Here is a 288358-nt window from a genome sequence, read left to right as displayed (position 1 = left end):
GCAAAGACGGAGGAGGCTCCTGGGACTTAGTTAGAGGGGGGCTGAAAGGCTCAGGCTTGATCTGCAGGGGGGTGAGGTGGGGGAGGAGATGGTGGTGGAGGAAGGGGGAGGGGCTGTTGTAGGAGAGGAGGGGGAAGGGAGTGGGTGGGAGGCTTCTGCAGGGGAGACGGCTTGCAGGCTAGGAGAACTTGGGGGGAGGGGGGGAGGAGGCGGTGGTGGTGAGGGGGGCGGGAGGAGGAGGCGAAAAGCCTCAATATAGGGAATCTCCTTCCATTTTCTCAGGCGCTGGAAGTAGTTAAAGAGATCACGAATGATGTTAGGATCAAGAGCTCCCCCTGCGGGCCATTGGTTGTTATTGTCTGGGGGGTATGTCGGCCAATCTTGGGAGCAGTATTTACGGAGAAGTTTTGGTTTTATATCAGGCGTCAGGGAGAGGGTGGCTAGATGCTTGAGCAGGCATTCAAGAGGTGAGCTTTCAGGGAGGGATGAGGAGGCTCCCATGGCTAAAGGACAGAGAAGGAGACAAACAGGGGAAGACGAAAGGAGATCCTCGGACTGGGAGCAGACGGCAAGGAGACAAAGGGCGTCCCCGATGATCCTTGGGGGTCTGCGGAAACTCGTATGCGAGTCGGTTTCTTAGGAAGTGCGGGTCGTCACCCAGACACTAAGAAGGCAGAGTGCCGGAGTCCGAGGAACCTAGTACTAGGAGTTTTCGGCGGAAGGAACGGAAGGAGTGGGGGGGGGAAGGGAGCGTTCTCATCTGCAAAGGAGTCACCTCGTTTATGGCTGCTGGAGGAGGGGCCTGGGGGTCCGCCGCAGCCGTGAAGGCCTGAGGCGGGGAGAGCTCCCTCCTCATCGGGGAAGAGCGGCCCGCTCCGGGGGAAAACTCACCCAAAGGCCAGAGAGCAGTGGTGAGTGTGAGGAGCCAGCACCGGAAAAAGAGGATGAGGGCAAGCTGCTGCTGGTGTCGGGGGAAGACGGGGCCCAGTTGGGGTGTCCCGTCTCCCGGGTTTCGGCACCAATGAAAGGAAGGAGCGACACACAGCAGCAATTCACTGGAGAATTCCGCTTTATTAGGGAAAGGTGCTGGGTTATATAGGAAGGGGCATGGGGTGATTGTGGTGTCACTTCTACGGGGCTGGTGGCTATTGGCTAGGTGCTGGGATTAGGGGGGGCGAGGGGTGATTGGGCTTCAGGTGGCGCCGGCGGGAACCGAGGACCCGGAAGAGAAGCAGGAGGTTCGCCATCTTATGGGTGGGGGCCCTTCAGTATGTACCCTTAGGTCCATCCTGGTTGCATGATTCAAAAGCTCATTCCCTTTTATTGTAGTATTCATTGCATGGATGTACCAGGTTTGTTCTAGAAACTAGCTCTTTCATGGATGTGGTTTGCTAATATTTTGTCCCAGTCTTTAGCTTATCTTTTTATTCTATAACAGAATCTTTTGCAGTACAAATGTTTTTAATTTTGATGATGTTCAATTTATTAATTTTTCTTTTATGTATTGTGCTTTTGGTGTCAGATCTAAGAATTCTTCACCTGGCCCTAGGCTCTGAAGATTTTATTGTTTTCTTCAAAAAAGGCTTATAGTTTTATGTTTTACATTTAAGTCTATGATCCATTCTGAATTAATTTTTGTATATGGTGTGAGCTTACATTTTGTTCCAACACAGTTTGTTGGAAAAACTATCCAGCCTCCATTGAACTGCTTTTGAACCATGTAAAAAATGAACCAAATCATTATAAATGAAATCAACCAAATTTCTTGGTTCTCTTTTTTGTTCTGTAGATCTATGTGTCTATTAATTCACCAATAGTACACAGCTATTATTAAGCTATGTAATTATTAATGATTAAGATTATTATGGCTATATATTAAGTCAGTATCAAGTACAATAATTTCTCCTATTTTCTTTTTCAAAATTGGGTTAAACATTCTAGTTCCTTTTCTTTCCTATATGTATTTTAGAATTAGTTTATAAATCTTGCTGGGATTTTGACAGAACAATTTAAGGAGAATTGACCTCTTTCCTCAATGAGCCTTCCAATCCATGATTACAATATATCTTTGCATTTATTTAGATCTTCGCTTTCTTTCATCAGTTTTATAAATTTCTGCTGACAGAGACTGTACATGTTTTGTTAGTAACCTAATAATTTTTGCGATGGTTTTTCACGCAAAAATCAATAACAGATATCAAAAGCAGGAAACTGACATAAGCACACTGTGTCCTTGACAAGATCAGGAGGGCCGAACACTGCTCAGCTCTATGGGCTGATACAGTCTACTCTCTGAGTGAGGAGATCACGAGAACAGAAAATTACATGGGGTGTGGTGGCCGAGAGGACGAACAGGTGAGGGCTGCCCCCCTAAAAGCCCAAGCTTAGGACGACTCTCGAGGTTTACACCAGGCTCCTGGGAAAAAGGCAGGTCTCTACTTCTAAGACCAAAATTTGTCTAGAACTTCCAAACTAGAATTTAGATTTGATTGTGTGATAAAATCTGCCTTTAGATTTCTCCTCAAGATGGTAAAATGAGCACATATATAATCTCCTTGGCTCTTAACAGAGCAGAATGATAAAAACTTAGGTTTAAGCAGGCTGAGTCCAAGTGGAGCTGCCGCCAGTCTGACTGTCACTGCACAAGGAACACTTGATTGGGATGCAACTACACTAGTAGGCATGCTAGTGATTAATTGTATTTTTATAATTTTATAAGTATAATTTATACTAGTGATAAATTATGTTTTTCTTTGTCATGTTGATATAGCTGCTCTCTCACCTGTTTTTACCCTGTTTCTCATTTTTTAAAAAAGAGAAGAAAACATGTTTAATTTCTTTAAGGGGAGGTCAGGTAAACACAATCAAACTCAAAAACAAGAGAACAAGATCCACTGGTCAGGAACTGACAGAAACCTATAGTGGGTAACAGAGGCTAAGCGCACTTGGCCTGGAGGAGACAAATACTATCTGCAAACAGTGGAGGCTGAGCTGCAGGGACTATTTGATGAGGAAGGCATTTCTCACCTCACAAAAGGCAAGTCCCTGAGCTCTTCCATATGAAGCTGAGATCAGTCTTTACAGCCTCTGTCAGTCACTGGACGTGAAGAAGTTCCACTAACTACCCAGCACTAGGTCCTGCTTGTCTGTGGTTCTGGGATGGAGAATAGGCATCTGGGCGAGAATGAGAGCCAGGACCCACTGCGACTCACCACAGCCCTCAGTGCTTCAGTGCCAGAGGCGGCTGAGAGTAAGAACTACGTCTTGGCTTGATGATGCGCATTCAAAGTGTCAGGGTGAGGTAACCAACCTTCAACTTGGCAGGGAGAGGGAGTCTACCAGAAAAATGACCTCTCAAGCAAGAAAAGCTTTCAAAAAAAAATTACAAAATATACAAGGAAATTTTCTGTCATGAAGATAGTTAGCAGGCCAAATAATCTATAGAGTCCATACCCAAGGAACTAGAAATAATGGAGCAATATGAAAAACTGTTAAAATAAATACTTTGGAATCATTAAGTAAGTCAAAGAGGAGTGAGAATAAAGGATTATTAAGCAAGCACAATAAGGTATTAAAAGATTCGTCTAGAAATCTTGGAATGGGAAGTCTACTCACTGGAATAAAAATGGTAGCTGACATGGTGAACTGTAGACTAGGTGACTAAGCCAACACTAGGATGAAGGAAGGCACCCAGGGTGCACATTTAAAGAGGTACTCACTGTCCAAGGTGCAGACCTTGCACTTGCACAAGCCAGAGGGTGAGTGCCTCCTTGAACTGTGTGCTCTGGCCACCTGCCTGCCTCGCCCTTAGCCCAGCTCTGGTAGACTTGGCTGAAGAGGAAGTTAACAGTCAAGATAAAAGAAGGAATGACCTAGAAGTCAGACAAAGAGGTTTAAAATATGAAAAGAGAAGTTGAGAGACATGGAGAAGAGCTCCAAAAAATGTTTGGAGAGTTCCAGGAGAGAATAAAAAGAATAGCAAAGGAGAAATATTGCGATAACTGAATATTTTCCAGAATTATAGATATTTATCCTTCAATGAAAATAGGTCTGTCTTTATAAACAAGATTTTAAATCATTTCTTATTCATTGCTGAAAATACAAGGGGCCCCAATTCTTCATTGTTTCCTGCCCAGGCCAGTTTAACTGGGTTGGGAAAATTCAGTTTAATCTCAGGGCATTTGGTGCATTAAAGAGGATTATGGATGGCACACATGGATTATGTCCTCAGTTTTACTTGTCTGAGTGGTAAACATTCCACAGTTTCCAGTATTCAGTTGCTTCAAAGCAACAGTGGCTCAACAGTGACCTGATTGTCTCCTCCCTCACTGGGGGAGGTGAAAGTCTTTTGTTTGCAACTAGCAGTTTGGAGTTAGGCTGGATGCATGTTTGGGAACCTCTCCTTTTACAGGTCTTTCTTGCTACTGCATATGAAGGATTTTCAGTCCCCTGTGCCCTGTTGTCATCGGCCTCCTCTGGCAAGGGAAATGTTTTCCTTTTCAGACTGCAACATTCATAGCACAGATGGCTGGGCAAACCGAATAGTGCTTCAGTCCTTAAAGCTGTATGCTTTTATTTGCACTTTATCACAGCCAAATATGTAACTACAGGCAGGAAGCTCGGCCATTTTGGCCCAGCCAATGCACAATTAAAGAAAGAGATGGGTCATTGCTTATTTGCTTCTCTTTGTGTTTGTTTTAGCTCTCATGCCCATGTAGGACTACTAATGGGTGGTACAAAGTCTACTTCCCCTTTTTAATGGGTTTTCTACCATATGGGCGGTAGATGAACAAAGGCACAAGTCAGTGATGAACTTTGAGGCAGGTGGAAATCCTTAGCATACAGGAAAGGAAGAATTGTGTGTAAACAATTTGAGCTAGACTTGCAAAGCTCTTTGTTTATTTCAAGGTAATTAAAATGTTCTGGCAGTGGAGGAGAAAATAATGCTTTGGGAATTACTCATTTGGTGTTTTTGAATTAGAGGTTTGGCATCTCTTTCCAGGAGTGAGTAATTTCTTTTGTGGTGTCTGTGTACAGATAACACAAAAATTAAAAACAATCCAGAGCCTGCAATTGAAACGTGCCTGGGAAGAACTGAAGAATGTCACACTGTAATTTGGGGCTCAGTAGATGCTAAATCGAGAGGAAAATACGTAATCTAAATTAGGACACCAGGATTGGATCAGTGTGTATGTGTATTTACATCAAAGAAAGATGAAGAGATAGAGGCTAAGAAACAGAGTCAAAGAGTAAGGCGGCCAAAAAACCGAGAGACAGATTGCCCTTGAGAGTACAGTTAAAGATCAGGAAGCTGAACTAGGTAAGAGAAAAACTGCCTGGTCATTGCCACAGCACAAATATAGGAAAAAAGATCATTCACCACATGCCAAATGTAATACAGAATGTAATGTATACAAAGGCAGAGCCCCTTTCTAAGCAGGAGGAATGGGGTATGAAAGAAAATCAGGTTGGTTTTGTAGTTGTGTGGTAGGATAGTACAAGATGAAAGGCAGCACACTGTGGGATCAACAAAGAGCAACTCACTTGTAGTTAGAGCCCAAGATCTTGCTTACGCAGTCTCAGGGCTCATTGTGGGGGCTGGCTTCAGTATCATCTCAATTCAGTGGTGTGGTCTGAGGAGCCTCCAAATAACTAAGAGAATTACATCTACCTAAATGTTCCTAACTCACACCTAACGCAGCTTCCTAACTCATGCCATCTCAAATAGAAAATAGATGGTATGCCAACTAAGTAGTACACTCATTGTGGCCTCAGTTAATGAACTTTTACATTTCACAAGTCACTTTCACTTGTAAAATCTGTTTATATTTTCCAGACAAGTCTGTGTTGGGGAGAAATTATTGTTTCACCTGAAAAAGTGAAGCACAGAAATGCTGAAATACTTTCCCAAGGTTACAGAGCCAGGAAATGGCCAAGCAGGCCTTGAATTCAAGTCAGTATTCTTCCACTGTGCCATGTCTCTAACGGCTTGCCACATGAAATGGTATTTATGATTCCACATTTTGTTCAACTTGCTATTACAACTGTGCTAACAAAAGAATGATACAGTCCAGGTTTATAGAACATTATATCTAAATTCTATGCTGCAAACTGATGGAGGTCCATATTAAATTTTTTTTTTCAGTCACTTTTAACAGAGGGCCAAGAGGTTTGGTGACCTTATGTGTTAAAAATCTTTGCTGCATTGAGTCATCTCAAAATAATAAATTTTAGTAAGGCTTCTCTGAGTTATATTTAAGATAATTTCTTGTTAGTGCTGAGTGAATTGGCTTGACATACTGTCAAACTCCAGCCAACCAGGAGCAGAATGACCAGTTTCTGGGCCAAATGCAGAGCAGGAAGGTTGGGCTTGGCTTGCCTCTGGTTTGTTTCTTTAGTTGGAGGAAAATGCTCAGAACATAATTTGAGAGGAGTACAGCACATGTTTCTACCTCAAGAAGGATAGTTCGGGGATTAGAGCCTCGTTCCATTTGAAACTTTCAGTTCCATAACCTCAAATTTTCCATTTGAGACTCAGAAATAGACTCAGGAACAGAGTGTTTGAGGGTCAGAAGAAATTTAAGAGAGTCACTTTCAACTTGGGGCCTACATTACACTTCTTAAAGATAGAAATAGAGGATAAACGCAAATTAAATTCCCCATATATGTAGCCAGTGGATAGTGGTTTCAGATTGGTGGATATTGATGATAAGTGAGATCAGACAATTGTTTTTCACTTTGATTCAGGTATATATTCTTGGAATAAATGGCTCTCAAAGAAACAATCTAAACTATTTGAATTTCCTATGAATAAAGCTTTGGCAGAACCATCACTAACCTGGCATTCAAGTCTCCTGAAAGTGCTTGCTGCTGGATACTTCTTAGAAGATGAGATTTCAGAAGGTTGGCCAATCTCACATAGCTGAGGAATGTGGAGCCACTTTTTGAGGAGAGCTATATGAATGCTAAGGTGTCTCAGGCCTCTCTTACCAGAAAGGTGAATCCAGAGGAGTAAGTTCATGATTTTCAATTCAATATCAATTGACATTTATTATCTAATAGGTGTTTAGAGTAGTGTTATTGTCTCCAGCACAGAATAGGGACAAGGAGGCTCTGAGAAGTGCCCTTAGTGATGCTTTACAGGTGGCAGAGGCAGGATTCCTTCAGACATGAGACCCTTGCGTTCTCTTTTACCCTCCTGTGGGTGCATGAGCCAGGGCACTCCATGTGGTCTGAGGCCAAATTAGTGTAAGTCCCTAGAGAACCTTTTTTCTAGAAGTCTGGAGAAGAAGTATGCCTAGAACTTGAACATCACAGCTGTGGTTTCCTAAAAAGCAGGCTTCTGATGTAAGTCCTGGGAGAGAGGTTTTACAGATCCTTTCCTTTCCCATCTGCAAAGAATTGAAATCATTACAAAGTATAATCCAAAATGCTCCCCAAGGGATGCTTCCAGAGAAAATGGAATTGGTAGGTTATCTGACTGATTTATCCAAGTGGAAAACTGAATCGAAAGGCATTTTACAGAGCATTTTCCAGGGTGTAGAAGGACTTATTAGCGTGTGATTTAGATAGCCAGTGAAGCAAGAAAAAAGTCAACTCCTGGTGAAAAAATATCCAAGAAACAAAAAGGCAATTATAACATGTTGCTTGGCTCAGCAATGAATTATGTTTACATAATCATAATACGGAAGTCCCCTTTATCCAGTTTTGCTTTCCATGGTCAACTGGAGTTGGAAGCAGATGATTCTCTTCCTGACATACTGTCACAAGGTCAATAGTAGCCTAACACTGTATCACAATGGCTACATCATCCCCCTCACTTCACCTCATCATGTGTTTTATCATCTCAGATCTTCACAAGAAGAAGGGAGAGTACAGTACAATAAGATATTTTGAGAGAGAGTGAGAAACACCACATTCACAGAGCTTCTATTGTAGGAAATTGTTATATTGCTCTATTTTATTATTAGTTATTGTTGTTAATTTCTTCCTGTGTCTAATTATAAATTAAACTTTATCATAGGTATGCAGGTACAGGAGGAGACATAGTATTTACAGGGTTTGGTACTATCCATGGTCTCAGGAGCTCACTGGGGGTCTGGGACTGTCTCCTTGCAGATGCACGACAACTTTAATTGTGATGAAACTAATGGGAAGATGGTGAAAGGAAGATGGGTGCAGAGACGGAGATGAGGGGGCAATGTCTGGGCCTCTGAGATCACTTTCATCCAAAGAGTGAACAGGCCAGTCTCTAGATGGCTCAGGAGAACTATTCTATTTTGTTTTTTAATACTTGAGGCCATTTAATCCACACAATTTTCAGCTTATATTCTGAAACTAGAAAAATGCCTCTAGCATAATAGCTCCACAAAAAACTAACCAAAGAGACTTCACTACAAAGATTTGTTGTTCCTTTATAAAAGAATATTAGATCTTCAATTATTGACATGGATACAAACTCCATTTTTATAAACGTGCTGGTTGAGATGAGTTTTTCTAGATGGGAATTTGAATCATGCAGCAACGGGCCTTGAGTCACAGCATGATCTGCCTCTGTGTAGGCAGGTCACTTCCTCTCTCTGGTTCTCAGTTTCCTCATCTGTGGGATGAAGGAGGTGAACTAAAATTTCTTTACAGTTCCTTCCAGCACCCAATTTATGGTGGCAGAAATGGAGACCCCCTGTGTCTGCAAGCCTGGCCCTCTGACCTTAGGGTGGATGGAGTCTTCCTGCCTCCTGGGAACACCCCCGTAGGTGCGGGGCTGGGCTGTGGTGGGAGTAGGCTCCAGCCCCGGCTGCTCCCGGCCAGATGGGGACAGGGTCACTTTAGCAGCCCTCTGAGGAAGAGGGGGCCCAAACGGTGGGAGCTGGCCTTCTCCCACAGACATGAGTGGTAAGTGAGGGATGCTTGCATCCCAGCAGGCTGGCTTCCAGCAGCATTTTCCAGGGAAACAGCCTGTATTGTTATCAGGAAAAACAGGCTAACAATATCCTTACAGGTTCATGCTTGGCCCTCCATCTAGACAAGCCAGGAATCTGATTTGCAGAGAGTGTGTTTACAGAAAACAGCCAATGAAAAAAGTCTCCTGGAGCCAGAGATAAACACAAAATGGTAAAAGGCTAAGTTTTTCCAAAGCCATCAGCAAGCCAGGAGCCATCTGATGCTGCTGGGAACACTTCCCCTACCAAACTGGGTGCCTGCTGGTTTCCCAGCCAAACTACGTAACTGCCCACATCCCACGCAGGACTTCAAGAAGCAGCGTAGTTGGTGGGCCCTACAGTCTGATCCCAAACCCTTCACTGGAACTCTGTGGCTAATGTGAGTGTTGCTTCCAAACGTGTAACCAGAGTGGAGGGCTACCGCTCGCCCTGTGACCTGAGGTGGAGAGCTCAGTGCCTCTCAGGTGTGGCCTCGCTTTCCCCGGGTGAGGGCTGGTGTTCTGTTTGCAGGGTCAGCCCTCAGTGGTGGGAGAAGACGGGTGGGAGTCTGAGAGACAAAGGGTGTCCTACTCTAAGCCTCTGTAGCAACAGCCGTCCTGGCCAAAGACTTGGAAATGAGGCCTAATTGTATCTTTCAATCTATCCTCATTTCCCCTCCTTATTCTCTCTGTGCTTCATCAAAACAGGACTATTTCCTGTCCCCAAGAGCCTCTGGCACTTTCCTGTGTCTGTGGCTTTGCTTAGGTCGCCTCTGTACCAGGCACTCCTGGGCTTGCTTCCTCAGCGGTCGAAGTCTCTGATTCTCTCCTGATAAGAGCTCTTCAAGGAGATACTACCACCCGTCCTGTCCGGAGTGGGGAGCCGGGCCCCTCCTCTGTAGGCTTCTGTGGAGCCCCTCATTGTAGCGTTTCCGGCAGCCGAAGCTGCGTCGGGCTGCCAGCCTGGTGCCTTGCCTCTCTGTCCTCATTCCTTACACTGCCTTCTGGCAGTCCTTTGAGTGGACGATGTCATTTAGACCTTTCGTGAAAGATCTTTTACTTTACCCATGTGGTTTCTCACCTATAATGTCCTACTCCCTCACTGAGCCATCACACCCCTCCCCTAGGTAAGGGCTAGCATCCTTCAGGTGTCGTCTGCATCACGTGTTTATCAGGGATGCTCTCTTGAACCTCCTGAGTAGCTCATGTCCACCTGTCATGTGCTCTCATAGGATGCTGTGTCTCCCTTCATTGCACTGATCACGGTTTTAATGAATTGCTTAATTCCATGCTGATACTTGGTGACTCTCTCCCAGGCTAGAATAAAGGTTTTATAAGATAGTACCATATCTGTCATGGACTTCTTTGAATTCTTTATTCCCAGTGTGATGTTTAGCATGTTGTAGATGGTCAGTAATATTCACTGAACTAGTGGATGTGTGTATTGTATTTCCTCTACTTGAGTCTGAGTTCCTTCACAACAGGTGATGGACCACTGCTGCTAGGGCTGGGGGCTCTGGTTGGACATAAGATTTTTTTAATTGTGGTAAAATATACATACAATTTACCATGTTGACTACTTTTGGGTGTACAATTCAGTGGCATCAAAGACATTTGCATTGTTGTGTAACCATCACCAGACTTGGGATTTTCTTAGACAGATTTCCATGTGGGAGAAGCTGGAAGCAAAGGGGAATCAGAGAGCAGGGTCAAAAAGAGCTTTGGGAGTTAAGGAAAAAAGGAAAAATGTGAAAGGTCACTTCTTCACGGAAGAGGTGGGTGGTACCTAAGAAGATCTAGATCTCTCTGAAAGGGACTTGAAGTGAGGTCAGAAAGGCCCAGAGGGGAAACGGGGGAGTAGGGAGCCTTCTGTGGACTTGCTGCAGTGCAGTTCATGGGATGCTGAAGGCCGTGGGACACCAGCAACTGTGTCTTACTTGTCCCTCTATATGTAGAATGTCCCAGGGTTTGGCACATGAGAGGGCACATGATGAAAATTTCAAATTACGTTGAACTCGTGGTTGATGGTATGGAACAGATGGTCAGGTCGGGGCTACTGCCTCCTTGGACCGTAGGCAAAGGATGTTTAGAATGATCAGCTGCCTCTGGCCTCTTTGGCTGTATTATCCCTGAAGGGCTCTTTCAGCCTCTTTATTTTCAGGTAGTAACAGTGAAGAGGGAATTGAAAGAATGAGAAGCCAGGTTTGTCAAGTGTCCAGTTTTTACCCAAGGGACAGGAAAGAGGAGGCAGGAATCCAATGGTTGCCTATGTCCTTTTGCTAACCTCTGCCAATCTCAGAGTCTGTGGACCTCCTTGCCTCCTCCTCCACCCAGCCTGCTGAACCCAGGTGTTGCAGGAGCAGTGCTAACCAAAGGACCTCTTCGTAGCCTCTGACACATTTTACTTTCTGCTCTTTGACTCCATTCACACCATGGATGGACTGGGACTCACTTGTCAAAACCTTAGGATGGAAAGAGCACATCCTTTCATTGACACCAGGAGCAAAGCGGGGCCAGGGAAGCTTCTTGGAGGAGGCAGGGAGGGGAATGGCCACTCCCTCTCTCTAAATCGGAAAAGCTGATACACCCAGGTGACGTGTAGGAACCCCTGAATGAGAGGAAAAAGGGGGACACTTCAGGTAAGAGACACTGGAGGTAAGCATGTGAAGATAGGAATCGGTCAAAGATAGGAATCAACATGACTGCTATAGGGCTGTGAGGAAAGGAGCCTGAGGGGTGCAGAAGAAGCAAAACAGTGAGAAATGAGGCTAAATAGATACATTTAGGCCAGACAATGAAGGACTGTGAAAGCTAAGCAGAGATACAGAGTCTTGATGCAACCAGTTACAGGGGGACATTGCCAGTTTTTGGAAATTTGTTAAATACATTTTCTTGGATGCTATTATAATCTAGACACTAATGTAGGCTCTGGGGATATGATGGTAGTTGAACCTACCCTCAAAGAGCATATAGTCTAGAGAGGGAGGCAGTCAAGCACTGGGCAGTTATAATGCAGTGTCTATATGAAAATGATGTGTTAAAGATATAAATGGATTAGGAGTAAAACCAGAATCATGGAGGTCTGACCTGAAGCTTTTGCAATAATTGAATACATAAGTTATGAATATCTTGTGTGCCCTGGTGGCAATAGGAAGGAGTGGATGGAAAGGAAGTGTGTTTGTAGGGGTGAGAGGACCTGCAGTATATTTTGGCACTCGTTTGCATTCAATATAATATTTGAATGAATGAATATAGAACTTCGAGATCCCAGCTTTCTAAGATGGCAGAAAAGATGGCTACATGGTTTTGAACTTGGGTGATAGCAAAAATGCAGATAGCAATCATAGAACAAAGTTGGAGAGAAGGGAAGGAAGGAGGTGACAGGAAAGGAAGAGAAAGGAAGATGTTGCACTTGGTGTAAGATATGGGGAGTTTAAAATGACGGTGGAACATCCCATGGGAAATGTCTAGTTTGTAGTCAGAGAATAAAGCAAGCAAGCAAAGAAACAGACAAGGCTTGGAAAAAAGTACTGGAGAATGCATGTTAGAACGGGCTTGGAGATACTCATTTGGAGTAATTAGTCAAGTAATAATAGTGGAATATGCTAGATTGAGGTCTTTGAGCAAGAAAAATAAAACTATAAAAAGGAGCGGAGAGTTAAGGATTATGACTCAGAAATCACCCACGCTTTTCTCCTAATGATGGAGGTCCGGGCTCAGTCTTGTTGCTTGACTTCTTGATCCCATGGTCTTGGGAAATCTCTTCCCTTGGCTGCTCATCAAATTCAGGCTCTCCCTTGCATCTTCTAAGGTTGCTTCCTCTACATGGAGGCTGCAGCTCTTAACCCAGGTTTACACACAAGTAGCTGAACTTGAGCTAGTGTTTTCTGGCCTTCTCTCCAGTAGCTGGACCCTGCTATAGGTGGGATCCTAATTTAAAGTAGGTTGAAACCCTCTTTCCACAAATGACCTCAGACCATACCTATTCCTGACACCTGTATTTCACCACTGCCAAGAGGTTTCCTGCTGCTCTTTGCAAATCAGAACAGATGGCCTTGGACCCAGGGGCTGGAACCCAGAGATACAATCTGCCTGCCTGAGGGCATGCTGTCCCTCACCTTGTTATGTCAACATCCCCAGCTTTTATCTTCTGTCTCTCTCCTCACAGGCCCCCCAACTAAGATGCTGGTGTACCTCCAATCCTGAGGCAAAGTGAAGATGGTGTGATTCTTGCCATAACCTTCCTCTGATCCTAGAGAGAACTGAGTCATAACCAGGATTACAAGAGTCTGTATGAATTATTTTACCTCGGTTCCTTTTCTGTACTCACCTCAGCAAGTTTTAAAGAAAACTACATTTCTATGGTTTCCCCACCTAGCCTGGAACTAGTGTAATAAGCCTTTGCAAAATTTTATCCATTTCTTTTCAAGTGTTTATTAACATTAGAAAAATGATGAATACCTGTCACAAATGAGGTGACAAACTAATCTGGAAGTTTAACTATTCTAAAGTAATCAGCATTCCAGAATGGATATAAAGAAAATCATCATGGAAACTAAGAACGGTTATGTTTAAGATTTTCTGGTATCATTGAGTTTTTTAATTACCTGTGAAATTTTCCAAATGTTCCAGTCATTAACAGTCAGTAACATAACCTGAAATTTTAATAGGAAGCCTTCTTTGCCAATTTTATTTTTGGAAAATTGTGTTTTGAGTAATAGTTCTGAACCAAGAAGAATACACAGAGAAATGTAACCTCTCACATCTACCCACCCCCCGCCCTGCATTTCCCACACTAGGCCAACCGTCTTATATAGTTATATAATGCTTATGTAATTAGCACTTCTATAACCCTTCCCAGGGTAGCCTATGTGTGTCAGCACACTTGTACACAAGCAGCACCCATTCCCATTCACCTATTTTCTTCCCTCTAGTAGCATATTATGCAACATTCTGTATTGTTTTTCACTTAGTAATATCTTAGAGGCTATGCCCTGAAGTTTACTGGGCTGCATTACTTTTAAAAGCTGCCTTCTATTGTTTGAACATATATAATTTATCTAACCTGTTATTAGTAAACATGTACTCATTAATTTGTTGAAGATCATTTATGTTGTTTCCTATCTTGGCTATTAAAATAATGTTGCAGTTAATATTCTTATACTCAAGATGACAGAGAAGAATGAAAGCAGTGCGCTTAAACAAGTATAACCATAAGATAAATTCCTGGAAGTGTGTGTCTGGGTCCAGGGGTGAGGGCATTTTAAATTATCATGGATCTTTCTAAATTGTTCTGCACTTACACTAAATCACTTGCTCTCCATTTATACCCCATCAGTTTCTACTGATGTCTGTTTCTACTTTGTATTATGGCCAGCTTTATAACACAAAGAGGCTCAACAGCAATGCTTCTGTATAAAATTAACTTAGTATGCATTGATAATATCAAATAAGCTGAGTATTTCCATTTAAAAAAGGTTGGACATTTGACCTAAAGCTAGAATCAGCTTCAGGCATAAATAAACAGAATAAATCACTCTCTAGAGCATGATTTGAAATAGGAAGGCCTACTTTGGTAATTGTTTCATAATATTTACTGTGGACTGAATGTTTATGTCTCCTTCAAATTAATATGTTAAACCCTAATTCCCAGTGAGATGGTATTTAGAAATGAGACTTTGGGGGTAATTTGGTCATAAGGGCAGAGGGCTCACAATGGGACTAGTGCTCTTTTAAGAAGAGGCAGGAGAGACCTTTTTTCTCCTTTCTGCTCTCCACTGTGTGAGGACAAAAAGAGAAGGTGGCTGTCTGCAAACCAGGAAGAGGGCCCTCACCAGGAATCTGACCATGTTGGTTCCCTGATCTCAGACTTGCAGCCTCCAGAACTGTGAGAGCTAAATCTCTGTAGTTTAAGCCACCTAGTCTGCAGTCATTTGTTATAGCAGCCCAAACTGACTGAGACAACATCCCATGGATGTCTGCCAATATTGTGAAATAAAAACATTTATGTTTTTCAATGAATAAAATCTGCTTAACCTGTGTTATCTCATGTTTTCCTCAAGAGAGTCCTCTGAAATAGATATCTTACCAGTGGAAATCACTATTTCCCCAATTCTTGTTGCCTTGAAGAAAAGAATTAAATCAAAAGACAGATCAAGAACAGTTTTAAACAGCAGGAAAGTACATTCTCCAGGAGTTGGGAGAGCAGGCTGTCTGGAAACCAGAAGCAGCCCCACTATTAGGGTTAGGGTTGTTTTTAAAATGGTGAATCAATTTAATTGACATGTTGATTGACAATTTCAGGTTATATAACCTTCTTCTCAGGGTGCAGAGCCCACCCATAAGTACCTAGATAAAACCAATGGTGGGGGGGGGGGAGGGGGGTGTTGGTACCGCAATAGAAACTTATCACAATTAGGGTATAATGAATCCTGAGGTAACTCTGGATCACTTTTTGGGTTTAGTGTGCAGGTGCCAACCCAAGTTGGTGATGGTCTGGAAGCCCTATTGGGTTTACATATCCTTAGGCCCTGAGAAGGCAGGTGACTGAACCATAAACAGGAAGGGTTTGGGGGCGTGTTCTTCCATTTGGTGATAGGGGCAGGTGGGAACGGGGAGGAGCTTGTCTAGGGCATGGTAGGACGCCCTCATGTCTGTGTAGCTACCCGACAGGCAGGGTCTTGTATCTCTGTACAGATCAGTCACCTAATGCTTAAATGGTAACTGATTTATTCAAGATCACTAGGCCTAGGACTCAGAATTCTTTCTTCTCTACCAGACTTGCCTATTGCATGTGGAAGTTAATGCTCTTTCCTAGTTCTTTTCTTCCTCCTTGCTCTGAAATTGTGGGCTCAAAAGTTGTATTTGAAGGCATATTTTCTTAATACACAAAATATCCTTTAAAAAGTATAACAATGAGTACTTAGTGAATAATATTGTCTTACTCCCTGGATTATTTTATGGTCATTTATTCTGTATTTATGTGCCTAATTATTCTTGTGCTCCTGTATATGATTGGCCTTGGGACTATCTTCAGCACTACAAACAATTTATCATTCAATTTCACATGATTAGAGAAACATCATATTGAATGACCAGAAAAAAACTACTACATTTGCCACAACAACAACAAAAAAAGGGGATTCATTAATTGGTAAGTTTTGTTAGCTACCAGAAGACTGAAGGGATATCATTTATGATGCTGTCTTGCCTTCTTTTTTTTTTTTTTTCAGAATAGATTTAGATTTCACCTTTTCTTTTTTAATGACATTTTGATATTCTGTGTGTACCATGTCACGTGGTGAGAATGAAGAGAAACTCCACTTATGTTTAAATAGTAAGTTTTAGGTTCCTGCAAATCACTTTATACTTTAGTGTTATGAAAACTTGGTGACTCTAGAATTCTTAATAACAAGAGTTTCTTTCTTAACTGAGAGGAAGGATAATGGAAATTGGAAACAAATATTCCCAAGGCATTTTATAGTATTAGAATTTTCACTCAGCTGCACATCGAATTGCTGACCAATTTGGCTCCAGAGTCAGGGGTTCTCTGTCTTAAGAAGAAAGAAGTTAGGATGGCTGCATGTGAGAAGCTCTTTCCGTAGTCCAGGTGCCTGCTGACTTGTCACGATCATTTTAGCAATCCACCTTGTCTAAATCACTGTTATTTGAGTTCAGGGAAATCCTATTGAAAAAAGAGGCAATAGAAATCCTGAAACTCAGGAAAAGACTTAACCAAAGCCCCTGAGAAGAAGGGAAATGCTGGACAGCACAAGATGATTCAGAAAAGTGTGTGGCTGTAGACACTTGGCCCTTCACATTATGACCTTTGACAATAGACTCTTCATGCTGCCTTAAGTAAGCTTCAGAGTAATTTTTTTGTCACCAGCATCTTCACCTCTGTACTGTCATTTATTCTTTCAGCAATAAAGTGAAAAAGACTCATTTGCATAGACCTCCCAGGGGTGGGGGGATACATACTGGCTACTCTCTAATTATTTAGTAAATATTGTGTTTTAGATCAGAGACTGATCAGATTTTTCCTATAAAGAACCTGATTGTAAATATTTCAGGTTTGTAGGGGCCATATAGTCTCTGTTACAACTATTCAACTCCAAAAGCAGAAGACATTCAACTCTGAAAAAGTATAAACATAAGTGAATGGGTATGGCGGTGTCCAGTATACATTTCAACAATCAGAGAGTGAGTGTGCATTTGACCCATAGACTGTAGATTGCCATGACTCTTATTTTAGAGTATAAGTAACTTCCCAGTCATTGTTAATTTATTAATTAATTCAATGTGTTTATTGGTCATTTATTCATTGCTGTGAATGACTGTATTCTAAACTTTGCTTAATAGAAGAGAACATGTTTACCAAGAAAATTAACAATGGCAACAATACCCGAAAAAGTAAATTCCAATTAAAAACTGAATATTAGCCTGCATTTTTGCTGAAATGAGTTATTAGACCCTAAGCATAAAGCAATTCTACATATAGTCAGAATACCGTTAATCTATACTGGAGGTCTTTTTGAATATAATAGAGCAATTAAATATTGTGTGTGTATATCATATAACTCAAGCATATGTATACCGGTCAAAGGAGGTTATAAGTTGGTAATGCTATATGAGAATATTTGTAATAAAATCATATTTCAAGTCTGTTCACATACTAATGTTAAGGATAAAGTATATTCACACACAAATAATATGTATGTGGGACTTATAACACAAAGCTGGTACACATATTACTAAGTCAAGTTTTTTGGGTGTTCAGGTCCTTGAAGTTGGTATTATCTCAGCCACCTTACCCTCTTATAGCTCTATATGTTCTCTCTTTAAAGGTAAGGTGTATATGAGAGAAGAAAAGGAGAGGAACATCTATTTCTGGCTAAAATGAAGAGGATTGGATCACAAACTTTCCAGAGTAGAAAAGGAAGAACACTTATCAACCTTTTCTATGAGTCCAGCAAAATGTAGTATCACAACTTGACAAAGAAACTGTAAGAAAAAAATTTACAGGCTAACTTCCCTCATAGTCATGGATATAAAAATGATAAATAGAATATTAATAAAATGAAGCCAGTGGCATATAAAAATGATTTTATGTCATGGCCAAATTGAACTTACTCTAAGAATGCAAGGTTGGCTTAATATTTGAAAACTGATGTAAGTCACCGCATAAGCATCTTAAAGGAGAAAAACCATATGATTATGTCAAAATGAAAATATTTGATAAAATTCAACATGCATTCATGGCTAAACTAAAAAAAGCTCTTAGCATTTAAAAATAGGAGAAATACCATTATTAACTGAGAAATATTAAAAGAAACAATGACATCCATTATCATTGTTTCAATTCAACTTTGTACTAGAAGTCACCAGTGAAAAAGTCAAGAAAAATAAAAGCATATGAATTGGAAAAGAAATAAACCAGTATTATTTGTGTATAGAAAGGATTTAAAGACTATATAGGTAAACTATTAAAATTAATCTTAAAATTCAATGACATAATTAGCAAGGTCACTGAATACAAGGTCAACATACAAAAATTAGTTGCATTTCTATATGTCTGAAACAAAAATCTGGAATTTGAAATATGAGAAAAACAGAAGAGCATCAGAAACATCACTTGGGATGTGGGGAGTTCCCACATGAGGAGAAATTGACCAAACTTCACTCCAAAATACATTATACACTCAGTGACATAGAAAAAAATCACACCTTCCTGCAACATGATAGTTCTGATGAGAATCGAATATGGCCCAGAGCTCCCCTGCCTGACATCAGGGTGGAGCAAGATCAAAATCCAAGAAGCCTTTGAAACCTATCCCCACTTAGTGACTATTCATCTTCCTTTACGTGCAAGTCTCCCTATTGTTTCCTCATCGCGACTCCTTCTGCATCTGCCCAAGACCAACTCTCGGTCATGTACTTTCACTTTTCTTTAAACTTTTATTTTCCAATAAAATTCTTGAAGTTCAACCATTTTTTTGCATGCATTCTTGAATTCTTTCCCACTACAAGACTAAGAACCATCTCCAATAACAGGAGGAAGAAGTAAATATTTTTTTAAAATAGGCTGATGTGAGGAAAGATGTTACATGCTTCTGTACAATTTGAGTATAATATGAGATTTGCAGAGTACTCACTAAGTTTTAGGCACTTGGAGTTTAGAGATGAATAAGATACAGTCTGTATCCTTGAGAACCTCAAGAAGTATATGCATGTGTGTGTGTGTGTGTATATGGGGAGGGCAGCCACTTAATGTAAATTTCGTACTGTAATACAATGGGATTAGTGAAGCCAAGTAGAACGTATACAGTGCTATGGAAACACAGTGAGAACAGTGCATTTTACCAGGCATTGAAGGGGTCCAGGAGAAGATAATAAGACATCTGTTCTGGGCTTTAATAGATGAATCAGAATTTTCCAAGAGGGTAGTATGTGTGCATGTGTTTATATGCACATGTAAACATTTAACAGAAAGAATCCTGGGCAGAGGTATTTGCATGAAAAATAGCATAGAAGAGTGAAAATTTCTAGCTTGTTCAGGGACTGTGTGTTATCAAGACATATAGCAGGAGTATTATAATGGTTTCAGATGAGGTTAGAAAGTTAGGCTAAGGTCCATGTGAAGGGCATACAGCCCTGTTAATCAACTTTTCTATTCATGGGCTACTTTTCAAACTGGAGTGAATTAAAATTACTCTAATGTGGGTTTAATAGGCAGATTCTAAGGCAGTACCTCCAGAAATTCTACTTTAGTACATATGGAGGCTCAAGTTGCCATCAGTGGCTCTTGAACAGCAGTTCGAGAACTACCCTTGCAGACAGGTTTCCAAGCAGATGTTTTACAAATATCTGCAGCACTAGGAGTTATTTGGAGTTATGTGGAGAATGGATTACAAGGGTGAATGTGTGGGGTGGCGTGGAAAGGGCAGCAGGGGGAATTGGAGGCAAGAAGGAAAATAAAATTGTTAAATCTTGAGAGATGACTTTAAAGAATCACTTCTCTGGTAATTTATGTTTGTTTCTGTGGGTCTGGTGGGCCCCTTTGTGGTGAGACCTCTCAGTGTGAGAAGCTAACTCTTTTGGCATTTTGTAGTTTCCAGTGACCCATATGATGCCCTATCATTCCATAGCTGGTGCTTTTGAGTGAAGGAGGGATATGGCCTACCCTCTTCAGTGAAATTTCAGGGGTATATGCCTTTTATTTTCTGGGGTTTTCCAGCTCTTCCACATTTCTCTTTTCCCATCCTGGATTTGGTGATACCACTTTCCAGGTGACAGTGGCCCCAGGTGTCCCTTACCTTTTCTGGGTTTAGTGGGGTCTGGCCTGTCTTGACCTGTTCTGCATTATTGAGGTTGTCTCTGTCTCTTGTTCTTAAAAAGCTTTTCTACAGGTGTTCTTTCTCACTGCAAGTGGTCCACCAGTGAGTGCTTCCAGGGCACTAATACGTCAACTGAGGCTAACATAATATATCCTAATCAACTTCCCACTGTGTAACATGTAAAGATGCAATAATGATGACAGAATAAGTAATTCTGAAGGCTAAAATTCTGGCAACTGCATGTTGACCAATATATTATCAGTGTGTTTGGCTCCATCCTTGGCATATTAGTGTTCAAAGAATAATTGAAGAACTAATGGTTAAATACATGAAAGGGTAAATTAATTTGAGGGCAGGCAAGCCTTGAGCCTGTTGTGTTCTCCCGGGAAACCAGCAGAAAGTCAGCTTTGAAGGCAGTGAAGTGAGAGCATTTGTTTCAGTACTGAGGCTCCCAGCACCCCCTGCCCAGGGGAGCTGACAGCTCCTGCTAGCAAGGGCGATCCACAGCCTGAGCAGAGGGCATTCACTCCAGACTGCTCCCTGGACACACAGACCCTCCCGACATTTGGAAATCTCAACCTATATGTGAGGAGATTTATGTATCTTAAATTATGGAGATTGGCTGAGTTGGACTTGAGATATTTCCTAAGATTTTGGAGTTTTTTGGATTTGAAGGTGAAATAATGAAGATTCAGTCCAGGACAAAGCTTTGCCTCTGGAGAGAATGAATTCATAGGGTCCTTAAGTACGTGCTGTAGACAGCAGAGGTTGGCAGGGCAATTCTTGGCAAAGCTGGCTTGGCCTTGGCACAGAGATGAGCAGCCAGGGACGCCTCTGTAGGGCCTCAGCATCCACAGACCTCAGCTTTCACAGGAACTTTGAACTCTCTGCTGTGCATTCTCTGTGGCAAATTCAGGAAAAGGATTAAGTTAAAATGTCATCCTCTTCTCCCAGCTCCCCAGTTTAGACATTGATATGGTAAAACGATCATTTGAAATGAAAACCCCTTAATGAATATTTAACTTTCTCTGCTTGCCACAAATTATTTTAGCATTCCTTGGATCCTCTACCCCCACTCTTATTTTAAGAACTTTCACATTTTAATGTCAAAACAGCTCCAAGACGCAGGGACAGTTTGCCCGTAGAGCCTGGCTCTGGAAAGCTAACCTGTTTTGCAGTCAGACTCCTGTGGTTGGGTGTTTAGGGTTAGTCTGAACATACTGTGTCTTCCATCAACACAGGGTTGGTCTCAGAACATATCTCCAGTTTCATGTCAATTTAAAGTAGTGATCTTTGGCATGAGTTTTCTCTCCCTTAGCAAGTTATTTTCCTCTCTTGGTTCCTATTTGTGATCCTGGGGTTTTTTCTTGATCAATGTGAGCCTCAATTTCTCCATCTGTAAAGTGTGGACGATACTGGTAGCTTCCTGGTGAATTTGCTTTGAAGATTACATTATATTAATATATTTAAAGCCCTTAGCACAATACCTGGCATGTAGAAGTCACTTCATAAAGTTAGCAGTCAACTACTACCCATGCCTTCTTCATAGGGATGTTGGGCTGAATGTATTGCTAACTATAGAAAACCACTGCTCTTTCATGAAGAAAAATACTATGTCAGGTTTTAATGTGTGCCCTCAAAGACCACGTCACATTGTGTTATACGGAGTTGTGTACATGCATCTGCATGTGTGTGGCCCTCTCCCCTACTAGACTGTATTCCTCCTGGGCAAGACAGCATTTTAGTAAGTACCTAAGGCCTAGCACCCATTAGGGAACCTGCCACATGTTCGCATTTAATAACCATAACTATTATTGGGTTAAAAGCCAAAGGACAGGAGTCAGAAAGGCTTGGGCTATTGATTCCTTGGTAAGTAACTCTCTGAAAAATGTCGATGCCCTTATTTGTAAATTAGATAATTCCCATCTTGCTGAGTCACTCTGAACATTAAGGAGGCAATAGATGGCAATGTTTAGTTAGGTAATTGGCTCTCAGAGTTTGTGCTAAATAAATTACAGTCTATAATAATTAAGGATAAAGTTGAGAGCATGTAATTCTTAACTTTTGTGTGCTTTTTTTTTTTTCACTGTATAAACACTTTATTTCATTGACATGAGACATCTGTCAAACCTTGCCTTATGGGGAGGAGTCCTTTCTTTACAGGATGAGAGACCAGAGCAGTGAGTAACACTGCATATATAGGATCTTAGGGGTTCCCAGACCCAATTCTAATGTGTGTGTGTAGGAGGGGGTTTCCCACGCATGACACCAAACAATTCTCAACACCATTAGGGTGTCTAAGAACTCAATGTAATTCTGACACTATCTGCCTGGAGGAAGCACCAGATTCCCCAGGTTAAGGGCTCCATCCTACAGGACTATCCTCCACCCCCCACTCCAAATGCTGGTCCCAGGCCCCAGGCTGTTTACCTGTGCTTCTGACTTACCGGCTACAGACTGGAGGTTCCCATACCTCCCCCTTAGGTTCAATTAATTTGCTAGAGTGGCTCACAAAACTCAGGAAAACACTTAGTTTACCAATGTAATAAGGGATACTCTAAAGGATACAAGTTAACAGCCAGATGAAGAGATGCGTAGGGCAAGGTCCCAAATAAAGGAGCTTCCATGCTCATAGAGCTTCGAGCCTGGCTCTGTGGCATGTAGAAGTGTTCTGGTTCCCCAGGTGGGCGAGTTCTTTCAGGGAAGCAGTATGTAAAAGAGAACAATGTGCTCTTTTCCTGGGTTTTTAAGAGAGCTTCATTGCATAGCCATAATTGACTAAGTCATTGGCCATTGGCTAATTCATCTTCCAGTCCCTCTACTCTCTCCCCTCCCAGGGGCTGGGGCTGACAGTTCCTGACCTCTAATCACAGCGTTGATCCCCCTGGCAACCAGCCCCCACCCTTCAGTGGGGTCCAAAAAACTCGCCATTAACATAACAAGACTTCCATTTCACTTTGGGCTCTGAATTTCAGGTGCTGTGGATGAAGACCAAACATATCTGAGAAATATATTTTGGTCATCTGAATGACCAAATATATATTTCTTATAACTCATTATATCACAGGGGTTGTTGGTGTCAACCAGTGAAGTGTCTGTCTGCCACCAAGCCTCCTACTCCAGGTGCAGCCATGGCCACAGCAGTCAGCATTTTCTCTCCAAAATGTTAATCTGCTATTGCTACCACACGGCTTTAAATCACTTAATGACATTTCGTTGCCCTCGGACAGACAGAACTTAACGCCCCACATTGGCCCCCAGATATCTTCCTCTTTTCTTTCAGATTTCTCTTCTCCTGTAGCCACATCCGCCTTCTTCCAGCTCTCCCTGCCGCAGGAGGTTTGCACATGTTGTTCTCTCTATTCAGAATGCTCTTTAATCCCCCGATGACTTGTTAACTCCTATTCATTTTTCATATCTTAGTTGAAACCTTACTTCCTCAAGGAAGCCTTCTCTGATCAATCTGAAAGGGTCCGGTTCTAATACTGCATACTCTCCTTGCATTGGTACCTATTGTTGTAATGTTATTTACAGCCACAGTTTTATATTTGGTAATTTTGGCTGGCCTGCCATGGCATTTGGAGATCCTACAGGGTTAAGGATTGCATTAAGGCCCGGACATAGCTGCCCCCAGCTCTCCTGGACTTGCCTACAGACCAGATGAGATCTTATGTTTTTGTATGATTATTTGATTACTGTCTGTCTCCGTTTATTGAGTTACCATAACAAAATACCACAGACTGGGTTGATTATGAACAACAAACATTTATTGCTCATGGTTCTGGAAGCTGGAAGTCCAAGATCAGGGTGCCAGCAAAGTCAGGTTCTAGATAGGACCCTCTGCCTGGTTGAACCCTTCTCTCTGTGTCCTCACATGCTAGAAGGGACTGGTGGGCTCTGTGGGTCTCTTTTATAAAAGCACTGATCCCCTCTAAGAGGGCTCTACTCTCATGATCTAATCATTCTCCCAAAGGCCCTACCTACTACCTAATACACGCTCCCCCCAATGCCAGCACTTTGGGGTGTTAGAATTTCAGCATATACATTTTGGGAGGATGCAAACATTCAGACCACAGCACTGTCTCTCCTGCATTGAACTGTGGGATCTGTGAGCTCAGTTTTGTACATTATTGTATCAAAGACTCAGATTCAGCTGGCTTACCCCTGTATAACCCTACCAGGTATTAAACTGCTGAAACAATTTCATACCAGTAGGCAAATAATGGACCCCTGGAGCCCCCGAGTGCCCCTTCTGCCACTTGAGCTGTTCTGATCACTCCCTGAAAGCCCTGGCCCTCCCCCCATAATCTAACAATAAAAATACTAAGTCCTGGCACAGCAGACTCCTTTAAAACCTGCTCCAGCTCTCTGCCTGATGCTCATACCGTGACTATGTCTTACTCATTCTTGGCTATTTTGAATATCATTTTGTATTGTTCCCAGTAACCACAGAGAAGCTACATGGTAAGTGCTTGATTAACATTTGCTGAATGAAGTGGGTGCTCAGTGAAAGGAGGCATGGACAGAGTTGCAGAGTGGGCTCAGCTTGCCCAGCTGCCGGGCTAGGGCTGCAGCCCTGCTCCCTTATTTCAGTGTTCTGGGAGCTTCCTCAGCAGAGGCATTTCTTCTGACTGAACCCATCATCCCGATAATGACTGGGTTTTGAGGCCTAGGATTCAAACCAGGAAATGCCGCAGCTGGGGAAAAAAGAGAGAGAGATGAGAAAAAAAAATAACCCAAGGAGAAGCTCAGATTCTCTCTTCTTCCAACCCTCCGCATGTTTGCTCTATGATGGAGCGGTCAACAGGAATGAGAAATGCCTCCTCCAGACAGCTCTGCCTTAGGCGGATCCTTTGTATTCCCTTACAGAAAATAATTACATGTGGACACAGTTTTAGCACATTTCTTTGTTTCTTGAGCCAGGAAACAGGGCAAACTCAAAGCCATAGCTGCCAGGGATGTGAAAGATGGGGTGAAATGAGTACAGCATTAGGCCCATGTGGGAAAAGTGTGCTAATTATGAAGGTGAAGACAGAGGGCAGGGAAGGAATGCAGGTCGTGCCTCACAGGAATCTCTCTGCCACAATTCCACGAGGGCAAAGTCCTTCAGCTGAGCCTGGCTGGCCTGCCATGGCATCTGGGATCCCACAGGGTTAAGGATTGCATTAAGGCCTGGGAATGGCTGCCCCCAGCTCTCCTGGCCTTGCCTACAGACCACGAGCATGGGGTGAAGTGGTTGATAGGGATACAGGAAAAACTTTTGGGTATCAAACAACAGCATCCAGGCAAGGAGTATGCCTCAGGTTAAACCTTACTTGAATTTTATTCATTGGTGAGTTAATTAATTAACTAATTGAACTGGGGATAAAAAAGGTGAAGGACATCTAATTCTTGTTCTCATGGACTTTGGCATAAAAGGGAAGATAAAAAGGCACAGAAATTATGATGTCAAGTAGATATTATAATTTTATAACTACAATTCAATAGATATAATTCAAGAGAAAAGTCACATGCGTGAGGAGATTAGAAAACAGATCACTTCCTCTGGAGCAGATGGCGCTCCATGGGGAAGGTACCATGTGGGATGTGAAGGGTGGATAGGACTTGGACACATCGCGATGGAGAAGAGACTGTTGGTGGTGGTGGAATCTGATCGGTGCTGTGATAGTAGGTGCGCTGGATGGGCTCAGGGAGGAGGGTGAGGGGAAACGGGGCGAGGGGAGATGGTTCTAATGGCTGCGGCCACAGTGACTGAGGGCCTGGAAAGGTGGGGGTTGGCTGGAGAATGGCTCATGCACAGGCTTTAGAACATGGTAGGCCTTGGGAGGCAGCCTAAAAAGAGAGGGAGGCATAAAAGGGGGTTCTGAAGTCAATGTGAAAATCCCAAAGCGTAACAGAGCCATTATCATGAGTATGACATGCCAAAGAAAGAAAAAAAGCCGGTCAAGAGGCCGCACTGAGTTTGGTTTAGTTTTTGAGCTTAACAGGGTGGAGGATGAAGACATCAAATGGGCAGTTAAAAAACTGAAGCTGAGGGTGAAGGTCAGGATCGAGCTACAGATTTGGGGTGACATGAATGAAGATGAAAGGCAGCCAGAGACAGTGATGGAATTGCCCAAGGATAGGCTTTAGAGAAAAACTGGCAGTGAGGGGGTACTGACAGCAGCCCCTACACACACACACACACACACACATGATTAGAACCTCTGACGTAAACTTCTGGCATAAATAACTTTTCTTGCTTTCATACTAAAGGATCAAACCTTCTCTGTTGGGACAAATATGTATGAGAAAATTGACCTTGTCCACCGGCTACTAAGCAGCCTGTGTGTGTCTAGAGGATGAGGTTTTACTTAGATGAGGCTGAGTACATTTAACCCCTGTCTTGCCAGTGGGCTTTGCCCAAAACTCAGAGGTGAACACACCAAAACAACTAGAGAATGATGCCAAAGAAAACCTGAGAAAGTTCCATGTGGTGAGATGTGAAATTAAGGGCTCAAGGAATTCAGAAGTGATTGGGTGAAGTCCTTGAGGGCTTCATGGAGGAGGGCTGCTTTTGCTAGGACTTAAAGAAGAAAGCAGGGTCCTGGCAGAGTCTTAGCATCAAAGCTTTATGCTCTGGTGGGGCCCAGCTTCACAAACTGTCATTTTGCTTTAGCTTTATCACTAATGAATGTGTTGGAAACTTGCTCCCCATCCCTACAGTCACTTCCCAGACTGATGATGGCAATTCTAGCTCATTACTCACTCAAATTCCAAACTTTCTATCGAGCCATGTGCCATTGGGTTGATGTTAGTGTCACGAGTTTTTGTGTTATATTAAGGATGATGAGATCTGCCAGTGTTTACTTTTGTTTCTTTTTTCCCTCTCATGTTCTCTCAATTTCTCTAGGAGTTGTTTACTTTCCTATGACAGTCAAATGAGGCACCATAGACTTTACTCTTCATCCAGTCAGTGTTTGGGCATTTTCTCAGATTATAACAACAAAAAGCAAGGGATTCATGGGATTCAGTTTGACCTTGTTTGGCTAATGCTTCTGTGTAATCTAATGTTCAGGGAGTGACCCTCTCAGGCCCTTTTTGGGCCACCTGGGCTGAGTGGGATGCTGCAGTACCTGAATTTACAGACCAAAAGGCCAAAGCTAAGAGCCCTGAGTGACTCACTCTGATCTTCTTGCGGGGCCCAGTTTGTGTTTTTCTTGTAAAGCAAGCCTCTTCAGAACATGTCACAATCACTGTATACTTAATTTTTTGCAGAAAAGGGGAAATGCAATTGGACATGCAGCTTATCGCAGGAAGGCTTGGAAACATGGAATGGATACACAAAGGTGAGTGGCAAGAGCCTGTTTAGGGGGAGAATAAGGGTGGGATGGGGCTGGGCTGGGAGAACAGTGGTCGGGCTGGGCAGCAGCCCTCTTCCAAGGCAGTGGAAAGAGACAATCTGAAGGCTCCAGGATGCTTTGCACAGAGTGATGAAATGCCATCTCCTCTTGGTGTGTGCGTTTTGCTGACCGTGCAGAGTTAGGAGGATGGTACAGTTCCTCCCTGAGGGGTGATGTCCCAACTTTTGTGTTGGTTTAGGGAGGCTGACTTGTAGAAATGTTAGAAGTAAAGAACTCTGGGGGCTGCTTGAAAACCACTCTGGCCAGTTGCCCTGTTTTGACATTATATACCCTGTCCTATTCATGCTCAGGACTGGCATGTAATGAATGTTTGTTGAGTGAATGAATGAGTGCAAGGGACTCACTAAGAACTATTTCTTGAGGGAGAAGGAAAAATAACAGACTTGCCCTTGTCTTGGCAGTTCTTACCATGAATGCGCTCAAACATAAAAGTCAAAGCTTTCAGCCATTTCAGCTGCCCATCACCTCCTTCCCCATCACCCCATCCCAGTCTCCCGAGTTAAGTATGGTTAGGTAAGTGAGGATAACTTGCAATATCTCAAAACATGACAGAATGAATCTTTGATCTACATGTTTTTACTGAGGCAGCTTTTTTGTGAGTCCAGTTAATGTGGCTACGGGCACAAAGGGTGGATTCAAGCCTTGCCTTATGCATTGGACTCCTCCATCGTGCCTGTCATCATGGGAAGGCATTAGGAGGTCAACACCTTTCTGTTTGCTGCTGGAGGCCTCCAGCTCCTCCATTATATTCCTGTCTAGAATTACAGAGAAGAGACTTTGGGGCTTGAAAAGTTGCATATGCCAGTGTGTTCAGGGTATGTTATTGCTTTGTGGAAAGTGTGCTGCTCTTCACATTTGTGAAAAAATCGTATTCTCACCACCTCAGGGGGACCAAGCCTAACATTTGTTAAATTTCTGCCTGGGTCTGTTTGGAGGCTTTTATGGATGAAAGATGCATGCTTCACAGCCTCATCACTGCTGGACCTGGGTAGGAGGGTTTTATATTAAACACAGACACACATTCACACACACACATAGGTGGTAGAAGTGGGGGGATCCTTGACAGATACAGAAATATTGTCAGAAGGTCTCTTTATGCAGAACTAACTCCTAAAAATAAATGAACAAATGTGTAGCCTCAGAAGATTTGGAAATATACCCTGGACCAAGTCTGCTCTGACCCAGGCACCGAGAGCTTCCATGTAATTTTGGCTGGCTTTAACCCTTATTTGTGAGGACATGGAGTGGGGAAGAGTATGCAGCTTGGTTTATGTTAGGAATCTTGTCTCCTGCAACAAAACCTGAATCAGCTAGAACTGAAAGCTCTGAGCTGAGGTTAGACCGGGCTCAGGCTAGATACGTGAGTAACTTTGAATTCACGTCCAAATTTTGCCAGATCATCAGTGCTTTTGCAGTAAACGCTGAAGACACCGTGTTTGTGATTCAGGGTTTGTGAGGTTCCTCCTCCTGCCTCCCCTTCCAGAAAGGCCTTCCTAGACACTTTTTCGGGTAGTTCAGATCCTATTGGCCTGAGGTTACCACATAGGTGGCATGTTGGCCAGATTATATTATCCTTCAGGGGATTTATTTATTTCTAACAGAACAAAATGGAACATACATGCAGTGCTGGAGGATATCTACTTAGCAGATAATCACGGCAATGAAATTAATCTCTCCTGTTAGCAACCTTGGACTGTAAAGGAAGTGGTGAGCACAATGTCTGTAGGCTGCCAGACCCCAAGGATGAGTCTCATCCATTGTGAAAGGAACATCCTCTCCCTGTCTGGATGGCTGTTTTTATTAGGAATTATAGATTTTTCTTACATGAACTTGTGACCAATAGTAAACTCCCTGGCTGTTGAAGCAATTTCCTATCCTAAACCTCTCACCTAAGGCAGCTGTGAGTGGGTGTGCCTCTGCTAGTGGCCTACCTGGCTGTGAGCATTTGCTCTAGAGAAGTGTGAACACCCTTCAGATGCCATTTTGAACCCATGTAGCTGGCTGGTGTGGGTGGCAAGGTGCAGAGAGAAAATTCTATTCCCTGAGGCCTCAGCCAAGTTGGTTCAGCCCCAGGTTCTTCCTCTGGCTCATGTAGGAAGGATGTTCCATGAGCGCAGCTTGGCCAGCACAGCAGCCTTTCCATGCACGCATGACCTGAGCTGGCCCTGGGTTTTGGATTGCTCTGTGCCACGTGATGGAGGGGTTCCTACATAAGTCACAGCAGCCCATGCAGACCCCAAAACCTATGAGAAGAGAGAGCTAACAGAAGGCCTCAAATGAATTTCCTTTCTATTTCCCTCAGGCCAGTCTGTGTGCCCCTCAGCTGTGCACATCTGGCTCAGCCCCTTGGTAGCTTCTCCCGTCGGGCTCTCAGAGCCCTGGGGGTTTCTCCTGCTATTCCCTCTACCTGCGTCAGTCTTTGCTAGCTACTCATGGCTGGATCCTCCTTTTTGTTCAGGTCTCAGTTTCTCCTGAAAGGCTTTCTCTGACTAAGCTGCTACCATGTTGTTTGCGATTTCCTATCAGAGCACTATGTTCCTTTTCTTCAAAAGACTTATTGCACCTAGTTACGATGTATATATTTACTTGTTTACTGTCTTTCTCTCCAAATAGAGAATAAACTACCAAATCTCTATTATCCATCACTTTCCATCTAGCACTTAGCATGTAGGAGGCGGCCATAAATAGGCGCTGGTTGAATGGATGGATGAGGCTACCGTCAGCCCCTGAAAATGACCAGAACCTTGCTTTAGTTTTTCCAGAAAAGGTCAGAAATCAACTTTGCTTCTCCCCCCCTTGGCAAATTATGACAATAGAAAGAGGAGTTAGCACAACAGGGAGCAGCCAGATACTTTCAGTAAGACTCATGGTTGTCCAAGAAGAATGTGAGTAGGCTAAGCTGACATCTTTGTGCCCAGACACACCTGCCCCTAACAGCCACCTTGCCAACATTTCCCACTCTGCCTGGCCGGGCAGCATGTGCCAGAGCCCCTGTTGCCCTGGATGGTTAACTATTAGAGTTGACTGGAGAGTTGCTGGCACCTCATTCACCCCCTCGCATCCTCACAGCAAGGATTAATCATCCTCGTTTATGGGCCTGATTGATTCTGATGGTTTCTGGTGCCTTCAGCAAGGGCAGGCCCCTTGCACAGAACCCGTGGGTGGCCAGGACACCTCCCTGTACGGCTTCCTAGGGGCTCACCATGTCAATTCAGTTCCTTTCAATTCCATTCAGCCCTATCTCATCTTTATTGTCCTCCTAAAATTAGATAAATGGTGGTTAATGAAGCCGTTCACTAAGCCATTTGAGGGATTGCTTCCAATGTGTGGCCGTGGGGCTGGCTGGTCTCATTGGGAACCTTTAGCTGCTGCTGCACAGCCCTCCGCATCTCTGGGTGTTCCAGGTGGGAGGAATGAGGGACAAGGATGGGTCATTCTCCCACAGCTTCCAGAGTGACAGCTCAGTCAGGATGCGGCCTAGGTAAGGCCATCTGAGCCAGCGGCTTCTCCAATATTTTCAACATCCCTTTTTTCTCTCACTTCTTGTCTGCAGCCCTGATGATTTCTTTCCTTCTCTGCTTTCTTTGTAAGGATGGATCAGTAGCCTCTCCCCCTCGGGTTCTGGGGTCTAGATCATGGCAGAATCTATCCCAAGTCAGGGATGCTACCTCAGCAACTTACTCAGTATTTCCTTTATTACACTTCACTTCAAGTGATTCTGTTATAAATTGCTGTGGCTTCTTCCAAAAGCCTTAACTGAGCACTTATCATGGGCCAGGTACTCTGAGCCTTGCTTTCAAAATAACTCATAATACATTAAAGAAAATAGTTGCTTAAACAAGTAAACATAAGGCAAAGTAAACTCATATTGCTGTTCTACACATATATGTCCATACATGTATATGGATGTATAACAGTATTCTAGCGGGGCTGTTGTCAGATGCTGAAAATGATCCACTTCCTGAATTAGTTCCTTTTGTAATATTTTTCACTGGTAAGGATTTAACTATTTACATTAGGGACTGAAATTCAAACATCAACTGTAGCAGGTAGAAAATATAAATGAAGTAAGTTATAGGACTTTGGTGTCTTGGAGAGAGAGAAAATGCCCAGTCTAAGGTTGGTGGCTATTCAAAGTTGTCTGATTATTTCTACACAAGAATGAGGAACTGCTATTGCCAGATTTTTTGATGGTTCAAGAAAACATGGAAACCCAGATTTCTCATGTGATATTTCCTAACATTTGAATTATACTATTGTCCAAAGAAAAATTCAGTCCAGGTCTGAATATAGTTCATAGTCACCATAGATGGATTTGCACCAGGAATATAGACTTATTTATGAACATTTAGCTCAAATAGAAACCATGTGGACTAATTTTATGGGCTTTCAACCACCATGTATCAATTTATCTCCTGTGGTGCCAATGGCCTTTGGTTCTTAGCTGCCATGTGTGGCTGTCTATTCTCTGATGATCCTTTATCTTCCAGAAGATTCTCTGGACCTGCTGCTATTCATGTGGTGGGGACTGTACAAGATGCCTCCACAAATCACTCAGGGTCCTATTGTTGCGTTGAGCACCTCTGGGTTGCTCTAGTTCCCATTTTCTCTTCCTTTTTGTGAATTCTGTCTTCCCTGCATTCTGCTGTAGAATTTCCTTCTCTTTTTCTCATTTCATCCACTCTCCTGACCTCCTGGCAGAGATTGATTAGTTGTTTATAAAAACTGTTTATCCTTTTTCCTGAGCACTTGACTAGATCATGTTTCCCAGTCTCTCCCACGGTTAGAAGAAACCCTGTGACTGACCAGTGGAGTTTGTGGGGACTGTCCCCAGCTACCTCCTGCATGCAGCACCCCCAGTCTACCCCCTACCATCTTGCCTTTCTTCATCCACTGGCTTGATGCGGGTAACCATGGCAACCTGAAAAGCTGAGTGTTGAATATGGCAGAGCCACAAAGTGGAAGAATCTTGGATCTCAGCACTAATACTCGGGGGAGAGCTGCCTGCTGCTCAGAAACTTCTGTTTTCTTCTTTACTTACGTGAGAAATTAACTGATACTGCATTTGAGTCATTATCTGCTTAGGCATGTGTTAGTGACTATTAGATGTCTGCTAGATCATAAGCAACATAAAATCAGAAAGACTGCTCTATTTGTCTTTTCCTAGCTGCATTCCCAGAGCCCTAGCATAGAGGCAGACACACCACTGGTGCTCAGTAAATGTTTCTGGAGTGAATGAATGAATGAACATCTCCATAGAATTTGAGAGTTGATAAGGACTTAGGTATCAGGCATCCCAGTCTTTGAATTACAACAAATAAAGAAATGGAGGCTCACAGTGAGGAAGGGCCTTGTCCAAGGCCAAAAAACTACTTAATTCCAGAATAGGGATCACCAAGCAGGGAGCCTTAGTCAGTTGTTTTCACTGTCTCATGCTTTCCTCCATGGTAACCATATTTATATCTGCAACTGCTAAGAAAATAAAAGGAAAACTTCATGCCTAAACTTCTAACCAATTAATCTCAACTAGAATGCATTATATAGTCACTTGGTTCACAAATGAAATATTCTGTGAGTGGGCCATACTCTTTTGCTGGGGCTTCATGGGAAACCCGTTCGTAAATCGTGTAGCATGAAAGACACGTAACTGTCATCTGATCTACCCCTTTAAAGTTAGAGAAGGCATTCTCAACAAGTGAGTTGAACAGGATTATGCAGAAAGGGTTGGATCTGGTTTGGGGAGTAGAATCTTGGAGTTTAATGTTTTGTATACTGAAGCTCAAAAGGGTGCTGGGAATGACTGTGGTGGTCTTAACCAAACTGAGCCTTAGACTGAGCCAGCTCAAAGAGCTGTGGGCACTTGGCCAAAAAAGGAGCAAAGATTCTACTTGATAGTTGGTGTTTATATCGCTTTGATTTGAATGAAAATATTACGATAGGGGTAAACATCAAGTCCGTGTCATCTTTTAAACATTTATGTGGAACACCTTTCCCCACTCCTCCATAGACATCCCAGCCCAGCCATTGACAAACTGTACATTTCCTGCCAAGAGCTTTCAAACCTCAGCTCTGTGATGGAATGACTGTAAAATAAAGACTCTTCTGGGGGCCATTACTATTTGTTTCTGGTTTTATAAATCCATAATTCTATACCCTATGCCTTTTAACTGTCTTTCAAAAGGAGGTGTATCTTGAAAAGTCCTGGTTGTCACACTGGCCCTCTCTGTGGCACTGACTGTACCCATCAGAGAACCTGTCTGGATGGGGAGGTCTAGACAGTGGAAGGAATACGCAAGCAAACTCTCCTCAAGTGGGGTTTGGATGAGCTGGGATTGCACACAATGAATACATGGGAAACTTCTCCTAGGAAATTATAAGAATTCAAGCAGTAGAGGGTAAGTACCTTTCCCCAAAGGTGCTTTTTGCTTGCAGTTTTTCTTTTGAAGGCACAGTGAGTTTATTTTTGATCAGTGGCTACTATAGAAGGGTCAGAATATATAAAGAATAAAGACTCTAAACCCTCAGATGTGAGGGTTGTATCTTCTCTAATCCATCCATTTTCAAAGTCTTTGCAGCCAAGACCAGACTGGTTTTAATGGTTGGCATTTTAGCCCCAGGGTTGTAATGCACAAATCCTGTGACACTAGTCACTGCTTGCCCCAAGTCCAGGATCATGCTCCCAGGATGCTGGTGTGCAGTCTTACCTCCAGAGAGGCCTACCCAGGACAGCATAGGCAGGGACACCTGGGACTGGTGTCACCCAAGATATCACCCATGGACATGGTTGCTTAACTCCTAAGGCTTAGACTTAGTCTAAGTCTAAATGCTGAGCCCAACACCGGCCCCTCGGAGACCAAGGGACTGAATTGAGGGAATCTTGCTCTGTTCCCTTCCTTGGAGGACTTCTCTCATAAGTCACCCTACACATCACGTTTGTTGAATTAAGTGCATAAAAAGGTAGCTTGCCAGCTCCTCAAAACATGTAAGACTTTCCTAGGAGGAACAACTGAAAAGGTAAACATGGTGGAAATTGAGGAGAGATGTATAAAAAAGAGAAGCAGGTCTATGCAATGATGTGGAAATATTTTGAGTGGCCAGTTGCTCAGTGCTTGTATGTATCATGTCACATGTCCACAAAGAAAGTCACCTGCACTGTGGATGGTTGTTTTGACTTGTTTGAATGGGGGGATGAGGTAGAGTAGGGAGGTTCGGGGCTGAAGAAGATTTTAGAAGTTACATTTTAAAGGGAATTTTTCATGTTTGATTTTTAGCAAATTACATAGAAACTTAACAGATTGCATAGAAAGTTAGCAAACTGCATAGAAGGAAGGGGAACCCCCTCTCGACCACATTGTGTCATTGTGGTATTGAGCAAATTTGTATTTCTGCAATCTCAAGGGGATATGCACGAAACTCTTCTCTCTAAGCATGGGACAAGCTGCTTCTCCCCATACTTTTTTGAGTTGCCCCATAGTTTTCACACACACACTGCCCTTCTTCCCTGACAAACCCAAGCTGTAGCACTACAAGATTTGGCAATGACCTTTTCACACTTAGGAGTCCTGCTGATCATTTTGCAATTACAAATGTTAACAGCATCTGCGTCAAGGGCTGTCTTGAGCCTTCCTGTTTGGTTGAACTTTGAACAGCTCCTTAGCTGTTCTTTCAAACTTGTAACATTCAGAGGGTGCAAGTAGGCACCTGAAATTTCTTTCACCTTATTTACTTTCAAAGACTGATCTTTTATCTTAAAAGAATCAAATTGAAAAACGAAAGTACATTTTCCCATCCTTACCTATGCCAGAGCACTTCAGACTTTCCAGGGTAATCAACCGTTGGGCACAGACCAAGCTTGGGAAGGTTGAGCCCAAAGGGATAGAAGAGTTTGTGAGCGTTATGAGCAGGTGGAGGGAAGGTTTTATTTTTAAATAGGGACTTATGTAGAATGGAAATCTGTATGTAATCTGAACTGCTGCGTGCACTCTGGTGGACACCAAATGAGGAAACAATGGGAGCCTCTGTTGGAATTTTATCTGAACTTCAACTCTGTTTTCCATACCTCAGTTGTCCAGGTAACCATATTGTCCCATGCAGTGACTCAGATATTAGGGAGTTCTCAGACTGGGCGCAGGGAAACCGAGCAACCCCCTATGATGGGAAGGTGGGAGAGAGAGAGAAAGGGGGAATCACTGTAGCTGACTGCAGTGCCTTTTCTTCCCTTGTATTAAGTGCTTGTTTCCAAATCTGAAACAAGTCCCCAGAATTCTCCTTCCTCTTCCTTCTGCCAGGGCAGGTGAATCTTTTCCCTGTGAGCACTCCTGGTTCCTGGTCACCCCACAGCTTCTGGGGACCAGTTAAATATTTAGACTTGGAAATGCTTCTTCTTCTCTCCACAGCCACAAACTGCACTTGGTAGCCCTGTCATAAAGCTGGGTAAACATCGTTTCTTTTTCTTCTTGGAAGTTCCCAAAACTTTCTTGACCTACTTTGTATACAATAAGACTAGAGCCAAAACGTACTTTGCCTCATCAGATAGGGGCTTTGCCTGCCTGGTCTTTTCTGTGTATCAGTATTTCTTGGCAGAGGTATTTCCATTACAAACTGCTGTCTGAGGCCTGGAGATAAAAGTGCCCAACACTTAGCTATAATGGATGAGCTAATTCTGACAGAGAATAACTCACTGATTCAGGGGTTCATGTAAGGATGATAAACATAAAGTTGTGCTTTGCTTAAATCCAATCCTCTTGCCTACCTTTCTGTCCTTTTGAAATAGGTGAGTTCTTTTGAAATAACATGGGATGTGGAAAGAAAGCATAATGAGACACTGAGTGAAATCCGTCAGTGTGCAGAGAAATTTTGAGAAGGATTAAAAAGTATAATATCAGCATTATTGTGAATTTATTATACAGTTTTCTTCTTAGGTGCTTTGGGAAACATTTGTAACTACATTTGACTTAATTGTGTCTTAAAAATCTCAGAAGAAATTCAGTACAAGTTCTGGGAAGGAGGGGTTGCCCTTCTCTTGGGGAAGGAGGTAAGTAAGAAGGCAGCCTTTGAGGTAGTACAGGAATGATGTCAAAAGAATGGGGAGGAGAAAGGGTGAAGGGTGGAATTTTCAAAGATAAGACTCAACGTGCTTTTAAAAACTACTTAGGAAAGTTTTTTAAAAACATTTTTATTTTGTAACTTATTGTTAGTGGACTGGGGCCAATTACCTTATGATAGGTGGAACTAGATGTAGTAAAAATACAGTGCTGGAGAAGAAAACAGCATCACTTGGGAAGGAGGGGAAGATTGTGAACATACCATCCATGAACAAATTTTTCTGCTACGAAATTTAAAAAGTTTATCACCTTATTACTGTTTTTGCACAACTCAGAAATGATTATTGTTCCTTGTAAGAAAGGTGGGTCTGGAAAAGTTATTCCAGATGTGAAATGCAGATGGTCTCGGCAAATAATTCAACCAAAGGCACTTATTCTTTATAGTTTTCCAAGCCACTCTCCTGGAATGACACACCTAAGCAGGGACAGATGCACAGCATGAGGTGAGGAGAATTAGAGTACCCAAGCTGGCTTCTGGGGAGAAAGAGCAGTCCTTTAGCGTCCTGTCTGATCATTTATAAGGGCAGCTATGCCCATCAAAGAGGGAATTTCAGGAAGATTGAGGTGAGAAGTGAATGCAGGGATTTTTTCGTGGGAATATACCCTCAGGAGCAAAGCAGATACATCTTGTTGGATCTGAGGTTATAACACTGGTTATACTCAAATATCAAATAGAATTTCATGCGTCAATGCCCCATTCTGATGCATCAACATAATAACTAAACATTTTAAATAGTGGAAGTAGAGGTTAATATTTTCACATATTAATCAATCACTCCACAATGTTTATTAGCCTGTTAATAAACATTATTAAATAATTAATATTATTGGTAATGTTTGGAGGCTGGACAGCCAGTGGCTTTGAAAAATGTAGCTATCAGTTTTTGAATACTGTGTTTTGCTTTATCACATAATCTAATTAAGTGTTTCAAGACTTCTTTAAGTGTTTCCTGCATACTCTGGAAACTTATGTCTACTGCTCCTTGCATTTATTATGATTTCTAAGAGCTGGCCGCTTTAGTAAGAGCTCGTGTTAACCCTTCGAGAGAGAACAAGAAAAGAATGAAACCAAAGAAGAGAACTTTATTTCCAGGTCAGACCCAGGTCAACACCTGGGAATCTCTCAACTAGCAAACTGAACTAAGTTTGAAACTGGAGGCTAAAGACGGCTCCAAGAACAATTGTGAGACATAATATTAATTATTTATTATGTGATTGGTGCTTAGTGTATTACCTATTGTGATGGTTAATTTTATGCGCCAACTTAACTGGGCTAAGGAACATCTAGATAGCCGGTTAAACACTGTTTCTGGATTTGCCTGTGAGGGTGTTTCTGGAAGAGATTAACATTTAAATGAATAGACTGAGTAAAGAAGACCCATCCTCACCAGTGTGGGCGGGCAGTCTGCTTAGAGCCCAAATAGAACAAAAAGGCCGAGGAAGGGCAAGTTTTCCCTCTTGCTCCGAGCTGGGACAGCTGTCTTCTGCGCTTGGACAGGGGGCTCCCGGTCTCGAGCCTTTGGCCGCAAGCTGCCTCACCAGCTTGTAGACAGTATATTGTGGCATATTTTGGCCTCCATAATCACGTGAGCCAATGCCTATAATAAATCTCTTCTACATCAGTTTATATATTTTATTGGTTCTTTTGCTCTAGAGTCCTAATACACATATACTGTCTTTTTGAATCATCAAAGCAGCCCCATAGATAGAACTACTATCCTTCCTGTTTTACATACGGGGAAGCTGTGCCTAAGGGGCTTCAGCAACTTGGATGAAGTTACACTGTGGACAGATGGCAGGGCTGCCATTAGAATCCTGCTCTGTCTGACTTTGGAGCTGGAATGGACTCCAAAGTGGGAAGTTACCTCTAATTTCATGAAGATTGATGTATAAGACACCAATTGCCCATAAAACACCTTCAGATAAATCCTCTAAACTGGAGTTCTGTGCTGAAATTCAGTGACTCGGGTTATGGGAGGCGGGGAGTGTTAAATTACTGACATGGCCCTTCTCTTCCCCGCTCTTCCTGAAGAAACTCTAAAGGCAAGGAAGAACCAAATGAAACATAAGTACCAGAACAAGTCCTAATTGATTGCCTCACCTTTCTTTCCTCTGGAAAATGTGCCTGTTTCATTTACTTACACAAATATTAATTTAAAAGAATATAGTCCAGTAGTATGATAAGTATTACAGTAAGTGCTGCTAAGTAAGGCTAATCAGTACAGGCAAAATACACTTGAAGCAATTAGGTAAATACAGCACATCACATTTCTAAATAAATAATAATAAATAAATAGTACAATTCACCTCTTTGCTTCCCAAACAATTCTGTGCTAAAATGGTTCCACAAAAGGAGGATCCTTGATTTCTGGATGATCTAATAAAGGGATACTTTTCCAAGTATCTGGCTTGACTGTTCCCTTTTGCTCCCATGGGCCCATATTAGAGGGAAGCAGTTGAACCACTCTGAGCCTCTTACTTGGTGCTTGGTGAATATGAGCCCAATCAGGGACCTCTCATAAGTCAATTTAAAGATGGTATAGGATGACTCTATTAAATAGACAAATCAGAAAGCAACAACTGAGGAATTTAGAACCTTTCAAGAAAGAAATGTTAAGTAAGCAGTGGGAATTTATACTACATATTTGTATCTGTTGTTAACATTAAAATAACATTTGATTGTTATTTTTTAAATGTAAACACATTCTTGATTTTTAAAATACCACATTAATAAGCTACACTTTGATCTATGAAGTGACTATTGAAGCGTCTCTGGATTTTCCTTCAGGTCATTATCATCCATTCAAATACACAACCCCTGAAAATCATCATCGGAGTTTTTCAGAAACAGAACTCACACCTGGTTTTGAGATCAGCCTCAGTCCATAGGGGTATATGAAGGCATTTGGCTTTTGTTTTCTTTGAAGCCCCTGTGGGTTGTGATGAGGTGTCATTTAGATGGTCAGTTCTGAGTGCCAAAGAAAATGGAATCTGAATTCAGACCCAGGGCTAGCAAGCAGCCTTGAAGGTACAGCTGTGATACAAGGGGGTACAGTAACAATTATGAGAACTGACAAGGTTTGAAAAGAAGACAGCTCTTTTTATACTGTGGTTGTAATAATGTGAAGGAGGAACTCATTAAGGGAAGCATGCCCAGTTGCTAAAGAAATCTGTGCAGGCATGACATACTCTATGGATATTCAGTTCTGTGCTTCTGTTTTCTCATTGTGACTGAGTAAATGGAGTCTAGAACCTTCTTTGTTTAATAATGAGCTTGCTTGGAATAAGATTTGAATACTATTTGTGAGGAACACTATCTCTTGCAAGTGGCCATTATTTCATTGTTTTGTTTAAATTGAAAGTCAGTTAGAAAAAGAAAAAAGAGAAAGAAAGCCAGTGAGAATTTACTTTTGCCTTTTAGGGAGAGGTATTATTAGTCCCAGCCTTTGTCATTTCCTGAGAAAAGCTTTCTGTTTTATAACTCTCATTGACCAATAAATGGTCCAGAGACATGTGGCTTTTGGATGCTCACCTCTTACTCTTCACCCTTGAGCCCGTGATCAGAGAATTCCTCAGGGAGCGAGAAAGAACCTGAGGCTGGGAGTGGTTTCCTTGTGATGTTTCTGGAAAGAGACTCTTAATTAAAAAAGCCAAAGTGTGAAACAATAGCTCTCCCACTTAATATTTATAATAAAAATACAATTGATTTAGTTTATTGAGCTCCTCCTAAGTTTCCCATACTTTATACATTTTGTCTCATAATTTTACACAATTCCTGTAAGGTAGGTGTATTGTTATCATTTTATGTAAAAAGAGGAAAAGACTTACAGAAATTAGGAGACTTGTTTAAGACCACACAGCTAATCTGTCTGCAAAGCCTTTTCCTAGTCTAAGGACACTCACTGTAACAATGACAAAAACCCTGCTGTAAGCTGAAAATGGTCACACACACACACACACACACACACACACACACACATACACACACACATGCTCGCCCAGGTTTAACAGTCGCGTTCACTTCATGGGCAACTAGGCCCATGTCATGTGCTCCTATAGCACTGCACATGGGTCCGATGCCCTGAGCTGAATGCCACCAAAAGAATTTGGGTTGAGAAGGACTCTTCAGATGCCGCAGCAGTAGGATGCAGAAAATCCCTTGAACTGCTCCAGCTGGAATGGAAAACAACGCATGGCACCTTTCTCCTTACAGCTATCAAGCCAGTGATACAACTCATTTGGAAAAAGCAGGGCATATCATCAGAGACATCAAAAGCGTTGTCTTTTCTCTCCAGGACCGTCGATTCCTGAGTGTACTCAGGTTGCACGCACACCACTCTGATTAAAATTAGACTCCTCAAAGTGGCCAAGATCCATTCCCTGCTATAAATACGGGCAGCATGGGGGAGTAACCAAGTGTATTCATGAGTTGAGTTATACATGATATAAACAAGCTTAAGGTTCATCTGTAGGTAGCAAAAGGGGTGTAGTGGGAATTTCTTTGTTCTCCATTTAGGCAAGGTTATGCCCCTTTCCACAGACTATGTCAGGCTGCAATAACTTTTTGTAATTTAAGCAGGTCACCTTCCCAAATTTCTTAGATGATTGCATCTGTCACCTTCCAGTTGCCTTTTTGCATATAGCGCAACACTCATTAAGCCAGCTCTTCCATTGGATGTTCGGTTGACATTTACACAAATGACTTCCTCCCAGGGCAAAGGCAGCTGTTCTGCTGGTACCTTCTGGAAGACTAGACAAGAGGACAGGTGGGAACAGAGCTAAGCGAGAGAGACACAGCAACCAGCCAGAGTCATGCTTTTTGCATGGTAGGATTGGCATCGCAGCTGTGCAGCTGTCAGGGCGTATCCTCCAACCCTGCAGTACAAGGGGCTCTTTGGTCCTGTGGGAAATCCCAAAAGCTCTATTTGAGATGAATGAGTCACTGGGAGCCCCATTTCTGGTGCTGGGAATCCTGACTTGGCAGGAAGTTTGTCATCATGCAGGCACGCTCCTGTGTCCATCTATGACTGGGCTTTCAGTGGGCCTTCCCTGAGTTCCTGTCACACAAGCCAAAAGTAAGCTGAGGAACCATGTCACAAACTATGTGAAAAATACTCCAGACCAATTATTTGCATTTTTTGTTCATATGTTTAAATGGAGCCAAATCTGTGTTAGCTTTGGACCCCAGCTGAATTCCTTGCTTCAGGTTTGGGCATCTCTGGCATGATCACTGCAGAAGAAGATCATTGGAAGTTGTCTTAGCAGTGAGGGGTTTTGTGCTTGTTTACATTTTGTAGTCTATCAAAGCAGAAGACAAAATTGTCTATATTTTGGATCTCAGATCTATTCTTTTTTAGTCATTTGGTATAATTTCCATTCTCCTTGGACTGGAGTTTAGTCTGAGTTATCATTCTCCATATTCAAGTGGCTGGAAGAGCTTCTTTTCTCTACAGTGGTCCAGTTGGCCAATACTTACTGATACTTCAGTCTGAACAGGGACATCACATAAGGCAAGAGTAAAGGCATTCCAATTGGCTTTGGTTTTCTGTTGTTTTGACTATTGACATACAGGTAAGGAATGATTTTTTGGGGCTTATTTGTAAAGGTCCATAATTGTAGATCCCATTGGTATTCCTTCTCAAAACAATTATGGAAGGAACTGAAAGTCAAATACAAGGGGCATTAGATGCATTGCATTTAGGGAGAAAATGGCATAGGTTCTATGCTGGGGTTGAGGATATAAATATTTAAGTAAGCTGTGCCTCCACTTCACAAAGATCATAGTTCACATGAGGCAGTGTTGTAGGTTGAGACATGTAAATAAACAAACCTCGGACAGAGGAGTAAGCCACAAAATAGAAGTATGGCTAACTGAGGTGGGGGCTGATTATGCTGGATGGAGACAGATTTTGGGAAGACCAAGAAGTAGCCAAGAGGTTGGATTTAAAAAAATACATAGTCCCTGACAGGCACATAGTGTGATGAAGGGACATTTCTGGCAGAGAGAAGAACATGAACAAAGGCACATATGACATGAGTGGAACTTTCAGAGAAGTGGGAGCATTCAAACGTCACAAGAGCCTAAGTTATTCAGGGGAACCAACGAAAGAGTCAGTGGGAGCAAGATCGTGGCAGGCCTTCTGTGCTGGGACTTGGGGCTCTGAGCTTTATCTCTTAGGCAGTGGGTGATCATTGCAGTCTTTTAAGGAGGAAAATTATGTGACTCGAATTGCAATTTCTATCACTGACCTACCATCATGGATCTTCAAGGTAGAAAAGACTACAGGGTGTATCTGGCCCCACCTTTCATGCCACCCAAATCTGATGGGGATGTAAAACTGGGGGACTCAGTCAATACAATAAAATTTAAAAATAGCCTTTCCAATATGATTTCCTATTCATTTATTTTCCTTTTCTCAAAAAACATTAAGCTATTTTCCCTTTGATAATATTGAGACACTGATTAAAATTAATATTGACAACACTCAAGGGCTATAGGCAGCAGGGCACCTTTATTCCCTCTTTATTTGTTCCTTCTAACTTTTACCACTGATTCATAACAAGCGCCTGAGAGATCACCTGATGCTAGAGGCACACCTGCCCTAGGCAGAGACAGAACTGAAAGACAGAAAAAAAGGGCTCAACATTTTCCCACCCCGGGAAATAAAAGCAGGACCCTCTCCTCAAAGCCTTTGGTCTATAGACTTGCCACAGGCAAGTGCCCTTGTCTTGGAGTAGAGGAAAGGGCACAAGCCTAGGAGTTGAGCCTGGTGTCCTAATCCTATTTTTAATGTTGAATTGTTGTATAAATTTGGACAGATCTTTCTGGTTCTAATGTTTTTATATTTAAGATAGATGAGGTGCTAACTGCTCCACTGTATTTGTTTGCCACAGCTGCTATAATGAAACACTGTACCCTGGGTGGTTTAAATTAATTTTCTCACAGTTTTGAGGGCTGCAAGTCAAATATCAAAGTGTTCACAAGTGTGGTTTATTTGAGGCCCCTCTCCTTGGCTTGCAGGTGGTCACCTTAGTGCTGTGGCTTCATATTGCCACATCCCTCCGTATCTGTGTCCCAATCCTCTCTTTTTATAAGGACACCAGTTATAGTGGATTAGAATCCACCCTAATGGCCTCATTTAGCCTTAATTACCCCTTTACAGACACTGTCTCCAAATACAGCCACATTCTGAGGTTTTGGGGCTTAGGAAGTCAATGTACGCATTTTGGGGGGGACATGCTTCAGCTGACAACACCTGTTTACATTGTTGTGTTGTTTTTAAGGGGCCAGTGATATAAAGTGATTTGGGGGAGCATAAATCTTACTGTGAATACAAAGTATTTGTGATTATGGTTGCCTGGATCAAATATAACACTGAATCCTTCTGGTTTGGTGGTCTATTCTCTTCACTAACCTGGGAAGCACGTAGAGGTCTAGGAGATGGATAAATCTGTGAAGAAAGTAGTAAGCCTGGGAGCTTAGAGAAGACCACGCATTAGTAACTGGTTAGAAAGTGTCATGAATTACCATATCCAGAGCTTCAGACACTGGTCCTCAGCCCCCACTCCCAGGGTCTCAAATGCCAGGAGAGGAAGGTGGTCCACACCAGTTCCTTGCATTTGCGCATGGGTGGACCTCAAGCACTCAGGGTTCCTCTCTGTCACCAGCTTGCTCGTGCTCCCCTTTACCTAGCGCTTCCTCTTGGAAGTCAGACTTCACTCAGGCTGCTCTTTAGTCAGTAAGCAACCATTTTTAAAACTACTTTGCTTTACACATTCCTCCTGCTAATATTATTTGTATTCGTTGTCTATCTTCAATACATTGCTTAATAATCTCTTTTTATCAGAATACATGCTTGTTGCATTATAGAAGGAAAACGTAATAATATTGAGAACTATGTAGTACTGTTGCATCTGGCTATAAAAATACCCACTGAGGAGTGCTATCAAGTATTAAATAATTAGAAAATTTGGTGAATTGTTAGGTAGATGTTGCACCATGTTTTAATGATTATTTGGGGAAATTGATTGGGATTTTTGGAATGGTTGGGAACACCGTGTACTGTTTTATTCCTACTTAAAATAATGAAATAGAGGGTCCTATTGAATTATTAGCAGGCTTTCAGGGGTGGATTGGATTTGGATTCATTTCATGAGCAACACAAATCCACTACGAGTTTTGACTCTTCATAATGGTATATTCAAATCAGTTATGGCAGAAGGGGCAAGAAGAACGCAGATCTTCACATGTCTTCTTTAGTTTGCTTGTCTTATGAGGGATATTTAAAAATCTGTAATTGGGTAAAAGCTAAAGAGGAGGAGGGTGTGGAAAGGGAGTGATTCTTGTAATCATTCTCAGTATAACTAAGGAGAGATTTGACATGAATTCACAAGGATATTAGTGGGAAATACACACAGTGGGCCTGTTTTAACAGCTCAAATATCCAAATTGATTTTAATATTAATGTTCTCTTGTGACATCCACGGTCTTGGAAAGCATGTTCCTGTGTCCTCTGTTTAAGAACTTCATGGAGTTTATACTATTAAGTCTGTATGCTTATTTTATTTATTCTTTTCTGAGTACATACCTTAGTCTCAACTTGTGGAAAAGACTCAAGGGAAGATATGGTAACAGTAAATATATTCAATGCTTCTCATATGACAAATAATACCCTATTTTGAGTAGCTGGAATTTTGAGTTTTGCCAAGGGTTTTTCTCCCCTTGCCAGTCTTGTTTGGCTTCAAAACAGACTTGTTTGATTTTAAGGAAATTGCTCTTTTGACATGCATGTTAAATCAAGACTATAAGCTTCTTAGTGTTTTAATGAATGAGAAGTTTTTATTGAATGTGTAATGTCAGAGTTTGTCTGCATTTTGTTATTTTTGGACTATTTTATATTCTACCCCAGCCTCAGTTCTTCTCCCACCAATAGATATGCCCAGTTCAGATACTCTGGGCAGGACGTTTGGTATTACCTTAGCAAATATCCTAAAAGTCTCTCAGAGGCAAGATTTGTGAATAGGAAGACTGGTTATGAAAAATCAAGTTTTAAAAGATTAGATAATTGCTTGGAGAGGAATGTCTGAAAGACTGAATAGCTTTCCATTCAGGAAACTAGCTTAAGAAGGGGTCATTTGCTATAGAGAAATGGATAACTTTTGGGCAGTTCTCATTACTAGACTGGTGTTCTGATTATTGCGTCATGTGGCTAATGAAACTTTGTTTCCATTTACAAACAAAAAAACCATATTCAGAGTCATTGGTGAGAGAGTCATAGCATTGTATTTACAATTCTCTTTGTTTCTTTCAAAGAAATTTCTTGTCACTCCTTTTAAACCATTTGGTGAAATGCACAGAACACTGAACTAAGAGCGAAATGATCTCCTAAAACCAGCTAGCATGTCTCTTCCTGGTGAATCTTGAGGAGTCAGTCAGATAATGTAAGTGACCGTCCTCTGGTTTATCACAAGTCCCTTGAACTCTCTGAGCCTTGATATCTTCCATGGTAAAATGAAGGAGTTAGGTAGCAACTGAACGATTTCTACCTTTCTCCTCTCATATTATTCTTATGAACTTTGGGAGGTAAGTAAAGTTAACTGTGTGATACTGTGATTTATAGCAAGAAATATGTATTTGGTCTTCCTCCAGGTTTCTGGCACAGAGCTCCCGAAACTTTCGAAGTTTCCTGTGGTGATTGGGAAAAGGTGTCTCTTGTTATGTTAATGAGTGATTCCTGAGGGTGAGGGCTGGTTGCCAGGGGAACCAACAATGTAAGTAGAGCGTTGGAACTTTTGTTCCCAAATGGGCCAGAGACTGAGTTTAGTCACCAGTGGCCGATGATTTAAGCAAGCATGCCTATGTAATGAAGCCTCCTTAAAAACCCCAAAGGATGGAGTTCAGAGAGCTTCTGGGTTGGTGAAAATGTGGAGGTACAGGGAGACTAGAATACCTCAAGAGAGCACGGAAGCTCTGCCTTCCCACATACCTTGCCCTAAGTATTTCTTCCATCTGATTGTTCTTGAGTTATATCATTTTATAATAAATGGGTAACCTAGCAAATAAATTGCTTCTCTGAGTTCTGCAAGCCACACTAACAGACTAATGGAACTCAAGGTGGGGGGTCTTGGAACCTCTGTTCTAAGGCTGGTGGGTCAGAAGCACAGGTGACAATCTAGACTTGTGATTGGTATCTGAAGTGTGTGTATGGCGGTATGGGGGCAATCTTGTAGGACTGAGCTCTTAACCTGTGGCATCTATCCTATCTCCAGGTAGATAGTGTTGGAATTGAGTTAAATTATAGGACACTCAGCTGGTGTGTGAGAATTTCTTGGTGGTATGAAAAACCACATGTTGGAATTGGGTGCAGAATCCCAAGATAGTTAAAGAAAATTGCTTCTCACTAAAGAAGAACTGGAGCAACGAGGTAAAGTGGGTGGCCTGACAAACACAGATGAGAGCTGAGCAATAGGCACTTTCCCAGTCCAGCTGTGTTTTCCTATATGTGTCAGAAGCCGATGGGGTCAGTTGTATTCTATGAAGGATAGAGAACAGTAAGGTCAGACCTCAGATGCACCCCAGAGGAGCTCTGATCGCAAAGAAAAGTTACTAATGCTGCTTCTTTGGGTAAATTGGAAATATTGGGGGTCTGAGCTGCATGTATCTGAAGAGCTGCACAGCCCATGGACAGGGAGAGAGATTGTCCTTTTAGGATCTGCCAGTCATCCCGCAAATGGTTCTATGCGAAGTCTGAGCTTGGAATTCTGAACAAACCCTGTTTGTTTTCTTTTAAAATCAGCAGTTCTTATCATTTCGAGCCATGAACTGCTTTGAGAATTTCATGATGGGTAATATGACCATTTTATAAAAATGAAATCTGAACTATCACAGATAATTATTGCAAATAATTTCAATAAGTGAAAAAATCCCCTGAAGACCATACATAGGTCTGTTAGGTGATTAGTTCTGAAAATTTAGTACATGTAAGAATAATACTGGGACTGCAGTCTTAGAAATTCTGGTTTATTAGATATTAAGGTGTTGGTCCTAAGATTCTGAATTTTTAAGAAGCACCCAAGAGAAATCTGATTCGAGTAAGTGGAACTCAATACTGAGAAACACTTTCATATGGATTCCTGGCTCTTAGTTAAGAAACACTGCTTCAGACTGCTTTAGATCTCCACTGCTCCTGAATACATTCCCCAAATTAATATTATCTTTCTCAATTTCAACCAGATAAGAAGCCCCCCATTAAACAAATTAGCCAAATTGGAGTAAACACTAAACAGAAAGTAAAGAAGATTTTGTTCTGAATGCGCCAGTCTTGCTGGCTTCCTGGCCCAGGCATCACTAGTTGAGTTTCAGTTTCCAAGTCCCTGGGTGACAGAGTGCCTGGCTCCTTGCAAGCGAGGGCCCTCACCAGTACTGTGCACAGTGAGAACTGTTACCTAAGAATGGGCTAGTCTCAATGAGACCATTCTTGGGTTGTCCTGAAACAACATAATCAAAAGAGTGATTGCAAGTAGAAATTGAGCTGCGAGCTAGCAAAGTGGCTGAGCGGCAGATCTGTGAGCAAGCTGATGCTGTCCACAGAACATAAGTCAAAAGTATCAGTAGGACCGGCACTCAGCAGCGGGTTGGGTAATGGAGCTTGAGTTGGACGGGGACAAGCAGTTCAGGAGTGAAGCTGTGAACAAAATGAAGGTGTTTGTCTTGCCAGATCCTGGCCAGCCTAAACACACTGGACTTGACTGGATACAAGGTGTGTGGGATGGACACGCACTGATGGACACTTATGGATGGTGAATGGAATGAAACCCTTCGTCTTATTTCTGATGACTACTTCTTAACAATGAATTTATACAGAAATCATGAATAACTCTTTCCTTGTAGTTTTCATTAGCAATCTTCTTTATTAGGGTATTATCTAGTTTGGGGGTTGGAAAATTTATTCTCTACAGCGCCAAATAGTAAATATTTTAGGCTTCATGAACTACAATACCATCTCTGTTGTATAGTCATCATTTTTTCCTTTTTACAATCCTTTAATAATGTGAAAACTATTCTTAGCTCTCTGGAAGTATAAAAATAAGGCATGGACCGGATTTGGCCTTCTGGCTAAGGTTGCTGACCCTCTACTGGATTATCCTAATAATAATAGCAATATTATTTTATTTTTACATGGCATTTGATATTTTCTGATAGCAAATATGCTTCAGTGGGAAAAAATTCAGTTACTTGTTTCCCACTGAGAATAAACCCCTTTACTTGTGTACTGATAGGAGAGACTAAAGCCAAAAATATGGTTAAGTAGTGTTTTCTACGCTTGAATCCTCCTATAGCCATCTAATATTAAAATCTGTAAGGGAAGAACTTAATTTTAACTTGGAGTCCTTTGACAAAAAAATTCAGATGTGATGATGGTCTGTCCCTCTTTGGCTCTATTTTTAAAAATCAGCTTATATGATTTTGCTTATATTTTAAAAATCTAAGCACACTTTGGATTATTTGGATTTATTTTATTACCTGAGTACTACGATGAGATTTACATCTCAGTAGACATTAAATTCCAGTCACATAATGAGTGGAGCAGAGGTAAGTTTAATAAAGGCCAAGTGATTTTATGGTGCTGAGGTCCTTTAATAGAGGAAAAATGCTTGGATATTGAATCATCACATAACACATGGTGTGTATAATGCCAGACTAGAAAGATCGTGCAACATAGGGTGTTAGTTCTATATCCTTGCTGGAGCAGAAGAAGTTCAGTTTCACCAACAACATTTTGGTCACATTCAATTAATGTTATTCATTTGAATTTTGGTGGTGATGTTTTTGTAGCTTTGAGTGTAATTTGTCTGGTTTTGATGTGTGTGTGTGTGTGTTCAATTTAGATCGATCCCAAAGTTGTTAGTAGACTATTACAGTGGTCACTGTGAAAATAATAAGAGCTAGGAACAAGACAGTTGCAGTCAGGATGGTTAGAGTGAGTCTGTGTTGGTCATTTTGTAGAGTAGAAAAGACGTCCCTCAGCACATTCAGCCTTGTGCCAGGGTCCATGGCCTGCTCAGCAATGATTGGCTAGATTTTAGCCTCACTTGTCCCCTCACCTGAGTGCTTTTGTTCAGGGGTATGTTCCTGTCCTGAGTAAGGGGATGAATTTGAGACATTGTGTGGAAATATAATCTTTTGGACCTGGTAGATGATTTAATATGATGCTCAAGAATTGCTCCCCAACTTCTGGCTTTGGTGGCTATTGTTTTAAAACAATGTCTGGTTTATTGACTCCTTCAGAAAAGTCACAGTAATTAATATTAACTCCTGAAAAGTTTTGGTATGGTCAAGAATAGCAAGCCCAAGAAACGAGTATTTAAAGAGGGAAGGAGTGGAAGCAATAGGAATGGACAAGACACCCACTACAAAGTAGAGACCTGAAGGATTTCACCACTTCCTCTTTCCTGTGTGTTTCTTTGAGGGTGTCATAGGCATAAATCCACAGTGCCCCCTACTGCCTCATAGTGGTTCCATGCCAGCACAGTACAGTGTGTTCTGTTGTCACCTAAACAGAGAATGTTTTAATGCCAGCTTCATGGTAGGTGGACTTAGAGCTGTGGTGCCCAGAAGCAGGAAGTGTGGCTGAGTCAAGAAGCAGGGAGATGCTGTGGGGGACAGGGCAGTTGGGGAGGGAGACAAAGCTGGATTTTGGGCTGCTCATTCCTCTCTTCATTTCTAAACAGACAGGAAGACTTTTTTCTCAACAAAACAGAAAGGTCTTGCAAAATAAAGATGACAGGAATATAAGAGAACTAAAAGCAATACTCTTTAGCCTTCAAAAGCTTAAGGCCAGATTGGGGAGGCAGAACACACATGCAGCACACTGAGAACACTTAAGGATGCAAACAAAGCAGATTAGTTTTACTTTAGATAGGTGACCTTCTCACAGGGTCTGTTCACCACGAGACTATACCATTCTGTCTGTTGAAAGAACAACAAGTAAGACGAAATCAGACGCAAGCATGGGTTTGTGAATGCATATGTTTGTGTGTATTCTGTTGCACTGGGGAATGGAGAATATTAACTTGCAAAGGAGTCTTAGAGGAGGATAAATTAGGACCATATTCTTGAGTGGGTAAAGGAAAGGACAAAAATTCCTAGTGGAAAGGGGAGCACATTAAGAGGTAGGAACAAACAAGCGGAGTTCAAACATGGCAAGGAGAGAGGTGAACAACATTTCCCAGCTGGTGAACTACTACTACTACTACTCCCTTATGAACTGTTTCCATTCCAAAGACCCAAAAGCACCAGGAGCATGGAGGTGTACTGCCCCTTCAGTGGGGGCTCCTCAGTGTTGAGCCAGGCCCTTGCTTGCTTGAGGCCTGATTGCTGTGATACTCGGTCTAATTCTCTTCATCTTGTGCCCAAAGGCTTAGGTGAAGCTAAACAGCTGGTGTGCATTTCTGTTCTCTTGTGATGAAAAGCATTTTAGCTATTGAAAGGAAGGAGCGACACACAGCAGCAATTCACCGGAGAATTCCGCTTTCTTAGGGAAAGGTGCTGGGTTATATAGGAAGGGGCATGGGGTGATTGTGGTGTTACTTCTACGGGGCTGGTGGCTATTGGCTAGGTGCTGGGATTGGGAGGGGGGCGAGGGGTGATTGGCCTTCAGGTGGCGCTGGCGGGAACCGAGGACCCGGAAGAGAAGCAGGAGGTTCACCATCTTATGGGTGGGGGCCCTTCATTCCCCCCTTTCTCCTCTATGGGGTTGTGGACGTTGCTTTCTCTCTGACTGCTTCCTGCTGAACGGGGGCGGAGAAGGGAGTGAAGGCTTGAGGACTGGGAGGAAAGGGTTGATAGGACTCCCCACAGTAAGGACGAGTAGATGTGGACTTCTTCAGGTTGGAAATCAGTGAAGGTTCCCTGTAACCATAGGTCGAGGACTTGTTGATTCCAATGGTGCCAAGAGGATACGGGTGCCAGAAGCCAGGCGTCTGCGGCCATTGTTTCCAGGAACAGTTTCCAGTGGAGAGAGGGGTCCATCTCAGCGTGTGGTGAGGAGGTTACGAGAGGGTGAGGGATCTTCTGTGGCTAAAAGCTGGTAGTTCCTGAGTAAAAGCTGGTTGAAAGTTTGATTAGAGATTTTACTGACTTGGGATTTGATAAACTTTATTATACAAGGCAAGAAGAGATAGGCGAGGAGAATGATTATTATAGGGCCTGCAATGGGCCAGAGCCAGGTGAGGAGGGGGTTTGTTAGTATTGAAGAGAATGGGTTGGAATTGGAAGCAGAGTGGAGGCTGGAGGCAAGGTCGGTGAGTTTGGTAATGTCAGTTTCTACAATGCCGGATTCATTGATGTAATAGCAGCACTCTTCCTGAAGGAAGACGCAGGTGCCGCCCTTTTCGGCTGTAAGCAGATCTAAGGCCCGCCGGTTTTGAAGGGTGACCTTAGCTAGCGAAGTGACCTGTCTTTGGAGAGAGGCCAGGGAATCGGCAGTGGATGTCAGGGCTCCCTCAAGCTTGGCGTTGAGATCTCTAATTGCCCACAGAGAGTGACCCAAGGCTCCCCCTGAAAATCCTGTCCCAATGGCTGAGGTGGCTAGGGAAATACCGACCATAATGGGAAGGAAAGCAGCCCTTCTTGTGCGCAAGGGCAAGGGAGGTTGGAGCTCAAGGAATTCTGCCATGCTGTAAAGTGTAAGCTGTGGGATTAGGGTGACGAGAATGCAGGGTGTACTGGAGGTGGGAGACAGTGAGTTGAAAAGACTGCCATTACACCAAAAGAAGTGTCCTGGTTGCGTAAAAGTCTTAGAGCCAGAGGTAGGGGTGTAGATAGAGAGACAGTGAAGTGCACTGGAGGGGGGTGGAGTTGGGCCTACACAGTGGTGGATGGTGAGATTGTTTGTGTATTCTGGTTCCCATAGGGGTATGTCTGCCAGGGGACGGAAGGGTTGTCCTTCTGCGTGAAAGGAGTAATTGGAAATGTTAAGGGGCACGGTGGCCAGCAGTGGACGCTGTAGTGATGCGCACAAGAAACAATTGGCGGTGTTAAGGGTGTGGTTGAGAAAGATGGTGGTGTCTTGAATGAGCTGTAACCAAGAGTAGGAGGAATTGGAAGAGGGGTGGGGATAGGAAGATGAAGAGGCGCTGTCAAGAGTTTGGATAATGACTTTTTCGGAATGTCTGATATCTGATGCAACTTGAGAGATCTGGGAATGAGAGGGAACATACTCTCGAGAGATATGAAGGGTACTGTGGGGGGTCAAGGACCCCCCGTAGTAAACTGAGTCTGTGACTCTGGCGGCCCATCGAGAGTCCCAGAGATCTGGGATTGATAAGGAGAATGAGCTGTTGGGATATTTTATGAAACGGTTGGAGGAGTAATACTGTGGGTACCGGGAGTTACCCATGTAGTGAATGGCGCAAGACCAGTAGGGACATCCCCCGTAGGTGTCTGGCCATCGCCTGCAATAGGCTTGTTTTTGGTCATAGAGGAAGCAGAGGTAGGGAGAATAAAGGTAGCTGCTAGTGAACACTTCGGTGGAGGGAGGAAAGTGGAGGTATAAAGGCTCGGAGCAGCCTTTCAGAGGGCAGCCTGATGTGGCAATGAGGGCAGTAATTTTTGTTTGATGCTGTGTGTAAGTCTGTCTGACTTTGAATCGCCATACAAAGGAGGCTGGGGTGGCAGGGAAGACAATAGGAATGAGGAAAAAAAGCAAGAGAGCAGTAAAGGAGGAAAAAGTCATGATTTGGGTATGGATGGCAAAGGGGGTGAACGGGAGATGCGGAGTTTCAAAGGATTAGAGGGATGAAGCATGGTAGAGTAGACAGCGTTTTGGGCTGTATCCGAAGGACTCTGGGTTGTGACTGATGGGTCTTGGGTGTCCAGAGAAGGTGGGTCCTGTGTGTTTGGTTTCAACCTGGAGATATGAATCCAAGGGGTGACAGAGTTATCAGGCAGTGAGAGCTTGGCGGCCAAGGGGGTGCAGAGAATAACTGGGTGTGGACCTTCCCATTTTGGGGTGAGAGAGGTCCGATCCTGTGGTGGCTTATAAAACACTAGTTGGCTGGGCTGTAAGACAGGAGGGTTTTGGGAGGCGGATGGATCAGGAAGGAGCCAATCCTGATATTTCCACAATTCAGTGCGGAGGAGAGAGAGTAGCGGAAAAGCCATATTGGGAGGAATTGGTCCTTTGTGGGAAGGGAGCCATGGGGGTAGAATTGGGTGGCTGTACATGATCTCAAAGGGTAACAAGAAGGAAGGTTTCTTTGGGAGGGCCCGAATGCGGAGTAGAGCTAAGGGAAGTAAGCGAACCCAGTCAAGATGTAGTTCTAGAGATAGTTTGGTCAGGATGTCTTTTAGAGTCCTATTGGCTCTTTCTACTTTTCCCAAAGCCTGTGGGCGATAAGGACAGTGTAGATGCCAGGGGAATGAGAGCGACTTGGAGAGGTTCTGAATGATTTGGGCAGTGAACTCAGGGCCGTTATCTGATTGGAGGGAAGTGGGCATCCCGAACCTAGGAAAGATCTGGGTGAGGAGGTTAGAGGCAACCGCGGATGCTTGTTTGTTAGTGGTGGGGAAAGCCTCGACCCATCCTGAAAATGTATCTACTAACACGAGTAGGTATCTGGTACGCCGTATGGGGGGCATGTTAGTGAAGTCTATTTGCCAATCTGCGGCGGGGACATTACCCCTTGCTTGATGAGCCGGGAAGGGTCGGACCTTGAGGGGGGTATTAGGGTTAGTATGTTGGCAGATGGTGCACCTGCGGGTGATTTGGTTAAGTAGGGTTTTGTCTTCAGGAGAGAGAGAGAAAAAGGATTGTAAAAAATGGATCAAGGATTGGGGGCTAGGATGGAACAGATCGTCTAAGAAGCGGAAGAGAAACTCTTTGTCCTGGAAACAGAGGGTGTCTTGTGATAAGGCTAAAACCGCAGGGGCAGACAGATCGTTGTCTGGTGCTTCTTCTGATAGGGCAACCAACTGGGCTACTCTGTCAGCTTTGTTGTTACCCCTTGTAATGGGGGAGTCATCCTTTTGATGTGATTTGCAGTGGACTATGCCCAGTCGGTGTGGGAGTTGTGAAGCCTCTATAAGTTTGGTAATTAAGGCTGAATTAGTGATGGAATTTCCTTTTGTGGTGAGGAGGCCTCATTCTTTCCATACTGCCGCGTGAGACAAGAGAATGTGGAATACGTATTTGGAGTCAGTGTACAGTGTGAGAGACGTGTCCCGGGTCAGAGTGCAAGCTCTGGTGGCTGCAATGAGTTCGGCCTGTTGATTGGTTGTACCGGGGGGCAGGGCTCGTGCCTCGATGACGTCTTCGAGGGAGACTACTGCGTATCCTGCATAATGGGTGCCCTCATGTTTAAAGGAGGACCCATCAGTAAACCAGATGAGGTCAGAGTGTGAGAGGGCTCCTTCAGTGATCGTGGAGTGGCACGGAAGGAAGTTGTGAAGGGCTTCCAGGCAATCATGCGAGGGAGTATGAGGAGAGTAGGGTAGAGGAAGAAGAGTGGCCGGATTCAGGGGCTGGCAGGGGAGGAAAGAAATGTCTGGATTTTGGAGGAAAGAGGACAGTAAGGTCAGGAGTCTGGAGGGAGGGAGAGTCTGTAAACTTTTGTAGGTTAAGAGATCCTTTAGATGATGTGGGGACAGAATGGTAAGGGTGCCCCGAATGTCAGTTTATGAGCTTCCTTCTGCAAGAGCTGTCCAGCGGCTAATGCCCGTAGGCAGGGGGCCCATCCCCGAACTGTGGGGTCTAGTTGCTTGGAAAGATAAGCTTCTGGGGCAAAGGATGGGCCATAATGTTGGCCTAGGACTCCTAGAGCTTGACTGGACCTCTCATGAATGTATAATGAGAAGGGCTTCGACAAATCAGGAAGATGGAGAGCTGGGGCTTCCACAAGGGCTTGACGGAGCTTAATGAAGGAGTGTCGGGGTGAGGAGGATAATGGTTCTTCAGGGGGGCCCTTGCTGAGGTCGTGTAGGGGTCTTGCCAACAGGGAGAAGTTAGGATCCACGCTCTAAAATACCCAGCCAGGCCTAGAAAGGAAAGGATTTCTGTCTTGGTTTTGGGAACGGGCAGGTCAGAGAGGAGCCATTTTCTGTCTAAGGTAATGGACTTTCTTTGTTGAGATAGAAGGAATCCGAGGTAAGTGACAGAAGGGGAAGAGATTTGAGCTTTGACGGGGGATACCCGGTAACCTCTGGAAGCTAGAAAGTTAAGTAGGGAGGCAGTGTCAAGTTGAGACTGTTCCCACGAGGTACTGCAGAGTAGATCGTCCACGTATTGTAATAAGGTGGACTAGGAGTGATCATGATGAAACTGTTTGAGGTCCTGAGCTAGGACCTGTCTAAAAATATGGGGACTATCTCGGAAGCCTTGTGGCAAAACTGTCCAAATGAGTTGTTCAGAATGTCTTGTGTATGGGTCCGTCCAGGTGAAGGCAAAAAAATCTTGGGAGGAGGGGTCCAGAGGGATAGAAAAAAATGCGTCCTTGAGATCTAGGACTGAGAAGTGGGAGACCGAGGCAGGGATCCGCGATAAAAGGGTGTATGGATTTGGAACTAAGGGATGGATAGGAATGACGGCCATGTTGACGAGGCGAAGGTCTTGGACAAGGTGGAAAGATCCGTTGGTTTTTTTAACAGCTAATATGGGGGTATTAAACGGGGAGTGAGTGGGTCTGAGGTAATTTTTGTTTAAAAGATCTTGAATGATGGGTTGGAGGCCTATAAGGGCCGAAGTGGTTAGGGGGTATTGGGCCTGACAGATATACTGAGAGGGGTCATGTAGTTTGATAGAGGCAGGAGGACATAGAGCCACGGAGGGGCTTGTAATGTCCCAAACTTTGGGATTTACAGGGTGTATGAGGGCAGAACTGGAGCTTTCATTGGGTATAGGGGGCTCGTCGGCTATGAGGGCCATCAGAAAGGGAGTACTGGGGGCTGTGGGAGTGGATATAGTCATGGAAACATGGAGGAGAGAAAGGATGTCCTGTCCTAGTAAAGGGATGGGACACTGGGGCATAACCAGGAAGGAGTGGGAGAAAGGTATGGGATTGTCTTGGATTGTGCATAAAAGGGGGGGTTTTAATGGGAAAATCTGTTTACCTCCTACCCCGACTATAGGAGTAATGGCAGGCGTGGTAGGGCCCCAGTATTCTCGCAAGACTGAGAAGGTGGCTCCTGTATCTAGAAGGAAGGAGATGGGGCAACCGTCTACTATTAAAGTAACCCTGGGCTCCTGTTTGGTGATGGAAATGGTCAGGCGAGAAGTCCCTGGGCCCCGTCAATCTTCTTCTGCGGGCTTAGGATGGGGGTTGTTCATCCAGCCTCCCCTTTGGGTGGTTGGGCAATCAGACCCCCAGTGGCCCTTTTTGTGGCATCTGGGGCGTGGGGTGGTAGGATATCTGGGGGAGGCGCATGCCCTTGACCAATGTCCTTCTTTTCCACACTTGAAACAAGCTCCTGGGGGGGGCTTGTTTGTAGAGGGGCGCCCAGGTTGTGGTTTTATCAGCTGGGCCAACATTAGGAAATTGGCCTGATCAGCCTTTTGTTTATGGCATTCTTTCTCCTCCTCCCGGTTATGGAAGACTTTAAAGGCCACTGTTAGGATCTCAGTCTGTGGGGTAGCAGGGCCCTGTTCTAACTTTTTGAGTTTAGCTTTAATGTCGGGGTAGCTTTGAGCCAGGAAGTATGTCATAAGGACATGTCTTCCGTCAGGCGTCTCTGAGTCTAGGCTGGTAACTGTAATAGGGCTTGAGTGAGTCTGTCTAAGAACTCGGAGGGAGTTTCCTCCCTCCTTTGAATTATGTCTTGGAGCTTTTGAAAATTGACTACTTTACGAGCTGCCTTTTTCAGACCTGCTATTAAGCAGCAGTCGAAGATATCTTGAGAGTGGAGACCCATGGCAGTGTTATAATCCCAGTGTGGGTCTTGTTCGGGGACAGCGGTGGGGCCAGGGGGATAGGTGGGGTCAGTCCTGTGGGTTTCGGTGGCGTGCGTTTGGGCGAAGTCTCAAACTCATCTATGCTCTTCAGGAAGGAGAGTATTGGCCAAGAGCATGAAAATGTCATGATGTGTGAGGCTGTATGACTGGAGGGTCCACTGAAACTCCCTGATATATGTCATGGGATCAGTGGAAAAGGAACCTAGGCATTTCTCAAGTTGGGCTAAATCTCCTAAGGAGAAAGGGACATGAACGCGCATGATGCCTTTGGATCCTGCTACCTCCTGGAGGGGGGCGATAATTTTGGGGAGGCCCTCGGAACCGAGTCTGAGGGGGACTGAAGGGTTCTGGCTCAGTCTGTGGGGGAGAAACAGATGATGGGGCAAAGATGGAGGAGGCTCCTGGGACTTAGTTAGAGGGGGGCTGAAAGGCTCAGGCTTGATCTGCAGGGGGGGAAGGTGAGGGGGATGAAGGCGGAGGTGGTGAGGTGGGGGAGGAGATGGTGGTGGAGGAAGGGGGAGGGGCTGTTGTAGGAGAGGAGGGGGAAGGGAGTGGATGGGAGGCTTTTGCGGGGGAAGAGGTGGAGGCGGCGGTGACAGCGGAAGAGGGTGGAGGGGTTGTAGGAGGGGGAGGGGCTGAAGGGGGAAGCCTGTATGGCGGAGGTTCGTCCGCCGGGTCAAAGGTAATCAAAGAGGGACTGGGAGTGTGTGGAGGGGAGGGAGACGGCTTGCAGGCTAGGAGAACTTGGGGCGGGGAACAGGTGGTGCAGAGGCTGGGATTTTGAGCTAGGAGGCGAAAAGCCTCGATATAGGGAATCTCCTTCCATTTTTTCAGGCGCTGGAAGTAGTTAAAAAGATCGCGAGTGATGTTAGGATCAAGAGCTCCCTCTGCGGGCCATTGGTTGTTATTGTCTAGGGGGCATGTCGGCCAATCTTGGGAGCAGTATTTACGGAGAAGTTTTGGTTTTATATCAGGTGTCAGGGAGAGGGTGGCTAGATGCTTGAGCAGGCATTCAAGAGGTGAACTTTCAGGGGGGATGAGGAGGCTCCCATGGCTAAAGGACAGAGGAGGAGATGAACAGGGGAAGATGAACGGAGATCCTCGGACTGGGAGCAGATGGCAAGGAGACAAAGGGCGTCCCCGATGATCCTTGGGGGTCTGCGGAAACTCGTATACGAGTCGGTTTCTTAGGAAGTGTGGGTCGTCACCCAGACTCCTCTAAGAAGGCAGAGTGCCGGAGTCCAAGGAACCTAGTACTAGGAATATTCGGCGGAAGGAATGGAAGGAGGAGGGGGAGAAAGGGAGCGTTCTCATCCGCAAAGGAGTCACCTCGTTTATGGCTGTTGAAGGGGGGCCTGAGGGTCTGCCGCAGCCGTGAAGGCCTGAGGCGGGGAGAGTTCCCTCCTCGTCCCAGAGCGTCAGGGCCTTGCTGGACGATCACGGTCAATGGCGCTGCGATAGCTCGGGGAAGAGCGGCCCGCCCCGGGGGAAAACTTACCCAAAGGCCAGAGAGGAGTGGTGAGTGTGAGGAGCCAGCGCCGGAAAAAGAGGACGAGGGCAAGCTGCTGCTGGTGTCGGGGGAAGACGGGGCCCAGTTGGGGTGTCCCGTCTCCCGGGTTTCGGCACCAATGAAAGGAAAGGAGCGACACACAGCAGCAATTCACTGGAGAATTCCGCTTTATTGGGGAAAGGTGTTGGGTTATATAGGAAGGGGCATGAGCTGATTGTGGTGTCACTTCTACGGGGCTGGCGGCTATTGGCTAGGTGCTGGGATTAGTGGGGCGAGGGGTGATTGGGCTTCAGGTGGCGCCGGCGGGAACCGAGGACCCGGAAGAGAAGCAGGAAGTTCGCCATCTTATGGGTGGGGGCCCTTCAGCTATTAATCTTTTAGGCCTAAAAACAAATGACAATAGCTCTCAGCCAATGTCCTGGAGCTCTCAATCAAGTTGATATTTTTTTTGCTTGTTTGTTTTATAGAGAGATTGAAGGACAGTTTACATGGTATGCTTTTCCCATAATGGCAAATGTTCAATGCAGCCCAGAAGGTGTAAAACATCCTGGAGACAGTTTAGTGATGAAATGCTGGGTCTTTAATAGGCTTTGATGGGATTAGCTTAGTAATAGTTATATAATGTGTGATGTGTGGCAATGAAAATGCTAAAAGGGCCAATTACTGCATCATAATGGGCACATCTTTAACATACAATGCATCTGTCCCTTTGCAGCGTTCATACGTATTTAAATGAAAGATACTAATCACCTTAGCAATGGCAAGAGCAGCTGTCAGGGATCAGGTAGCAGCTCTGCCTCTGTGTGCACATGGAGCTAAAGTTTGTAATTAAGCCTGTGGGCCTTAGAATCAGGTTTTCTGTTTACCTCTTGGTTCTACCACGTCTTGAGCGACTTTGGATAGGCAACTTAATCATTCTCTGAACCTTGATTTCTTCATTGTAAAATGGGGCTCATACTAGTAGTGTGTGCCTGTTTTGCTGGGAATCAAAGGAGATAACACATGCAAGCGTTAGGCATAAAGTAAGTGGGATATTACTTTCTTCATGATTGTTGGGCCTGTTACTCTCTTGTAGTCTATTTATCAGGATTTTAATGTGGAGATAATTCTTCCCAGGAATGTTTTAAAACTTGTAGAGCTGAGTTCTTCCTGGCAGACAGAATTAAAGGACTATTTCAGCAGAATGAATATATCTTGATTATAAACCTAGTAGCTAAACTGGCTACTGCCCCTTCTATATTTACTGCCAAACACACATGTAATGTGTATCCAAGCTCTCTTGTTTCACCTCAAGGAACATCTACAGTTAGAAGCCCTCAAATTAGGCTGCCTTCATTCTCTTGCCCAGGCCACTACTCCAATTCCAGACTCAGTTCCCAAATTCTTAGTGCATAAATCTGGTATAAATACTTTCATTAAGAGAGAATCTTTGAGATGTTTCCACTGTTGGTTCCAAGCTGAGGCAGTAACATGTTCCTGAGTCCTTCTAATCGAATGAAGGTCAAACCTGAGATACTTGTCCATGTGTGTTAGACTGTCTAAAGTGAAAATTACTATGGATAATTTAGACCTCATGGTCATATTCCACTCTGTTTGCCATGGCAGCTCAGCGTACATCTACCTGTGGGCAGAGTTTCATCCTCACCACAGGACAGCCAACTCTTCTGCCTGCACCTGAGCTGACTTTGACCCCTTGCTAGTTCTGAATGTTTGAAGAGCTTGATATTAGACTCTTGAAACCAGCCTGTGCTGGGCATCCCCTCCTCCTGAGTACTAAATGTTAAGATGCCAGCAAGTTGAGGAGAAGCAGCAAAGAAGATTAAGAAGAATCAACCAATTGAAGTAAGAAAATAATAACTCAGGAGAGAATGGTTTCCAGGAGGCCAAGGGAAGAGGTATATCAAGAATGAGGGAGAGGCCAATGAAATCAGATGCTATTAGTGGATGAAGTAGATGAAAACTAAAAACTGATCATTAGATTTGGCAGTATTAATTAGGTTTGTTTAGTGCATAAATTTCATTCTATCTTTAATTCTTATAAAATCTCCATGAAGGTAACTATTTCGCATTTTTTGCAAACAACCTAAGACTCAGGATACATAACCTGTCTAGATTCACACAGATAGAAAGTGGCAGCATTTAGGCTTGGATTTTCTGACCCCAATTCCCATTATTTCTGATATCAGGTATTTATCTTTTTGTTTGATTTTAAAGCACAGATTTCCTTTACTTAGGAAGTCACATTTTAAGACTCATTATGCATTGTAGATATAAGATTTTGTTCCAATTTTATGAATTTTAAGTATTAGGAATCTGGTAGGACAATATTTTTTGAAACTCCTATCCTATCTGGAAAAGCTAGACCCGAGCATGACCATCTTTAACATTCAGTCCTCTGAACATCCCTGTATATTTTGTGGAAAGTAGAATGGAAAGAGTAAGAAGTAAAGGGAGAGAGAACTAATACACCCTCACATAAATCCTTTCCCTGAACAGCTAGTGGAATAGTTAGTGGAAACAGTCCCTTGAAGAGACTTCTGAGAAGGTCACCATGTGTTGGCCATGGTCATTCAGTGTTCTGGGCAATGCCAAGGCAGCTAGTAGTTCTGGGACCAACAAGCTCAAAGATTCCTCCAGAAATAAAACCTGGGTATAGAGTCTGATTTTATTATTTCCATTTTGCTGTAAGCAAGCACATGTGTGCAAACTATATCAAGATTGTCTCAGTCTTTCAAGTGCCTTCTTAGCTTTAGATTATCCTGTGTGTCTTTAAAGAATAATGTACGTGCAAATAGGGGAACATTTGTGCACAGCATGCAAGTACTGGAATTCAGGAACTAGCATCAAGAGGCTCTTCTGCATCACAATGATTAATGCCTTAAAAATGGAACACTCAAATGAGAATGTGCCTATGGCTTTGTAACAATGTGAACAGGACTTCTATGATATGGGACTAATGAATATTTTTGTCTGTTCATGGATCCAGATGGTTGGGTAGACTGAGAAATGCCATAGATATTAATTCCTTGAGGATAAAACAAGAACAAAAGGGAGATTGATTTGACTGAGTCACTGTTCTCCAGTGCTTTTGTCCAACATGGGAATTTCTAATACTTCATTTTTCTTACTGAAAAAAAAAACCCAACAGTAATGTTAGAGATATGATGATGGTGCAACATGATAGAAAAAAACAACCTGCAAATAATTATAATATGCACAAAGTGGTTTGCTTCTCACAGATATTAAATTCACAATTACCCACCAAATAATTTCAGATCAGATGTCTTCTTTCTGCATTTCCTTTGCTTTTCCACAAGCCACAAAAGACAGCTGTCATCATGAGCTTCATCAAAACCTGAAAAAAACAGTCATGCTGACAATTTAGCACCATAGACATCAACAGTAACTTTTAGGATAGTCAAGATGAGAAAGAACCTCTTAAAACTTAACTTCCTTTTGTGACATTTTGTGATATAATTCTAGAGTTGTAAAATACTAACAGGGAATTTTACTGAAAACCCAAGGTTAATTAAAACAACCAAGTCATAGGCTGGTTCTAAGTTTTACAGGGCTGTTTTGAATAGTTTAAAGGAAAGACTTGTGCTGAGTCAAAGTGCCTGGTCCATCCAGAGCCGTATGAATGTCCAAGACAGCCACAAAAATGCTGAAGAAAGTCCACAGCCTTGAATTCAGAACCTCCGTGACTGGGCCTATTGTTTGTGAATGTGATTGGAAAACTAGTGTTCAAGTTGCAAAGGAATGAAACCTGCCTGATAAAGAAAATTGCTTCTGAAATGGCAGTGGCCTGAACAGATTCTGAAACATTGAAAAGACTCCAGGATACAAAATGAAGCTCACGGATGGATGTTAAATCATTTATCAATTAAAGCTTGATGTGTGTCTAGGGTGCATCTAGGCAGGACAGAAAGGCATCAGCTCAGGTACAATCAGGATTCAGCCACCATTCTGCCATTAAGTAGCTGCACATCATCTTGGGTCACTCTGCATCTCTCAGTGGTTCTGTTTCCTCACTGGTAAAATGTGGGGAGAGTGATTTGCTGCCTCTCCCAGGATTAATGAGGTGGTATTCACAAAGAGCATTGTATTCTTAGGAAGGAATGCTCTGTGGCAAGACATTATAGGGCAATAACATCAAGCATGTTTAAAACAGATGCCTGCTGTTACCAAATGGGTGCTACAGCTGAACAGTCTTGTATCCCAGATACACACCAATGCGTATGGAACCGCTTATGGGTAACAGATGACAGGCTGAATAAGTGAGATAGTTGATTATTATGCAGAAGGTAGTTCATGCTTAAAAAATGCTTTATGCCCACTATTTCATCCTTAATACACTTAAGATGTACTTGAGAAATTCCATTTGGATAACCATTGGCCATTGATGGTGGAAATTAGAAATGAAGAAAAGGACTGGGTCACGGAGTCTGTTTCCCGGGAGACAACACAGAAGAAGCCATTCCAGCTGCAATGCCTGGATGCTCCTGCTGTGTGTTAACTCAGCCTCATAGACTTGCCTCTGCAGCTGTGGTGATGATAAATGCCAGACTGAGCCCGGGATGGCTATCCTTGGACTCACGCTTCATGGTTGCCTGAAATCTTTTGTACAAGGACCACACTGGAATTGTCCAGGATCCACAAGTAAACGGCAAAGCTCTGTAATCAGACTGGCACCTGGGAATGGCCTTCCTTGCTTGTGCAAATTATTCAGACACATGTCCATTCATCAGGCAGATCATAAGCCAGCTGCCTCCTAAACAGAATCTTTTTCTTTATTTGGAAGTTCTGGTATTCACTTCATGATCAAATTGCTGAAATCAGGTCACTTCCATTCCCTTAACTAAAATCCTCTAATAGATTCCTATTGCACTTAGGAAAAAGATTGCACCCTTTATGACAGCCATCAAAGCCTTATTTGAGCTAGTCTCCAACCTCCTCTTGGACCAGCTTAGCCTTGCTCACCGTGTGCGCTTCAGGCTCATTCCTCCCCTAAGCCTCTGTCTTTGCTGTTCCTTCTGGCTAAAGTCCTCTGCCCCAATCAGCATATACTGGAAGCTTCATCTCTCAGCTTGAATGTCACTTCCTCAAAGAGGCCTCCCCTCACTATCTCACCTAACATCCTGTCCTCCCTCCCTACCCTGCATCATATCACCTCATTATATTGTTTTTCAAACACTGGTGGTAACTATAATTATCTTATTCATTTGTTTCCCTGGTTATTGTTTTCTCCTCAATGAAGTAGAGAGCTTGACTATCTTCATCACTACTGTAGCCCTTGTGCCTGGAAGAGCACCTGGAATAGTTCATTCCTACCAATGTGACTTCAGTGGATGAATTAATGGGCAGCATTCACAATTTAGATTTCTAAATTCTTTATGGAATTTTTTAATACTAGTCACTGTGACTAATTCCACATGGTGATATGTTTGCTTTGAGGAAGCCCTTTGTCTAATATATAGTTAATATAGTCTGGGGTCATTCCCTTCATCATGACTTAGCTTTAAAGCCAAGAGAGAACTGTAGAGTGTGGGATTAAGAGAAAAGAGCTAATTTTGGAGTGAAAAGACTTATTAATGCACTTTTAGTTTCTATATAGATAGAGGGCATCACAAGAGACCAGAGCTCAAATTTCAGTTCTTACTCTTATTAAAGAATGTTGGAAAGAAATCCAACCTTTCTGATTTTGTGTTCTCATATATTGCCTATCTGATAGATATCTAAAGGGTGATATGAGGACTAAGTGAGATAATGTGGCTGAAAAGCCTCAAAATTTTTAACATGCATTTTGCATGTAAGATATCTGTGTTTGCATGTGAGTGTATCTTCAGTGATATATCTGTCAACTCCTGTCTTTGCCGAGTAATCACTTTTCATTCCTTTATATATCTGATGTGCCCAGTTCAGTATGTATTCAATACATCATTGAATGAATGAATGAATGAGCGAATATTGTTATTATTCCTATCTTTCTCTCAGCCAATCTCTATCTCTTTGTATGTATCATTGACTGTATTTATTTTTCACTCTCTCTCTTTTTACAAAAGCTATTAACCATTAAATATAACAGTTTCATAGGAACCTCTTCATTTAAATTGATTTCAGTATGACTTTCTGTTACTATTGTTGGTGCATATAGTCTGGACGTGGGTGTGAACATGCCAAGGCATGTGAGGGAGAGGTGGGGGGTGTCTGTACAATAAACAATGTGAAAGGCATGGATCACACTGGCCATGGTCTGCTGGGGTATACACTCAGAGTATTTGAGACGTTTTACTAATCACAACTCCAGCCCACTCCAATCCATGTGCTGTAACCACTGAGGAAACTGAAGTCAAGACCTTTGTGAATCATGTCCTACATTGTTGGGCAATACCTTTATTTGGGGATTTGGGTTATTTGTAGATTGCCCTTTTTTGGTATAAATGAGAAGGACTGTTTATTTCCATTTTGCAATAAAAAGCTACTGGCTATTTAGCCAGAAAGCAAATATTTTCACTTTGAATTGCTTTCTGGACATTTTTCCAATAGTGTTTGATTTGAAGCTGGGAAGCACATTACTCCCCTTCCCTCCTTCACGCCCCCTGTGCCCCTATTTCCTGGTTTTGATCCCATTGGATCAAAACCAATGCTTCCCCCAACAAAAAGTCAGGATTCTTTGATTGCTTCTTTACTATATGAAAGGATCAGAGAGGTTGAAATAAATGCCTGTTTGGTCCCAAAATTCTGCAGTCAAAGAAAGTCTGCCAGCCAACCAGGTGTTCCAGAATATCTTGCTGTAGGCCAGTCTGCCCGGAGACTGGCATTAAAATATGTCTGGACCTTGGTATTTTCTGTGTAGCCTAAAATGCTATCTTTGGGTACATTTATTGGGCTGCAGAAATATTGTACAAGCTGCATAGTGATGAAGTTACGTATGTCTTAGACATGTTCTCCAGTCATAGAATATTCCTTTTTCAGACCTTTGGATCCCTTAGGTTGTTTTTAGATTTAATTTTAATTTTCTACTTTTCCATCTGGAAGCACTGTCCACTCTCCATTTATTTTACTAAAATTTCCCAGTTTGTTTGTTTCTTTATCCATTGAAAACCATACTTCCAGGCCTATGTATGCCCTTTACACAATAACACACATACACACACACAAAACAAAACAAATTTAAAAATCTTAAATTTAAGAGTTTAATTTCATTTCCAGCTGTAACTTACTTTTGGTAGCCTGGCTGTCCTTTATTTTAATCATTTCCACCCCTGCTTGGTTCAATTGAATGCACTTAAATCCCTATTGACTCATAGTCTAGGTATTTAGTAGATTTGTATCTTTCCCTTTTATTTTGGTGACATTGCTTAGGTATGCCCTGCCATTCTTGACATAGCTGATAATGGGAAACCTTTGAAAGACATTTTTCTTACTTTTTAATAACAGCAAGTAACAGCAGTTGAGTAAAAATAAGAATGAAAGAAAAATAAAAATAATTTCAAAAAGAATCAGCATGAACAAAACAGTCATGAATTGCAAAATTTCAGAAACAGCTTGGGTATTAATATTTCAGATTCCTCAAAAGTAGGTAAACTGTCTTCTTCTCATTTTTCCATAGTGTCCTTTAAGTAGAGGATGAAAGATGCTTTGCAGAGGTGAATAAAATTTACTGCCCTATTATTATGGAGAGCTGACTCATGCTTTCAAATATTTTGAGTGGTAGGAAAACATAAACAGAAAATAATTTTATGAGTTTTATAAATGTCTGAACCCCAGGGAAATATCCAGCTGGACCAAATCTGCTTCATCTCTCTTGGATGCAAAATATACATCGGCAAATTAAAGGCTTTGAGAAGTCGTATAGTAAGGAAGCTGCTTTTCATTTGGTATTTCTCAACCTTTAGTAGATAACGCAAGTCCACAGAGCAGGTTACAGAAAGAAAAGACCCTGATCATTCTAAAAGCAGAGGGTGGGCATGGTGGGGGCACTTTCTTCACCACGTGATTAGCAAGAGCGACAGAATCAGGATAAGAAACATAGTTCTATGGCTGCCAGTCAGAACCTTAGGAATTAAAGCACGAGATACACTCCTGAGAGGTGAGCCTCTGTCCAAAGAGAGAGCAAGACTGGGGGAAAGAAAAGGAGCTGAGGTGTTCCACGTGACCTGAGCAGGCCCGCAGGAAGACTCCCCCTTCAGGGAAGCCAGGCTCTTCCAACTTGGTTGGATATTTGAATCATGTAATTGTTTTATCTTGCCTCGAAGACAACTGATATTCTATATATATTCTATAAATATATATATTCTCTCTCTATATATTCTATAAATATATATTCTATATATATTTTCTAACATATATATGGAGAAAAATGACATTCCTGAGTCATAAATTCACTAATTACTCAGCATATCCCTGGTGAGTATTCATAACCAAATTTTTAAAGCAGGTTCAAATTTTTCATCCTTGTTTTCAGTTTAAACCACATCAGATTTCCTACACATCACACACACACACACACACACACACACACACACACACACACACACCACTCATGCCCACATATCTGTTTCTCATTCTGTGATGACATGTAATGAAAGGTTATTGTGAACCTGGTCTGCATAAGACAGCTGCCCTGCAGATGTTCCAGAATTAAATGCCCTACACATTAATGTTGGCTTATAGGAGTCTGAAGCTCTCACCCCAACTCAAGCACTTGAACTCCTCATTCCTCTTCGATTTACTTTCATACTGAATGATTAAGGGGCAATATGAAAAACACATGTAAAATGCTTACTGAGTTTCCTTTTCTTTTCTTTCTTTTTTTCTCTTTCCTTTTCATACTTAAAAACAATGAGGGAAAGCCAGTGCAGAGATACTGGGGCCAACCAGTGGTTTACTTTGAAGCTTACCAGACACACTAGGGAAATTTGCCTGTACATGGCTAGTGTTTGAAGAGTCAGATCAAAGAAAAAAATACGGAGTGTCAGAGCCTGGCATCTCCTGGGTTTGGATGACCAGAGTGTAGTGTCCAAGGCAATTTTCGTTTCTTATCCATCTTGCATTTTGTGTCACTCTTCTCTCCAAAAAGTCCTTGAAACAGAAAGGTTCTGTGTGAACAAAGATGCAAACTATCATATTTTAAAAATGGAATTGTGAAGTACTTGGATTTAGATTTCATCTGGGGACTCACTGGATCCCTGAAAAGGTTTAACTCCCTGGTAGTGAAGTATTTCACCCTTTCTAGGGATATCCTCTAATTTCATTTAGCATCTAATTATTTTTTTCCTTAATTTCCCAGCATTCCCAAAGGATTAATTGTCTATAACTTTACCCTTGCTGGAAGCAATAAGAGAAATGTCAAAAAGGACTCTGGTGAGATTGGGTATGAGAAATGGGGTGATACACAAGTGGCCTAGACTTTGTACCACTAAGATGTTACACTTTTCAGACAGGAACTTGTGACCAGCCTGTGATCTTCTGAAGCTCCAAATGGAGCCATCGTAATCTTTCATGGAGAGTGTGATGGATGTTTGTACTCCAAATTCAGAGCTGAGCAAGGACTACCTTGTAGTGGTAAGACAAATGAAAAAGTCTGTGTCTTGATCATTATGATTTTCTGCTATTCTCACAGACTCCAGATCCCCAAAAGAATAGAACCATTTCATTCTGCCTTCCACTGCCATGTCTTCTCTCTGTTTCTGCTCTTCAAAGATTCTGAGAATCATCTAAGTCTGCTTAAAAGGGCAGATTTTACATATGTTTCTGACTTTGATTTTCATAAGAACATTCCCCAAGATTTCCAAAAGGCCAACACCTTGAAAAAGTAGGTCAGATGATTTAGTACTTGTTTTTTGAATGTTTTAAATGTTGAATGCAACCTTGATTGGTTCTAGGTGTGCATTTAGCATTTAATTAGAAATCTATGCAATGACCCCTTTCCCACTTTGTTTACGAGAACATTTAGTATTAGACAACTATGTCTGTGGAGCTGGGGTGACTTTCAGAAAGGGAACATATAGCCAAAGTTTTGTTTCTACTTAAGTGTAAGGGCAAAGCATGGCCTCACACATACAAATTGTTAAAAATTCATTTCTGACTATGTGTCTGGACACCAGAGTATCATTTGCTCTTGTATTTCATAATTAAGTCACTCTAGGGTTAGAGTCACTCATTCTATTACCATGATAGATTTCAGTTTCCATAATGAGCCCATCTGAATTCCAGCATTGATTTTCTTTTCCTTGGGAAGAAACACAAAATCATTCATTTGACCTCGAGTTGTCAATTCATCAACAGGCCAGGCTCTGTGCTTTGGGACCGTATAATAAATAGTTTTGCTACTGACCACAGAGTTGGATGGAATGATCCCTTTCTGTAGAGAGAACAGGGGGTAATCCAAGTGAGGGCACATGGGGAGTGATTTCTCTTGCCATCTGCATTTTGCATAGGATCATGTAACTGCCAGACCAGCAGGCCTGTTCATTTACCCTGTCAGCTCCAAACAGAGCAGATTTCAGAGAGAGAAAAAAAAAAGCGAAATCCAAACAGAGAAGTGGCTTCTGTTTTCTCTTGTCTTGACATCCTTGGTTCTTAGTCATTAAAATATTTCTTTACTCTTTTTAGACAAAATATCCTAAAATCTTTTCCCTTTAAAAGTTTCCAAAGCTCACAGTGTGGCAGCAGAGTCTCCTCATATGTTTAAGAAATAAGAAAACAAACATAAACCGTTCCCCCCATCCCATTTGAACTCCTTGTTTTGTTAAGTGTTTGTTATTACCCTTATCATTAGGATTCGTTTAAATATATCCTCAAAGGTTTGGAATAAAATTCATTAACACATATATGCTAAAGGTCATGTCTATATACAAATGTGTTTGGCTAGTTTGACTAAATACATGAAACTACTTAGTAAGTAGAATGAAAATTTAAAAACCTTATCAGTTTTGGGGGGATGTACATCTTGTTGAGTAATTTGGATGAAATTTCTACTTTTTTGCTAGGTGTTCATGTCCCATAGATCAATAGACAAAATAAAAGACTAAGAAGAAAATTCACCTGAGAATAGTTACAGATTTTTTTTTCCCAATGACTAAGAAACATGGCATTATAGAATTTTATGCTGTACTCAGTTCTCATTTGTGTTTGTCTTCAGAATGACTAAGACTTTACTCTGGTAGATATTCTACTCATTAATACTCAACTTAGTGTTAACTGATCCTTTTAAAATTCATTGTCATTTTATGACAATGCTGACTTTGACTGGTGGTGGCTGACATCATGAGAAGAATGAATTGTGCACATAGAAGATTTAGTTTTTACTTTTATGTATTCTTATGTGTCAAAGTACAGAAAAGTAATAGGAAACCTGGGCCAGTAAGAAAGGTTAGTAGAAAGTTTTTCCCTGCTGCTGCCTCGATTGAGTGTTGCACAGGTTGCTCTCTGGCCAGGGGTTGTAAGTGGTACTTCCTTTGTCAGTGTGGAAAACTTCAGAATGAGCATCCTCTCAGAAATCTCAGAACAGCAGCATCATTTCTACTTGCTGTTTCCTTGGGATGTTCTAGAAGATAAGACTGAAGAGCATGCTGATTTTGAGAAGGGAAAAAGGCCAGTCTTAATATCAATGCCACAGGAATCAACCTGTAGTCCATCCCCTGTATGTCAGGGGTCTCAGCACACATGTGCTTAACAATATTAAGGACTTTGTGATTTACAAAAATTAAAACCAGCCCTCGATTCAATGTGTATCCATCCTTTCCTGGATTATAAGACTTATAGGGGAAGGATTTGTGCTTTGTAACTTCTGAATCCTTCAAGGTGCTTGATAGTGAAACAATGACAGTACTTGTAACACCCGAAGCTAGCAATTATTAAGTGTTCACTATAAATGAAGCAATATACTAAGTACTTTAAAACATTAACTTATTTCATCTTGATTATGATTCTACTGTGTTATTGTAAGTATTCCTACCTTATAGATAAGGAAATTTAGGCTTCAAAGTTATATAGCTTGCCCAAGGTCACACAGTTGATGTAGTTGGTTGAATAGTGGTCCCCAAAATATATGTCCAAGTCCTAATCCCCAGTACTTGTGAATATGACCTTATTAAGGAATAGGGTCTTTGCAGATAAATTAAGTTAAAGATCTTGAAATGAGATCATTCTGGATTTAGGATGGGCCTTAAATCCAAAGACCCGTCTCCTTATTTAAGAATCAAGAGGGAGATTTGGGACATGGAGAAGACATATGAAGATGGAGGCAGAGACTGGAGTGATGCATCTACAAAGAAAAAAAGGAACATCAAAGACTGCTGGCCATCACCAGAAGCTAGGAGAAAGACATGAAATAAATTCACCCTCAGAGCTTCCAGAAGCGACCAACCCTGCCAACACCTTGATTTCAGACTTCTCGCCTCCAGAACCGTGAGAAAATTTATGTTGTTTAGAGCCACCCAGTTTATGGTCATTTGTTACAGCAACTGTAGGAAACTAATCCAGCTGGTAAGTGATTGAACTACATCCAAAACCAAGCACCAAAGCCAGTGTTTTGAGCCCCATTCTTTATACATCTGTTGTATTGATGAGGCCAATGCTATGCAAACAATAAATGTTGCTGGGTTTAATTTTATTTGGAAGAAGCAGATGAATGAACTTTGATTTTATTTTTCTTTGGAAAAATGTTACTAAAAGAATGCATTTGGAGTAAGAATGACTGTGTATTTTGGCTGTAGCCATTTTGAATAAGTGTAATTATGTTCCCATAAAATTTCTCTTTTGTTTCCATAAATAGGCAATTATAATCCCAGAGATTAGTGTTTTTGATTCATTGATCAGGCATTAGCTGAACATCTCCTAAAGTGGCAAGGGCATAAATTTATTGAATGCATCTGAAGACTTCCTAGTGCAAGTTAGCCCACTGATGCAGTCTCAACACAGAGAACTCCCCACAGCATCTTCCAGGAGCACCCTTCCTCACTTACTCTCTTATTTTTTCTGTATTGGGCATGATTATTTTAGTTTATAAGCATCTCGTAGGCCTACAGTTTACTCTGCAGATATATAAAGGGTGGAGTAAGAGAATAGTGAAGTGAGCATGGAGAAGAAAGAGGAAGGGCATAATCTCAGGGATTACCCATAAACTGGCAAGTGCAAGAGGAGAATTATCAGGAAAATGACTGAAGAAAAATACAACGTTTTGTTTGTGGAATGTGTTTGAATAAATAGTTGCCTTAAACTTGTGCCATCAGTGATTTCTCTGAAAGAGTGTATTGTAAAGAACATAGAGCAGAAGTATGTACTACTCTCCTTCTCAATTTACATTAATTTTGCTTTCTGTAAGAAGCATTCTTTTCCTGTGCCCATTGTCAACACCATCCAGGGGCCACAAATATCAAGCAGAACAGCCACCCCACAACTCTCTAAACTGTGAGGGTGCTGGAAACACCTAACCACAGTGAAGACTCTCAAATCTCATTCTGCGAAAACCAGTGGCTTTTTCAGAGTAGCATCATTGAGATGGCAGGACATATGTATGGCTTTTTTCCTCCCAACTGTTTTGTATCATTTTTGTAAAATTTATTTCTCATTTGAATGCCATAAGTTTGGCATTATTATCTCTATTTTTCAGATGAGGAATTGAGGCATGGGAAAGTTAAGTGGTCTGCCCCAGATCACATGACTTCGAAAAACTCAGGAATCTCTGGGGATATTTCCTGATCTTTTCCTAATTGGGTGAGTAGTTGGGAGTTGAGAGCCTCTGCTTCACCACCCCATAGGCCATCTGGGCCACTCTGAGTCTGGTGCCATTACTGACAACTAGCTGTAGAAATGCTTTAAGAGTCGGATGCTACACTAGACTAAAACAATAGGGAAGGAAAATGAATTAAATATGTATTTAATTCCAGGAGGGTTATATATGTCTCATTAAAGAAAATGCCCTGGAGCTGCCAAGGTTAAGTTTTTTCCCCTAATTTCCTTGGGGGAAGATAAACTAGACAATTAAAAAAAAATACTGTTGACATTGTTAAATTCTAAACCTCCCTCTGCTCATACCAGCAACTTTCCAATAGCTAAATATGAGCAATTCAGGCATAGGTTCATAAGACAAAGTGAATCCACTCATATACAATTGTCCATTTTCCCAGCTGTTAAAGTGCAGATTTCCAGGAATTAAATTAAAACTGAAGATTGCCAGCAACTATTTCCAATAAAATGTGTCTTGGTGCTTAACTTAGGGAGATGTGGTTAAAGATCTGTAAGAATATATTTATCCTTGAAGAGAAATGCCTCTTCAGAGACATTGATAAAATACTTTATTTCATTTTAATTACCTTACTCTTTAATAACGTTTTCTTCAATTAAAAAATCATCATCTTAAATCTACATAAAATTATTTGGCTTTTGTAAACACATAAAAGCCTCAAGAAAGAGAATAAAAAGTACTTATAACCTCACCATTCGACACTATCAACTGGTAGCATTTTGAGGTATAGTCTTCTAGTTAGTTGTGCTTGGTTGTGTATGTGCACATGTGTGTGTGCATGTGTGATTTTACAAAATCCAAACCATTCTAGTTTAATATATGCTTTTTACACTCATTCATATATTATGAACATTTTTGCCATAATACCATCATTCTGTGGCATTATTTTAAGTGGCTTTATAATATTTACTTAATTCTTATCGTTTTCCATTATTTGAAGTATACATATTGTGATTAACATCTACTACATAAAACTTAGACAATGCCTCTGATTAATTTCCTTAGAGGAGTTTATGATTAAAAGAGCATGCATATATTTAAGGTTTTGGATACGTTTTGTCATTCTATCCTCCTAGGAAGTAGGAAACATTTACACTTTTTACCAGTAGTTCCTTAAAGCCCGCATTTTCCTGCATCCCAGCTGGCACACTTTGTTTCAATCATTTCCAATTTGATACACAAAATATAATATTTCATTATTTAAATTTACATCCGTTATTAGGAACGATAAGAATTCATCTATTATTCACTCATTTTTTTCTTTCTTTCTTGAATTGTCTGTTATATTGAACACATTTTTAGATCTTTATTCTTGTTGTTTCTGTTGTTGACGTCTGAGTGCTGTATAAAGAGAATATTTTTCCTGCCATGAATATCTTTTACAATATTCTTTGTGGGAATTTTTCACTTGTTTTTAATTTTGTTGATGGCTTTTTTGACACTCAGATATCTGCCTTTTAGGTAGTTGAATCTATCAGTATTGTCTTTTATTAAATCTACCCTTAAATATTTGCTTAGTCTAACTTCCATGTCCCAAGATCAGAAAAATGTTGAAATTTTCTACCAAATTTTTAAAACAGTGTTACTATTCATATTTACTTCTTGAGTATGTCTGGAACTTAATTTGGCATATGTTATGAAGGAAGAACTTAATATTCTCTTTCATATTTAGTCTAGCAACTAAATAATGCATATTCCTCTAATGATTTGACAGGAAACATTTTCTTTTTTTTTTTTTTGTTAGAAATTATTTTTATTTTCATTTTTTTAGAGAGCATCTCTCATATTTGTTGATCAAATGGTTGTTAACAACAATAAAATTCTGTATAGGGGAGTCAATGCTCAATGCACAATCATTAATCCACCCCAAGCCTAATTCTTGTCAGTCTCCAATCTTCTGAAGCATAACGAACAAGTTCTTACATGGTGAACAGTACAAGGGCAGTCATCACAGAAACTTTTGGTTTTGATCATGCATTATGAACTATAAACAATCAGTCAAATATGAATATTCATTTGATTTCTATACTTGATTTATATGTGGATCCCACATTTCTCCCTTTATTATTATTATTATTATTATTATTTTTAATAAAATGCTGAAGTGGTAGGTAGATGCAAGATAAAGGTAGAAAACATAGTTTAGTGTTGTAAGAGAGCAAATGTAGATGATCAGGTGTGTGTGTGTAGACTATATGTTAATCCAAGCTAGACAAGGGCAATAAAACATCCACGGATGCAGAAGATTTCTCTCAAAACAGGGGGGGTGAGGTTCTAAGCCTCACCTCTGTTGATCCCCAATTTCTCACATGATGGCCCCCCTGCGACTGTGCCTGTCTTAGGTTGTTCCTCCCTTGAGGAATCTTACCCGTCTCTGGCTAACCAGTCATCTTCCGGGGCCATACAGGGAAATGTAAAGTTGGTAAGTGAGAGAGAAGCCATATTGTTTGAAAAGGTTAGCTTTTTACTTCTTTGCAGATTTATGCCCTGTGGCTGGTTTCTATGCCCAGCATTTGTCTTGAGGTATCTTTAACACTTGGAGGAATTATGATACTTGGTAAATTCGATATGAGGCACGAATTCTATTTAAGGGTTGTAATTAGGAAGGAAGAAGAAAAGCTATAGAGGTAGCAGACAGAAGAAAACATGGGAAGATTGATTATTTCTTTGACAAATCTTCTTGTAGAGTAACTTCAGCATGTATAGGTTTTAAACTACTAATGAAATTGCACACACACATTAACATAACAGGAATACAGTTACATAAACAAAGCAGATCTATAATTACCAGCCATCTCCAGTGAAGCCAAGAAAACCAGTTAGGCACCCTAGGCATTTGTGAAAATTTGTCTATGATATGGTGGATACTGTCCAACTGTACTTGAACAGTCTGAGGGAAATCAGACAAATTAAAACAACCCATTCCTGGGAACTGTTCACATCCCATATGTTCTTTTAACAGTAGGTAGTCTGTAGTGTAAGATTTTGGAGCGCTACAACTTGCACTTCTCCTAATTCTTGGTTGAGTTCCAACAGTATAGATCCAGTCAAATTTGTTGTTTTACTGTATGCACAGGCCAGCTTAGCTATCTCTTCTTCATTCCAATGGCAAGTCCAGGAACTGGTGGGATGAATGCAGCTACAACTGCAGCATTGCCTGGATCTTTGTTGAAGTTTTTTGATGATCATCTTCTGGTATGAGTCTTCCAGAGAGTGCTGATGTTGGAAGTTCTTCTTCATATCGTATCTTAGTTCATTTTCTGGGTAGCCAAATTACGCTTTGATCCTCTGTATAAACACAAACAGACCCTTTGCCCACACTTTGATCTGCCCTTTATACCATTGTGTAGAACTCATTGGAGGTCACCACACAGGAACTGCTTTTTTTTTTTTTAAGAGAAAGGAATATTATCAGAAAAGTGTACCTCCATAGCCGATCATCTGACACCCTTTAAGTGATCAAAATTAAGGATATTTAAAGCATGCATTAATCGTTGATTTACAGTTAGTTTTATCCTATCATGGAGTAATCCCCCTTTTCTTTCTTTCTTTTTTTTTTTTTTTGTTATCTTTAATCTACACTTACATGAAGAATATTATGTTTACTAGGCTCTCCCCTATACAAGGTCTCCCCTATAAACCCCTTTACAGTCACTGTCCATCAGCATAGCAAAATGTTGTAGAATCACTACTTACCTTCTCTGTGTTGTACAGCCCTCCCCTTTCTCCCACCCGCCCCATGCATGCTAATTTTAATACCCCCCTTCCTCTTCCCCCACCTTATCCCTCCCTACCCACCCATCCTCCCCAGTCCCTTTCCCTGTGGTACCTGTTAGTCCATTCTTGGGTTCTGTGATTCCGCTGCTGTTTTGTTCCTTCAGTTTTTCCTTTGTTCTTATACTCCACAGATGAGTGAAATCATTTGGTATTTCTCTTTCTCCGCTTGGCTTATTTCACTGAGCATAATACCCTCCAGCTCCATCCATGTTGCTGCAAATGGTAGGATTTGCCCTCTTCTTATGGCTGAGTAGTATTCCATTGGGTATATGTACCACATCTTCTTTATCAATTCATCTATCGATGGACATTTAGGTTGCTTCCAATTCTTGGCTATTGTAAATAGTGCTGTGATAAACATAGGGGTGCATCTGTCTTTCTCAAACTTGATTGCTGCTTTCTTAGGGTAAATTCCTAGGAGTGCAATTCCTGGGTCAAATGGTAAGTCTGTTTTGAGCATTTTGATGAACCTCCATACTGCTTTCCACAATGGTTGAACTAGTTTACATTCCCACCAGCAGTGTAGGAGGGTTCCCCTTTCTCCACAGCCTCGCCAACATTTGTTATTGTTTGTCTTTTGGATGGCAGCCATCCTTACTGGTGTGAGGTGATACCTCATTGTAGTTTTAATTTGCATTTCTCTGATAATTAGTGATGTGGAGCATCTTTTCATGTGTCTGTTGGCCATCTGTATTTCTTTTTTGGAGAACTGTCTGTTCAGTTCCTCTGCCCATTTTTTAATTGGATTATTTGATTTTTGTTTGTTGAGGTGTGTGAGCTCTTTATATATTTTGGACGTCAAGCCTTTATCAGATCTGTCATTTACAAATATATTCTCCCATACTGTAGGGTTCCTTTTTGTTCTATTGATGGTGTCTTTTGCTGTACAGAAGCTTTTCAGCTTAATATAGTCCCACTTGTTCATTTTTGCTGTTGTTTTCCTTTCCCGGGGAGATATGTTCAGGAAGAGGTCACTTATGTTTATGTCTAAGAGGTTTTTGCGTATGTTTTTTTCCACAAGTTTAATGGTTTCATGACTTACATTCAGGTCTTTGATCCATTTTGAATTTGCTTTTGTATATGGGGTTAGACAATGGTCCAGTTTCATTCTCCTACATGTAGCTGTCCAGTTTTGCCAGCACCATCTGTTGAAGAAACTGTCATTTTGCCACTGTATGTCCATGGCTCCTTTATCAAATATTAATTGACCATATATGTTTGGGTTAATGTCTGGAGTCTCTAGTCTGTTCCACTGGTCTGTGGCTCTGTTCTTGTGCCAGTACTAAATTGTCTTGATTACTATGGCTTTATGGTAGAGCTTGAAGTTGGGGAGTGAGATCCCCCCTACTTTATTCTTCTTTCTCAGGATTGCTTTGGCTATTCGGGGTCTTTGGTGTTTCCATATGAATTTTTGAATTATTTGTTCCAGTTCATTGAAGAATGTTGCTGGTAATTTGATAGGGATTGCATGAAATCTGTATATTGCTTTGGGCAGGATGGCCATTTTGACAATATTAATTCTTCCTAGCCACGAGCATGGGATGAGTTTCCATTTGTTAGTGTCCCCTTTAATTTCTCTTAAGAGTGACTTGTAGTTTTCAGAGTATAGGTCATTCACTTCTTTGGTTAGATTTATTCCTAGGTATTTTATTCTTTTTGATGCAATTGTGAATGGAATTGTTTTCCTGATTTCCCTTTCTATTGTTTCATTGTTAGTGTATAGGAAAGCTACAGATTTCTGTGTGTTAATTTTGTATCCTGCAATTTAGGAGACATTTTCATATGCCATACTTTATATGTACTTGCATTTGGTTCTGAACTTTGTATTTTGTTCTGTTTACCTGTTTATTCCTAGACTTCCAACACACTGTTTTACTTATTATTGTTATATACTATGGTTAATAACTTGAATGAATTCCCTGTTACTACTTTCATCTTTATCTTACTATTTAAAATTTTTTTCCTCTGGATACCTTACCTTGATAATTCATTCTCCCAGGCAAATTTTAGAATAATTTTGTGAAATCAAATATTATAAAAATTAAAGAAATGTCCCAATTTTAATTGAAATTGCAAATGCAATTGCATTTAATGTGTTAAATTAATCTTGGATGATTTGACATCTTTTCAATATTTAGTCTTATTCAGACAAGCTCTTTGTGAAGTGACCTCTTCTACAGATATTTTCTGAGGTTATACCAGGTATTTCTAATTCTCCATGGGCACAGATGTCAAATGTTCTGTACTTTGTGCACAACGTGCCTGAAAGGCGGCCTAAACACTGGCATTAGGCTTTGGGGCCACCCGCTTGCGTTGTGCACGCAGGCGTGCATGCTCGCTTGCTTGCTATCTTGCACGCACGCACACACGCGTGCATGGGCGTGCACGCAGCCTCTTTTTCAAGCACAGGATTTGAATTTGAGAGGAGGAGAAGAAGGGAAAGAGCTTGATGAAGGAGGCGAAAGAGCAGGTGATTTAAAAAAATTTTTTAAATGTAAATCCCTTCTTTAGTTGGTGGAGAGAGAAATTACCACAGAGTAGGAGGTAAGGTTCCCAGAACCCTTAGGCATCGCAAAGACCACTGGAGCTGACGAGGCTGTTGAGAGCCGAGGGAGGGTGTGTGTCAAGGTAACCAGCTTTCTGTTTTCAGAGGCGGGGCTTGGGTGTGAAGGCTCGGGTCCTCCCAGACCCCTTTCCCGGCCACTTGCCTCTCTCCTTTTCCCTTTCTTCAACTCTGTCCTCCAGTGTGTAGGTTAGGACGCCAGTCAAGGCGGCCGCGCTTTAATCGGTGATACTGTCTGTAACAAAGCTGTTCACCTTACTCCTAATTAATCATGGCCTCATCTAGTAAGATAAATGTTTAAAGGATGCTTAGGAATGGGGGTTGCATAAAACACTTAGATGTTGAAATAAATAGTGATCTCACTCATCTATGTTGATCTCCACTTTAGTTTCACACACACACACACACACTCTGTAGTATGGGTTTCCCCTGGCTATTTTCTGAATTAACTTTTGGCACAGTAATTTTTATTTTTATTAAACTGCTATTTATAAAGTAGATATTAAAATCTTCTGCTATTTAGGGGAATATATTCTTAAGTAATTATAAATTTCTCCCCTCAATCCATTCCTCCTGCCATCTGAAGTTGCTTCACTTATTTCCTTCTTCCATGGCACTGAATTATCCTCTAAAGGAGATATTCAGAACACCATTTTCTCTTTCCTCTACTGTCTCTAACTCATTCAATTCTGATTGTTATTTGGATGAAAGGTGCAGTTGTTATTTTACCACCTGGCTTTTTAAAGGGGAAGGGGCTTTTATCTGCCTGGTCACTGCAAACACTTTCAGACAAGCTCTTTCTTTGTGAAGTGACCTTTTCCTCTACAGATATTTTCTGAGGTTATAACAGATATTTCTAATTCTCTACGGGTGCAGATGTCAAATGTTCTTTATTTACCTCACAGTTTGCCTTAGAGGTGTCTGCAAACACTGGCATTAGGCTTTGGTTCGGTTAGCTCAGATCAACAGCAACAGCAAGGAAGACCCCCCACAGGTAACAAAATGAAACATGGTCTTCATGTATTCTCTAGGACTCCAGAAAAAAAAAAGAAAGAAAATTAGCATGGTTTCTAGGATAGTAGATTTCTTCCTGAACAAGTCTATTGAAAGCAGGTGCTTAAGAAGGAGGAGGAAATGGAAGGGAAGCAATGGGTAGGAAAGCGAGTCAAGTCATTCCTATGGGAGCCTTATAGTTTGCATTCCCTGTACCCCATCACCTTTTATAGTGAAACAACTCCCCTAGAATCTCGGGACATTAACCATCTTCTAGGGAATGTTGCACCTGGACACAGCAGACCCAGCATTAACCTAGTTATATGCCTTGTTCTCTTCAGAAGACAGACAGCCTGTGCTCGCAGGTAACAAAGGACCCTCTGTCTTATTTCTTTTCAGAGGGTTCCTTACCCAGGGCTACCCGTTAAAGGTATTTTAGTAATTCTAAACGGTGCATGATAGCAGGGCTTTTCCTAATGGCTCTCAAGAACTGACTACTCCTTGCTTTTCTCTCTTCCTTTATCTTAGAAAATTGGAGAGGGTGGGCAGGATTGGGACATAGAACACCCTGGATTTCTGTCTGGAAATAGTCCTAAAATTGACTTACTGCTACCAAGTTAGCCATCTGGTCACCTTTATCTTGATGCGATCATTGAAGGTTAAGATTTGAGTTAAAACTGCAAAGGGTGCTGCTCTTGTTGCTAAAACAATTATAAGAAAAAAATGTATTTTGTCTCTAGGGAAGATACATGCACTTGTGCATCTCAGACTTGGTGTTCTACCCTGATACTATGTTGTAGACTCACCCTTTGCCTTAGGATAATTATTGGGTCAGGAACCACACAGATAAGGAAAACATGTCCAATGAACCAATTCCATGGAAAATTCTGTCCTAACCTTCACTTTTAGAAATATAAATAAATAAGTTGTTTATTTGAGAAGAGTTCTGGGAAAAGTAAGAATCCTGGGGACGTGAGTGAGGGAGAGGTGGCAGCAGGTTTGTCTCTACCCCTTTCTCCACGCTACATTTTGCATGGCCCTGTGTTCTTGATGGTTATGATATGACACGTCGCTCAAATATTGTTGGTGGCATGTTTATCTTCAGTGCTTTTCTTTTAGTTGGATTAGAGTCTGCTTTTGTGAAGAGTTGATTTGGGGGCAAGAGCCTGTTCTATCCTTGCAGGAAATCATTGTGGGGGATACCAGATGTAGGATAGTATTCTCTGTTATAACCATCCTTAAATTGCTGTCTTACTGGGTTAGAGTCTTAGCTTTGTCTTTCTAAGGTACATGGCACAGTCCTTGTTTGATTTCGTGACTGTGGGCAATTCTCAAAATCAGGGCTTTATATTTTTTATTTCTGCAGTGTCCTCATTACAGCATGATAAAAAAGGTCAGAGATACGAAAAAAAGAATTTCCCTGAAAAATTCTGGATGTGAACTCAAGAGAGATGTTAGATGCTAGACTAGAGTTTTTGTGTTTAATCTTATGGAACAAAATATAATTTAGATACCAGGGCCAAAATAATTTGGCTCAAACCAAGTCTTACTTCCATCTGTCCCATTTTATCTGGGACATTCAAACATTTATGAATTTCTGCTAGAGAAAAGGAAACACATATATGAAATAAACTACAAGACAGATAACTGCAAAATAGAGGGACAAATAATATGTTGCAGAGAGTGCAGAGAAGCAAGAACAATTCATCCTGATTGTGGTGAATAAGGAAGAATTCCACAGAGGAGGTGGTATTTGAGTTAAACTTAAAACATTTCAATATGTTGAGAATTGGAGGAGGGGGAACATTTCAAATTGAGGCAATAGCATAAACACCAGCATATAAGCATGAAAGGACTTCTTACTGTAGAGTGATCATTTCCCAGAGGCATTAACTGCTTGTGGAATGTCTCCAAATGGGCCCTCATCAGACCTAATCTAAGAGCAAGATTTGCTGTGTGCATCAAGTCAGCTTCTTAAGTGCAAAATCCGGTGCAGATCACTGTTTCAGGGTGACACCTTGGAGTCCTCAGACACAAGAAACAGGCATTGACAGGAAATGAACAGAGCCCTGCGAGGGGAAAAAAAGTTTCCATCAGTCTTTATGCTGCCATTTTTCAGATTACTTGGAATTTTAGAAGATTCTTTTTCTGAGTGTAATACACAGAGCTTAAAAATGAAAAACAAAACTTCTTAGACTCTATTCCATATGGAATGAAGCACCCTTTTGTGATTAATAATGACCATGACATCGGTACTATGAATACTCAGCACTGGGGGATACCAGACCTTCTGGGCTTATTAACATTTATTTCACTTAAACAGGTTGTTAAGCATAGACTGAGACTAGACAGAGTTGCTCTGGACTTGGTTGGGTTTTAACAGCATCTCTTGCTGTATGGTCCTGTAATGGAAAGACCAGAAGGTGTTTCACCAACAAATGAAGAATCTACTGTATGGAGTCCAGATGTCATTCTTCTTTTACATGGATCCATGTGAGCAAATTTTTGCATTTTTGTTATTTATTTTTGGTATGTTCATCATTTGGCTGTTAGTCGTTGTGGAGGCACAATATCTTTCTTAAAGGTCTTCCAAAAGTAGCAAGTAAATTAAAGGAGGAGGAAAGAGGATTGAAACGTTTTTTGTATTAACCACTTAATGGTGTCAGGCTATGAGAGCTGTATTCTAGATCTGGGAGAAATACTGAGTGCAGAAGCAGAAGCAAGATGGAGGAGTATGGAAAATACATGCACACACAAATGTTAATGCAAAGAAGTGACTACTTATTTGCCCCAGGTAATGGTCAAAAGTCTGAGGAGGAAAAGTTTAACTGGAAGGCAAATGAAAATATGTACTATCTACCCCTTTGGGTCCTATTTTTCTCTAGAGATCAGTGGCTAACAGAAAATCCTAGCTATCTAATGTAGTAAGGAATAGGATTTTTGGATTACTTGAAGTTCTCATACCTACTGATGACCAGCTCAGAAAGAGTTGAAGTAATTCAAGTTTATTTGACACAATAACAGAGCTATTCGAATGAATCTTCCTTGGGTGATTCAGAAGCAGTGATAATAGTATTTTACTTTGTCATAGTCATCACTAGGAACATTAAAATGGTTATATTTTAAAAAGAATCCCATATTTATTATTTAAATTTGATGGAGGGATTAAATAATTTCTAGATAAGCAAAAGTTGAGAGAATTTACCTCCCACAAATCATCTCTACAGTGTATTTTAAAGGGACTGCTCTGAATGGAAGTGCTCCTAAGGCTAAATAGCTGTCACCAGAGGAAAAAAACCACAGTAAAGGAAGTAGACCAACTAATTACTAACCAAATGCAAATTAAATCAGCTACTCACAAAGTCAGTCAAGGGATACACAAAAAGTACAGAATAAGATACCTAACATACAAAGAGTGGAGGAGGAAGAAAAAGAAGGGAGAAAGAGAAAAAGAAAAAAAAGGATCTTTAGATTGTGTTTATAATAGCATAATAAGCAAGTTAACTTACACTGTTAGATAGTAAAGAAGCGGCCTTTGAACATTTGGTAACCACGAATCCAAAGCCTGTCATCACATTAAGTACATATCTTTCAATAATCACCCTAAATGTAAATGGACTGAATGCACCAATCAAAAGACACAGAGTTAGAGAGTGGATAAAAAAGCAAGACCCATTAGTATACTGCCTGCAAGAGATTCACTTCAAACCCAAAGATATACACAGACAAAAAGTGAAGGGATGGAAAAAGATATTTCATGTGAACAATAGGGAGAAAAAAGCAGGTGTTGCAGTACTTGTATCAGACAAAACAGACTTCAAAACAAAGAAAGTAACAAGAGACAGAAGGACATTACATAATGATAAAGGGGTCTGTCCAACAAGAGGATACAACCATTATAAATACTTATGCACCCAACATAGGAGCACCCAAATATGTGCAACAAATATGAACAGAATTAAAGGTGTAAATAGAATGCAGTGCATTCCTTTTAGGAGACTTCAACACACCAGTCACTCCAAAAGACAGATCAACTAGTTGGAAAATAAATAAGGAGGCACTGAACAACACATTAGAACAGATGGACCTAACAGACATCTACAGAACACGCCACCCAAAAGCAATAGGATGCACATTCTTCTCAAGTGCACATGGAACATTTTCCAGAACAGATCACATATTAGGCCACAAAAAGACCCTCAGCAAATTGAAAAAGATTGAAATTGTAGCAACCAAATTCTCAGACCACAAAGGTATGAAACTAGAAATTGGTCAAAGAAAACAAAAAGGTAGGAGATGGGATTAAAGATAGTGGCATGAGAGGAGAGACAGAGGCTTCCTCCTAAAACTGGATACAATTAGAAAATTTAATTGGTGCAACTAATCCTGAGAGAGCAACAGGAAAGAGGACGGGGTCAGACTGCATACACCTGGAGAAAAGAGCAGACCTCACCGAATGGGGTAACGTACCAGAGCTGTGGCTCTGCAGGAACCGAGCCCCTCCCTCACCCCAGCTCACCAGTGGGAGGAAGAGAAATGGAGCAGGGAGGGAGTGGAAGTCCAGGGACTGCTGAATATCTAGCTCCAGAGATCTGCTCTGGGAGCACAAACTTACATTTCATGGTGCTTTCATGAGACTCACATGATGACCAGGTTGGAAAGTTAATACAGGCAGAGTTCCTGGGAGACTGGGATTCCAGCTGCTTGTGGAAAGCAGGGATCCATATCTGGCTGCTTAAAAACATACCTGTGTGCCCGGCCCACTGGCTCAGGCAGTGGAGACAGGCACAGTAGCCGGGGAGGCAGGGAACAGCTCTTTCCTCCCCCCAGGTACCAGTACCGCTCCCCTGCGACCCACGACATTGCTTCAGGGGCTGAGAAGCTCCAGAATAGAGCTTCTGGACACTAGAGGGTGCCATATACAAACATGAAATGCGAAAGGAACCTTGTCCAGAGTAAAATTATTAATACAACTCCCAAGAAAAATTGAAATGATATGGACCTCGTGACTCTTCCTGAAAGGGAGTTCATAATGAAAATCATCAACATTCTAATGGAGGTACAGAAAGACATCCAAGAACTCAGGAATGAATTCAGGTCAGAAATGCAATCGTTGAAGAGTACGATGGAGGGTATTAAAAGCAGGTTGGATATGGTGGAGGAGACAATAAATGAAATAGAAACTAGAGAATAGGAATACAAAGAAGCTGAGGCACAGAGAGAAAAAAGAATCTCTAAAAATGAAAGAATATTGAGAGAACTGTGTGACCAATCTAAGTGGAACAATATTTGCATTATAGGGATACCAGAAGAAGAAGAAGAGAGAAAGGGATAGAAAGTGTTTTTGAGGAGGTAGTTGCTGAAAACTTCCCCAATCCGGGGAAGGAGATAATCTCTCAGGCCATGGAGATCTGCAGATCTCCCAACACAAGGGAGCCAAGGAAGACAACACCAAGGCACATAGTAATTAAAATGGGAAAGATCAAGGATAAGGACAGACTGTTAAAGCAGCCAGAGGCAGAAATAAGATCACATACAAAGGAAAGCCCATCAGGCTAACACCAGACTTCTCAGCAGAAACCTTACAGGCCAGAGGGAGTGGCATGATGTATTTAATGCCATGAAGCAGAAGGGCCTGGAACCAAGATTACTTTATCCAGCAAGATTATCATTTAAATTTGAAGGAGGTATTAAACAATTTCCAGATAAGCAAAAGCTGAGAGAGTTTACCTCCCACAAACCATCTCTGCAGTCTATTTTGGAGGGACTGCTATAGATGGAAGTGTTCTTAGGGTTGGATAGCTGTCACCAGAGGTAGGAAACCCATGGTAGGGAGAGTGGAGCAGCTGATTGTGAGGTAAATGCAAAATTAAATTGACTATCCCCAAAGTCAATCAAGGGATAGACAAAAAGTACAGAATTTGATACCTAATATATAAAGAATGAAGGAGGAAGAAAAAGGAGGAGAAATAGAAAAGAACCTTTAGATTGTGTTTGTAACAGCATACTAAGTGAGTTAAATTAGACTCTTAGATAGTGAGGAAAGTAACCTGGACCCTTTGATAACCATGAATCTAAAGGCTGAAATGGCAGTAAGTACATACCTATTGATAATCACCCTAAATGTAAATGGACTGAATGCACCAATCAACAGACAGAGAGTCATTGAATGGATAAAAAACAAAACCCATCTATATGTTGCTTACAAGAGACTCACCTCAAACCCAAAGACATGCACAGACTAAAAGTCAAGGGATGGCTAAAAGAAAGATATTTCATGCAAACAATAGGGAGAAAAAAGCAGGTGTTGCAGTACTAGTATCAGACAAAATTAGACTTCAAAACAAAGAAAGTAACAAGAGATAAAGACGGACATTACATAATGATAAAGGGGTCAGTCCAACAAGAGGATATAACCATTCTAAATATATATGCACCCAACACAGGAGCACCAGCATATGTGAAACAAATACTAACAGAACTAAAGGAGGAAATAGACTGCAATGCATTCATTTTAGGAGAATTCAACACACCATTCACTCCAAAGGACAGATCCACCAGACAGAAAATAAGTAAGGACACAGAGGCACTGAACAACACACTAGAACAGATGGACCTAATAGACATCTACAGAACTCTACACCCAAAAGCAACAGGATACACATTCTTCTCAAGTGCACATGGAACATTCTCCAGAATAGAACACATACTAGGCCACCAAAAGGCCTCAGTAAGTTCCAAAAGATTGAAATCCTACCAACCAACTTTTCAGACCACAAAGGTATAAAACTAGAAATAAATTGTACAAAGAAAGCAAAAAGGCTCACAAACACATGGAAGCTTAACAACACGCTCCTAAATAATCAATGGATCAATGACCAAATCAAAATGGAGATCCAGCAATATATGGAAACAAAAGACAACAACAACACTAAGCCCCAACTTCTGTGGGACACAGTGAAAGCAGTCTTAAGAGGAAAGTATATAGCAATCCAGGCATATTTAAAGAAGAACAAACCCAAATGAATAGTCTAATGTCACAATTATCAAAATTTGAAAAGAAGAACAAATGAGGCCTAAGGTCAGCAGAAGGAGGGACATAATAAAGATCAGAGAAGAAATAAACAAAATTAAGAAGAATAAAACAATATAAAAAATCAATGAAACCAAGAGCTGGTGCTTTGAGAAAATAAACAAAATAGATAAGCCTCTAACTAGACTTATTAAGAGAAAAAGAGAATCAACACACATCAACAGAATCAGAAATGAGAAAGGAAACATCATGATGGACCGAACAGAAATACAAAGAATTATTAGAGAATACTATGAAAACCTATAAGCTAAGAAGCTAGAAAACCTCGAAGAAATGGACAACTTTCTAGAAAAATACAACCTTCCAAGACAGACGAAGAAAGAAACACAAAATCTAAACAAACCAATTACAGCAAAGAAATTGAAGCGGTAATAAAAAAACTACCCAGGAACAAAACCCCCAGGCCAGATGGATTTACCTCGGAATTTTGTCAGACATACAGAGAAGATATAATACCCTTTTTCCTTAAAGTTTTCCAAAAATAGAAGAGTAGGGAATACTACCAAACTCATTCTGTGAAGCCAGTATCACCCTAATACTAAAATCAGGCAAAGACCTCACAAAAAAGAAAATTACAGACCAATATCCCTGATGAACATAGATGCAAAAATACTCAACAAAATTTTAGCAAACCAAATTCAAAAATACATCAAAATGATCCTACATCATGATCAAGTAGAATTTATTTCAGGGATGCAAGGATGGTACAATATTTGAAAATTCATTAACATCATCCACTACATCAACAAAAAGAAGGACAAAAATCACATGATCATCTCCATAGATGCTGAAAATAAAGCATTTGACAAAATCCAACATCCATTCATGATAAAAACTCTCAACAATATGGGTATAGAGGGCAAGTACCTCAACATAATAAAGACCATATATGACAAACCCACAGCCAACATTATACTTAACAGCTAAAACTGAAAGCTTTTCCTTTAAGATCAGGAGCAAGACAAGGAGGCCCGCTCTCCCCACTCTTATTCAGCATAGTACAGGAGGTTCCAATCATGGCAATCAGACAACACAAGGAAATAAAGGCATCCAGATTGGTAAGGAAGAAGTTAAACTGTCATTGTTTGCAGATGACAGGATATTGTACATAAAAAACCCAAAAGAACTCACCCCAAAGCTACTAGAACTAGTAACTGAATTCAGCAAAGTTGCAGGATACAAAATTAATACACAGAAATTTGTTGCATTCCTATATACTAACAATAAACTAGCAGAAAGAGAAATCAGGAAAACACTTCCATTCACAATCGCATCAAAAAGAATAAAATAGCTAGGATTAAACCTATCCAAGGAGGTGAAAGACCTATACCCTGAAAACTTCAAGACACTCATGAGAGAAATTAAAGAAGACACCAATAAATGGAAATACATCTGTACTCATGGATAGCAAGAATTGATATTGTCAAAATGGCCAACCTGCCTAAAGCGATCTACAGATTCAATGCAATCCCTATCAAAATACAAAAATGTTCTTCAATGAGCTAGAACAAATAGTTCAAAAATTCATTTGGAATCACAAAAGACCCTGAACAGTCACAGCAATCCTGAGAAGGAGGAATAAAGCTGGGAGGATTACACTTCCCAACTTCAAGCTCTTTTACAAAGCCACAGTGATCAAGACAATTTGGTACTGGCACAAGAACAGACCCACAGATCAATGGAACAGAATAGAGAGCCCAGATACAAACCCAACCATATATGGTCAATTAATGTACAATAAAGGAGCCATGGATATACAATGGGGAAATGACAGCCTCTTCAACAACTGGTGCTGGCAAAACTGGACAGCTACATGTAAGAGAATGAAACTGTATTATTGTCTAACTCCATACATAAAAGTAAACTCAAAATGGACCAAAGACCTGAATGTAAGTCATGAAACCGTAAAACTCTTAGAAGAAAACATAGGCGAAAATCTCTTGAATATAAACATGAGCAACTTTTCTGAACACATCTGCTTGGGCAAGGAAAACAAAAGCAAAAATGAACAAACTGGGCTACATCAAACTAAAGAGCTTCTGTACAGCAAAGGAAACCATCGGTAGAACAAAAAGGCATCCTACAGTATGGGAGAATATATTCATAAACGACATATCTGACAAGAGGTTAACATCCAAAATATGCGAAGAACTCACATGCCTTAGCACCCAGAAAGCAAATAACCCAATTAAAAAATGGGCGGAGGATTTGAACACTTTTCCAAAGAAGAAATTTGAATGGCCAACAGGCATATGAAAAGATGCTCTAATCACTAATCATCAGGGAAATGCAAATTAAAACCATTATGAGATATTACCTCACACCAGGTAGGATGGCCAACATTGAAAAGACAAGAAACAACAAATGCTGGCAAGGATTCAGAGAAAGGGGAACCCTCCTACAGTGTTGATGAAAATGTAAAGTAGTTCAACTGTTGTGGAAAGCAGTATGGAGGTTCCTCAAAAAACTAGAAATAGAAATACCATTTGACCCAGGAATTCCATTCCTAAGAATTTACCCTAAGAAAACAGGATTACACGTTCAAAAAGACATATGTCCCCCTATGTTTATCGCAGCATTATTTACAATAGCCAAGAAATGGAAGGAACCTAAGTGTCCATCAGTAGATGAATGGATAAAGAAGGTGTGGTACATATACACAATGGAATGTTATTCAGCCATAAAAAGAAAACAAGTCTACCATTTGCACAACATGGATGGAGCTAGAGGGTATTATGCTCAGTGATATAAGCTAGGCAGAGAAGGGTGAGTACCAAATGATTTCACTCACCTGTTGAATATAAGAACAAAGCAAAAATTAAAGGAACAAAACAGCAACAGACTCACAGAACCCAAGAATGGACTAGCAGTTACCAAAGGGAAAGGGAGTGGGGAGGGGGGCAGGAAGGTAGGGAGAAGGGGATTAAGGAGTATTATGATTAGCACATATAATATGGGGGGGGCACAGGGAAGGCAGTATAGCACAGAGAAGACAAGTAGTCACTCTATAGCATCTTACTGTGCTGATGGACAGTGACTGTAATGGGTTATGTGGTGGGGACTTGATAATAGAGGGAATGTAGTAACCACAATGTTGCTCATGTGAAACCTTCATAAGATTACATATCAATGATACCTTGATAAAAAAAAAAGTACTGCAAAAAAAAATGAACTCATACTTTTTGACAGAGATTTCCAAAGGAGATTTAGTTTTATTAGTGTAAAATGTAAGGATAACTTAAATTCAGTAAATGCCTGCTTTATATAAAATTTAAAGTATACCTGCCATCTCCCACTTTGCTTGAATGAATGTCCATCACTGCTTAGTGCCTAATAGAAGAAATATTCTGTCATTGACTCAGAGATCTAATAAATTTAAAATGCTTCCACAGGTAGTGTGCAAGAAAGCTAAAGAAAAAGGAAAGTATCTGTATTCTTCCTGACTCAGAGAATTAACCACAAAAATGCATGCTTTCTAAAAAAAAGCTAGCATTAAATTTCTGTGGCACTGTGCAGAGTAGAACATTGTTATTCATATTTATTGATTGGTTTTTATGTCAAGTCTCTGTGATATGGCCATTTCAGAGATAAAGATTAAGAATGGAACCAAAACTAAGCAGCTATTAATGCTCAAGATGTGACTTGGTAAAATATTCTTACTGTATGTGCCATCCTTTTTCTAGTAAGCCAGGTGCTTTAACCTTGCATCTTCATTTCTTTAAAGCTTTTCAGCAGAGATTTGTAAGTTTTCCAGAGAATCAGTGGGAAAGGTCTTGAGGCATGTTCATGTGCTCATGAGGCAACCATGCTCTATTTCCAGTTCCAGCTGTGAACTTTGGTTCAGGATCTCCTTTTTTTTGTTGTTCTTCATCTCCCTCCTCTTCATCCTCTTCTGCTTCCATCTTATCTTTATCATATCTTCTCATCAGACCCAGCTTGCCAGGGGGGCAGAGATGGTGGTGATGGGGGAGGAAGCATTCTGTCCTGCTGCTTCTCCTTTCTTTCTTTGAGTTAAAATTCATCTAGTTATTGACCAAAGAAAGGGAAAATATAATTCTTTCCTTGATTCTTTCTCTCTCTCCCTTTCCATAATCCTCCTCCTCTTTCTTTTCTTCTTCACTTTATCCTTTATATCTTCCCTGCTTTATCAGCTCTCCCCCAAATACCTAACCACAGAAATTCCAAAGCAGCTGTTTTCTGGGACAAAACAACCATCTGCCTGCTTGGGCACCACCCTTGCATACCAGAGATGGACGAGCTGTTCTGAACCCTCTCTGCCTCAGGATCTAGTTAACCACCTTCAGAGGCTTCATTCCATGGGCCACACATCAGCCTGTGGCTTCAGTAATACATAAAGATATATTTGTTATATTTTAGTTCAGGAGCAGAAACCAGTATATTTTACCCATGCTGGCAGTAAATTCAGTTGCTGCACACCCCCCCCCCCCCAACATAAATCACTTTCAGCTGTATCAACAAACAGAGCTTTAATTTAAAATCCAAACTCCAAACTCTGAGGTCATAGTTTCTCAACTCTCCCTTTCCCTAAGCCAGGCCATATCAAGCTAGAAGTAGAAGTGTGGGGATCTCTCTGGATAAGCGACATTCTCCCTCAATTGTGGGATTACCTTCCTGGTTCGTTCTCAACAGCAGCATGGATCCGTGTAAAAAGGTAGTGTAGTTTAGAGAGTAGAAGTTCAAGGATAAGCTAAAAACAGCAGCGACAGAACAGCAACAAAAGATGCTGTAGATTAATTTGGGCTTTATGTAGATTGGCCATGGGGTCAGTGGTCAGTCTCAGGAACAGGTGCAGAGTATGTGAGGCTGTGGAGTAGAAGTGGTGGTGCTTCATTCAGATCCCACTTAGAGGACTGAGCTCCTCTTTCCTCCAGTGGCTGGAAGTGTGGCAGCTGGGACTCCGGGCTGATTCTCCTCCAGGAGTTGCCCTTGGTCAGCAATGCTGCCTTGCCCCAGGTCATTTGTCCTCCCCAGGACAGCTCACACCCAATGGCTGGTCCGTATGCTTCAAGGCAGGACTCTGGAGGGCCATGCTAACCAGAGTTCTCCATAGCATTAGCTGGGGCTTCTGTTTTGGCCCAATCCTAAGAAGACCAGTCCCCAAAGAGAGCTCTTGTATGCAATTTCAGAGTCTCAAGAGTCCATTCCTTGGGAACTTGACCCACTACGGATTTTTTCAAAACAGTTTAAATACTACAGGAATTGCTGGAGTAAAAATCCCCTGGACATCTTCCATGGCTATTCTCCCATACTCCAGGGAATAAAACAAAACCTTTTCATAAAGAATCCTTGGAACTCCTCTTTCTATGTAAGAAATGAACTAACTTCATCTCCGGTCAACCTACAGAGTTGAAATGAGAACTGACGCACCATTACAGCAGCGGTGTCACTTCCCTCTTGTCATTCCAGTGCCTTTAAATGGGGGCTATTTTAATTAATGAATTTCTTAAGGTGTTGGAAAATGCTCCCTCATTAATAGCTACAGAATAATAATTATAAAAGATAAAGAGGATATGTGTACTTTTATCACATGGCCTAGGAATCATTTTCTCAGCTGATGATTATGTATGTGATATAAAAAGCATAATTAAGAAAATTCTTTGGAATGAAAACTGAACATTGATCAAATTTTATCCCTAAGTTACTTTTTTTTTGAGAATTGTAAAAGGACATCATAATAGTAGGTACTGTTTACTGAAAAATTATCCTTAAGTAGCTGTGCTAAGTACCTTATATATTATTAAAAAATGATTAAGGAAGACAACTTAGGTTTTAAAATTAAAGCTCTGTTCGTGAAATGGACAGTCTCCTCTTGGAGAACTACAAAATGGGGTAGAAGACAGAAAGATTTTAGATGATAAAGAATAAAGAACAAGGAAGAGAAAAATAGAAAATATATGACTGGCTTGGGCCGCATAGTCAACCTTGTTTGGGGTATATGCTTGACTGCTTGGTCCTGTTCCTAAGTCATTAGTACTCTGTTCAGTTTTCAGTCATTTTTCCTTTTGCTTTATTTTGGATAATTTCTATGTGTGCTAAATTCAACATAGACAGTTTGTTGACTGATCTTTTTCATGAATATAGGTCATAATATCATCTTATTTCTTTGCCTGTCTATACTATTTTGCTGAAAAGTGATCATTTTAGAAAATATAGTAAAACTCTAGATTCTGATATTTTTCCCCTGAAAGTTGTCATTTTGTTGTTTTTACTGCTATTGTTGTTTTAGTAACTTGCCTGGACTTAAATCTACAGAATCTGTCTCTTCCATATGTTAGGCAGTATTTTTTTTAAAATTTTCATTCTAATGTTATTAGCCTGGTTTCCTAGGGGTTGCTTCTGTGTCTGCATAGCTCGGGGGTCAACCAGTGACTGGTCAGAGGTTGTGCTCAACCACCGTCAGCCACAGAGCTTGCCCCTCTGTAGACAGATCTGTGTGTGCGTCAGGAGCACGTCAAAGTCAGGTAGTTTTCAAGTCTGCCTGGATTTTACTTTCTATTGGGCCCTCTTAGATCTCCCCCGTGTATGTATGTATGCAGCATCCACCCAGCCTGGGGGCCTTATCCAGGCCCTTTATTGCGCTTTCATTTCCAGGATCTCATTATATGTCTGGTTAGTCTTCCCTCTGCCAGTCTTCCCATTTGTGACTATGCTCAGGCTGCAAGAGCTATTGGTTCTCCATTTGTCTCCTACCAATCTTGTTCCTTTTATGGACAGTGCCACTGGGCAGGAGTGAGCCGCTTTAGCGGGGAGGCTGCGGTTTATTCCAGTCAGCCCTGCCCTCCGTGGTGGAGCTACCAAGATGCCTGAACTACACGGGTGGTGAGAGCAGCCCCAGGCAAGAATGCCACAGGATTCTTCTGTTCTTACCCCAAGTTTATCAGTTTTTACAAGCAATTGCTTCTCTATTTGCTGTCTTTGCTTAGTTTCCAAAGTCCTGAAGTAGTTGTTTTTGACAATTTTATCCCATGTTGCAGTTGTATCTTGGGGAGAAACTTTACTGACTCCTTCATTTGTATTATAATCAGAAGTCTTGCTGCCTTTTGACAAAGGGAAAGAGAAGCAGAAGGTGAAGGCCCTGTCATGGGGAAGATCCTGGGAACAGTATTCTCTACAGTATCTAAATCGGTAACGAGCTACCAGGCTGTTGGTTTAAAAAGCTGTAAGAGTGAAATGTCCCTGAATAGTTATTTTTTTGACCAAATGATTCAAAGGTGAAGTGTGTTGAATGATCTATGTAATTATTGTGTCTTGGGAATCAAATACCAGTGATGAAGAATTCATAGCAAAATATGTAATTATTCATAGAAAGAAAATTAATTATTAATACCTTACCTAGCCTGGAAAGTCTACAGATTTACTTTCCATGAGATTAATTCTAAAGGATTATCAGTATCAGCATTTTTCCTTGATACTTTGCGCAGTGATAGTTGATATCATCCTAAGATGAGATTCCTATTAAACAGCAAGTGTCTTGTCCCTTGCTCCCTCATTTCTGTGTCGTATTAGAGACATAGAGAAGTTATTCCTTTACCTCTGCTCCAGCTCTCTCAAAGCTTTCCTAGGACCTCAGACTCCTTTAACTAGAAGAAGCAGAGCCTTTCCTCGAGTGGGCGAGGAAAGGTAGTTAACTCTCAGGGGTGGTCACTTTTCAACCCATTGCCATATGGTTGGAGCACAGCCTTCCCAACTTGTGTGAAGAAAGGAGTTTCTGGGAAACTTAAAGGCCCAGGTCCTGAGGAGGCAGAAGGGAAAGGGATGCTCCTGAGCAAAAGGAAGCTGGGGCTGTTTAGTAGGAGGCTTCTCTGACACGGCTCTGTGGCCTTACATCGCCCTGCTCACCTTCCTCCGGGTTCTGGCAAGCAGGGCTGCTGCCATGGGCCTCAAAGGCCAGTGTGGAAATCCCCACTGGGGAGGAAATCCTGATAGAGCCCTGGGGCATCCTAGGACAGCACCCAGGTCTTGCGGGATTGTGGGGAGTGGGAGGGGTGCCAGCCACTCCCAAATATACCCGGTTTGCAGACTGGGAATTGTTTAAAGACATTGTTGATTTTCACTAAACATCTGCTAGATGTCCTATAACTTTTTTTTCTGGGCTCAAGGATTGCATTAATCAAGCAAAATTAACCTTTTGTTATTATTATTTGTGAGTTCTGTCTCCATCAGAATTCAGGTTGGGGTGGGGTGGCATTTTTCTTCTGCTCTTTATCTTTCTGTACCCCCTTCCCTACATTTCTGCCGGGACAACTTTTAACATCTAGCATGAACTTATTAGACCAATCTTGACTGTAGCTCCAAATAAAATACAGAATATCCTGGCAATTTTCAAATGCAGTGTTTCTTAATCAAATCACTGGAATCACTTCTCATTAGAATCACTGGAGGAGATTTTAAGAATCGTGGTGCTCAGGCTGCATGTGAGACCAAGGAAATCAGACTGGCTGGTGATGGGATCCAGGTGGCCGGTGCTGAGAACCAAAGCTCTCATGAAAAGCAGTACAGCAGTGCCCCCCTTATCCACCATTTCACTTTCTGCAGTTTCAGTTACATGCTGTCAACCAGGGTTTGGAAGCGGATGATCCTCCTCCTGACGATCAGAAGGTCTATAGCTGACTAGCCCTACTTCACAATGCCTATGTTGCTCACCTCACCTCATCTCACCAGGTAGGCATTTTGTCATTTCACATCTTCACAAGAAGAAGAGTAGGTACAGTATAATAGTACAATTTTGAGAGACAACATTCACATAGCTTTCATTGCAGTATATTATGATAGTTTATTAGTAGTTTCCCTGTTACTGTCTCAGTGTACCAACTTTTTAAGCTTAACTTTATCATAGGTAGGCATGTGTAGGAAAAAACATATATGTAGTATTTGCTATTATCCATGGTTTCAGGCATCCACTAGGGGTCTTGGAACATATCCTAAGAGATAAGGGAGGTCTGCTCTGCCTTTATGTAGCACCCTAATATTTGTCTTTACATTTTTATCTTAAACCAACATTACCACATCCTTGAGGGATACATCAGAATATTAGTTGGCAGAAAGTACAGCAGTGCAGAAACTGAATTATATTGTGATCTCATTGTGGTGTGTCAATACTTCTGAGTTCATGTTGGCCAAATGCACCTCAGTGTCCTTGTACTTAGCAGGTGCTTTGGCGGCTGACAGCCTGAGACTTACCTCATGAGAGCAAATAAGAAAAAACCCAACAACCTGTAGATAATGAAAATGTCAGATTTCAAAGACTGCTGGTCCATTGTGTAAAGTGCAGTGACATATTAGTACAAATATTTACATTCACCTTTCTCCCTGGAGTCTTTGTTCTCATTTAAACACTGAATGGCCATTCACTTCTTTTCAGAGGAAAAAAGGAAAGTGGCAAATCTTTCACTACCTTTTTCATAAGAACTTTCTTTTTGGAACTTGTATTTCTGATTCATGGTTTTTGAGGTGATGTGACTACCCCTATTTCAGCCTTCATGGTTCATCTCTCTAACCAGGGGGAGCTTCCTTTAGGCTATGAATAGAAAGTTGGTTGAAAAAAAACAAGCCTACATTTGCTGGGTCCCAAACCTACACAAACCAACTTCTGAGTTTTCTCCTTTTAATGAGAAGATGAGTGGAGGAGTGAGGGTAAGTTTCAAGGCCCTGGAGGAATGTTTCCAGCATGGAGTCTTCTGGTGCTTTAGCAAGGTGCTGGAGACCACAGATACTTGGAGAAAGCCTGAGACTTTGTGTTGATCATGCTCACCTCTGCTTGTCGATCCACTGACCTCTGGGTTATGGGCCCCACAGGCTTCCACTGCACCGCTCTGCACACACTCCCCTGTATTTTTGGTAGGGATGGTATCAAAGGGCCAGTGATCAGATCACGTAGCTGGCATGAGAGAGGTGAAGGGCAAGACTGCATAATTCAGTAAAATTTTAGCAATTCCTTTTCAGAAGTTTTTTTGGAGGTAGGGAGGCTTTTAGTTTGTTTTTTAAAGACTCAGTGATTTCTAGATGTGTGAAATCTTATTCTTCTGGGTTCCTATTAAGCTGTAATTGTATATTCAGGGCTATTTAGAGCAAAAATATTAAACCTTCCTTATTTGTAGACTCGATGCCTGTGCCACCTTTTCCCATATTTTTAAAGTTTGGTATATTTCTCTACTCATTAGAAAGAACACATGATAATTTAAGTAGAAGGCTTAGGTCCACTGCATGCAACATGAAGGTTGTGCACTGCAAATGCCCAGGGGCCCTGTTGCTGAGTTGCAGTGTGAGCAATATTCCCTGGAACTGTGACTCAAGTGGTGCTGGACAAGAGACCGGCCTTCATGCCAGTCATGGCAGAGTGGAATCACAGTCGGTGTTCCCATTTCTGCCTGTGATTTTTAGTTGACTGTATATTTAAGGTTATTCAGTAATTTGATTGTAACATCTGCTCTATATATTGCTAATTTAGCCCATATTAGGGAACATAGCATAACTGCAGGAGGAAAATATACTGATCTAGTAAAAAAGATGCTCTGATAACATATGCATCCTTTCTTTGGGCAGTAATATTCCTAGAAGCAAAGGCTATTGGTACCTTTGGTCATTGTCTCAAATGTCCTCTTCTAGTCTACAGCACCATAGCCAGGAGGACTATGAAGCATAGCTACTTTCCCAGTGGAGGTCTGAAATAATGGTTTGCCTTACAGAACAGTCTCAGTCTGGAATTACTATTATTGCTGTGCCTTCCTCCCAGTCCATCCTCCTATTAACAGTGTTTACCACTAGCTCAGTACCTCCTGAGCATCACTGGAAAGTGCAGGAATTGCCTGGTTTGGTCCTCTGGTGTGAATGTCATTTGCCATCGTCAGACTTGGCACTGCACATCGTTCTGAAATCTGAGTGACCCTTGGACTCTCCGAGAAGTACCTGTGGAGAAGAGATGGTACACCCAGTGAGTGCACAGCCAAGCTGGGACTCATTTTAGGAATGAGAGGACGATTCCCAGGCTAACGGGCCCCTTCTGAAAGAGGATTTTCTGGGTGGTTATGTCAGTTGAAACTGAGTGTTTGGAGCATAAATGGTGACAGACAATGGCAGAGCAGGGCATGGAAGCTGTGTCATTGTTTGTTACAAGTCTTAGAAACATAAACCTGCTTGCCATTTGGCTTGGCCTAATTTATGTTGAGATCAGTGCCTGTCTGTGGGTTGGAGATAATTTGTGCTGTTGCTGCTTTATTGATCATCTTCTCTTCCTGAGGAAGAAAGTGTAAGTTAGAGCTCAGGATAGCTTTCTGGACTATTCTGCAGCTTCAGCTCAGAGAACCAGGCTGTCTCCTCAAGCTTGGTGCCCACAAGCCCCTCTGTAGACCAGAGGTCTCAAACTTTAATGTGCAGATGACTTACTGGGGATCTTGTTAAAAGCATCCTGAGGCATTAAGTCTGAGATGCAGCTCAATATGTGGATTTCTAGTAAGTCCTGAATCAATGCTGATGGTCTGAGGACCACACTTAGTAGCAAGCCTCAGGGCATAGCAGGATGCTATGCTACGGCAGCAGAGTGGCCCAGAAAAGTTGAGTGTGGGAAGGAGCAAGATGGAGTGGAAATAACTTTTCACATGAGATTATTGCTGTCCAAGCTCCTACATAGACTTGACAGTGTGTTCATTGTCACCATCCACCTAGACCCTCACTTTGTACTACAGATGCTCCCCAAGGATGCGCCCACATGGAAGCCTCAGGAATACTGTGCCTTTCCCATCAAAACCCCAGTGCAGAAGCTGAGCATGTTCCACCAGTGAAAGAGACAGAGGTAAGCCGTTGCCACTGGACGGTGAATCTGGTGGTTCCTTCCACTCTGTTCAACTCAGCGGGTGTTTGTTGTGTGTCTGCTGTGGACCGAACACTGTGCTAAGCTTGTGGATCTCTGATGAGGGTGAAAGTGGTCTCTGCTGTCCAGGGACTTAGTGAATTATTGGGAAAGAGAACCAGAACACTTTTAAGCAATGGAAGAAAAACATGAGAAAGCAGGGATATAATTATGTGTTAAATTGAATATAATCAAGTGCCAAACCTATGACACAAGTAGTAAGTGATGTGAAAAGTCAGGGAGGGTTAGATGTTGGCTTCGTTCTCTGAAACTAGATTTACCAGTTTTTAAATTGAGAGCCCTATTGTTTGACTTGCTTGGGTTGTGGAGATCTTGTGGATGCATAATTTGGAGCTACAGGGTAGGAAAGGGAAAGGTAGTCAGCACAGGAATGCAATCATTTGTTTCAGGTACCAAGAGCCCCACAGTGAATGCAAATCACACCTCCTACACCCCAGACCATCCCATCCCTTTGTGAATGAAGCATTTCTTTAAATGAAACCACCACCAGATAATGAGATCTTTGCTACACTGTGCTGGGTTCGATTGGAACCCTGTAAACTTTGCCTGTCAGCAGCCATTCTCCATCGAGGGGAGAAGGCTAATAGGAAACTGCCAAATTTATCTAAAGGTTGAACTTGAAAGAAACCCTTTTTGTTTACTGGTCTTACCTTCTCTATCAAGAGCATTTGGAGGCCCAGCTGTTTGCAATTGGTGGCCTGTAGGCCAAATTTGGCCCACAGATGCATTTTCTTTAGCTGGTCTTCTAGTTTGTAAAAATTGTAAGAGTTACTGTTTAACATTTTTAAATGAGTGTGTTTTTATATAAAAAATGGGATTTCTGGCATCTCTTGAAAAACCTGTGAGGAGCTCCCAGCCCTGCCACGAGCAGCCCTGGTCTTCCATTTGTCCCTGTGCCCCTCAGCCCACTGCACCCATTTCTTCATGAGCCCAGTCTGTGTAAGCATTTGAATTTTTTTATTTTGATGCATTTATTTCATCTTGGTATTATGGGTGGTGTGCCTAAGCCAGAGAAGAGGTGAGGTAGGTTTGGGTAGGAATGGTTCAGGAAAAGTAGAATGCTGATTTTTGGGACAGCTTAGAAATGGCCCAAACTGGAGGCAGGGAAATGATGTGTTTTCAGTGCTTTTCAGATCATCTGTGGAGAAGGAATAATTTGTTTTTTACTTTCCAATCTGTCACAGACCTGTGCTTTTGTAAAATACAATATACATCAATTCTAGGAAAATAAAGGGGATAAAAGACATACAAAATACAAACCAGAGTTTATTATTAGATTTTACAGACCTTAAAAATTATTTTAGTAAACATGACCAGAATAAACATAAAATGGGAAAAAGAAAACAATTACAAAGCTTCTACTGTTCATGTAATGTATGCACATAGGCTATAACTATAGACTTATACTGTAGCACTGTTATACTCATAGCCTTTTGTCTGCAAGTACGAGTAATGAAAGTTATGAATGAAATGTAAATTTTCCATGTTAAATGCCTGTACACATACTTTTAATTAAACACCATGTATATTAATATTTAAGGTTTTTAATGCAATAAGTAATCATGCTTCTTATTAATTTAACTAGTGTAGTTGAACTGATAACCTTACTCACAGGGAAGGTGTTTCTGTGTTTTGTTTTAGTAACATTCACAGTATAGAATCTAGTCTCACAGAGATAAGACTTGACTTAAATGGGAGAATACATTTTAAAATAACTTCATCAAACTCAGGATATTCATTTTTGTCTTTTCTCCAAAATGAATCAAACACAGCATTTCCAAAAATAATCCATTATCACTTCATCAGTGATTATGGATTTCAATAAAATTTCAATAAAATATCCTGTATCAAATTATTAAAGCAAATTTCTACAGTTTATCCTGTAAAGTTAAAGTCAAAATTAATTTACCTTTTAATAAAATAAGTGGATTCCAAATCCATGAATTCCTGTTTGTAAATATTCTTATAATGGGAAATAAAATTCAAAACCTCCTACAAATTTTCTAAGATGTATGGCAATAATTTTGCAGACGTATGATTTCAAGATCATCACCTACTTGATTATTAATTATTGTTCAATTATGGGACTATCAACACTGTAGAAACTTTGTGTTCCAAGTTTCTAACTTTTTTTTTTGGCCTTTGATCTTATCTGCCATTGAAAACATGTCACATCCTCTCTTGAATGAAAGCATTAAGATCTTCAAAAATATAAAAGATATCAAACAAATTATCATGACAGACTGTGTAATTCATATCTTTGAAATGTTGAAACTAGTTCTTGCAGAGACAAAATAAGTTTGTTTAGTAGTTCAAGTATTTCTGATAGAACTTTTCTTAGTAACAATCATATCACAGTAGTTGTTTATAATCAATATGTCTATTATTACAAATAAAAAGAGTGACTTCAAATTTAGGTCATTAGCTCTTAGGTAATTTCCAGTTTACACTAAGTGCACTTGTTAGTTCAGCCAACATTTTTGTTCTGTGTTATAAGAAGACTTTCTTAATGAAGGAAGAGTTCTATTGATTTACGTTCTGGCACAGCTATTCCAGAATGCTTTTGTGTTATAGCTGTGGCATCAGAACATATTCCTGAAATCTAAACTTCACTCACATTTGTTGATTAATCCTTCATGGTTGTATGTAGTTTAGAACTGGTTGTATTTTTAAAAATGAAACTTAGTAAACAAATTCTTTCTTTACATCACCATCATGTTCAAATTGCACACATATTAAAGGAATTACCATTTTTAGCGGTATTTATATATCTGTCTAATTGCAATGAAAATTGTATTACCAGCTTTATCTAATTTATAGTGAATTCTACATAACATTGAGTTTTGGTGTCACTGGAAAATGGCACTTGAGTTATTTTGTTTGGTGAGATTCTTTCAACATTCCCAATTAAACATTTTTGATGCAATGTCTCATTAATATTTCAAAAAATGTACGTTTGATGCAAAGGATCACTGTCTACACAACCTGGATCCCCCAGACTTGTTTAATATGAGAAAATAACTGCTATCTTATAGAAGTTACATTCATTTGCTTTGTTTTGGTTTGCTCTTCGTGGTCAAATGTAATCCCTAATTCATATCTTTGAAATGTTGAAACTGTTTCTTATCCTGGAAAAACAAAGTAAGTTTGTATAGTAGCTGAAATTTATATTTCATGATCATGTATTCTGATCATGTTTATTAAAATAATTTTTAATGTTTGTAACAGTCTCTGATGCAGAGTACCTTCAGAATATTAGGATATCAAGTAGAAATATTTTGCAAAAAATATTTGCTGAGGGAAAGCATCTCACATTATTGTATTATAAGAAGACCACAAAGCACATTTGTTTCTGGTGGCTTTTTAATTCAATACTCTTTTTTTAAAAACATTCTTTTGGTATTGAATTTACTTTTTATGATTTGGATGTAAATATTCCTTAGGTCCTAATGGTGTCATTGATTAGCCAACACATCTTTTCAAAAGCATATTGTCATTTTAGCTCTTAAGCATCAATTATGGCTACAAAACTGAACTCAGTATATGAAGCGTCATACTTCTAAGTAAAACTGTATATAAATTTTTGGTCTTTATTTCTTTCAAATGTTGTTTTTTTTAATCATTTAGTTAATATTATATTTTCAAGCAGGATAGGTTGGTCTTTTCTTGACAAAACTGTCCAGTGAAGCTTGTTTTTTATTTGTAAATTGTGTTTAGAATTAATATAGGTTTTCCACACTATCCAAAAGTAGAGTATTCCTGTGAAAACTTTTGTAAGCTGAAATAAAGTGAAGAAGTGATTACCATTAATTTGCATGGAAAAACTTTTGAATGTTCCCAGACCCCAAAAAGGTCTCTCTAAGGCTTTTCTGATACCTTGGGACATGACTTGATAATGGATGCACAAAATAAAGATAAAGCACAGACCCTCAGACACTTCAAAGATGTGGCAGCTTGATGCTGAGATGCTGAGAGTAGGGGGGTAGTTCCTGGGGAAAGAACTTGGTGGGGCCACTGTCACTGCTCAGGATGCCTACTGCTTCTATATTGGCTTGCTGCCATTCTTTTGAAAACAGGTACTAATTCAGGTTTTTCATAAAAGCAAAGTGGCATAATGCAAATTTTCAAGTGGGGGATACTTGTAACACCAATTTCAGATTCCTAATGTAGCTAATGATTTAAAAACTTGACTTAAAACAGGCTTGATTAAAATGAAAACTATTGTAAGAATAAATTACGTATATGCTTACACTTTCTCAGCTATTTATATATATGTGTGTCTGTATGTGCTTATATGTATGTACTTATACTTTCTTAGATTTTAAACACTTTTGGTGATAGCTGAGAAAGTAACCTTAAAAGTCACATGTCATGAAGTCTATTTTACATGATTAGTAGTCAGCTTGCATTACATGACTCACCAAGAAAATTAATGACATCCAAGCTGGTTCAACAAGATGAGCCAAGTAATGTGAAAATGCTATAAAAATTTCTAAATGCTTACTCTCAAATTCTCTAACTATCCTGTCATTGACCCTAACAAATAGCTTGTGGATTGTCGTTGATCCATGGATATCATTTTGCATATGCTAAAATAAATGACTCCTCAAAGACTCTTATGCAGCATATGGGCAAGTTCTCCAATATTTGCCGAGAGATGCTGGGCTGATAATGTACACCCTCAGAGGATAAGATTAGGGGTTACATTTCACCATGAGTATCAAAACAAAACAAAGCAAAGGAATGTAACTTCTACAAGTTAGCAGTTATTTTCAGAGTCCAGAGTGCTGACCATTACACCATGGGGCCTGCTCAAGACAGTAGTTATTTTCTCATATCAAACGAATCTGGAAGGGTACAGGTTGTATAGTCTGTGATCCTTTGCATGAGGAATCCAGGCTTCTTCTGTCTTACTGTTTAACTGGACATGGCTTTCTTTCTCAACATACCTCATGATGAGATGGCTGCTGGAACTCTAGCCATTATGTCCACATTCCAGCTAGCTGTAAGGAGGGTGGGAGGAGGTTGAAAGAACAACTCCTCCTTTTAAGGCATTTTCTGGAAGTTGCATGCATCATTTCTACATACATTTCTCTGAGAAGAGCTTTAGTTATGAAGCCAGCCATGCCAATTATAAGAGATGTTTTGAAATGTAGTAATATTCCAGGAAGTTGTGCTCATCAAATATTCTATTACTGTGGAAGAGGGAGAAGAATGGATGCTGGGGGAGATTTAGCAGTCTCTGATGCAGAGATACCATCAGAGCATTAGGACATCAAGTGGAGATGAATGTCAGGATTCCATTAGGCAGCACAAGCTTAAGTTTTCAGATGGGAGAGCGTAATTTGTTCCCTTCAGTGACAGGGTCTGCTCAGGGCCTATAAAGATTTATCCAACTTAAAACTTTACAACTGACTTGCATGCTTGAACAACGACATACTCATTGTGTACAGATTTCCAGCCCAGAGTCTAGATTGGTACAAATGTTTTCCAAATAAAAAAATGTATAACTCTGGAAAATGGTTCATAGGAACCTTCATAGCCAAGGTCCAAAACCTCCAGTAGGGTACTGTCTGTGAGAGATGCCCAGATACGGCAGTACACAAGGCAGAGTCCATCATCAAAGAGCTTACAGTCTAGCAGAGGAGATAACGAATAAACAGATAATGACAACATGGTATGAAATGGGCTTGGAAGGGTACGGTCAGAGTGATTTCAAAGCAAACTGAAAGACTTCTATTTGGGTCAGAACCAGTCCATTCTTGTGAAAGTAACATGTCCTGCAGAAGTTCTGCTGTCTAGCTAAAAATCACTTGAAGTCAGATGGACTGTCACTAGATATGTTAATGTTAAATTGCCAGTTTGTTTCCCTAAATACAGCTCATCAAGTCTAGATAGGAACACTCATTATTGGAGAAATTCCAGGTCTTTGAAATCCCAGGTAGGTACCATGTTGTAGTGCCATACAGACGTCAAGAGTTTATCACTCTGTACATAAGGGAAAGTAAACCAGGAAAAGGAGCTCTTTTTCCTTTTTAAACCACAGATGAATGTGCTTTCATCAGGAGTTATTTGCCTATTTAAAAAGTGTGTCCATTTGCTCAAGTTAGGTATAGAGATTTAGATATTCTTGCTTGTCTTAGTTTAGACTTATTTCTTTGTGGCCAAGACCTTGCTGCTGAGGTCTGTATGTCAGACTTCTGTAACAAGCAAAAAAGCAGCCACCTTTACATATACCCAATTACTGAGTTTCCTAAACAGGGATTTTTTTTTCCGGTTTTTCAAACTTAATTTTTCATTGATGGTATCTTGTTTTGTTTCAAATATTTCACTCCGTTTCTTTTGGATTGCTGCTTTTGAAATCAGAAGGCAGATATTATGGAGTCTTACATTGTGGGATTAGCTAATATATCTTTCAGGAAGAATTCCTCAGTCATTTCAAATCACATTCATTAGCCTTCCCTTTGTCTGTCTCAGGGCAATTGGTTTTTACTCTTTCAGAATTTTTATCAGATTAGATGCTATACTTATGCATGGGAATGAATATGTGTTGGTTTTTCTGCTCCTTAACCCATCTCTAGATGGTAACCTCTGAGAAAATCAGAGTCTTATTCATATTCTCTCCTTTATTAATTTACCTGCTGTGGATTGAATCTCCTCCACACCCCCGAATTAATATGTTGAAACTCTAATCCCCAATTGTGACTGTATTTGGAGATTGGGCCTTTAGGGAGGTCACTAAATTTAAATGAGGTTTTAATGGTGATGTCCTAATCAGATAGGACTGGTAAGAGGAGGAAGGAATACAAGATCTCTCTCTCTGCATGTAGAGGGAAGGTTGTGTAGTGAGGGCACAAGATGGCAGGTGATTGCAAGCCAGGAAGAGAAGGTTCCCCGGAAACTGAATTTTCTGCTCCCTTGATCTTGGATGTCAAGCATTTAGAACTGTGAGAAAATTCATTTCTGCTGCTTAAGCCACAAGTCTGTGCTATTTAGTTATTGTATCACTAGCAGATTCTATATTACTTAATACAGAGTATTTAGCAACAATTTCTAGTCAATCAATACTTATTTCTTATTGACAATAATTACTCTTATGGGGAAGAATTTGGTTTTATAATTATTTTACATTCTTGTCTTATACAAGTCTTCTCAAAGAGTTGATTTAAGTGACTCTCCCCAGTGTCTACACACACACACACACACACACACACACACACACACACACACACACACGTTTGGTATTAGCCATTTTGAGTACACAGAATGGCTTGTAAATTTGCTTTTGTTATCAGAGAATCGACTAATTTTAAACTGTTGATAGACAGGAGATATTAAAGAACATAGTATGTTCCCCTAGAATCCTAGTCCTTGGAAGATATGTGTCATACCAGTTTAGTGTTCCTTCTAATGTCCACTTTTTAGTATCTGAAGTCTCTAACATTTTGCTCAGTTGTTTGTCACTGGGGCAACGACCCCAGTACCTGTCCAGACAGGCTAACGTGGAGGAGAGGGGAAGGGAGCATTTACACTACTTTAATACATTTATTCATTCAGTCAGTCATTCAAAACATTTTAGACAATTTACTCTTTCCAAGCACTTTTCTGGGAGTTGTAAAATCAGGGTTGAAAAGACAGTGTCCCCCACTTTTGAGTTTAGTGGTGGAAAACAAGGTGGCTTTAGATAGTGAAATATTCTTCAGAACTCTAAGACCAGTCACCTTCTCCTCCACTCTCAAGATACTGTTAGAAGCCACAAAGTTAGGTTTTGTAGATCCTGGAGAGATCCAATAGTCCAGTGAGGTTCCTGGGATCTTACTTGTGGCTGACATGTACAGTTTTTTCAATTTTAACATTGTATTCTTTTGGCTAAAGTATATATCTCATTTACTTAAGCGACAGATCCCTGGGATACTGCTTTCAAAAAATTTATAAAGGTGAATTATCAATTCACAGGCTATAGAGGAGAGGTCTTAAAATTGTCTTATTTTCTTAAGGAAGGAGTTCTCTTGGACTGCAACTTCTCTGGGAACCTAGATAGATTCTAATCTACCTATTTGAGATGATTCTTATCTTAAAATATCACTTACAAATCACATTTGCTATGTCTGTGAAAAGTGAAGTTGTAGAGTCATATGAATATAGAAATAGATAATCGACAAACAGAATACAAGCATAGTCCAAAATTGGAAGCATAATTTCAAGATGGTTTTCTTTTTTGTATTAAGGGTACATGTTCCTTCTATTTGTCATTCTTTGTGAAATATAAGTAAAAATTTGACTGATTTTACTTACACTTGGCAGGCTATTTCTCTTTGAATGCAATTCCATGTTTAGATGAAATTACATGGAGTCCTACCTGTTATTTGGGTTACATATGACTTTTCACCATCCTGCATTACTCTTTATAAAGGGTCTGGAGATATGTGAGCATTTTTAGTTCAGTGTTTGTAGAAGGTTGTATTCTTGTACATGATGATTGAAAGACATAGATATCTGCATTTACTAATTAACTATGAATTAGTTGCATATGAGACATGAAAATCACATGGCTTTAAGTTAAAAATTGCTAGTATTTTTTTTACTGGACTCATGAAAAAGGTTAGATACTAAAATTTCTTGGGAGAAAGCATTGAGGTGATAGGTTAAGGACTTAATCTAAGACTATGAATTCAATAGTCAAGTTTGAGCTCTAATAGTGTGCTCAATTGCAGCAATATTGCTCTACCTTTCAAACTTCCACCTGCTGATCTGTTATTCAGAGAACATAATGCATGTTATCCTGTCCTGATTCTGTTACTCAAGAAGCACACAAAAAGCACAAAAGTAGTAAGATAATTCAACCACTGTGAAGGGTTCCAGAAACATGCATTTCCAGCATTTAATTATTTCTCTTATTTCTCCACTACCTGCCAAACTTACATTTAAGCATACCAGAAGCAACCAAGTAATATCAAATTAATTAAATTATTTAGGCAGCTGTCTCATTTTCCTCCTTTGCATGAATAGAAAGGGTGACTCCGTGAGAACACTGCATGTGACATGTCTAGAAAACCACATAGGGGAAACAAATGTTCCTGTTAGGGAAACATCTGTAGCCATTCCTTGTTTCCAAGGAAAGGACTAAGCAGGATTAGCACTTATGTGTCAATGGCAGATGTTACACCACATCCCTGACCACAGAGTCATGCCCATTTGTCTGGTATAGGACTGTTGGACTGCCTGATTATTCACTCTTTATTCCCTGCTCTTTCTGGAATGGTAGGCTGTGGCATACCTGTGGGACAGTAAACCGTATGCCATAGTGGTTGGAGCTGTACACTAGGATTTAGCAAGTAAATCTGTGGAATGACCAACTTCACTCACTGCATGTCCTAATGACTCCTTTGAATTTCATATGCTGTTCTTACAAAATGGTCCTACTTCCTTTATCTGTTTGCTTGAGCTGCCATAATAACAACAATGAAAAACAAAAAAAATAATAGAAATTAATTTTTCCAGAGTTCTGAAGGCTGAAACTCTGAGATCAGGGTATGAGCATGGGCAGTTTCTGGTGAGGGCTCTCTTCCTGGTTTGCAGATGCCCATCTTCTGTCTGTGTCCTAACACAGTAGGGCTGTGTGTGTGTGTGTGTGTGTGTGTGTGTTTGTGCCCGTGTGTGTGTGTAGATAGGAAAAGAGGGAGGCCTTTTCTTATAAGGTCACCAATCCTTTCGGATAAGGCCACCCACCAGGAATTGGGGCTTCAAAATGTGAGTTTTTGAGGGGGACATAGTTCAGTCCACAGCATAGGGATATGTGAGGATTAAGTATAAGGTCAATTCTGAATACTTTGTCAAGAAAAAATTGACTAGGAGTTTCATATCCAAGTCACATTTTCTTTAAGTCAATAATTGGTAAAAGGCCTATATCAAGTATCATAATTCATTTTATGATTTTTTTCTTTGGTTTAAAGACTGGTGAAGGGTGATGGGTGCTTGAGTTGAGTCAGATAGGAAAAAGCAAGCTGTGTTAGCTAGGAAGAGGATGAAACATAATGGAAATAACATTTGGCTCAAATATTGCCTCAGTTCTGGCTCAGGCAAATCATTTAACCTAAGTTTTATTAGTAGGATGGAAACATTGATAACTTTTGTTTGTTTTTTTATTGAGGTATTGGCAAATCACATTGTATTAGTTTCAGGTGTACATCAGTGATTTGACATTTCTATACACTGTGAAATGATCATTACAAGCCTAGGTACTATCCATCAACATACATAGTTACAAAGTTTTTTGATTTATGATGAGAACTTTTAAGATTTGCTTTCTTAGCAACTTCCAGATATGCAGTGTGGTACTATTAACTATAGCCACCCCGTTGTATGTTACATCTCCTTGGCTTATGTTATGGCTGAAGGTTTGTACCCTTTGACTCCCTTTACCTATCTTACCTCCCCACTCTTCCTCCCCTCTGGCAATCATCAGTCTGTTCTCTGTATCTATGAGCTTGTTGTTTGTTTGTTTTGTTTTGATTTGTTTGTGTCTTTTTAGACTCTATCTGTAAGTGAAATCATATGGTATTTGTCTTTCTGTTTATGTTATTTCGCTTAGCATAATGCCCTCAAGTTTCATCCATGTTGTTGCAAATGGCAAGACTCCATTCTTTTTTATAGCTGAGTAATAGTAATATACACACACACATATATGTATATATATGTGTGTATATATGTATATGTAGATGCACACACACACACACATACACACCATATCTCCTTTACTCTTTTATCCACCAGTGGACACTTAGAAGACATACAGATAGCCAACAGGCACATGAAAGATGCTCAATAACACTAATTATCAGGGAAGTACAAATCAAAGCCACAATGAGATACCACTTCCCACCTGTAAAATGACTGTTATCAAAAAGACCAGAAATAAAATGTGTTGACAAGGAAGTGGAGAAAAGAGAACCCTCATGAACTGTTAGTGGGAATGTAGATTGGTTCAGCCACTATGGAAAGCAGTATAGAGGGTCCTCAAAATATTGAAAACAGAACTACTGTATGATCCAGCAATTCCTCTTTTGGGTATTTATCTGAAGGAAGTGAAAACACTAATTAAAAAAGATACTAAAATTTCTTGGCAGAAAGCATTGAGGTGATAGGTTAAGGACTTAATCTAAGACTTGCACCCCCATGCTCATTGCAACATTATTTACAATAGCCAAGATATGTATCTTTGGAGTTTGAATAAAAACCAAATATAAAGTACTTAACGCAGGAACTTGGACATAGTAACATGCTATATATATATTTCTGTTCCCTCCTCTTACCCCCGTCTTTCCTATCTTGATAAAGTGATGTGACTGTTTGGCTACTTATAAATTCCAATTTGTGGATTCTGTTCCAGTTTCTGGTTCCTAGAAACCAGGAAGTACTGAGCCACTGTATGGCCAGTGTCATCAGATACAAGAAAGTGGGAAGTCCAGCTTCAGTGATCCTTAAATTCTCCCTTGAGTTGAAGGTGAGCTTAAGTGTCACAATCAGCGAAAAATAAGTTAACCTAGATTATAATAGGTACTAAGAGATTGAGGGAAACCTGGATAGAAGTTTCTTGGGGGTCTGACATCTGGCTTGTCCTGTTCGGTATTCATATTCAAGACCTGGATCAAGGAAGAAGTTGCTGAATTTGATATTCACCTGAGAGAGATGGCACTACTGTTTTGAGACTAAGTGATGGACTGAATCTAGTAAAGACACAAGTTCTCAAGTTGGGCGCTTAGAAGGAAAACATATGAAGAAAGCTCAAGAATTTTAGTGGGCACTAAATTCTAATTTGAAAATGTTTACACTTACCCCAAATAATTTTAGACTGAGCTCAGCCAAGATCTCTTCAAACTCTTATATGAGCCCTTGGTTCGAGCTAAGTGCTCTGGTAATTCGGACCTATAAACATGTAATAAAACTGGCCAAATGATGTTGAAGATACCTTGAATCCAGGCACAATACCTTATTGATTATTATATTCCCAGTGCCTCATGTAGTTCTTGGCACATAGAAGATTTTCAATAAATTCTGGAGTATTGCTAGAATAAAACTAAATCAGAAGTAGGCAGTGTTGAATTGGTGATTTGATTGGATTTTTATACAGTATTAACTGCCTACACACAGAAACAATAAAAATAACAAAAATATTTTGCCAAAAAATCAGGCATTTAACCTGGTGCCTTGAAAATATTAGTGATCATGCTTTCTATTCTAGTGTGGCCAAAAAACTAAACTCAGTAACTTAATTTCACTCTAATGAAGGGCCTACGATTCTTCCATATTCAGAACCATCAGAGTTAGGCATGTTAAATAATTCAAATGAGAAATTCCTAGTTTCCATCTTTATGTATCTTCTAAGTTTTTCTTTGTTCACGCAGTCACTTGCAAAAATCATCAACTGTTCAAATTCATAGTCTGTGACTTGGTGACCCTCTTGGTGGCCTGGAATGAATGTGGAATGCTCTTATTTCACACTTGGAGCTCAGTCAGATATTAGTTTTTCTGCAGTGAAATCCTCTGATGCCAGTGAAGAGAGAAATCAGAAACAGAGATTAGACAATTCTGGCTCACCACCGCCCAACACAATGAGTGAATCACTGACAGAAATGAGGCTGGATGCTGGGTTTCTCTTTCCTAAATCTTTTTATCCTAGGTATAAAAATGTGTTACTTCTTGGAGCTCTGAAATTGAGGAGTACTTCATTGAGATGATGAAAAGTTTAGACTCTACAATGTTCTCCTGAATCTCTTGTCAGGCAGTGTTAGTATCAGCTGGGACGAGAGTCAATTTTCTGATTCTCATACACTCTTGTATAACTCGTTCCACCCAAGAGACTGAAGGTTTCTGTACGAAAAGCTATGCTAATCCATTGAAAATCCTTGGGTTGCATGTTTCTTTGTTTATGACTTCTCCATTTGTTGGTTCTCCTCCAACTCACTTAAAAGGGACATGTGTTGGATGACTTGATGTAATATCTGTGTTCACTGCAAGTCTACTCTGACAGGTCAATGTAAAAGCACCGAGAGGGAGAGCTCAGTCATGTGCTGAGTGTCTCTTAAGTGCAGGAACAGATTTGGGAAGATTATCCAAGGCAGTAATTTTAGGATCAAACTAGGCCAGGGAGTTAGCTAAAGGGCTCGGCAAATTCTTTGCTGCTCAGTCCTCTGGGGTGTCCTGTCACTATTTTTGCCAATAATGACTTTCACTTCAATGTGGAAGCTTTCAGGTCTTCTTGATACACTCTGTAAAGCTATATGTGTTTCAGTCATTTCAGACATTTTGCTCTGGAACTTGAAGAACATTCTCAGTAAATCAGTGAGATTTGCCATGGCATCAAACCTTCTTGTAAACCCACATCTTGAATAAGAAGTATGATTTTGGATAGTTGACTCATGAATATTTCCTGCTAAGGAATACTGGGAGTAGTCTGAGGAAACTAAATCCACACAAGTAATTCCCAAACTTTATTGCATTCCATGTTTGAATACTCTACAAATATTTTTACCAGACTGGTAACATATAGCAAAGTCAGCTGATATACCTATCCTTTTCTTTCTTCCTCTTTTACTTCTCTAGTGTGGTGCTAACTGTGGAGGTAATAAAAAAGAGGTGGCAAGAGAAAACAATCAAAGAACCCAATCCATTTTTCTCTCTCCGGGTAATCCATTGAAGGCAGTCACTGTGTCTCAGAAGATCAAGCCAAATTCAGTAAGAGGTGGCGTTGGAAACCTCATAACGCTCAGATACATGATAAGCCCATGTGAATAGATAGTCAAGTTACAAATAGTTGGCTCCAAATATCCTTTCTTAAACAGTCTTATACTCTTAGCATGATTGTAAAAGTGAGTCCCCAGGAAAGCCTGCCTTGGAGCATGGGCATTGCTTGGGAGTATAACAGTGCCTTGTATAGTTCTATTCTCCAATATTATGGAACAATGTAAAAATATCCAGGTGCTTCCCAAGTACAGAGGGAGCCAGAGATATTGTTTCTTTCTAGGAAGAGTGCCACTGCAGCCTTCCTGTGCCCTCCGAAAACCCTAAACACACCCTCCCCACCCGATTACCCAAATGATACCGTTTGAACGATTGGATTCTGGTCTGTAGAATAGTTTCTACATATTAAGAAATCCGTTTAGGAAGATGAGTTGCCACCAGAAACATTTCCATTTATTAAACACCTATTGGGTGCCAGACTCTCCATTAGGTATATTACAGATACTCTTTCATTTAGTTCTTACCAGGAACCTTTTAAGTATTGCTCACATTACAGATGAGGGAAATAAAGAATAAGGAGATTAAGTGGCTAGCCCAAGGCAACCCATTTATCAAGTGGCGGAACTGGTAGTTGAGTTAGGTCTGAATGAAGCTCCTTGAAGTCAGAGGCAACATTGTCTCTGTCCTCACGCAAATTTTTGGTTAACTTACAGGTATAATAAGTGTTTGGACAGAGATGTAGAGGGTGTTACAGGAGCATACAGGAGGGTGCGACCTATTCTTGGAGGTAAGGGAAGGCTGACAAGGATATGGAAAAAAGAGAACCCTTGTGCACTGTTGGTGGGAATGTAAACTGGTACAGCCACTATAGAAAGCAGTAGGGGGGTTCCCCCCCAAAATTAAAAATAGAAATACTATAGGATCCAGCAATCCCACTTGTGGGAATGTAACCAAAACAAATGAAATTATTATCTCTAAGAGATATCTGTATTCTCATGTTCATTGTAACATTATTCACAATAGCCAAAGTATGGAAACAACCTGTTGATGGATTGATAAAGAAAAGTGATATATATATATATACATTCATACATATGAGTATTATTCACCCCTTAAAATAAGAAGGAAATCCTGTCATTTTTAACAACATGAATGAAACTGGAAGCCACTATGTTGAGATAAGCCAGAAAGATAAAGACAAATATTGCTTGATATCACTTATATGTGAATTAAAAAACAAAAATGTCAAACTCAAAAACAGGATGAGATGGTGGTTCCCAAGGGGCTGGGGGTGTGGAATGAAGAGAGGTTGATAAAAGGGTACAGACTTTCAGTTATAGATTAATAAGATCTGAGGATCTAATGTGTAACATGGTGACTATAGTTGATAATACCGTATTGTATAATTAAAATCTGCTAACAAAGTAGAACTTAAATGTTGTTATCTTCCACATCCCAAAAAGGTAAACTATGTGAGGTGGTGGATGTGTTATTCAGTTCTGAAAATCTTATCAAATTGTATGTGTACATTAAATCATCATCACACTTTAAATATATTATGATTTTATTTGTCAACTGTACCTCGATAAAGCTGGAAGGAAAAAAAAGAATGAGTAGGAGTTCTGAAGGTATGGGGATCCCTGGAGGTGCCCGCCTAAGACACTTTTAGGAGGTTCAGTAGTCAAACCTATTTTCATACTAAGAAGTAATTAGTTGTTTTCATTCTCATTCTCTTACAAGTGTACAGTGGAGTTTTCCAGAGGCTAATAATGTGTGATATTACAACATATTGAATGCAGAAGCAGACATGAGAATCCATCTGTCTTCTATTAAGTCAGATGTTAAAAAAATTTGCAAAAATGTAGAACAATGTTACTCTTTTCACTAATGTACTTTTGGTTTTGGAAAATGTAGTTGTTTTTCATGAAGTGTTATTTATCTTAAGGTGCAATCAGTTTACTGTGTTATTTTTAGATGATTTAAATATTATAAAATTTATGTGTTTTTAATTTAAAACATATAAACTTAATTTATATGTTTTAATATGGATATTACATAGATAGAATACACATTTTTAAAAAAAGCTCTTTGGAGTCCTTAATGTGTTAAGAAAATATAAAAGACTCCTGGATCCAAAAAGTTTGGGAATTTGTGAGCTAAGCAGAGAGAAGGAGGGAATGTTCCATGGTGAAGAAGCAGCACGTGGAAAAGCCCTACCTGGGATACAGCTTAGAGTGTTGGGGAATTAAAGAGCTCTCAGAGGGCTGGAGCGTAGACAGTGGGCGGGGGAGGGTGTAAGATACAGTCAGTGGGTAGGCAGTGCCCGATTTGCGATCAAGGCCTGAATCTCAGGCCACTGGGAGGTCACTGAAGACTTTGAGCTGGCTGGAGTTGTTCAGATTTCTGTTGAAATAAAGAAGGAAAGAAAGAAAAAGAACGGCAAGAAGGGAGGAGCTAGGGAAAGAAGGAGGGAGGGATTGAGGAAAGGAAGGTCAGTTAAGAGGCAGTTTGGGGAAAACTTGGTAGGCCATGAGGTCGGGGTAGTTAGGATTCCCCAGGAGAGGATGGACTGAAGCGATATTGAGGAAGGAGCATCTAGAGAACCTGGTGTCGGCATATCAATAGGGAGAGAAGTTATTGCATAAGAAGGAATGAATTCTCTCTTGCCTTTTCAGTCCCACAACTTGATTTTAAATTCTTAGTGCTTCCCTACTAGTTCACTGACCATGGGCAAGTGATTTAAACTCCATAAGCTGCAGTTTTCTCTTAAGGTAATAAAAAAAAAAGGAACCACATTTTATATGGTAGTTGAAATGATTATACGTAATAGGATACCTGGAATGTCATAATTATTTGGTAATTATTAGTTTCCTTTAATATCTCTTTAAATTCCCTTTCTTCCTAGTTGTTTCAAATGGTGGAGGGCAGCTGGTGGTATTCCTCAAGAAACATGAAATTCTGGGGAAAGGAGGGTCTACACAATTTGCAAAAGCCCCTCCTGTGATTCCTGTATGCTCCTGGGTGTGTGCTTTCCCCAAGCACATGCACTCATGTTCTGTCTCTCTGTCATTTAGATTTAGTTGTTCTTGACCTGTTTGCTCCCTTTTAACTTGATGCTTTGTCCTGTTTCTCTTCTTGCAGTCTGATTCTGCTACTGTATTCAATTACCATTTGCCTGTGTTCCCCAGATCCTAAGCTAGCCTTCTGTGTTTCCATTCCTTGCTATGTCCTTAATGTTGCAGAGTTCTCTTCCTTGGCAACTACCATCTTCAGACAAAATAACAGGAGAAGAGTTAGGACACTCTTTAACATGATTATAAATAAAACTTGGTGACCCGTATGGAAAACATGACTGGAGCCTGAGCTACAGCTTGTCATTGTTTCTATTATCTTTTGAAAAGCTCTTGTCGAATGCACTGACATGAGAGTTTAGGGTGATATTTCATTGGGGGCTGAGAGGAAAAACAGACAATGAACTATAAGGTCATAGGACTATGAGAATACTTTACATTTTGTCTAGTGGTCCTTGTATCAGAGAAGCAGGGCCCAGGAGGTGAGCAGGGGAGAGGATGGGTCTGGCAATCTGCCCTGCAGCAGTGAGCTAGGTCTGCACGCAGGTTCTGAGCTCACAGTCGGTGCACATTTGAATAGAGATTGTTTACCACTTGGGTGGGAAACAGAGGAAATAGGGCAATGAGTCAGGCGCCTATTTGTTTTAAAAGGAATTTTTCTAAGGATTTCAGAGAGAGATAAGCAGAACCTGGAATTCAAGGAAAGATGAAGGGGACAAGGGCAAATAAGGGCTGCTTGATGTTAATAATGCTCTTGAGCCTTTGCTAAGAGCCTGGCACCCCTGGGATGTAGGTCTTCAACCTAAATCTGAATCCAATAGGGAAGCGACTTCTACTCTGGGGAGGGAGTCTGACTAAGATCTAATCTGAGGTAATTTGGAGTAATCGATCCTCCTTTGTCCATTTAAAGGACATCTGCTCAGAATGCCTTCACAGAGGCTAAGGAACAGAGAGAGTGTATTACAGTGGGCGTAATTTAAAAGTACAGTAACTGATTAGCAAACAACGTCAGCCTGGACTCCTACACTGCTCCTGCTCCATGACTTGATTTCCTGATCTGCAGATGCTCACACTGACATTCCATTTTCCTAAGTCTCAGGGCTTGGTGTAGGACTGGTCTTTCCATTGTGTCATCTCAGTTGGGAAAAAATGTGTGGCAGTGATATGAATGCCACTGAAAAGAAGGAAATGACTTGTGTCCATGGCATAGACTCAACTGTGTTCTGCTAAAAGCTTCAGTTTGTAATTCAAACTTGATTTATTTTCTTCTTTTACTTTCAATAATTTTTTTTTCAAATTTGGTTACAAAGGAATACAATTCAGAAACTACAGGAAAGTCCCAAGGAAGAAAATAAAAATGACTTGTAATTTGAGCAGAGATAGCCAACATAACATGCTGCTATGTATCTTTTAGCATTCCATAATTAATAGAACATTTTGTATTGCTTAGTAACCTGCCTTTGTCATCTATAATATGTATTGAAATTTATACATCACTATATATTATGTTTTGTATTCCTCCACAGCATAATTTCAAGGACATTAAAACATTATTAAATAGTTCCCTATTTTTGAACATTAAGATTTTTTTGTTTTTCACTATTAAATACTTACTGAAGTTTTGTAATGAACAACCATTTGTTATTCAGTAAGTATTTCTTGAGCTCCTACCATGTTCAAATCATGAAATTAGACATTGTTTGTGGGGGACAAAAAGGTAAATGAAAACACAAATAATCCTGTCCTTCAAGGGACTTACTGAAAAGGGACAAATTGCTACCAAATGATAATTACTGTTTAAGAAGTGCTTTTTCATTTTTCTTTTATAGTTTTACATCCCTTTGTATCTTCTGTAAAGCTGATTCATGAACCAACTCCTGGGGCTGATTTGGTCCATCTCCAATGCTTTCTTCCAGACGATACTGTGTAATAGCCCAATAAAATTATATGGAGTTGATTTGTTAGAGATTTTTGTTAACGTACAAGCTAAATATATGTTAGAAAATATTCAGAATAGTATTATGATGATTATAGTTGGTATACTTTGTAACAAATCGAAACTATACAGAGAAATAGCTGAAATTTGATTCCATTATAATTAGGAAAGCAGTTTAATCAAATTCAGCTCACAAACTCTGGGTTGCACAATATAACTGAGGTTGTGGTTTGACAGCAACATAGTAACTCAAATTAGTTTTTTACTTTTTTGGGACAAAATTGCTTTTTGGGGACAGTGAAATATTTTAATGGAATTGTTGACATTTCATTCTGTCTCTGAAATTCAGGCTGCCTTTATTATTACTTGCCTGGTGGGGATGGCTGTTGTGCTTACTTGTGCAGCATATCCTTCTGCTGAAGTCGAGACCACGAGATTATTTATCTGAATCAGTGATTCTCTGCTTCAGGACTGCAAGTTGAATTTCTTAGTTCTAAACATTCCTTATAGAAAATCACATACTTGTTAGACAAAAAGATGAAAAAAAATGCAGGTACATTTGATTAGAAGCAGCAGTCATGCCTGTGGAAGGCAGAATTTTAAGATGACTCCCTTTGCCTTCCCCCTGTTGTTACTCCAATGATTATGTTAAGCTATGTGGTAAAAGGGAGATTGTCTGAGCGAGCCAAACTAGTTACACAAGCCCTTTAAAAGCAGGGAGTTTTCTCTGGCTGGGAATAAAAGAGTAAGTCAGAGAGATTTGAAAGCATGAAACAGACTCAACCCAGCATGGCTGGCTTAAAGATGGAGGAGCCATGTGAAAAGAATAAGAAGAAAATGAATTCTATCAACAAACAATGAGCTTGGAAGATGACCTCAAGATCCAAATGAGAACTGCAGCTGGCTGACACCGTGAGTGTGAGGCTTTGAGCAGAGGAACGAACCAGCTGAGCCTACCTGGAATTCTGATGTCAAGAATTGCCTATAAATGGCTGTTGTTTCAAACTGCTAAGTTTGTGGTAATTTGTTACTTAGCAATAGAAAACCAATACAATGATAATGACTCAGATCTTATGCCTCACTGATAGCAGTTGGTCACATACTTACTAACCAAGGACATGACAGTTTAAAAAAATTTAAATGAGGTAAGAGTAAATTTTATGGAAGTTTTAACTAAATCCCAAATGATAGAACAACATGCCTTTCAAAGGCATGAAACCAACAATATATGCCTTTTGATATTAATAAAGCTTCTTATAATTTATGACAAACTAATACACAATAGTTGAACAAATGACATAATAGAAATTATTCAGGCTAGCGTTAGGTACAGAGAGGGTCACCTAACCCTACCTGGACAGGAAGTTCTTCCTAGAGAAGTGGTGATTATCAAGGGAATGCAAGAGGTAACTTATCTTACATTTATAGGCCCAAGGAAAGTCAATTTTCCTCGTTCTACACACAAAAAATTGGGGGAAATAGAAGAAAACTGTTGTGAGCTAAAAGGGGACTAGGAGATGGAAGAGGCAATTTGGGATTTCATTTTCTTTTCTGTTCAAGTTTTAGGATGATCATCTTAAAGAGGAATGTTCTTATCAAGACCCTTCCTCAAAAACCTCCCCTAGGAAAAAAAGGCGCCTCAATTACAGGGGCTAAGGATAGCATTTTATTTCTAATCCAAAGTATGAAAGATTTTAGATATGAGTTAAGTTTAATGGAAGATACCTTCTGGAGGTCTAAACCGTGGGTATCTGAGACAACCTTAGGTAAGGGCTGAATGCAAATCACTATAGTACTTAGAATTCACAACCGAGAAAGGGCATTAAAAATGCCACCATCATTATTACTGCTATTTCTTGAATTCTTCATTTATAAAATCAGAGTAGTAGCCACTCCTACCCATTTTAATAACTCAATATGATGACAAATGAAAAGTTCTAAGTAAGATCATTGTTGAAAGAACATTGTAGAAAAATACAGAAATTGAGTCATTTCTTGTTCAGGTATCTGTGCCCTGCAAATTCCAGAAGACTATTAAGCTTTCTGTGTCCTCTGGAACCTTCTGTGCTTGCAGTGAGTCCACCTGTTAGAACGTGTGGAGGTGAAGATGATTGTGGGGAAAAGGCACAGGTGTCTTTCGGAGGATCCCACCTCTGTGAGCTCATGATTGATTTCCTGGAGTTAAAGGCAAGACAGGATTTAGACTAATGCCAACATAAGACCAGTGCCTCTATGTGGCTGCAAAGAGAGACAAAGCATGCACAAATTTAACTGAGCTACATACATATCACTCATTTCACCATGCTATCACTCTGTAAGTGATTACAGAAGTAATTCTTCTCACTCTCTGATGTTTCTGTCCATTAGCAATCATACTAATGGCTGGTGCCAACCCAAATGTTTGCTTTTATTTTATGCCATCATTGACTATTTTGCGGAAATCAGGATGTTTTTCTCCACTCTGAGATGGTCTTGTTGAGCAGGTTTCAGTATGATCCAGGAAATGCCCTTGTCTTCACTCTTTCTGTTTCAGCCGCCCTGGCAGTCCTTCCTGGTGCATACCGAATGAGGTCATTTATTTAATAGGTGATGTCTTCCTAAGAGAGCTGAGACAAATAGAGACATTTCTACACCTGCCATTCAGATACAAAAGTTACAGGGAAGAGATTTTAGGGTATAATATAATATGCATGTGATTTAGAGGAAGAAAGACTTAGGATTACTGACTTTGTGACCTTGAGCAAGTTACTTTATCCCTCTGATTTTTCATCTCCTCTGAGTTATAGAAGAATTGCCATGAAGTTTGCTTGGGATAATGTGTAACTGAGTATCAGCTCAAAAAATGTCAGTTCTTTTCCCTTCCTCTTGACCATTCCATTTCAGGGAAATTTGATATGTGGTATAAGAGCTCAAAAGAATCATAAATGCCTCTGTCCTGTAGAACCAAAACCTACATCATTATTCTCCTCCTAGCTCAGGCCTCTCCTGCCATTCCCCTTCACGGCTAGTGATCACAGGAATGCCAACTAGTAAGAGGGGTACTTCAAAGCCTGAGTAACGAGATGGATAGTGGGCAAAGCATATCAGAATGGAAGATTCGAATTATTCACCTTGGGAATTTGCATACTGTCTGAAACCAATTCAACTAATTGCATAAATGATTTTTGGAATTTTTCACTTGTGAATTTTTACATGAATATTTGGAAGGCTCTTTCATGGGCAAGTGTGATGTGTGATATTCCTCTGATCTATGCACCAAATGGCATTCAGATATATATAGCTACTACACTTTTAAGTAGGACTCCATACAGTTGCCTACAGCAAGTGGGAAAAGAATACAAGATTTTGGAATTGGAGTACAAACCAAGCAGACGTATATAGATTTGTTTTCAGGGAGAAAAATGCATGTGTATGTGTATGAATGCTTTAACTGAACTTTTGAGTATCCCTCCTCAAATTGTTTTTTTGTTTGTTTCACCCTCTGTTTCATAATCAGTTCTATGAAGGACCCAGAAGGTTCCCTCGTTGATTTTCTAAAACACTGTAACCAGGGGACCCACTTGGTCACTCTGCTCCTGAAGATCCCATGGAAGCACAGGGAATGTGGTGGTAAACCCCCTATTAGTTTCTTCTGACCAGCACAGACATTTTCCAGAGGGAGAGAAGGGCCCTTTCCAAGTCTGATCTCAGCCCTGGCCGTGTCCAGATTGTGGTTTCAGGCGCTTGCATTTACCAACCTGGTTTTGGCTGGAGAAAGAAGGTTCCTATCAGGAATACACTCAGTTGCCTTATGATCCAAAGATGGAAGCAGATATATATGCACAATCTACTCCATTCTTACCTAATTTTATTTCTGTATACTGGTTCTACTCAGGAATAGGAAAATTTAAGTTTAGCCCTTTAGTTCTTTTAGGCAGTTTATTTCTTAGTGAACTTAGGTGTTTAAGGGAACTTTTATGACTCTTTGTTCATAATTATTTAATATTTTCACCAGGGAAATTTCTAGGCTCAAAAGTCTTACCAATTTATATGGTATTTGTAATGTATAGCTGTGCTTTAGCCTTTAGGAAGCCAATGGTTTCTTAAAAGAGTTCACACATCTTAGAGTGTTATATGTGTTCTTGCTTAAAAATATTTGCAATAACATCTGACCTAATAATAGTAATGGTAACAATAGCAGGAAAAACAGTATCAGCAATAAATGCTACGTCTTCATGAACCCATATATTATGTTTCAGGTACTATGCTAGCCCTTTATGTGGGCTATTTGATCTTCACAAATGTTTTCTGGGAAAATATAAAATATGCAAATTGTTATTTTGCTCTAAGTCTGTTACTACAATCTTTGTGAAGTAGCCAGTTTATATTTGCATTTTTCAGATAAGGAAATAGAGGCTTAGAGAGATTTAATGACCTATTCATGGTCACAGAAGAGATAAGTGGTAGAGCTAGATTTTGAGCCCAGGCAGCCTCCTTTCAACTTAGTGGTCACCCAAGAATGAATGCAGCTCAACACCACTGATCATTCAGGAAATGCAAATCAAAACCACAGTGAAAACCACTTCACTTCCATTAGGATGGCCATTATCAAAAGCAGAAAATAACAGGTGTTGATGAGGATGTTGAGAGACTGGAGCACTGCAAGTATTGCTGGTGGGAATGTAAAATTATATAGCCACTGTGGAAAACAAATATGGCACGAATTACTGTTTGGCCCACAATTCCACTTCTGAGGATATACAGATGGTTTCTGACTTAGGATGTTTGACTTACGATTTTTTGAATTCATGGTAGTGCGAAAGCAGTATGCATTTAGTAAAAATCATACTTTGATGTTTGATCTTTTTCTGGGTTAGTGATATGTGGTAGGTATACTGTCTTGTGATTCTGAGCAGATTCTGGGCAGCATGAGTGTGAGCTGCAGGTCCCAGCCACCACACGATCACAGAGTTGAACAACTAATATAACTCTTCTGTACCCAAACAACCATTCAGTTTTTTCACTTTCAGAACAGTATTCAATAAATTACATAAGATATTCAGTACTTCATTATGAAATAGGCTTTGTATTAGATGATTTTGCCCAACTATAGGCTAATGTAAGCATTCTGAGCCCATTTAAGGTAGGCTGGGCTAGGCTATGATGTTTGGTAGAGCAGGTGTATGAAATGCATTTTTTTACTTATATTTTCAATTTACAATGGGTTTATCAGGACATAACCCATCATAAGTTGAGGAAGATCTGTATTCAAAAGAATTGAAAGCAGGGACTTGAAAATATATTTACCAACCATGTTGATAGCAGCAGTATTCACAATAACCAAAAGGTGGAAACAATGCAGTATCTATCAGAAAAGGAATGGATAAACAAACGCAGTGTATTCAACAAATGTAAATGAACTCATGAACAAATTCATATACATACAATGGAGTATTATTCAGCCTTAAAAAGGAATAAAATTCTGACACATGCTACAACATGGATGGAGCTTGAGGACAGTATTATGCCAAGTAAGCCTGGCACAAAAGGACAAATACTGTAGGATTCCACTTACACAAGGATTCTAGAGTAGTCCAATCCAGTGACAGAAAATAGAATGGTGGTTCTTAGGCACTGAGCACAGGGGAAAATGGAAAGCTAGTGTTGAATGGGTAGTTTCAGTTTGGGAAGGTGAGAGTTCTAGAGACGATGGTGGTGATAGTTGCACAACAATGTCAAGGTGCCTAATGCCACTGAGCTGCGCACTTGAAAATGGCTATAAAATGGTAAATCTTATGTGATGTATATTCTACCAGAACAACAACAAAAACAGTTACTAGAAAACTGAAATGAGTAAGACATTTTTTAAAAAGTGGATGCCAACCAGAGTCTCTTTGAATGATGGATTCATCCTGTGTTTTGACTTAAATCAGTGAATTCTGATTGTAAATGATGAGTAACAGAAAGTCTCGTTTATGGGAGGAGAGTCCTTTCTCTTCAACAGAAGCATCATTTGACCTCTTTTCTGAAAGCTTTGGCCGTGTTCTCCTCAGGTCTTACAGGAGAAAGACAAGGCAAGGCACCCGTTTCCATGCTTCCGTTACTGGCTCTGCTTTCTCATCGTCTACTGCCCACACCTCTGTGAGGGCATGTGTTAAAAGCTTTTAGCCTTCTTTGGTTTGAGGAAGATGGGATTTTATTTTTCCTCTTCTTTCTGCAAGCCCTCCCCAGCCTCCATGGAATTGGCAGCCACCTATGTGACAAAGATACTTGGTTCGGTTTTTATTGGCCGCCATTGAGGTGGCAGCAGTTGAGTTGCACTTGAGTCGCTGCCACCTCCGTTTGCTCCCACTCCCTCAGGGAGTGTCTCTAGCCTTAGAGCTGGTATGTGAATAAGGACAACCAGAACAGCCCACACAACATGGGATTTTAGCTTCAACTTTCTACTTTTTAAAAATGTGGTCAACCTTTGCCTATAAAATACCCAGTTAAAGGCAATGCTTGATAATGGGGGAAAAATGAGATTGAGATGTTTGGATCAATAGCCACATTAAGCATCTGCCAAGGTCCTCAAATGGGCCATGATTTTTTTTTGTAGGTCTCCCACTAGGTCAGAGCACACTGTCTCCTAAAGTAACATGGAAATCTTGGGCATTGGACCACTGTACATATTCTGCCTCTACTTGGTGCAGTTTTTAAAAAGCTCCAAGTATGTGGACATTTTCAGTTTATTTAAAAATATTTATTCATGTTGAGAGGGAGAGATTCAGTTTGGGAACTTAATTTCCAAAACTAGATAATGTTATGTATTTACTTAGAGAGGACATTTGTTCAGTCCTTTGGGAAAATATAAAATATGCAAATTGTTTTTTTGCTGTAAGTCTGTTACTACAATCTGCATTTGTGTGAATGTGCTTTACTGATATATATTTGGAAACATCATGCCACAGGTGGTCCTACCTCATCAGCATTTGTCATGGTTAGTGAATTTATCAGGTGTGAAAAATTGATGACTAATAAAATAATAACGTGGCTTTTTAAGGAATGTAGATTAATTGAAGAAGGGAATTATGCATGTATCTATGCCAAATAAGCAGATAACCACATAAACCTGTTGTAAATGTCAATAAGGATAAGTACATAGGTAAACTTTAATTAGATTATATTTTAAAAAAGGACAAACGTGACCAAATGTGGAAGATAGCAGCTTGTTTCATGATGACTGTCCCATCTAGACACCCTTTGGCTTAAGCACAAGTCTGTTAGACTTTCAGTTCTGTATTGATTAAGAGATCTTTGACAATTCCAATAATATGTCCAGGGATGTGTCTCTTTCCCTCCTGAATTCGGTGGGAGAAAAGCCTGTGCTGCGCTCGCGAGGAGTGAGCTGTTCGTGCCTTCAGCCTGGACACCGCAGCTTTCGCCCCCAGGCGGCTGGATCAGGGACGATCCGCTTCTCTCGCTCTGCCCTTTGTGCTCCGTGTCTAAAACTCCTGCCCCATCTCTACCATGTACCCTTTGTTTTGCCTTTTCTCTCCCAGTCACATCTTCTTCAAGTTCAGTGGTGGAAGAATAATGAAAGATGTATGTACAGGCCTTGGGTCTGTGGTTTAGTTCAAAAAGCATGGATTTCTTACAGGCTCCATCACCTTAGGTAAGTAGCTTACCTTCACTAGGACTTCTGTTTTTAATCTACACAATAGAAGAATAAGTCTCTTTAAGAAATGGTGCTGGGAAAACTGGAGAACTACATGCAGATAAATAAAATCCTTATCTTATGCCATTCAAAATCTAACTCAAAATGGATTGAAGACTTAAACATAAGATCTGATACTACTTGAATGAAGTGTTCCTAAACTACTTCCCGTTTGGCACTGCCCAATTTGAATCGATTTCTGCTCAAATAAAGTCTTAAAAACTTTAACACACCTCAATTTATTTTAACAATTCTGGTGTCACATGAGGGAACCAAACAGGACACCACTAATGGCCCCCAGGAGCAATCAGCAACTAGACCTAAGTACCTGTGGAGCCCTGTAAGCCCACTGTTTTTTGCCTGCGGAGGTCACGGGTAAGTCCATCCCAGATCCTGCAACTTAGCTCACAGCTTTTGCTTTATGAGCTTTCACACCTTATTTGAGCATTTCTTTTTCCAGACTGGGTCCAGAAACTGGCCAGTTACACTGGTTCTGACTTAGAAACTGGACTGGATCTGCGGTTGTACTGGGTCCAGGGCTGGACTGGTTCTGACTTAGAAAATGGATTGGGACCCGACTGGGTCTGACTTAACTGGACTGGGCCCAGTGTGAGACCTTAGGTGAAGAAAATTTTGTTTCAAGGATGAACAAGTAGGTTCGCCTTATGAAGGCTAATACTGAATCACAGCTGCAGTGGAGAACTTTTAACCAACTTAGATAAGCTTATCCGTTTATGAGGTACCCTAGAGAAAAAGGGGTCTCAGCCATGTACTTGCTATAAAGCATAGAGGGAAAATTATTTTTCCTCTACAGTTTCTGTGATCAGATTGAGACCTGCTGGGATACCCCATTTGCTCTGGAGCCTGAAGATGGCATCCTGAAAAAACTGGCAGAAGCTGGCAAAGGGTAATAATTTTTGCCAGTGTGAGCTCTGCCAGATCTCTGTCTGTGTTGCCTGGTCGAGAGAGGAAAGTGAAATTTCACATTGTCCCTTTCTTTCCAAACTCAGATTGGCAGGAAAAAAACATGGGTTATCAATCCTTTCTCTCCCAGAGAAAGCTATTACTTTCTTGTTTGTCTCATTTTTGTGTCCCAGGAACTTGGCAACTGTCAGATTGGGGACCTCCTAAATATGACTGGATGGAAATGTGGATTGCACTGCATTTTGTGAGGGTTCTACTGATTGTTGCCAGCTCTCGGGGGAATTGTCTATGTATTTATTTCTTTTGGTTATCTTTGGTAGTGGTTCTGGATTTTGGAAGTGTAGTATCTTTTATAGTGCCTTTGGGAACCTCTTTTATGTCCATGGGGTTGTTCAGTACAGCCAGGGATATTTATAGTTTGTCTCGCCTGAAACCTGACAAGATATTTTAAAGGGTTTTTTTTTAGTAGCTCTCTGGTAAGAAGTTGGCCAAGTTGGTAGCTGATAATCAGAGCCCTTTGGGAACTTTTTAAAGGCCTTCTCTCCCCTAAGCTAAATAAACTATGTACGCAGAGGGAAAGAAAAACATTCTGAAGCTATTGTGGAAGGATTTGCTGAAACATTCCAAAGAAACAGAGCTCTAAATCTAGAACAGAAATCTTTTGATTTCCATCTTAGCTGAATATCTATCTCCTCCCTGATACAAAGAAGCAGATTGAGCATAAGTAGTTGTATGATTCGATATTATTCAGCTTACAACCCAGTACTTTGAGGAATTAAAAACAACTGTGCTTGTCTTACTAATCAAGTCTTTATAACAACAGAAGTGAAGCTCTAGAAATTATTCAAAACCTACCTGTTCTTTTTACCAGTCCCCAAATTTTGAGTTATCAGAAACTATGCTAGTGTTTGTTCAAATCCTTTAGTGTGTGTATGTGGTGGGCTGTGTGTGGGGGCATGTAGGCAAAATCATCTGAGCAGAGTCTGCAGTTTTTACAGGCCAAGGTTGAGACCTAGTTGAGAAGAGGACTCAGAGGGGCCTGGCTAGAGTTTGATCAAGGAGAGAGTCTTAGGCCGCCTCTCCCCTGGGCCACGTCCAGGTCGGAGAATCACCAGTGTCAAAGCATCACCCATGGAGCCTGCAGTGGAGTTGGGGGGCAGTCGTCTGTCCTCACCCCACTGCTGCTCCGAGTGTTCTCCCTGTTGACGTGACCTTTTGGCTCCGGCAGCATGTTGTTGCTCCTTGCTGCACTCAGCAAACAGGAATGCTTCTCAAGGCCAAAAATCCCAGTGGCCCTTGACTCATCCCCCTGGAGAACACTGAAAGTCAATTCTGGAAAACTGCCATGAAGTGGGCCTGAGTCCTGCAGACCTGCTCCTAACAGGCAAGTTTGCTTTTTGAGTTCAGGGGCAGAGCTCCTCTGTCTCATTTATTTTTTTCAAGCCTGTATGCTTTTTTCATCAAAGTGTCTTTCTTGCAATGAGCTTAGGCTTTTGAAGATATAAATCAGGATGTGTTTCATGCTACTGTTATTTCTGCTCAGTCTTATATCTCCCTGAGGTATTGAAACACACAGCCTGCTCTTGAATTGACTAGGAGAAACAGAAAAATTCAGAGAGAGAAACAGGAATGAATATCTTAGAATATTTTCCAGTGACACATCCCAATTGGCATGGAAAAGATGAACCTGGGTTTAAAAGTTCACCCCTGCACATGATAGAGTGTATCTATAATTTTGTGCCATCAATAATTCACTTAGGTGACTGTAATGGGAAACACACTGTGCTGGGTTAGAAGGTCATTATTCTGGTTTCTCTCTTGCCCAGGGTCCCCTGACTGCTAGTTCCTTATCTGTGAAATAAGTTGGGTAGATATCACTTCTGTCAATCATCTCTTTAACTTACAAACCATAAATAACTTTCATGACAGTAATATTCTATTAGCATATAAATTACCACATCATTTAGTACCTAAACAATGCTGCTGGCAGATTTGCATATACTACCTAGAGAGGTACTGATGCCCAGTGCCATACCATGCAGTTATTTCAGTCTTGCAGAAAAGCCCATCACATTGGTTACTAATGTCAGAGATTACCCTTTTCTGATTTAATGTTTGACTTTTATATAGTACAAATATTATTCTATTCTCTGACATAAATGGGACATCGCTTTGCCTCTGGAAAAAGTAATGGACATGTGCCCTCATAGCTTCTCTCCCTTTTCTCCTGGAACCACTTCCCAGTATGACAATAATTTTCCACCTTTTAAAAGTATGATTTTTTAAAAAAGGAAAGATAGAGCCACAGTGTCTGTTAATATACTCAACCCCCCCCTTTTTTTTTTACTAAGTGTCTTGGCTAGTGGTTGGGAAAAAATAATCAATAGGGTTTCCATTTTTAATGGAAATATATTGATGTTCATCTTGTAGGTAAAAAGAGGCACAAAAAGGTGCTTTGAAATATCTACTTGAATAGGTGTCTGTAGACCTGCTATCAACCTCTTCAAACAGTTTGCTTTCCTTTCTCATGTAATGAAGACAAGTCTAAGAGCTCTTCTGTTGTACTGAAGATTTAACTTCTTTTACATGTTTTCCCCTTTCTCTCACTCGGTACTTGGTAATACTGCTTTCCTGAAGCTGTTTATAATGTGGAAGATTAATGTCTTTCCTGGGTGTTTTTCTGCTTTGCCCCCTCTGAGTTGCATATGAATATTGGCATCTGACAGAAGTTGTTATAAGCAAATGAATGTGAAAGTCCTGTGCTGGCTTCTCTCCTTTCCCTTCAGTAATGGCTCCCTCACCGAAGTGCATATGTGTATTTTGGGGAATATGTCTTACTCAAGGCCAGATGTTCTTGGCTGAACTTCATGACACATCCTGATTCTGTTTACAGGTGAGGAAGGACCAAAGTCTAGTGTCCTGGAAAGAATGGGGGGGCATAGAGTTAATCATCATAGGCATGTGTCAGACAAAAGCAAACAAGAAACTAGTCTGGAGTTTGATGTCACAATCAGACTTGTTTCCTGATTTTGGCAGATGGTGAAGCCAAGACAACTATGTATTTTATTTATTTCCATCCACTGAGTTACAACTGCCTCCTGCAGAAAACAATGACTATTAAAGTGGTGGAATGTGTCCTTGGCCACGTGTTCTCTCTAGTTTCTGCACACTTCTAAAATGGAAATGACCAGTTTTTCTTGAACACTATTCTGTCTTCTGACCTACCACTCTAAAAGTTTGCTACAGCTTTCATTTAATCCAGGGCCTCTCTCCCAAGGTTTCTAAGTGTGCACGTGACATGGATTTGTGGGCAGAGGAACCCAGAGAAGATAAAAATATTTTTTAAAAAATGAACACACAAAACTTGGGTTCAAGAACCATACATTTAAAAAAATATAAATATGGTAAATGACATGTGTTCTGTGTTATTTTACATATGAGAATTGGCTTTTCCTAAGTTTAATAATTGTGAAATAGCTCTAATATGGCAGAAAAATACATGGTTGACTATTTCAAGTTTCAATTCCTCATTTATTCAGTTATCATCTATTCAGAGAATACTGCTTGAATATCTGCTCTCAGCCATTGTGCTGGAGAGAGTCAGGGCTGCCAAGTAATATTTATCAAACATATTTGGTTTAATTTTGTGTTTCACAGCTCTTCACTGAATTTTTTAAAAAGCTTTTTAATAAAATAATGTAATAAATGATCATTGGAAAAAAATTAAAAATAGAGAATTATATGAAGAAAAAATAAAGTGCCTCCTCATCCTTTTTCCCAGAGACAGCCTCAGTGATAATTTGGAGACTATTCCCTTGTCCTATTGTTTTTTGTCTATATTTACAATATTCCAGAATTTATTTTCCACAAATAATATATAAATTTTTTTGGAAAAATATTCCATTACCAATGTTTTGTGGATTTTTTGGTGCTAACACATTGTGATTTTTGTTATTTTTAGTGCTAGAGTAATATGCCACTATATCCATATACTGAAATTTATCAAGCTTGTCCCCTGAAGACCACTTAGGTTTACTTTGCCCCCGTTGCTCCTGTTTCTTTATGTTTTTTGTTTCTTTTGATTGACAAACCATGAACTTCCTTATTTTTTTTCTCCTTTCTTTATCTTTAAACACATTCATAAAATTGTGGAATTGCTGGTTAAATATGCATATTTAGCAGTTAATCCTCCTCCAAAAATTTGTATTGATAATGGTGTATGAGAATCCTTTTTTTTTTTTTTTGTAGGCTTACCGGTATAATTTTATATTGCCAATCAACATTTTGTATTTGCCAACTAATATGTATTTTTAAAATCTTTGCCATGTAGGTTTACAAGATTATATATGCATTTCTTTACTGTTATGGAGTTAAGCGTGTTTCCATGCAGCCATTTGTGGTCTGCAGTGTAATTTGTCAGATCCTTAACCAACCTTTCTATTGCATAGTTAATATTTTCCCATTGGCTTAAAACTTCTTATTTTCAGTAATAGTCCTTTTCAAAAATTTTAAATATATTACAAAATTAACATATACACAAAGTATACATGAAAATATATAGAACAAATACTAGAAATAATGTCATTTGTATCACCTTGTACATCTTCCCTACCCCCAGTCCCTTTCCCTGGAAGTTACTACATTCAAATATATTTTAGAAAAGTAAGCATTTACCTCCACTTCATGATTTATCCACTTTTAATAGTATCCATTAGTTCCAGCTGTGAAAGACTAACAATTTTGCTCATTTATAGGCCCTTTTCCTCCCCACATCCTCTTCCCACTTGTGTATTTTAAAAATTTTATTTTATTATTTATCAAGTAATTCAACATTTTATTAACTTTTATTAACTTAGTAACTCTTATTTCTTAAGCCATTTATATTAGAAACTATATTTTAAACTCCAACATGTAGGAGAAAGAAGAAATTAGCACCTGTATACTTTATTAAACAAGTGACGCTTAGTTTTTCTCTCTCCAAGTCCTATTTTAAATCTGACAGTTCCATGATTTCTCTTAGAGTGGTCCTAAAAATTGAAAGCCAATAAATATAAATTGTCATATTTTAATTCTAAAACTGTTATTTAAAGTCTAGTCAAACTTTTGGATTTGGGAATGTAATACTGTTTTTAACCCTATGCCATACAAAGGAGAATGTTGCAAGCCTCATCAAAAAGATTCTTTCTCTGTCACTGTCTCTTTTTTTTTTCCTTTATCAGCATAACCTCCACTGTCTTCCTGAAATTTACCTCTGCAGTATTGGGATATGGTGGTTTTCTACCTCTTCTGGGATCATTTTTTTCTTTTCTTGGTGAATTACATTTAAAAATACTATTTATTTCACTATGCCTTCAATTTATGAGAACAGAGTTGAACAAAGTAATCCCTTAAATATCCTCTGTATCTCTGATTATGCTCTACGCAATTTTACTATTGTGTGTTTGTTTTCTCTCTCTTTTTTATTAAGCAAGCTAGTGTTTATTCATGTTTGTGTTTCAAAGAACTGTCTTGGATTTGTTTTTCTATTTGTTCCTGTTTTCTCATTCCATTTATCGATTTCTGCTTTTGTCTTTATTATCTCTTCTATTTTTCTGAAGATTTTACTGTTGTTATCTTGAATTAATGAGTATGTAAGGTATACATACAGATAGTATCACAGATTGTTCTGTAGACCTATGAGACAAAAAAAAAACTATTCATGGAGTCCTATGTGACATGATGAAGAGTTTCTTTTTGGAAGGTTGGTTCTCAACAGAAAGCTTATTAATAACTTTTGGGTGCAGTGGAAACCAATGACTAGAGACACAGGGCATCTTTTCACCCAAAGCACCCTTTCCATTGAAATAGGAGGGATGCTGCAATGCAAGTCACATTTGGGAACTCTTACCCTGCAACATGGCACCTTCTAAGCTAACCCTTGCCGTTTTCCTGATCTCACTCCTCTGATCTGTTGCCTTTGATTTGAATATTGTTTATACAATGTTTATTATTAAATTCTTCTTCATGAAGGCAATCCAAAAATACATTACAAAGTATTCATAGCTTCAGGTTAAGTCTTAATCCCTTTCAGCTGTGTCAGTTAGGATTCTATCAAGAAGCATATGGTGGGCTGAAAGTAGGTAATACAAGGAGAATTTAATAAAAAAGCTATTTATAAAGGTTTGGGTAGCACATCATAAAACAACAAGGAATAGTTTAGAAGCTTGGAAGTAGTGACACTGAATTAGTACTGCTACTAACTCTAAACCTGAAGGAGTGAGGGGAGGCAGAAGTTTCTGGAACCAGGAAGGGAGAGCTGTGTGGAGAAGGCCAGTTGGCAGGAATTGTGCTCTCTGGTCAAGGGAAGCAGCCAGCATGTTTTGGCCACATAGGGGTAAATACCCTGACTTCACTTTCCTCTTTCTCAGCACTTCACATGGTCTGAAACCAGTAAGAAGCAAGAGGATTATAGTACCTACTGATCCCATCTATCAGTAAAATGTTGTGGGGCAAATAGCAAGGTGAAGAAGGATGAAGAATTTTTTCATTTCTAAGGGAAAGCAGATGGTAATTCCATATGCCCACCCTCCCAGATAACCACCCATTCCTACTCCTCAGAGAGTTTGATAAATCCATCTACCCAACTTGTTCAGAATAATTTTGTCAAGTTCACTTACCACTTTATATCTTTGTTAGTTACTTTCTTTGTGCAAAGGTTTTTAGTAACAAATTCTTTAATAAATATGGAGCTATTCAGATTTTCTATTTCTTCTTTTGTCTGCTTGGGTAACTTGTAGTTTTTAAGGAACTCATCCATTTCATCTAAGACATCCAATTTATTTTCATAAAATTCATAATATTCCTTTGTTATCTTTTTTAAGACATGCAAAATCTTTGGTGTTATATTGTTTCATTTCTGATATTGGTAAGGTGTGTATGTTTTTCTTTTACCTTGATCAGTCTTGCTAGATGTTTGTCAATTTTAATAAAATCTTTGAAGAACCAACTTTGGGTTTTGTTACTTTCTCTATTACTTGTTTTCTATTTCTTACTGTATTTTATTTACTATTTCTTTTTTCCTATGTAATGTGCGCTTTATTTAATTTCTTAATATGGGAACTTAGATCAGTAATTTAAAAACCTTTCTGCTTTTCTGATATAAGAATTAAACAGCCATCATACCTCTAAGCTTTGACTGCATCACACAAATTTTAATTTATTGCATTTTCACTATTCTGTGTTTGAAATATTTTCTGATTTGTTTTGTGATTCCTTCTTTGGCCTGTGTGTTATGTAGAAATGTATTATTTAATTTCCAAATATTTGGAGATCGAATAGAAGTCTATTCATAATAATTTCTAATTTAGTTGTGATTAGTGAACATATACAGCAAAATTTCAATTACTTGAAATTTCTTAAACATTCTTATGGGAGCAGCATATTTTTTTATCTTGGTGAATGTTACATAGCTCTTGAAAAGAACAGTATTCTGTTCTGTTGGTTGCAATATTCTATAAATGTCAGTTAGATCAGGGGTATTGATTGCTAGCAAATATATCCTTTCTGATTTTTATCAAACTGTTTCATTAATCATGAGTAACTGGGTGTTAAAATGTCCAAATGTAATTGTAAATTTACCTAATTATTCCCTTATTTGATTTTGTTTTTGCTTCATTTATTTTGAAACTGTTATTAGGTGCATGAACATTTAAGACTCTTATGTTTTCTTGGTTAATTGACTCCATTACCATTATTAAATTTCCCTCTTCTTCATTCATGGCAGTACTGCCCATCTGCAAATTCTGTGCCTCAAACATTGTAATACTGCTTGCTTGGATATTATTATAGCTACACCATCATTTTTATGCTTGTTGTTTATATGGCATAATCTTTTCAATCCTGCTACTTTACAAACTTTGCTTTCATATGTACAATTAAACTATAATACAGAGCCTATGTTGAAGATTGATTTTTCTAATCCAATCTAAAAGTCTTTGCTTTTTAATTGAAGTGTTTGGTTGCTTATCATTTAATGTGATTATAGATATGGTTGTGTTTAGCAAGTCTATCATCTGGCTGTTTGTTTTCTATTTGTCCTGTGAGTTTTTGTGCTATTCTTATTTTTCTGTCTCCTTTGGTTTAGTCAAATATGTTTATTAGTATTCCATTCTATCTCCTCTATTGACTTTTCAGTTATAATTCCTTGTATTTACTAAATCCTTAGCCTTTCCTGGATTTGTTTTGCTTCACTCATGACTTTAATTTTTTCATGATTATGAGTAACATTTTCCTTAATTTTTTGCATGTCTAATAATTTTGATTCTATACAGGACATTAGAGATGATATTTTATTGGAAGTGTGTATTATGTTGCTGTTCTTAATGTAGTTTTTCATTTTGTTCTGGTGGGCCATTAAGTTTCTGGTGGTTCTAATTGTTCCTGTGAGTCTTGGTTTTATTCTTTTAGGGGGATTTGTTTGGAGTTTTATCTTTTTGTCCTTGAGTATGGCCCACAATCTAAGGCATGGCTCCTTACCTCTAAGGCATGGGCTAGCTGGGGTCTCAAATGAATGCTGTATGTAGTCAGTGAGGTCTCTCCACTGCAGCGGTGCCCAAAAATAGATATCTTTCAGTACTATGTGACCTCTTATGTGTCTGTTCTGCTCTTACCTGTATGGCAGGCTATGTCTAGTAGGCCTTGCAGAGTCTAATCTTGTACATGTATAAGTCAGTTTGAACCAAAGAACCATAGTAAGCCTTCACATAGACTAGTGGCAACCACCTCATTGGTGCAGCTCCATCCTCACTATTCTGCTCTGCAAATCCCAGAAGATTCAACAACATCAGGATTCAACCTCTGCCTCTTCATCTCAGTGGGATTACTGTTTCTCTTGAGTGTCACTTCCCTGAAGTGTGGTTTAGTGGTTTAATATGTGCCATGATTCAGGAAGCCAGGAAGTATGTGGACTCACATATGTTTTCCTTCTCTCAAAAACCACTGGTTTCAAGCAATGTCTCTGGGCCAGTGCTTGAAAGTTGCACTGAAATTTCCCCTCCCCACACCCATATTTATTATTTATGGAGAGTGGGCAAGTTCAGTGCCAATTATCTTCTCATAGTAAAAAAGTGGGTCTGCTGGTTATTGTTTATAAGATAATTTTTCTAGGCCATTTACCATTTGCCTGCAGAGGCACTTTCTGTTTCTAACCCAGTGTAGTCTGTGTCATTTCACTTTATACTTGTTGAAAAACTTTGTAACCCATTACATTTTTCTCACTATAGTCCTAATTCTAACTCTCATCAGCTCATATGCTATTCTAAGACCAGAGGAAATTATTAACAGTGGGTGGAGGAAAGATGGCGGAGTAGGAAGGCAAGGCAGAGACCTCCTCCCACCCCACCAACACAGACACACCCTAAGGAAGCAACTACAGTAAATACAATTTTAGAGTAAAAAAGTGAAAAAGTAGATTACTCTGGAGATCTGCTCTGGGAAAATGAGTACACATTGCAGTGGATTCTGGTGATTAGCAGGGCTGAATACTAGGGACACTTGGAATACTCTGGGAAGCAAAGACTCCAGCCACTTGTGGAAGAGAGGCATGTTCTGCTAGTCCCTCTGAGACCCAAAACAGAGACAGCAGTTTGAAAGATTTGCCATCAGTGGGAAGGGTGCCAGAGGGGAAAGGGTTGGACGGAACTCTCTCCACAGGAGAAAAGACGGGTGGCTGACACTTCCCCAGAACTCGCTTGGCCCAGAAGGCTGGGCACTTTTGGGAGCCCCAGCTGCTCCATGCCCCCGACCAGCAGCTCAGCCTCAAGGTGCTTCCCTGTGCACTGCTAGTGCTCCAGCCCTCCTGGCCTAGTAGCATCAGACTTTGCACCTGGCAGGCAGAGGGAGGTTTTCCCAGCTTTCTCAGTCCTGCCTCACTCCAATTAGAGAGGTGCCTGTAGGAGCCAGCTCAGAGCACTCCTTCCTCCCTGCAGTCGGCCAGGCGTGGTGCTGAGTGCCTCTGCCTACACGGGGCACCTGTGTGACTCATTGCCACTGCCATGGTCTCTAATGCCACGTGCCCTGGCACTCACCATTTCCACAGGCCCTTGTTTCTTTTCACCAGTGTGACTTGCCCCACCACGTGCCTGGGTGCTGTGCCACCGTGCAACTGGCCACCTTGCAACTATGTGACTCACTGCTGCCACGAGCCTGTGTGAGTTCCCAGAGTGGAGCCACCATCCAGCCCACCTTGTCAACCAAGCAGCCCTGCCATCACTGCAGGGTAGGCAGATTATGGCCCACCCACAATGATCCCAGCAGAAGCCACTGCTCTGATCACAAAGGGCTGGCTGAGGCAAACTGCTGGCCACAACAGACTGAGATAGACCACTACTGGCAGGTGAACAGAAGGCAGCCCCACCCATTTTCCACCCATAGCAACTAGGGCTCCACTGCAAAGGAGAACCAGGCACTGGAGAGTAAAGAGTCTTGAGCTTCTGGGCACCACAGGGCACCTTCTTCATAAAGCCATTACTCTCTAGATCAGAAAGCATAGCAGATCTATCCAATACAAAGGAAGAAACACAAAAACCCTGAAAAAATGAGGAATCAGAAGAAAATGTTCCAAACAAAACTACAGGATAAGATACCAGAAAGAGGGCTAAATGGAATGGCGATCACCAAACTTCTTGATAAAGATTTCAAATTAACAGTCATAAATATGCTTACTGTGGAAAAGTATTGAAGATCTCAGGGAGGATTTCAACAAAGAGATACAAGAACTGAAAAAGAACCACTCAGAGCTGAAGAATACAGTATCTGGAATGACATATACAACAGAGGGGATGAATAATAGACTGCTGCAAGTAGAAGAGATAATCAATGATATGGAAATTAGAGAACAGGACAACAATGAAACTGAGAAACAGATAATAAAGGATCTCTAGGAATGAAAGAATGCTAAGAGAACTGTGTGACCCATCCAAATGAAACAATATTCACACAATATGGGTACCAGAAGGAGAAGAGAGAGATAAAAAAGTAGAAAGCCTCTTTGAGGAAATAATTGTTGAAAACATCCCCAATCTGGGAAAGGAAATAGACACTGAGGTCCTGGAAGCAAAGAGAGTCCCTAACAAAATGAACCCCAGGAATATAACACCAAGACATATAAGTAAAATGATGAATATTAAAGATAAAGAGAGGGTATTGCCTTATAACTAAGGGCAACCCCCATCAGGCTATTAGCAGATTTCTCAGCAGAAACTTTATAGGCCAGAAGGGAGTGGCATGAAATACTTAATATACTGAAACAAAATGACCTTCATCCAAGAATCCTCTGTTCAGCAAGGTTATCATTCAGAACTGAAGTAGGGATTAAAAGGTTCCCATATAAACAATTATTAAAAGAATTCACCACCACTAAATTGACTTTACAGGATATGTTAAAGGGACTTCTGTATATGAAAGTGTTTTTAAGCATAAATATTTTTCATCAGTGAAAATGAACTCACCATAAAGACAGTAGACCAGTTATTAACTAAGCATGTATAAAGTTAAAAAAGAAAAAAAAACAAAAGTAGTAAAATCAGTTATACACAAGATCAGTCAAGAGATAACACAAAAAAGTGTGAATGAGGAAGAATAATAAAAATTTTAGATTGTGTTCAAAATAGAGTGACCATCAACTTAATACAGACTGTTGTATACTTAGGAAACTATCTATGCACATTATGATAGCCACAAGTCTAAAGCTTATAACAGATATATAAAAAAATTTTAAAAAGTCACAAAACTTATGTTTTAAAACCATCAAATAATAAGAGGAGAGAATAAACGAGGAAGAAAGGGTCAGAGAGGAACTACAGAAATAACCAGAAAATAAATAATAAAATTATGGTAAGTACATACCTGTCAATAACTAACTTAAATGTAAAGGTACTGAATGCTCCAATGAAAAGACACAGGGTGGCAGAATACTTAAAGAAACAAGACTCATCTATATGCCGACCAGAGATTCATTTCAGATCTAAGACGTATGTAGACTGAAAGTGAAGGGATGGAAAAAGATATTTCATGTAAATAATAGGGAGAAAAAAGCAGGACTAGCAATTCTTGTATCAGACAAAATAGACTTCAAAACAAAGAAAGTAATAAGACAAAAAAAGGGATTACATAATGATAAAAGGATCAGCCCAACAAGAGGATATAACAATTATAAATATCTATGCCCCTAACATAGGAGAATATGTAAAACACAAATACTAACAGAACTAAAGGGAGAAATAGGCTGTAACTCAATCATATTAGCAGACATTAACACACCACCAACATTAATGGACAGATCAACCAGACAGAAAATAAAGAAACAGAGGCACTGAACAACACGCTAGATCAGATGGACTTAACAGATAAATATAGAACATTTCATACAAAAACAGCAGGGTACACATTTTTCTCAAGTGCACATGGAATGGTCTCCAGCACAGATCACACATTAAGACACTAAAAGAGCCTCAGTAAATTAAATAAGATTGAAGTTGTTATCAACTATCTTTTCAGACCACAATGGTTTAAAGCTAGAAATAAATTACACAAAGAAGACAAAAAAATCCCACAAACACATGAAGGCTAAATAACATGCTTGTAAATAATCAATGGATCAATGAAAATCAAAGAAGAAAGCAAGCAATACATGGAGACAAATGCAAATAACAATATAACAGTTCAAAATATGTGGGATGCCCCAAAAGCAGTTCTAAGAGGGAAATACAGAGTAATACAGGTCTACCTTAAGAAACAAGAATAATCCCAAATAAAAGGTCTAAACTCACAATTAAAGAAACTAGAAAAAGAACAAATGAGACCCAAAGTTAGTAAAAGGAGGGATATAAAGATCAGAGCAGAAATAAGATAGAGAATAAAACAATAGAAACAAAATCAGTGAACCCAAAAGCTGTTTCTTTGAGAAGATAAATAAATTAGATTTACTCCTAGCCAGACTTATCAAGATAAAAAACAAGAGCACACAAATAAACAAAACCAGAAATGAAAAAGGAATAGTTACAATTGACACCACAGTAATACAAGCAATTATTAGAGAATTCTGTGAAAAATTATATGCCAATAAATTGGACAACATAGAAGAAATGGGAAAATTCCTAGAAATATACAACCTTCCAAAACTGACCCAGGAATTAGCAGAAAATCTGAAAAGACCAATTATCAGTAACAAAACTGATTTGGTAATTTAAAAATTCCAGAACTCGATAGCTTCACAGCTGAATTCTATGAAACATTTAAAGAAGACCTAATACCCATCCTTCTTAATTCCAAAAAGTAGAAAAGGAGGGAATACTTCCAAACCCATTTGATGAGGCCAGCATCACTGTAGTACCAAAACCGGATACTACAAAAAAGTTTATAGACCAATATCCCTGATGAACATAGATGCAAAAATCCTCAGCAAAATATTAGCAAACTGAATTTGAAAGTATATCAAAAAGATCATCCATCATGAGCAAGGGTGATTTATTTCAGAGATGCAAGAATGGTACTATATTTGTAAATCAACATGATGCATCATATTAAAAAAAGGATAAAAACCCTGTGATCACCTCAATAGATGTTGAAAAACATTTGACATAACTCAACATCCATTCATGGTAAAAACTCTCAACAAAATGGGTATAGAGGGCATGTACCTTAACATTATAAAGGCCATACGTGACAAACCCACAGCTAACATCATACTCAATAGCAAAAAGCTGAAAGCTTCTCTTCTAAGGTCAGGAACAAGACAGGGATACCCACTCTCACCACTTTTATTCAACATAGTACTGGAAGTCCTAGCCACAACAACCAGACAAGATAAAGAGATAAAAGGTATCCAAATTGGTAGGGAAGAAGTTAAATTGTCACTATTTTCAGATGACATGATACCATATATAGAGAACCTCAAAGACTATACCAAGAAACTATTAGAACTAATAACTGAATTCAGCAGAATTGCAGGATACAAAATTAATACACAGAAATCTGTTGCATTTCTATATACTAACAATGAGATAGTAGAGAGAGAAATCAGGAAAAGCATTCCACTTATATACGCATCAAAAATAATAAAATGCCTAGGAATAAACCTAACTAAGGTTTAACCTGTACTCTGGTGAAAACTAAGACACTGATAAGAGAAATTAAAGATGACATAAATAAATGGAAAGCTATCCCATGTTCATGGATAGGTAGAATTAATCTTGTCAAATGGCCATTCTACTCAAAGCACTTTACAGATTCAATACAATCTCTATGAAAATACCAATGGCATTTTTCAATGAACTAGAGCAAATAATCTTACAATTCATATGGAACCACAAAAGACCCCCGAAAGCTGAAGCTATCCTGACAAAGAAGAACAAAGCTGGGTATATTATGCTTCCCAACTTCAAGCTATACTACAAAGCTACAGTAATCAAGACAGTATGGTACTAGCATAAGAACAGACCATAGAGCAATGGAACAGAATAGAGAGCCTAGATATAAGCCCACACAAATATGGTCAATTAATATATGATAAAGAAGCCATGATTATACAATGGGGAAAAGATAGTCTCTTCAATAACTGGAATTGGGAAATTTGGACAGCCACTTTGCAAGAGAATGAAACTGGATTACTGTCTAATTCCATATACAATAGTAAACTTGAAATGGATCAAAGACCTGAATGTAAGACATGAAACCATAAAACTCTTAGAAAAAAACAACCAAAAATATCTTGAGCATGAGCACGAGTAATTTTTTTCTGGATACGTTTCCCAATGCAAGGGAAACAAAAGCAAAAATGAACAGGTGGAATTACATCAAACTAAAAAAGTTCTGTATAGCAAAGACACCATCAGCAGAACAAAAAGGCAACCTACAGTATGGGAGAATATATTTGTAAATGATTTATTCAATAAGGGGTTAACATCCAAAAAATATAAAGAGCTCAACACCAAAAAACCCCAAATAACCCAATTAAAAGAATTGGTGGAAGACCTGAACAGACACTTCTCTAAAGAAGAAATACAGATGGCCAACAGGCACATGAAAGGATGCCCTACATCACTGATCATCAGGGAAATGCAAATAGAAAGTACAATGAAATATCATTTCACAGCAATTAAAATGGCCACTTGACAAATAACAAGTGTTGGCGAGAATGTGGAGAAAAGGGAACCCTCCTACACTGTCACTGTGTATTGGTGCAACCAGTCTGGAAAGCAGTTATAGAGGTTCCTCAAAAAATGGATAAAAAATACATAGAACAGTATATTATTTGGCCATAAAGAATAAAGAAGTCCTGCCATTTGTGACAACTTGGATGCACCTAGAGAGTATTATGCTTAGTGAAATAAGGCAGGTGGAGAGAGACAAATGCCATATGATTTCAGTTATTTGTGGAATCTAAAGACAAAACAAAATGAACAAAATAGCGGTAGACTCATAGACACTGAGAAGTGACTGGTGGTTATCATAGGGAGGGATTGGGGTGGGTGAAGGGGATAAAAGTGCACAAAATTTTTCAATAATAATATAATTTGGTGACAGGGATGACAGCACAGCATGGAGAATATAACCAATGATTCTGTGCCATCTTTTTATAAGTTGACAGATAGTCACTGCACTAGTTTGGGTGAGGATTTAATAATGTGGGTAACTGTTAAACCGCAGGCTGTATACTTGAAACTAATATAAGATTGTATATCAACTATACTTCAAAAAAATGCAATGGAGTTCTGTATATTAATTTGTATCCTGCAACTTTACTGAATTCATTTATTATTAGTTTTATTAGGTATTTTGCTGGAGTCTTTAGGGTGTTCTATGTATAGCATCAGGTCATCTGCAAATAGTGATAGTTTTACTTCTTTCTTATCAACTTGGATGACTTTTATTTCTTTTTCTTTTCTGATTGTTGTGGCTAGGACTTCCAATACCACGTTAAATAAAAATGGTGAAATCCTTGTCTTGTTTCTGCATTTAGAGGAAAAGTTTTCAGCTTTTTTCCACTGAGTATGATGTTAGGTGTTGGTTTGCTATAGATGACAGCCTTTATTATTTTGAAATATGTTCCCTCTATGCCCACTTTGTTGAGTTTTTATCATGAATGGATGTTGAATTTTGTCAAATGCTTTTTCAGCAAATATTGGATGATTATGTTGTTTTTATCCTTCCTTTTGTTAATGTGGTATATTGCATTGATTTGTGGAAATTGAATCCATCCTTGCATCTCTAGGATAAACCCTACTTGATTATGGTCAACGATCTTTTTGATGTGTTTTTTAATGTGGTTTGCTGATATTTTGTTGAGCATTTCTGCATCCACGTTCATCTGGGATATTGGTCCATAGTTTTCTTTTTTTGTAGTGTTGCCTAGTTTTGATGCTAGGGTGATGCTGGCCTCAGAGATGGATTTGGAAGCTTTCCTTCCTGTTCCTTTTTTTTTTTTTAATAGTTTGAATGACAAAGGTGTTGACTCTTCTTTCAAACTTTGGTAGACTTCACCTGTGAAGCCATCTGGTATTGGATTTTGTTTGTTGGGGGTTTTAGATTACCAATTCAATTTCATTACTAGTAATTGGTCTGTTCAAAATTTCTATTTCTTCCTGGTTCAGACTTGGAAGACTGTGTGTTTTTATCATCTCTTTCTTCTAGGACGTCGAATTTTTTTGGTATATAGTTTTTCATAATTGTTTGTATTTTTGTGATGTTGGTTGTAACTTCTCTTCTATTTTTTATTTTATTTGGGTCTTCTCTCTTTTTCCCCTTGGCGAGTTTAGCTAAAGGTTTATAAATGTTGTTTCTGTTTTCAAAGAACCAGCTCTTAGTTTCATTGACCTTTTGTATTGCTTTTTAGTTTCTATTTCATTTATTTCCACTTTGATCTTTGTTCTTCTTTTTCTCATTTCTTTAGGTGTGAGGTTAGGTTGCTTCCTGAAGTAGGTTTATATTGCTATAAACTTCCCTCTTAGGATAGCTTTTCTACATCTGAAATATTTTGAAACATTGTATTTCTATTTTCATTATTCTCTAAGTATTTTTCGATTTCTTTGATGATGCTTTGATTGTTTAGTAGCATGCTGTTTAGCCTCCATGTGTTTGTGGTTTTTCCATTTTTTTCCTTTTTTCCAGTTTTATACCATTGTGGTTGGAAAAGATGCTTGATATGATTTCAGTCTTCTTGAATTTATTGAGACTTGCTTTGTAGTCTAACATGTGATCTATTCTGGAGAATGTTCCATGTGCACTTGAAAAGAATGTATATTTTGTTGTTTTGGATATAAAGTTCTGTAGATACATGTTAATTCCATTTGATTTAATGTGACATTCAAATCCATTGTTTCTTTCCTGATTTTTTTGCATGGATGATCTGTACATTGATGTAAGTGGGGTGTTAAAGTCCCCTACTGGTATTGTATTAATGTCAATCTCTCTCTTTATGTCTGTTAATATTTGCTTTATATTCTTAGGTGCTTTTTTTTTTGAACTTATACTACTTTTGTCTTTTTGAACTTCATTCTAGCTTTTAAGTGATTGAGCTACTTACTACCTTTGGTGTATGTTTTTATCTATGAAATTTTCACTTTCCTATTTTTCTTGCTTTTATTAGGGTCTTTTCTTTTCCTCTTCAGACCCTTTAGCATTTCATGTAAGGCTGATTTAGTGGTGGTGAAATGTTTTAACCGTGTTTGTCAGTGAAGCTCTCTGTCTCCCCTTCCATTCTGAATGATAACCTTGCTGTGTAGAATATTCTTGGTTGGGTGTTTTACTCTTCAGCACTTTGAATATGCCACACTACTCCCTTCTGGTCTGTAGATTTTCTGCAGAAAAATCAGCTAATAGCCTTTGGGGTTTCCCTTGTAGGTAACTCATTGCTTTTCTCTCACTGCTTTTAAGATTCTCTCTTTGTCTTTGATCTTTGACATTTAAATATTATATGTGTCTTGGTGTGGACCTCTTTGGATTTATCTTATTTGGGACTCTCTCTGCTTCCTGGGCCTACATGTCTGTTTCCTTAGGTTAAGGAAATTTTCTGCTATTATGTCTTCAAATAAGTCTTCTACTTCTTTCTCTCTCTCTCTCTCTCTTTTCTCTTCCTTGGATTTCTGTAATGTGAATGTTTGGGTGTTTGATATTGTCCCAGAGCTCCCTTAACCTATCCTCACTTCTTGTTACTCTTTTTCCTTCTGCTGTTCAGCCTGAGTGCTTTCCATTCCTCCACTTTCCAAATCGCTGATCCTTTCTTCTGCATCCTCTAATCTGCTGTTGATTCCCTCTAGTATATGTTCCATTTCATTTATTGTATTCTTCATCTTTGATTGGTTCTCTTTTATGTTTTCTATCTCTTTATAGATGTTTTCACTGAGTTCCTCCATTCTTCTCTTAAGTCTGGTGAGCATCTTTGTAATTATTAATTTTAACTCTTTGTCTGGTAGATTGCTTATCTCTGTTTCATTTTGTTATTTTTCTAAAGTTTTGTCATGTTCTTTTGTTTCAAGTCTATTCCTCTGCCCCCTCATTTTGTTTGACTTTTTGTAGTTGATCTATTAATTAGTGGAAAGGTCTACCTCTCCCAGTCTTGACTGATTGACTAATCACTTGTGTAGAGAAAGTCCCCTAGGTAGACTCTGTGTGCCTAGTGGTTTTGGCTTGCTAGCTGGAGGCCCAGTGAGCATGAGCTAGGGTGTCCTGGTGTCAGGGCTCTCAGGACATAGTTGGGTATGGCATGGTTAGAATATGGTTGTTGGTGGCTTAGTCAGAGGGTCCTATTGGAAAGGCTCCTGAGGGGCCCACAGTGGTAGGTTGGCAGCAGATCCAGCCATTGCCTCCGAGGAAGCCACACCCCTGTGGCTACTGACTCTGAGTCCATGTGCAGCAGCAGTGTGTCTGGCTTCAGTGAAGCTATGCCTCTGTAGCTACTGGTTGGTGCACATGGTACAGTGAGGGCTAAGTTGTGCCTTTCAGGAGGTGACTGTCTTTGTACTCTTGGGAAGCTGTGGTCTGAATGTGTTCTCCAGCTGATGTGTCTGGTTGTGGGTTGGGGCTAAGAAGCTTCCAAGACAACTTGAAGTTGTTGTGCATTCCCCAGCTTGCTCCCCATTTCACTCTCAATGTGGAGAAAGAGTGCAAACAATGGTGCTCACCAAATCTCTGATCTGGAGAAAGTTCTAGTCAGTCCCCTGCCAAACAGTGGGTGATGTAGTTCTGTAAACCAGCCTTTTTCATTTATAGTCTAAATGCACTTTAAAGTGCAGGTCTTTTCCTATGTGTATACCAGAGCATGTGTCCCAGTCCCTCACGATATCCCTCTCCACTGTGGGTCATTGTGCTTCTGGTGGCACTCCCTCCATTACTATTTCTCTGTCCTGCTATTTTTTAACATAATCTTTCTATCCCTTGCTGTGCAGAAGGTTTTCACTTAGTCCTCAGTTCTTCAAGATGAATTGCTCCATGGGTAGGTGTAGGTTCTGTGTGAAGGTGGGGGGAGGTAGTTTCAAGCTCTCTCTATGCTGCCATCTTCATAGAAGTAGGACTTTAGAGTTTTCATAGCATTTTTCATGTAGTTCATCTCATTCATTTTTCAAAATAACTGTATAAATAGTTCAGGTGTTCTTATCCCTACTTTGTAGATAAGGAACATGAGGTTTAAGTGATTTCCCCCAAAATTCAGAAGTAACAAGTGGCAGAGTGGGCATTTAAACCAATGCCACTTAAAACACAATGTTCTGATCTTTCCAAAGCAACTCAGCACTCTCTCAGGAGTGTTACTCTACATTATAAGTGAGACTCCATCTTGATATGGAAGCACAAAATCTAGTTTCTCATCCTGAGACCCCAAACTTCAAAAGTTAAAAGGGGTTGAGGGCCTAATTAACTAATTGGGAACCTACAGAGAAAAAAAAAATGAAGTTGCCACCTAGGAAAAACAGCAGGAGGATCTCTGCATAACACGTGAGATTTAAGTAATGGTGAATCAAACTCACAGCTGAATCTCTCTTGATAATTGAATGATTTCTGGCATCTTTCCTAGAAACTCCCATGCAAGTTTCTGGAAATTCAGCCAAAAAGGCAGGGGAAGGACATTTGAGACAGAGCCATTCTGATATATCTGAAAAGGCCTCTTCTGCAGCAAACAGCTGACCTCACAGGGAGTGTCAGGATTGCTGACTCACTTGCTGAGAGATCAGCTTAAAGACAAACCTTATCGATGTGACCACTCAGAAGAAAGCCATTCTAGTACCTTAAGAATTTGTGACATTTGTCAGCTGCATTCTTTACATTCAGCTCCTCACCCAGCCTGTAGAGGGGTCCCCTTGCTCCACCTGACACTTTAAGTTTCTAGTCATGGGCACTCACCACCTTCTGCATTCTTTATGCTTGACTAGATGCTTTTACTGCAGAGTAAGCATTTTCTTCTAATTTATGGTGTTATCTATATGCAACCAAAAGTCTTGTTCTTATTTAAGAAGTGGTGTTATTTCACCTTGAACCTCTAGCCTTTTTTTTTTTTTCAGTGGCGGGTCTTCCTAGAACAAGGAACAGGAAGCCAGGGGGAGAGGGACTCAGGGAATCCGTAGCTGTTCATTCTCTCTTCTTTCCTTCATTTATCTTTCCCTCACCATATGTCACAGGCCATTTGTCATTCTGGACTAAAACATCATTGTGATATAGAAGCCTTTAGCTAGGCACAGTTCTAAGAATTGGCTAAGGATAGTTCTAGAACAACTGATACTGACCTATGTTTTATTCAAATCTGCATAGGTAAGACTCATTTCATCTATTTACAAACTCATTTCTTCAGATCCCATTAATGAATATACCAGGCTGGAAAGCAACAGTCAATGCCTACAACAAAGTCTAATAAAGCAGGCACTAATTAAGTACTGATTAAATTAGATGAAGACTTAATTAGGTTATCAATTTTGAAATTCTTTTCTAATAACATGGAAAATAGTTTCATTTATAAGTTTTCTTGATGAAGATAATGACTTTAACATCTATTTACTGCCTCATAGGACTTAGAGATCCTTGCATACAGTAGATACTTAGTGAATACCCATTATAAATGAATGAATGAACAATATAAATTCCCACACTTGGGTCTGAGTAAATTTATATACATAGAATAAAGAAATACCTTGTCAATGGAATGCTTTAAAAGTATAGACATATTAGGTCAATTCTTACAACATATAAATGTTTACTGTATGTCTGATGATATATAAAACATTATAATAGGAGCTGTGGGGACCTCAAAGATGAATCAGATACCAAACAACTGTAGAGAGACTTAGATACAAACAAGATTAAAAAGGAGATTTGACAAGTGATATAAAGAATTTGTGAAGGCTCTCCTGCAGAAATCAAACATCTTTTCTGTTTTCCAAAGCTTTGGAATTCCTGTACCCATCACAGGTCACAGCTTTAAGATAGTTCAGCATTCCTTCCTCCTCTGATCACAGAAGTCTCTCTGGTTACATTGGCTATCTTTCTCCTCAAAATAACTGTTGCTGCCGTGTCTTAGAGAATTTTGGTTCTCACATACTGCCTCACCATCTTCTGGGAAAGTTGTTCTTACCATCTTATTAAATGATATCACTTTTTCTGAGTGAAGTTCTTTTTGCCTTCAAGTGATATATTCCATCTTCTATAGACTCCCAGTCTAGGATAACAGATTTTTTTTGCATTTTCAAGTTTCAATTCAAATGTAAGCAAATTAGGATACTTTATAGATCCCATTAAACTGTGTGACATAAAGCAGGGCTGTTACAGTTTTTCTCTTCTACCACATTATATGCTTTACAAACTTCCCAGTGATGTGCTTAAGAAACCAGACAAGATTAGTGGGAACATTAAATGTTTCTTTTGATGCAATGCCAATTAATTGATGGCTAAATATTGTTAAATATTCCTAGGAAAACATTACCTCATATGAGGACCAAAATTGTAACCATTGTTCTATTTCACACAAGAATTCCAGATGAGAATAGTTTTTGTTTTCTTGATGAATTCTAATTTCATTTTGTATCTTAAACAAAAGCTGTATATCAGGGTAGGTTATCATGTTGGCCTGCCACCTTTATGGTATAGAAACATCTCAACATTTATTCAGGAAAATAGGTCTGGTGGTGTATTTTCACCCTGCCTAGACTCTATGGACCAGATATCTAAAAATTGGTACCATGAGTAGTTAAACACCATGGCTTATAGATCTAGTTGATCAGTGAAGTATGAACAGACACCTGCATTAACTGTTCCTAGTGTAATTATTAATGAGATATGTAATTTTACTTCTTTGGAAAATGATGTGGTATGTATCACTTTATTCCTGTAGTCATTTTTCCAGGAAAAGGAATGAACAGCAAGAGCATGAATACACTTGCACATTGCTTGTCAGAACAGCTTTCATCATTGTGTACAACTTCCATCCAGACTCCATTTTCTTTGTAGAATGTTATTCTGGTTAATTTCCCTCCTATGATCCTTCTCCCTCTTCCTAATTGGGTCTTCTGTATCAGAAATATCTAAGCAATCTGGGGCATTAGACATTCTTTTTAGGCAACTAATGACCCCTGGGCAAATTAAAAAAAAAATCATTGTCATCTTTAATTCCAAATAAGCCAAAGCCTTCACTTATATTTGAAGGGATCCTGTAACTTTCTGTTAGATTTTTCTTCACTTTTGGCTTTTATCTGCTATTGTTATCCTGGTAAAAAGCCAAAGGATCAGATTCTTTCTGTAAGAAGTTATGGAAATGTTTCAAATTCTGTTATGTGGTTTTCATTGGTTATATGGTTTTTCACTGTTCGAGTGGGAGGACTATATCATAAAACTACTTTCTTTGATTTAAAATTACTCTAGAAAAAGACTCAGTAATTTATGTTGTTTACTTATATGTGGAATAGTGATAGGGAATTAAAATTGTATAAAAGAAGCTGAGGTGTGATATGGGGGAATAGAAAGACTGAAAGATGGAAGACTTTAGAGGAGCAGTAGTGGGGAGGGAAATGCACTTTAATTTTATTCTGGGGTGAAATTGTTGATGTATTGAGTGGTATAATACTACTGCAGCCCCTAATTGGTCTCTACTGAGAAACTAGTTTCAAAGATCCTTCAGCCTCAACTGAACTGCAGACTTCCAGATGCAGGAGCATATCTTTTATAAATGGTGGTTCAAGGTCTGTTAAAGTGAATTTTGACTTTCAGTCCAAAGAGGTCTTTTAGACTTACACATCTGTCTCTAAGAGTACAATTCTTGTCTTTAAAAACTATATCAAATCTTTGAGTATAGGACGAGGCAGTTGAGGGAATTTTCTCACCAGAAATTTATTCAAAGGCTTAACAAATCATCCCTTAAATATGACTGGGCTGCCATATTTATGGGAGAAGTCCTATAACCATGACTTTCAGTGACTTCAACATTCATGTTCATGATTCTCGATCTTGAAATTTCTCCACATCCTGATTTCTGTGACCATATCCTCCTCTACTTCAACTGTTATAAGCCTCACCTAAGGGCTGCTTATCATCTGTGGAAGCTCTCATCTTATAAGTCCCATTTTAACTTTCATACTCTTTCATTCCTGGTATAATTATGCTTTCTGACCTCACAATGCATTGAGCACTCAGTCTATACTGCAGATAGTGTTCTAAACACTGGGGATGTGATGAGTTGGGGATAAGCGGTCCTTTTCATAAGTCAATGGGCTATTATATCTTGTTAAGTATTTCTATAGGGAGGCCCTGGGGGTCAGAGGAGGGCATAAGAAGGGCTTGTTGTGGGAGTAAACAAGGTAGGGCTTCCTAATGGGGGCAGTATTTAAACTATCATCTATAAAGAGTGGCTAAAGGTTTTTTAGGAAGAGGAATTTTCAGTTTCTAACTCTAGAGTCTAGCACTTCAGCACTCATCTGTTAGTATGCACTCACAAAGCCCATGGCTTACACTGTAACATAGGATAGGATAGAAAGTAAATACTGTCATCCTGAGGTTAGTAGGAAATCTTGCTTACCTCTTTCTGCTACTGCTCTTCAGAGCACAGGTTGGAATCTATTTGGAAACGGACCCAGTTGGCAATAGCGTTTATAGATACTGTAGTTTTAGTATATTTTTCCTCTTCAGGGAGAATAATAACAATAATGATAACCTGCACTTTTTTCTTGTTAAGGCTTTAATGTATTTTCTTGCTTTAGCTTCAGAAGAACATTGTATAGTAAGTGTTATTATAGTTGTTATTGTTATTTTACAAATGAGAAAACTGAAGACCAGGGAACTTAAGTCAACAGCTAATAAATGACTAATAAATAGAGAAACCAGTATTTATAATCAGGCATCTGACTCTAACCTGCACTTTTAACCATTAGATTCTACAGCGAGGAGTTATTGGGTACATTTTATCACTTGAAGACCTAAATAAAGATTTTTCATGGTCAGGGAAAACTCCTACTCTTTAATGACAAACTCAAATGTCATTTCCTTTAATTCCCTCCCCACTGTAGCCAGTGACAATTATTTAGTTTCTCTGCTTATATGGTGCATGGCATATACTAAGGTAGAGAACTGGCTGAATGGATAAATGAATGAATATTTCTATAACATTTAATATACATTTCCATCATAGCTGGTCCACCACTGAATTATATTTATAGTAGTGTTTATACATTTATTTGCATGTTAGAATATGAAATTCTTGGTGAAAAAGATGTTTTAATCATCTTTTTATGCCATCACCTAGCACAAATCCTGGCAGGTACATACTCAGTAAATATATATATATATATATATACTAAATAAATGAGTGACAGAGAACAAATGAATGAATGAATGAATGGCTAAATGAAAGAAAGGATTTCAGAGATGAGCACTAGAGTGGTCAGAAACTCCAACCATGTCAATGTGTACCTGCTTGCATGCCTAAAGATCCGCCAGCATTTATCTCATTTTCTTGCATATAGTAGTTATGAAAGAGGTTTAGTACTTCCCAAGGATCCATGTGCTTCCTTTTATCTATATAGTGTGATATGACTAGTTCTGGCTGTGAACCAAAATGATTTGTGCCACTTGGGGCTTAGAGAGTTAAGATTGGGTATGTGTTCTTCTCTCTTTCTTCCCCAAGTACAAAAACCTTAGAGATGACACCTTGAAATAAAGGCATCACATGATGGAAGGAGCCTAGATGCCTGTGTTACTATGGTAAAAGCTGCCTGGTGAAAACGAACTCCACAGTACTTGGGTAATTGAGGTCCATACCTTTGTTGAGATAAGGCACTGAGATTTTGTGACTTATTTGTTACTGCAGCATAGTATAGCCTATTGGGACTAATACAGTAAGTATCAGTAATTGTTGATGGAAGGAATAGGTCACACCATTACCTATGATATTGACACTGACCTCACTGTCATACTGAATATGGCATCAGTTTTTGTTCCCCTTCCAAATGGTTAAAGTTGTGTGGCCTTTAAAAAACAAGCATAGTTAAGCGTTAATATATTACTGTCAGTGTCTACTAATGTGAAAGTTCTTCTGCTTAGTCTCTGACCTAAGTAATTGCAAAACATGCAAATTATCTTGTCTCAGTTAATTATAAAAAGGATAAAAAAAACTAAAAACAAAACAAAATCTCCTTGGGGTCAAGGATAAAAAAACTAAACAAAGCTAAACAAAATCTCCTGTGGATTGAAGAGTTGGAACAAACAAGCCTCCCTAAAGTTTACCATTTGGCAAAATGAGAATTTTGTTCACAGAATCACATGGTTCACTCTGCTCTATCAGTTCCACCAGCAGAGTCATTCATTTTTTTCATCAACTATTTAATAAGCATCTAGTCAGGACTACTAAAATGCATACAAGGAACAACATTGGACATTTTTTTCATAGTTGGATCTTCCTTGGGCTTATAGGCCAGTTCTAACTTAGAGCAAGATGATTTATGCAGTCTGGAGTTTACAGGCAAGGGGTAACTGTGCGGCTGACTTAGTATAATCCTGATGTTTCTCTTTTGTCTGTTTACATTTATGGCTGTGGTTTGAAGGTGGCTTGGAATCTGAGTTTCCTTATCAGAGATCTGACTTATTTAGACAGGTTGACCTGAGTTTTTATAAAAGTCTCAACTGCTTCATTTGTTTTTCAGGCATTAAGCAAATGCCTGAGGGTCTCCCATTAACCCTCTGGTGGATCAAGGGTGGTAGTTTGGGTGTATAATTCATTCAGGTGGAATAAATCAGTTGTGACTCGTTGGATGCTGCTTCTTTAGCAATAATGGACTTATACAACATCAGTGGCTATTTTTGGTGGAGTCTTCGTATTTCGTGGCTATAACTGCTGTTACTTTCCAACAAACTAAAAATGGTGGGGTGGGGAGGGCTTGCTTATTTCTGTCTTTCCCACTTGAGTTTAGCATGTTGGGACCTAGTGCTCCTGACTGAATCACAGCATATGACCTAGTAGGTCCCTGCTGCTTATGACCTTAGGAAGTGGCAGGAGCTGGCCCCTAGCTCAGAATTCCCCGTTCAAGACGGCAGGCAGTCAGAAAAACAAGGAAGAGGTACGTTTATTGCCTGTGTTGGGTAATCTGATGCCTTGGGGTGAAGTGAGTGAAAGCCAGACAACCTTTCTGTAAATTCCTTTGAATGGAAGCTGGCAGCATCTAGAACCGGCAGCTTTCCATCATGGAATATCCATTAACCTTGTTTATCTCTTGAAAAACTCTGCTCTGTTTCCACAGTCTGCTGCTTGTCAAAATATGGTGCAAGAGATCATCTTCAAGTTCATGGAGAGGATGGGCTTTTCAGCTATTTGTGAAAATGTGGTCTTGGGGTGCTGATGCTTTCTCTCTGTTTTCAGAGGCAAGCGACAAGCAACGTGATCTGAACACAGGCAGTTTCAGAGACGTCCTTAGATACATAGATCTCCTATGGACAGAGGGCCCCCCCGCCAGCCCCCCCCTTTTTTTTTTGCCTAGTTCCTTCTGGAGTTCATAGTTGATAGCTTGGAAGCTAAAACTGAATGTAAGATTCAGATTCTTATATTGATCTTTCAGTTTCCCTTTGAGACCATGCCCCACCCAGTACAGTGTTGGCTATAGGACTACTCTAGTTCTTTTTCTGTTCACTCTCCATCCACATATGGCATTTCAGCACATCAGAGCTACAAGCCTGTCTCTCATCTGTCTTCAGAGCAACCAAATGTTTATATGAAAGTGTTTTATGTGTTTATTAATAAAAGAATCTAGATTGGAGTTTAAAAAGGGACAGTTTGATTAGACTTGTAAAATATGTTATTCCCAGTAATAGTTATAAACATGAAAACAGGTTACAATATGAAGCTTTTAAGTTACCATATGTAGCAATCTTCTAATAAGAAAGAAAACCATTTTCTTGGATGAATAACTGCTGTCTCACTTTAAGATAATTGAGGTAGATGGGTTAGGATGCTGTTGAATATGATGTAGAAATTTTTAATTATTTAATTTAAATGTAATTAATTTATAAATGTATCCTTGTAGAAAATAATATTTAAGAGTTAGACTTTAATTTTAAAACATTTGAAAATAAGTCACAGAATATGGACTAGGACATACTCTAGCCGTATAGTTTGTGCTTTAATCTCTAATTAGCACAGAGTGCACCAGCTTTAAATAGTAATTCTTTAAAGACAAAACCCAAAAAATTCAAGGGTGAGGATGCCACAGAATTCTATTATATTATTTAATAATCATTATATCAGGAAGTTCTTTCTCATACTTAAACTCAAGTTAATACTCTGTTTTCAATGTGTTTTTCTCCATTAGATAGCTAAAAAAACCATATTTATATATAATTCAGTACAACATAAATAATTATAGTTATATGTATTGCCATACATGTGGCTTGAGTGCATTTAAATTTAGTATTAGAAGAATAGCGTTTATCAGATTAGTTCTGCTTGTCTGGTCATATTTATGAAAAAGGATATTATAATCTTCAAAATGAGTTTACATTCTTATGCTATTGACTGGCTTATTAAATACCCATGAAAGGCAAACTTAAGGCTATGTAAGTTTAGCTTTGAATATCTGTTGAGCATTTCCAGTGGGCCAGTCATGGTGCTTGTTGCTTTCACATGTTTTGTCATTTAATTCCTATAACATCCCTGTGATTCAGGAATTTCCAAACCCTTTTATTAATACATTTTATATAGGGCTTTGATGCCCAGAGTAAAATCCAGCTAGTTGAAGAAACACAAGCACCAAAGCAAAAGGTCTTGAGATGATAGGAACTCCTATGTGACTTAACCAGAGAATTCTGTCTCCATGATTAGGTCATTATGCAGAAAGCAGTACCAAACAGAAAAAAGTTTTCTCTATCTGAGAGAGCATTAGACTGGCGCAGAATCAGAAGATACAGTATTGCTTAAATTGTCTATATCCCTGTGACCTTAAATGGGGTTGTATTGGAGTCACAGTTTTTGTTTGTCTGTAAACTCAATAAAATGTTCATAGTTAATGTTTTTAAAATGTTTTGGCCATGATCCACCATAAGAAATACACTTTATGTTACAGCTCAGTAAACACGCACTCACACACACAGTTTCACCAAACACTTTTTATTCTTTCTATACAATGCATTCTGATATTTTTGCTTTGTTCTATTTTACCTTTAAAAATAGTGTTTGTTTCCCACTAAAATGATTTCACAACTCACTGATGGATCTCAATCTGCAGTTTGAAAAAAACACGTTAAGCTCTTAAAAACAAATTATGATATATTAATGATGTGTTTTACCACATTCAAAAAACAAACCTATCTGTGCCAACTCCCATTCAAAACAACCATCACTGAAAAACAACTGCTCTATCTATACATATTTTAAACACTTGAGATAAAATTTAACTGATATATTTTATATTTGGCAATTTAGGCATATATTTTAGAAAAATATAGTGAAGTCCCAAGCTATTGAATAATATGAAAGGAGCAAAAGTTAACATGATTCATTGAGCAAATATGCTTATTAAAGCACGTGGGACATCACAACAGGAGGCAGCTATAAAGACTCTGTCTGGAACAGTTCCCAAAGTACAGAATTTATGTTCAACTACATTAAAGGCAATAAAAGAATTGATATACACTTCAGTGCATCTTTTGTAGGGGAAAAAATAAGGTGATTTTTCATTTTCTGTGTAGTTGGGCAGCATTTACAAAGAAAAAACTTCATATTTTCTGATAATAAGGAAACGAACATTCCAAGAATTAAAGGCAACAAGAATATGCTCTTGTTTCCCAAATAACTTTATCCTCTTGAGTATGTATTTGCTTCACTAGGAAATCTGAGTTTATCATTGAATAATTCTTTCCACAAGTGTTGAACTCCTTCTATATGCTGCAAACTGGGGATACAAAGATACATAAGACAGATCAAATTTCGTTTCTCACGGAGCTTACATTTCTATGAAAACTCAATGAATTCTCATATACTTTCTATTAGATGAGGTGCTATGGCATTTTCATGTAATCCTCAGTGTTTTATGTTATGCATATAAAGACATTATTCTGAGAGGGGTCCACAGATTTTCCATAGTGACAAAGGGGTTCGTGTCACAAAAAGGGTTAAGATCTCTTGCCCTAAGCAAAAGAGTTCAAATTCGAAACCCTACAAAGCAGGCAGGTAACATCAAGGGTTGACTGGAAAGAGAGAGATAAAAGACCAATATAACAACCTAGAGAAAAAAAAAATTGCTTCGAAGTCCAGAGGAGCCCAATAACTAACACCCCTGTTTGCCACCCAAATTTGGATCCATCTGAGAAAAGACCAAGAAATAGACCAGATGAAGTCCAGAGTATCACCTGCACCTGCTTAACTAACAAACCTTTTTTTTATTAGAGAAGGTGGTTTATTTCTGGTTGCCAGAACTCTATGGGGCCCCATTCAGGAGGATTGTCAAGTAAGGAGCCCTCTATAGTCCTGGAACATACAGCCAGCTCTATAATAGCATCCCTTAGCCCACTTCACAGCCGTGAGCACAGACACTGACCCCCTACCTGGACTTTAACCAACTTACTCAGCAGGGCTGGTTTGGGCAGGTGTCCCCTGCAGGGAAGAGGGTTTGTCCAGAGAGGACTGGAAATGGGCCAGAACAATGCATTAATTAAAATGATTCCAAGGCCAAAAATGTTCTCCTTTTCTCCCTTCCCAAGTCTTGTCCTACTACAGCTGTCCAATATAACCCATCAGAGATTCTGCAATAAAATTAAAGATGCAGAAAGAAACTATTAATAAAATGCCAACATGGAGATGCCCTAAGTTTGAATGTAATTCATCCCATTGTAATTGTCTCAGAAAAATAAAAATCCAAACACTAACCCTCCTACAAATTTAAGTCAAAAGATGACAACAACTAAAGGAATTAAAGTCTGAAATCAGATTCTGTTGCTCTCATGAACTGAAGGTCCAAAGTAACTGATGTCCTCCCGACCTCTTCTCTGAGCGCTCAGTTGGAGGGTTTCTACCTTGTCAGAGCAAGGAATTCTGCCAGTGCTGGTACCTGGGGCTTTCTCTCACTGGGGCTGGTGTGTGGTTTCTGTTAAAAAAAAAATACACTGTTCACTGCCAGGTTGCTTATGGATTTAACTAGTTAAAAGTTTCAAAAAAGTATTTGCACTGGTGGACCACACCCCCCATATTTAGAAGAGAAGCCAAGCCCTAACCCCTAAAACACTTATTCCAGAAAAAAATTGTAATCCCCAAATGTGGGTCTTAGTATGTCATCAAAGACCATGGCCTAAAATTCAGCGTCTGAGTGAAGGATTGGCAGGGTGTGTACCTGTGTAATAGACAGAATAATGGTTCCTCAAAGATGTCTACATCCTGTTTCTTGGAAACCGCAATGTTACCTTACGTGGCAAAAGAGACTTCATAGGTGCAAGTTAACTAAGAATTTTGAGTTGGGGAGATTATCTGGGAGTATCTAGGGGGCCCAGTATAGTCATGAGGGTCCTTATAAGAGGAAGGCAATAGGGTCAGAGTCAGAGAGAGATTTGAATATGCTATGCTACTATCTTTAAGGATAGAGGAATTGGCCATGAGCCAAAGAATATGGGTGACCTTTAGAAGATGGAAAAGATAAACTGGGTTTTCCCCTAGAGCCCCAGAAGAAATGCAGGCCTGCCAGCACCATGATTTGGGCCCAGGTCCTGTTTTGGACTTCCGTCCTCCATAACTGTAAGATAATACATTTGTGTTGTTTTAGGTCACTATGTTTGTGGTAACTTGCAGCAGCAAAAGAAAAGGTTGGTACAAGTTGTTCAAGAAGTAATACAGGTTGTTAAGAACCTGTTAATATAGGTCTGTCACAAAATCAGCCAGCATTCAGATCCCTGCTTGGCCATTTGAACAGTGTGTGGCCTTGAGGCCCACCATCTCATACTGATGTTCCTGAATCATCTTGTGTGTGCTGAGACCAGTGCCCATACTGTTTAAATCTGAGACTTCCATGGGATTGCCTGTGCCCACTGGAGTCAGGCCATCTCCAGGCCCCGTGCAGTTGGTGCTTGCTGAGGTCCTTCTTGTGCATGTGCCTTTGCTGTTTTTGCAGACCCTCAGCTGCCTCCGCATTAAGGCCCAATTGTCCTGATGCTTCCCAGACTTCGTTTTTGCTGAGGGCCATGCAACTTTGCTTTAGGCTTTCACAGTCAATAAAAAAGAAACAGAGCCACAAATAAAAAATAGTCCATATACAGTAACCACAGGACAAGTTATCATCCATCAGTTGAAATATCATGTGGCCTAAAGCTTAAGGCCCCATTTCCAAGTCATAGAATTAAAAAAAAGCCAAGTGCACAAAGCAACCTCTTGATCTAGTAAAGGCTGCCACACCCACTAAAGTAAAAATATCTTTCCTATACATAAAACTCCAAAGCCCAAGGCCACTAATATGTTTATTTTATTTCCCTACATTCCAGCCACTTCTGTGTTCTCAACCAATGTACCAAATGTTGGGGTGTGCTAGGAAAGTCCTTTTCTCCTGCCCAAATTCAAACACAAATGAGAAATAAGACAAAAGAATAAGGCACACATAGACCAAAACATCATCTTGATGTCTGAGAAAGCTGACATTAGAGGATGTGACTTGTCTGTGTTGTCCGGGGAAGAGTGAATGGGGATATGGAGAAGGTCCAGAAGGGCAGTGAGAATGCACATTTCTCCATGTGGAAAGAAGTATCAGCAGCTGGTAAGGTTTTCTCTATTGATGCAGATAAAGGCTTGGCTTAGATTGACATGGTAAAGAAGATTCAGCTCAGGTAACAGGTTGCATGTGCTCTTCAAATTACTTGGGTGCAGTGGTTATGATTTACAGGCCATTTCCAATTGCACAAGGGCCCACCCCATAGACTTCCAGTCCCTCTAAAATCCACTTGTTAGACCTAACCAAAATGTCCCCATTGCAGTGGAAAGAAAGCTTTACAATACCAGTCAACTGAGGATTATTATTTACTATGACATGAATAAACTATGAATTAATGCAAGAAATGAGAGATTTAGTCATTGTTATGTAATAAACATGACTAATAGGGGCCTATCTCAACAATTTCCCAGAAGATCCCATTTGGGGTAATGCTGGATTAGGCATAGCATTTGTAGAACCTCATGAGCTACAAAGATAAAATAGAATAAAACCCATTCTTAAAACTCATTTTATATGACTAACTTTTGATTTTTGATCCTAGTGGTTCATACGAACATATTCAGAGGAGACTGGCCTATTTTTAAATAGAATTTGATTTCCTAGCTTGCATTAATTTAATTGTGCAGTGAAGAGATTAGCTGAAATGTGCAGGCCAATTTATGTTGAGCTGCCTGAGGTCAGAAATTTGTGGCAGGTGATGCTGGTGATGGGCTCAACCATCTCCAGAGAATCTGTAACTCATTAAAGGAAGTTGGTAAGAGAGTGTTTTTATAGCTGATGTGCTTCCTCTAATAAATCTGGATCTTGCCTGCTCAGGAAAAGCACATTGCTCTGTTTTATTGGTTATACATTTCAAGTCTTCTGGTGTTCTTTTCATCGTCATCTACAGCTTGAGGGTTTATTCATGGTTTCCTGATTCACCTCCCTAGCCCATTTATATTCTCTGGAGATTTCTGAGAGTAACACACGTTGCTCAGATTTGTACATGTGTAACATGTTGGTGCACACAGGCTCTGCAACAGGACAGAGCTCGAGAGGAACCCAACCCCTTGAAAGCTGTTTTTGCCAACATAAATCAAGGTTGTTGATGTGGAATGGTTTGAACAGCTTAAGAGAAATCCTTCACCACTACTTAAAAAGCTACATAGCATGTATATTCAGCTGGGATCTGTCTCTCCATAAACTGAAGAGAAGGAAAGAAAAAGGAGGCTTTATTATTTAAAACCATATTTAAAAAATATGAAGATATTACTTTATGTCTATTGAACCTTTGACATGGTTGCAACATTTTAGGTTTTATCTCTGTGTTCATTCACTTCCATTTTTTTTTTTCAAGTTGAGTGACTTGTCTAAGCTGCAAGAACTTGACTAGGCAGCCAGCAGGCTAGAGTTTAATATTCAAAGGAGCTTTGAATCAGGCTAACTTCACTGTTCCTATTCTTGAGGTGTGATCTAGTGAGGTAGGATTTCTGGTGATGCAGATTCCTTGTGAAAAATGTTGATTTCACTGTATTCAGGAAGGATGAGTTGTGATGATCATTTCTTATGCCTAAGATACTTCTTTGTTTCTTAGGAATCTTCCTTGCAGAGTATTTTCAGAACCCAGTAAAACTAGCATTTTACATAGCAGTGCATATGTAAGAACAGGTGTCATGTTGAAATCCCACAGCCTCTGAGCCCCACTACTCCTAACAACTTGATTTGACTCAAAAATGGTAATGGTTCTTATAGTCACATACTACTCTCCACCCTGGTCTGGCAGACCCTTATCTCCAGCAGCTCCAAATAAGCATCCACCACTGTCATCCCACCCAGGTGTATGTTAATGCACTGAAAACTGGTACTCATTTGTTGTTTGTGGACTGAGTCATCCCTGCCAGCTACTCCCTGTCTGCTGCTTTGTCTGTCTCATTTCTTGTTTTGGTTCAGTCTGGAACAAGGCCAAGAGGCCAAGTTTTCCTCAGAAATTGCGTTCTCTGCTGTGGCAAGAAGGCATGGGTGAGCTTGTATACTGTGCCTGGGAGCAGCGTGATATCGGGCAGGCTGTGCGGCTGCCCCTTTCAGGGAAATAGTTAACGAGTTTGTTCTTCAGTAAAAGGCTCGGGGGTGGCTAATCACATAACAACTTGAAATAATTACTGAAGAGACAGTGGGAAAGACAATATTTTGGTGGCTTCTGAGAAATGACCATCATTGTTCTGGAATGGTATCCTGGCCTGAATCATTATGGTTCTAAAGCTTGGATCCAAGCATCTGAATAGCATGGCCCTCGGCAGAGCACTTACTGTTGCTCCATTAGAAATTACTCTCTCAAAGCTTCTTGGAAAGTCAACTCAGTTTCAAGCCACTCTGGAACCTCAGATCTGGGAGGAGGGGAGAGAAATGAGACCCAGGTTGGGGACTTGACTGAGCTTGCAGGAACTAGACTAGGCAGCCAGCAGGCTAGAGTATAGTATCCAAAGGGGCTGTAATCAGGCTAACTTCACTGTTTATCTTCTTGAGGTGTGATCTGGTGAGGTGGGATTGGCAGTAGGGGTTCCTGCCACAGGAATACTGAACATTAGATCAGTGATGGCTTTGCAGCTGGGAAGACCCTGAGCATGAAGCTGCATGTGAGGGAGGAATCAGACACATAAGGAGAAGCTGCCAGGGGACTACAGTGAAGTTTAACTCAGTGTGCGCATGGCTTCCCATGGCCCACTCCTGGGCCTAGGTCTCCAGCAGGGTTTCTGTACCCCAGCACTAGTGACGCTTGGGGGCTGGACCGTTCTCGGGGTGGGGGCTGCCCTGTGCACTGCAGGCTGTTTGGCAGCTTCCCTCCCCTCTGCCCACTAGTTGCTAATAATACTCCTCTGCTTGTGACTATTGTAGGTGTCTTCAGACATTGGCAAATACTCCTGAGTGAACAAACCCACTTCAGTTGAAAACTACTAGTTGACAGCCAAAGACTAATTCCTGTCTTTCCTGGGCTTGGGGACCACAGTCCTGATCAGGGTTGGTTTAGAAATGCGGTACAGGTGACTGTCAGTTAAGGATCTCAGGGCCTGCAGACAAACAGAGCCTGACAAAACTGTCCAAAGGCTTCCAACACCAGGAACTTTGAAAATTAGATGGCCAAGTGTTGGAGGGGGAAGAGCTGTAAGTTTGCTTGGAGTTAAGAAGGCAGGAGGAGTATAGTGGGGGAAGGAAAACAGAGAAATGAGAGTGAGGTCAGGTCTGTAAGCTGAGCCGAGCTGAGAGTTTATGATAGAGGCAGTACCTGCTCCCTTGGGCTTGTCTGGAGCTAAACGGATTATTCAAAGCCCCAGGGCCTTGCTATCTTGTGTGCTTTGGGATGGAAATACTACATTTTCATTGAGCACAGAGCGAAGGTTCAGGTGGACATTTAATGATGAAGTCTGTGCTTGTTGCTTTGCCTTAATGGCCCATTTTCTTCTGAGTTGACTGGTTTCACTGTGAAAAGCCTTGCAAAGTGCTACAACTATAAGTTTCCAGCAATAGAAATGCTTTGAAGGCTTGTTTGAACTCTATTTAGGGAAGAATATCCAAGGCCCAGGATGCTTTTCATGTTGAATCTTGTCTGACTTTCTCTTCTCCTGAGAGGGATGTTAGTTGACTGTGACGCTAGGTTTGAGTTGAGACCAATGGGACCCATTCTTTCACTTTGTTTCCAATAATTGTGGTCACCACTGGCTTTATTTGAGGCTTTTTTTTTTCCTGCTCTGTTGCCAGAGATGCTCCCATGTAGTCTGTCTCAATAGACCTTCAACCCCCAGGAATTTGGCCATTTCTAAACTCAGGACTTCGGCCACTTCCTCTGGTCATTGTGATTCTTCACACACCATGTCTTTCTTTTCAGAGGAGGTCAGTAACACATGGTCTGAGCAAAGAAGCCAAGTTTGGAGCAGAGAGTGCCTGCCTGGGTACTACCCAGGAAATAATGTGGGTCGCTTATTTCTAAACATGATCAGGCAGCTCCTAGAACTCACGCAAAAACAGTTCTTGTGTGCCAGAAGGCCAAGTCTGAGCCCGGACTCAGGGGAACAGCTGCTTCCCACTCCCACCATCACCCTCTCAGGCAATGACAGTGAATCTGGCATTTGAGCACAATACATGGCAGGCAGCAGAAACCTAATAAATGGTTTTGTTTGTTAAGTGAAAATGAAATAGTGTTCCTTGTAGAACTTCATGGTCTTGGGAGCTTAGGTAAGTGCATGTATGACTATCAGTGATTCAGGGATTTTGGGTGGATTTAATTGCATTTCTGCTTTCTTAGAAAATCCAGAACAGCAAAAGCTGACTTTGCTTAACTGTGAGATCAAGAAATGATCAATTGACAAACAGGGTGATGACATCTTGGCCTTTTTTCCTCTGCTGTGTACCCTGTTTATGTTTGATTGAGAGTCAGTACTATTTAGTTACAGGAAAATACTCTTTTTACTTGAATATTTTAAAATAAGATTTCTAATCCGTTAGGCACTTTCTTCCTACTAATTAACATCTGCACACAGATTGTGAAAGAACGTTTGGAGGGTGATTGGGTAGAACTTTGCTTAAATTCTATGCATTTCTTAGTTTAGTATTAACAGATTCCCTTCACTCCAGATATACTTAGAGTTTATTTTGTATAAATGCTTGTATTTTTTAAATAATTTTTTATATTGATTTGAGGAGTGCATGTGTGAGAGACAGAGAGAGAGAGAGAGGATGAATTTTGCTTTCAGTGTCTGAAAAGGTTTAACTTGGTTATTCAGGAATGATCTCAATTTTGTTTTGCACATATTTTGCTCTGAATTTTATCCAGAAATTTACGCATGGATTAATTCTTCTCTGTGGTTAGAAACTCTTTTAATTCTAGCAATCTCAGTTTATGTGTATTCTAAGAGGAGAGGTCTGGTATATTCATCACTGAAATTTGGGTCCTAATTTCCAGTTCTGTCCTTATACATTATACAGTATTTCCAAGGATTGACATTCTGCTTGGTGGCCTTGGAAACATGCAAGCAGGTCATTAAAATGAGGACCAACAGAAGTTCTGTCTTTCCTGTTTACTAAGCTTGCTTTCCAGGACTCCTTCCTGAGAGCATGCCCCAGTCCTTGGAGCTTGCCAATAAACACTCAGACTAAAACAATGCTCCCACTCTCTTAGCTTTCTGGCCTTCTCTCCACTTACCAGTTAGCTGTGTGGCAGAATATGGCATACAGAATATTAACATCTAAGAGGCTGGATGGCTCTTTAGACCTCCTTATCAGCTCTGAAACTTTGGGAAACTGGAGAAATTTAAGATTCATACTTTGTATTAATAAAAGTTTTAAGACTCAAAAGTGGTGATTACTTGCTTAATTTTCCCATTTTCACCAGAGACTAAAGGAATTTATAGAATTTATAATCAGCTGAATCCAAGGTCATTTTGAAAGAAAAATTAAATTTGAGGAGCCTCACATAAGAGCTCAATTGGTAGAAATACTCACTTTAATCATATGTGAAACCCTGAGGGCTGACTCAAAACTTTAAGGTGATGCAAATATGGTATGGAAGGCACAGCCCCTCCCCTGGTCTTAGAGTGCCTTCCCCTGTCTTCACACGGGATAAGATCTGTCATCTCAAACAGACGGCTATCAAGAAGCTCATGGGAACAGTCTCTTAGAGACCCTATCATGGAGTTCCCACTTCCCGTTTTGGAAAAGTGTTTGCTATTCATTTCCCCTTATGCTGGCCCTCCTTCCACTCCTTTAGAATTAAATATATTTCTTCTTGTTCAGATAGAAATGGACATGTGAGAAAGCTCAGTATCCTCTATTCTAGAAGCTGCTCTGTCCTTTATGACATGATGTTAATGTTCTGTTTCTACATAAGATGATCTACAAAAAATATATAATTATTTACCATGAAGCTAAAGTATCTTGATTAAACAAGTTAGCATTTGAAACCTAATTAATGATGGGCAGTAAAGGAGTTCATACAGGGGATTATTATATTTCATTTTAAAGAAGCTATTTGGCAAGTAGCTATTACTGCGTTTTTAGTAGGAACAGAAAGGTAAGTGATAATAGGTGCATTTGCTATATTACTTTAAAAATGTTTGTTTATTAAATCCAGTGATATGAGAGGACTGAATCCTTTTGGGAGTAACTCTATCAGGGATATATGAAGGTCCTGAGTTCGTCTAAGTAATATATCTTACTTCTATGTTCAATTTCTCCTTTTCCTTCTATGTTCAGCTTGGCTCCTGGGACGTAATAGGCCTATACAGTATTGTTGAATGAAGAAATGTAGAAATGATTCCTTAATTGAATATGTCTCTTGAGGAGGTTTGTGGATGCACAGTGGCAGAAGTCTGAAACCTAGATAGGGATTCCTAGCAAGTTAGTTGGAAGCATCCCTGTCAGGCCTAGAAATCAGGCCCCAGATACATGAAACTGCTGCTCATCTTAGTGGAAGAGCTATTTTGGATTTTGCCCTGAACATTTGCATGGGAAGGATTTTTCTATATGTTTTGTAATACTAGTTGAGTTCAGTTATTTTAATAAAATAGTATTTGTGATGTTAAAAATACATTAAGTGGAAAATGTATTTATTTTTAGTTCAGTTGATCACATCATTGATTTGTACAGTGACAAGTATGCTAATTACAGTCAGTTCTACTGTACTGTACCATGTGTGTTCCTCTAGCACTATGCAGAATTCCATGATAAAAACCACAGAGCCTGTGGAAAAATGGTATTAGGGACCCAACACTGTCTCCCATCAGTGACACAGAAAAAAGATAGGAATTTAATAAAAATGGTAATACAGTTTTAGACATGTGAATGGTTAAGAAATGTATAAATGCTACAATAAATATTGTACTTTACCATGAAAAAGACTGAGGTTTGGTTGTGGAAATGGGCATCTGAAGGGTTTCAGTTGATGAATCACTGTAAAGTGGTGGAATGAGGTTACTGAAATTGAACCAAAAGTTGTTAACAGTGGGTATGGATGGATGTAGTTCATCACACATGGTGAACTGTAGCTGTGCAGTGGCTGGTAGATATTTCTAGGCACACACTAAGTATGTGCTATGTGTGTTTTGTGTATTTCTACCTTGCTCAATTCAGCTGGGTTTACATAGCAAACTTGATATTTATGTTATGCTCAAATTGTTCCCTGATACATCAATTTGTGTTGGGACAAATTCACATTTTCAGAACAAGCACGTAGAGCAGAACCAACTATAAGCAAAGCAGCTAATGATGATCATAGCTTATACTTTTTGAGCCCTTATTACATGTGCCAAGCACAGTTCCAAGCTTTTGACGTGTATTAATTAACTAATTAAATTCTATTAACAACCCTGTGAAGTAGCTACTCCTGATCTATAGATGAGGACACTAAGCCACAGAGAGGTGAAATAACTTGTCCAAGTTCACAGAACTAAGTCGGCGAGACTCCAGCTTTCTTAGCCCTTTGCACTTCTTCCCTCGCTGCTGAAAGGAAAGTAACTATCTTTGAAGGTAAACCTCAACTTTCCAGAGCAGTGAAAACTGCCAGATTTTCCTGGCATACCGTTTGCCCCCTGATATTGATAACACAGTGTTTGAACTTCAGACCAGTAGGATGGTCTTTGAATATGGCCTAATGGGCCTGATGATGGAGGAACTGCTTAAGCTGTGTCAGAAGAACCTAATTCATTAACTCACCTTGTACTTTATTCTCTGTTTCCTAGGCAGTGTGGGCAGGGAAAGGGCAAATAAAATAATCCACAAAGGTACATACCTGTATGTGGCTAGGGGTGGACCTGTATTTGATGAGATTAAACCCTATTGTATTTTCATAATTAACAGTTACAGAATTGAAACTTGTCCCTCAGGACAGGAATTTGCTATTTTATGTTCCAACATTCCTTTTCTCCTGAGCAAAATCGCTGCACTGATGTCATCCAATCCCCTTGTTATTTTCTCCCTTAGCTCAATACTGTCCCCTTTCTTCTCTGGCCATTCTTCATACTGTAATGGGAGTTGTTTTTGTTTTGTTTTGTTTCCCCTCCAACCCATCCCCCCACCTTTTTTTGGTTTTTTTTGCTGGTAAAAAGTGATGATGGCAGGAAGTAGACTGCAAAGAGGAGAGAAGCAAAACCTCTCCAGGCCTTGAGAGAATTAAAATAAATGATCCCTTCTTGCTTATTCTTACCATTAAAAATGTGTCTTTCTTTGCAACTGTTATGGAAATCAATTATTTAAAAATTAAGTTACAAAATCGCACTTCAGTTTTATAATCTAGATGTTCATTTCTTTAAAAAAAAGTAAAGATTTCTCACATGTCACTAGAATTGCTAAACAATTACCAACCCCAGTGCTTCTCTGGTTGCATGTTAGGATCAATATGTGGGGAGGCTTTTTAAATCACTTAAAACAATGGCAACAACTCCGTCTCCCTCCTTCTTCCCCAAAAAGAACAGCGGCTGAGGTGAGTTGACCAAGCAGGGGATCCATCCCTATTACTGTGTGAAGACTGTGCTGGATGGCGTAATTGTTTATTCATTCATCAGTCATCATTTATGTACTTCCCAAGTGCCAGGCATGGGGATAACTTGGTGCTAAGTGTATGCTCTGGAGTCAGAGGGCCCAGATAGCTGAAGAATGTGTCTGAATTAGTTGGGTGAGGGAGAAGTGGCAGGAGGGAGTGTTCCGGGAAGAGGAATTTGGGCAAAGAGTAAAACCTTGTGGTGTGAAGAAGGCTGAGACTTCTAAGAGAGTTTTCGGAAGACTGTGGTTGGGGGATAGATGAATGATTGGGTGCTGTTCTGTGTGACCTTCCTGTGCCCTCTTGGGCAGCCTGAGGGTGTGACCAGGTCAGGTGTTCTCCCATCACCGTTCCACCAGTGCCACAAAAAAAGAGCATACAGCATATGATTCCATACAATGCAAAAACAATCAAAATGAATCTAGGCTATTAGAAGTCAGAATGGTTGTTACCCTTTGGTAGGTTGGTGACCATTAGGCAACAGATGGGGCTTCTGGGGTAATGTTCAGTTTCTTGAACTGTGTGCTAGTTACACGTGTTTAGTTTGCTGCACTGATGCATCAAGCTATATACACTTATGATTATGTGATTTTCTGTATGTATGTTATATTTCAGTAACAAATTTTGAGAAAGGGTTTTGTCATTTATTAGTGCATTTGACCAACACAACAATTCTAGAAGACAAGAAGAGAAGGTATCTTTTCTCCAGTTTTGTAAAGAAAATAGACTCAAAGTTTGGTCCAGCGTCCCAGGGCTACTTAGTGGTAGTTAGGTCAGGTATGTAAGTCTCTCAGCCCAAGGGAGAGAGACCCTGTGGGGGGAATTTACACAGTGCTTGATGCATAGTAAGTGCTCAAAAATGTCATTTGAATCTGGATTTTAGACTGGTGCCCTTCCAGTTCCACATGGCTGTCATCTTGCTCTGGGAGTGACCGTTTGCTCTAGTGGCCCGATGTTCCTGTTAGAGCATGTGCGTTCTCTCCTCAGAGAGGAATGGAGATGAGTCTTGAGTCAGATGTCCCAGGAAGCTGCCAAAATACCTGTGGAGAATTGCATAACTTTGTCCTGGTAGGGCTTAGAAAAGAATGCGTCAGACACTCAGTTCTCAGACGTGGTGCCTAGGAAAACAGGAAGAAGGTTAACTTAGGCAGAGATCCATGTATGTGACCTTGGATAAATCATTGAACTTCTTTGGTGGCAACAGTTTGAAAGACATATTTGATACTCACTGCTTAGAACCATGTGATCCTTCTGTGGTTAACCTTCTGAAACCCCTGAATTTTAGGTATTCCAATACATATAATCAGATTCTCATTATTTTCAAGGCATCTGACTACTTTTCAAACTTGAAAGTTCCTTGGTGTTAAGATCAAATTTTGATTAATTTAATTTATAATTTAAATGTCATTATGCCCCATTTTCTGCCTGTCATCATCATTCGTAAAGCAGTGGCACTGACAAGTTATATAGAGTAACCAGAGGTCCTATTCAACTTGACTGTATTTCTTCCAAAAAATGTAAAACAGAACTTTCTTGTCAACATAAAATTGCAGTTATTTATGATGTGGCTAAAGAAAAGATAAGAAGTTCCGGAAATAGAATCTGTTATTGCTTGGATAATAAAAACTCAGGACCTTCTTTGGAAGAAAATGGGTAATGATAAAATGCTTTGACTATGATGCTAAGGTCAGCCAATGAGCACAGAGGGAATCTGAGAAAAATAAAGAGACAAATAGAAGCAGATGTTTGGAAAATCTTCTTAAATATTGCTAGTGAAGTTGTATGGTTAGTTATCAAAGTTTCAGGGTTATAGCTATCATCCTAATAAGATTATAATGAAAACCATCAAATTGGTGTTCAAAACCTCATTAGAACTGTGGTCAACCTTACTTTACCATGAAATTGCATTTTCCAAATAATGCTGCAAATTTTGTATCAAAGTACTTTTGAGCTGAAGTTCTTGCCCCCGTATTTCTCAAAAAGGTCATCTGTCATAAACTCCTATTAAATCAAGAACTTTATTTCAAATTAATACAAGAGAGAAATCTGGCAGGAAGGGGAAAGGAAGTAAAGTTGAAATATTATAGCTTTCTGATTGGTCAGCATCTATGTCCTCAAAAGCAAATTTCTTTTTACTTTTAGTTGTGTCTGATGGCATAGAAAAGTTCTATCTTATACCTAGTTACTAAAGGCTGTCATTTGAAATAGTTGTACAGCTGAAGAGAGGAAGTAGATCACTAGTAACTGACCCAAAAGGGAATAAAATAGACAGCTTGGAGACAGGACCCTTGGAGGCACTCCGATGGAAGGTTGGTCAAAGGGTAAGCATAAATGGCCAAGGAGAGCTTTTGAAACCAAGCCAAGAGTCACAGGATTCTAAATGAAAATGATCAGGATCAGTGAGAGGTTTTAAAAGTACAGTATTGATATTTACTTGACAGCTTGATCCAAAAAATCATTATGTGCTTTATGATTAGTTTTAAAAAGAGCTAACTTTTATGAGTGAAGAAATCCTGATTGTTATTATCTCAATACAAAGCCTTAATTTACTCTCTTGACTTCCTGGCTTACTGCTGGTGGTGTAGCCTTAAGGCAATTACTTGCTCCTTTAAGCCTCATTGTCTTCATACCTAAAATGGAGAATGTTAGTGTCTACCTCATAGAATTGTTTGAGGTATCCATGAGATGGTGAATGTAAATTGTTTATTTGAGCCCAAATAATTTAAAAAGATCATTAAATGTCTTTACCCATGATAGTGATGATGATGACCTTGAAATATACTCATATCAAGGGCCTCTTTCTTATTTTTCTTTTTCCTCTCCTCTTCCTTGATTTCATCTCAACTTCATTTTTAAAAAGATTTGAAGTCCCTTAAAAATTTGCAAATAATAAGATTTTATTTTGTCTATTTTGTTTATACTATGCCTCATTTAAAAGTGTAATTTAAACAAAATTGTGAGGGTTAGGTTGTTTTAAAGATTATTTGAAAGTATGCTTATATACTTTATATATTAGTATAAAATATGTTTAAGGTTTTTTTATATGTACTTTATATAATAGTATAAAGGTATATTGAAGGTTATTTGACCAAGAAAAAGGAGTAGAGTTGGAAAATTTAAAAGAAGAGAGATGGAGCCAGAATATAAGATAGCAAAGATATGAACTAGTGGGCCTGTACTAGTCAAAGTCTTCACGGGAAATAGATGACTCACTCAAAATAGGGTAATTTGAAGAGAGTTTATTTAAAAGGGATGGCAGCTGAACCCTAAGGGATAATTTACTCTTAGGCCTGACGATTTGAGAGAAAGAGGAGGTTGCTGGAACTCAGGAGAGAATCTGTAGCGGGCTCGCGTGAGAGGTCCTCACAAGGACCAGAGACCTCTGCTGAGGGACGCAGACAGCCTGAGGTGACCTCATGGGAACAGGATGGGAAATGAATATCTTGAATTCACTCTTGTTCCTCCCTCATGTCCTGTTGGCTCTTCCCAATGACTGAAGAGAATTGGAAGCCAAAGGGAATGAGAACTGTCGATGTCATCTTCACAGGCCTGTCTGTCTTCAGGAGCAGAAGGAAGACAAAGAAGTATGGGCAGAGAAGACCAGAAAGTTGCTAAACAACACTGAAATCTTAACTGGAATCCAAAGCAAAAAAGGGATAGAGTCAGATACAAAGTCTATGCTATCAATAAACAATGAAAAACCACATCATTTTCGCTGGAGCTTTCCTAGACTTTCAAATTTAAGTGACATTCTACAAAATTGTCCAACTTGCTAAACACTTACTTTTGCATGAGATACAACAATTAAATAATGATATCTGTATATCAATTAAATGGGAAGCATACGGGAAAAATAATAATTTTGGCTTTATGGCCCAACCTGTTCTTTCTGAAAATAAATAGACAATAAAATTATCTGTAAAGGCAACTCTTAGATTAAGACAATAAAATATTTTCATTTGTATTGAGTTTTTTTAATCCTCTATCACATGTGCAGGTAGATGCTTTATTAAAAAGTACAGGCCATTGAGATAGGTTTAAAAGAAAGGAGACCAAAATACACTGATTTATCCCACTCAGAATTATTTACAGGTGTGTCAGGAGAATATTCCAGAGGCTTGAGTTTCATGGTGGTGAGTACAAGAAAAAGCATCAGGAATTGGCATTATAAACTGAGCACACACAGCTTGGCCAATGAATGGTTCTTGTTCACAGAGACGGACTGTAAGAAAAGGTGAGGAAAAGCTACAGGTCATCTTACACTGGTCTTGACAGATATTTTTTCCAGGTGAAAAGATTGTAAGAGTCCATTGTGGGAACAATGTTCCCCATATCTGTTTTGATATTTTGAAAGCCAAATCTGACAAAATAGTGCAGGGATTTACATAACCCCTTTGGAGAAAGCTCTATTTCTTTGTAAATAAAATATTGGGTAAAGTGGGGAAAATACAGTACTAGACACATTGTTAGTAGCATTAACAAACAACTTTGCATATTGTGCTACAATTTATAAGCTTTCATGGACAGAATTATTGAAGCCTGACAACAGTACTGTGAAAGCACTACCCTCTTTATAAGTTGGAAATGGGAAGCCAGGGAGATTGAGAACCTTCTCCAGATCACCAGTTGGTAAATATTCTTGTGGGAATGGTGGATAGAAAGAGTAAGAATCAAACATGGGGACATAGACCAAAGTCTCCTAAATATATTTTTAGTAAAAAATCCAGCATCTTGGCTTACCAATTTTTATTGAATATCTTTTGCATTCATAGTGAGCACATAACAAATATTTGTTGATGAATGAATGAATGGTGGCATGAACAAATGATCCATGCGAGAACATCATCCTGTGTTGTTTAGCTCCCGAGAAGGTAGGTTCTTGAGACAACATATGCAAATTTAGAGGGTGTACAGGGTGGGATTCCATGCAGATTATTTCCATCTCCATGGATGTGTTTGAGTAGGTGGGAAAGCTATGGCCATGGCAAAGTGGTACATGGAGCTGTTGGTGGCCCAGGTGCCCCGTGGCTGTGAGTGCATGCCAGACGTGTGGTGGTTTAATGAAAGCCCATGTCTCATATGACCTGGGAGACTGAAGGCCTAACCACCCACCATGACAGGCCCTGACAGTCAAGGGCAGGCATGGTGCATCCTTAACCTGCAGGCAGATAGCCCCATACTCATTGTGTTAAAGGTTAGATGACAGCTGAGTAGCCTTTGGCATGCAATTACTGCCAAAGCATCCTCTGTGTGATGTGTCATCTCAAATACAGAGATGACCCAGTGTCACTGTTGGCCCTTTTTGGATTCTTCGCAACAGAATCCTGTTGGGCTGTTGTCAGTGTGTATCTTTTCAACCTTGAGTGGCCCTTCTCACAACCTTCCTCAGAATTGTACAAAACAGTTTGACTCAGTTAATCAACTAACAAGTGTGCCTGGTGGTGGACACCCCTCCTTGTCCTTGTTAATAGGTCTACAGGGGTCTACCCTAGTAGCCAGATTGCCTCTTGGGAATCTCTCTGCTCCTTTAAAGAACACTCCTTTAGTAACAGGAAATCTTTGAGAACTGTCAAAGAAGCTTCTATCTCACTTAATCCAAAACACTGCCTCTAATGCCACTTCAGTGGATTCAGGCTTTCCTTTGTGAGTCTCTGACCAGGCTCTGAATCCCAAGAAGGAGATGCCTTGGGAATAGGACATTGCCTTCTTTACTGTGCTGATTATTATTATTAGCAAAATCCACTTGGGGGGCTAAACTCCATAGAACCTGTAGAAGCACTCAAATCAATCATTGGTGTCTCCCTAACTCTGGTGGTGAATGATAAGGGCCACAATGTGACAAAAACTTGTTAATATCCCATGGATTCCTCCTGGAAGACCCTGAACTGATCAGACTGAGGAGCACATTCTAGACTCATTGCATACCCCAGACAGGAAGCGCTGCCACCAGCCCTGAGGACAGGACTCCAAGAACTTCTCTGTGACCCCTGCCAGGTAGAAGACACCTTCATTCTGTGACAGTTGGGGACTTGGTTTCCTTCATGGCATAAGCACAGATTTTGGAGATGAACAGATCTGAGTTTGAAGCCCTCCACTGCCACTTAAGAGGAGCAGAGTTTTAGGCAAGTTTCCTAATTTTTTTAAGCTTCAGTTTCCCATCTAACCTGGAGATAATAATACTGCTGAGGTGATTATATGCAGCTGCTTACAAGAGAGTGAGGACAGTGGACTCCATAGGTTTACCACCTAACTATGAAGATAATCTCCTGGATTCCCTGGGTACCCAAATGGCTTTCAGGCTGTGGATCTGCTTGAGCCCCACAGCAGTTCTGTGAGGGGTTAAGAGCAATTTGGGACACTGTTATGTAGAAAGGGAAAATAATATTACTGAGAGATGATGACATTTTCCTAACATCTTGCCATCAGGGGGAACCAGGACTGATTGTTCCGTCCAATACTTTATCCAGGAAATTTTGCCAAGTCGTATTTTGTAAACATTTACGAAGTCTGAACAGAAGAGATTCAGGTGAGATACAAGGAAGATGAACTCTTCTACCTATAGAACTGTTCTACCTGTAACTTAGTTCTGTGACAGTAGGGGACTTGGTTTCCTGGATTCCCTGGGTACCCAAATGGCTTTCAGCCTGAGGTTCTGCTTGAGCCCCACAGTAGTTCTGCCCTCTCAGTAATATTACTGGGAGACTGCCAAGGGGAAGTTCTAGAATCTTCTCTGAAGCTGAAGGATTTAGGGGATACTAATCATACAAATAGTATTGGCACCAGAGAAATAATACCTCTACCACCACACCGTCAATCTATCCAAAATGATGTATTCAATTTTTCGGTTAGAGGTATCAGCTGCAGTTGTTGAGAGATAATGGCGTTATGAAACATAAAGCCACTAAAAACAATGAGGCAGATCTGTCTGTATGTCCTGAGATAAGAGAAGGATATCTGTGAGATAGGGTTTAACTAAAAATGTACACAGCAATATATATAATGTGAGTGTATTTTTGAAAAAGTAGTATTTGCAGTTTCTATGGTATATACATATCTATGAGGTCAGTAAGGCTGTACATCAAACTGTGGACTGAGTTTTTACCTGAGGGTCTGTTTGGAATGGAGAATAGGGGCTTGAAATTTTTTAATACATTGTTTTATATTATTCTTAAATTACAGAATACCAAATATTGGAAAAAAGACAATATCTAGTACAATACCTAGGATCTATCATATATTTAGATAGATATTTATTGAATAAGAACTTGAGTTTCATGATAATTTTCTTACAAAATAAAAATAATATACTTCACTTTTAAAGTCTGCTTCATAATATGTAAAGTCTTTTATATGTATTATGTCATGTGGGTGTTCCAAAAACCTCTGAGTTGGGCAGAGAAGAATATCATACAAATTAGAGACTCTTGGAGATTGAATCATTTTCCCTAAATCATATATAAGTGGTACTTGGACAACACTCTTTGCTACTTGACTTTTTATTTATTTATTTATTTATTTATCAAAGGCTCTTTGAGTCCCCTCTGTGTGATACGTTCCCTGTTCTTTCCACTATACCACATGCACTGCAATTTGCAAGATATAAAATATAGAAGCACCACATAAGTCAGCCTGAAAAGGTACCACAAACTCCTAACCAACAGATTACAGTTCAAAGCAAATTTTATTTTGTTTACTTTTACAGTGTGCCTTTCTGATACTTAATAAGCTATGGCAGACTTTATTTACTAAACCAAAGTTTCAGCTTGCTTTTCTGAAGAGTAGACTTGATGGTTTCAACCTTAGATTTTTTCTCTATATTTGCTTAAAAGAAGGCCATTAAGTAGTTTTCAGTTCATCTTCCACTTTAAAAAATAATCAAATGTCCACACAATCCTTTGTTTCTCTCCTCCATAGCATACCATTTTTCTTTTATTTTTGTACAGAGGAAGAGGAAAGGATTTGGCTTAAAGGATGAGCTAATCATCCATGAGACTGGAGAAGTTTATAAACTCATCCCTGAAAGAAAATTCTTCTGCTGTGATGCCTCATTTAATTTCATTTTTGTGTTCTGGCCTTGCAACAGAAACATGAGTCCATGGGTGACCTTGAAGTGAAACACCAAGAAACTGCAAACAGGTGAACTATAGGTGTTGGCTGGCTAGGCATGCATGGTGGGGATCTAGAGGGAGAACTCTGTCCACGGTTCTCCATTGATGAAAAGCAATACAAGCTAACATAATTCCCGGGCTTCCTGCTGCAGAGAGATGGGTGGGTTGGGGAGGAAGTATTGCAAAGCAAAGGAGTAGAGGAGAAATGAGTCCTAAGGATTGGTATTTGTTTACACATTTATTCTTTCATTCTCTATATATTTTTTGAGTATGTATAGGTACTAAATGGGAAGGATTCTTAGCTTTCTAGAAAAATATTGCAGGATGATAATAGAGCAACAAACCAATTTAAAAATATTAATTATAGATTGTGATAAATGTTAAGCATAAAATAAACAGTGCTATGATGGTTGATAACAATGGTGGGGTGAAGGGAGAAATGTTCATACATAGGGAAGTCAGGAAAAATCTGAAAGGCAAAAGTGATAAGCCTCTACCAGGAGTTAATCTAGTGTGTGCTGCAAAGTGAATACGGCCCCTCCTCTCCTCTGCCTGATCATAATATTGGCCTCTCCTAAAGACTGAGAATAAGGTTTTAAAAGAATCGTTTGTTTCCTCCAGAGCCATGTAATCAATTCCTGGGATGTTAGCCTATTTTGTGGTGTGACATCATCATGGAATCCTTTCTTTTGCTGAGGAAAGGTAGTTTTCTACTTCTTTGCCTTGACCCTACTCCTCCCTTCTAAGCTATGGCCATTTCCATTCCAACCTCCCCGTAGAGCAGTAGGACCAGCTCCCCTGGTGCTGACCGCTGTGCAGTGGTGGGGCCGGTGAGAGCCTCAGGAGGCTGCTGGCGCTGTGGCTTTGTCTAGTGGCCTTGTACTCAGAGAGATAATAATTGGCTTAAATGATGACAAGAAAGATTTAAGTTATAAACAAAGGAAGCCTTCATGGCTGCAAAGAATCACTAGGACAAGTGATCACGGACAGTATAGAGTTCCTTTTCTAAATATGTCAGGTATGAACTCTATGGAATTGTTTCAATACAGTCCTAGCTTGGGGGCAGAGAACAACCCCCAGCAGACATCAGGTGTCCCTTCAAGTCCTAATAAGCTATAATGTGAAATGTCATTTTTTTCTTTCTTAAAATATTATTGTGTTCAAAACCTTTTCGTTAAATAAAACCAACAATGAAAAAAACAGTCTATATTTGGAATTCCTTCTAATAGACTTTTCTTGGATGAACTATTTAATTGCATGAGCTTTTCCAGATGTGAGACTCAATCTATGGGAAATAACAAAGAATTTGTGAATTAAATAAATTATCCTGCCTTTATGCTATTTTTTTCCCCTGCATGGTTATATAATATAAACAGAATGTTGAAGTTAATCATCAGAATTTGTCAGAAAATGCACTCTCAAAATTGTTTTGTTTAAAAAAATCATTTTTTAAGGAGAAAGAGACCAGCTGTTTTATATTTGTAGCAAGATTGAGATTAAATATTTAAGATCTCTGTATTGAATCAGCAAGAATGAGGTAACCAGCTCTCCTAAGAGTGAATAGTGTATTATTCCCAAAGCTATAGTAAGTAGGAAACTCCTGAAAGTAAATTATAAATCTTCAAATCACAAAAAGATTTTACTGCCATCAGTTTTTCTTAGATGCCTGCCTGGTTTTATAAAAGCCTTTGCTTCAGACAGATTTCATGTATTTGTCTTTCTTGATGTTTCTGGCTGGGAGGAATGCTAATGTAGTGGTCCCCCCTTATCCATAGAGGGTATGTTCCAGGACCCCCAGTGCATGCCTGAGACTGTAGATAGTACCTAACCCTATATACGCTATGTTTTTCCTATATATGCATGATAAATTTAGTTTATAAATTAGGCACAGTGAGAGATATAGAATTAGGCAACAGTAAGAAAATAGAACAATTGTAACTATATACTGTAATCAAACTTATGTGAATGTGGGCTCTCTCAAAATATATGACACTTGTCCTTCCTGTGATGATGTGAGATTATAAATTGCCTAGGTGATGAGATGAAGTGAGGTGAATGACGTAGGCACTATGATGTAGCGTTAGGCTACCTTTGGCCTGCTGATCATATGTCAGAAAGAGGATCATCTCTTTCTGGACCATGGCTGACTGTGGGTAACTGAAACTGAGGATAAGGGGGACTATTTTACTGTTAAATTTGGATTTGGATTATCAAAATTTCCCTAAGTGATGGCAACCTTAGAGTCCATTCCGATGAAACAAGTGTTTGGAGCACTTTCTTCGTGAACTATCCAGACACTGCAGCTGAGACTGCTCTTTCCTGTTACCAAGGCTTCTCTCTTTCATCCAGGTCATCTGCTTCCCTTGGACTTAGTCTAGACAGCTTGCCACCATTGCAGGAGTCATAGCGTCTCTGGCAACACCCTCTTTTATGAGAATGGTCAGTTTGGGGACAAAGTCTTAGACTACTATCTCACAGGGAGAGGGTGATTTTTGTTTTATGTCATAATTCTCAAGAAACATGAACAGATGATCAGTCTGGAGCATCAGCCTCATGACCTCCTTCCTTAGCACTGGGCGCTGAGAAATATTGGAGAGCTGGAAAACTAGTTTGGTCTGCAGGTACTCCACCAGGAGCACTGTTTTGCCAGGGCTTTGATCACAGCTCTGAAAATTTCCATTTCCCTGGTATAGAGGCTCAAGTCCTGGCAGAAATCAAGAAGTGGGGCATCAGAATGGAGACTACAGTTATAAAATGTCCTTGTCCTATTTTACATTTTTCTCTAGTGTTTGCCTGCAGGCCTGAATCTAGATAGTATGCTCATGCCCATTGGAATAAGGAAAATAAAAAAGAAGGAAAATGTAGCATCCTTGGTAAAACTGGTTAAAATAAATGCAAGTTTGGTGTATAGATAAGATGTCTGCAACACTAAAGAGTTTGAGATTTACATAGAGCTGCTGCATTGGGGCTACCACATGGAAAAGACATTCATCTACCTGTATTCATAGATTTCTGTAAAGTTTCTCCATTTTTCTAGCCCAGTGAAGATAAACATGTTAGTGTGTAAGTTAGTTCAGGAAAAAAAAATACGAATCATGTTTTTCACATTTAAAGTAAAAATAACTTCATATAATTCTGTAAAAATGTGAATGTGCCTGTAGACTAAGTGTTAATCCAAGCTAGACAAGGGCAATAAAACATCCACGGATGCAGAAGATTTCTCTCAGAACAGGAGGGGTGAGGTTCTAAGCCTCACCTCTATTGATCCCCAATTTCTCACCTGATGGCCCCCCTGCGACTGTGCCTGTCTTAGGTTGTTCCTCCCTTGAGGAATCTTACCCATCTCTGGCTAACCAGTCATCTTCCGGGGCCATACAGGGAAATGTAAAGTTGCTAAGTGAGAGAGAAGCAATATTGTTTGAAAAGGTTAGCTTTTTACTTCTTTGCAGATTTATGCCCTGTGGCTTCTATGCCCAGCATTTGTCTTGAGGTATCTTTACCACTTGGAAGAATTATGATACTCGGTAAATTCGATATGAGGCACGTGCAACTGATCTTTAAGAAAATAGTATTTGTCAAGTTGTGATAAAATGTCATGATTATCTTAAAAAGGCATTAAAACACCCCTCCTGTTTCCACTACATATCTGTATGAGGCAGTATTCCTTTCATATGTTTCAAGAAAAACAATATATTATAGCAGATTAAATGCAGTAAAATATTAAATAGAATAAAATCAGGTTAAGGTGACATGAGAATCCAGCTGTCTTCTATTGAGTTTTTTTTTGTTTTAGAAAATACAGCTGTTTTCACAAAACATGTTAATTATGTTGACACATAATGAGATTATTTTTGTTATTTTAAAATAAATTAATATTTAAATATTTTCACGTTGTAGTTTCTAGTATGGTAAATATTCACAGATATAACCCATATAAACAAAATTTCTTTGAAGTTCTCAGTAATTTTTCAGAGTGTGAAGAGGCCCTGAGATCAAAGAATTGGAGAAGCATGGCCCTATGTTAAGAACTGGGTAGAACTAATTCTTAACCACAGCTATTATCATCAACCTAATAAGAATAACTTGTATTGAGCTGAAATTAGATACACTCTATTGACTGATCATGTTATATAACCAGTTTTTTCCAGCTGGACATCTGTTTACTGGAATGTGTATAATAATCATTTGGGGGACAATGATTGGAAATAAGGAATGAGAAAATCTGATAGTCTAGATTGCACTTACTTGAAAAAGACATTGAAACATTATTTAAGGCATTTTTGAAATCTTAACCTCCATTCTCTAATGAATGGCTCAAGCTTTGCTGTGGAAGTACAAACAATTGTAATTTGACAATAAAAAATTTAAAGACAGAGAGGTATGCGCTTATTTTAGCCCTTGTTCTGCATTTCTTATCGTGACTTTTCCTCTGCTTAGATGTACAGAATCTCTCCATGTCCACAGGGAAAAGCGGGGTTAAACTACTTAACATGTTCAGGGACCCTTGCAAACAAGCCTCAACCCTCACCAGCCTTATTTACTGCTTTTCTTCTCCCCTTCATCCATCTCCCATCACTCATTTTGTACATCAGCCATGCTAAACCTTCTTAAACACACCCTTGCCTCACGTGTCTTGGGACTTCTGAATTTCCCATTTCCTCTCCTGGAATGCTTTTATTCCTCCTTTCCCCCATCCAACAAATTCTCACTCATCCTTTAAGATCAAGGGTATATTTACCTCCAACAAGAAGCCATTTAAAAAAAACATCCATTCATTCAACCAATAGGAGAAGGTAGGCAATGGTGAACTGACTCACACATAGTCCCTACTTTCACATGTCATGTAAAATATCACACAAGTGAAAAATGGCAATTGTGATGAGTGTCCATATAGGAGGGACTCAGGATTCTGTGAGAATCTATAATGAGAGGGTTTGTCCTGGACAGGGAGGTCAGGGAAGGCACCTTTGAGGAAGTCACAGTTGATCTGAGCCCTGAATAATGATAGGGATCAAAAAAGAAGAGGGAAGGACAGTATGTTACAAGGGAGAAGGCTCTGTGGCGAGAGAGCATATGGACAACAGAGACTGGAGGAAGACACCATGACTAGAGGGAGTGAGGCCGGGAGAGCAGAGTATACTTGAATTTATTTTAAAAAATCTTTTAAATTGAAATACACTTAATGTACAATATTATACTGGTTTCATTATATACATAGTGATTTGACTTTTGTATACATTACTAAAGACCATAATAAGTGTGGTTACCATCTGTCACCATGCGAAGATATTGCGGTATTATTGGATATATTCCTTTTGTTGTACTTCTATCCCTGTGATTAATTTTCTTTATAATTTTAAGTTTGTACCTCTTTATCCCCTTCACCTACTTCACCCACTCTCTTCTCCCCCTTCCCCATGGTAAACAACAGTCTGTGGTCTAGTTCTGTTTTGTTTGTTTGTTTTGTTTTTTTAGATTCCACATATAAGTGAAGTCATGGTATTTGTCTTTGTCTGACTTATTTTACTTAGCATAATACCCTTTGGGTCCGGCCATGTTGTTACAAATGGCAATGTTTCATTCTTTTTTTTTACTAATATTCCATTGTATGTACTGATATTCCATATCTACTACATCTTCTTTATCCATTCATCTTTTGATGGACTTTTAAGTTGCTTCCGTATCTTGGCTATAGTGAATAATGTTGCAGTAAACACAGGGGTGCATGTATCTTTTGAATTAGTGATTTTGTCTTCTTTGGATAAAATCTTAGAAGTGGAATTTCTGGGTTGTATGGTATTTTCTATTTTTAGTTTTTTTTGAGAAACCTCTCTACTAAAGCACATTTGAATTTAAAGAGGAGGTAGAACCCAAAGCAGGCAGGACTCTGTGAGCATGTTAATGAGTTTCATCTTTAACCTAAGAAACTTATGAAACATTAAAAACTGGAGGGATTATGGAATCTCAGATATGCCTTTGGAAAAGATCACTCTGACCATTCTAGAACAATAGACTAAAGAGAGGCCAGAGTCAACGTGGGGAGATCAGCAATGATGTTAGTGCAGTGGTCTAACAGCACAATGGTGTGGCTGGGTAAGGAAGAGGAAGGAATGTGGGTGGATTTGAGTGATGTTTAGGCAATGAAATTGAGTAGACATGGTGATGGATTAGAACTATGGGGTAAGGACAGGTGTCAAGGACGATCCCTGGGATTCTAGCTTGTGCAACTGAACGCATGAAGAGGCCATCCACTGAACCAGAAAGGCCCTGGAGAAGGAGGACCAGGTTTAGGAGGGAGCTCCTGACTCCTCCAGGAAGAGGTAATGACTGCTATGACCCTAGCTTCATACCTTTACTACAGCACTTTCATTTTGTAAGATTTTTCAAATTTTTCAATTTTTTTTTATTAGTTGTCCTTCTTTCAGTGGAGGAATCCACCATTATGTGAGCCTTGATAGGAGACAGAGCACAACCTCCCAGTGCAGAAAATAGAGTAGACTAGATGCAGTTTCTTCCCAATCCTGACATCTGGTAGATTGGGCTTTGGGAATTATTTGCTTTCATGTATGACTTTGAATTTGGAACAGGGGAAAAATAATGAATTTGTAGTTGATTCGCTGCAGCAGTATTGAGTAGTGACCAGCTGGGGTAGCAGTGGTGTCTAGCAAGCGTAGTGGCGGTGGTGCCAGGGGAAACATTTAATAGGCTGTTCCTACAGCATCAAACTTTTCTATGAGTCCTACTTCTCAACCTCTCTTATGCTTGCCCATTTTCTGAATCTGCTTCCATGGCTTTTTGATTGAACATAATTTGATGACAATGATAGGTAACATCTCCTGAATGTTTAATATGAGTCAGGCACTGCTCCAGTGAGCTCATATATATTCAATATTTTAATCCTCCTTTGACAAATGAGAGTCTAGAGCATAGAGTGGTTAAGTAATCATCATATAGGTCCTATAGGTAGTAAGTGATAGACAAATTGGATACCTTAGAGCCTGGATCCAGTGCTAGATATCTCACTAAGGATAGATTTTATAGAACATTTGGTTCTAGGCTTGCCGTTTCCCCTTGGGAGCCTCAAACATGCAAAGGGCAGAGATTGGGTGTTGCTCTCAGGGCTGGCACAGTGCACATGCAGTAGACATTCAGAGATTCAGGGTAGCAGCAGGAATAGTTCTCCCAAGATTCAACCCCCTCCCTTCTATGCAAACATTCATACTCCTACTTGCTTCTGTTCAGCTGCTGCACAGACCAGGGTCCCAGAACCACACTCTTTGGTAAATGCTTTCTCTACTCCATGGCACTGTTAACCCAGGGTTGCAGATGCCAAAACAGGAATGAAAGCTCCTATTGTACAGCATCCGTGCAATGCATCCGTGTTGAGGTTTTTGTGCAGACAGGGGAATGCTGAAAGCCAGCTGACAACACAACAGCACAGGGTGAAACTGTGTAGTTTCGATTCCCCAGGAGCGTTTGTTTAGAGCAGCTGAAGCAGCTAGGAAATCATGTAGTGTCCGCATTCCACATGAAGAAAGCTCTGTGCACACAAAGCCTGTGGAGCAGCAGCCCCTGAAGGTGATACTGCCTAAGCCAAGTCTGCCCTTCCCTGGGGACTTCGTGTTGCATACGGAGCCTTTCAGCCCTGGGTTTTGAAGGGGTTAACAAGGCTGCATTTAGAATGAAATCTGTTTGATTCAGAAATTCTTGAGGATTGAGGGGCTGGGAACCCGGGGTCTGGAGTTACTTGGTGGCCTCTGGCTTACCAGTGTGAGACAGGGTGGCACAGTCTCTCTGAAGCTTCATCAACAATCAGTGTGTACTGCAAAGTTTCCCTGACATTCTTGGATAACTTGTGGCCTAAAATCCATTCAAGCTGGATGGAGAAGCAGATTGTTTGGGCCTAAAATCTCTGTGGAGACCACAGGGTCCCCTTGCGGTAGCTAAAGGCAGTGCTGAGCTGTCCCTGAGACTTTCCTTCTGTTTCTGAGACTAAGATGAGGTCTGAGAGAATCCAAATCTGTCGTTGATTGTAGGCGCCCATCCCTTTCACCACCACCCTTACTTCTGTTCCTGCAGGAGGCACGGGTCTCGGGTCTCACCATTTTGGTGTCTGTGGCGCTCTCTGCTGGCAGTTGCAGTCTTTTTGTTGTTTGACACAGGGTGCCTCTGTAATCCTGTTCAGGCTACTCACCCTGAATCTGGGTACCACAGGAAACAAAGTAGAGGGGACTTGGTCTACAGCCAGAGTCTAGATCCTCCCACTCTCTGAAGCACTTCTCTTGCCTGTTTGAAAGTCAATTACCCTCCCTATAAAGAGTCAATCCTTATTAAAACTAACCTCTTGCTCACATCCTCCCTCCCAGTAGCTTATTCTCTGGGGCTGGAATCCTCTCCCAACTGGGTCAGAGCTACAGCTCATTTCCTACAGGCAAGAGCCCTTGCAGGTCTTATGTTTCTCTGGTTTGTTGTTTGTTTGTTTTTTAGTTTAGTTTTTCCAAATGGTAGAGCCAAGGACAATGGCGCCATCTGGCAGGAGTAGGGCCAAGGGGTGCCTTGATGGAGAGGGGAGGGGACGGGGTTCTCCCTCATAATTTTTATCAGCAAGTGTCCCACACCTTAAATATGTATTAAATCTAGGTGAGAACTACATGCTTGCTATGCAGATGGAGCTTTAAGAAACATTCCCAGGCCCCATCGGCTGGCTGCCACCCAGCCCCTTGAAGCAGAAATTCTTGGTGCAGCCACAGCCACTGGATCAGAGATTGGAACCAGTTTCAAAGGCTCAGAATCCATACCACCACTCGTTTTTCATGAACTGACTTTGTTAATGACTATCTATCTCCAGAATTGCTATTCGTCCTCAATTTCTATCAAAATAATGAGAAATGATAGAATAGTAGTAGGACACCACAGTTAACTTCCTTCAAACAAAGAATACATTGGAAAGGCTGAGAATGGGTTACTCCAAAAGAAAGTGTGTTCATGGACTTATTTTTAAAGTTTTAGGATCATGATGTAAGAAAAGCAAGGTGCAGAATACTACTTGTAGAAAAAGAGGTGTGTATGTATATGTGTGTGTATATATATGTACCTTACATATGAATAAAATATCTGGAGATATAAACAAAATTAAAAGCAAATACTTATTGGTATCTGTTTTGTGACAAGTACTATTCTCAGCCTTTTACATACATTAATTCATTTAATCTTCATAAAAACTTCATGAGGACACTGTCATTATTATGCCCGTTTTTCAAACAAGAGAACTGAGACACAGAAAGATTAAGTATTCTGACCAAATTACACATCTAGAGAGTACAGAGCCAAAATTAAAACTGAAGCCATCTGTTGGCTGCCTCTGGGAAAGAGAAACGGATTGGCTAAAGGACAGGAGTGAGATGGGAGACATTAGTTTTATGCTTCTTTGTATATTTGGGGTTTTGAACTATATAAATGCAATATGTATTATATGTGCACACTAATAGAAATAGTTTAATAATAAAATAATTTAAATGAAATATGAAACTAAAAAATTAATTTTAAAAATCCAACCTAGAGGGTCAGTAATAGCACAGTAGTTAATATAATAGACTTAAGGTCAGATCATTTGGGTTCAAATCCTGCTCCTATCGCTAAACTTGGGCAAATTTGAATCTGGCTTGTGCCTCTGAGGGTTATTATTTTGAAGATTAAATAGTTGATATGTGTAAAGTTCTTAAAAGTGTCTGACACTAAGTGGTCAATGTTTGTCATCATCATCTAAACTAAAAATGTAAACTCAATTGATAGTAAATAGTGATGACCATTTATATATGCCAGGTGCTCTTTTAGGTTCTGGAGATATAGCAGTGGGGAAAAAATAAAACAGGAAAAAAAGATCCTTGTCTTCATGGGGCTATTAAGTCTTCAGAGACCTAGAGAGAATATTACTTGGGATGAGAAAATAAAGAGGCATAATAAAGTAGGAGACTATGTATGAAAAAGTATAGGCTAAATACTATGCTTTCAAATCAGTAGAGTCTCATGACATATTAAATCTTAGTCAACAAATGGGATTTTCATAGATCACATAGTCATTATTCATTATTCTTAGAATTTTTACAAATCCCAAAATAACTACAATTTTTAATAATACTTATTTACAACATAAAAGGAATTTAAAATAGAACATAATCAGAAAATCCATTTTTAAAAGGAAACAATAACTCATATTTATCTTTGGAACTAGAGAAGATTCTAGAAAAATTCCAGAAGTTAAATGGCCTTGTGAAAGTGAATCTTTTCCAACTAATTCCATTTCTTTTTATGTGATTCATCAATCAAGAAAGCATTGTGATTTTAATGTCTGTCAGAATAATGTCAAAAACTTCTTGATAGCTTGGCTGATCAAATAGAGACACACATTCATTAATTTCATAGCCAGTCTTCCATTGGGCATGGTTTCTAAGTCTTGAAAAATGGAACAAACATCATTGCTTCAGCTATTGTTATAGGAAGGCAGGGTGAATCCAAGTTTTCTATGGCAGTTGACAATATTCTTTCCATGTAAGCTTCGTGGGGACAAGAACTTTTGTTCCTTCACTGTTACATCCCCAATACTTACAGTAGTGCTGAGTACACAGTAGATGTTAGTAATACTCATTGATTGAATGAATGAGTAAAATAATGATAGAACTTTCAATAGAAAAGATGTCAGATTCACTTAAGAGTTGAAATTATTTGACCTGTACCCCAGGCCACAGAGCTAAAATGCATCCTCAGGTCTGTGTGACTCTGAATCCTGAATACCAGTAACCCCTGGCTTACCCTCAAATCTGGAGGACTAGAAAGCCTGTGTGGGCTGTGGTATGGCACTTAGGGTTAGTCTGTCCTTTCACAGGATTGAGAAATTTTTATCGCTACTCCAATGCTCTGCACTGCATGTGCTTAGCTCTCCTTTCCCTATGCATGCCCCTCACTTCCATGCAGAGAAAATACACATGCCATGGAAGAGGAATAGCACTGGTGGACCAAAGCAACAGGACAGGTGCCTTTAGGAGTCCGCTTCTAATTAAACATGCAGGGAAAAGGAGAATGCAAACTTCCTGAAGGGCAGGATTTCTGTCTACTTTGCTTACTGATGAATACCGAGCACATAAGAGTATCACCTGGGACTTACTGCTTCATGTCTCATTTTCAGTAAATTGAAATGATTTGCCACATATTGGTGAACATCAGAGAAAGGCTCATAAAAACAATTAATGGAAAAGAATAAGAAATCGCTTTCTGTTTGTAAATAGCATTTGCCTAGTGCTCTTAGTTGTATTGCTTACATCCAAAGCTTGTTTCAGTCCTGCTGCATGACTTCTCTCCCTGAGGACTGCTCCATGAACTAGGTGTCTAGTTCCTAAACTCTATCCCATAGAGGTCAACTGTTGTACAAGCTCAAAAGACCACAGGGAATCTCAGATGTAAAGTGTGCAGGCCAGAGGATTGGAACTCATGCGACATAGTAAACAGTCATCTTTGAATAGAAGTCATTGTCCTGTTCAGCCTTTATCCTCTGCTTGACCACAATCCTATCGCACAGCAGTGAGTTGCTTTTTCCAGCTGTCACGACCAGAGCAGTCTTCCCATGCTACAGAGTTAAGGAGCAAAGAGCTTAAGAAAACAAGTCAGGTAATGTGACCTCTGGGAGGCAGCCTCTGGGCCAGTAGGGAGGTGCTATGGGCTCTGGTCCCAGCTCTGATCTGGACTCTGTGTAACTGACAAGTTTTTCTCTCTCTCTTGGAAGTAAGTGTGTTTGTTGGAAAAGAGGAAGAGCACACCGAACACTCTCTATCTGCAGAACAACATACCTCTTACTGTTTGCTCAGTTTCCTCAATGATCAAGACCCATTCGACCATTTGTTAAATGGACACAGACCTCCCTACTGAGGTGATAAAGGTAATTAGTAGTAATTCATTAAGTATGGCAATGTCCTCACAGTTCCCAAGCAATGCTTCATTCTCATTATACAGCTTTGAAGCTTTGAATGGAGAATGAAGAGCATGCAAAAGACTGATAAATTATTTAATCAATCACAAAGATCAATATTCAATTGGAAACAGTTACTGAGCTCATGTCTTTTAATTTGATGTCCACAATTACTTGTTCATAGACCACAGGTGATTTGCTAAAAAAAGTCATGCTTGCTGACAACTACTTTTCTTAGAAATATGCCCTGTGCTCCCATTTCAAATATTGCATCAGTGGAAAAGAAAGAAAACATTTCATTGAAAATTCCCTTGTGTTTTTCATCCCATCAATACTATGATTAATTTTCGTCATGAAGAACTGGGTGTCACCAAAATTTCAAAAATATTTTCCATAATACAAAAGCTAATTTTTCTGAGGCTTTTATTTTAAATAACCCAGGCTAACTTCCAAATACATTTTTATGTATTAGGGAGTATAATCCTCTGCTTTTCATTACATTTTCTCCATTTTGGCTAAACTGATTTTGAACTTATAAGAGGAAAATCTAGCTACTTCAATATCAATATCTGGCAATAGCAGGATATTTATAATAGTTTAAGTTATAGAATGTCCTTTAATGTGTTAAATGCATGTAAACAAGGCATTTGTATATAGAACAAACATTCTAGGAGGGAAGTAATGTGATTTTATCTATCTATCATTTTTTATAAGCTTTTGAAAATTCTCACTCCATCCTATTCTTCCTTTCCTCATTCCCTTCCCACTGTCTGGGCATGATTGATAATATTGTCCATCATCTGTTTTCAAGATCTTGAAATTGTAAAATTACAACATTGTGCTTTTCTGCTTAAGCATACTTAGTATTTGATGGCATTCTGGTAATAGTAAAAAATAATAGTCCTGTAACTAGTCTTATCGCAGTGTACTCTATCTGAGGTAACAAAGAGAGTTTTGGATAATTCACAATATTTAAATTTAAGTATTTACTTATTTAATATATATTAAAATAAATTATATTAATATTGAATTTAAATATTTAAATGCCTTCTCTCCAGTTTATGCTTATCAAGAGGAACGTTGGATCCAACTCCACGTTTGCTTGGAGAAGGCACATTTGTAGAGCTACAAACAATTTTTAATATGTCTAACTTCCTATTTGTGGTCAATGAGTAGATTTGTTTGATTTTAGTCCAGATGACCTGAAAGTTATAAAAATGGAAATAGAATCAGGAGCAGATTTTTGTTTTCATTTGTCTCACTTTGTCTTCGCTATATGCTGAATAATGGAAGAAGAAAGAGATAAGCCTTAGCCCTGCATATATCTAAGCTTCAAGTCATTCCAAATTAAAATGAATTTTATTCAATCATTTTCTCCCAATTATTATGACAAAGCAAGTAGCCATTGCCAGTCTGGTTGAAGACAGAAAGACAGCAAAGAAAAGAGAAGAAAACAGATGTTATGTTACAAAGGAATTTTCAGGGTCATTCAGGGAAGCTTACCTTTCTCATTCCTCACTCTCACATTATCCTTCTCAAATAGCACCTAGAATGACAAGATGAGGGGCTAGGCCAAGAATGAGCCCAGGGAGTTCTTTCCAAGGAAGACTTCTTGGGCCATGAACTGCAATGGGAATATTTCAAACACCGTCCCAGTGCACTGTAGGCTGCATCTTCCCATCAGTTCCGACTTTGCTACTTATATCATGGTCGCTGTACCCTTCCTGGAGAAAATGCTGTATTAATCGTCAACTTTTTGATTATTAAGCGAATATACCTAAAAGGAAAAAAATAGTGGTCAATGATATGAACGTATAATTAAAAAAGGAAGAAATGCAAGTGGCTACAGAATTTTTTTAAAAACACCACTCAGGTCTGGTTTTAAGATGACAGGAAGACATTGGATATTGCCCCATCTCTCAGAAATCACCTACAAGCAGCAGGGGAACAAAAATGAGACATTCTAACTTCATCTTTGATTAACGAATAGAATTTTAAAACTTAGAACCACAAATAGGATGAAAGGCTGCCTAAAAATTGTAACAGGCAGCAGGGACCTAGGAAGATGTGGAGCCTGAATGCAGCTGCAGATCTTGCAGAAGAAGCTGGCAGAGGATACAGTTCTACTTTCTGAGGCACAGCCTGAGGAGGAAGTCAACAAACACTCATTTGCCAAAAAGAGAATGCAGTGCATCAGATAGTAAAAGGGGCTTCCCTGGGTTTTCTTTGGTAGGAAATCTAAAAATTATAAGGCAATGTGACAAAACAAGGAACTATACAGAGAAGACACACTTGCCAGAAGCAGTTTATAAGTGAGGCAGTACAAGAAGAAAATTTTGCTGCATTGTGAGTAATTCTGCAAGATAGCTCTCCCTTCATGCAGAAATAAAGGCTAAAAATGTTGACTCACACACATATCATGTGCCATAAAAAGAAATATATATATGTATTTTTTTTCCAGAAGAGAAGCCCAGCCACATGCTGACATAAATTTGAAATAAATGGTCCACCAAGAGTTCACCTCATTCATGTATGACTAATGATCAAAAAGCAATCAGCATAAGATAATAGAATTTTTAAAAGGGAGTGAGGAGTGAGAAAGAAAATAAGGAAAAACAAATGACAGAGAAATAAAGCTTACCAAAAAAGAGAATGTATTAAGTAGATGAAAACTCTATTACCAGGAAATTTAAGAACTTAATTAAGTATATCTATTTCTAACAGTATGGCTGATTAGATATCTTGTCTGATCTTTTCATCAGAAATAACTAAACACACTGGAAAAATATGAATAAAAAATTAGTCACTGAGCTGGCAACAAAGTATGAAATTCTCAAGACAACAAAAACTAAGTGAAAATGGAATCCAGAGAGATAAGTGGTTTACTGAAGCTGGCTTTGTCCTGAGTAAATCTGGAGAACCACTGCATTTTTCAGTCTTTCAAGATACTGGAAAAAGAACAAGCCTAGAACTCTCTGCGCTGTGAGGTCTACTAGAAGACTACTTCCCATAAACATACTTCAAGTGATATGACATGGATAAAATGTCTAAAATTATTGATCTAAGTTTCCATCATAAGAAGTTAAAAACAGTTGAAAAATTAAACCCAAAATAAATATAAGAAAGTAAACCATAAGAGTAGATATCTATAGAATAAAAAAAAGGTAAATCATATATATATTCTTGTATTATGTATATATACATATATTTATATTTGTTACTTACTTATATTGTATTATTATTTATAATGTATTTATATTTATACCAGACATATATATATATATTTCATATACATAAAATATACATATATCCCCACAGAGACCCGTTATAATCAAACTAAAGGCAAAGGTAAAGAGAGAATCTTAAAAACAACAAAAGAAAAATGGGATTTATTCCAGGGATCAAGGATGGTACAATATTCAAAAATCCATCAATGTCATACACCATATCAACAAAAAGAAGGACAAAAATCACTTGATTATCTCAATAGATGCTGAAAAAGCATTTGACAAAATTCAACATCCATTCATGATAAGAACTCAACAAAGTGGGTATAGAGGGCAAGTATGTCAACATAATAAAGGCTATATACAACAAACGCTCAGCCAATATCATACTTAACAGCAAAAAGCTGAAACCTTTCCTCTAAGATTGGGAACAAAACAAGGATGCCCACTCTCACCACTTTTACCCAACGTAGTACTGGAGGTCCTAGCCACCTAGGCAATCAGACAACACAAAGAAATAAAAGACAATCAGATTGGTAAGGAAGAAGTTAAACTGTCATTGTTTGCAGATGAAATGATATTGTACATAAAAAATTCTGAAGAATCTACCCCAAAATTACTAGAACTAATATCTGAATTTGGCAAATTTGCAGGATACAAAATTAATACACAGAAATCTGTTGCATTCCTATATACTAACAGTGAACTAGCAGAAAGAGAAATAAGGAAAACAATTCCATTTACAATTGCATCCAAAAGAATAAATACTTAGAATTAAACCTAACCAAGTAGGTGAAAGACCTGTACCCTGAAAACTATAAGGCACTCATGAGATAAATTAAAGAAGACACCAATAAATGGAAATACATCCCATGCTCATGAATAGGAAGAATGAATATTGTCAAAATGGCCATCCTGCCTAAAGCAATCTACAGAGTCAATGCAATCCCTATCAAAATACAGACAGCATTCTTCAATGAACTAGAACAAATAGTTCTAAAATTCATATGGAACCACAAAAGACCCTGAATAGCCAAAACAATCCTGAGAAAGGAAGAACAAAGCTGGAGGGTTTACACTCCCTAACTTCAAGCTCTACTACAAAGCCATAGTTATCAAGACAAGTTGGTACTGGCACAAGAACAGACCCATAGATCAGTGGACCAGACTGGAGAGCCCAGATATAAACCACTCATATATGGCCAATTAATATATGATAAAGGAGTCATGGATATATAATGGGGAAATGACAGCCTCCTCAACAATTGGTGTTGGCAAAACTGGACAGCTACATGTAAAAGAATGGAACTGGATTATCGTCCAACTCCATACACAACCATTATTCAGTCATAAAAAGAAAAGAAATCCTACCATTTGCAACAGCATGGATGGAGCTAGAGTGTATTATGCTCAGTGATATAAGCCAGGCAGAGAAAGACAGATACTATATGATTTCCCTTATTGGTGGAGTATAACAACAGAGCAAAACAGAAGGAACAAAACAGCAGCAGATTCACAGATTCCAAGAAGGGACTAGTGGTTACCAAAGGGGAGGCATTGTGAAGATTGGGTAGGGAGGGAGAAGGGGATTTAGGGGCACTATAATTAGCAATCACAACATTGGTAGATCATGGGGAAGGCAGTATAGCACAGAGAAGACAAGTAATTACTCTATAGCATCTTACTAAGCTGATGGACAGTGACTGCAATGGAGTGGAGGAGGACTTGATAATATGGGTGAATGTTGAAACCACAATGTTGTTCATGTGAAACCTTCATAAGGTATATCAATGATAACCTTAATTTAAAAAAAACAGCAAGAGAAAAACAATTCATCACATATAAGGAAGCTTCTGTAAGATTATCAGTGAATTTCTCAGAAGAAACTTTTCAGACCATAATGGCATGGGGTAAAATATCCAAAGTCCTAGAAAAAAAATATAAACCAGAATACTGTATCTGGCAACACTGTCTTTCAAAATGAAGGAGAAATGAAGACTTTTCCAGATAAACAAAAGTGGAGAGAATTTCTTACTACTAGAGGAGTTAGTTATAAAAGTAGTTTTTCAAGATGAAATGAAAGGACAGTAGACAGAAGCAATACCACATGAAAATACAGTTCTCCAGTAAAGTGAGCACATGGACAAAATAGTAACCTATACTATTGTAACTTGGTGCATTAAAAAGACTATAGGTCTATGTTAATGCATATACAATATATAAAGATGTAATTTGTGACATCAGTAACATAAGGTGGAGGGGTTGGAGTTGTAAAGGAGGAGAGTTTGAATTTAACTTGTGATCACTTTAAAAATAGTGCTGTAAATGATACTAAAAAAAAAATAGTGCTGTAGCTTAAGATGTTTTATGTAATTCCAGTAGTAGCCACAAAGAAAATTCTTATAGAATATATACAAAAGGAAATGAGAAGGGAATATCATTAAAAACACTATCACTAAAAAAATATATAACACAAAAGAAGGAAGGAAGAGAGGAAAGGAAGGACAAGAAAAAAACCAACAAAACACAAGGTATACAGAAAACAGCAAAATGTCAATGGTAAATCCTTCCCTACCAATAATTACTTTAAATGTAAATGTGTGAAACTCACTAATCAATAGATCACCTGAAGAGATAATAAAACAAGGTCCAACTATACGTTGTCTACAGAAGTCTCACTTTAGATATAAAGGTGCACGGAGGCTGAAAATGAAAGGATGGAAAAAGATATTCCATGAACATGGTAACCAGAAGAGAGTGGGAGAAGCTCTACTCATATCAGAGAAAATAGACTTTAAACTAAGAACTGTCACAAGAGTCAAAGGACATTATGTAATGATAAAAGGGTCAATTCGCATAAGAGTTGTAACAATTTTAAGTATTTTGTACTGAATGCCAGAGCTCCTAATAATATGAAGCAAACTTTGACAGAATTCAAGGATTAAATAGCAACACAATAATAGTAGGAAACTTTAATGCTCTACTTTCAGTAAAAGGTAGCAAAACAGAGATCAATAAGGAAACTGAGGACTTCAACAGTGCTATAGACCAATTGGGCCTAACAGACATATACAGAGCACTACTCAACAACAGTAGAATTTGCTTTCCTCTCAAGTGCACATGGAATGTTCCACTGAGCCATGAAAAGGCAGGGAAGAACCTTAAGTGCATGTTACTAAATGAAAGAAGCCAATATGAAAAGGCTTCATACTGTATTATTTCAGCTATGTGACATTTTGGAAAACAAAAAACCATGGACACACTAAAGAGAACAGTGGTTGATAGGGGTTAAGGGGAGGAATTAATAGAGGGAGTAAAGGGGATTTGGGGACACGGAAAATATTCTGTATGACACCATTTGTGATTATGGATGCGTGTCATTATAAATTTGACAAAAGCTGTAGAATGAATGACACCAAGTGCAAACTCTAACATAAACTATGGACTTTGGGTGATGAAGTGTCACTGTAGGTTCACCCATTGTAACAAATGTACCACTTCAGTGTAAAATCTCGGTGGTGGGGGAGGCTGTGTGTATGCGAATGGCAGAGGTATGGTATATGGGAACTCCACATTTTTCTCAATTTTGCTGTGAATCTAAAACTCCTTAAAAAGTTATAGTCTATTAAAAATGATGTATTTCTCTTAATAACATGGAAATATATTCAAAGTATTTTTGTTTAATGTAAAATAAATTATTATTATTATATTTTAGTGAAATTATATAGATGTAAGTGTATGTGTATATATATATATATATAAAAGCAATCTGAAAAGAAACTAAACTTTTTTCTGTTAAGTAGGGACATCTAGGGAGTGAGTAGGGAAAGGACTTCGATATTTTACTTCACATACTTTGTAATTCTTGAATTTTATACAATATTTCTATATCACTTCACATTTATAAATCCATATACAGAAGAAAATTGAGTAACTTGTGCCCAATGTAACCCACTGGAAATTATAATGAAGTATAAATAAAAATGAGTGAAATTCACCATTATTCCCTTCTCTCATCCTAAAACAACCACTTTAAATACTCTGGCATATTTCCTCCCAGTTTTTTGTCTACTATTCTCGTTGTGTGTTTTCTGGACATATGTATATAAAGAGGACATAATATATATGCAATTTTATATCATTTCTTCATTTGGTATAATGTTTTAACTATATCATCAATGCTCTAAGTATTTTGCAAAAGACATTTTAAAATAATGATGTACTATTTCATTCTACTGATACACTTTTATTTATATAATCATTCTCTTCTACTTAGGCATTTATGGTGTTTTGGTTTGTTTGTTTGCTATCATAACTAATTATTTCTATAGGATAAATTTCTAGTAGAGGAATACTGGGAGAAAAAACTGAACATTTTTTTTTTGAGAGGGCATCTCTCATATTTATTGATCAAATGGTTGTTAACAACAATAAAATTCTGTATAGGGGACTCAATGCACAATCATTAATCAACCCCAAGCCTAATTCTCAACAGTCTCCAATCTTCTGAAGCATAACGAACAAGTTCTTACATGGTGAACAAGTTCTTACATAGTGAATAAGTTCTTATATGGTGAACAGTGCAAGGGCAGTCATCACAGAAACTTTCGGTTTTGATCATGCATCATGAACTATAAACAATCAAGTCAGATATGATTATTCATTTGATTTTTATATTTGATTCATATGTGAATCCCACATTTCTCCCTTTTTTTTTTTTAAATGAAATGCTGAAGTGGCAGGTAGATGCAAGATAAAGGTAGAAAACATAATTTAGTGCTGTAAGAGGGCAAATGTAGATGATCAGGTCTGTGCCTATAGGCTAAGTATTAATCCAAGCTAGACAAGGGCAACAAAACATCCACAGATGCAGAAGATTTCTCTCAAAACAGGGGGAGTGAGGTTCTAAGCCTCACCTCTGTTGATCCCCAATTTCTCACCTGATGGCCCCCCTGTGACTGTGCCTGTCTTAGGTTGTTCCTCCCTTGAGGAATCTTACCCGTCTCTGGCTAACCAGCCATCTTCCAGAGCCATACAGGGAAATGTAAAGTTGTTAAGTGAGAGAAAAGCAATATTCTTTGAAAAGGTTAGCTTTTTACTTCTTTGCAGATTTATGCCCTGTGGCTTCTATGCCCAGCATTTGTCTTGAGGTATCTTTACCACTTGGAAGAATTATGATACTCGGAAATTTTCGATATGAGGCACGAATTCTAATAAAAGGGCTGTAATTAGGAAGGAAGAAGAAAAGCTATGGAAGTAGCAGACAGAAGAAAACATGGGAAGATTGATTATTTCTTTGACACAACTTCTTGTAGAGTAACATAAACATGTGTAGGTTTTAACAAACTACTAATTAAATTGTGTGCACACATTAACAGAATAGGAATACAGATACATAACAAAAGCAGACCTACAATTACCAGCCATATCCAGTGAAACCAAGAAAACCAGTTAGGTACCCTAGGCATTTGTGAAAACTTATCAATAATATGATGGATATTGTCTAACTGAATTTGAATAATTTGAGAAAAATCAGACAAATTAAAACGACAAATTCCTGGGAAGTGTTCACATCCCATATGTTCTTTTAACAGTAGATAGTCTATAGTCGCACGATTTTGGAGCACTGCAACTTTCACTTCTCCTAATTCTTGGTTGAGTTCCGACAGTATAGATCCAGTCAAATTTGTTGTTTTACTGTATGCACGGGCCAGCTTAGATATCTCCTTCTTCATTCCAATGGCAGGTCCAGGAACCGGTGGGATGAATGCAGCTACAACTGCAACAGCACTAGAATCTTTGTTGAAGTTTTTTGATGATCATCTTCTGGAATGACTCTTTCAGAGAATGTTGATGTTGGAAGTTCTTCTTCATATCATATCTTAATTCATTTTCTGGGTAGCCAAATTAGGCTTTGATCCTCTGTATAAACACAAACAAAACCTTTGCCCACACTTTGATATGACCTTTATACCATTGTGAAGAACCTACTGGAGACCATCACACAGGAACTGCTTTTTTTTCTTTAAGATAAAGAAATATTATCAGAAACATGTACTTCCATAGCTGATCACCCGACACCCTTTAAAAGATCAAAATTAAGGGTATGTAAGGCATGCATTAATTGTTGATTTGCAGTTAATTTTATCCTATCAGGGAGCAATCCCCACCCCCCTTTTTTCTTCTTTTTTTGGTTATCATTAATCTACAATTACATGAAGAATATTATGTTTACTAGGCTCTCCCCGACACCAAGTCCCCCCCACAAACCCCATTACAGTCACTGTCCATCAGCATAGCAAAATGTTGTAGAATCACTTGTCTTCTCTGTGTTGCACAGCCCTCCCCTTTCCCCCACCCCCCACATTATACATGCTAATCATAATACCCCCTTTCTTCTTCCCCACCCTTACCCTCCTTACCCTCCCATTCTCCCCAGTCTCTTTCCCATTGGTAACTATTAGTCCATTCTTGTTCTGTGATTCTACTGCTGTTTTGTTCCTTCAGTTTTTCCTTTGTTCTTATACTCCACAGATGAGTGAAATCATTTGGTATTTCTCTTTCTCTGCTTGGCTTATTTCATTGAGCATAATACCCTCTAGCTCCATCCATGTTGTTGCAAATTGTAGGATTTGTTTTCTTCTTATGGCTGAATAATATTCCATTGTGTTTATGTACCACATCTTCTTTATCCATTCATCTACTGATGGACATTTAGGTTGCTTCCATGTCTTGGCTATTGTAAATAGTGCTGCAATAAACATAGGGGTGCATCTGTCTTTTTCAAACTGGAGTGCTGCGTTCTTAGGGTAAATTCCTAGAGGTGGAATTCCTGGGTCAAATGGTAAGTCTATTTTGAGCATTTTGAGGAACCTCCATACTGCTTTCCACAATGGTTGAACTAATTTACATTCCCACCAGCAGTGTAGGAGGGTTCCCCTTTCTCCACAGCCTCGCCAATATTTGTTGTTGTTTGTCTTTTGGATGGTAGCCATCCTTACCAGTGTGAGGTGATATCTCATTGTGGTTTTAATTTGCATTTTCTGATAACTAGCGATGTGGAACATCTTTTCATGTGTCTGTTGGCCATCTGAATTTCTTCTTTGGAGAACTGTCTGTTCAGTTCCTCTGCCCATTTTTTAATTGGATTATTTGGTTTCTGTTTGTTGAGGTGTGTGAGCTCTTTATATATTTTGGATTTCAAGCCTTTATCGGATCTGTCATTTACGAATATATTCTCCCATACTGTAGGGTACCTTTTTGTTCTATTGATGGTGCCCTTTGCTGTACAGAAGCTTTTCAGCTTGATATAGTCCCACTTGTTCATTTTTGCTTTTGTTTTCCTTGCCCGGGGAGATATGTTCATGAAGAAGTCACTAATGTTTATGTCCAAGAGATTTTTGCCTATGTTTTTTTCTAAGAGTTTTATGGTTTCATGACTTACACTCAGGTCTTTGATTCATTTTGAATTTACTTTTGTGTGTGGGGTTAAACACAGGTCCAGTTTCATTCTCTTACATGTAGCTGTCCAGTTTTGCCAGCACCAGCTGTTGAAGAGACTGTCATTTCCCCATTGTATGTCCATGGTTCCTTTATCATATATTAATTGGCCATATATGTTTGGATTAATGTCTGGAGTCTCTATTCTGTTCTACTGGTCTGTGGCTCTGTTCTTGTGCCAGTACCAAATTGTCTTGATTACTATGGCTTTGTAGTAGAGCTTGAAGTTGGGGAGTGAGATCCCCCCAACTTTATTCTTCTTTCTCAGGATTGCTTTGGCTATTTGGCGTCTTTGGTGTTTCCATATGAATTTTTGAACTATTTGTTCCAGTTTGTTGAAGAATGTTGCTGGTAATTTGATAGGGATTGCATGAAATCTGTATATTGCTTTGGGCAGGATGGCCATTTCGACTATATTAATTCTTCCTAGCCAAGAGCATGGGATGAGTTTCCATTTGTTAGTGTCCCCTTTAATTTCTCTTAAGAGTGACTTGTAGTTTTCAGGGTATAGGTCATTCACTTCTTTGGTTAGATTTATTCCTAGGTATTTTATTCTTTTTAATGCAATTGTGAATGGAATTGTTTTCTTGATTTCTCTTTCTATTGGTTCATTGTTAGTGTATAGGAAAGCCACTGATTTCTGTGTGTTAATTTTGTATCCTGCAACTTTGCTGTATTCCGATATCAGTTCTAGTAGTTTTGGGGTGGAGTCTTTAGGGTTTTTTATGTACAATATCATGTCATCTGCAAATAGTGACAGTTTAACTTCTTACCAATCTGGATTCCTTGTATTTCTTTGTTTTGTCTAATTGCCATGGCTAGGACCTCCAGTAGTATGTTAAATAACAGTGGGGAAAGTGGACATCCCTGTCTTGTTCCCGATCTCAGAGGGAAGGCTTTCAGCTTCTTGCTGTTCAGTATGATGTTAGCTGTGGGTTTGTCATATATGGCCTTTATTATGTTGAGGTACTTGCCCTCTATGCCCATTTTTCTGAGAGTTTTTATCATGAATGGATGTTGAATTTTGTCAAATACTTTTTCAGCATCTATGGAGATGATTATGTGGTTTTTGTCCTTCTTTTTGTTTATGTGGTGGATGATGTTGATGGATTTTCGAATGTTGTACCATCTTTGCATCCCTGGGATGAATCCCACTTGGTCGTGGTGTATGATCCTTTTGATATATTTTTGAATTTGGTTTGCTAATATTTTATTGAGTATTTTTGCATCTACATTCACCAGGGATATTGGTCTGTTATTTTCTTTTTTGGTGGGGTCTTTGCCTGGTTTTGGTATTAGGGTGATGTTGGCTTCATAGAATGAGTTTGGGAGTATTCCCTCCTCTTCTATTTTTTGGAAAACTTTAAGGAGAATGGGTATTATGTCTTCTCTGTATGTCTGATAAAATTCTGAGGTAAATCTGTCTGGCCCGAGGGTTTTGTTCTTGGGTAGTTTTTTGATTACTGCTTCAATTTCTTTGCTCATAATTGGTTTGTTTAACTTTTGTGTTTCTTCCTTGGTCAGTCTTGGAAGGTTGTATTTTTCTAGGAAGTTGTCTGAACATTTTTTTTGTTTGTTTTGGTATCATAAATCTACAGTTACATGAGGAACATTATGTTCACTAGACTCCCTCCATCACCAAGTCTCCCCTACATACCCCTTTACAGTCACTGTCCATCAGCATAGTAAGAGGCTATAGAATCACTGCTTGTCTTCTCTGTGTTGTACAGCCCTCTCCATACCCTCCCCCCCTACATTATGTGTGCTAATCATAATGCCCCCCCTTTTACCCCTTATCCCTCCCTTCCCACCCATCCTCCTCAGTCCCCTCTCCCTTTGGTAACTGTTAGTCCATTCTTGGGTTCTGTGAGTCTGCTGCCATTTGTTCTTTCTGTTTTTTTCTTCATTCTTATACTCCCAGATGAATGAAATCATTTGATACTTGTCTTTTTCCGCCTGGCTTACTTCACTGAGCCTAATACCTTCTAGCTCCATCCATGTTGTTGCAAATGGTAGGATTTGTTTTCTTCTTATGGCTCAAATAATGTTCCATTGTGTTTATGTACCACATCTTCTTTATCCATTCATCTGCTGATGGACATTTAGGTTGCTTCCATTTCTTGGCTATTATAAATAGTGCTGTGATAAAAATAGGGGTGCATATGTCTTTTTCAAACTGGGCTGCTGCATTCTTAGGGTAAATTCCTAGGGGTGGAATTATTGGGTCAAATGGTATTTCTATGTTTAGTTCTTTGACGAACCTCCATACTGCTTTCCACAATGGTTGAACTAATTTACATTCCCACCAGCAGTGTAGGAGGGTTCCTCTTTCTCCACATCCTCACCAACATTTGTTGTTGTTTGTCTTTTGGATAGTGGCCATCCTTACCAGTGTGAGGTGATATCTCATTGTGGTTTTAATTTGCATTTCTCTGATGACTAGTGATGTGGAGCATCTTTTCATGTGCCTGTTGGCCACCTGAATTTCTTCTTTGGAGAAGTGTCTGTTCAGATCCTGTACCCATTTTTTAATTGGCTTATTTGCTTTTTGTTTGTTGAGGTGCATGAGCTCTTTACATATTTTGGATGTCAACCCTTTATCGGATCTGTCATTTATGAATATATTCTCCCATACTGTAGGATACCTTTTGTTCTATTGATAGTGTCCTTTGCTGTACAGAAGCTTTTCAGCTTGATATAGTCTCACTTGTTCATTTTTGCTTTTGTTTCCCTTGCCCAGGGAGATATGTTCATGAAGAAGTTGCTCATGTTTATGTCCAAGAGATTTTTGCCTATGTTTTTTCTAAGAGTTTTATGGTTTCATGACTTACATTCAGGTTTTTGATCGATTTTGAGTTTACTTTTGTGTATGGGGTTAGACAATGGTCCAGTTTCATTCTCTTACATGTAGCTGTCCAGTTTTGCCAGCACCAGCTGTTGAAGAGACTGTCATTTCCCCATTGTGTCCATCGCTCCTTTATTGTATATTAATTGGCCATATATATTTGGGTTAATGTCTGGAGTCTCTATTCTGTTCTACTGGTCTATGGCTCTGTTCTTGTGCCAGTACCAAATTGTCTTGATTACTGTGGCTTTGTAGTAGAGCTTGAAGTTGGGAAGCTAGATCCTCCCTGCTTTATTCTTCCTTCTCAGGATTGCTTTGGCTATTCAGGGTCTTTTGTGGTTCCGGATGAATTTTAAAACTATCTGTTCTGGAAGAACTGAACATTTTTTATCCCGTTGTTTCATATCACCAAATTGTTTCCAGAAAGTGCCAATTTTATGCCTTCATGAATGTCCATCTCAATATACCCCCTAACAAAATCTTAAACGTTTCTAGAGTCTGATTATCATGTATGGAAGACAAGGCTGCATATGAGAAGCAGAGGAGAAGTGAGAAGTAGCTTCTTTTCATGTGAAGAATGAAAAAGGCTGTGTCTTCAGCCCTTTTAGAATTAAAATCAATCCACCCTTGCTCGCAGATCCTTAAGTCTTACCCCTTAAAATGTTCCTTATGATAACCAGCATTATCTTAATGATACTTCTTAAATCAGTGGACACTCAAGAACCAGATATGACATGCTAGAATTATGAGTTTTTTTTAGGATTCTTGGGAACTTTTTTCTTGCCTGTCACCTGGTTTTTCTTGGTATTACATGTTAATGCTAATATTCATGGTTGTACTTCCTTTCCCATAAATAATAAAATACATGTAAAAGGCTGTCAAATAGCAATCATCTCAGTCCCCAATTGAACACTTGTGAATGAAGAAAAGTAGCATTAGTTACCATGACATAAAATCAATGGAACAAGAGATAGTTCATGTTGAAACACTGGGCACAACAAAGTAGCTTTGGGGTTGCTTTAGAGTTTTATTTCTCACCTCTTACATACACTGAAGGTTCCCACTGAGGTAAAGACCAGGGAACTATCTACTGTAGAGAAATGAAGGAGCCCTTTGAGATCAACACAACAAAAAGTCAGGCTGCATTGCTTAGAGAGCCCACAAGAGTTTCATCTTAGATGAAATTCCTAGTTTAGCTCCAAAGACTTGGAATCAAACCATGGAAATCCTCATCCTCTACATGTAGGCATGAAAATACCAGTGGGCATTTGCCTGATTACCTCTGTGAAGATGTTTTTATTCACATCTGATTACAGGCAAGCAGGATTTTGCATCAAGAGGTTGACCATGGATTCACCCTTCTAATCTCAATCATATTTCATGGCTAAACTCCAGGAGTTTATAAATTCTATTTGTGTATTTTCTCCTTATTTCCCTTTGGAATATAGGCTTTTCCATATACAACACTGACATGATAATTCAGATCTAGATCATTAAAAATTTTTTAAATTTGCCTCTAAATTTGTGGTTTGTATGTGGGTGGGGTAGGAGGTTGTTTTGTTTGTGGGAAAATGGAGGATGTGTTGGTAACAGCAAATGCCTAGGTTACTTTGGTTTTCCCTTGCAAAGAGATTCTTCATCATGCATATTTTTCATGAACAAAAAATGTTGGTCCTCTGCCGGTTTATAATGTGTTGCAGGCAAATACTAGAATCCATTTCCTATTTTTTTTTTCTTACCAATGGACCTTATACTGAATTCATTTCCTTTTGCTTATTAAAAACTATCATGTAAGAATGTTCACTTACTCTGTCATTGAAGAAACAGTTTAGTTAATAATTTGTAGACACTGCTTGGTTGGGGAGTAAAAGGGTGGCAAATAGAGTTTAAAAGAAGGCTGTAGGTGGTTTCTTTGTGAACAGGAAGGTAGCTGCCATCCTCTGTGGCTGTGCAGACTCGGTGGATGAATGATGGCAGTGCAGGACTCCTGTGTCTCTGTTTCCCCATTAATTTTGCAAAGGCTCTGGGTGAACATCATTTTTTGACCCAGGCTGGCAGAAAGGCCAGTACATATGTGGTTTCCTGTTCTCTTGGCTTCCTGCAGAAAAGAGATGCTTGGGCTGGAGCACAGCTGGACACACTGAGGAATTGGGCATGTTGTGCTATTGGTCTCTCTTTTTTATGTGGTAAGCCTGAGAGCAACCTTGAACGAAGTTTGGGCTCAAGTCTCTGGCAGCCTGAGCTTAGGTGCAGCATGTTTAAAGGGAAATTCTGATATATGGCAGTGCCCACCATCTAGAGACCTTGGGACCCTCATACCTGTGATAAACTGAGTTTGGGCATGGCCTTCCTCCTGCTGGCTGTGAAGTTCAGGGTACAGGCTAGCTGTCAATAAACTGAGATAACCCTGGGGTATCCTATTTCAGCTGCATTAAGGTCTTTAGTTTAAAATCAATGTTTAGACTGAAACCTTTAGCTCTTGTTTAACTACAGCATATCTTTGAGTTCTTTTCAGGTTACCTCTCTTCTTTCTTACACTTAAAATTAGGTGAATTCTACCTAGGAGATAGTGTATAAAATTATGAGAATGAATATTAATCTAATATCTAAATCTAGGGTGGCCCTTCTGAGGTCTCTCTACAAATCTCCCTAATCATAAAATCCCCAGAGAGAAAGATTACATAATTTAGCTTGTTCAATTGGATTTAGCAGCTATTGGCCTATTGGGTAGTAAGAGACCATTGGGGAGAGAAGCTGAACCAGGCACCCTCATGCTATCGCCTCATAACCTCAGTGCTAGGCCTCAGGCACCAGCTGGCCTCTGGGAGAGTTTGGCATTTTCTTTTAGTCTCTGCTCCAGTGTCCATTCGCATTGTCCAGTTCCAATGCTTGAGTGGCCTTGTTCCAATTTCTTTCATACTTAGGGAATTTCCCTTTTTCCCTCCATGTCCTAATAGGGAAACTTCCCTTTATCCTTGCTAAACCTTCACTGACTTTTTTGAGACAACTTAACCAACCTCCCTTATCTTTTCTCACTGAAATACCCTCTCTGTGGATGGTTACTTATATATACACAGATCTGATTAAAGGCTCTCTTTGTTTGATATTAGCTTTTATAAATATCCAGCACTTTACTGAGATTTTTGAAGGGTGTCAGTGAGTCTAATTCCTTGGGCTGTGACCTAGACAGGGCATCGCTAGGGTTTGTAAGGAATTGGCTGATGCCCAAAAGAGAAGGTGGGGGTCAAGGCAAACAACACACTGTATATTCTAGGAAGTACGTAAGATCCTATATGATCTTGGCACAGAGGATCCTTTTGCAATGTTGACTTGCAGAGTCAGAGCTTATGGTCTGTAAAGTCAGGAAGGACCCAAGCAATGAATTGCTGGGTTTCTGATATTATACCAGTTGCCAATATTTTCATCTTAATTTCAGTCTGAGTTTTTCATCTAATGACTTCCAGACCTGACCCATGCCCTCTCAGCTGTGCTAAGCTGAATTACTCATTGCATTTGACTTGATTTGTATCATGTCAAGATCTTGTGCTTTAGTCTCAAGCTCCCTGGAGTCCTCTAAGCTGGCTGCAGAACTGTAGAAGATAAATGAAAGACAAAATTTTAACAAAAAAAGCCCTTAGACATGCGTCCTGCCCCACCCTAAGAAGAACTGACTTCACTTCTAGTCAGTGTTCACAAATGCAAAAGAGAAAAGAGGCGATAGTAGAAACTCACAAATCCCTCCTGATGTGGACAAGGGTCTTGCTTGTTCTTTTTTGAAAACTGATTTCTTGAAGGAGCAGGCCAATCCCTTTCCCTGCTGAAGTGTGATGAAAGGGTGATTGAGTGATTATGGAAATGGAGTATCCATATTCTAAACCTGAGAGAAAGTCAGTCAGCTGTGGTTTTGTTGAACACTGTGGCTTACTGTCTCCCAGAGGAGCAAGTAAAACATCCTAGTGACCTTTACCCCCAGCATCGTTCATCGCTCTTTATTGAACAGGGACCATACGCCTTCAACTTCCTGGTTTCACTGAACTTGAATAGTCCAGCTATGGGACATGGTTTTATCTAATATGGTATAGTGAGCATCTCAACAAGCCTTTCCAAGATATAATGGCAGGGTAAACAACCAAAATTTAGTCAATCTTGATGATCCAGGACCCCAAACAACCTGAGGCAAGATGCACTATCTGCAGCAGTTACCCTGTCTCTTCCATCTGAGTCTCTCTGGAGTCTTCCCTTTTCTGTCTCTCTTAGAGTTTACATGTGAGAATTCTTAAAATCTGGTATAAATTAAGATACAGATCATTTTTCTAGGATGAGGTTACTTATACAAGGTTTCAGGAATATTTTGAAGTTAAATATTCTTTGCTGTGTCTTACTATAAGAATAGAAGGGTACCTTACTAATGTAAAGATTGTCACTGCTTATCACAAACACCAGCAACAAACATGTTGTCTTACACTCCAAAGAAGGCATAGTTTTATTTTTGAAGATTCTGGCCCTGAATCCTTTTGGAAATGAAGGAGGATATAAGTAGGTAAACTATTTCTAAGGATCATTAATCTGCCTCAGGGAAAGAATGTGGCATGTGTGCATAGTTTCCTTCCTAATTATTCCCATTCAAAGCAGAACTTTTTGGCTTGAGGAGTCATAGAAATGCAGTCACTTTGTCAATGCGGACGTCTACTTTGAGTGTGAGCTTCAGGGCCCACGGTGGAGTGGAGCAGTGTGAAATAAAACCACCTCAAGAAAGATCCAGGTGAAAGTAAAGTAAGGAAAGGGTGATTTGGATCAGGAAAGGAGGGTGGGGGTGCCTGTGGAAGCTCACCTTGCCAAGAAGACAATGGTCAGAAATCAGGGAGGGAACTTCTCTCTAAAAGGACAGTTGCTGTAAGAAAGCAGTGATGGCCTGAGGTGAAACTAAGGAGGGGCACAGTTTCAGCTTGACAGCGTTGGAGTGAGCAGCATGGGATGTGCCTCAAGTTACATGGGACCCAGGGTGTGTGCCTTAGAAAAGTGGCTCTTGGATTAAAAACAGCTCACAATGTGCTTGAGGCTCTGAAAACTCCTTATAGAGGAGACTTACTAAACAGGCTGACTAGAAAGACAGGTCCTAAGGGCAATCCACAGAAGAAAATCTTGCTTATTCCTTGTTTGGTAGCAATAGAACTGACCAGAAGCTAAGAGACCAAATTCTGACTTCAGTAGAGACTGACTCTGGACTTTTTCTACCAGAAACAATGGCAAGAGGTACAAATTCTTCTAACGTGGCTGTTCTCTACTGAGCAAGCCTAACTCCTCTAAGTGGTAAAAAGAAGAATTCATATTGTCTGTCATTGCTTGTCTTATCTTTAATTTGGGGAACTTGAAAGTTAAATATTTATTTGTTAGTAAGCTTTTATACATTTTCATTTCCATTTAGAAAATATCCTCAAAATTTCCTAATTTTGTAGGCATGGGGCTTAGGAAGTTTTAATAATGTCACACTCCAATATAACAATATGTTACTAAGCTTCAAGTTTATTCCTTAGAAAAGGGTTGGCATGAACAAAACAGTTCCAGAGTTTGTGTGCCTTTGCCCGTGCTGGTACCCAGAGGAGCAAAGGGAGGAGGTAGTGGGAGCCACCCAGGGCAGCCCCATCCATTTGCAAACCACTGATCCCATGTTGTTTTCCACTTCCTGTGTTCGTGGTCTGGGAGGATAGTCTCTCCTACAGTAGTTCTGGATTTTATGAGTAATAAAAGGATAACAAAGAAACACACATTTTAAATAGTATATATTCTATCAAATGGCCTTAATCTTCCTCATGTATATATTTTTTGACATGTAAATTAGGAAAGTTGTCCCTGATCTCTTTGAATTATCCACATGCAATATAAATAAGTATATTTCTTTGGTGGGGTCTGAGTAAATACTCACAAAATAGGAAAACATGTAATCATGGCTGCAATTGTGGATAAGAAATAAATACTGTTATAACTAGTACTTGCAAAGTGATTTACAATTTGCAGGCACTTGTGTATACTTGTTTATATTATATTTTCCAAAGTTTCCTGACGGGTGCACATTTTCATTTAATACAGTGTTCCCAAGAGAAGCTAAAGAAAATCTTATTGCCACAAATGAGATCTAACCACCCTTTTGTTTTCTTATTGCTCCATTCCAGCAGTTACCATGTCCAGAAAAGAGCTAGGTTTTTAGTATCATCCAGGAGAGACTAGGCTGGCTGCAATATAACAAACACATCTGTGGTTAGTAACAGCTGAGGCTATTTCTCGTTCTTGCTTTATGACCATGGCAGGCCACCTGGGGGCTCTTCTCTACATGCTAACACTCAAGGGCACAGGCTAATGGAGGCTCCACAATATGGAGCATTACCCGTCCTGTGGCAGTGGCCAGCCTTGTGGAAATTCACTCATTGGCTCTTGATGGCTTCCACCTGGATGTGACCCATGTCACTTCCACTCATTTTGTGCCTCTGCCTTTCTTGGTGCCAGTAGGTTTCATTGCCCAAAACAAATCACTTAGCCACACCCAACTTCAAGGATTTGAGAATTGTAATCCTACCATGTGCCAGAAAGAAAGAGCTGGAAATATCATTGAACAGTACTAATGATGAATTTATTAACAGTAGGCCTGGAACCTTGGCTAAATTGTGAAGGAAGAAATTTTTATTTGGGTGCTCCTGACTCTCAGTGTTTTTTATCTTCTCTGTTTCCTGTTCCTTCTGTTTGTCCCTTCACTTACCCAGGGCCCTTTTCTTCCACCATTAGTACTGGTGACTATTTGATATTTTTGCTAGTTTGTGCAATTTTAAGGTCAATATTTCATTTTCAATATTGTTTACCTCTGTAGCTTTATCTTTAGTGATAGAACTAAAGCCTTTCTCCCAGTAATGGTTGGAGAGAGAGTTTCTTTTCCTGTGGAGCAGTGAGGGATTGAAGGGCAAGAAGCAAGAGAGAGATCTCCTGAATTCACACCTACCTTGTAGATGGAAGCACACACGTATGAATGGCTGGCTCTGTCAGGGAGATACAACCAGCTAAAATGATACAGTCCCCTTTCTCAAGAGCTTTATAGTAAGGAAACAAAAAGAAGTGCAAAGCCACACCTGTAAGCCAAAATGACCCTCATGTCCCCTCTCAGAAACAGGTTAAGACACGTTTTAGTGTGTAATAGACAAAATAGTGGTCCCCTGAAGGTGTCAATGTGCCAATCATCAGAATCTGTGACTATGTTATTTTACATGACAAAAGAGACTCTGTGAATGTGATTAAATTAGGGATCTTGAGATGTAAAGATTATCTGGGATTACTTGGATGGGCCCAAAGAAATCACAAGGATTCTCTGTATTAGGGAGGCCAAAGGCAAGAGCTAGGGGGGATGTGAGAAATAAAGCAGGAGTTGGGCTGATGGATGTGGCCATGAGTCAGGGAAAATGAGTGACTTCTAGAAAACAGAAAAGGCAAGAAATGCATTCTCCTTTAGAGCCCAGACACAACAAGGTATCTGCCAATACCTTGATTTTATTTCTGTAACACTTATTTCCAACTTCTGATCTACAGAAGTATAAGATAATAAATGTATATTGTTTTAGACTACTCAGTTCGTGGTAATTTGTTACAGTAGAAATAGGAAACTAGTATACAGATTTTTAAGTAGTGGTTCAGAGCAAGGACTTCAGGGTCAGATATAGGTGAGTTTGAATCCTAAGTGAGCAAGTCCCTCATTATAAATATTGATCTTAGATTCTTAGATTCCTCATTGGTACAAGCAGGGCAAAGTTAACATCTATGTATGATGGCTGTTGTGAGGTTAAATCTGTTGTTAGTTGTTTGGCCCATTGTATGACCTCAGTGTATGTAAAATACAAACACAGATGCGTGAGCAATACATATGAAGATAATAATGATTAATATCCTCATAGAAATTTATATCTTCCAGAATACTTTTAATTATACCAATCTCACCATAATCCTTAGTTAGGCTTCATGAGGTAAGTTAGAGCTAGCAAAGGGCCAACTGGAAAAGAACCTAGAATGATTCAAAATAGGCACTGACTGGCTTGACTAGTATAGATGGCTTAATGGAGGTCAGGTGACACTTTAGCCAGTTTTTGATGGAAGGTGTTCATGTCAGCTCAGAAATATCTACTAAACACAAACTGTGTATTGTACCCCTACTATGTGGCCAATGCTGTGTCAGGGCCTGAAATGAAGGTTATAAGTGTTGTTAAAGAGAAGCACAGTATATTAGGCATTTCCTTGGCTTACACAGTATCCCACCCATCACTCATTAATGTACATTACTTATAGCAGCCAATGCTTTGAAGGTTTAAAATGTGTCCTGTAAGAAAGTTGTTCTACAATTTCAGGAAAAGCTTTTTTCACTGTCCTTCCAAAAATTTAAGCATATTAAGGCTATGTATAGCTAAGGAGAATTTCATCTGAACTTTGCATTGAACTGAATTTCATCTGAACAAAGCCTCGGCTTTGACTGAGTGTTTATACTCATGATTAATTGCATGCACTTTGGAATGGGATAAATCCAGGGTTCAAGCTCCAGCTGCTTCTTTACTAACTCGGTAATCCCATGAAAGTGGCTTATCTTCATTTTCTCCTGGTGAAATAGAACCAAAACAGTACCTACCCTTTCGTTTTGACAGTTACAGTAAGCGTGCAAATGTTACCCATTTCAGTAATTATTCCATGCCAGAACTTTAAAAAAGATGTTGTTCTACAAAAATAACTAAAATAGCAAATATTAAGATAATATTTCTTTAGAGCAACTTATTAGGAGACAGTTTTCTGTTCCTTTGCCCTGTTTTTTACAATTAAATTTTCCAAAGCACAGCTTCCCTCTTATATATTTCTCTAATAGTCATATTTGTTTCTTTCTGATTTGGGAAAAATGTCAAGAAAGCAAAAGACCTATCCCTTGGATTTCAGCAGTGAAATTGAGGGAACAAAAATGAAGCCACGAGGGCTTACCTTGTTTGGAGGAATGCTTTGTTGTTATGCTTTGTTTTGATTTGCTTTTTTTTTGGAAATAACTTCAAAATCTCTGGTTTAAAATAACCTCACTACCTTTTTAAATTTTAATAGTTTCAGTCTCCAGATTGGAATTATTTTATATCTACCTCCTGATTAGAGCTTATAAAACTTCCTACTCCTGGCTCCCAGACACTTACTACACATTCAACTGCTGAAATCCCTCTTCAGATTTGGGGACATCCGTGAGCTTGGACTTCTTTGGCTTCCTTCTCAACTTTAGCTTCTTTTTATGTAAACATTTCTAGGCTGCCTCACTCAAATTCCTGCATGCTTCCCCCTACAAACTTGTTTTGAGCCTGAATACTTTCCATTTATGACCATTCCATATTTCCTATCCCTTGGCCAATTTAGACCCAATGTCCTAGTGTTCTTTCCATTTCGTGAGCTGGGTGACAGCTGACAGGAGGTGAGTAATGGACGGGCAGCTCACTTTAAACCATACTCTCACAACATTGAGAGTTATGATTTTGAAAACAAAAGATACACACACAAAAAAAGCCACCACAAAACAAAACAATGAGCCTTCCATCTTCTGAGCCTCCCATCTCCTTTCCTGGACCTCCTCCTGTGCAATGGAAATACTCCCAGTTGGCTGGGTCAGCTAACAATTTCTGTATTTGCTGTTTCTTGAGCTGGTTTCCCTCTGCCTGCTTCTAACAGGAAGTCTTTCAGAGATCAGACATTGCTTACTGCTCTGTGAGTGATGGTGTGTGTGTGTGTGCACATGCACATGTGTGTGTTTGCATGTGTGTCTGTTTGATTTTAAGAAGGTAAAAAACAAGAACTGGAACCCTAATGGAAACTGGATAAAGCTCATTTTGGGGATGTATAGAGAATTCAGAGATGCTCTGTGCCTTAGTTTTGCCTCTGAAGAGTCTCCACCTCAAGCATTTCATATTGAGATGATGCCATGTGTTAAAGCCAATACTGAGCCTGTACTGTACCCTTCAGACCTTCCTCCTCAATGTTGTGTGGATGGAACCAAAACTCAATACAGTCCTTAGAGAAGGCAAAATGTTTGAGAAGGTTCACTTTAGAATTGCCCATTGGAAACTATGTAAGTAGAGTCCATTGTTTTATGTTAATTAAATTAGCAACATTTCAATGGGTTATAGTGTGGTATATTTTTAGCTGGCTCACCTTTGAAATAAAGATCAGTTCCTCCAAAGTACAAATATTTGTCTCCTTTAGGCTATATATTTCTTTCATGGTTTAGGATAGTGCAAAGGATCCCCAAGTTGGGCTGTGAGTTCCTTGCTATTTTATTCAACTGTTGAATCAAGTCTTGGGAAAATCTTAGGGGTGGAGACAAAATTTGGCTGATGAATCTTGTAGAAAATATGTGGCACTCCTGTTGTTTCTCTTTACCACTTGCCCATGGAGACACCTGCTAACCAAGCTCCACATACCTCATGAACATCCTTCTCAACCCAGTATGCCAGCAGTCCAGAGAGGACCTCTAAACTCAAAGACTGAATTATTCAGCTATACGTTTGAGGTAATTGATTCCACAGCAGCTACTAGGAGTATGTCCTCAAGTGACTTTGTCAGCCTTTCCCAGGCCGTTCTATGACCATCATAACCATTTCCAGAAACTAGAGCCCTTGTGTACTCTGGGGCTCTATTTTAATTTCTCCCATTTCTTAATTGGGAATTATCATGATTGGGAGGGAGAATTTGGAATCATTGAAAGTGAAATGAAAACATAATGTGATCATGCTTCAAGCCTCAAATTGAGCATCCTATCTCCCAGGAAGTCCATTGGAACTCTCCAGATTTATTGAAATTTCTCTTAAGATATTCTTCCACCATATTAGTGCAGTATATTGGACTAATCGATTGATCAATGTGCCTGTCCCACCTAGAATGTATAGCCTTTGGAGGCAGGTGGGATTTTATTATTAATGGGGTCCAAGGTGGAGCTGAAGCTCTGCTCTCCTTAGAAATCAGACCTGCCTAGAGACCAGTGACTTGAGCATCTCAGCTTTCTGTTTGCTTAAGTGACCAAGAAGCTCCTTTGGAAAGAACTCAACTCTTGAGAGAAGAGGGAACAAAGATATACCCAGTTCGTGCCAAGAGCAGTGATGATTCTGAGCACTGTAACTGTACCACAGATTCTCAGCTTCTCTAGGCTTTTGCCTAAGACAGGATACATTTGATTTAAAAAATATGACCTGGGTAAAACTAAAAGGAGTCGTTTTGCTGAAATCTCTTATGTACTGGGGGATTCCAAGTTTTGGTAACATGAGTGCCAGAATCTGGGGGTACCTCCTGTAACACTGAGCACTAGCAGTCTCTGTGTAGGCCTTGGGCACAGGTGGAGATGGGAAACCCTCGCTCTGTGATGTGGATCCAGAGGAGAGGAGAGGAACGGACATCCTGTGGTAGCCCAGAAGCTCAGTGCACAAAGCACCTGTTAGTCACCCTTTAAGGACTTCCATAAATGTCTGGGAAGAATTTGAGAGGTGTTTGGAGTTCCCAAAACATTTTAGAAGTCAGAACTAGGGAAATACTGTTTTTTGACTATTGTTGCCTAATTTTTAGTCCTTCAGGTAGGATGACCTGGAAAATATATGTATTTTGTATTAAGGACACCGTCTTATAAATAGAAGTTTAGAGTTTTTAATTGGCTAATTATTAGCACTAGGCCTTATTACATAAAGCTTTTGTTACTGATTTCCATTTTAAAATAAAAAGAACTTATTTTAATTCCAGTGTGATTTCTTTTAGGCTCTAGATAAATGGGCCTGGAATTGATTTGCATGAATATGCATTATGCTCATTTTGGGAAAACAGTCTTGGGAGTAAAGACAGCGTGAAGACTCCATCAGAAATTGCATTTTCAGAAAGCGTATTAAGACATTTCATAAACCTCTCCTGGCTATAAGTAAACATCATTGTGTGCAATGTCGGCAATTATTGTATACTGAAAAAAAAATACTGTTTTCAGTAAACAATCTCTTAATACACATAACGTTTCTCTTCTTGGAACAATCTTAAAATTACTTTGTAAGGATAAACTGCAGCAGAGTGAGTTATTTCATTTTCTGAAGGACTTTAGGTTCTGAGGATTTTTAAAAAAAAATGCATTATTGGAAAGCACAGTAACCTTTCATGTTTTAACCTGACCTTGAGTAAGAAAAATGGGGAAAAACTTTTACTATTATAAGGTGAATGGTAGAATTTTATGACGGACCAGGTCTTCTCACGTCTGGCCAACTCTCAAATTCTGCTGAAGTTTACTGTGCAAAAAGTCAGATGGTGCAGATCTTTTTCCATAAAACAGAATTCATTTTAAGTTCCTGTCATTAAAGGAATTAGTTAATAGTAATCCCTCAAGTTTAAATAGTTTTTTATACTTTTAGATTTCTTTTTACATGTATAACCTTAATTTGCATGGTCAAAATCTTGGTGACCTGTCTTGGCTCTTGTATATCTTCGGCTGAGATCATTGGTGTTCTGTGGGAAGACATTTCAGATTTGGATAACATTTACTAAGATCCCATTAAATGTACCTAACTTGTTTAAATACAAAAGTTAGAAATGCCATACAGAGTGTACTCATGTTTCTTACTATATAACAGGTCTGTAAATAAGGCATGAGAACTGTCTCTCCTGTTAGTCTATAGTCAAATAGTGACATTATCACATTTGTTTATTCCCCCCTGGTTCCACATACACCCTGTATTTATGAGGATCAATAAGCTGAGTAGATTATGTATGTCCTTGGCTTTAAGCGTGGGATGACCCCAGTGGCTGCCAACAGTATAGAGTGGGCCCAGAGGCAGATTCCACCAGTGCTTTACAGCATCTGTCACTAGAGCTGGAAAACTCCAAAACTTAAAAAGAATAAGCTCTTCCAAATGAGGGGACAAGCTCATTTGTTACTTTTTGCCAAAGTGCAAATTAAAGTTTCAACTAGAGTTTTCCTAGCGTGAACATTCTGAGGATGAGCCCATTCAGTCATCGTTCAGTTATCAATTTCAGTTTTTAAAATTATCTTTCAATTTAATCTCCACTGCTTCCCAGAGAGACTATGGAAATTAAAGGAAAAAGCCATTAGAAGGATCTAGTCTAGAATTATTATTTCTTTCATTAAAGAAGTCCAGGAAGATATATTGAAACCCACTGGAGATAAAGCAACACCAGAAGAATAATAAAGTTATATTTTAATTCATTCCTGTAATATTATTGTGTGCCTTTTCCTACAAAAAGTTCATATTCCTAAATGCAAAAGGTAGAAGTATTTAATGGAATGTTTAATTTATTCATTCAAAGATACCTCTGGGCATACAGAAAAATTCAGTCTGAAGCTTAACCAAGATTCTTTTCTTTTTTACACAAAGAAATGATTTGAGAGATTTGGAAGTGAACACTTCTTTCTGGGACAAAACTTGGCTGTAAGAAAAGCAAAATGTTTTCAGTTTTCTTCCCAGTAATTGCTTTATAATGGAAAATCTGATCAAATCACTGTTTATTTTCAGTCTTCACTGGCTCTCTGTTGCCTCAAAATAAAATTTAAACTCCTTAGTATTGCACATAAGATCCTTTGTGATCTGTGCCAGACACTGTACTAGGCTCATCATGGGTGCTATCTCATGTCATTCCTTGCAAAATTCTTGATACATAATATTGCAGTCTCCAGTTCAGAGTTGAGAAAACAGATTCACAGTGGTTTCCCAAAGCCACACTAAAGTTAGGGGGCATAGATAGGATATCTGACCCCAAACATTGTCCAACCATACTTCACTAGCCTTCCAAGTTCCATGCAGAAGTTACATCAAAAATGCGTGAAAAAAAAGTAGATAGATAATCCAGTCAAATGGAAATCTGAAGGAATAAATGGTTTGAGAATATAATGGTGAAGATGGGCTAACTCAGTGATCTTTTTGTCATTTCAGTCCCATGTCCCAGAGCATAAGAATCTTTAGAGAAAATTTTAAATCCTTAGAGGATATTTTATTTCTTTTTAGCTCACAACATGTCTTGTGGTTACTGATCATCTCTCAGAGAAGTAGATTTCACTAAAAAAAAAAAAAAAAACCTAGCCTTGGGTAGCTGTACCATAAAGGTGAGAGCAGAAATATAGGACTCTAGTCCAGTTTGACAGGCACTTATCACATATGTCTGTTGAGCACTTGAAATGTGGCTATTCTGAATTGAAATGTGATGTAAGGGTGAAAAAACACACCAGATTTTAAAGACTTAGTATGGAAAAAAAAGTAAAATATATCATTCATAATTTTATGTTGATTACATGTAGAAATGATAATATTTTGGATGAATTGGGTTAAATAGAGCATATTATTAAACTTGATTTCTCATGTTACTACTGTAAAATTTAAAACTGTGTATGTGGCTCACTTTATATTTCTATTGGACAGCTGTAGTCTAGGTGGAGATAGATGCTTTTCAGATTCCCTTCCCTGGAGGCCTCAGCTTTAGGGAAATATTGAAGGAGAGGAGCATTTAACAGAAATGTCGAACAAATTCACTTTTGTTTTTAAATGTGAAATTTACTGGGGATAGTATCTCTCTATCACATGTGTCCTGAGAGAACACAGTTGAACACAGAGCTGCCAAGAGAACTGGCTGAAGCTTCCAAGAGCTGATTTCCTACGGAGAGCAGACTGTGTCCTAGAGGAGTTGTGAGCATGTTTTTCTATTTCTGTGTGTTCAAAGCAAGGCAGTACCCACAGAGTACACGAATATAAAGAGCAGCAATGAATGCCCCAAAGCTCCAAGAACAATTTCCTGGGATAGATCCTGGGTGAGGCAGGACCACTCATCTGGCTGAGACTGGAACTCTGAAAAACCAGTTAGGTGTGTCAGAGAGAGTACCCCTTCTGTATGCTTCTGCTTTCCAGTACTCACCTACACTTGAGAGTTTAATCTCTGTATGTGTCTGACTGTCATTAAACATTTAAATGTATTCACTTTAAAGAAATGGCTCAAACATAATAGAAGTTCATTTTTCATGCACATAACATCCAAAACAAGAGTTTTCAATTGATGAGAGCTCTTCTCCAGGTGTGACTCAGCGGCCTTGCTCCTTCCATCTTGTGACTTCTCTCTTTTACACATGATTTCCAAGGTCATAGGGTTCATCTTTATCAAGCTGGAAATGAAAGTGCTTGAGGGCTACAATTCTGTTAGTTAGAATTCAGTCATCCTCTTGTGGGTCCTGAAACAAGAGGACTGTTTTGGTGGTCACAAAGCAATGTCCACCCTTCTCTTTCAACAAATATTCACTCTTTCCATATATAATACACACTATTCTTTCCACAAGAGAGACAGCACAGGATGTTATCTGGACACTGTATCCAGTTCAAGATCTAGGATGTCCAGGTCATGTGCAATACTCTCATTGTTACATATCTTGAATTTTAGTCTCAGAAATTTACCTCAAAGGTGGGCTTTAAAACACAGAGAAATGTTTTAATCACGGAGTTGTTTTTGGTGTCAGGCAATGGATTCCTTTGGTAGGCTGAGTCTAAAATAATTTTTTAAATTGAAATATAGTTGAACTATACTATTGGTTTCAGGTGTACAACATAGTGATGTGACAATTACATATATCACTATTCTTCACCATGATAGGTTACCATCTGTCATCATACAAAGATATTACAGTATTATTGACTATATTCCCTATGCTGTACTTTGGTCCCTGGGACTTATTAATTTTATTTTATTTTTATTTATTTTTATTTTTTTAGATTTTTTTTTGTGTTAAGGTATCATTGATATACAATCTTATGCTCAGGTTTCAAATGAGCAACACTGTGATTACTACATCCCCCACTATTATCAAGTCCCCACCACATACCCCATTACAGTCACTGTCCATCAGCATAGTAAGATGCTGCAGAGTCACTACTTGTCTTCTCTGTGCTATACTTCCTTCCCCGTACCCCCCCTGTGTTATGTGTGCTAATTATAATGCCTCTTAATCCCCTTATCCCTCCCTTCCCACCCACCCTCCCCAGTCCCTTTCCGTTTAGTAACCGTTAGTCCATTCTTGGGTTCTGTGAGTCTGTTGCTGTTCTGTTCCTTCAGTTTTTGCTTTGCTGTTATACTCCAGAGATGAATGAAACCATTTGGTACTTGTTTTTCTCTGCCTGGCTTATTTCATTGAGTATAATACTCTCTAAATACATCCATGTTGTTGCAAATGGTAGGATTTGTTTTCTTCTTATGTTTGAATAATATTCCATTGTGTATATGTACCACCTCTTCTTTATCCATTCATCTACTGATGGACACTTAGGTTGCTTCCATTGTTTGGCTATTGTAAATAGTTCTGTGATAAACATAGGGGTGCATATGTCTTTTTGAATCTGGGATCCTGTTTTCTTAGGGTAAATTCCTAGGAGTGGAATTCCTGGGTCAAATGGTATTTATATTTTTAGTTTTTTGAGGAACCTCTTTATTGCTTTCCACAATGATTGAGCTAATTTACATTCCCACCAGCAGTGCAGGAGGGTTCCCCTTTCTCCACATCCTCACCATCATCTATTGTTGCTTGTCTTTTGGATGTTGGCATCCTAACTAGTGTGAGGTGATATCTCATTGTGGTTTAATTTGCATTTGTCTGATGATTAGCAATGTGGAGTATCTTTTCATGTGCCTGTTGGCCATCTGAATTTCTTTGGAGAAGTATCTGTTCAGACTCTCTGCCCATTTATTAATCAGGTTATTTGCTTTCCGGTTGTTGAGGCATATGAGCTATTTATATATTTTGGATGTCAACCCCTTATCAGATATGTATTTTGAATATATTCTCCCATACTGTGGAATGCCTTTTTCTTCTACTGATGGTGTCCTTTGCTGTACAGAAGCTTTTTAGTTTGATATAGTCCCACTTGTTCATTTTTGCTTTTGTTTCCCTTGCCCGGGGAGATATGTTCAGGAAAAAGTTGCTTGTGTTTATATTCAAGAGAGTTTTGCCTATGTTTTCTTCTAAGAGTTTTATGGTTTCATGATTTACATTCAGGTCTTTGATCCAGTTTGAGTTTACTTTTGTGTATGGGGTTAGACAGTAATCCAGTTTCATTCTTTTACATGTAGCTGTCCATTTTTGCCAACACCAGCTGTTGAAGAGGCTTTCATTTCCCCATTGTATGTCCATGGCTCCTTTATCATTATTAATTTGCCATATGTGTGTGGGTTTATATCTGAACTCTCTATTCTGTTCCACAGGTCTATAGGTCTGTTCTTGTGCTAGTATCAAATTGTCTTGATTACTGTGGCTTTGTAATAGAGCTTGAAGTCAGGGAGCATAATTCCCCTGCTTTATTCTTCCTTCTCAGGATTGTTTTGGCTATTCAGTGTCTTTTGTCATTCCATATGAATTTTAGAACTATTTGTTCTAGTTCGTTGAAGAATGATGTTGGTGTTTTGATAGAAATTGCATTGAATCTGTACATTGCTTTAGGCAGGATGGCCATTTTGACTTATTTATAATTGGAAGTTTGTACCTCTTTTAGGCTCAAAAAAGAGAGTCTAAAACAATTTGAATCAGTTCCTTGACATCATATGGACAAATTTTAATTGTTTGATAGCTGTTTCTTTGCTTGAGTTAGAATCCCACTAATGATAATCTCAGTACAATGTTTGTATTTCCTTTGCCCACAGGAGCATGGAAAGTCATTAACCCACACTTTCCTCCATATTCTACTTTTGCTGTCACTCTACACATCTCAGTTCCAGCTTTCAGGTCATTGCTATCTCCAGAAGTCATGACTAAGCATATACAAAAACCTTTTCCCAAGGTTTTTTGTTTGTTGGTTTTGTTTTGTTAATAGTGCTTTGCTCTTCAGGAAGTGTGTATCTGGAAAGCTGAAACAAAAATGAGCATCCTAGCTTAAGAAGTAGGGGTATCAGCTCTGCTCCTGCACTTCCATATAGCCTCTATTCTTCAACTGGAGCGCCTTTGAAACTTCTCCTGAAGCCAAGTACCAGCTCCCAATACCAATGCAGAGCATCTCTTTTCTCCCATCTTCTCCAGCCCGTAACAATTATGAATGGGAGAAAGAATATAAAAATGAAAACAAATATATTCAAATGGATGTTCCAAGAAGCAGTGGGTCTAAATCCTCTACTTACAGTGTACAAATCTGGTTAATTATTAACCTCTTCGAACCTCAGTTTCCTCATCTGTACAATAATGATCATCCCCTAAAGAGATTTATTGTAAAAAGTCAACAAGAAGTGTCTGAACATGCAGAGCACAATGTTTAACCCATAATCAGTACTCAATTCATGATAGTTTCTTTCTAACTTTTCTTACTTTGACGTCCTTCCAACACTCTCTCACCTGTAACACCTCCATACGCCTCTCCCACACATAGCCCTTGTCTCTGGCTCTCTGCATCCTGATTACTAGCTCAGGCTGCTATTGTTGGATGTGCTTTTTCACTCTGCAGCTGCCTCAGCACATCCTTAGCCCCCAGTTGAAGATGCTTAGGAGACATCTTTTCTCCCAGTGTTGTCAGTTAGTCCCAGCTAGCCATCCAGTTTCATCTTGCCCCAGCCCACTTTTGTTTTATGCCTGTGGCTATTGGTAGCAAGAAAATCTTACCACACCAGCTGAAGACTAAATGCCAACCCCAGGAGCCAAGAGTGAACTGGGATCCAGTGAATGCACATAAATGCATGTGTGTGCATGTGCATACATGTGTGTTTGACAGAGGCAGAGACAGATGTTGAGTGAGAAAATATGCTAGGAAATATAATAGAGAAACTGTTATGAGATTTTTTAATAAGTTTGGATGAAGAAATATATAGGCTAGAGGGTTTCTGGGAACCAAACACATGTATGAGTGATACAGAAGGAAAGAGAGGGAGAGATAAGAGAACCAACAGGATGCACCATTGAATTAATGTGAAAGAAGGGAAGTAAAGTCAGACATGAAATAGGGAGGGGAAAAATAGAATTGAAACATGTGACTATATATATATAAAACACTATATATATAATCCATAGTCCTATATATACCCATATATATGCATATAATCAATTTTAGGAAGTGTCATGAAAAATAAATTGCTTGTTCTAAAGCTTTATAATTAGGGGACAAATCAGGAAGAGAACTGAATGCTCCATATGCAACTCCCCTTCCCCAGAGGATAAGTATAGCTCCATTTAAGCAATCCATATATAGAAAAGGCTAGTGTCCTTCGAATATGAAGGCTTGATTCATGATTAACGCTGGCCATTGTCCAGTCCAGGAAGCCCTGCATCTGCCCTTGACCGCAGTCCTTTATGGCTGGATGCCATTGCCTTATATGGACATCCATTGGAAAAAGACGGGAATATCTTTCTAGAGTATCCACATACACTCTAAATAGCACCCAGCCCATGTTAAAGTCAGGTCAAATTCAGAGGAAAGGATGTTTGTTTTGACAGGGACCAGTGAGGCCAGAGACACAAACAGGTATATAAGCACAGGCTTCCCTTTTCTATAGAAAGAGCCACTGCTCTGGCCCCCTTCTCTGTGAAGCCTTCGGAGGCTGTCTCAGAAAGGAGTTTTTTTTCTGATACTGAGGCCATTATCACTCTGTTTGCACTTGGTGACTCACAGTCGATGAACTGGCATTCCCAGGGCTGTGCCCTTATCATCACTGGGAGAGCCGAGCAGCTGTCTCATCAGCCTGACTTCATCCTCCTGGGGTTTCCCCTGGCTATTTCCAAGGTAGTGGAGCTTTTTGATGATAATGGAGAGAATTTATAGGAAGACAGCTTTGGCCAGGATCTGGTTCCACAGACTGCCCAGTACCAAGCAGTATGGAAAGCCCTTAGAACAGTAACACAATACAAACAACTGCTAGTGCTGCTATTATTAACATTATTATACAATGAGAAGGAATCAACACCACCCCATATTTCAAATATTCTCCTGGATTTTGACATTTAATTTGAAAACACATTTCTTATTCATTGAAAAAATCAACAGGAATCTTTGGTATTATCTGTACAGCCTTAGAGAGAACTACTGTAGACTCAGGTCTGAGTGTCCTGCTGCCTCACGGTCTTCAAGGTGTACATCGGTGCTACTTAGGTAAATGTGGAAAAGAGAAAATGGTAAGTAAGTAGCTCCAGGAGCAAAACTCCAGCTAGGGGTCCTTTCTTCCTGGCTTTCGCTCTGTACCACTTTGGGTTTGGGCATTTTTTTCAAATTGTTTATCCAAAACATATCCTGGAGGGTTAACAGTGTCACTGATTAATCCTGCTATTGGCAATTGCACTAATCCCAAGGCATTATGAAACCACTGGTAAAGAAATTGGTAATTTTGAAAAAGTTTTTATTTTGCAATAATTGTAGATTGACATGAAATTGTAAGACATAATACAGAGAATTCCCTTAGCCTAGTTTCCCCCAGTAGTAACATCTTAAAAATGTTACCTCTGCAGAACTGTAGTTAAATATTAACCAAGACCTTTATTGACACAAACCACTGATCTTATTCAGATATTGGGATTTCCCATTTTATTTATACTCATTTGTGTATGTATTTAGTCCCACATAATTCGATCACATGTGAATCTACAATTATATATATGGATTTACTTATTGTATGGGATTGTCCTACACAATTGCTGTGGGCTGGCTAAGCAAGCCTGAAGTTCACAGAGCAGACATTCAGGAGAGGAAGGTCCAGGGGAGAGGAAGGCATGCAGTCCGTCCTGTTTGTTGTCTTTGATTTTCAGGGGAGACCTTGTCCCTCTTTAAAGGGCTTCCACCTGATTAAGAGACTGTAGTTTTCTGTATTCCTTTCCCCACTGCCAGTACCAGGATAATCTCCATTTTGATAAAGTCAACTGATTGGGGTCTTTGGTCACATCTGTAAAATGTCTCCATTGCAGGATCCTGATTATAGTTTGAATTCTTTGATTGAATAACTGGGAGAAGGTGTGTGTGTGTGCCAGCAACATGGTTGCTGCCTCCCTCCTGCCCTCTGACTCTTCTTGTAGCCCACCCTAATCAAACCACACCAGAAAGGAATCTGGGGAATGCCATTCCTCCCAGCCAAGTTCACGCATCACAAAGCTGTCACACATTCCAACAGCGATGACCTATAGGTTAGGAAGAAAAGGGATTGAAAATTAGTGAAATATGCAACAAGGTGATAAGGATTTGAGTTATTAACAAAGAGGTTACAGTTGGATTTATGAGAAGAATTATTCATCATGAGAGAAGAGAGAAATAAGTAAGTGTTAACTTATGGCAGTGCCTACAATTAAGCTACATTAAGGACATAAATAGTAAAAGAGTAGGGAGAGACCATTAAAGGTTAGGAACACAGACAGCAAGAACATATTATATTGTCAAATCACTCTCATGGTTAGAACATTTAATGGATCCCCATGGTCTATAGAGTGTAGACAGTATACAACAAAGCTGGTATTCAAGGCCCTTCACTTAATGATCCCATCTAGTTTTCTGCCTTTACCTTTAGCCATTGATCTGTATGCATAACCCTCTGCTGTACTCATATCGGATGACTAGCTATTTCCTAGCCACACATTTCCTGCTTGACTTCTCTCTTGGAGTGCCTTTCCTCCTCCTCGTTTTCACCTAGGAATCCCCTATTCAGTATATATATATATATATATATATATCCCAAGTTCAAAATCTGCCACCTTTGTTTTGTCTTCCTCATTCTTCATCCCCTATTCTTTTCAGAAATAAGAATTTCCTGTGTTCTTCCGCTATAGCACTTATTCTATAAATATTCCATTCCATGATTCTTTTATTCAATTTTCAATTTTTCATGGTACAACCATGTCATATTTACATTTTATCTCTAACCTGTAGCACAATGCTTGACAAATAGCACACATTTCTTGCATATGAAGAAATGAATCGATTATGAATGAATCAGCATATTTTATTATTTAGTAGGGGCCCTCTGGAAACAATGCATCCCCTCACCCCATTGCTTTCTAATCAGAGATTTGAGAAATGGAATTCTTGGCCAGGTTTGAGAGGGCAAGTCATCATTTATTTATTCACTTGTTTAAACAAAATGTAAGTGATCTTATTGAAAGACAGAGTAGAAAAGGTGTTTGATGGAAAGTCTGGCTTCACATCATCTCTTAGTTGTTACCTTAACACTCAAGAAAAGACTACTTGCTTACAAGTAAGTAAAATCTTCAAGCTGCTTCTGAAGTTCCTATAACAGGTTGCTGACTCTAAAATATGATGAAAGTGCAGAGCACATTCAGGTGGGGGGTTCAGGTGATGTGAGAGCACAAGCATATACAGGAGGTCTCCTTCATTCTTAGTTTTTAGAAGATCACAAAGGACATGCATAGCAAGCTCTAGAAGTGTACAGAAACAATTCTAAGTTGCCAGTCTCTTCTCATCTCTATGACCAAAATTAAGGGAATAAGAATGAGGTTCATGCCGATGACCAAGCCCCCAAAGGAACCCCTCCAACGTAGCCACAGTCAAACATTTATAAGTTGCCACTTCTGGATTGTCCTCTTCTATACTTTCTGGGTACTTTCTTATGCCCAGTTATAACTTGTTGTTACTACTATTAATACCCACAGTTCTATAACTTTTTTCTTAGGCATCTGTAATGTTAGGATCCTGGTCACCGTGCCTTTGTGCTGTCTTTGTCTCTTTACTGTCAAAGTGGGGCAGACCAAGATACACCCTGTGGATCATCTAGATGCCAAATATATTCTTCTTTCCTATTCTGTTGTGGCAGAGCAGCCCTGCCTCCCCCTAACTATCAGGTTCATGTACCCCTGTAGTGGTGTGTTTTTTTGGTAGTGATTCCTTTCCTTGCCTCCTGGTCTCTTGGCCAAGGAACCTGAAGTAACTGGGTAATAGTCATACCTTAAGGTTTAATAAAACTCTTGCCATGTTTGTCCCCTTACAGAAGTGTTCCTTTTTTGGGAAACAAGACCTCCAATTTTGATCTAACCACAATGTTGATCTTCTATTTTATTCTTGGTATGTTTCAGACAGATATATATAAATAATTGACCAGGACTATTTTTAGATTGAAGGTCTAATAACAGGAAATAGACATTCCAATAAAGGAAACTAGAATCTCAACAGTGAGAGTGTATGTGACTCAGCAAGAAGAACCTAGAGATTTGGGCTCAAATTCTGGCTAGTCCACCTGTGGGTATGGACAAATTAGTAAACCTTGGTTTAGTCTACTTATTAAATAGAGTCAATACTCCCATTTAATAGGATTTTTGCAAGATTTAGGCAATTGTACTGAAAAGCCAATGCCGAGTAGATATGCAATACAACAATAATAGGCCCTTCCATTTTTCTTTCTGAGATGACCCATGGATTTCTCAGCAGAAAGAGAATATGCTTGTCATTCTGCTTCATATGTGTTCTTCTTTTTTTCTCTTAATTACAATCCAGAGTGACCTCTGGAAAAGATAACCTAGGAAACCACAAAACAAATATAGGAGTGTTTAAATTTTCTTAGTAACAAAAATAGCCAGAGTGACTGGTCTTTCTCAAGACTCCCTAATGCATGACTAAGAGAATTTTGAAATGTCTTTTAAGTTTTCCTACTAGGGATACTGACATTTCCCCAGCACCCCACTTCTATCATCCAAAGAGTTGTGTCTTTTCTCAGAAGATTTCTCAAACCTTCTTTATGCAGCTTTCTTGGGAAATGAACTAATTTCTTTAGAGTACTGAAACTTGATAAGCACGTATTTTGGTACTGAGCTACATACTCATGATAGTGGATAAACAGATGTATAGATATATACACACATAAGGAGCTACTTGTTGAAAACTAGAGCAAAACTGAGTGTGAGAAAGTGGGAGAGCAAGAGAACTAGTGCAAGTACAAGAGAGGGTGGAGTGAGGCAGACAGAGAGAGAAAGAGAGAAGACTACAGGTGAGGAGTTTTCTATGGTGATGGAGTAGGTGGTGTAGGCTGGTGATGGGAGTGATAATAGCCTAGTGGCAAAGAACTTCCTTTGAGTTTATATCCCAGCCTGTTTATCACTATCTGTATGTCTGTGGCACACCTCTGAAACTTTCTAGGCTTTGATATTCTCATTTCTAAAATGGGAATAATATTAGTTCTGGCTCTATAGAGTTACTGAGATGGGTAAACTCTGAGATGATGCATATTAAGTGCTTTGATGGTGCCAAGCACAAGTTAAGGGGTCATTAGATGGAATTTATCATCTTTTGTTATTGTAATTTCCCTTGTCTTCCAAAACAGCCACTCCAATACTGAACTAGGTTATTTCAGAGCAAAGGTACTTCTCCATTTGAAATTTCTCACAGTTGACGTATCTGCTGGATAATGTTTATTGCATTCGGCCTCCATTCTCACCTTTCCTTTTACCTTCTTGTATCTGGAAGGCTAAAAATGACATGTTATAGACTAATGAACAGTTAAGTTCTGGATATGATAGAGTTCTACCAGTAAATGGGCTCACTCAGTGTAGAGACAGCCTCCTGCTACTGTGCGGGCCAGAAGGCAAGGTCAGGAGAGGAAGAGCATTTGTGTAGGCTGGGCTCATATTCCAGGGCCAGGTGACCAGCCTGTGTGTGTGAGGAAGTTATGACAGCAGCAGTTCTTCCCAGATTTCAGTGTTGTTCTGAGATCCCTGCTCCTCCAACCCCTCTAAGGATTCTTCAGGCACCTGTTACTCTGTATGCGATGTCTTCTTCTAAATACCTGGAGCTATTTCCAATTGCTTTGCACTGAACTCTGAGTGCTATAACACCTGTCTGAGCTCTTTCAATACCTTTTACTTCATTTTTGTGGAGGCTGGAGACTTTAGACAAAATGGCTCCTGTCCAATTTATTGACACTAGGTGTAGGCAAATGATGGGCATTCTGTTAGAACAACAACAGAACAAAAACCATCAATAAGCATCAAAGTCCAATCCCGCCCCTTACAAAGCCTTGCAGAAATAAGGCACCAGACACATTAAAGGACGTCCGTGTTTTGACTGAACCATCTGGACTCTTCATTAGCCTGTGGGGTCCGTCAGAAGATTTGGGTCCACAATGGGCCACTCCTTTGCATATGGTTCAGTCCCAGGTCAGAGCAGGAGTGCCCCCCAGACAGAGTCATTGTCAGCATGTTTCAGATCTTCTTGTTCTTTTGTTTGGAAAGCCTGTGTGGTCAGATATGTGGACTTACAAAATACTTTTTATCCATCCATTAGTTTTCTCATGTACTCAATAGTTATTTGGTGAATGCTAATATAAGGAAATGCTGTTCTAGGTACCAGATAGAAAAGGAAAAACCCTTGCTTACATGGGTGAATAGGAAAGAAAGAAAGAAAAAGTCATCTACAAGCAGTCAGTCAATACTAGAAGGTCATATAGTGTTAAGGGTTATGGAGAAAAATAGATAGGGTTGGAGTACAGTTTTGTTAGGGTGGACATAGAAGACATCTCTGATAAGGTGCCATTTAACTGAAGATCCACATGAAGGGAGGTTGCAAACCGTGTGCGTATAGGGGAGGGAGTGGCAGGTGCCAAGGACCTGGCTTGGGAGAGTACTTGAGGTGGGCAGATCCACAGGGAGGTCAGGAAGTGTGCGACTGAAGGCAGTAATGTCAGTAATGAGACTAGAGAGGGGGAAACTAGACCACATAGGGCCTGGAGAGCCTTGGTGAGGACCTTTTAGAAATCCATGAGTATCTCTATGACTTTTACTTTGAAATCTTTATCAAGAAGATTGGTGATCTCTGTTTCATTTTGCCCTGTTCTGGGGTTCTGTCTTGTGGTTTGATTGGATCAAATTCCTCTGCCTGCTCCTTTTGTCAGGGATTCTGTGTTTCTTCCTTTGTATTAGATGTCTCTGCTGTGCTTTCTGGTCCTTTTCTGTGAGGTCTTCTCTTATTCCTCAGGTGTAGGGGGTCTGCTCTGCAGGCTTCAGGGCATTTTAAGGTCTAGTTGCATTTGCTGTGTGTTCCTCTTTCATGTGTTTTTGGGAGGAGGTTTCCGTCTTGCCTTCCTATTCCACCATATTTAATGTGATCAGGACCTTTTTTAAGAGTGATGAGAAACTACAAAGTAGTTTATCCAGCTTACATCTGAGGACCATCCTGGCTTCTGAGTGGAGTAAAGACTTTAGTGAGCAAGAGTAGAGGAAGCAAACCATAGAGGAGATTATTGCAATAAGTTCTGTATGAAACAGGAAATAGTCTTACAAAGAGAGGTTGAGTACAGGCAGTTTGTCGGGAAGTGTGTTCAGGAACAGCAAGTATAAGGGAGTGAGGGAGGCAAGACTGGCCAGAGACTTTGAACCGCGATTCACTTGCAACAAAGGCATCAGTCAATCCCGCAAACAGGAGGGTCAGACCTTTAGAGATGTCTGGAACTGAGGCAAAGGGGCCTCAGGCCTTCGTCCCCCTCATCAAACAATCATTAGATGTTGGCTGCCTCTGGGAAGTGGGTGCAGCCTTGAGTGAGACAGCTTCTTTTGATGAAAGTCAGTTCCTGAAAAGGGACTAAGTGGTGAGCCATCAGCAATCAACTTCCAGCCAGTGGGGGAATGCATGCTTCAAACACAAAGGGTCATCTAGGTCTCTACAACAATCCATCTCTGTGTCATCTGCATCCACTTGATTTCTATTTCTTCAGCCTACCTGGCAGTAGCTCCTCCAGGATTCTGATTTATCTCTCTTTCTGGGGAAAAGACTAGTCTGAATGGCTGCAATTGAAGATCACCTTCCTTACTAACCATTCTAGATCCTCCATTCTTGTCTGGTAGGTAGTTTATGTGGTGGGGTGACCCACACCTCATTCCTAAGGGATGTGAGTCCTGGTCACCATGACCTTTTGCTGTCCTTGCCCATTTACTGTCAAAATAGGGCAGAGTATACCCTGTGGATGATACAGGTGTCAAGTGTATTCTTCTCCAACTCCATCAGGTAGAGCAGCCCTGCTTTTTCCTGACAGTCAAGTTCACTTACCTTTGCTTAGGGTGGTGATTCCTTTCCTTGCCTGCTGGTTTCTTGGTGAAGGTGCCCACAGTGACTGAGTAGCAGCTATACCTTAGGTTTAATAAAACTCTTGCTGTGTTCACTGGGAGAAATATTCCTTCTCTGGGAAATATTCCTTCTCTAGACCCACAGATCCTAGCATTGTAGGGATGGGAAGCATACATACCTCAAGTGGGTCACTGGGAGTGATTGGGAAGCAAAGTTACTCTTATTTCTATTATGTAGTTCCCAAATCCTTGGACTCTCCTTTTTGGTAATATGACATCATATAATAACAACTGATTTAAGGTATATGTCTTACTCATCTCCAAGCTGGCACTGGAGTTGCATCTTTGCAATCCTAGCTCTGTCAAGCCAGAGGTTTCTGGGTACTATGACATGTGGTAGATCCAGTGTATCCCCTGGTCACAAGTGTAGCAATTAGCAGTGCTGGGATTTAATCCAGTTCAGCCCAACAAAAAAGCACATTTCATGGTCATTTTGCTGTTTTTCTGGAGGAGTGAAAGGCTTAATGACCCATGTGTTTATGGACCTTCCTCTTCTCCCAACCTGGAGGAAATGTGATGTGTTGATTTTATTTTAAGGCTTTGCATAGCTCTTTGTCAGGATAACAGCACAGCAGCGTTAAACAGAGAATATCACGAAGTTGTTTGGCCTTTTCAAAATTCCCGTCAGTCTAACTTGATCCAGACAAGTGATCTTCTCTTTATAAGAAACCCTCCAACTTGCTCACTTGGCACAGAGAGACCTCCTGGAGCTGACGACTGAGTTACCTCCCCAACAGGAGGGATGGAAGGATGGCTCCCCGCAGAGTGAGTCGGTCTGCTGCATGATTTCAGAGGCTGAGATTCAGCACACAAAGGTTACTGAATATGACTCATCCGGACAAGAATGTGGGTAAAGGGGCTCTGTGATGACATTCCACAGCTGTGTTGCTGTCTCTATAGCTGGGGCCTGTAGCTGAGAGAGGGCAGGTGGCTCTTACTGGACTGAAGTGGGGTCCCACATCATCCATATTTGCTGTCTGCTCACCTACACAGGAGTGTATGACTTCTTCACTCAAGTGCACTTTTCCCTGGTCTACTTACTTTCTGGAATATCTTGCTGTCAGTGAAATAAACGTCCTGGTCTCAGAACTTTAAATTTAATATTTTGTTCTTCCACAAGTTACTCTTGGTCATTCCCTAAACTAATTGCTTATCTGAGTAGCTGGGTACATTTTAATAATAAAGTTCTTTGGACTTTAACTCAGGAGTTGCTGATTCACTCACTAGGCCTGAAGTAAAGGCCTAGGAATATGTACTTTTTTTAGGTAAACATTTTGTTAAAGAATAACACACAGAAAAGCTCACAAAATCACACAGAAATAGTTCAAATAATTGTCACCAAGTGTATACACTAATGTAACCACCTTCCCCCAGAACAAGAGATAGAACATTGCTAGGTCATCCCCTCCCCATTCCAGGCACTATCCTCCCCAAAGCAATCACGGTCCTGACCTCTAACCCCATAGATGATCGCTGCCTGTTTATGACTTTCTATAAATGGGTTCATACAGTGTATATTGTTTCCTGACTTCTTTTGCTCAGCATTGTGTTTGCAAGATTCATACATCTTGTTTCCTGTGGCAATAGTTTGTTCTCATTTCTTATTAGTACTCTATTGCTTGGGTGTGCCATAATTTATTAACCTATTTTGCTGTTTCTGGCATTTTTTTCAGTTTTTGTCTATTATGAATAGTACTGCTGTGAACATTCTTGTGTATGATGTTTGGTGAAAATATGCCTGCATTTCTGTTGGGTCTGTACTTTGGAAGAGAATTGCTGCATCAGATGCTGTGCATGTGTTCAGCCTTGGCAGATGCTGCCAGTTTTCCAGGGTGTTCTGCCTGTTTACTCCCTGTAATAAATAGAAGTTCATTGGCTCCACATCCTTGCCAGTACTTGGTAATACAAGTCTTCTTAAGAACATTAATAGGATCTCAGTCCTTCACATTCAAGTAGTTTTCCTAAGGGGTAGAGCGTCTTAGAATAAATCTCAAAATGAAAGTTGAAGGGATATCATAAAGTTGGGTGAAAAAAATAGAGGTCGGGATGCACACTGAAGGCCAGCTTTGCTTGATTTTGTAATTCTTTGTGAATCTATCCCTGGTTACCTGTTTACATTGACAGTAATCTTATGTTCACCCTAATATCATATCTGGAATGGAACACAATCGTTTTCTGCAGTGGGAAAGCCATTGTTTGTCACATTGAGGAATTGTTTCTCTTTCATGGCTTTCATATAATTTGATAGGCAATAATGAGCTTACCCTTCTTCACTGATCTCAATATTTGAAAGTTAGAAGACGGTCAGAAAAGCCTTAGTTATCTCCAGCTAATTTGCATCTAATTCTAAGCTATATGAAGAAATCCCAGTCTTCAAAGGGACATTCTTGTACTAGAATGCTAGGCAAAATGGCCGTTGGAAGAAAGGCCTGCCCAGTCAGTGAGGCGATCTTGCTTGTGATGGTCACAGCGAAATAAGTCAGAGCTTGCTTTTGGCGAGCCGCAGTATTCTCCACCCCAGAGGATTATTTTCTGATTACTGAAAACATGATATGGTAGAAACAAATGCTGTTGGCTCTGACCACATGTGTAACAGATTGAAAAATTCAGTCCTAGTGTAACTATAATGAGGCGGAGTCTGTAGGACTGTTGCTGGGAATATGCGAGTGGGTAGGGGCCAGATTATCTCCTCATTGTGGGATTTGGGGGTTAGAATACACACCCTGTCTTTGAAAATGAGGAATTGTTGATATTCAAGGGTAATAAAGGCAAGGCACTTCCAGGAACGGAAGAGTATGTAGGCTAATTGTATCAATATGGCCTGCTGCCCCGGGGGCATTGGCCGCTGCAGCCATATGATATGACTAAGTTGTTAAAATAGCAGATGAACATTTACTAGATGGAAAAAGTTTATCCTGATGGAGTTCCACTCTCTTGGTTGGAAAAAAATGTTGGCTTCTTTCACTGGGGTATTCACAAGATGGAAAGTGAAATGGGCTCTGTGAACTGGGTGGGAGGGTGAGAAGGGAAAAAAAACAGTCAAATCAAACCAGCCAAAGTCAAAAAGGGTCATGTGAGGAGGTGGCAGAGTTGAATGCCCTTGAAAAGACGAGTGGAAGAATTTTCTGAGCCATTCCTTGGGGCGGTGTGCTGAACCTCTGAACTGTGAGGAGCAGTCATACACAGCTCTGGCCCCGGCTGTCGGCGCTCTTTGGGGTGCCAAGTCTCAGGGTGTTGCCCAGTATTTGCCTGGTTTGTCTAAACATGGCAAGAGCTCCTGGGAACCACTGCAGGCCACAGGACTTAGCCATTTGGACTCCAAATCCAAAATACATTTTTAGCCATTACAGGAGCATATTGTATTTGCAGGGCAGAGACAAGTCACCAAACAAGAGGAGGCCTGCTACTCATGGCATCATCATGACACAGGAAAACACTCTTCCCTCAGGGTGGGAATTGTGGAGCGCTGGTCTGTGCTCCAGCCTCTGTTGCTCTGCCATCCTTTCTGTGTGTTATATAGCATCACAAAGCGATACTGTGTCCCTGGACTTCCCTGAACGTGAGCTGGCGCTAGCCCTGGGGACAAAGGCAGAGCTCTGCTCATTCCTGCTTCTGCTGTTCCCCTGACTGTGATGATCTGATACTTTTTCCCCTATCCCCTCCCTGCGCACTCAGTTCAGCTCATTTCAGTTCAGCTCAACAAGCAGCTGCTGGACTGACAAGCAGATGTCTGACTGAGAGCACAAGGATAACCGGTAGTAACATAGACTAGTGAATCTCAGATTTCTTGTCTATTCACCGCATGGATCTCTTCTTCAGACTTCCTGGGTTTGCCTCCTGTCTCTGCCATTCAATAGCTGAGTGACATTAGGCAAGTTACCTAATCTTTCTGCGCCTTACTTTCTTAATTTTACAATTATCCTGAGGATTAAATTACATGTAAGGGCTTAAAATAGACCCAACATTTGGTACCATTTGCTGCCTTCTTGAGGAGTGGCCTCTTTAAAACCATAAACCTGCCTTTCTAAGCTTGCAGGACATTTTTTTTCATGGCCAGTTTAATCAGACTATCCACAAATCTGCTCATCTTTGCAGGCATACATGCCCATATTCTACTGTCCGAGCTTTCACACTTTTGGAAGCCCTGTAATAATAATGTACATGTCAAGTTCATGCAGCACTTACTTGGAGCTCTAAGTGTTAGAAACACATGGAGATTGGGCTTGAGAGTTTAAGAAATTTGACCACAATCACTATTGAGGAAGGGGTGGACCCAGAACTCACCCAGCTCCTCCGACTCCAAGTCCAGTCCCCTTTCTTCCATGCCAGGCTATTTGTTATTCAGTTAAAAAGTGATTATAGTAAGTAGGAAGAGAACAGGTCAGTGTCTGCAAAATAAAATTAAGCTCCAGATACTCGTCTCTTAAAATGAGCCCTGCCCAGAATACCAGTTCTCTGCAAACTTGACTTGTCCCTGGACAAATTGTGTAGGACTCTTTGGAAGTGCCTTCTCCAACAGGATGCAAAGAAGTAAAATTTCTGTTTTAGGACTGAGAGGAAGATGCCTTTGCCCTCTCTGCAGTCTGGAGGCAGGAAAATTGTTCCTTAGAAGGAGATTCTTCCCTTGTCAGTGGAGACAAGGGTAGGAATAGGCATGGATGACCCATCGCCCACTCTCTGGTCTGGCATACCTGGGCATCTCTGAATTAAGACAAGAGCCATTCCTCCAGCATGAATTTCCATTGCTATATCACACAGAGGGCAGAGTAGACCTGATCAAAGACCACATCTATGTTCACAGATGGCACCGTGGACCCAGAGCAGGAGCTATTCTGGACACAGTTCATGTGCCTCCCCAGCCCCCGCCTCCCTATCTTCCATCTGTATAATTGCCTGGTCATAGTGGCCCCCAAGCTGTTTCTAGAGCTGTGAAGCCAGGTCAGCACTGCCACCCCGGCCCACTTGCTGGTGAAGAGGAATGCTGCTCCTGCATGTTCACCAGGCTGAACTTGGGGGCTCGGGCTTCTGTGGCCATTTCCAGGTGAGCCCAGAGAAGCCACCTGAAGGTGCTGGCATCCCATGAAGCTGACTTTGACCAATGGGTGGCAGGGAATGGAATAGACTCTTGGCTCTTCCGCCTCCTCGAGAGTCTGTCCTTAGATGGTCTCCCTGATGGTGTCCTGCACGGTTCAGCACTCAGCTGCGCTCCCTCTCAGGCAGTGGCCAGGTGGCTTATGCACATCCTCACCTTTGAGCTGCTTTTATTCCATGCCACTCCCCGTGTTCCCCACACTCGACAATGAAGGGGCAGTATGTGAATTTTTGCTTTTGCCTCTGTTTCTAGGAATCTGAGCTAAGGTAAGTGCAGAGGCAGGAGACAAGTTCAGATGCTGAAATCAAACTGTTCATCCCCATTTCTCCAACCCAGCCTGGCTCCCATCCCTATCTCACCACCACTGCTCTTCACATCACACAATCTTCAACTTACTTGATTTTTTAAGCATACAATGTGAACTGCCTAAACATTAACAGTTGGCCTCTTGTTCCTCTGTAAAGCCATCTGCTTAAAAACTACCTGCAGGGACATGAAATGCTCTATCTTTTGAGGCAGCCTACTGCATCTTTGAACATCTCTAATTGTTATTATGCTGTTTTTAAATTTTCGTGTCAAGCCAAAATTTATCCTCCACCCATCTGGAACATCGACTCACTGGTTTAACCATTCTCTCCATAGTCACAGCAAATAAATCAATTAGCTATCTTGACCACCAAAAAAATCATTCCCACTTCCTTCAACTTTTCCTCATCTTTTGGAGGACTCTCAGAATTTCAATACTGTTTTCTTGTCTCAAAATAGTTTACCAAAACATCAGAACTTGTGTGACTCAAAGCTGAATAAAATAATGGGGCTTCATGAGAGGAATCAAAGGAAAACTACACCAAGACGCCATCACCACCCCCCCCCCCCACTACTAGTACTTCCTTCTTCTTTGCAGGATAAATTTACCTTAATTTGTGGCATGATTAAGCTTATGTATGTGTTATGTTACAAGGTTCGGGCAGAGAGTTCCGGGGACAGTAGCCTGTCCCGGATCTTTGGTTTGGATTTGAAAGAACAGGCTGACTGTTCATAGTCTGTAATGTAAGTTTTTCCCAAAGGAAAGCATATGTGAATCTGGCCCTTAAAAAGTAGTAAGCACTCCAGTTCAGTCTCAAGACCTTATGGTCGTAGAAATCAGAGCAGGAAGCTGATATGAACCGGGAAGAGATTAGGGCATGTACTATTTAAATAAATACACTGCGAGTCAATTTTGATAGTGGGAAAAGCATCTTTTATTTTATGGCAGGAGGATAAGAAAAAATCTACTCTTTTGTGCTGAAGTAAGGAAAGATGTTGACTAACTCTTCCCTGGTCGTGGGCATGATGATGTGGGGACATGGGGGACATGATCCAGCAGACACAGAATGCCATGAGCATGAAATCACTGCTCGAAACCCAGTGCTTAGATAGCAGCCAGTCAGGAGAATTCTGCTCCATTTCACCACATTTAGAGACAGATCTCTGAGCCTGAAGTCGAGAAGGAGACATGTGTAAACATAGCAGAGGGAAAGGAGCCCTCACTCTCAGCATGAGACATTTCCTTGATGAGCAATCAGCAGGTCTGGTTTTTATTTAACTGCCTGCTGCCATCAGAGCATATTAGAAATAAAATCACACCGACGACCAATGTAGAGGAACGTATCTCCCAATCAATGTGATTTGTTTTGCATTTTGAATAAAGGTCTTTGATAGTTCCAACATAGGTTGCAAGTGGTAAAAAAAAGAAAAAAGTAGGGGCCCACTGACTAAATTTGATGTTGGAAAAGATACTACATAACAACAAATATGGAGGAGAAAAAATATATTAGAAGTCACCAATTCATAGTTTATTTCTGACAGTCTTATAAGAAATGTCTAAGTTTCCTGGAATAAGTGTTGATCCTTCTCCATGATTCCTGCAGGTATTCTTAGGACCACTGCCAGTACTTCAGAAGCCTGGCCTAGTATGACAAAGTAATTGTATCTCTCCCCTGAGCATTTCCAGTAATGAGATGGAAACCTTACTCTGGCCATCAGTTATCTCTTCCATCTACATATTGCTCTGCTAGGAAAATCTTCAGATGGAGACAAAAGTTGTTTACCTGGAGCTCATGACATTTGTCCAGAAAAGGTCACCAGAGATCAGATCAAGTCTGACTTTTTTTTCTAAGTCAACATGGGAAGGTAGAGAAATCAGGGGAAGAGCTGTGGGCAACTGCAGTTTGGTTCAAGGTTAATAAGATCTCTGAGGTGCAAGGACGCCCGGCTGACCTGTGAGTTGTATAGAGTTCTACCCTTCTACCTCTGATTCATGCCTTAATCCAGGGCATTTTGTCCTTGCTGTTCTTTGTTCTCCCTGTCAGCATAGGGACTGTGACATGTTTGCCCATCATGGTCACTAAGGATGTCTGCTTGTCACTTGCTTGTTCCAGGCCAATCCCTCCTTCTCAGGCTCGCCTTCTCCTTCTTTCATGTATCTCCCTTACAGGTCTCTTGGGTTTACCTCTCTTTCCCAAACAAAATCACACCTGAGGGATCTGTAGTGAAATGTAGCTTCATGAAAAATGAATCCAAGGCTTATATATATTAGATCCTTGGAATTTTGAGTTGAACAAAATCAGAGCTCACTTTATTGAAGGGTTGCCCTGGGCAGATCAGTCTTTCCTTGTTTGAAAATTCTCAGTAACTAGGACCTCACAAGTTTGCCTTCTTTCACCGTTCTATCACTGGGCAATTCTGATGGCTAAAAAAGTTAATCATTGAAATCAGCTTCCCTGTATTTACGACTCTTGAGACTGATTCTTCTATTTAGAGCTACACAGAAATAGTCTGTTTCTAGTTCCACATGTCAGAAAATATGTGAAGATAGCCTTAAAGTAGCAACTCCCTGCCTGTCATCTCTTCTTCTCCCTTCCTATGTCTTCCCCTTGCACATACCACACACACACACACACACACACACACATATACACACTCACTCACTCAAACAATTATCTATTGTTTCCTCTAGGCAAAATACGTATTTGTCATATGACTTGATGAACTATGGGTAGCTAGTTTACTATTCTGGTTGCTCAGCCAAACATATTTGAATAAGCTTTGTTCTTACAGCCAATTTAGTCAAGGGTAATGGTGAGTGAGTAGTTTGGGGGACTTTTATAGAACACAAAATTCTTCAAATATTAGGCTCAGTTCAAGTTTCAGTGGACCCCTCTATCCTTGACCTCATACACGCACAAATTACAGTCATACCAGCATACATTCAAGCTTCCCTCTTTATCTTGACCTTCTGTTAGGTTGGGGACTGTTGGCTTATGCTGCCCTGATTTTGCTCTCCACCTTGGATATTCAATATTTAGTAGTCATTGTTCCTTGTAAGACATTTGGGTTCCATTCCATTCATCCTGTAGATCATGGTGATCTGGACTAGGAACTTTCTTCTTTAGCTCCAAGACTGCAGAATAGAATCCATGTCCTAGGCATTGAGCCAGCAAAGAGTGGCTGGTCTCACTATGATAAATTATTTGTGGTTGGGTTAGAGAAGGGTGTAGATAAGAAGGGAAAAATGAATCTGTACTGGCCATGTACTGGTTTGACAGATTTATTTTTAAAAATGTCAGGTCTCTGATCCTCCTATAATTAATTGTTTCATAAGAAAAGTGGTATGGTATCATGAAGAGCTGAATTGGAAAGTATAAATCTGCTATTAAAACTTCTAATAAGCTGTTTGCCTGTCTGAGCCTCCTTTTCCTCATCTACACGTAAGGACAAAGGCACAGATAGAAGGCTCTGTAAGGACATTGTCATGCTAAGGATGTGCGATTCTTGGGTTTTCACACATAGGGATTGTAGTATAATGAGATAAACTGGGAGAAAATCTCCAGGCCTGAAGCAGTTAAATAGTAATTCCACATTAAAAAGCATTTGTTGAATATTTAACATCAAGTAGGTATTAGCTGTTAATCTTTACCCAGGCTGGCTTCAATATTTGACATATAAATTAAACAATCATACCACATTTAATAATAAAGTCACTGTATGTTAAACAAATACTACTTGGTTATTGAAACCATATGTTACTCTAACCACATTGTGAGGATTCACATGTTTTCAATAACCATCTGATCTTTATTTCATATAGAGCACAATGCATGTACTGTACCATGAAAGTGGAGAAGCTATTTATGTCTGCCCTAAATGATTATTTTATCATAAATATATTGGGTTTGACTTTCCTACTGATCCACCTACCTAATGATCTATTCACTCACTGTGTAGGTGCTGTCAGTGAGGGAGTTATGCTTGCAACAGTCTGTCTTGCTGAGTCCTTATTGTGAGGTAACTGAATTTCCAAGTTGAACAGTGATTACTACTACTACCAATCAATCCTTCACTTTGCCCACATGATACTAAGAGATTTTATTCAACTGATTGGCAGGAATGCAAACATTTCTACTTTTAATGACTTTCTGGGACCATAAGACATTGCCTCAAATGAAATGTTCCATTTCCATTCATCTCTCACTCTAACAAAATTGACAGCTACCAAATATGGTAATATTAATGAGTTTTTATTGCTTCACTATGTTCCATTTCTCAGGAATTTGTGTTTTTAGTATAATTATATTGACAGTGTCTTTGCAGCCGTTAGTTATACCAATGATGCACCAGTTATGTCCACAGCCTCTGGGATAAAGGAAGGAAGAGAAAAGGGCAGGAATGGGTGACAAGAACATGCTTGTGTTAAGATATTTTAGTGTGTTTCTGGGGTGGAGCCTGCTGGGGAAGGCTGCATCCTTGAAGCAGTCACTTACCTTGTTATGTGCTGTGCAAAAGCACATTTTTAAATCTGCTAATCATTGAAATGCTATGAAGTGCATGAGATCAATGGATGAATGTGTTTTATATGTTGTTTAACATTAGCCATAACATGGACTTGAAAAACATCTGTGGAAGGGACTTTAGAGATTATGTAGTCCATATTTGCATTTTAAATATGACCAATAATCCAAAACATTTAGAAGTTTGCCCCAAATCACATAGCCAGTTAGTGTAGAGTTTGCATTAAAACGAAGGACTGATTATTCAGTCCTTGCACCACATTATGTGGCTATCCAATTATGCTTGTCTTTTTAAATCAGATGCCTTTCCTTTTTTTTAATCTTTCTTTTTTTTTTGCTTATTTGTTTTCATAAGCAAGAAGGAAGTATTTCCAGATGAGCTGTAAACACTTTTTTCTATCTTACAATTTTCTTCTGTTCTATCCTGTCCTCGAGGCCAGCTATCTAATGATAAGAACTTGGACAAAGAGACAGAAAGGTCATCATTGTCCAAGGATTGCTTCTTCCTTAGTGCCTGAATCTCTTTTCTCTTTTAACAGACCACATCTTCTGTTTCCTGGTATTCCACTTGTGGTCTTAATTTGTCGTGAATGTAGTCTCACTCATAGATTCTCTAAAGACTTAATTCATGAGTTATCCTTGGACCTAAGGTCATTCCTTAAACTTGGGTTAAGTGAATACAATTTATGCATGAATCCTTCTAGAACTATTCTGGATACAAATTTGAATCAACTAGTCAGAAACAGTGTTGACTTGGTGACATAATTAGAATGACTGACACCTTAGGACTTTAATGGGGCTTCTGGGTAGGAAGAAATTGAAGGCAGAATCTGTGTTGAATCGCATTATACCAGAGCCTTTAAGATAATTCACATGGAAACATAATGGCTGCCAGGATGTAACAGAACCTTCTTAGAGAGAAAGGTTTTGATCAGGGAAAGAGGAATGTAAAGAAAAAATGCTTAAGTGGAATGAGAGGCATCATGAAATCTTTTTGCCAAAATACAGCCTAGGACTGATCAAACTTCTTAATCTAACTAAAAGTTTATGGGGAAAAACGAGGCAAAAGAATGTGTAAAATAATTTGATAGGCAAAATCCTGAATGTGGGATACACAACACTTCAAAAAATCCAGTGTCCTCCACAAATAAATTTTCAAGAAAAAAATTCCACTCCATTGATTAAAAGAGACCATAAATTACATCATATGGACTTTCACTATGTGTTGACTTCATCAAACCATCTGAAAATAAACAACAAAGCAAACTATGGGATGACTGGAGGGATTTGAACTCTGACCAGATATTCGATGATACTAAGGAACTATTAATTTTTAAGTGTATGTAAGTGTGTATAGTAGGCTGAATAATGACCTCCCCAAAATATTCGTGTCCTAGTTTTTTATATCTGTGAATGTGTTACCTTATATTGCAAAAGGAACTTTGAAGATGTGACTACATTAAGGACTACCTTGGATTATCTGGGAAAACCCTAAATGTAATCACAGGTATCCTTAGAAAAGGGAAGTGGGAAGGTCAATGAAGAAAAGGCTATGTGACTGAAGCAGAGGTTGAAGTGATGTAGCCATCAGCCAAGGAGTGTTATTAGCCCTTAGAAGCTGTAAGAGGCAGGAAATAGATTCTTTTATGGAGCCTCAAAAAAAAAAGAACCAGCCCTGATGACACCTTGAGACTCATTTCCAACTTCTGACGTTCACAACTGTGAGAGAATAAATTTGTTAAGCCACTACGTCTGCGGTCATTTGCTGTATCAGCAGTAGTAAGTGTATTGTAGTTCTGTTTGAAATGTTTTTATCTTTTACAGGTTCATAGTACAATATGACAGAAGAATAAAGCAATGTCTAAGATTTACTACAAAATAATCCAGTGTATATGGTGAAAAGAATGTGTGTGGGGGCAGTACTAATGAAAGAGGATTGAAGATTGAAGATAGATAATGGATACATCAGTATTTTTTGTCTCTTTTGTATGCTTTTATATGTTTCTGTATATATGTTTCTGTACCTCTAAAATTAAAAATAAGAAAGAAAGGGCATAAAGATAAGTTTTTCCTGATTAAAAATTCTTCCCAGTACTTCATTACCGGGAATGGTCATTCTGTCTTCCCTCCTTCCCTTTCCCTCCTCCTTAATGCTCTTAGTGAGTGACGAGGGGGTTGTTCTGGTAGGACTTCTAATGACCAGTAACAGCTGGTGGAGGGCCAGGACTGGTCATCGTTCTAAGAGAGTTAGTTCTCATTTGTATAAATGTCAGCCAGGTACTCACTGGTTTTGTGGATCTTTCTTGTCAATGGTTCCTCTTTGTGGGTAAAACTATATGATAGAGGAAAGATAGAGAAAGCCAATGTATCTGTTATCCACGGTGTATTTACTTGGCAGTTTTCTGGTTATATGACATACTAGGAAAAAAAACAGCCCCATTTCCTTTGTTTCCCCTAGATAAGAATTTTGAGGCAATTAACAGCCATGTCACACCCATTCTACTTCCTTTTACTTAGATACATAATACAGAGGTACTCAGTAATAGCTGTGTGTCAAAACTAACTGTGGATTTTTGTTTTTTAGTATAATTTCCAAGGCTACATCCTGTACTGATGTCAGAAGCTCTGAAACAGCAGGGAATGCTTTTTCAAGTAAAGAGGTGGCATGGTCACATTTTGTAGAAAGGGAATTTTGATAAGATATGGAAGATGAGCTGTGGTGGAGAGAAACAATAGAGTAATAAAGGGAGTTTTCTAACAATTGAAGTAAGAAATGCTTTGTAACTGAAATATGGAAACGATTTGAGGTGGGAAAGAGGTAGATTTCAAAGAGATTCTGAGGTAGAAACAATAGATTTTGTTAATTTAAATGATGTGAGAAAATGAATAGTAGAAGATGTATAAACCAGAATTCTTGCTTCTGCTGTGATGACAAACAGAAACAGAGATGACTTCTCTCTGCCCTCCCACTGTCTCCATCCTTCTAAATGTAAAGAATATTCCTTCTGAAAGATGCTCACTCCTTTTCCCAATAATGTGGGGAATGGGACAAGATTTCCATGTTCCATGAAATTTGGGTGTAAAGAAGGAAAAACTAATAGGTTCCTGGGAAGAAAGGAAAAGCATGGGAATATGTATGCCATGACCAAGTGGCTGGATCCTTTATTCCTCTTAATTCCCTCACAGTGGTGATTCCAAATACATACCATTCTCCTCCTATTCATTCCTACCTCTTTGCTATCAATGGTACCTTCCTAGTCACCAAGTCTCTGGATGACCTGGCAGATTGCCAGCAGCAGTTTTTGGATATAGGCATGGCTTTGGCTGTAATTTCTGCCATTGGGAACCCCCGAGAGAGAAAGCAAATGTCATAAAGTTTAAAATGAAAACATGTACATTTTCCTTCCACATAGGTCATAGCTAAAGAATGTCTCTAAACAAGGAGTAACTATTTGCAACCTAATTAACTAAAGTTCTGGACATTCTTTTACTGTCAGATATCATACTTGAGTTTTCTTTAATCTGTTGCAGCCAGAACATCCTTTCAGGAAGCGATGGTAAGATTTAAATTCGTAAGTGCATGTGTAAATGGAACATTTCAGCAGAAGCCTATCTTTTGTCAGCATTTTCATAAGAAGGAAGGATCTCATGAAAGCATATGATGGTACTTAAATTACTTATTGCTTATCCTTCCCAATGATGACAGGACTCCAATAAGTGATTTTTTTTTTTTGTAAAACCTTAAAAGAGGCTTCTTCATTTGGAGAAAAATACTAAAACTGTTACTCTGCAAGCCAAAAACTGATACCAGTATCTGCAATGTGGTGATGAATCACCATAGGTGGATGGATACCTTGTGAGTGAATGGAAGACAGGGAAAGACTGTATGGTCACATCTTGGACCATTATATTGGAGAATAACACAGTGTAACATTTTGTATCATTAGCTGTCAGGCTATTCTACAGCAGCTACTAGTCAGAATGTGTGTTGACCAGATTTGCTAAATATAGAATTATGTTCTTTCCACATGTCTTAGGACAGGTAGAGTAGAGTAGGTAATGGTATCTGTCAGACTATTTAGTTACCAGCCTCTCTGCTGTGAGTGAAAATTATCCAAAATCTTCTTGGCATGCTCTTTCCTGACTTTGGAGGGCAAACATCAACACAAAGGGACTTCTTGGGATCTTTTAACAACAGTAGTGACTTCTGTGAACACCATGATACCAAATTGGGTTTAAAGCCCCAGCATCTTTTTCAGTGCTATCTCTCAGTTTCTTCACAAAGAGCCCCAGAACGCTTTGCAAAAGAATGACTTTTGTGCTGTAGGCTGACTAGCTCACTGTGTTTGTCACTCAAGGCTTTGTGCACAGTGCTTCTGAACAGCAACAGAAGAAATGACAATGGGATCCCTTCCAGCATTTCATGTCGGTAACCACAAAAACAAACCGTTTTTGCTTTGCCACCCTGACCCATCACTAGACAGTTTCTTTTTCTAGTATCAATGATGGCCTTGCCATTTTTAAAAAAAGACCCATTTTTCCCATTCTAGTCCTCAAAATACTGTGAGTATAGTATAGGTAATTAGTATAGTATAATCATAGGTGAGTGCTATTGTCCCTTCCTCCATTCAACATGAAATACTGTTCTGACTTGTACTGATAACAGAATTTACTAGGTAACCAAATATAAAAATGCTACAGCCTCTGCCTGTTGATGATTCTAACCCAGCTGAGTTGTTTTTTGTTGTTTACTTCTTTCTGTAACTAAATCTTTTGATTTATTCATTGGGAGAAGATTCATATATATTATCTTTCATCAAAATATGAATGAGTTCCCAATTAAAGCAAAACTCAAGAATATAGACATATCTGGAGTTTGTTCCTCTCATTTTGGACTTACATTGAAAGTTTGATATTTGAAGAAAATAGAGCTTTTATTAATATTGAATTTTAGGTAATATGTAATCATTTTTGTTCTGTGACAAACATCATTATAGCCAATTTTAGAAAATAATTTATTTCATCACATTTTTGCTTTATGTGCTTGTAGCTAGTAGTAATTCCAACCACACAACCCTCTATCTCTATAATGTTAATAGTAGTCAAAATTCTTTGACTAATCACTGTGTGTCATGAATATGCCAAGCAACTGCAATTTATTAATCTCCATAATCCTCACTATAGCCCCATTAGATAGGTTATATTATTTCATTTTACAGATGAGAAAGTCTTAGAAAAATTAAACCAAGTTTACATTGCTAGATTCAGGTGTGTTTGGCTTTAAAACCTATGCTCATCACCACCCTGTTTTAATGCCTTATCATATGTAACTAGAAAGTCATTGTCACACCAGGATGAACCATATGAGCCCTTCCTTCCCAGGAGTACTAAAGCAGCTCACTGCTAACTATTCTTGAGAAGGATTTAATGAGTGTAAGTGTGAGGTTTTTTGGCATATGCAGTGGAAGGCATGTTGTGATAAACAGCCCTGGGTTTCAGAATCAACCTCGCCATAACCCTTCCCTTCCATTTTTCTTTTTTGCTTAAAAAACATTTTTATTCACAAGCCTGGTTGATAGTCATCTTAGTATTCCTGTGAGGAGCTGGCACTGTGGCATCCCCTCCCCTGTGCAGAAAAGCTTAGGATAAGGCCTTGCTGCCAGCCACAGTGGCCAGCCCGAGAGCCACTGAGAACCCTGTGGCACAGGAGCCCTGCTGTGGAGGCCTAGCTGCAGAGGCTCCGGGAGGCCCATCTCTGTGCCTTGCCTGGGGAAGTCAGTCCAGAGGGCTGGACCAAGCCCCACGCCCTTTAATTTCCTGCTCCAGGGAGAATCTCATCTGTGGGTTACGGGGTAGGGGTGTTTGCAGGGACCCAATTAATGGCGAATATCGCAGACTCTGCCACTGAGGCACTGGATGCCTTTTGGGATCTTTTTTTTTTTTTTTTTTTGGTACCGTTAATGTGCAATTACTTGAACAACATCATGGTTACTAGACTCCCCCTATTATCAAGTCTCCCCCACATACACCATTACAGTCACTGTCCAATCAGCCTAGTAAGATGCTATAGAATCATTACTTGTCTTCTCTGTATATACTGCCTTTCCCGTGTCCCCCCCGCTACAGTATGTGTGCTAATCGTAATGCCCCTTTTCCCCCTTATCCCTCCCTTCCCACCCATCCTCCCCAGTCCCTTTCCCTTTGGTAACTGTTAGTCCATTCTTGGGTTCTGTGAGTCTGCTGCTGTTGTTCCTTCAGTTTTTGCTTTGCTCTTATACTGTACAGATGAGTGAAATCATTTAATACTTGTCTTTCTCTGCCTGGCTTATTTCACTGAGCATAATACCCTCTAGCTCCATCCATGTTGTTGCAAATGGTAGGATTTGTTTTCTTCTTATGGCTGAATAATATTCCATTGTGTATATGTACCACATCTTCTTTATCCATTCATCTACTGGTGGACACTTAGGTTGCTTCTTTTTCTTGGCTATTGTAAATAGTGCTGCGATAAACAGCGGTGCATCTGTCTCTTTCAAACTGGGCTGCTGCATTCTTAGGGTAAATTCCTAGGAGTGGAATTTCTGGGTCAAATGGTATTTCTATTTTTAGTTTTTTGAGGAATCTCCATACTGCTTTCCACAATGGTTGGACTAGTTTACATTTCCACCAGCAGTATAGGAAGGTTCCTCTTTCTCCACATCCTCGCCAACATTTGTTGTTTGTCTTTTGGATGGCGGCCGTCCTAACTGGTGTAAGGTGATATCTCACTGTGGTTTTAATTTGCATTTCTCTGATGATTAGCTATGTGGAGTATCTTTTTATGTGCCTGTTGGCCATCTGAATTTCTTCTTTGGAGAAGTGTCTTTTCAGCAATTCTGCCCATTTTTTAATTGGCTTATTTGCTTTTTGTTTGCTGAGGTGCATGAGCTCTTTATATAATTTGGATGTCAATCCCTTACTGGATATGTCATTTTTGAATATATTCTCCCACATGGTAGGATATCTTTTTGTTCTATTGATGGTGTCCTTTGCTGTACAGAAGCTTTTTAGTTTGATATAGTTCCACTTGTTCATTTTTGCTTTTGTTTCCCTTGCCCGGGAAGATATGTTCATGAAGAAGTTGCTCATGTTTATGTCCAAGAGATTTTTGCCTATGTTTTTTTCTAAGAGTTTTATGGTTTCATGACTTACATTCAGGTTTTTTATCCATTTATAGTTTACTTTTGTGTATGGGGTTAGACAATAATCCAGTTTCATTCTCTTACATGTAGCTGTCCAGTTTTGCCAACACCAGCTGTTGAAGAGCTGTCATTTCCTCATTGTATATCCATGGCTCCTTTATCATACATTAATTGAGCATATATGTTTGAGTTTATATCTGGGCTCTCAATTCTATTCCACTGGTCTATGGGTCTGTTCTTGTGCCACTACCAAGTTGTCTTGATTACTGTGGCTTTGTAGTAGACATTAAAGTCAGGGAGTGTAATTCTCCCTGCTTTATTCCACCTTCTCAGGATTGCTTTGGCTATTTGGGGTCTTTTGTCATTCCATATGGATTTTAGAACTATTTGCTCTAGTTCATTGAAGAAAGCTGTAGGTATTTTGATAGGGATTGCATTGACTCTGTACATTGCTTTAGGCCGGATGGCCATTTTGACAACATTAATTCTTCCTACCCAAGAGCATGGGATGAATTTCCATTTATTAGTGTCCTCTTTAATTTCTCTTAAGGTGTCTTGTAGTTTTCAGGGTATAGGTCTTTTACTTCCTTGGTTAGGTTTATTCCTAGGTGTTTTATTCTTTTTGATGCAATTGTGAATGGAATTGTTTTCCTGATTTCTCTTTCTGCTAGTATATAGGATTGCAACAGATTTCTGTGTATTAATTTTGTATCCTGCAACTTTGCTGAATTCAGACATTAGTTCTAGTAGTTTGGGAGTGGATTGTTTATTGTTTTTTATGTACAATATCATGTCATCTGCAAACAGGGACAGTTTGACTTCTTCCTTGCCAATCTGGATGCCTTTTATTTCTTTGTGTTGTCTGATTGCTGTGGCTAGGACCTCCAGAACTATGGTGAATAAAATTGGGGAGAGTGGGCATCCCTGTCATGTTCCCAATCTTAAAGGAAAAGCTTTCAGCTTCTTGCTGTTAAGTATAATGTTGGCTGTGGGTTTGTCATATATGGCCTTTATTATGTTGAAGTACTTGCCCTCTCTTCCCATTTTGTTGAGAGTAATTATCATGAATGGATATTGAATTTTGTTAAATGCTCTTTTAGCATCTATGGAGATGATCAGTTTTTGTCCTTTTTGTTGATGTGGTGGTTGATGTTGATGGATTTTCGAATGTTGTACCATCCTTACATCCCTGGGATGAATTCCACTTGATCAGGATGGATGATCTTTTTGATGTTTTTTTGAATTTGCTTTGCTAATATTTTATTGAGTATTTTTGCATCTATGTTCATCAGGGATATTGGTCTGTAATTTTCTTATTTTGTGGTGTCTTTGCCTGGTTTTGTTATTAGAGTGATGTTGGCTTTGTAGAATGAGTTTGCGAATATTCCCTCCTCTTCTACTTTTTGGAAAACTTTAAGGAGAATGGGTATTAGGTCTTCACTAAATGTTTGATAAAATTCAGCAGTGAAACCATCTGGTCCAGGGATTTTATTCTTAGGTTGTTTTTTGATTATGAATTTAATTTATTTGCTGGTAATTGGTCTATTCAGATTATCTGCTTCTTCCTGGATCAGCCTTGGATGGTTGTATTTTTCTAGAAAGTTGTCCATTTCTTCTAGGTTATCCATTTTGTTACCATATAAGTTTTCATAGTATTCTCTCATAATTCTTTGTATTTCTGTGGTGTCCATAGTGATTTTTCCTTTCTCTTTTCTGATTCTGTTTGTGTGTGTAGACTTTCTTTTTTTTTTTTATAAGTCTGGCTAAGGGCTTATCTATTTTGTTTATTTCCTTGTAGAACCAGCTCCTGCTTTCACTGATTCTCTCTGTTGTTTATTATTCTCAATTTTATTTATTTCTGATTTAATCTTTATTATGTCCCTCCTCTTACTGACTTTTAGCCTCATATGTTCTTCCTTTTCTATTTTCATTAATTGTGAGTTTAGACTGTTCATTTGGGATTATTCTTCTCTCCTGAGGTAGGACTGTATTGCCATATATTTTCCTTTTAGCTCGGCCTTCGCTGCATCCCACAGATTTTGTGTTGTTGAATTATTGTTGTCATTTGTCTCCATATATTGATTGATATCTGATTTTATTTGGTCATTGATCCATTGATTATTTAGGAACATGTTATTAAGCCTCCATGTGTTTGTAGGCTTTTTCATTTTCTTTGTGTAATTTATTTCTAGTTTCATACCTTTGTGATCTGAGAAGCTGGTTGGTAGAATTTCAATCTTTTTGAATTTAGTGAGGCTCTTTTTGTGGCCTAGTATATGATCTATTCTTAAAACTGTTCCATGTGCACTTGAGAAGAAAATGTATCCTGTTGCTTTTGGATGGAGTGTTCTGTAGATATCCATTTCATCCTTCTGTTCTAATACATTCATTGTTCAGTGCCTCTGTCTCTTTACTTATTTTCTGTCTGGTTGATCTGTCCCTTGGGGTGATTGGTGTGTTGAAGTCTCCTAAAATGAATGCATTGCAATTTATTTCCCCTTTTAATTCTGTTAGCATTTCTTACACATATGTAGGTGATCCTGTGTTGGGTGCATAGATATTTATAATGGTTATATCTTCTTGTTGGGCTGACCCCTTTATCATTATGTAATGTACCTCTGTGTCTCTTGTGACTTTCTTTGTTTTGAAGTCTATTTTGTCTGATACAAGTACTGCGACTCCTGCTTTTTTCTCCCTGTTAGTTGCATGAAATATCTTTTTCCATCCCTTTACTTTCAGTCTGTGTATATCTTTGGGTTTGAAGTGAGTCTCTTGTAGGCAACATCTAGATTGGTCTTGTTTTATTATCCATTCAGTGACTCTATGTCTTTTGACTGATGCATTCAAACCATTTACATTTAGTGTGATTATCGATAGGTATGCACGTATTGTCATTGCAGGCTTTAGATTCTTGGTTACTGAAGGTTGAAGGGTAATTCCCTTACTATCTAACAGTCTAATTTAACTCACTTCATATGCTATTACAAGCACAACCTAAAGGTTCATTTTTTTTTCCTCCTCCATTCTTTCTTTGTTATGAATCATATTCTGTACTCTTTGTCTATCCCTTGGGTGACATCTATTTAGCCTTAGGAATACTTCCATCTATAGGAGTCCCTCCAAAATGAATTGTAGAGGTGGTTTGTGGGAGGTAAATTCTCTCAGCTTTTTCTCATCTGAAAATTGTTTAATCCCTCTTTCAAATTCAGATGATAACCTTGCCCCATCAAGTATTCTTGCTTTAACGCTCTTCCTCTTCATTGCATTACATATGTCGTGCCACTCCCTTGTGGCCTGTAAGATTTCTGTTGAGAAGTCTGATGATAGCCTGATGGGTTTTCCTCTGTATGTGAGTTTTTATAAGTTTGTCTTTATCCTTGATCTTTGCCATTTTAATTATTATATGTCTTCATGTTGTCTTCCTTGGGTCTCTTGTGTTGGGAGATCTGTGCACCTTCATGGATTGAGAGACTATCTCCTTCCCCCGATTGGGGAAGTTCTCAGCAATTACCTCCTCAATGACACTTTCTTTTCCCCCTTTTTCTCTCTCTTCTTCTGGTACCCCTATAATGCAAATATTGTTCCACTTGGATTGGTTGCACAGTTCTCTCAATATTCTTTCATTCTTAGAGATTCTTTTTTCTTCTTGTACCTCAACTTTTTTGTATTCCTCTTCTCTAATTTCTATTCCATTATTTACTGTCTCTTCTACTACATCTAATCTGCTTTTAAATCCCTCCATTGTATGTTTCATTTCAGATATGGAATTTCTTAATGGTTGAATCTCCAACTTATATTCATTCCTGAGTTCTTGAATATTTTTCTGTACCTCCATAAGAGTGTTTATAATTTTTATTTTGAACTCTCTTTCAGGAAGATTGGTGAGTTCAGTTTCATTTGGCTCTTTTTCTGGGGTTTGTGAGATTTTGGTCTGAACCATGTTCTTTTGACATTTCATATTTCTGTGTGGTGCCCTCTAGTGTGCAGAATCTCCAGTCTCTGGAGCTGTTCAGGCCCTAGAGTGAGGTTGGAGGTCATAGGGGAGCAGAGCTGGTGCCTTGGGGGAGGAAAGAGCTGTTTCCTGATTCCCGTCTGCATTGCCTGTCTCTAGTGTCACAGCCAGTTGGCTGAGGACACAGGTGTAAGCCTCTGTGCTTTGCGTCTCTAGCTGTTGTAGGCAGGGCCTCTCTGTGGCTGGCCTGACACCAGCACAGTGACCGCTGGTTTGCAAACTGGTGTTGACAGACTAGGAGGAAGGCGCAGCAGCCTGCATGTCACATTGGGGGCCTCAGAGCTGAGCAGCCAGCCAGAGGGATGGGGCACCTGAAGCTCCTCAAAGTCCCCAACCAGCTGAGCAGAGCACACCCAGAAAACCTTGTCCACCTCTCCCTTCTCCCACTCAGCAAGCTCCGTGCAAACCCCGCCCCTTCAGCAGCCCTCTAGCCACTAGGAAGCCTCTCAGACCACCTGCCTCTCCTTTGATACAGAGCAGGCGGATGTGGATCCCATCCTCCAGAGATGGCCAGAATCTCAGTCTCTCAAGCACTCCTCCTGTCCCAGCTCCCCAACGTCCAGAGCACCTCACAATGTAGGTTTCTGCTCCCAAAGCAGATCTCCAGGGCTGGGTGTTTAGCAGACCCAAGCTTCCACCCTCTCCCCACTCCATTTCTCTTCCTCCCACCAGTGAGCTGGGGTGGGGGAAGGGCTCAGGTCCCATTGGATCAAGGCTTTCCTACATTCCCCTGTTTCGTGAGGTCTGCTGTGTTCATGAGGTGTGTATGCAGTCTGGTTCAGCCATCTTTCTTGTTGCTGTTTTAGAATTAGTTGTATTAATCAACTATATTTTTGTACTACCTGTGGTTTTGGGAGGAGTTCTCCGTCTCACCTCTCACACTGCTATTTTGAATCTGAATCCCTTCCCTTCCATTTTAAGTGTGATTTCTCTATCAAACCTTTGACACCTCCCTTCTCCTGAAGAAGCTGCAGTTGGATAAAGCTGCATGTCGTTTTAGAAGGACAGGCTGGGTTTATGCTCTCGCCTTGTGGCATTATTTGAAGTGAGCACCAGTGGCCCACCAGGTTACCTCTAATTCACACAGTCTCTTTGTGAGTTATCTGAACAATGGAGTGCCAAAAAATTTGCAGGACATAGATACCTACACTTTCACATTTTGTGCTTTCAGTGATACTATCCTCACTTTAAAGTAGAGGGAATTGAGACTCTGAGTGGCAAAATGACTTGCCCATGACCAGTACTAGCCAATGGCTGAGATGATATTAATTAAATCTGTCACTCAGTCCCCACACTGCTTTCCAGGACCACAAGTACACTCTTAGACACCCCTCCAAAACCAAATCTGAACACTGCACACTCAGATTGTTTTGAAGCTTATTGACCTGTCTGGATATTTAACATTTTGCTATTTTTCTTGATTATGCTTCAAAGGAAGTCAATGTTTGCTCTTTTCCTGTGAGAATAAAATGCTTCTACAGAGGCATGTTTTCAGAATGTCCAGTGTCTTGAGGCCTTAAAAGTTAAAGAAACCATGTGCAGCTTTATAGTGGTCATAAAGTTGAGACAAGGAACTTTGTCTGCCATTTCCCCTCACAGTGCTGACTGGGTCCTGGGTCCCATGCTGAGGGAGTAACAGTCTTTGATACTTGCTTTTGATATGATGACCTGTAGAATTGGCTTGAGCTCTGGTCTGCCTCGTACTTTGGATTTTAGTAATTTAGAGGGATTTATTTTCTGTTAAACTGCTTAACCACAAAGAAATCCCCCTCACTTTCCCTTTATTGGTCTGACCAGTTTAAAATGAATAGGAGCCCAGAGAGATTTCTCACTTTCCACTTCCCACTATCAAAGTAGACAGTCGATCCAAGGGTATGTTTGGAAATGGCAGCTGTCTGATGTCTCCAGGGCAGCTGAGTGGGAACAGTGAAAGGAAACCAGCCTGGGGAGACCCACAAGTGTCCCATTTCATCCTGAATGTGGACTGAGCTGTTCAAGGTCATGAACTGAAGCTGACCCAGTGGGCCACAATTTGATTCCCTCAGTTTGGAGATTCAGACTTTCAAAGACTTTGCATTCTCTGCTCTCTGCTTCTGCCTGACCTTCCTCAGTACCCCCACTCTAATTTCACACAATATCCAGTCCTTTGAGCTGTAAGACTGGCTTCAGTTTCAGAGCCTCAGTGTACCAAGGTGAACATGTCTTCCTTGGGGATATTGTTCACTTTTCTGATTAATGTCTCCAGACAGTTAAGACCATTTCTTATCACAACTACTTTAATCATTCCCAGCTACATGTTTAAATGCAGCTGGAGAGAATGCTCCTTTTTACTTTTTTATGTGATAGTATTAATGAGATGAATAAACTAAGTAAGGGAGAAATTTCTGGAAATAATCACTAGGAATAAAAATATTTTCTCCTTTATCAAAGTGTTGCTGGCTTGAAAACACAGGAAAGGGAAAAGAAAATCATTAACAAACTGTAAGCAGGGAGAAACTCTGAGCTCACCTTACTGGGAATCACTGCAGAAGGCAAAGATAAACACTCAAAGTAAGCATGAACACTAGCCCTAACCCATGGTGTCTCTGCTGTATGGCAATCTCACACCTCTAGGCAGCATACTCTTTCAACCTTAGTCCTGACTCATACCGTTTACCTCTGTATTTCTTTTGCTTTTTAAATATCACTTGCTTTTTTTAACCTGGTATTGTATGTAACATATTGTTAACTTTAAAATTTTTTTGGAATAAGGTGGGAATATAAATAAAAGCATATATTATGTGTGTATGCATATAAATTATATATATGCATGAACAAATTAATAATGTCATAATTTATCTACCAGTTCTGTGCCTTTTCTTTCTCTGAGTTATATTAATGGAATTGTCTCTGTCTATAATTTAGAGCACTTATAGAGATTTCAAATACAGTTTCACAGCCCAGGCCTACTAAATCAGAATACAGATATATGTGGATTTTCTACAACAGGGGTAGAAAATGCCAGGTCATTCTATATTATTAGTGATTAGAGAAAAATTATTGCTCCTTGCTGATTTACTCACTCTTATTTTTCCATTAAATCACAATTCGTAAATTCAAGAGATATAGAGACAAAGTAAACATTTCTTCTTAAAGAGCTCATTATTTTTTGCCTCTATGAGTAATCAAAAAACATAACTGGATTAATTCCAGTTGACCCTATAAGAAAAATTCCTTAGCTCACACCTTTGAAGGAATTCCTCCATAGTTTATAAACATGGTAGGGAATAACCCCATGGTTAATCTACTCTCTGGATTTTGCATGGCCCAAGTCCTGTGATTTTATGTGTAACAAGAACAATAAACTTGAAGTAACTCTGTATTTCTAATTAAGTGAGGAAAAGTTAATTCCTATTAAATGTACAACTGGTAGATACGAAAAAAAAATAGACTATAATCTTACCTCCTAAGTATTTGTCTCTGTCTGGATAATTCATTTTACTTGAGTGTTGACTTGTTACTACATACTATTTCATGAGAAAATCAAGGTTCTCCTGCTTAAAGTTTAATGCTGTTGATCTTTACTATGTTTGTAGCCTTGCTTTTGTTTGAGGGTCATAAGTGCAATTGGCAGGTAACTCAGGTGAGGATGTGTTTAAACATATCAAATAAATGTAAACTCATTTTCAGAAATGAAGGGAATGAAGAGATCATTGAAACTTTTTGAAACTTTACTAGTTCTTCCATGGAATAATTCTTCACAATTGGTGCAGTCTTATCCCCATCTGTTTGGGGAAAAAATTCATATAAAGGAAGGGAACTTAGCTTTATTTCAAAATGCCTTGTATGTACTGTACTTTGGTGATTTTTCAATGTAAAATCTATTTTAAATATGCTGGCAAATTGTCTGGTACATGCTGTTACATAAATGTGATAGAATCTAATGATTAACACCCTGATCTTAGGAGTCCACCAGTCTTGGCTCAACTGGCCACATCCCTTATTATCGAAGGGCATCAGACCTCTCCAAAACATCAATTTGCCCAAATGTAAAATTGGCATAATGATAATATTTGCCTCTAACATTGTCAAAAGGATTAAATGATAATGCATGAAAGCAGTTACATCCTGCATGATACTTCATGAATACCCAATACATTTTATCTATAATTATGTTATTACCATTTTTATTGTCATTACATGTGGCTTGACCAAGATAATATGGTGGTAGCCTAATAGTTTGTGTCTCTCTGGGATTCCTCAGGAAGTTTATCTAGGCCATACCTCATATATATTCTGAGAATAGTCCTGATTCTATATTATGCATGCTATTTGATCTGTTTAATGAGGCTCTTCAGGGGTTTCTTGAGGTTGTCCACAAGGTATGTATTAAACACTTAGTAGTGTACATACTGCAGAAACCTCAGCATCTTCCACTCAAAATACCTAAGACATGTCTACTCAGCTTTTGAAACCAGGAAAATAACATTATGTTGCCATACTAGGAAACTGTCTTAAGGTGTAGGTATATTTGTTTCACTTCTATTCTTTGATAATCTTTATTTCTTGTCTCCATAACTTGTCAAGCCAACTGATATTGTAAGTAAGAGCAGTTAATTCTCTATTTCCCTCTTCATACTCAGCTGGAGAGTAATTAATAGCTGGAGAAGTAATTAAAGTGTTATTTTCTGTAATAGTGTTCCAATTCTGCAAGAATAGGTCACCCATCCCTTTAAAGATTTACATGACATTTCTCCATTAAAGCAGTGGCTATCAACTCCTTGTCTTGGTTGTATGGTGGGGATTAGGGATCATAGATTCATCAATAACTAAATTTCAAGGACAAAAATAGAATAGGGTGGACTAATGAAAGACTCTAAACAAACCAAAGATATTGTAACCAATCTCTGCTGGCACATAATAACTATAATATTAGTTAAGAACAATAAGTCTCCCCTGGTTAAGAGATATGTAATTACCAGAGAGGGACAGAGAGAGAGAGAAACACAGAGAGAGAGAGAGAGAGAGAGGAGAGAGAGATTGACAGAGAGAAAGAGAGCACTCACATAATTTTGAAGGGAGAGAAGTTGAGCAAATTCTCAAATATGGACTAAAACTCACACAGCTGAATACTAGCAGATAAAGTCTTAAACATCAACCCAATCATTACATAATCTGGAATCTTAAAGTTTACTGGTTCTGTACATCAGCTTTCAATTTAGTCCTAGATTTCAGATAAACGTGCTTACTAACTGAACAGAAGATTCAAGGGCACTATATCTGTGACATATATATTGTCATGTAGGAGTATTTTTAAGAAGTGTATGCATTTTATAAATTCACATTTTAAAGATATGACTATGAAAGAAGCTAAGGAGTTTTCTGATTCCCAGAAAACATTAAGGTTTCTGCCATTTTTGTAAAGTGACATCAATAGATCACATCTTTTTACTTAATTTTAGAATTTTTAATTAAAAAATTTAAATTTTAATTGATGTATAGTTTATATAAACTCTTGTATTAATTTCAGATGAATAACTTAGTGGTTCAATTATATACATTACTGCGTGCTCACTATGATGTGTAATTACCATCTATCACCATACAAAGATACTACAATATTATCAGCTATATTCCCTATGCTGTACTTCCATTCTGTGGTTAAATTATTTTATAATTTGAAGTTTGTGCCTCTTTAGCCTCTTTACCTTTTTCACCCATTACATGATAACCAACCAACAAATTCACTGTGATTATGTTTATTTATTTATTTATTTTATATTTTATTTTATTTTTACTTTGGTATCATTAATGTACAATTACTTGAACAACATTATGGTTACTAGACTCCCCCTATTATCAAGTCCCACCCACATACCCCATTACAGTCACTGTCCATCAGGGTAGTAAGATACTATAGAATCATTACTTGTCTTCCCTGTATATACTGCCTTTCCCGTGTCCCCCTCCCCGCGACATTATGTATGCTATTCATAATGCCCCTTTTCCCCCTTAACCCTCCCTTCCCACCCATCCTCCCCAGTCCCTTTCCCTTTGGTAACTGTTAGTCCATTCTTGGGTTCTGTGAGTCTGCTGCTGTTGTTCCTTCAGTTTTTGCTTTGCTCTTATACTGCACAGATGAGTGAAATCATTTGATACTTGTCTTTCTCTGCCTGGCTTATTTCACTGAGCATAATACCCTCTAGCTCCATCCATGTTGTTGCAAATGGTAGGATTTGTTTTCTTCTTATGGCTGAATAATATTCCATTGTGTATATGTACCATATCTTCTTTATCCATTCATCTACTGGTGGACACTTAGGTTGCTTCTTTTTCTTGGCTATTGTAAATAGTGCTGCGATAAACATAGGGGTGCTTATGTCTTTTTCAAACTGGGCTGCTGCATTCTTAGGGTAAATTCCTAGAAGTGGAATTCCTGGGTCAAATGGTATTTCTATTTTTAGTTTTTGAGGAATCTCCATACTGCTTTCCACAGTGGTTGAACTAGTTACATTCCCACCAGCAGTGTAGGACGGATGAGTTTATTTTTGTTTTATTTGATTTGTTTTTCAGATTCCACATATAATTGAAACAACATGGTATTCATCTTTTTCTGACTTATTTTACTTAGCCTAATACCCTCTAAGTCCATTCATGTCGCTGCAAATGACAAAATTTTTTTCTTATTTTTGGCTGGCTAATACTCCATTGTATATATGTACTGTACCTTCTTTATCCATTCTTCTATTGATGGGTATTTCAGTTGCTTCCATATCTTGGCTATTGCAAATGATGCTTCAATAAACATAGGGGTGCATATATCTTTTCAAATTAATAGTTTTGTTTTCTTTGTATAGATTCCCAGAAGTAGCATTGCTGGGTTTTATGGCATTTACATTTTAGGTTTTTTGATAAACCTCTATACTACTTTCCATAGTGGCTACACCAATTTGCCATCCCACTAGATGTGTACAGGGGTTCCCTTTTCTCCACATCCTCCCCAACACATGTATTCTTGTTGATACTAGTCATTCTGACTGGTGTGACGTGATTTCTCATTGTAGTTTTGACTTGCCTTTCCCTGATGATTAGTGGTGTTGAGTATATTTTCATGTGTCTGTTGTTCTGTCTGTATGTCTTTGGGAAATGTTGAATCATGTCCTCTGTCCATGTTTTGATCAGATAACTTGTCTTTTTGGTGTTGAGTTGTATGAGTTCTTTGTATATTTTGGATATTAGCTCTATACTGTATTTTTCATTTGCAAATATATTCTCCCATATCATAGACTGCCTTTTTGTTTTCTTGATGGTTTCCCTTGCTGTGCAGAAGCTTTTTATTTTGATGGAGTCCCACTTGTTTATTTTTGCTTTTGTTTCCTTGCCTGGGGAGACATATCCAGAAAAAGTTCCTAATACTGATGCTCAAGAGTTTACTACCTATGTTTTCTTCTAGAAGTTTTATGGTTTCAGGTCTTATATTTAGGTCTTTAATCCATTTCCATTTTATTTTTTTATATGGTGGAAGACAGTGACCCAGTGTCATTCTTTTGCATGTAGCTGACTAGTTTTCCCAGCACCATTGATTAAGGAGACCATCTTTTCCCCATTATGTATTCTTACCTCCTCTGTCAGAGATTAATTGATCCTTTGTCACAATTAATCTAGTAAAAGTATGGCTTTATTTCTGCACTCTCTATTCTGTTCCATGGGTCTATGTATATGTTCTTGCACCAGTACTATACAGTTTTGATTACTGTAGCTTTGGAGTACAATTTGAAATCAGGGAGTGTGATGCCTCCAGTTAAGCTCTTTCTCAAGATTGTTTTGGCAGTTCAAGATTTTTGTGGTTCCATACAAATTTTAGGATTATTTACTGTACTTATGTAATAAATGCCATTGGCATTTGGATAGTAATTGCATTGAATCTGTAGATTGCTTTGGGCAGTATGACCATTCTAACAATATTAATTCTTATATATGAGCATGGAATAGCTTTCTATTTATTTGTGTTGTCATAAATTTCTTTTATCAATGTTTTGTAGTTTCAAAGTACGGGTCTTTCACCTCTTTGGTTAGATTTGTTTTTAGGTATTTTATTTTGATGCAATTGTAAATGGGATTGTTTCCTTAATTTCTCTTTCTGCTAGTTCAGTATTTGTCTATAAAGATGCAACAGATTTCTATACATTGATTTTGTATCCCGTGACTTTACTTGTTTTTTAATTCTAATGTTTTTTGTGGAGTCTTAAGGGTCTTCTTTATATAGAATCATGTCATCTGCAAATAGTGACAATTTTATTTCTTCTTTACCAATTTGGATGCCTTTATTTCTTTTTATTGTCTGAATGCTGTGGCCAAGACTTGTAGGATGATGTTGAATAAAAGTGGTGAGAGTGGGAATCCTTGTCTTGTTCCTAATCTTAGAGGAAATGCTTTCAGCTTTTTGCCATTGAGCATGATGTTAGGTGTGGGTTGCCATAGATAACCTTTATTACATTGAGATATATGCTCTCTATAGCCACTTTGTTAAGGGTTTTTATCATGAATGGTAATTGAACTTCATCAAATACTCTTTCAGTCTCTATTGAGATGACCATATAGTTTTTACCCTTCCTTTTTGTCAATACACAGTTTGTGTATCACATTGATTGATTTGTGGATATTGAACCATCCTTGCAACCCTGGGATAAATCCTATGTGATCATGTGAATGTTCTTTGTAATGTATTTCTTAGCTCAGTTTGCTCATATTCTGTTGAGGATTTTTGCATCTATGTTCACAAGAGAGCCTGGCCTGTAATTTTCTTTTTTGTTGTTGTGTCCTTGTCTGGGTTTGGTACCAGCATGATGCTGGTCTCATAGAAAGAATCTGGAAGCTTTCCTTCTTCTTCCATTTTTTGGAATAGTTTGAGTAGGAGAGATATCAACTCTTCTTTAAAACCTTGATTGAATTCACCCGTGAAGCCTTCTGGTCCTGGGATTTTGTTTGGGCATATTTTGGTTATTGATTTAACTTTGGTATCATTAATTGCTCTGTTCAAATTTTCTACTTCTTCTGGGTTTAGTCCTGGAATTTATCCATTACTTCTAAATTGTCTACTTTGTTGGCATATAATTTTGCATAATACTTTCTTATAATCATTTGTATTCTGTATAAAAATCATGTATTTTTGTATCGGTTGTAACTTGTCTCATTTCTGATTTTATTAATTTGAGTTTTCTCTATTTCTTTCTTGATGACTCTAACTAAAGGTTTATCAATGTTGCTTATGTTTTCAAGGAACCAGCTCTTACTTTCATTGATCTTTGTATTGTTTCTTTAGTCTCTATTTCATTTATTTCTGCTCTGATTTTTGTTATTTTATACTTTATTTACTCTTTTTTTAGTTCCTTCAGGTATTAGGGTAGATGGTTTATTTGAGATGCTTCTTGTTTCTTGAGGTGGGACTCTATTGCTATAAACACCTCTCATCAGATTGCTTTTATGCATCCCGAAGACTTTGAAACATTGTATTTCTATTTTCATTATTCCCGTAGTATTTTCTTATTTCTTCTTTGATTTCTTTGGTGACTCATTAGTTGTTTAATAGCATGCTGTTTAACCTCCACATATTTGTGCTTTTTCCTTTTCTTCTCCAAATTGATTTCCAGTACCAACCATTGTGATCAGAAAAGGTGCTTGATATTATTTCAGTCTTCTTACATTTGTTGAGACTTGTTTTGTGGCCTAACATGATCTATTCTGGAGAATATTCAATGTGCACTTGAAAAGAATGTGTATTTTGCTTTGGATGTTAAGTTCTGTAGATGCATGTTAACTCCATTTGATCTAATCTGTCATTCAAATCCACTGTTTCCTTACTGATTTTCTGCCTGGATGACCTATCCATTAATGTTAGTGGGGTGTTATAATCCAGTGATTATTGTATTACTGTCAATCTCTTCCATTATGTCTGTTAATATTTGCTTTATATATTTAGGTACTCCTCTGTTGGATGTGTAGATAATTGCAGTTGTTATATCTTCTTGCTGAATTTTGTCTTTAAGCATCATGTCCTTCATTGTCTCTTTTTGCAGACTTTGTTTTACAGCCTATTTTGTGTGATACAACTATTGCTACTCCAGCTTTCCTTTTTTTCATTCCTATTTGCATGGAATGTCTTTTTCTATCCCTTCAATTTCAGTCTGTGTGTGTCTTTAGGTCTGAGGTGAGTCTCTTGTAGGCCACAAATACATTGTCTTGTTTGTTATCCATTCAGGCACTTTGCGTCTTTTGATTGGAACATTCAGCCCATTTACATTGAAAGTAACTATTCATAGGTATGTACTTATTGCCATTTTGTTAAATGTTTCTTGGTTGTTGTTCTTCTCTGATCCTTTCTTCCTCTCTTGCTTTCCCCTTGTGCATTATGACTATCTTTAATGTTATGCTTGGATCTTTCTCTCTTTGAGTTATTTTTTGTATAACTATTATGGGTTTTTGGATTGTGGTTAACCATGGGGTTTTCATATGTCACCTACATGTGTATCAACCTATGATAAGTTGACTTGTCACTTATGTTAGAAAACATTCCAACAACACTACATTTTTTACTCCCCTTCTTCCACATTTTATGTATGTGATGCCTTGTTTTGCACTTCTTTTATTTAGCAATTCCTTTAACTAATTTTTAGGTGTAGTTGATTATACTACTTTTGTCTTTTTCACCTTCATACTGGTCTTTAAGCGATTGATCTACTTTTGGTGTATGTTTGCTTTTAGCAGTGAAATTTTTGCTTTCCTACTTTTTTTGCTTCTAGTTAGTGTCTTCTTTTCCTCTTAAAGAAGACCCTTTGCCATTTCATGAAAGGCTAGTTTAGTGGTAGTGAACTCTTTTAACTTATGTTTATCAGTGAAGCTTTTATCTCCCCTTCCATTCTGAATGATAAACTTGCTGGGTAGAATATTCTTGGTTGGAGGTTTTTCTCTTTCAGTGCTTTGAATATATCATGCCACTCCCCTCTGGCCTTGAGAGTTTCTACTGAAAAATCAGCTCAATGCCTTATGGGGTTTCCTTTTTAGGTAACTCATTGCTTTTCTTTCTCTGCTTTTAAGATTCTCTTTGTCTTTGATCTTAGACTTTTTAATTATGATGTGTCTTGGTGTGGATCTGCTTTGTGTTTATCTTATTTTGGGCTCTCCCTGCTTTCTGGACCTGGATGTCTGTTTTATTCTTTGGGCTAGGGAAGTTTTCAGCTACTTTTTCTTCAAATAAGTCTTCTCCTCTCTTTCTCTCTCACTCTTCTTCTCCAGGGATTTCTGTAATGTGAATGTTTGGATGTTTGATATTGTCCCGGAGCTCCCTTAACCTATCCTCACTTCATTTCACTCTTTTTTCAGTTTCTGCCCTTCAGCTTGAATGCTTTCCATTAGTCTGTTTTCTGAATTGCTGATCCATTCTTCTGTGTCCTCTAATCTGCTATTGATTCCCTCTAGTGTTTGTTTCATTTAACTTACTGTATTCTTCATCTTAGGTTCTGTTTTATATTTTCTATCTCTTTGTATTAGTTCTCACTGAGTTCTTCCACTCTTCTCTCAAGTCTATTGAGCATCTTTATAATAATTAATTTGAACCCTTAACCTAATAGATTGCTTAAGTCTATTTCATTTCATTCTTTACCTGACGTTTAGTCTAGTTCTTTTGTTTCAAACATATTCCTCTGTCTCCTCATTTGGTTTGACTTTTTATGGTTGACCCATGAATTAGTAGAAAGACCTACTTCTCCCAGTCCTAACTGATTGGCCTTGTGTAGGGAAGGTCCCCTGGGTAGACTGTGTGTGCCTGGTGGTTTTGGCTTACTGGCTGGGGGCCAAGTGAGCATGAGCTGGGGTGTCCTGGTGTCAGGGCCCTAAGGACCTGGTTGAGGGTGGCACAGTCAGAAGGGCCCTACTGGAGGGGCTCCTGAGTAGATACTGATGCAGTCCACACTGGTGGAGAGGCAGCAGTCCAGGTGCAGTCTCCAGGAAAGCCCCATTTCTGCAGCCATTCTACTGCACCTGCAGTGCAGCATTATGGCTTAGGCATGCTCTCCAGAGGTCCATGGTGACTATACCTCAGTGCAACCCCAGGCCCAGGTGTGGCCTTCAAGGAAGCCCTGCTTCTGCAGCTATTGGGTTGGTGCTGGCAGTGCAATGTTGGTCAGGGTGTGTCCTCCAGGGGTTGGCAGCAACTGACAGTGGTGGCCTAAATGTGCTTTCTGTCTGACATGTGTGGGCAGAGGCTGGGACACCACCTAGACCAGGTCTGATACTGGTGTTTGTCACCCATCCCTGCTTCCCACATCACTGTCAATGTGGGGAAGCAGAGAAAACAATAGCATTCACCAGATCTCAGATCCAGAGATAGTTCCTGCCATTTGCCTGCCAAACAGCAGTTGCTTTAATTCTAAAAATCAGGTATGTTCATTTATAGTTTAGATGCACTTTAAAACGTAGGTCATTTTTTCTGTGACCCAAGGCAGGGACTCTGCTTACAATCCCTTAGTGATAAGCCCTGCCCATTGTGGGTCATTCTGGGAGTGAGGTTCTCTCTGTTACCATGTCTCCATCTTTCCCACTGTTTTTTATGTGGTCTTTCTATCTATCATTGCACAGAAGTCAGTTCTTTCTATCCATCATTGCACATTCACTCAGTCAGTTCTTCCTCAAGATGAATTGCTCTGTTTGTAGGTATAGATTCAGTGTGTAGGTAGGTGGACATGGGTTCAAGCTCTCTATACACAGGCATTTTTCCAGAAGTTTCTTTCATTTTAGGCTACTTTAATGAGGTGTAATTAACATACAAAATGTTGTTCATATTTAATTTATGCAATTTAATGAGTTTGGATATAATTATATGCCCATGAAACCATCACCACAATCTAAATCATAAACATACCTGTTCCCTTCTACTCTCTTCTTATATTACTAATATTTTTTGTGATTAGAAAATCTAATCTCTTAGCAAATTTTGAAGTTTATAACACAGCTGTGTTAACCCTAGGCCTAAGCTGCACAGTAGATCTCTAGAACTTACTCATGTAGCTCACATCTTTTCAACAGTGATTGCACTAATATATTTAACTTGTTTTGAGTTATTATTCAAATTATTGTCTTTAAATTTAATATTCCAGACAGTGAAGAAGAAACTCCTTTCTCTGAATCCTAAATCCACCATAAATACCATCTCTAGTTGTTGCCTTCCTCGATTCCATCACTAATTGACCATGCTTTTAGTATGTGACAATGGTACCACTTACTGCTGGCTGGCTTCTCAAAGTGGACCTCTACTAATTTTCTTCAGTCCCCTCCTGTCCAAGTTGTTTGTTAGCACCTCCTTTTTGTGCCATTATGGTCAAAGTACCTGTGGTCCCTGCCTCTTTTCTAAACTTTACCACTTCAGTTTTCTGATGGCTGCCCTTTCTCTCTCTCTTCTTGTGTTCTTCTTATTGTATTTATATCCTCCTTCCTTTCACAACATTGTGCATCCTGATTTTGTGCAGTGCTGTGTGGCTTTTGTGCCAATAGCTGTTAATAGCAATCTAGTAGTCTTTTATTCTTTCCTTTGTGGTTAGTATAATGAGCAATGACATCATCTCATTTTGTTTCTAATATTTGGGTCATAGACTGTTTTTGTCCTAAGAACTGATCTATGTTTTGTGCTAATAAGAGCTCTAAGTAAAACAAACAAACAATTTAGGATTTGAATTTGTTGAGGTTACCAGAAATTGCAGTGAGACATTATATGTACCAAGAGAAATAATATCAAATTATTTGTTAAAATCCCCATATTAATTTTGTCATGGTGGATAATGTTACTTGGCTTCCATAATAACAAAGAGTATTCTTCACTTTTGGGTTTTCCAATACCCATTCTAAGGCATTTTAGAGAGATCACTAAGTGTTCTTTTTTTCTCATACCATATCACATACACACACATATACACTCCAGTGCAGTGACATAGTTAGGGAAGGAGAGATTCCCTTGAGTGGAGATTAAAAATAATGACTGGGAAATATCTTTCATAAAGCAAAGGAGAGACTAAGCAGGCACATTACTCAATTATAAATTATTTCACAAGAAAAACCTCTTAGGAAGATCACAATTCATTTCTAAAACTTTTCACCCACTTGTGTGTAACTGCAGGGTGTTTTGTTGCCCTGGACTCCCTATTTGTTTTCATTCACTTTCTTACATATTTATTTTCATATGTCCTGTTAGATTTTATTGAATCTTACCATTTAGGTCTCCATTTATTTTGTTTTCATGATTCTCTGGAGATTTCCATTATAATGTTTGGTTCTATAATTATTCTCCAACCAACTAGATATCATATACACATACAGCAATGGACTGGGCATGATAGATTCTTTTTAATGTTTTGTATTTGTTTTGTCTCAAAAACATGTAAGTATAGTTCTTTAGGACATTCTTTTGAGTGCTCAAAGACATATAACCTACTTTGAAAATCCATTAGGAGCAAGGACAAATAGAAAGTTTATACTGTAAAATGACATGCAAAAGCTCAGTAAAAATATGAAACTACAATTGGTAGAGTGCATGTGTGGTGGATGTCTATCTATTCAGTGCTGTCTCTGCTTTTATAAAACCCTTATCATTTATGGTATATAGTCAACCAAGAGTCTTTACAAGAGCTTAAAATAAATATCCAGGCTACTTTAGAAATATAGTTGTCTGGAGAGAATATCATAATCAAGAGAAAAAGTCCAAAAGAAGAGATTTGTAATCCTATAAATTTTAAAATCTGACCCTACTGATTATATAATACCATGTGTTTGACTAGAGATAGCTATTTAGAAAGTGTGTCTCTATTTAAATATGTTTGGTCAAATAAATTAGAGTTCAACAATCATGGTTTGGGAGAAACAGGAAAGTAAACATTTCCAGTGAACTGCTCCATGTATATTTTTTACCTTTCAGACCTTAGTTGTATAATCATGCTTTCCAAACATGGCATCAGTACCACCTGGGAAGAACTTAAAAATGCAAGATTCCCAGGTTATACCCTAACCCTACTAACTGAACCTTCTGGTGGGACCTGAAAATGTCTATTTTAACTTGTTGCCAGAGGGAATTTTTATGGAACCATCGAAGCACCAATCCTAAGTGTTTAGAAATAATGAGTGGACCCTGAAGGAGATGTTCTGAAATGCTAAAAAGAAAAATCAGAATGGCTTTTCTGTCCATATACTACTACCCCATGCCCCCAAAATGTGTTCACACATGCACATGTACACACACACTCACACACACACACACTATCCAGAATACATAAATATGTGTGATGTCTGTGTGTGTCTGAGTGACAGGAACTGAACTAAACTGGAATACTCATGTCTGATAAATTCCAATTACAGGAATGACTGTGTTTAAATATCCTATCCCAAATGCATTTGACCTGCCAAAGCTCAGTTTACTTTTCTAGTTAAAGTCCTCAAATGACACTGTGCTTAGGTGAGTTTGTTTTGCTTTCAGAGTCCCTGGACTTTAGACTATGTTAGGGTCCTTCTGTCCTCAGGACATTCTCAGGTTCTGGCACCTCCAGCAGCATTTCAATCACCTTCTGTTGCTGATCTGCTGCCTATTTCTTTAGAGCCATTCCAGAATCTGGGAGTGAAAAGCACCCACTCCACTCAGGCACACAGTAGCTGTTTGTTTGAAGACCTCCCTGGAAAGCAATCTCTGTTAACACCTTGGCATGGATGCTGGGAATAATGGGAGTGAGTGTATTTAGTCCTTTCTAACTGGTTATTGGAGTCTTTTTCTCAGAGAAGACTTAAAAAACAATAGATGCTGCTTCATGACTTCGGTTGGGCATTTAGTTTGATGCACACAAGGGAAAAAGGTGGAAAGACAAGCAGAGCTGCACTGAGCTTGGAGACTCTGCCCTCTGTTTTTCACTGGTCACGCACACTCTCCAGTATGCTTCGATGGGCCCGCCTGCACAGCAGCCAGGGGGAACACCTTTCCTGTTACCTTTCCTTCCTATTCAGGTGTTAGTCCAAACCTCACTGAGTTTTTGTCCTTAGGATCTTTGTTCACTCTACTGAGGAGGAGAGTTAGGACAAACTATCACTAATAGATACATTGAATTCAAAATCGCTTATGCATTTGCTTAGATGCAAGCATTTTAGCAGCAGCTCACTCTAACCCACGTAATTAAGGATAGGCAATGAGGCATGTTGCCTGGGTAGCACACTGCTCCAATGCAAGCAGGTAGCTGCCTGCAGGCCCACGGTTAGGAGGCAGGCAGCCTTTGGCCAAGGAAATAACCATGTGAGTACATGCCCACCAGGGCTGGCTCCTAGCTGCCCTGCTGGTCACTTTGAAAGCACTAGTACCTTTTCTCATTTGGCCTCATTGAAGGTAGACATTTAACTGGGACTCTCAAGGTTGGCCATATCACTTTGGACAGATTTTGGTAATTGATCCCATTTCTGATTTCTTATTTTAGACATGTGGGGGGACATTTTTAATTGGTCATACAGTTGTTTTAGGCCCCTAACTATAAAACTAACTTTTGTATTCAATATTTATATATTCTGTACACAGACCTGCCACTTATTTATAGATTTGGGGGAAGTAACCACCATTATGTTATAATTAATCAGGAGTCTGGAACTAAGACATAAGCTTCGTATTCTACTCATATTCTTTCATACCTATAGTCTGAGGAAATCTCTGTTCTTCATTGTAGCTCAGCTAACATAAAAATAAACAAAAGGTAGGTCTGTGGTACTTGAGGATTTCTCTAGAATCAAAATTTTAAATCTGTTACTAAATGTTTCTAAACTTTCAGCTGAAAAAGGAAATATTTAGTTGTACCTAAGAGCTATTTGGTTGCAAGTAAATGGGAAGAAACCTATGTCCCTGATATTTTAATTTTCTTTAAAAAATTAGTTATATCAAATAAGCAATGCATATGCGAAGACATCAGTACTACTACATTTCAGAATGTGTGTTCTGTGTATGAACCTGAATACACACCATGGGTGTTTACCTCTCCTGCTTACCCATGCAAAGAATTCCCCCATTTCTCAATCCATGAGTGTTTGAGTGATACAGCACTCCTTTCCATTGGGTTTTGTCAATAGCCAATAGGTCAGTTCTGTTCATCTCTCTAGTGGTCTCATGTGAAAGCCCACATTACACTTCTCTTCCTTGACCCTCATCCTGGAAGTGGTCCACAATTATTAGCTGCTGGCATGTCCTACAGCATTCATAATGCACTAGGCCCAGCCATGGCCACACGTTTAATTACAAAACAACCGTCTGTTTAATATAAACTACATCTGCCAGCAGCCTCTTGGCAATCTGAGGAATGATTTTTCTAAAGCAAAATGAGAATTGTTCATTGAATGGCAGCAGGGAAAAGACCTCTTTGAATCTTTTCCACTTTGACACCTTCAGGTTTTCTAAGGCCAAGTCTGTGCTTAAAAAAGAGCATCAGTGTAACTTGACTTCACAATTTAAGGCAAGTTAAATGTTCCTTGGAAATTTAAATCAATCTGGTATGGATTATTTAGACATTTTTTTTCTTACTAGGTTAGGCTTCAAAGCAGTAGGCTAAACGAATGACCTAAGGATCAAGAACTGGACAAATGTGGGCATGATTTCCCACGTAGTAATCCGTCTATAATTTCATAATCTGAAATCAGTATCATATTGGTAAGGTAGACAAAATATGAATGTGCATAACAATAAGAGTTGACTATTCTTCTTTCTTAATGACATGTGGCAAATTGATTCTCTCCTACTCCTAGAATCTTCTAAGGGGACTGCCCTGCCACAGTTCTCCTGGAGACGGCAGCCGAGGCCACTGTGTTGGGAGCTGTTCAGCCTCAGGATGCGCCCAAAACTGATGGGAACAAGGGTGAGCGCCAAAGCTAGTAGCCCCAGCCTGGCCAGAACTTTATTCTCTGGTTAATGTAGAAGATGAGCAGCTCTAATCAGCTGCTGCTGAAATTACAAATCACTATACTTCTTTTATTCTAAGGTGCTCATCTCCTCATTGTATTTTGCATACCTGAAATTAGAATGTCACACCATTTAGGTATGTACATAGATTGTATTTCCCTTTCCGCCTCTTAGGTCCTATTTAAATGATGGTGCATTATAAAATTATAGATATCTTTGGATCACAGTGATACAGAAACTATCAATGGGAACTGAGGCTTAAAGGACAAGAGGAATTCTTTGAGATAGTAAGGATACAAAGAGAATAAGCCAAAGATATTAGGTAGCAGAAGTTATGAGTACACAGAGCAAGCAGACAGTGTAGAAAAAAGAATGAAATGAATATGCAGAGGGACACTGGCCACATGACCTGTCAGGGAGAGAGAGAATAATATCAGTTATCCAGGTTCTTGCAACCAGTTCTTGGTTATGAGGCATCTCCAGTGGAGTTTTGAAACAGGTAATCTGACAAGAACAGGAGAGAAGGTAAACTTAAATAGGTCTCTTTTGCTTCTTAGCAAGATTCTGAGACTCATATTCTCAAAACAGTTTTGGGATCTTTGAGAATGATAGATTCCTATGCCCAGCCTAGCCTCTTATTACATAAAGTAATTGAAAGATTGTGATTCTTTTGTTATTTCAATTGATAAAAAGAGCATAAAGTTGAATTTCACACTTAGATTCAGTCCCAGGGAAGAAATAAAAACTGAACATTAAAGAATGGTCCTGTCTGCTATGGTTGGCCAACGTTAGACTGGAAAAGGGACTTTCAAGTATGTTAACACATATGTTGATAGAATCTTTTGGCCCAAATTAGCTCTGTGATTGATAATTCCCTTCCTGTGATGAACTCTGTGGCCAACTGAATGAAGTAATTCAAGTTGAATCGTTGATGTTCACAAGTTTCTTTAGACAAGGGCTTCAATTACCTTTCTCCAATAACTCTATTGAGCACCTTGTTCACCACAATTTGTTCTTGGATATTGTCCCTTTCTGTTCCAAGTCCCAAACCTAGGAAGGGTGATGATTTAAGAGGGCTGGAAACTAAAGTACAGTAGAACTTGAGGATTTCTTTGCAACTGAGATTAGTAAAAAGTCAACCGAATTTAAAGGATGGGATCTCCATTCCTGGTTTCTAGCATGTGGCTGATGCAGACTTGAAAATTCTAATTTAAATATCATCAATCAAGGATGCTGTAATTTATTGACACTGGCCTTTCATATTATAACAATTTTTACTCAGGCTTTTCACCAATAATTCTTCTAAAGGTTTGCTGCCTAAGTCCTTTATTGAGAGAGAGAAAGAGACAAAATGCTTACTTGGTAATATTTTTTCCTTGTAAATCAATAAATTGAAAATGTGGCTTTTTATACTCAGGTCTCCGAGGATTTGATCAACACCAATCAAACTTGAGTATAAAGATAATTTGACTCTGGCTTAGCCTAGAGAATGTAGGAGTTTTGTAGGGATATCTGACTAAACTTGGAATTGTTGAGTCTGAATTGGATTTTGGTTTTCTTTGCCTGAAGTACCTACAAAAAGGTTTATGCACAGATACGTGGGAGGTCAGTGAGGGAGAGCAGTGTGAGAGATCTACTCCATTACCTCACGGAGTCCTGGGAATGGTTTTTGGACACTGTCTAACAAGGGCTGGACGAATGCCTTCACATGGGATGTTGTAAGTGCTGAAAGGATTACAGGGCCCTGTTGATGCCTTGAGCAATGGGGAACAGCACCCAGGCTAGGTGTACTGATCGTAGACAGAGTGAGAGCTCAGTGGATGTAGCCATTGCCCAGGTGAGTTGGGAGATCATGAGCAGAGGCTCAGTGGAAACAGCAGCACATGGAGAGCCTGCTGGTACCCAAGTGAGGTTTCCATGGGGAAACCCAGAAATATCTTGGGAGAACTTTTCAAGGGACTAGGTTTTCACAGTTTATAATGAGTGAAGGCAACAAGCCTGCAGAATTTGAGTCACAATGTCAATGTAAATTATTTGTGCCCACAGGCTGGTGGGCAAAAGAGCATTCAGGTTACATGAGGCTCTGGACCACAGCACTGAAGGCCAGGCCCTAACAAGTTGTCTGCCAACTACCTGGTGCTTTCCTGCTAGAAAATTCCATTGCCCTCACTCTGATCTTAGCATGTCAAGTTTGAAGAAAAACTAGATTATCTTTTCAAACCTATTTTCCATTCTTGAAAATCTTAGCTAAAGCTATTATCTGATAACAAATACTCGTACTTGAATAGAATATTCAAAAGACTGGAAATGTCCTCAGAAAACTAGAACTATGACAGTGAAATGATAACATCTTAGCACCTCTTCTGAAAGGCTAACATATGAGGAATTCCATGGGAGCCAGGAGGAAGGAGGAGGGTCAGGCAGAAGTCCAGGGCCAACTCTGGAATAAGTGAAATGAGCTTTAGTAAGTTCCCAGCATCAAGGTGCTAAAAGCCACAAAAGTGAGTCATGCGTTCAGACATTGTCAAAGATAAACTGTTACCAAATGGATCAAAATTCTTAAGGCACTGAGGTAAAAGAGCAGTTTCTGAGCTAATACTCTGTCTGGACAAGCTTTTGAATTTTCTTTTGGATGGGTTCCACGCTTGTCAGCCTGCTTTAGGTGGCAGACTACACAACTGTCGGCAGAAAGTGGCACAGAAGGGAGATCCTGGAATGGAGCAATCTGCGCTGGGAAGTAGTTCCTTCTTCCAGTTTAGTATGAGTGGTGAATGCTAAGCAACGGAGAAACATCTTGCTGCTCCTTTCCTCTGATGGCCTCTTCCCTACAGCGCTTTAAGCCAGCAGATGCCATAGGCATTGGCTAATCATCAGTCTGATCAGAGAGCCCTGACCCAACAGGTTGTTTAAACTCTTCTGCTGCCAGGCTTCCAAAGATATTAAAATATCTATATACACACAATAAGTTTATTGAGATATAATTTACATACCATACAATTCATTCATTTACATACAATTCAGAAAGTTGTGCAACCATTACCACAATAAATTTTAGAACATCTTCATCACTCCAAAAAGAAGCCCTGTGCCTAATAACAGTCACTTCCCATTTCTCTTGAACCCCTCCAGCCCCTGGCAGCCAATATATTCTGCCTTATGGAGTTGCCTATTCCTGAAATTTCATAAGATGGAGTCATAGTGTTACCCGCTGAGATGCTGTTTTTCCCAGGATCGTGTCTTGGGTAAACAATGAAGCCAACAGACAAGAGTATGGAGCAACTGGCAAAACTTTTAATTAGAAGTGAAAAGAAAAGGAATTCTGCTAATCAGGAGGGGCTCCAAGAGAGGACACCACAAGGCCTAGGGGTTTAAAAGCACTAGAAGTTCACATGTTTGGTCAGGGCTTGTAGCTAGGGTTTGGCCAGGGTTTATTGCTAGGGTCAAGCATGATCTATTGGATCTCTGTACTGATTCTTTCAGGATGAGGTTTCTTGTTGACCGGAGTCCTGCCTGGCCAGCTGACTACAATGCCTAGTGCTAGCATCCTGCTTGGCTGACCTCTACCAGGACAACATATTGTGTTCTATCTGCCTCATTGGCTACCTCCTGCATCAATATAATGTGTGATGTCATACACTAGGTGGACAATTTGTGACTTACTACTTTCACTAGCATAATCAAGGTTCATTCATGTATGTATCAATACTTCATTCTTTTTTAAATGATCAATAATAATCCATTGGATGGCTATATCACATTTTATTTATCCATTCATCAGTTGATAGCCATTTATTTTTTTACCGCTTTTGGATAAATAATGCTGCTATGACCATTTGTTTACAAGTTTTTATGTGGACCTATGTTTTCATTTCTCTTAGCTAGGAATTGTTAGGTCATATGGAAACAGGTTTAATCTTTTGAAGAACTACTGGACTGTTTTCTAAAACAGCTGTTCCATTTTACATTTCTACCAGGAGTATATGAGAGTTATAATCTCTTCACATCTTCACATCATCACAAACACTTGTTATTATCTGACTTTTTGTTTACAATTATCCTGATGGGTGTGAAGTGATATCTCATTGTGGTTTTTATTTGCATTTCTCTGATGGCTAGTGATGTTAAACATCTTTTCACGTACTTACTGACCATTAGTATTTCTTTAGATCTTTCCAAAGATACTTTTATGTCCATGAAAATGCTTATGAGGAGTTAGGACCTTGTACTTCACCATGGCAGGCCAGAAACAGGGTCTGTGAATTATCAGGGCCTATTGTGCAACTAAAATGAGATGAACAGAAGAGTATGGTCATGAATAAAACATCAGAGCCTGAGGAATAGCTTCTAGAATACTGTGATGGTCAGTTTTATTGCTGTAGCTAGTTTATGGTCCCATTATTCAATCAAACACTAATCTAGGTGTTACCGTGAAGGTATTTTGTAGGTGTGACTAACATCTACAATTGTTTCAGGGAGTTGTGAAAGAGATTAGCCTAAAGAATCTGAGTGGCCATAATTCAATCTGTTGAAAGGCTTTAAGAACAGAACTGAAGTTTTCCTGAAGAAGAAATTCTATCCATGGACTGTATGTAGCTCAAAAGAGCTCCAGTGTGCCCTTCCTGACAGCTTACCCTGTCTGACAGCCTGCCCTAGAGATTTTCCACTTGCCTAGTCAGCTCCCACAATCATGTGAAGTATAAGCCCTAATCATGTAAGCCGATTCTATGACCTCTCTCATATGTATATATCCTTTTTTTGTGGTAAACTGTGACTGATACAAACACCAAGAGGTTTATGAGATACGCAAAAAGGATTTCTTGTTCTCCCTGGTACAGGAAGATACAGGAATCGCGAGTGATAGAAAAATATTCTCTGTAAGTAGGTCTAACCCTAGGAAAAACTGTGAATTTGGTCACACCTCCTTTAGATATTCTCCCCTCCCAGGTCACAGGTCTTCCTCTGCCATATTTCTGTGCTCCCCTGCCCCTTGTCCTCTAACCCTTGACAGATGTTGTGATTCTCAACGGGGGGCATTTTTGCCCCACAGGGAACAGTTGGTAATATCTGGAGACACTGAGTTTGTTACTACTGAGTATGGGTGCTATTAGCATCTAGTGGGCAGAGGCCAGGAATGTTGCTAGACATTCTACAATTTACAGGACAGCCCCCACAACAAAATGCCATAGACCAAGATTGAGAAGCCTTGTTCTACAGCTTATTTAAATGTTTCCTGGTCCACAGTTTACCTAGGAAAGACTCAAGTTAACATCATCTCTGATGCTTCCAAGGGGTATCTGTACTTTAGAAGACTTCAGATATCAGATAATCTTCAAGTCACAAATTGAAACTATAAAATAGAATTTCAGGTCTTCTCAAAGGAGATTATTTACTTACAAAATAATTTATCTACTGGTTAAAGGACTGGACAAGGTACTAGGTCTGTAAAGATAAAAACATTCCCTGACCCCATGAGTGCTGTTGTACAAAGACCCCAGTAATATCTAAATGCCTACCTAAGTAGTGAAGCCCTTGTTATTAACCATTAAAAGTGATCTGCTATATCTTTATTTATCATAGAATCTCAGTGTAGGAAGAAATTGTAAAGGTTGTCAAATACAACTGCAAATTTATTTGAATATCATGTCATATCATACATCATGTCACAATATAAGGCCTAATATTCTTTTCAGGTATTTCTCAGCCTCAGTTCCAGCGCTGGAACACTAATTACTTTGTCAAACAAACTTGCCTTTCATCTACCAAGAAAACTGCTAGAAATTCTTCCTAATATTAAAATGAAATCTTCAATTATGTTAAACCCATAGTTCCTAACTTAGAGCCATAACTTCTGAATGTGTAATTGTTTGTGTATGTAATCGTGGGGAGGTCAAAAGGGATATGTGACTCCACAAATTTTAAGAGTTAAACATTTTCTCATAAGCATTATCTCTTTAGAGAGGTGTTTTAGAGTAGCTCTTTTTAAAATTGAGGTTTACTGAAGAAAGTGGGGCATAGTGGTGGGTGGGGCTGAAACTCTATACAATCTGGCTAGGAAACAGGATGGCACAAAGACTAGGTGACTTCTCTCGTTGGCATTCATTAACCTTTGAAATCTTCAGAATCTTGTTTCATGTATCTTGGCTTTGGCAAAGTATGCATTCTTGAATTTTCAGTACACATGGCTTTGAAAGGAAACTCTTTTTGGGGCAAGGGGGTATTTCTGATTCCCTTACACTTACCTCATCCAAGTGTGTTTTTACTCTGTCTATTTGATGTCTAAGAGGCCTCATTAGAAGCTCATTTTATTAGCCCTATTCAAAGAGTTTCTTTCCTAGAGACACAGGAAGTTATATTTTGTAGCATATATGCCCCTGAGGTTTCTCCAGAATCTTCACAAATGTGGGGCTCTAGTCTCCAAGTTTCAGTGCAGACAAAACCCTCCCCTTTGTTGCTCCTCAGAGCTCTTGGGAAATCAGTTCACACCTGGTGTCTGGCTTCTTGGAATGCCCCCTTTATTGGCTCTGCCTTTCATGAGATCAGGAGAGTGATTCCACCTGTGGCATTTATAATTTGTGCTTTTGGTAACCTTGAGTTCTCTGTCACTTTTAAAGAGCTCTCAAACTGTCTAATAGGTCATTGGACCAACTTCCTGGCAGGTTCTTCAGAAAGGAGAAAAGTTGGAAAAAGAAAGTCATTGAAGTATTCATGCCTTTCCACTTACAAAATGGGCAAAATGAACACAAGCCAACTTTCCAGGGTCCAGGATCAAAGTGATCAGCAATGCCATGGATTCTTCTTTATTCTACTTTTTAAGATCGGGTTACTACGTCCTTCATGTTCTCCTAGGAACCTGAAGGGTCTGGGTCATGTTAAGCATCCACCTACATCTCTGTCCACCTCTTGGGTCTTTTCTCTAGGATCTGTCTTGTAGAGTTTCCTCATTTTATGCTCCACTTCCTAGTGCATCATAGTCCTTAGCTGGATTGTATAAAAAGGAGTCTTTCATTTCAGAAGATGTGGAATGGGTGAACTTCTCCCCTCATACTTGATAGAAATAATAAACAATTCTAGGTTTTATAGTAGAGTATTCAAAAAGTGTTAGCAAATAAATATCCTACAAGCTGCAGAAACATGGTTGTCATGGACAGTGGTGCAGTCAGGGACACAAGTGCTTATCTCTAGAACACTTCCCTCTTCCAAGTCTTCAAATTAACTTCCAAAGGCTGTTACTTACTCATTAACTCTTGCCTGGATTGTACGTCTTTGATTATTGCCATAGGAAATTGTACTATAGGAGGCAGGGGAAAAAAAGATTGTTGTCAATTAGATCAGTGTTTCCTAACCTTAGTCAAACCTTGGTGTTACCACTCAAGAGGGGAGAAAAATAAACTCCCCGTAGAAAAGCACTTCAGTATTTCAAAGGAAAAGAACTTAAGTTTATCCTTCCACCTCAACTCATTCTGTAGAGTCCCACATATTGGTTTCATATCCTGGCAAAGCATAAAATTGTCCTACTCTGGAATCTTTCATTCTGTGTGGGTCAGAATTCTCTGCAGAAATTTCCCAAATCTTACTCTGTGCCTTCACAGAGGGTGATCATTTATGAGCAAGTCCAGTAACCCTTGTTGCCTTAAACCAACACATATGGTTTCATTTACATAGATGATTTATCAGTTTCAGTTTCTCAAGTCTTCTCAGTTTTTCTTTCTCAAGTGTATTTGTCCCCCACAACAAAAAGTATCCAAAAGTAAAACTATGTTGTCGTTGTTGTTGTTTAAATATCCTCTCTGAGCTCACAAATTGATAGGAACTACACGTGTCCATGTGTGTTTGGGGCTCTCCTTCACAACTTGACTCCACTACTATTTGGGCAGAATCTTCACACAATGCCCACAAAGGGTCTAAAACACAGAAGGTACTCAAAATGTATTTGTTTAATGAATACACACCCTCTTATGATGTTATAAAGCAACAAAGAGCTCACATTGTAGGAGATATTTATTAGTTTCAGGGTAATTGATTTACAAATCAGCTCAGAAAGCATTTATTAAATATCCCTTATGCTTTCAGAGAAGAAAAATAAACAGAAGCTGAAGCTTTATATATTGATAATGGGTTTATTTTTAGAGCTAATTTGCTGTGTTCTCATCTCCCAGAAGTCTAAGTCCCTGTTTCTTTGCACCATGTTATGTGTTGAGACTTTTTTTGATGAACAATAGCCAAGTATTTATACTCTGATCAGCCATGATTGATGCCTATACTACCCTCTCCACCCACTCCAAGTGGTTAAAAATAATTAGAACTCAAGGTTTTGCAACAACCTGGGCTTTGCTAGCCAGTGACCTTTCCCCACACGATCCAGTGGAAAAGGAATTTTCTACATGAGAACGAAAGAGTCAAGTACAGTGAAAATGTCACCCTGTAATGAGTCCTGCTTTATTTTTATGATATTATGGGAATGTAAAAAATTTGATACTTTTTTAAAACTGAGGGAAAATGTCAGTCTCCTTACAATTTAAGAGTGTGACTAGAAGTCCTAATGTTTCTTAAGCCTTTTCTTTTCTGACTTAGAGAGATGTTTTAGGTTTTTTGTAAAATAATTTTAAATTTATTTGTAAAATGGGAATAATGATGGATGAGGTAGAATAACTTAAGTGGTTAAAGAACTGTGCATACTAGACCATACTAAAAATTGTGGTGAAGATAATCACTAGTATGAAAGGATGGAAAGAGGGCTGACATGAATTAGATGAAAGGTGTCAAGGAGATGGTACCTGAGAGCCTATGAAGAGTGGTGAAATGTGACATTAACAAACCAGGGAGAAACGTTCCAAAACCATAAATAATAATTATCCATAAAAATAGACATGTTGAACTTAATTTACAAAGGAGTCTTTTACTAGGGACAAAATTATTGGTAAAAAACATTTCATATCTGGGTGGCTAAACTTAACTATCTTCCTACGACTTCCCTCGGAACATATCAAATACTTCTTCCAGAATTTCCATCAGACCAAAGTCTGTGAGATGTTTCCCTTGAGACCAGCTGAATTGACCTGTAGCCGGCACTTCTTAGAAAACCAAGGATGAAGATAGTTTACGAAGTTATCTAATGAACCGAACTAAATTCCTGTAAATCCTAATATTTATTTACAGTAAGAGTGAAAGCTATTGACCTAATCCTTATGGAGATCATTTGCATGTGGTCTTAAAAAAAATAGTAGACCCAGCTGTATTCCAGACTGAAAAAAGATTAAAAGATTAAAATGAAGCAAAATTCCTTTTTGTTTCACTCCTCAGCCTATGTTCTCCTTGTCGAAAGCCATGTCCACCTGATATTCCTTGGCCCATTCATAGAAATCCTTACAAAGTGTATTCATTAAGGAATTATTTTAGTCCTATCAACTTATCTTAGTAATTTTATATGTACGTATTCTTTGGAGTCTATCTTATATGAAGTGCAAATTGTGTGAGAACTACCTCCTTCTTTGTTCATATCTTAAATCTTCAGAATCTTGCTGTAGCTTTATTTAGGCAAAAGGACTCTGTATTAGGCACAAAATAAGTATAATTAAATCATATGGTTCCTTGAAAGGAGTACAAGACATTTCATATTTTTAACACTGCCCATCTTTCAAGGATATGTAATAGGCTCTGACAGAATCCTATTGACAAGTTTGCTCCTGAATATAGCTTTTATACAAGTTGTTTTTACAGCAAACAACTACTGGATGTTTTGGTCAGTTTTGTCCAAAGAAGTTGAAATTTTGCTCCATTAAAGGCAATGTAGAAAGTAAAGAATGCATCTGGATACTCAAACCTGTAATAGTGCTATTTTGGGACCTGAGTTAAACTACAAGAGAAAATTCCCATGTGCCCTTCCCAACTGATAGTAATTGGCTCTCATTTCCATGGTTCATGGAGGAAGTGGTTTAACATGCTCAGGAGGAACTTGAGTGTCCTACACATCTCCCCGTTTTGTTTGAAACCATGAAGTAGGATTCTGGCTCATCTGAATATTGTCCAGGACACTGGGAAGATAGTTTTCTTTTATTATTTTATGTTTTTCAGACATCTGTAACCAAAGGTACTCTAGGGTCAATACTCCCGTTCACGGACCAAGTAACTGTCTTGGGCCATGCCAGTCTGACACTTCAAGCAAACCAGATAAGCCACCAGTGTCAAGGTAAAGAAACTATCTGCCAAATTGCTATTTAAATCCACATTTAAGCAGCTTATTGAAACCTAGTGCCAAAATTGTTCTGGCTTTTTATATTGTCCAAAATATCACAGACTAATTATATGTAAGTGCTGCTATTCTTCAAGACCTTCTTCAAGTCTCATCTTTTCTCAGTATTTCTCCCAATCACAGCAATTCTGATGATAGCTGCTTTAAAATCATTACATTAAAAAATCCTTTGACACTGGGTGCTATATATTTGTTAAATCCTTTAATACATATGCCTGTTTTTCATAATTTCTAAAATATATATTGGCTGTAAATTGAGCACTGTCTGTATCTCATGGACCTTATTGTCTAGGGGATGGTGGGGCTTCTTGGATGACTCCAGGTTTCTGGCTTTTGTCACTGGACAAAATATAGCGCATGAAAATAAATAGGGATGAGGAAAAGGAGAAGAAAGCATGAATATGGGGTTTAGAAATGAGGTTTGAACACATGCCGTTTGACATCAGTTTTTGATGTCTAGTAAGATTTTAAAAGTAAATCTCAAAAGAGAAGTCTGACTGAAGCTTTATATTTGTGAGTTATTGGCAGAGACATGGAGTTAAAACCCTGAAATTGGATAAGACTGCCCAGGGAATGTAAAGTGAGAAAATGACCCAGGACAGAATTCTGGGGAATGCCATAATTTAAGCTGTGGACAGAGGGAAGGGATGACAGAAAAGAATGAAGGATGGATGGCAAGGCAGGTGGAAAGTGGCATGAGAACAGTGTCCACAGTTCCAGAGGAGAAGGGGGTCAGGTGTGTTAGTTTCCTAAGGCCGCTGTAACAAATTACCACGAATTTAACAATGACAGAATATATTCTTTAGGAGTTCTGGCACTGGAAGTATGAAGTCAAGGGAAGGTGGTACCATGCTGCCTTTGCAGGTTCAAGGAAGAATGCTTCCTGGCGCCTTCCTGACTTCCAGGGGCTCTTGGCAGCCCTTGGTGTTCTTACAGCTGCATCACCCCAGGCTCTGTCCCGGCTTCACCTTTACTGGCCTTCTTTATGTGTGTGTCTCTGTGTCTTCTCTTCTTAAAAGGATACCAGTCATTAGATGTAGCATCCAACCTGATCCAATATATATATAATCCCATCCCCATCCTTAATTAATTACATCTGCAAATTAATTACATCTACCCTGTTTCCAAACAAAGCCACCTTCTGAGGTTCCAGGTAGACATGGATGTGGGGAGGACACTGTTCAATGCGCTGCAGTGGTCAAGGATACGGTCTGAGGACCTTCACACATCTGTAAGGTACTCTACCCTCATCAGAAATCATAGCTTTCTTCTGAGAATTTCTTAGATCTATCAAGGAGAAGATGAATTTATACATAAAGAGAGAGAGAGAGAGAGAGAATAGACTCTAGAAAGAGAAAGGAAGCAGAATTGATGCCTGTCCTTTCCCAGTTTTCGTCTTTAGGGCACACTTAAATGCTCCTTCTTTCCATGGAGATGGGGATCAGGAAGGAATTATTGTGACTCTGAATCAGAATGGCCCCAGTCCTTTTATGCTTACATTTGCTAAGATCCATTTCATGTTATAGAATTGTGTCCTTTATGGTGTCATTTATATTTGATAAAAAAGGGGTCAGTTTTTAAAATTAATCATAGAATATCATGGTAATTATAGCTCCCACTTATAATTCCGAAATCCCCATAGATTTGAAAAGGTATTCCAGGAGATCTATATTTTTAATAATGACATCTTTTTTCAGTTTTTAAATCAGTACTTACAATAATTCTTATAGCATTTTTCTTGAGTATAGATTCAGAGCCTCTGAATGTGTATTGAATACAGGCAAGAGTCGAAAGCTAGGAGAGTTCAGTGACTTGGTCATGGCTCAAATTATTTATCACTTTTCTCAGCGCACTACCCTTTGTGATTCTTAGTCATAAAGTCCTGGTTAAAGTAAGAAACATGAAAACATTTTTCCCTATTGTTGATACTTTAACATATTGATAAATTTCAATTCATATTTAAGTATACATTTATTCCCAAATTCAAACATAGCATTATGTCATTTTTTTTAAACATACTATCAAATCATATCTTATCTTAGGTGTAAAGGAATGCATTACTTGTTAAGGAAAAATTAATCTTTATATGTCTATCATTAAGCAGTTATTAAAATGAGCTTTATAACATAATAACTATCTAGTGGTAAAAATAGAATGTTTACTTAAAATCATGTAATCATGTACCATACAAAAATAACAAAATTATTTCTCAGTTCCTCAGATTATTTCATTATTATATATTAGTAGTAGGGGATTTTCAAGTCAAAATGAATTGCAAACACCATCAAAGATAAACCATGGAGAGGAAAAAATTAAAGCACTTCACGGAGTAATGATAGTTGCTCCAAATGACGATGAAAGTATTGTTGTAATGAAGTAATTAACATTACTACTTCAAGGAGCATTTGTTGAGCTCCTTTTCTATTAGAGGATACCAGAATGTCTGAACAACAATAAATAAAACATGACCAGCCATTCAGCATTTTACAGAATCTCTCTTAGGTTTTCTGTCAGTCAGTCTGTTAGGCTCTGGAATTAAAATATCGAACAAGGTAGGCAAGATTCTTTCCTTCCTCAGTAAAAGAGACAGACAATAAACTAATAAATCAACAAAAAAATGAAGCTGTATCATAATAATGTAAATATAGTTTTTATATTTTCATTATAAATGAAGATTAACCTTGACATATCATGGAAGATTTAACTATATTTAAGAATAACACTCCATTATTGCTGATTTTGGCAACATAAATGTAAAGCTACAGATAAGTGAGGATATGAATTGTAAGGAGAAGAAGTAAAGAGAAATATCCTCACCCAACAAAACTGTAGGTAATTGAAAGATGTTATGTACAGGTGCCCTATCCAATATCATTACCACTAACTATATGTGGCTGTTTAATTTTAAATCAATTAAAATTAAATACAATTTAATGTTCTGTTGTTCTTCAGTTGCATTAGCCACATTTCAAGTGCTCAATATTCATCCCTGGGTAGTTGGCTACTGTCTTGTCAATGGGTTTCAGCCCTGGGCAAGTTCACTATGGATTCAATGAGATGGAAAAATGACAATGGAACATTCTTGGGGTGAAAGGGTTTATACCCAACTTTATTCCCACAGTGGCAGGTCAATCACTAGAATCCCATCCACTCAGAGCAAGTCTGCATGCAGGAAGCCGGTGTCTGCCTCTGAGCCTCTCTGCCTCCACAGCCATCTCAGTCTCTGTCTCCGTGCTGCCACCACTCCAGTCTTTGCTCTCCTGCAGTTGTGCAGCCCCCAGCACTTGGCAGAGCTCTTTATATAGAGTCAATAGCAACGTATTGCCCACACATGTGTTGTAAGCTAGCTGACCAGGGCCAGGTGAGAGTCCTGGCCATAGGAACCTTCACTTTATCCACAGCTACCATATTGCACAGAATATATATGAATATTTCTATGATCACAGAAAGTTCTGTTGGACAGTTCTGTCTTATGGTGAGTAGATAAAGAAATGAGAATTTAGGTCAGTGGTGGAACTGAGATTAGGGATATACATAGAATGGGAGATGAGACAGGAAAGTGGTTAAATCTTCAATTGAGCAAGAATGTCCATAGTGATATCACTAAGAGTGATAATGCTTAGTTGATAACTTTATATTCTTATAAAGCACTGTATTTAGAATCATTGAGATAGCCAAAATATGCTCTAAAAATAGAAAGTATTCCTGTAGAGTGGTACAAGGAAGAAGAGAAATGGGGCTAGAGAATATTGGCTTTAACTGTATGTATTTTGGTACTGTTTCATTTTTAATCATTTGTATATATCACTTTGTTTTTAAAATCTTTTTAATTTATTTTGAGGAAATGAAATGGCAGGGTAAGAGTTTAAGTAGGCAGACTGCTTATGGGGATTTTGCAGTAGGTCAGGGGAGATAATGTTTTTTCTCTGCATTTGGTAGATGATCAGTGATCCAAGTCTGAAAAAAGAAGGTAGGAGCTTAGTCATGTGTCTGCCTGATGGGGGATTATGCCTGGGCAAGTTCACTCTGGATTCATTGAGACTGAATAACAACAAGGAATTTGAGGGGTAGAAGGGTTTATACCCAGCTTTATTCTCAAGGTGGCAGGTTGGGTGCTAGAATCATGTCTGCCTCTGACAAGTTCACAATCTACATCATTCTCTGCCTCTGGGCAGAGCACTAGGCGGAGCTCTTTATATAGTAACACCCACAATAATGGCTCATTGCCAACAGGTATGTAAGCATTAGCCCAGCAGTAGGCCAATTACATCATCAAGTAGATTAGGATTAGGTGAGGATCTTGGCCATAGAAACTTCCTTTTTCCCTACACCATGAGAAGGAAGAAATTCGGGGTATTGTTTTACTGGTGGACGATATTTTTAACTCTTATGTAACAGTGATTTGAGGAAAAGACATCTAGTTCAGCTCAGGACCTGAAAGTCAGACCAGGGAACAGGAAGGTGTTCAGAGAAAGTGCTTGTCTGACCCAGGCCCTGTTCCTGACATACACACTTCCTTAGTTAATAAGAGTAGGACATCAGAGACATAGCTGGAGGGTGTGCAGCCTTATTAGAGAATTCTTAGAAAGATCATGGAACAAAGTTAAGCCATTCCATCTATACACTTGAGGGATAAACAGTGATTTTTTTTCCCATGCAGTATTCTAGTTCCTTAAAGACATTCAATTAAGGAAAAACAATAAGTATTACATTATTGTGTTTCTTGTGTTAATGCTCCATTTGGCAGACTCCAGAGATAATAGGTCTTCTGGAGTGCAACTGTGAAAAAACTCAATGTTCTAGAGAAAAATATTAAATACGCAAGTGTCTTGCCAATGGGTTTTAGCCCCAGACAAGTTCACTGTGGATTCAGTGAGTCCACAAAGAAATAACAGTGGGGAGGCGGAGCCAAGATGGAGGCATGAGTAGGACAGTGGGAATCTCCTCCCAAAAACATATATATTTTTGAAAACACAACAAATACAACTAATCCTAAAAGAGAGACCAGAAGACAAAGGACAACAGCCAGACTACATCCACACGTGCAAGAACCCAGCACCTGGTGAAAGGGATAAGATACAAGCCCCGGCCCAGCGGGACCCGAAGCCCCTCACCCCAGCTCCCGGTGGGAGGAGAGGAGTCGGAGCAGGGAGGGAGAGGGAGCCCAGGACTGCTTAACACCCAGCCCTAGCCATCCGCACCAGAGCACAGACACACAGTGCATGCGTGGAGAGCTGGAAACTAGGGAAACAGGACAGCAAGAACTTTGAGCGGGTCCTGAAGCTGGCACCCCTGTGACAAAGAAAAGCGAGTGCTTTTTGGAAGTCTTAAAGGGACAGGGATGCCACAGCTGGATGGAAGCATTCTGGGTCACAGTCCAGCAGCTGGAAATTCCAGGGAACTCCAGGTGCACTAACCCCCTGGACAACAGCTCTGAGACCCCTCACAGAGGTAAACAGCCAAACAGCCCCCCGTCCATTACCCCTGTGGGGCCCCACCATAGCAGAGCAGGGGCCTGAGGCTGGCCACGCCCACAGCAAGGGAGCTTCCTCCATACCAGCCCGGCAGGATACAGAGAACCAATCTACACGTGATTGCCCAACACAAACCACTAGGGGTCAGAGTTGTCCCAGTAAAGAGGCCAGGAGCAAGTGGAAAGCCTTAGCTCTCCCAGCTGACAGAAAGTCAATAGCTCACCACTGTACCTATCAACATAAAAAGGCAAAAAAATTTGATCCAGACAAGACTAACCCAGACAGCATCAACATCTGCTACATCTTCCCCTGAGAAGGAACCCGGGGAGATAGATTTAACCAGTCTTCCTGAAAAAGAATTCAAAACAAAAGTCATAACCATGCTGAAGGACTTGCAGAGAAATATGCAAGAACTAAGGAGGGAGAATACAGAAATAAAACAAGCTCTGGAAGGACTTCAAAACAGAATGGACGAGATGCAAGAGACCATTAATTGACTAGAAAACAGAGAACAGGAACACAGAGAAGCTGATGCAGAGAGAGATAAAAGGATCTCCAGGAATGAAAGAATTGTAAGAGAACTGAGTGACCAATCAAACCAGAACAAGATCCGCATTATAGGGGTACCAGAAGAAGAAGAGAGAGAAAAAGGGATAGAAAGTGTCTTTGAAGAAATAATTGCTGAAAACTTCCCCAAACTAGGGGAGGAAATGGCCTCTCAGACCACAGAGGTACACAGAACTCCCATGACAAGGGATCCAAGGAGGGCAACACCAAGATACATAATAATTAAAATGGCAAAGATCAAAGACAAGGACAAAGTATTAAAGGCAGCCAGAGAAAAATAAAAGGTCACCTACAAAGGAAAACCCATCAGGCTATCATCAGACTTCTCAACAGAAACCCTACAGGCCAGAAGAGAATGGCATGATATACTTAATGCAATGAAACAGAAGGGCTCGAACCAAGACTACTCTATCCAGCACGATTATCATTTAAATATGAAGGTGGGATTAAACAATTCCCAGACAAGCAAAAGTTGAGGGAATTTGCCTCCCACAAACCACCTCTACAGAGCATCTTACAGGGACTGCTCTAGATGGGAGCACTTCTAGAAAGAGCACAGAACAAAACACCCAACATATGAAGAAGGGAGGAGGAGGAATAAGAAGGGAGAGAAATAAAGAATCATCAGACCGTGTTTATAATAGGTCAATAAGCGAGTTAAGTTAGACAGTAAGATAGTAAAGAAACTAACCTTGAATCTTTGCTAACCACAGACTTAAAGCCTGCACTGGCAATAAGTACATACCTTTCAATAATCACCCTAAATGTAAATGGACTGGATGCACCAATCAAAAGACACGGAGTAATAGAATGGATAAAAAAGCAAGACCCATCCATATGCTGCTTACAAGAGACTCACCTCAAACCCAAAGACATGCACAGACTTAAAGTCAAGGGATGGAAAAAAATATTTCATGCAAACAACAGAGAGAAAAAAGCAGTTGTTGCAATACTAGTATCAGACAAAATAGACGTCAAAATTAAGAGTAACAAAAGATAAAGAAGGACATTACATAATGATAAAGGGCTCAATCCAACAAGAGGATATAACCATTATAAATATATATGCACCCAACACAGGAGCACCAACATACCTGAAACAAATATTAACAGAACTAAAGGAGGAAATAGAATGCAATGCATTCATTCTAGGAGACTTCAACACACCACTCACTCCAGAGGACAGATCACCAGACAGAAAATAAGTAAGGACACAGAGGCACTGAACAACACAGTAGAGCAGATGGACCTAATAGACATCTATAGAACTCTACATCCAAAAGTAACAGGATATACATTCTTCTCAAGTGCACATGGAACATTCTCCAGAATAGACCACATACTAGGCCACAAAAAGAGCCTCAGAAAATTCCAAAAGATTGAAATCCTACCAACCAACTTTTCAGACCACAAAGGCATAAAACTAGATGTAAACTCTACAAAGAAAGCAAAGAGGCTCACAAACACATGGAGGCTTAACAACACGCTCCTAAATAATCAATGGATCAATGACCAAATCAAAACGGGGATCCAGCAATATATGGAAACAACTGACAACAGCAACACAAAGCCCCAACTACTGTGGGATACAGCAAAAGCAGTCTTAAGAGAAAAGTATATACCAATCCAGGTATATTTAAAGAAGGAAGAACAATCCCAAATGAATGGTCAAATGTCACAATTATCGAAATTGGAAAAAGAAGAACAAATGAGGCCTAAGGTCAGCAGATGGAGGGACATAATAAAGATCAGAGAAGAAATAAATAAAATTGAGAAGAATAAAACAATAGCAAAAATCAATGAAACCAAGAGCTGGTTCTTTGAGAAAATATTAAGAGGAAAAGAGAATCAACACACATCAATAGAATCAGAAACGAGAAAGGAAAAATCACAACGGACCCCACGGAAATACAAAGAATTATTAGAGAGTACTATGAAAACCTATATGCTAACAAGCTGGGAAACCTAAGAGAAATGGACAGCTTCCTAGAAAAATACAACCTTCCAAGACTGACCCAGAAAGAAACAGAAAATCTAAACAGACCAATTACCAGCAACGAAATTGAAGCGGTAATAAAAAAACTACCAAAGAACAAAACCCCCGGGCCAGATGGATTTACATCGAAATTTTATCAGACATACAGAGAAGACATAATACCCATTCTCCTTAAAATTTTCCAAAAAATAGAAGAGGAGGGAATACTCCCAAACTCATTCTATGAAGCCAACATCACCCTAATACCAAAATCAGGTAAAAGACCCCACCAAAAAAGAAAACTACAGGCCAATATCCCTGATGAACATAGATGCAAAAATACTCAACAAAATATTAGCAAACCAAATTCAAAAATACATCAAAAGGATCATACACCATGACCAAGTGGGATTCATCCCAGGGATGCAAGGATGGTACAACATTCGAAAATCCATCAACATCATCCACCACATTAACAAAAAGAAAGACAAAAACTACATGATCATCTCCATAGATGCTAAAAAAGCATTCAATAAAATTCAACATCCATTCATGATAAAAACTCTCAACAAAATGGGTATAGAGGGCAAGTACCTCAACATAATAAAGGCCATATATGATAAACCCACAGCTAACATCATACTGAACAGCGAGAGGCTGTAAGCTTTTCCTCTGAGATCGGGAACAAGACAGGGATGCCCACTATCCCCACTGTTATTCAACATAGTCCTGGAGGTCCTAGCCACGGCAATTAGACAAAACAAAGAAATACAAGGAATCCAGATTGGTAAAGAAGAAGTTAAACTGTCACTATTTGCAGATGACATGATATTGTACATAAAAAACCCTGAAGACTCCACTCTGAAACTACTAGAGCTAATATCGGAATTCAGCAAAGTTGTAGGATACAAAATTAACATACAGAAATCTGTGGCTTTCCTATATACTAACAATAAACTAATAGAAAGAGAAATCAGGAAGACAATTCCATTCACAACAGCATCAAAAAGAATAAAATACCTAGGAACAAACCTAACCAAGGAAGTGAAAGACCTATACTCTGAAAACTACAAGATACTCTTAAGAGAAATTAGAGAAGTCACTAACAAATGGAAACTCATCCCATGCTCTTGGCTAGGAAGAATTAATATTGTCAAAATGGCCATCCTTCCCAAAGCAATATACAGATTTGATGCAATCCCTATCAAATTACCAATAGCATTCTTCAAATGAACTGGAACAAATAGTTCAAAAATTCATATGGAAACACCAAAGACCCCGAATAGCTAAAGCAATCCTGAGAAGGAAGAATAAAGTGGGGGGGATCTCACTCCCCAATTTCAAGCTCTACTACAAAGCCACAGTAATCAAGACAATTTGATACTGGCACAAGAACAGAGCCACAGACCAATGGAACAGAATAGATGTATCCTACAGTATGGGAGAATATATTCGAAAATGACAGATCCAACAAAGTGTTGACATCCAAAATATATAAAGAGCTCACACACCTCAACAGAAAAAAAGCAAATAATCTAATTAAAAAATGGGCAGAGGAGCTGAATAGACAGTTCTCTAAAGAAGAAATTCAGATGGCCAACAGACACATGAAAAGATGCTCCACATCACTTGTCATCAGAGAAATGCAAATTAAAACCACAATGAGATATCACCTCACACCAGTAAGGATCACCACCATCCAAAAGACAAACAACAACAAATGTTGGTGAGGTTGTGGAGAAAGGGGAACCCTCCTACACTGCTGGTGGGAATGTAAGTTAGTTCAAGCATTGTGGAAAGCAGTATGGAGGTTCCTCAAAATGCTCAAAATAGAAATACCATTTGACCCAGGAATTCCACTTCTAGGAATTTACCCTAAGAATGCAGCACTCCAGGTTGAAAAAGACAGATGCACCCCTATGTTTATCGCTGTACTATTTACAATAGCCAAGATATGGAAGCAACCTAAATGTCCATCAGTAGATGAATGGATAAAGAAGATGTGGTACATATACACAATGGAATATTACTCAGCCATAAGAAAAAAACAAATCCTACCATTCGCAACAACATGGATGGAGCTAGAGGGTATTATGCTCAGTGAAATAAGCCAGGCAGAGAAAGACAAGTACCAAACGATTTCACTCATTTGTGGAGTATAAGAACAAAAGAAAACTGAAGGAACAAAACAGCAGCAGAAGCACAGAACCCAAGAATGGACTAATAGTTACCAAAGGGAAAGTGACTGGGGAGGACGGGTGGGAAGGGAGGGATAAGGGCAGGAAGAAAAGAAAGGGGGCATTACGATTAGCATGTATAGTGTTGGGGGGGGCACGGAGAGGGCTGTGCAACACAGAGAAGACAAGTAGTGATTTTACAGCATCTTACTATGTTGTTGGACAGTGACTGTGAACAGGGATGGGGGGACTTGGTGAAGGGGGGAGCCTAGTAAACATAATGTCCTTCATGTAATTGTAGATTATTGATACCAAAAAATAATAATAATAATAATAAAAGTAATAATAGCAAAAAAAAAAAAAACCAAAAATAAATAACAGTGGAACATTCTTGAGGTGAAAGGGTTATACCCATCTTTATTCCCACAGTGGCAGGTCGTTCACTAGAATCCTGTCCACTCAGAGAGCATCTGCATGCAGCAAGCCAGTCTCTGCCTCTGGGCCTCTCTCCCCCGCAACCGTCTTGTCTTTGTCCTTGGTGCTGCCACCACTCCAGCCTCTGCTGTATTCTCCTGCAGTCTTGCAGCAGTGCCACCATGTTTTCCAGAGCACTGGGTGGAGATCTTTATATAGAGTCAATAATGACATATTGCCCACACATATGTAGTGAGCTAGCCAACCAGGGCCAGGTGAGAATTCTGGCCACAGGAACCTTCACTTTATCCACAAATTATCAAATCACTTTTTACTGCTAACTACAAACTTATTGCTATACTTATTCTCTAGTTGTTTTTGTTTCCCTTTTCAAAAAATAATTTCCCCAAACAATATTCAGACAAGTTAGGAAG

The 288358-nt window shown here is 39.4% G+C and overlaps 3 long non-coding RNA genes across 4 annotated transcripts; all 3 read left to right on the top strand.

The window, feature by feature from the left end:
• The first annotated feature begins 27050 nt into the window (after positions 1-27050).
• LOC118931415 (uncharacterized) lies at positions 27051-70155 on the top strand. The gene is made up of 3 exons (XR_005032373.2): positions 27051-27204; positions 27511-27581; positions 68841-70155. It is a non-coding gene; the product is annotated as an uncharacterized LOC118931415 (long non-coding RNA).
• Positions 70156-158827: 88672 nt separating this feature from the next.
• On the top strand, positions 158828-171271 carry LOC118931407 (uncharacterized). Of its 2 annotated transcripts, none has more exons than XR_005032370.2 (2): positions 158828-158899; positions 170824-171271. It is a non-coding gene; the product is annotated as an uncharacterized LOC118931407 (long non-coding RNA). The 2 variants fall into 2 exon arrangements; XR_008992368.1 differs by lacking the exon at positions 158828-158899 and adding an exon at positions 166913-167250.
• A 111-nt stretch (positions 171272-171382) lies between these two features.
• On the top strand, positions 171383-277255 carry LOC118931416 (uncharacterized). Its single transcript, XR_005032374.2, has 3 exons — positions 171383-171541; positions 175251-175443; positions 277140-277255. It is a non-coding gene; the product is annotated as an uncharacterized LOC118931416 (long non-coding RNA).
• The last annotated feature ends 11103 nt before the right edge of the window (positions 277256-288358 follow it).

This window comes from Manis pentadactyla, chromosome 11 (assembly GCF_030020395.1).
Source record: "Manis pentadactyla isolate mManPen7 chromosome 11, mManPen7.hap1, whole genome shotgun sequence".
Classification (NCBI taxonomy): domain Eukaryota; kingdom Metazoa; phylum Chordata; class Mammalia; order Pholidota; family Manidae; genus Manis; species Manis pentadactyla.
Note: the sequence above shows the minus strand (reverse complement) of the source record. Positions and strands in the feature narration are given on the sequence as shown.